The sequence below is a fragment of the Thunnus albacares genome, chromosome 5 (genome assembly GCF_914725855.1).
Source record: "Thunnus albacares chromosome 5, fThuAlb1.1, whole genome shotgun sequence".
Lineage (NCBI taxonomy): Eukaryota > Metazoa > Chordata > Actinopteri > Scombriformes > Scombridae > Thunnus > Thunnus albacares.
The window spans coordinates 11847664-12119723 of record NC_058110.1 but is presented as its reverse complement, the minus strand read 5'-3'; the positions used below and the strand labels follow the sequence as shown (position 1 = coordinate 12119723).

General features: G+C 40.1%; 10 protein-coding genes and 5 long non-coding RNA genes across 18 annotated transcripts; 5 read left to right on the top strand and 10 right to left on the bottom strand.

Annotated features, from left to right (window-relative positions):
- Window positions 1–3197: 3197 nt before the first annotated feature.
- On the bottom strand, window positions 3198–24641 carry LOC122981714 (solute carrier family 26 member 6-like). Its single transcript, XM_044350397.1, has 20 exons — window positions 24379–24641; window positions 23267–23620; window positions 20651–22066; window positions 20358–20497; window positions 19408–19518; window positions 18925–19073; window positions 17234–17398; window positions 15723–15875; window positions 14272–14354; window positions 13818–13965; window positions 12470–12583; window positions 12268–12345; window positions 11333–11428; window positions 11072–11178; window positions 10564–10633; window positions 6933–7022; window positions 6341–6520; window positions 4582–4636; window positions 3785–3909; window positions 3198–3556 (listed from the first exon to the last, which is right to left on the bottom strand). Exons 3-20 carry the CDS (start codon window positions 20794–20796, stop codon window positions 3527–3529), a joined length of 2040 nt encoding a protein of 679 aa, XP_044206332.1. The 5' UTR covers window positions 20797–22066; window positions 23267–23620; window positions 24379–24641; the 3' UTR covers window positions 3198–3526.
- On the top strand, window positions 17310–19518 carry LOC122981717. The gene is made up of 2 exons (XR_006403298.1): window positions 17310–17386; window positions 19326–19518. It is a non-coding gene; the product is annotated as an uncharacterized LOC122981717 (long non-coding RNA).
- Window positions 24642–28912: 4271 nt separating the features above from the next.
- Window positions 28913–33446, bottom strand: wdr6 (WD repeat domain 6). Its single transcript, XM_044350394.1, has 4 exons — window positions 31240–33446; window positions 30840–30917; window positions 30465–30581; window positions 28913–30219 (listed from the first exon to the last, which is right to left on the bottom strand). The coding sequence occupies exons 1-4, from the start codon at window positions 33096–33098 to the stop codon at window positions 29268–29270; spliced, it is 3006 nt and encodes a 1001-aa protein (XP_044206329.1). The 5' UTR covers window positions 33099–33446; the 3' UTR covers window positions 28913–29267.
- A 3237-nt stretch (window positions 33447–36683) lies between these two features.
- On the top strand, window positions 36684–41748 carry LOC122981715. The gene is made up of 4 exons (XM_044350398.1): window positions 36684–36984; window positions 39259–39311; window positions 39514–39682; window positions 41079–41748. Exons 1-4 carry the CDS (start codon window positions 36780–36782, stop codon window positions 41438–41440), a joined length of 789 nt encoding a protein of 262 aa, XP_044206333.1. The 5' UTR covers window positions 36684–36779; the 3' UTR covers window positions 41441–41748.
- LOC122981716 lies at window positions 41477–42502 on the bottom strand. The gene is made up of 2 exons (XR_006403297.1): window positions 41742–42502; window positions 41477–41698 (listed from the first exon to the last, which is right to left on the bottom strand). It is a non-coding gene; the product is annotated as an uncharacterized LOC122981716 (long non-coding RNA).
- Window positions 42503–44599: 2097 nt separating this feature from the next.
- celsr3 (cadherin, EGF LAG seven-pass G-type receptor 3) lies at window positions 44600–154194 on the bottom strand. Of its 2 annotated transcripts, XM_044350391.1 has the most exons (37): window positions 147974–154194; window positions 127497–127834; window positions 124539–124827; window positions 107567–107789; window positions 102495–102610; window positions 101583–101671; window positions 101245–101259; window positions 100684–100841; window positions 97921–98084; window positions 97526–97651; window positions 96018–96187; window positions 94991–95176; window positions 92861–92971; window positions 92500–92668; window positions 82572–82713; window positions 80541–80661; window positions 78301–78484; window positions 77017–77118; window positions 76822–76916; window positions 76126–76335; window positions 70508–70706; window positions 67828–68016; window positions 67549–67735; window positions 66361–66528; window positions 64727–64853; window positions 63199–63405; window positions 59987–60161; window positions 58745–58857; window positions 57198–57277; window positions 55869–55995; window positions 55446–55565; window positions 53769–53866; window positions 53141–53232; window positions 52694–52867; window positions 50215–50409; window positions 47691–48756; window positions 44600–47201 (listed from the first exon to the last, which is right to left on the bottom strand). In XM_044350391.1, the coding sequence occupies exons 1-37, from the start codon at window positions 153726–153728 to the stop codon at window positions 47174–47176; spliced, it is 12108 nt and encodes a 4035-aa protein (XP_044206326.1). In that variant the 5' UTR covers window positions 153729–154194; the 3' UTR covers window positions 44600–47173. The 2 variants fall into 2 exon arrangements, with proteins under 2 accessions (XP_044206326.1, XP_044206328.1); XM_044350393.1 differs by lacking the exon at window positions 101245–101259 and having other exon boundaries at window positions 147974–150815.
- A 666-nt stretch (window positions 154195–154860) lies between these two features.
- On the bottom strand, window positions 154861–158655 carry LOC122982903. The gene is made up of 2 exons (XR_006403553.1): window positions 157431–158655; window positions 154861–156569 (listed from the first exon to the last, which is right to left on the bottom strand). It is a non-coding gene; the product is annotated as an uncharacterized LOC122982903 (long non-coding RNA).
- Window positions 158656–162829: 4174 nt separating this feature from the next.
- On the bottom strand, window positions 162830–172436 carry LOC122982902. The gene is made up of 3 exons (XR_006403552.1): window positions 172293–172436; window positions 170824–170935; window positions 162830–162923 (listed from the first exon to the last, which is right to left on the bottom strand). It is a non-coding gene; the product is annotated as an uncharacterized LOC122982902 (long non-coding RNA).
- Window positions 172437–190834: 18398 nt separating this feature from the next.
- On the bottom strand, window positions 190835–199094 carry dalrd3 (DALR anticodon binding domain containing 3). Of its 2 annotated transcripts, none has more exons than XM_044351969.1 (13): window positions 198861–199094; window positions 197447–197754; window positions 196552–196862; window positions 195826–195884; window positions 195506–195607; window positions 195293–195357; window positions 194836–194894; window positions 194628–194710; window positions 194270–194396; window positions 193375–193433; window positions 193112–193228; window positions 192949–193017; window positions 190835–192592 (listed from the first exon to the last, which is right to left on the bottom strand). In XM_044351969.1, exons 1-13 carry the CDS (start codon window positions 199092–199094, stop codon window positions 192473–192475), a joined length of 1713 nt encoding a protein of 570 aa, XP_044207904.1. In that variant the 3' UTR covers window positions 190835–192472. The 2 variants fall into 2 exon arrangements, with proteins under 2 accessions (XP_044207904.1, XP_044207905.1); XM_044351970.1 differs by having other exon boundaries at window positions 198331–198954.
- On the top strand, window positions 199037–204164 carry LOC122982580. The gene is made up of 4 exons (XM_044351971.1): window positions 199037–199115; window positions 199824–199928; window positions 200822–201335; window positions 202935–204164. The coding sequence occupies exons 2-4, from the start codon at window positions 199872–199874 to the stop codon at window positions 203222–203224; spliced, it is 861 nt and encodes a 286-aa protein (XP_044207906.1). The 5' UTR covers window positions 199037–199115; window positions 199824–199871; the 3' UTR covers window positions 203225–204164.
- A 1843-nt stretch (window positions 204165–206007) lies between these two features.
- On the top strand, window positions 206008–209410 carry LOC122983034. The gene is made up of 2 exons (XM_044352731.1): window positions 206008–206636; window positions 208211–209410. Exons 1-2 carry the CDS (start codon window positions 206123–206125, stop codon window positions 208498–208500), a joined length of 804 nt encoding a protein of 267 aa, XP_044208666.1. The 5' UTR covers window positions 206008–206122; the 3' UTR covers window positions 208501–209410.
- Window positions 209411–215544: 6134 nt separating this feature from the next.
- Window positions 215545–218981, top strand: LOC122983119. The gene is made up of 3 exons (XR_006403592.1): window positions 215545–215671; window positions 217672–217819; window positions 218032–218981. It is a non-coding gene; the product is annotated as an uncharacterized LOC122983119 (long non-coding RNA).
- impdh2 (IMP (inosine 5'-monophosphate) dehydrogenase 2) lies at window positions 217264–231061 on the bottom strand. 2 transcript variants are annotated; one of them, XM_044352883.1, is made up of 15 exons: window positions 230592–231061; window positions 227898–227946; window positions 227396–227497; window positions 227233–227307; window positions 226653–226859; window positions 226112–226199; window positions 225200–225399; window positions 224608–224698; window positions 224137–224232; window positions 223083–223154; window positions 220368–220511; window positions 219906–220050; window positions 219315–219458; window positions 217970–218053; window positions 217264–217684 (listed from the first exon to the last, which is right to left on the bottom strand). In XM_044352883.1, exons 1-15 carry the CDS (start codon window positions 230687–230689, stop codon window positions 217663–217665), a joined length of 1617 nt encoding a protein of 538 aa, XP_044208818.1. In that variant the 5' UTR covers window positions 230690–231061; the 3' UTR covers window positions 217264–217662. The 2 variants fall into 2 exon arrangements, with proteins under 2 accessions (XP_044208818.1, XP_044208819.1); XM_044352884.1 differs by lacking the exon at window positions 223083–223154.
- A 2591-nt stretch (window positions 231062–233652) lies between these two features.
- On the bottom strand, window positions 233653–251975 carry arih2 (ariadne homolog 2 (Drosophila)). Its single transcript, XM_044352885.1, has 15 exons — window positions 251838–251975; window positions 247499–248052; window positions 244940–245007; window positions 244503–244575; window positions 243462–243603; window positions 242260–242381; window positions 241528–241637; window positions 240872–240989; window positions 240650–240700; window positions 240290–240311; window positions 238863–239014; window positions 237472–237615; window positions 236846–236914; window positions 236500–236625; window positions 233653–235841 (listed from the first exon to the last, which is right to left on the bottom strand). Exons 2-15 carry the CDS (start codon window positions 247766–247768, stop codon window positions 235770–235772), a joined length of 1539 nt encoding a protein of 512 aa, XP_044208820.1. The 5' UTR covers window positions 247769–248052; window positions 251838–251975; the 3' UTR covers window positions 233653–235769.
- A 1687-nt stretch (window positions 251976–253662) lies between these two features.
- On the bottom strand, window positions 253663–267551 carry xpc (xeroderma pigmentosum, complementation group C). The gene is made up of 14 exons (XM_044352485.1): window positions 267211–267551; window positions 265014–265304; window positions 264661–264757; window positions 263633–263717; window positions 263359–263516; window positions 263021–263141; window positions 262827–262916; window positions 260066–260914; window positions 258975–259135; window positions 258082–258163; window positions 256456–256587; window positions 256059–256228; window positions 255493–255586; window positions 253663–255268 (listed from the first exon to the last, which is right to left on the bottom strand). The coding sequence occupies exons 1-14, from the start codon at window positions 267314–267316 to the stop codon at window positions 254936–254938; spliced, it is 2769 nt and encodes a 922-aa protein (XP_044208420.1). The 5' UTR covers window positions 267317–267551; the 3' UTR covers window positions 253663–254935.
- Window positions 267552–272060: the final 4509 nt, after the last annotated feature.

Below are 272060 nucleotides of genomic sequence, written 5' to 3'. Positions count from 1 at the left end.
AAGGATTGTGGGTTCGAATCCAATCTGGGGAATGACAGCAGCGGAAGCATGCTGTGTGCGTAACTCAGAGGTTGTGGATCGAAACCATCCTCTGCTAAAAGCGTTTTACTTTCAGACACAGTGACATGAATTAAACCCACATTTTTTGTTGTTGTGAATGGGTCAGTGGGTGTAATTGATTTCAAGCTCATGATCATCATGCTTACCAATATCACACTGATCGGCTTTCGTGGACAAAGACATATACCATCTATAAAGATATAACATCTGTGCTATCATCCGTAGGGTAGTGATGGAACAATTTGAAAAGTGATTTAATGTAGGCATCTAAATGTTTCTTTGCAGTTTTAGGTTCATATCCCAACTATGAAATGATAGATGTTAGCAAAATACTTGAAGCTGTGGACATACTGAGCTACTTGCCTCTTTTGATTCTCGTGTCCTTTTCACCAGCATTGTTAGTTCAGTACATCACTGCTTCTCACGTTCCCCGTGCTTTGTGTTGTGTTTAGTGCTTTGTTGTGATGTGTTTGCTCCCTGCTGTTTATGCCCCTCTCTAAATTTTCCACATTGTCTCTCTACCTGTGTGCCTGTACTGCGACTGCAACCCCAGCTGTCTAGTGGATAAGATACTGGTTTCCTAAGCCAAGGATTGTGCTTTTGCATCCCACCTGGGGTGACTGACAGCAGAGACCCTTGTTGGATTAATAAAGTAGAGGTAAATGGATCAAAAATCTTATATTAGTGGATGTCCTTGATCACATCTCCCACTTTATGTTTAGATCTGACACTTTACAGTCTGATGAATGTGTAGTTTAATTTTCTTATTTCACAGTAACTTTTTGGTCCAACATGTTTCTCCTTTTGGCTTTTGTCAGCACAGGTTTCTATTTTTTTTTTTTTTTTTTTTAAGTTTTGATGTTCACTTGTTTTCAGTATTTTCTCACTCATCATAGAGGATAAGACAGAGGACAAGTGACAGAGGAGGCAGAAGAGACAGGCGTCCAGTTGTCTGGTGAAGTTTGATCCTCAGGAGATGAAAATCTGTTTTCAGTAAGGAGAGGATATTAATTCCTCTAAGATCTCTGAACAAAAACTTGGTTTCACTTCCAGAAAAAACAGCCTCTTAACCTCTGAGGTTCTTCACAGCACTTTTTCTGCCTGCTTCAAGTAGCGGGAGGCCAGTTCAGTTTACCACACCAGAGAAAGAAAACTTCCATGACGACGTGTATTTAAATACGGCAAGATGTAAGCAGTGGACTTTTATGATCTTTGACCTCTGATCCCTCTGTTAATTTCCTCAGTATGACACACAAGGGTGGTAACAGATAACTGGTTATTATTTATGAGGCCAATAACAGGGAGGAATTGATTATGACTCTAATATTACTTTAATGAATCAGTGAACCTTTCTTATCATTAATGACTCAGCTGTAATATTGAATGTCTAGGACATGCACTAGCTGAAACATCATTGCCAATTAAATTTTAAAAGCTGTATTTTGTATTATTATTATTTTTACGTTTACTTGGAATTTGATATCTAAATATTTTATAGAGAGTTCTGGCAACATAAACTGCAGCACAATGTTATGTTACCAACACAGAGCAAGGCAATCATTCACTAAGGGAAGAACAGGCAGTGAAACACAGTAAAAACAGAAACAGGGAAAACAGAAAGAGAAACAAACCACAACAAACCACACTGGCTGATTAGTCTTTATGTTGTATTACAAATATATACATTATTTATACTGTATATAGACTGCAGTGTCAATCCTAACATAATCCTATCACACAAATGGAGGATTGTTACACTTGTTGAATCTCTTGCTTGGTTCACATTATAACTAAAAATCATCCTTCACATTACTGTAACACTGATTGTAATTTTAAGAGCATATTGTGAACACATTGCTTAAGTGTTACTGATACATTCTTGAAAAGCCCTCATCAAAACCTCTAAAAGAAAAATACCCATACAGTTTAGACATCATAATATACTCAACCAATTATGTACTGTATATGTCTGAATAAATTCATCAAAACCTAAAAGTATTTTAAAACACATTGAACCTTAATACACTGTTAGAACACACTGAGGTTTTGACAGTCATCTTCTGTCTTGTGTTGATGCTGTTTCTGCATATGAAAGCAACTTTTGTAACAGTCTGACTGTCAAGTAACGATATCAAATCAAGATATCAAATTAGTGGAATTGCTTTGCTGGAAGTGAAAGGTACAACATACACTTCTCTACAAGGAAGAGAAATTGAAAAACAAAAAAAGTGGGATGGGCATCTGTGTATTTTTCTGTTCTTCGCACAGGCTGTCTGTGTCACCTACAGTAAGACAACACTGCCATTGTCACTTCATCCAAAACACACAGGACAGACTGAGACTGTGACGTAATTATGAAAACAGTCAACTCCCCACAAGAGTGCTGAGTCATTATAGTTTTGTACTAACTGTAGGTACACTGTCACTCTGTAGACTGAGCACCTTCATTTTTTACATTCAAAGTTATTATATTCATACTAAGTTATTGCACAACACCTAATGGATAAGGCACTGGCCTCCTAAACCAGAGACTGCAGGTTTGAACAACATTTGATGTGAGCAGAGTGGTGCAGTGGAAGTGTACTGGGCCCATAACCCAGAGGGTGATGGATCAAATACTATCCTGTGCTAACAGTGTTTTACTGGCCGCTGGTTGACCTTCAAGTCAGTCTTAAAACAACAGTCAGGTTTCCATATAAACATTAAAACAAGTTTTTCTTGCTTTTATCAATCCTGTTGATACTGCTCATTTGAAGATCCTTTCCAAATGCACTTACAATGCAAGTGATGGTAATGGTGATAATATGAGGCTTCAGCTGTATCAGTTGGTCAAATAAGTCTTTTTAGTAAAAAATTCCCTTTTTGAGTCTCAACAGACAGTTTTCCCTGTTCGGCTGCAGTAGAAGTATAGTAACAGAAAGGGAATTCGGCATTAAAAAGACAGTAACTTTGAAAGACTTGATTTGACTAATTCGGACTGCTGAAGCCTCATTAGCTCAAATAAACATTTGAATAAAAAGGACTGTGAATTTTGTTCCCCATCACATACACTTAAAGTGCATTATGAAGGGATCTCTTAATGGCCAGTATGAAAAGGAAAAATGATTACACCAAAAAAATAAAGTGTCAGTGTTCATTAGGGCACCTGACTATTGTTTTAAGACAGACTTGAAAAATTGTCAACTTATCCTTTAATCAAATCTCAAATACATCATGACAGAGAGGTCAATAATAGTGCAAATTGGGGAACAGTTACATTTATTGTTTGAAAATGTGTCAAAAGTGCAGGCGTATACATACTGTTTAAGGTGTTAATGACTGTATTTCAAAAGAAAAACAAAACATGAAGCTGTGATTGTTCCGTCAGCCACCTTAAAAACTGAACTATTACCTCAGGAAGTTCTTTCTGTCCTCTTGTTACTGTGAGGTTACAGTCCTGTTTAAAAGCACCAGTCAAGTTGTAGGTTCAACATTCACTTGCATCTGGGTTGATTTCCTTAGAAGAGATGACAATAAATTATACAAGCATTAAAACTCTGGAACCAGATCTTCAAAATAGATACATGATTATCTTTTCCTGATCGTAGCATATATTTTTAAAGATTTGTTGTCTTACAGTAGGGCTCACAGACCATCCTATTGAAAATAAATCTCAAATGCTACATTAAACATTTTTTTTGTATGTCTGCAGTATGGTTGAACATGGAAGCAGGACAGTGCATACCTCCAGAGGCCTGGGAAGGGTGCTGTGGCAGCGCTGGACAGCATGATGGACTGATGGGAAGAGACATGAACTGGGCAGGCTGTCTGGTATACAACCCTGAGTCTGGAGCTGGGATAAAACTCTCTCTGTGGACGCACAGAATACCTTAGGTTCAGAAACTTTATATTCTACTTCAAAGTTTTCACTTGATGCATTCTGCAGTGCAGTGAACTATTAAACGTTATATATTCAGCCTGTCTGATTGCTTGTTGTTGTACTCTGTTGTACAGCTGTGTAGTGATGTTGCTGTGTACCTATGTCTCTAAAATTAAGCATGATAGTTTCCTAATTGACAAGAATGATGGTTTTAAGTGCAAAAAAAATAAGACTCTGCCCAGGTTGGAAAAATAACGATAGCTACAGGAAAATCGGACAGGACAACATTTCAAACAGAGCTACAGAATGGGAGAGGTGGTCTGACCTGTGATAACAGTAACACACAACCCCAGGTGTGCATGCGCACACACACACACACACACACACATATCATGTATTCATTATCATGTGACTGTAAATGGGTAAGTGATCTGTAGAAATAGTAGCACACACTCTCACAAACACACAATTACACTATGTGATTGTCGGTGGGAAACTGAGTTAAAAAGCTTTTTGCACACAACTGCACTCACAAATATGCACACACAATCCAGCACTGGAGAAAAACATCATGGGTGTATGAGCAAGTGAGCAAATAGGTGTGAGACAGAGAAACAGAGTCATACTATAGGAGATAAGTGAGTATGTAACATAAAACTGACCTGGGCAAGCTGCCAGAAACGTGCTGACACCCTGGACTCCCAGGCTCTCTACAACCTGTTGAATAACACACACACACATACATGGACCTTGTTAACAAACATCATGAATATTTTTTCTTTTCTCATACACTCATACTCAAGCACGTGTTGACTCTGTGGGGCCGGTGAATGAATTTTCTTCTTTTATCATTAAGGGCAAAGAGGAGGAAGAGATAACTAAGTCATATCAGTATGACTGGTAACTTATCTATTAATCAAAAGCTGTGAGGTGTGTGTTTGTGTAAGAGGGTGTGTGTCATATTTTCATTATCTAATGTGCAATGACTAGACATCTTGTCTAGCCTTACATAATAATTTGTTGCATATATCTTTGGTCAGCAGAAACAAGTCATCGTGAGGACAACCAATCACTGAAGCAGTTTTCATGAGTAGAAAAAAACGGCACAATCGGCAGGTTTAGATCTGAAAACTGATATCCATTTGAACCAACATATGCTGTTCTCATCTTAACAGACAAAATTAAACTGCAAAAATACATCAGTTGTGGGTTAAAATAATTTTAGTTTTAAATGCAGATAAGATAAAGTACACGGTATTCCCCACACCCATCAAGTGACTGCTATTGAAATTTGAAATGGTACGACTATTTATACCGGTATCACAAGAGGGATACCGGTACAAATAGTCGTACAAATATTTGACAGCAGACTGTTATTTTAGATATTTGACTCAACCATTCAAAATCAAACTAGGCTTTCTGTATAGAATTAAATGCCTTCTTTTCCTAAGCATGAAACTATTGTTCAGTCAAGTCAAAGTCTGCATGATGCTTCATCATTACTTTAGCAGTTAAACCCTGTTCTTCACAGTTACACTTCACTAATAACAACTTTTGTGCTTCTCATCGCTCATTTTTCCACAAGGTTGGATGGATGTAAAGTAAGTACCATTTGTCACTTGATTTGTGGTTGTCTATCCTTATTTGTGTTATTTTAATATGCTGGTAGTGTGGTCTGACTATGAATGTTTCTTATTAACAAGTCGAGATCTTAACAAGACTACCTGATTAAATAAAATAAAATTAAAAAAAACTGGTGTGTTTAATTGTGATTATTGCTTCATAAGTGCATAAATTACAGTAATTTTTTTGGCCATGAAGGGACTGTCTTTGTCAGATATTTCTTGTATTTATACAGTATTATTAATGCTGAGTTCTCAAAAAAGAACATTTAAAAGAGGGATTTCAGACATTATACTATATATATCACAGCAGATTTTATTTAATGTTACCAAATGATATGTAAGTCTTTCATATAGAACAGTAAATCTTCATTTGCACATTTTCTATGGCCGACATACTACAGTACTTCTATGGACTCTGATCAAAGCAAAATTCTACCACATGAAATAAATGAACATTGGCTTAGCTACTTCCTATTGCCAAACAATAAATCATCATACATTTTCATCCAAAAATCAGTTACTCAAAGCTTTTTCATTTGCTGCTCAAAATATTAAGTGTTTGGTAAGTCTTTCCAAAGAAAGATAGTTTGTTGCATGAGATTATATATGTGTTAAACTCCTGGTTTGGATGACAGAGAAAACAGTGTGAGTGATGATAGATGTCAGTGACAAAGAAAAGAGCATCACCTACAAAAACCTCAAAGTTAATAAAAAAAATTAAAAAAAAGATACCACAGTATCGCCCACACTGTTTGATTGACAGATGATCTTTGGGCAGTTTTTTTTTTTTACTCACCTTGCAAAGTGCTGTCATGGCCACAGAGTCCATGAAATTGACCGAGCTGAGATCCAGAACCAAGCAATGAGTGTGTGTCAGTAACTGGGCTGAGGAGGAGGGAGGAGAGGAGGAGGAGGAAGAGGAGGAGGGAGAGGTATGGACTCCAGCTGGGTTCTCCTTCTGACCGCGACTCACTGTCTGGATACAGATTGGAAAAGTTGTGGAAAATTAGTTCAGCTGCCGTGTAACACATGGTGAAATGGAAAATTTCTTCAAACATTCCTGTGAGTTTTCCCTTTTCCAACTGGAGGCATCAAAGCACAAAATCAGCCACGCACACACACATGCCAGCTGCATACACACACCTTGAATATTGTACAGAGCAGGTGGAGGCACTGCAGCTTGAAAACATATGTCCAGATATTTGGATCATGTGGAAGGAATGCACCCTCATTTACTCTCCCAATTACAATTACAAGCCCATCTACCAATCTTGAACAATTTCACTCAAAATCATCTCTTTTTCTCTCCATCTTTCCAATAATATTAATTCATTTCACCCTGCTCTTTGTGTGTGTGTGTGTATGTGTGTGTCTGCATTTGTTGGCACCTCTCTGATCTCTGTGAAGATCAGCTCAGAGTTGGCAAAGTAAATAGGACTGGAACAGGAGAGTATCGTCACGCCAGGAACTTGCTTTGCCTGTTAAAAACACACACATACACACATTTAATAAATTATATGCTCAAAATTTAAAAACAAAAAAAATGAATTTAATTTTGAGCATCTCTATGTGATAACTTAGCACAATAGTGACACCCCAGACAGAGGGTCAGAATTTGCAACAGCAATCTGGTTCACTTACAGTAACTGACATTAGACATAAAACAAGTACTGTGCTGCCTTGTGCTTGCAGATCATAGTAGATCGAGAAAAACAGTCACGCTCATCAATATGTATCAATTCTGTTCATTATTAACAAAAAACACAGAACTTAGACTCTAAAACTACCACCTATGAGCCATCTAGTACAGTATATATCAGAATATGTCATTTTGAAGGAAATGTTAAAGGAAGAATTTCTTTTTTTTATTTCATATTTTACCATGAAGATTCACAGACTACAGTGATGAATTCATTATAAAATGAGTCTAACAATAAGATCCTTTTTTTGTAAAGACTCCATCCTTTTGCTTGTTATTGTACTTCCCTTGTCTTTTTCTCATTTATTTTGGTATGTTGATTACAATTTTAATTAAAGAGAGGAAATTTTGACACAAATATTAGTAAAATAAATAAAGTTAAAAAAAACAAAAACAACAACAATACTGTGATTGGTGCTTTAGTTGCAGCTTTTTCTAACAGACGTACTCACTCTTTCCATTTTGCTATAAATCCCTTACTTCTCAAAGACTACACCATCTTTCATGTTTGTATGATTTTTTTTTATTGTTATGACAATTACTTTATCTTTTAGAACTGTGACCTAGATGCTGAGAGACTTCATTTTGAGGTCAAACATTGAGGCAAAATCTCCAAACAAACAAAAAACAAAAGGTAAGAACCTTGTTTTTCTCATCTTGGAGATATTTTATTGTAGCCTAATAATGATAATGGCTTTAGTAAGACTCATTGTCACCTATTGTTCCATCCAAATTTATTTCACCTAAGCAAACTGTGCATATGCTATTGAATTAGTGCCAAGCCTTAAAGGATCTACTGCATCTGGACAAAACAAAGTTTGGCTGTATTTATGTTTGTGTAACATGCAAGGAACCAGTTTGATAAATGTGGACTTGAAGAGTCTTTCTGTTTTATGAAACTAATCTGCTTCTACAGTGTACGATCAACAAAAGAAAAAAGAAAGAATAGGGTCACGTATACAAAATGAATTAATGATGGGGGACTTACACCATTACGGATGCATAATATGTACTTGACAAATTGCACAAAGGCGAGTTGTGCAGCAGCCACTAGTGTAACAGATTGAGGAGAGAATGAAGTGGAGGGAACAGAGAGAGCGAGACGTTGACAGGAATTCACTGATGCTCTGAGCTAGACAGATTGCCTTTGGTGACAGTTTGGTGTTTTGATGTGTGGCAGATGGTGGTTTTCAGCCAGGGATTTATTTTTAGTGTGTTTTGGCTGCATGACAGTTGCACCGTTCAGAGTGCTTCATTAAGCTTATAAAATACTGACCTTCAGTGGAGAATTTGGTGTTAATTAGTATTGCTTTACATGTTGAGGATGCAGTGATTTAGTGATTTCCTGCAGTATTTAAAACCCAATTATGTACAGATAATGAAATATTGTCAATCCAAAATCATTTCCAAACTTTTTAAACATAAAACTTTAAGATCTATTTTTATTCTCAAATCCCTTTCCATCAAAAACTGGCACTCATTCAGATCGACATGGATCTACATCTTGCACATCGGTACCCATCCAATGCTCGCCACATTGATTTGCATTTGCATTGCAAATGCTGTGATCCAGTTGAAAGCAGAGTGTGTTTCATGGGCACATCCAAGACAGGCTGTGGAGAATCCATTATTGACTGTGTTTCACACTGATGACAGTTTAGATATGCGCGTCCAGAGCCTGCAGTCAGCTAAGATCATCAGCAATCATTTAAGGTCAGTGTGAGTCAGTCTTTGGCATATTGGAGGCCAATTATGAACCATTAGATTATTAAATTCACACAGTGAAAAACCATTTTGTTTAATTATACAGACAGACAGACTGTAGATTGTATTTTTCATTTCCATACTACATATTAGTATATTAGTATGAAAGTAGTCATTTGTACCAGTATAACAATAGTATTTTTGTAAAGTTGTACAGTATATGTACTTGTTTTCAAATTTCAAGTCCAACAGTAACACTGATGGGTTAAAATGTTAATAACTTGAGCAACTTCTGTGAATTCAAATTTGAACTCAGCTGCATGTATCTGACAAAGTATTTGAAGAAGTTTGTTAAAAAGTTTTGTAGCTCAGCTGCAGAGAAACATTATGAGAGGAGGGTGGCAACAGAAGAAGTTCATAATGAGCTAGAAGCAAAAAAACCATGACAGACAGGTGACTTCAAGAAGTGAGTTGAATGTTTTGGACTTGTAACAACTCTACCATCTTTCCAACTCATTATGATTCAATAATTGTTTAACAAAGTGAGCAACAACTTAATTAAAGGAAAAGTACTACATTTTGGGAAATATGCGTGTTTGCTTTCTTGCCCAGAGTTAGATAAGAAGGTCAATACCACTGTCATGTTTGTACAGTTAGTTAGCTTAGCTTAGCATAAAGACTGGAAACACAGGGAAACATTTAGCCCGGCTCTATCCAAAGGTAACAAAATCACCTACCAACACATCTAAAGCTCACTAATTAACAGGTCATATCTAATTTGTTTAATGTGTACAAAAAACATATGTTACATGCAGTAAGTAACTCTTGAACTGACATAATTCCTGGACTCTTGTCCTCACCAGAAGTAACGATGTAACATCAGTTTTACTTTTCTGTTTGTGCACAGATTAAACAAATGAGACATGCTAATTGTAAAATTTAGAGATGCTGGTAGGTGGATTTTTTTAAAACTTTGGACAGAGCCAAAGTTAGCTACGTCCCCCTGTTTACAGTCTTCATGCTTAGTTAAGCTATTCACCTGGTTGCTCTAGCTCCATATTTAGCATACAGACATAAGAGTGGTGGCTGGTGGAGAAGAAGAATAGAAACTCCAAATAAAGTTTTAAGAAAAACAGTCAGAGAAGAGTTCAGATAAAACCTACTGAGTTCTTAATGAGTTACTGACTCAGTTGTTGGTTTGGGCTCATGGAAAGAAATTGCTTCCGTCAACTAATAAAAACTTTAAAAAGCAGCCTCTTCTTCAGATAAATGAACTGCATCTTCTGGTTGTTTACTATAGTTGTGAAAGTATTTCAACAATTCTATCATGCTCCTAAACCCACTGTGGTAACACAACTTCTAAACCTTGAAGTAACTTTTAATTCAAATCACCCAATCCAGACAAAAGTAACGTCAAGTTAATGAACACAGAACAGAGATGGCAGATGATGACAAAAAAGTCTGAATGTTCAAAGCATTTGGTTGGATTGTGTTTTCTCTTTCATGTAATTTCCTAATTACCTTAGGACTCAACTCAACTCAACCTCGAACCAAACTTTAATCAAACAGGTTTTTCAAAAACTTGTCATGAGAGCTGTGAAACAGATTGAGTTTACCTCAGTGTAGAGTCCCACATCTCTGTAACAGTCTGTACCGGGAATACGACCCAAAACAACAGTGGAGGAGCTGGAAGACGAGGACAAGATGAAAGACGGAAGAGAGACAGAGGGGAATATTAATGAGAGTGCAAGTCTGCCTGGGAGACAAGTGAGAGGAGGGAAGGAAATACAAAAGTTTTAAGATCTATGAAAAAAAAAAATAAATAAATGAAGACAAGACAAATCAACTCAGTCTTTGCCTCAGTACAATATCATGAAAGAACAACAAAAAGGAACACCCTTGTGTTACCCTCCTGATCTCTTTAAACATGTAAATATACAATATGATCAGACACAATAATGATTAAAGGTCCCAAATGCAGCATTTTACAAACCATCATTAAATTTGTTCTATTGTGTCTCATGTTAGTTTCATGAGTCCCTTTGTATTCCACTGCAAAGATCATTAATATTTTTGTTTTACTTTGTTCCATGTAGCACCAGTAAAATGATATTTAATACTGACTGTTGTGTTCTGTAGATGAATGTGAGTAGAGAGAAGCCAGCGGCCACAGCCAGACCCAGGTCCAGGTTAAAGACCAGAGTGGAAATCAAAGACGTGACCCACACCAGCTGAGGGAAAGATGGGAGGAGAGATGAAAGGTGATCAGGTGGGGATTAGTACTGTTTGTGACTAGGGCTCTGTGCTATGAGCTTGAAAAATGATAAACTACAATGAAAATTGTGTGTGTGTGTGTGTGTGTGTGTGTGTGTGTGTGTGGCCCACCAGGTCTAATCTGTCAGACTTCCAGAGCACACACACATCTTTGATCTGAGCCACTATCCCCTGCAGGTTCACAGCGATGATCACTGCCAATACTGCCTGGAACAAACAGTAAAGCATTACTGAACATCGGCTAAGACTTGTGAATCATCTGAACAGTGAGCGTCACCCAGCTGAAGTATGACTTGCATTTCTTAAAACGCCTTCACTGATATTTTAGTGTGTACCAAAGAGCCGGGTTCTGCTTGAGGTTTCTACCCGTTAAAGGGGAGTTTTTCCTTACCGCTGTCGCCAAGTGCTTGCTCATGGGGGTATTGTTGGGTCTCTGTAAATTAAAGAGTACGGTCTTGACCTGCTCTGTGTGAAAAGTGCCCTGAGATGACTTTTGTTGTGATTTGGCGCTATATAAATAAAAATTGATTGATCGATTGATTGATAAGTTCTATAATTCATAATGATGGTTTATTTGAAGCCATATTTTCTGAAGAACTGGCAACACAAACAGAATCATCAGTCAGCTGCCCTCCATCTGTCCAAAGGCGTCCCACAAGGATCTAGCCTGGGCACATTGCTATTTACATTATGTATCAATGATTTGGCATCTGTATGTCGTAACACCTGAATTTGCTCCAAGCACTGGCACCACAATCATGTCTCTTCTGTAGATTGTTTTTCTTCTGTGTTGTGTATCGTGTGACATTAACCTTTTAGAGGCCCAGTGATGCTACTGGTTCTCACTTCATGATTTGTAGATTCGTTTATGACTTTAAAAAGTAAATGTTGGTCACGATTCACCAAGTCTTTAACAACTCAACAGTATAAAAAACACAATGATGACACGTTCATGTCTTTGGCATCCATCAGAAAAAAAGTGAGGCCTTGTTTAACAGCTTATATGACAAACATAAATGATATTTATTATCACAGATGCACTTTACCTTTGGCAGCTGCTCAAAGAGATGACCGATCTTCAACAAAATGGTTAGAATCACCAAAGCTGATACCAAACCTGCCATCTAAGAAAGTAGATCAAAACACAAAAGAAAAAAAAAAGGACCAATGAGGGAAAAAAATGGACAATGAAGAAGAAAAATACCTCTTTAACAATCACAAAGGCGACTTTTGGGTTTAATGGGATACCTGTGATTTGACACCGATACTCTCCTGGACCATACTGCGAGAGAAGGAGCAGCTGACAGCGAAGCACTGGAACAATCCTCCTACAGTGTTACACAGACCCAGAGCCAGCAGGTCCTGAGGCAGCAACAGACCACAGGAATTTGAAAAGTTATCATGTTTTTATTTGTTCAGGCTCTAAAATAATATCTTAGGGTTAGGGTAATCTTTCAAAAATATTATTCCAGGGTTTGAAAGGGTTAAATAACTATGGTCTTATTGCTGAGTTTAGAGCTCAATAAGCCAAAAGCCTGAAGGATTTGTTACAAATCTTGAGTATTCCATTAGTTATCTTAAAATACAAAGTTTGGTACTTCACTTTCATCATTCAGTATTTCTTATATTCAGGAGGTCGACTCTGATACATTTTTAGCAAACAGGCACTTACATTCTTTTCACTGCAGTCAATTTGTAGAAGTAAGCATTACTTTGAGTAGTTCTGTATGGATGTTGTCTAACCAGAGTTTGTTCTCCTTGTTTGTACTAAATTTTCACATGCTACATGTCCTAATTTAACATTTTGCCTCACTCTACTGGTCTGACTGATAGAAATATCTCTGCAGCAGCTTTCTTTCTATGAAGCTACAAACAGAATTCATCAAAGAACATTTGGTAAGGAATAGTCAGACCCACCTTTAACCATCAAGTTGCTTTGCACCACTTGATCACTGCTGAGAACAGAGCTGTGGCCCTGCATCATTATTTCTGAACTGGATTTTAACAGGCTTATTTAACACGTGTTCTCATCTGCAGAATTCTCTGGACACTACTTTGATCTTGAGGCATTAATATTATGTGACGTCTATCGGTAATCAATAATTACTGCAATAACAGACACACCTCCCCTTATCATTCCCCTGAGTTACAGCGGCATTTTGTTGACACAATGAAGTTCCATTTTATCATGAGTGAGCGATAGATTACAGGAGCAACACTGTAGACATGCCGTTTATTACTGGCAATTCTAGCTGCTGTATGCACTGTATATTACACTAGTAACACTGTAAGAAGGATATTGCCGCATGTAATTTACTGAGAATGTTTTGTTAAAGAACAGTGCTTTGGAGTATCTTGCTCAGGAGAGAAAGTGCCCAACAACATAAGCACAAAAAATAGCCCCTTTACTTTAAAATTGGGTTCATACTGGATTCTGCCTTTACTTCAAGTCTAAGTTTGTACTTTGCTTAAAAAAACTGTTTTAATGGTTATGCATCTGTACATAATATGGACTTTTCTACATTTTTTTTTAGCAATGGTCAAAAAGCAGACCATGCAACAAAAGTTAAAGGAGTTAAAACTGCTGTGAATTTACCTGACTAGAGTTCACACGGTAGCCATGTTTGTGGGCGAACACTGAGCCCATGGCTGAGAGGAAACTGAAGCCAACCAGAGCAGTTGACAGAGCTGGAATGAACAACTCTCTGGCCTGCGAGAGAGACGGAAGGACTGGGGATGATAGACTGGTGAAGAAGAGGAGGAGGAAAGAAAGGTTGAATGACTAATTTATTATTCAAAGGGGAAAAAAAGAAATAAACAGTAATGTTCTAAAAAATTATCACCAACCATTTAAACTGAGTGGCTGAATTACTCACACATTACTCACTATTCTACCATGAATAAAGTTACAATAAAAACAATAAAAACACTTACATATGGGTTGAATCCAAAAATCAAACACAATAGTCTTATACTATCTATAAATTATAGTAAAACATATAGCATATGAAATGACAAGGAAAAATAGACAATGACACAGTTCTACTGACCCACTGGGTATGTGTCCCACCACCTGGACTCTGTGCTGTCCAGCCAGATCCATCTGCACTGACAGGATGGTACCCAGGACAATCTGTGGGAGAAAAACAATGGATGTGACATTTTCTGCACAGAATGTCCAGTTTGGAAAAGAACAACATACAGTTTTCTGCATCTAAATGTCAAATGAGTCAGTCTGTTTGTACACATGCACACATACACAAACATACACATTATCATGATCAGATAGTGTTGGCCCATTGTTGTGGTTATCTTTTCAGATCCATGATCAACAATTTGGGGTTGATCTTCCCATGTAATACTGTAACTTCAAATAATTGAACAGATAATGACATGAACCCACATAGACATCTAAAATGTTTAAAGATGACCAATCAGATGCTTCTTTTCCAGTTTGTAGGTGTTTGGTTTTGTGTTCTTTCCATCATTGCATGCATGAAGTTTATTGTCTCTGTTGGCAAGTTTTGCCTCTTTTTTCAGGCTGTGTTTCATTCAGTATCTTAGTTTACCCTCAAGGGTATAATATGGGTTGAAGGTTGATTTTTTTTATTCATTCATGTTGTTTATGGCATCAGATTACCATTATATAACACATTATAAAAGTCATTTAATTTTTAACTAATAAAAAACAGTTGTTTAAAGGTGCAGTGTGTAGAATTTAGTGGCATCTAGCAGAACAGATTTGGTAGAAATGGAATATAATATTCATAAGTATGTTTTAATTAGTGTATAATCACCTGGAAATAATAATCGTTGTGTTTTTGTTACCTTAGAATGAGCCCTTTATATCTATGTAGGGAGCGGGTCCTGTTCCTTGGAGCCCACCATGTTGCACCACCATGTTTCTACAGTAGCCCAGAATGGACAAACCAAACACTGGCTCTAGAGAATGACGTTCATGTTTTTCGTGGACACTGTATGTTCTCCTACATGCTTGGAAGGGGAAATGGGGGGGGGGGCGAGTTTTCAGTTGGTTGCAATCTGCAACCTCACCACTAGATGCCACTAAATCCTATACACTGCACCTTTAAATTTTGTGTAGTTTATTTTTCAAAGTATCAAAGAGTTTTTATATTAATTGAAATTTATATTTACATTTTAGGGTTTTAGTTACAGTTATCTACAGTGATGAACTCTGAAAGTAACTAAAGAACCGACAAGCAGAAAAAATAAATAATATAATAAAAATAATGCAAATTTAAAAATTTTTTAAAAAAAACAAAAAAACACACCATCAGAAGACAGAATGATGATTAATCAGTGGCCAGGTGCAGAAATGTATTGTATGTAGGGACTCTGGAGATATCAACAGATTTTTATATAATTATGAGTCATTTATCAGCTCATCACTGTGGCATCTGTCCATCTGGGTGCATCTTATGGGTATGAGTCTAAAGTATGTTTGTGTGTGTGTGTGTGTGTGTGTGTGTGTATCCCTCACCAGTATAAGTTCCCATGGTATAGCGACAGGCAGCTTGTTCTTAAAGTGCTCATTCAGCATCTTGCCTCCGATGAGTATCACCATAGAAACCGTGGAGACTGACAGAGTTCCTGGTACAGCACTGGTCACTCCATACAGAACATCCTTTAAAGTCTGGAAGAAGACACACACGTGCGCAAACACACACGCACACACATTTTGTATGTCCTTTATAAACCAAAAATGCACCAACAAGTAACTAAAATTTCAACTACCATAAATATTTTTTAATTGACTTTAATACTTTATGTACACTCATTTATAAACTATTAATAGGACATCTTCTATTGCTTTGAGGTCACTTCCCTGTCAGTTATGTTTGGACCATCGTATCTCTAAACCGCTCCAGTGCACATTCGGTTATGGTCCAGTGAAGCCAGAAGAAAACCACCATCAACAAACATCTGACAAGCCACCCTGACACCTTCCAAACTCACCTCCAAATGCTGTCCATGTGGACGTGAATTGAGCTTGAATTCTCCCTCTAGTGCCAAGAAAAAGAACAAACAATCGCTAACATACTGCAGCAATCCCAGCAGTCAGAAAGGGATTTTTTTTGCCAAGACAGTTAAATTGGTTGGATCTGCCAGCATAAGCCCAGCTTTGCATTCCATAATCTCACAGCACCTCCCATAAAATAATGCAGGAAACATATAGAGATGACGTCCAGATGTCTTCCAGTTTGATCAAACAACCTCAACTCATTATAATCGTCAATTTGCGGTCTGCATGTAGTATGTGCAGATGACCCCCCAGGTATCCCAGTTGTAGCCGAGGACAGCGCTGAAGCCACAACAACTTTTCAGGCAGGCGCTCCAGCTCAGATGTTACATACCACAATTCATGCTTCTCATTGCCCTTTGATCAACCAAATTCAAAGCACAGATGTTTATAATGCAATAATGATAATAAAGTGCTACTTATACATCAGGCTTTTGTGAAAAGCTAAAGTGTGTTTATGAGGTTTTTGGTCCATATTTTAAGCTAAATTGGTATCTTCTATTGTGGTTTTAACAGATTAAGGACTCAAACAATCTCTTGTTAGCATTCAAAAACAATTAATACCCAATAAATTGTGGGAGCTACAAATGTTGAGCCAACCAAATGTTTATCTTTGTGAACTGATGCCAAAATTCTACCATCCAGTACAGTATTAGATATCCATTTAGCTTAAAGAATATGGACAGAAAGTAGCTTTCCAGATGAATTAAACCCCTTTAAGAAAACTCACTTAATTCCAGAAGCTGAAGGAACAGAGACTAGCTAAGAGAGGACTTCAACTCTTTTTTTCTTGAACCTTGAGGTCAGCCACATAACAACCCTTATGAGAGCTTGTATGGCTTCAAAGTCTTGCCCAAGGACACTTTTGCAATGTGAAATCTTGCTTACATGAGTGCGTGTGTGTGTGTGTGTGTGTGTGTGCGTGCGTGTGTGTGTGTGTGTGTGTGTGGTACTACAGTGTTTCAACTGACCCAAGCTGAAGCCAGCAGTCCGGTGTGTCTCTGTGCAGGTATTCCTGTCATCAGTGGCAGCTGAAGGGCGATCACATGCAGGCCTGCTGCTGTGGTGTAGCCTCTAATAAGAGGATCAGACAACCAGCGACACACACCACCACCACGCAGCAGGTACAGCAGGAGCTGAGGGAACACACACACACACACGCATACAATTTCAATTCACATATTTTTGGCATGTGCATGGTTGATACAGTGTATTTTCATAATCTACATGACTTAAAAGACCTGTCATGCTTTTATAACATAATGTGTTGCAGTTGACTTTTTGCTGTAACTGATCCTGATCCTAGTATGGTGTGTGTATCCAAAGCCTGATGTATCTTATTCCTCTGTGCTATAGAGCTCCATTGCTCCAAAAACTATTAAAAACACATCAATGAGCCACATTGTTGCACTGGGTGATATTCATGTGACTTAGTACTACATGGTTTGTTGTAAATAACTTGAGTATAAAGTCAAGACGTAGTGGTAGCACAACAATCTAGTAAAGCTCTGTAAACTGAACTGCATTCCCACACATGTGCAGTGGCATCTGCCTTACACAGAACTACTCTCTGGAGACTGAAAACTTGATTGCCATTATTAGTTTTTGGAGCCATTTTCAAACAAACTGACATGCCCAAACTCTTCGCGGTGAAGGCACATGTCACTCATTGACGTGTTATCAGTTAGTTATTTATGTTAATAGTTTTTGGATAACAACAGAGGTCTACAGCACAGAGGAATACACACACAATACTTGTAAGTAGGATGAGTTAATTGTTGGTTTGGCTCTGAGTTGTTGACAATAACAAAAATATAGAAAATAATTAGCCATATCCTTTAACCTGCTTGTCAATATGATTTTCTACAGTTACCAGAGGGCCTTTTACTGGGTATAACACTATTGGAATCAGATGCAAGTTTTATATGTGGGAAAGTGAGCAATGACTAAAGAGTGAGTTCTTCAAGTTGAGAAAAAGTGAAAATCCAACAGATGTGGCTGTTTTCCACTCTGGTCCATTGATGCCACTGTTGCTGTAGAAATTGGTATCTCTGGATTTCTTGTGTGTCTCCCTGTATAGTTGTTGAACATATATGAAAAATGCTGCCTCTTTGATTCTGAGAGACTGACAAAAAACAGGGCAACTGATATTTACATGGTAACACATGGCAACATATTTGCCTGCCACTACAGAGAGGGTTAAATGTAAGAAGTGAGTTGGGGATCATTCACGTCTCTCTGGACCTGTGACACCAACTGATTGGTCAGGGGAACCATGTAGAGGGTTAGGGTGCGTAAAACCTCTGATAAATTCCAGAGGATTAAAAAATATACCAAACAACAACATGGACATCACAAATACCTATGGTTCCCCACAATTTAAAACATTTTAGGGCAGATATTTTCTGTAATATTTAAGAAGGGTAAAGAAGCAACAATGCCGTTTGACTGTTATAGAGAACACAACATGTTGTGTATCCACAACAATAGAGATACAATGATGAAAACAAATGAGATATTTAAGTGGATGTCTACTGGGAAATTCTCTTCTCCTGCTCATCTCTATAATAGGGTCAGAGGTCAGAGGTCAGTTGCACAGCAGTGAGTGTGTGCCTGTGCATACTATTTAGCCATGTATTGTCTATTGTGTGTGTGTGTGTACCTGTATGAGGCCACAAAGGAAGGTGAGCTGTACAGCCACATTCACTTTGGCTGCTTCCACATCAGGCTGACTCTCTTCAGTGCCGTTGCTTAGCAACTCCACGTTAGCTGTCACAGACCCAATCATGATGGCCAGGACGGCAAAAGTTCCTGTCACACGAAAACAGACAAACAGTAAAGAAACTCGTAACTCAATACTACATCGTTGGGTTTAAGAGTATTTGGTAATCACATAGTAATTGTGGAAACTGAGTTACACTTATATCAATATTGCTTAAGTTTAAGTTTAAAGATTATGATAGAACAACTGTATTTTTTGCAACTGATTTTGACTGGTGTGGAATTTCTTTAAAGATATTTTGTGCCAATATTAAACAATAATCTTCAGTAACACATTTCCAGAGGTGCTGATAAGCAAGGCTCTGAACCTGGGGAAGACTCTACACTGGATAGTTTCTAGATATGGAAAACATTTGATAGTCACCGATGGAGAGGTGTCTGGAAGTGCCGAATATGAAGTAGATGATCAGAGGATAGAGAGAAGTGTACAGACCAAACACTGGAGGAACTCCTGCCAACATGGCGTTGGCCATACCTGCGAGAGAAAAGGAGAAGTGGAGAAAAAAATCCTGTATCTTTAAAAGCTCAACTCTTCAGAAATGGAAATGCATTTTTTAAAACTCATCAGAGAATTTTCAGGGGATTTCAGGGTCTCTGCACTCATGAAACATTCTGTACTTTCAAAGGACCACAGACACCTTGAGGTCAAGTTGTACAAGTTTCTCCGATGGTGTGACAGGAGCGATATGCTGTTCAGTGATTTGGGCCTCATTTATTTATAAAGAACTGCCAAATCAAGGAAAAAGGTAGAGGAAAAGGAAGAGAGGAATACAAAGTAGGCTACATGGCAAGCAAATGCTTCAGTAGACTTGTATTCTTTAGGAAAACAAGACAGTTAACATGCTTTGGGTGATAAATGACAGTAGTTGTCCATTGTTTTAGTACAGAATGTAAACCGTGGTTTGTACATTGTTAAAGCCCCCATCTTTGCATGTATTTATCCATGCACAGAAGCATATATGATATATCATATATGATTGCATTCTTGACTTGCAGTTATAGGTGTTACGGTCCTGGAAACAATATTTGCTTGCACCATTTGTTCAGAATGTCTCTGTCATGTTGAGTAAAAAAGATTTCACATATGTTTGTCATGTTTCTGCTTTAAACCTGTCTCTTAAAGAAATTTAAAGGTTACATTGAAAAAAAAAATCTTTTTCTTCCGACATCATCAATATACCAAATTATGTGAGGAAAATGATAAGAAGAGGTCAAAGGTACGTGACGCTATTCAGGCAGCTTGTAGTTGTTTAAAACATATAAAAACACTTTATGTGATCAATATGTGATTGTTTTCTGTTGCTGCATCCTCACCCTGCGGCAGATGCATGATCCCAACGCTGACTCCAGACACCAAGTCTCTGATGGCGTTTTCTTTGATGGAGTAACGAGGCAGCCATGACAGGACAGGAACAAAGCCCAGCAGAAAGTTCTTCAACCTTGGACCAGAACACCTGGAGGAACACACACACACACACACACATAGAGGCTTTATGGTCATAAGGCTTCAGATAAAGGACCTAAATCATCTGTTAGCCCTGAAGCATGGTTTAGGGCCCAAACTGACATTCAGCAAGGCCGAAAACAAAACCTATCTTTTGACTCACCAACATTGTGCCTTCACCCTCTCCAACAACGACAGAGACTTCTTTTCTACCCGCTGCCCAAGGACATCCAGCTGTGCTTCGTCCAAGGAGACAGCAAGATAAGACTGCCTGTAGTGAGGAAGGCCATTTCGGTCAATGGTGTCCATCTAAAATCAGTCTAAATGATTACTGGCAGTACAGTCAACTTTCACTTTGTTCTTGTTGCAATACAGGGTGTCAGTTTAATGTGTCTCGTGCACTTTTCTTAAGGTGTAAAATGTGTGAATGAAGTTACATGACAAAGTAGAAGAAGAGTAGTAGTGAATGTACAGATAAACAAGTGAGTCAGAGAGCGAGGCTGACCTATTCTGAATCAGCACGAGGCCGCACGAGTACAAAGAGTTCACATGCGAAAGCGAGAGTGCGAGGGTAAAGCGCACAGACACAGACTCACACGCAGCCCCCTAAAATCACACGTGAGTCGGGGAAGGTGGAGAACAGCCTTGAACTCTGCACATTACAGCGAGTTTACAGCCCCCTTTCTCCTCCCCTTCACCCCCCCCATTCAGTACCTCTGAATGCCTCTATTATCACAGCTCAGCTTTCAGAGACTCATGGTCTGAATGTGTGTGTATGTGTGTGACTGTGAAAGAGGGAGACAGAGAGAAAGTAACAGAGAGAGAGCAAATGAGAATTTAATTTATTTCTATCTCTAATTTAATCTATTCGAACGTATTCCACTTTGTATAATGGATCATTTTTTGACAAGAAAATTTATTGAAATTGACATGCGAGAATGAAGAATGAGAAGCACATGTAGATAGAAACTGTGGGAAACACAAAAAGTGCCTGAAGAGAATCTGTTATAGAAACTGTCTTTACAGAAACTCAAAATGAATATGAAGTGGTTTTTATTGTCATTTTAATCGCACCACAAAAGAGAAAAAAGCCACTGCTCTAGATCCTCAGATCATTAAAAAATAAAATATGCACTCTACAGAAAATTGAAGGTAAAGATGTCAAAGAAACATGTTTCAAAACTTGATACACACTGATTTAATAGGATGCCCAGGATGTCTCATTTGTTCATACATAGAAACATTCCAGGTTATTTAACAATGACAAAAAATGTTACATGTAGCACTAATAAAACAAAATAATATATTTGAGAAAAGCAGATTGGTGTCCTATGAAAAGGAAAATACTGTCCACGCATCCTTCAGTAGTGTATCTGTCTCAAAAGCAGCATGAGGTTTCGGATGCGTTCAGCACGGCAGCGAGGCGACTGGTGCAGCGGCAGCTCGAAGAAAGAGAAGGTGAAGCTCCGGGAGAAACTGAGGTTGGTGACCGGACGCAGTGGTGGGAGACGGGGAGGACGAGGCACCCGGCGCTGGGGCAACACCCTCCGTCTCGCCCGCAATTCTCTTCCCCCTCCACCTGCAGAGACAGAGAGGGACAGACATGGATTAAGTGAGAGAAGATGTTTTGATAGGAAGATCAAAAATATTTTTTAAAAAAGAGTAAACTGACCGCATAAGTGGACCTTAAGTTAAGATTTTGTGTGGTCTGTTATAGGCTCATTCTGGGGACAAATTTCAGACTCAAGACCAGTTAATTGGGGACAGCTTGTCCAATTTGGGTCCCCTCTTGGGAGGAAGCTGATTTTTGGGTCAGTGGTTAAGGTTAGGGTAACGTTAGGGTAAGGATTAGGGTTAGGGTCAAGATAAGTCTGTAGGAGAATGAACCCTCACGTACAATGAAAGCATTAAAAGGACTGGCCTACATTTTCACACACAGCTTTAAAGGCCTAGGCCCATGACCCACCCACACAGGAGTTTTCACTTATTTTGCCTGATTAGACTTCTTCTCAGGACTGGGCATGCAGATTGTGCTTCACTGACGCCCCCTTACTCATCTTACAAATCATACCTATATCATCTTCATAATAAACCGCTCACACTGCAAACATTTTGATGTGTAATGGTAGAAAGAGAACAGGTGTAAATAATAATCTCAAAAGCACAGGTGTTACTAATTACATTAACAATAACTCTGTTATAGTAAAGTGTCCCAATACACAATATCAGGACCCTGAAACTCAAGTAGCTAAATGGAATTCAGGCATCATTAATTTTATTATTGACACCTGTGTTTTCCCTATTATGACCTGTCAAAAATGTCTTAAGTTAAAGAGGCGTATTCCAAAATCTAAATATTGTTTGCTTGCAGGTGAATGTTATGTCATGTTACGTTACGTTACGTTACGTTACGTTACGTTATTAATATTATTGTAACTAAGATTAGTCAGGGGAAGTGCATTTAAAAGTTATTTTGATTGCATGGTAACATTGTCTCTTTCAATTAACATTTGGGCACCCACAACTAAATATTATAAAATTACTGTGAAGTTTAATTAGTATGTATTATCTTCATGTGTACCTGAACACACTTCTTTTAAAACTAATATTAGATAAGGGATAAAAAATGGCATTGAAACACATGTTTTAACTCATTTTACTTAAATAATTTGTTTTTCCATTGTCAGCTATTAATAGGTAATATGCTATCAATAAATTATCAATAAACATGAATGTGTGTGTCAATCAATGAACATGAATATGACAGACTCAACCATACCTGCACTGTCCTGAGGGACTGTCACAGGTGGGGATGGAACTTGAGAGTTAAAACTTGAGGCCTCTTCATCTTCGTTCTGTCTCCCACGATAGGGGGTAGAGGGCGTCGGCTGAGGAGCAGGAGGAGGTGGAGGTGGAGGTTGAGGGGGTCGTGGAGGAGGAGGTGGGGGGATTGAGGTAAAGGAGGATTCAGAGAGAGCCAGGCCTCCCCAAGGTGTCATGCTGGTGTCTGAGAGGATGGAGGGCCCTGGATGAGGATGAGAGGAGGAGGAGGAAGATGTCTGCTGCTGGCTGTGTTTACGGCGATTGTCCTGGTGGCGACGCTGGAGAGCGGGGGAGGAGACAGGTGGCTTGGCTTTGGAAGGAAAGGGGAGATATGAGGAAAAAATAAAAAAAGATAAAAGGTAGTGTAGTTGGAAAACAACTGTGAAACAAGATACACTGAATCCCTATCAGCTCTGCTGTTCTGTATAACTTAACTTAAGTGATCTTTTCCCACCGTAGGCCTAATCAATAAAATATCACATTACTTGATTTTGAATTGATAATACTAACTTCAGAAATCACTTTTTTGGACTATAAATGTGGTTGTGCAACTTCTGTTTAGTGTAATTAATTAATCTTGGACTAAGTTTTATGTTTCTGATTGCAAGCACAAAGCAACTTTGGGGCTCAAGTGGCAGCGATGGAAAATGTATTGAAATTTTAAAAATGATGAGCAGTGTCAGTTCATGGTTGTCCAGAAAAAAAATCTCTTACTATAGTATTTTATGTTTTAAAATTGGTGTTCATTTAGCAATATTATCTCAAGCACACCAGAGATTGGGTATATTCTTAATTTCAAGCATTACATAGGCATTATTAAGAAATAAGCATATGTGAATAATCAGGATATTATCATGAAAACTGATTTCATGCAGAGTGTAAAATAAATCAGTAAATGGCATGAGGTGTCCTGCAGTACATCAATACTTCTTATTTTCATTTGTTTAAAGAATCATAATAATCAAAAAGTTAAATTGATGAACATGCTTGTAGTTCTTGAGGGTTAATTATTTGTTTTTATCACTTATCTTTCAGCATAGAGAGGTGAGTGGGTCATGAGTGGATCACCTGTTGTTTTACTCCCAGATGAACCAATGAGAGGCAGCCGTTCGCGTGACATCACCAATCCAGTAGCCTGGGAGCAGAAATCAGTATGGCTATTACACAACTGACATGACCTTCAGACTTTGCCTCTATTATCATACAGGAACAGTTCATACACACTGCAATACAAATATGCATTTATTATGAATGACAATTTGTGTTTTAGCTGGTGCTTCCTTATCATCAACCATGTGAGCATCAGGGATGTGCAGAGAGCTCAGTATTTGTATTTGTATCTGTATTTGTTGAGGCAGCAAAATTATTTGTATTTGTATTCGAATTGGAGTGGAGAGAGGCTTAAAAATCCTGTTTTTGTTCTTATCACACTTTTAATTTTAGAAAATGTGTTACAATAAGTGTTCATGAATAAACTAATTTACAAAGGAGGTTCCCACACCAGGGCTCAAACTGGAGTCTCCCAGATCATAGACAACTGTGCTGATTACTGAGCTAAAATTTTACTCATTGCCTCATTACAGACAGACCTCTACCTATTTATACACCCATAACACAGAGATAGCACACCATGTAATGAGAAGGGAAGAACTTCAAAGGCGGTCATTGCTTTACAGTTTCATTTATTGCCTATATTTTACAACCTAACTTTGTGGAAAGGAGAAGGGGAACAACAGGTTATGGAGAATCCCTTGGGAGCACTTTGCATGTGTCAGTAGCTCAGCTTTATCTCTGGGGAACACCCACAACTCTGGGAGTGATGTCCAAATTATGAAATATACATCATGTAGCAGGTGGATGTGACTCATCTTGTTGAGACCTGCTGATAGACGTAACAGCAGAGCAGAGGAGACAGACTGAGATAGAGATAGTGAGATAGTGATGTAACCGACCTGCGTGCTTCTATTTGACATGTTTTTTTCTTCCCGAAAACAAATAATTTTTAAAATATTTGTACGACATAAATATTTGTGAAAAATCCACTATTTGTGCTTTGCTGAATAATGTATTTGTATTCGGGCACACCCCTAGTGAGCATGTTGGCATGCTGACATTAGCATTTTTCTACGTGCACCGTTGTGTACAGCCTCACAAAGTCGTCAGCATAGCTGCAGACTCTTAGTCTTGTTTTTTCAACTTAAATGTTGTAAAGAAATCCTGGATCCGCACTGAAACATTATCACTTGTTTTTTTTACCCATGACCCAACTTCCTACCAAATATTATTCAACTCTGATAAGTTTTTGAGACAACCTGATAACAAAGATGTAGGACTGAAAAATCTAGTTAGATAACAATTAATGCTGGGACCAAAGCAAAGCAAATACAAGGAGGTGTGTAAAACTTTAAATAAACAATTAACTTTATTTTTTTTTTAAATGTATTAGAACAAAAAGAAGATATATAACAGAATGTAGACACAAATTCAAATTATTCAAATATTTCACCAGGTGCACGCTCATGATGAACTTTATAGTCTCAGCAATCCCTCTATTTTCTCAGTTGGGTTTCAAATGGAACATTTAGTTGTTTTGTTGTGAGGAACGGTCACTGCTGTGTCCTTGCACCGAATGTCCTCATAAAGAGAGAAAGATTTTAAATCCTCTAAACTGAAGGACATCCTCTTGACCTCTTGAATTTGATTAAAAGCTTCAGAGTTGCAGATCAGGGTTGAGGTAACAGACAGGAAAAAAACAGTGAATAGCACATAGTCAGATATTGTGATGGAGAGTTCAGTGAGAGAGTGTGTGTATATACCTCTTTGATGAGTGTAAAATGTCACTTCCTCTGCACTTTGACAGCAACACACTTATTCCTTGTTCTCCTGGGTCAAGCAAAGCATCCCTCACACACAAGAAGATGCAGGCACAATTCCCCTATCACCACTTCATCATCATTTAAATCATCATCACTACAGACATTGATGATTTCTCAAGCTGGCTTCCACAAGTCACCTCTGGTCTCTCCACATGTCGTTTGAAGACTGAAGATGATTCATTAAGTCTTTTTAAAGAACAAAGTCTTCCCTTAAAACATAAAATGTATCCCAGGGACACACGCTGGTCTTGGAAAGCGTCATCCTCTTTGTGTTTCAACTAACACCTCACTCCACCTAAATTTTCTGCCTCATCTCTCCTTTAATTTCTTCCTGTATTTGCCTCTTTCTTTCTAACTCCCTCCTGTCTGTCTTTTCCTCTTTCTCTCGTGCAGCCCAACAAACATGGGCAGTGACGGTAAGTGCAGCGGGTGCCTTCTCCGTTTCCATCCCCCCCTTTCCTCCCTCCTCACCGGCCTCACCTTTACCTTGTCAACACCGGTGCTTTCACTCTCCCTCCACCCTTTACTCTCACCCCCTCTTCCCCTTGTAAGTGATTACACGGGTGCTTTGGCTCTAGCTTTCTCTCCCTCCTTCTCTTTTTCTTTTGAACAAAGTTGATAAGGGTGCTTTATGTTTTCCTCCCTCTTTGCTTTTCTCTTCTGTTTGTGAGTGACAGGGGTAATGAACATAAGAGCTTACATCCTGTCATTTTTCCGTCTTTTCTCCTCTCTTCTCTCTTTCTTCCCCTTCTCTCTTTTTTTCAAGGTGACATTATCTTTCCTTCTCCCTCTTTCTTCCTCCTTTCTCTCTGTTGTGAGTGGCAGGTGGTGAGATGGGTGCCTGACAAAAGGCAATGTGAGACGAGGCTAAAATATTAAAATATTCATGGATACCTGCAGTTGGCCCCTTCATTGGCTCTGACCCCCATGTAGCTCTCCACACACACACACATACACACGCACACAGATACTGACAGAAGCACAGGCAGGCATACACACATCTCATTTACCTGACGTCTTCAGTAACATTAGTATTTTAGACCATCACACACACACACACACACACACACACACACACACAGGGATACAGGTGCTCACTTAATCTGACATCTACATTTAAATTCCAAGCAGGTGACTGTGAATCAACACACTCACTCTAATCTACAGTGTGTGACAATTAACGTGGCTCTGGTGAACATGCTGCTAGCTGTCTCACACACTTTATTCGACACAGTGACATTTGCATACCAGGCTGACACTCACATGCACGCACACACACACACACATAAAGCCAAATATGCAAATTATTGAGCACACAGTCCCATACCAACCTGCCACTTAAGCAGCATTAGCACTTCATATCACAACACATTATCACAACTGTGATAAATTAGCATTTCATAACACATATACACAACATAATCACAGTAGAAGTGGGCACACTTAAACAAATCCTCACCTTCGACCAAAAACACACACTCAAGGTTCATGCTCTTGACCTGCTAGTGCATTAAAATTGAATCTTGAGTCACAGTTTTACTGTGTGCAATAATAAACAGTCCTGTTCTGAATATTAATGCAAATTCTATGTCTCAAATGCAAATACTTTCCATACAAATACACACACTTTATACTGCAATGCACGAGTGCCCTCATTAACATAATGTATTTTCCAGCCACTACACATCTAACATGAACTCTTCACCTGCAGAGAGCCCTTTGAAGATGCGAGGACTGAACAAAAATGTTTTTGTTGTCAAGGGCAACAGTTCCAGTTGGCCTCCACAAAAACAAGAGCACACATCCATGATGAGGTCAGATCTCTCTACAGCGGTGGCTCCAAAGGTTTTTGGAAAGAAGTAATTGACCTCAACCTAAGTTGCATCTGTTATTAGAAGTTTGACCAGAGTGACTTTTCCTTCTCAGAGTGTCATTTGAATACATTTAGAGGATAAAATGTTTAACATAACTCATAATTTTGTGTAGCAGAAATATGTTTTCTTTTTTATTTACTCATGACTCTCCCATTGGGAGCAACTCTTCTACAAGATTAGTCAGGTCTCCTCAGGGATTCTTCCCACTCTGCAGGGCTTAATCAATCTCTAAACAACTCCTGCAGAGATTGTGGCACTCACTTGCAATGGTTTGTATACATTTTTTATTTTTCATATCATCATGTGTTGTCTACCAGGTTCAAGCCTGTCATGATGGTAGAAAAGGCAGCTTGTCTCTAGAACAATAATCTGGATTTAAGTACCTCGCACACTGGCAGCTCATGTTTGGGTCCACAAATCTCCCAAAAACATTATTGTTTATGGATTTTGCTGCATGGAGACGTTTGGTGGAAGGTGTCTTACATGTGGCCTTGTGCTTGCCAAACACGGGGTCCCATGGCTCTCCTCCAGTACGAGGCTCTTTCCTGGCTGGCTGACATCTAACATACTGTATTAAAAATAACTCCTGTCATTTCAGCCATCTTTATGCAGTGTGGTGCTATTCCCTGGAGGAGGCCACAGATGGCACAAACACATCAGAGATTGTTTTAATATTCTCCTCAAATAGCCATGAGAACATTTTTAATTTTTCCTTGATGAGCACCAAATGCTTTTGGTGCTTTGTTACAGGCAGGAATTTATCCCTGCACACATTTTCAAATTTATGTTTAGTTTTTTCAAGTTAGCAGAAATGAATGATAGACTTTAGTTTTCATAAAAGACAAACTTTAATCAATCTAAAACTCCACCAGAGAAATTAAACAAAGATTTGTTTGACTTTCTACTTTTGTTTTTGTTTTATAATTTAATCTTAGGCCACATAGGTCATAATTGTCCTATATAACTGCAACCAAAAACAACAAGAAGGTGAGATAATAATTTAACTTTATTAAAAATGTACTTAAAAATTTCTGATGTAAAATTAATTTAATATCAACACATGCAGCTGCAATTAATGAATTTTACTGAAAAATTCACATATATTTGCCAAAACTGTGTCCATTGAGAAAGTGATTGTTTGGACCGCTTCTATGTTTTGATTCCACTTATGTTGACTTTTCTTGTAAAGTCACTTTAACTCTGTGATTCACCTTTTCCTTCTCTCTTCTGTCCTCATCTCTTCATCCATCTCTGTATTTCTGACTCGTAGCAGCTGGAAGCCTTGACCGCAGACCAGCACCCATCCCGTCTCTTCTCTCTTCTTCCTACTCTCACAGGAAGTCTTAAAACTCCTCTCTGCTTTTCCCCCGCTGTCATTCTCTGTTTGATTTCTACACTCAGAGGCTGTCTCTTCTGCCTTCTCATCAATCATCTTACAAATTAGGTCATCTGTCTTGCTCGCTGCTCCAACCGGTTCTCCCCCCTCATCAGCTATTTGTTTGTTACTGAACCTCACACCTGTCTTACCCATCATCTCTAATCCCGACTGACTGCCTCTCCCTGCCCAAACTGCAATATCCTGCTCAGGCTCAAACCATGTCTTCCTCTTTTCATCTCCCTCCATCACCTGACCCTCCCACACAGCGAGTCCTGCAGCATCTGCAACGTGGGAGTGCAGCGCCCCCCTGTGGCTGATCCCGGTACTACAGACGCTCCACAAGCAAACCCTCTGATCTGGGGAAGTGGAGACCATGAGTCCCGGGCTCAGGAGCTTCAAGGCGGTCAGAGGGGCAGCATGGGCCAACGGGACGTGGGACTGGGAGTGGAGATGAAGATGAAGAGGGCTTTGGGGTTGTGTTTGTGGAGAAATCTGCGAAAGCCCACTGCTGCCCCCAGTGTTGTCATCTTTTGGGTACTGCACCCTAATCGTGGACACTGTCAGCTGCCCATCATCCCCTCCGCTAGCAACAGTTACCAGGCAACCGCCCCCTTGTTGTCCCAGTTTCTCTGCCCAAACAGCCAGTGAGTTAACGCCACTCTGGTGGGCGGGAATGTCGAAGCAGGGGATTGGTGGAGTATCGGTTGATAAGGAAGAAGCTGCAGTCAGATCCCACACTGCAATTTTCCCGTCTGTTGCAGCACTGAAAAGCAGCTTATACCTGAGAAAGAAAAGAAACATGAGAGATTTTGTTCTCCATGTTTTCCTGTTGGAAACTAAAACTTAAACTTAAATATTCTGAGCTCTCTTTATATTATATTCCACAGTCACAACTCTTTGCTGTAGTGTGCTTTAAAATGAGACCAGAGTTATGAAAAGCAACCTTTTTATTTTAGGTTCATTATTTTAGGGCTTGTGCACAAAAAAAGTATTATCAATTAATATTAATAATCAATTATTGCTCACCGGTTGCCTTTTCCATCCTCCAGGCTGCAGGTGGTGACACTGAGCACACAGCGCTGGTGGTAAAAGGTCTCCCACAACAAATCAATTTGACGTTTAACTTCACTGACTGAGAACAATCTGGAAAAGACAGTAATGGTACACATGAAGGACAGTACATTTCTAAAGCCACATTCAAGTTATACACACATTTCAACTTTCTCTTACATTCAGTAACAATCATCATCACTACCACTTTATGAAGAAAACACTCCTTTGAGAGCATTAACACAGTAGGAAGACATTCTGTTTTTACATGGCTGCAGCTCTCTCTCCAGCTCCTGAGAACAAGTTTTAGATGTGTGGAAAACTTTTCATTTTTATATGACAGACACTGACCTGACAGCCCCGTCGCTACAGGCCAGAGCCAGAAGAACACAGTCTGTCTTCTCATCCACCACTGCTATAGACATGTACCTGAAAACACACAGGCACAACGGGTAAGCCTGGGTCAGAGGAAGATTTAAAGGAGGAAAGTAGGGGTTGCATTCAGCTTCAACTAGAAAAAACTGAAAAGACATGTTTGAGAATATATTCTTTTCTTGATGAAGATGTATGCTAGAGTGAAGGACAGAGATTACTAACAAGATGTTAGGTATAAATAAAGAAGAAGTCCATCTTTTTATGGATGAAATTCCCTTTATACTGTACATGTGTAGAAAATAAGCCTGGGTGATGGGATGACACAGCATCTTTTTCATGTCTGCTGATGTCTCCTCCATTGCAACCATTAACTTGCCTCGTTTCAGGGTCCATTTTCACCGTCTTGTGTCGGTTGCGCCTTCTCTCCCACTGTTCATCCAATCGGTGACTGGCCACCTGGATCACCTGGCAGGAAGGAGCCAGTCTCTGGCTGTCGTAGCCGATCACCAGCCGGTAACACTGCATTTGAGCGCGGCCGCCGGCTGAGACGAGCAGGGCAGAGAGAGACTGTGATTGGCTTTCACGCGTTACCACCGTCACTGTCCGGACGCTTGAGATGTGGTCGGTAATAACTGAGAGAACTTTGACGCTGCTGGAGTTGGGATGTACTGCCAGGACAGTTAAGCTAGTGTCCTCTCCGCCTGTCACCACTATCTCCCATTGCCCCGCCTCTCTCTGCAACCCCCTTACTTCATCTTTTCCCTCAGATCCACTCGTGTTTTCAGTCGTCCTTGTTTGAATCTCATTAATTCCCCTTATCCTCCCCAGCCTGCATACACACCCAATCCCCCTCCCATGGACACCCTCTCTCAGAACCCACCCTCCAGTCCTTCCTGCCCTCCCAGCCCAGCTCGGTGCCTCTCCAGGTGGTTGGGAAGCCAGGACAGCCCCCTGCTTGATAAAGACCAAAGCCCCATATCCGGGCCAAACCCCTTTCTGGGACGGCCAGAGACTCCAAGAGCGATGGCCCCCACCGCAAGGCACCGCTAACAGTCTCTCCTGCTTCACCGGGTCCCAAACCACAAATTGGACTGCGTGGAAGCCGAGGATGACGAACCTGGCTTCTCTTCCCTTGTTTTCCATCTGTTCTTCTTCGTCTCTAAAGCTCTCCTCTACGGCAACTTCCAGCTTTTCTGTCGAATGTTGTTGCTTTGTTTTATATTGGTTCTCACATTCATCTCTAACCTCATCCTCCTCCTCCTCCTCTTCTTCCTCCTCAAGGATTTCAGGTTTCAGAATCAAAACCCTCTCCAGCCACTCCATCCCCTTGCAGGCCCGCTGGACTCTTAGAACCTCAAGCTGAAGGCCACCACTGTTCTCTGCAGTCCTTTCATTGCTTTTTTTTCTACTTTCTTCAAGTTTTTCTGGTGGTGTTGGACGCACTCTGAAGACCCTCACGCAGCCGTCCCTCCCTGTGCTGTAGAGCAGTCCCTGGTATTCATACACTGAGGTTACACCTTGTTTTCCGTGCACCCCAAACAGACAGCTCAGTGGCTGCAGCGTTAGGTCATCATCAGTTTGTTTCAGCAAACCTTCATCTTCCCTCTTTTGCTCAGATTTTCCTCCTTCCTGAAACAAAAGCAGGGATCCTCTCCTGTCCCCGCAAACCCACAACGACCCATGGAGGCACACTGAAGCCGTCAGCCAGCGTTTGGCGCAGGGGGGAAGGAGGAAAGAAGGAAGAGAATTTACACTTAGTGACAGAGAACAGTTTTCATTTAATTTCACCTCTATGCACCAGCGATAGACAAGTCCTTCAGCACCTGATGCTAGCAAATACATGTGTTTTCCTCCCTCTTCCCAAATAAGACTGTGAATCTTCCCTGATCCAGCTGTCAGAAGGATTCCAGACTGAGGATGAGAGATGGGGAAGACCTGTATGGACCCGCTGAGGTTACCAACAGCACACAAACTAGCTTTAGCTGTTGAGTCTTTCACACTGACGGTTACTGTTTCCATCACACAATAGGACTGAAACTCAGGAGTCCCTTGCCACACCATCTCCCACTGCCCATCACTGTATTGATAAACTATCCCTTGATCAGTGCAAACCACAAACTTACACTGGCTCCAGCTTGTGTTTTTATCCTCTTCTTCTGCTATACAAACCACTTTAGGCATACCTTGACCAGTAAATTTCAGGTCATTTAGCTTCTCTGTCACCGTGTCCTCCATCTTCTCCTTCCTCTCCTCACTCTCATCCACCTTCCACAACCTCACCCCTCCATCCGCTCCCCCTGTAGCCACCCATCTCTCTCGGGTTGCTTCGTCTCCTGTTCCCTCACTGATCGCCAGTGCACGAACCCCCCCTGCTCGATGTCCCTTCAGTGTGCGAACCACCGTCCCACCTCTAGCCCAGTCCCAAACTAAACAGGCCCCGTCTTCCCCAGCGCTGAACACTTTCCCTGGGGAGAGACGCACAGAGAATACCCTTGCCTGGTGTCCATATAGGACCCGTAAACAAGCCGGGTTCAAGTCCCCACATTCCCCCTCGGGGCCCCCTAAAGCACCAACACCCCACACCCTTACGCTGCGGTCATCAGAGGCTGAAGCCAGCCATCCTTTCTCCTGGAGGTAGGAGATGTTGAAGATGACCCCGCTGTGCCCCAGCAGACGCCTTTCAACTGGAGCTTTGTGGTCAGAATTGTTATTTTCTCCTCCTCCTCCTCCTCCAGGCTTCCAGACAACAAGCTGGTTGAAGACAGTCCCTCCTACTAAGACAGTGTCCGCCCAAGATTCATGTACCAGTAGCAGGGCAGAGTATAGCAGACACCCCTCCACACAGGAGCGCTGAACCAGGACATTTCCTGTACTGATGTCCAGGAGAAGAGCACTATTGTGGGCTACAGCCACACAGAGAAGTGAGTGTTTGTCTCCAGAGAGCCAGCGGACATCCAGGGCCCAGTCCTGTAGCTCCATGAGGGGACCCAGGATCTCCAAGTGCAGATGCTCCCCATCATGGAGCCTCACCAGCCTTACAGCCTTGCCTCCAAACACTGCTAGGTCATAGAAGTTGGGCTCTGTTGTGGAGCTCAAACCTGGAAATTGACAGACGAGAGGGGACTTTGTCAATTTATGTGAGTGAACAAATACAGTAAACAATTTTTCAACTAGCCATTACAGCCAAAGATAATATCCTATTCACCATATTTCACTCAAATCTGTTGGTTAATTTTTTAAAATATCCTGTCATTGAAAAAACCCTCCCTCAACACAACAGAGGAAATTCATTTGAAAAAGTGAAAATCAAACCATCTTTCTTCTTCCCGCAAGATCCTGTGACAGAGCTCTGAAGTTGAAATGCTGACAGGATTCTTGGTCTTATCCCGTGTATTCTGTAGTGTTGGAGCACGCTCAGTGAGGCACAGGATTTAGGGTGAGGCTGGAGACTGTACACTGTCAAGACTGGACCCTCACCTGCCAGGAAAGGATTACACAAGTTAGGTTAAATGTGTGTTGTGCAATCATTTATTAAGTTTACTGTAGTGCTGCCACCCCATATAAAAGGCAGAAGATGTTATTTAACGGTGGAAACTTTTAAAAGGATGTTGAAAAGCAGGTCGGCAGGCAGGAGCATCTGCACAAAAAGGTGATATTTATTAACAAAAATATTAATGAAACAGAGGCAAAAATGAACCCTGGGAAATTCAAAAAATAACTTAAGTCAAACCAAACAAACAAAAAAAAATCTGCAGCCTCACAGCAAGCTGCCACGTACTCCCTCCACTACTCCCTCTGATATTTTAACTTCTCAGCCTCACCTAACTTAAACCTACCACCTGCTCAGGTAAGTATGGGGGTAAGCTACACAGATACTAGAAGCATACAAAACACCACACAATTATAAACACTGGATTTTTCTGTTACTGCTGACAATCACAATCTGCTAAAAGCACACAAATAGTTCATAAGTGCACCAAGTTAAACCAAATGTAATTTACTACAGAACAGTCTTACCTATCTTCCCACATCCTAACACATCTACCATCAACAACACAGGCAGAACAACTGGATAATAATAAACAAAGAAAAACCACACAAATCATCCAATGTATTCCCTTATTAAAAAGCCCCAACTGACAAATTAACAGAAACACTGACTGAAAATAATGATCATTTAACACACAAAATAATGATAATATCAGGGAAAAGGGCCAAGAGAAAAGGGAGAGGAGCAGCCTTCTCACATTTACATTCACACTAAAACGTTTAAAAAAGCAAAATAGTAGTGACTTTGAGTATACTGCGGCTCATAATGTGTTAAATCAGTATTGGCCAATATGGAGAGGAAAACTGATTTCTTTGTGTCAATGAACGACAGTATCAGTGCATCACTGAATTAATTGCTTGTATGTTGATAGTCTGAACACTGCTGCCTACCTGACAGCAGAAATGCATCCTGAAGGAACTCCAGAGCTGTGACTGGAGCTACCAGGGCTGCTGTCTCCATCTCTTAAAAACCAGTGACTTTTTCAGTGACGACACATCATCAATGGTGCCTGAAAGACATCGAGTGACAGCACACGCTTTTTTACAGATGGCAGAGTCAGAAAAGATGACAAACAGCGAGTATGGTCGGTGGCAGGTTGACTATAAAATATGTTGATGACGGCTGTCACCATTAGCTTTTCACTTAGCCAACACAGCTAACAGCAGGGACACTTCTCATGCTTCTGGGTGGCTACAAACCCAGCAAAGTAACTTTTCCAGGTAAATAACGACTCCATTACATGCTTTACTTACAAAACGCCACAGAAACCAACCACAGAGATGTGTTTCAAATCTGCATTAAAACATCTTTATTTTTCATCTACGATCCAACATGTAGTCCTCGTGTGTTTCTGCTCTACACTGTTGGTTTCCTGGACGCTGATTGGTTAGAAAGAGAAATGAAACACGTGACAGAGCGCTGTTGAGTTGTGCTGCATTTAGGTGTTTTCTGTAAAAACATAGTTTGGCGGGCATGTTTTTACAGATGCATGATAGACTAGTTATTCTATGTTCCTTTCTTCAACTTTCGTTGACACTTATTTAGACAAACAAGTGCATTATTTTTAACCACAGCAACAGAGGCGATCATGCTGTTCTTACACATTCTCTCATTTGCTGAAGTAGCTCGATATACCAAATGCTGCCTTAAGTTTGACGTTGTTTCTTAATTTGTTTCAGAAGTTTTTTTCTTATTGTACAAAATTCAATTTCAAACCTTTTTGGCATATTTCAATAATACAAAACATACTTTCACGTTGAAACAGTACAAAAGACAAACAAATGACATAAAAAGAATAAACAAACATGTTCAAGCATAAAGTTAAATTAAGTTAACTAAGAGTAAGGATCCTATTCAAGCAGCATAAATAAATCCAATAGAGAAAAATGTTTCAGGTTGTTTCTGTCTGTCATGCATTGAGGAGATTTTGCAGATAGCTTGAGTCTATTTTTCCATCAGTTGATGTCGGGCTTCACCTTTAAATATTTACATCTATGAATTAAGTGTTTACCCAATAAAATCAAGTTGTTTACCAGAAAATGCAAGTTTTTCTCCTTACTCCAGCTTTAATAGTCATCACTTTAAAGGTTGCAGCAATATATCTTTAGATTGAAGCAGTTCTGAAATGAAAGCCAAAATTTCCTTCACTGATTCACATTGGAAGAAAATATGTTCTAGAGTCTCAATATCCCTCTCACAGACAATGTCAATTTGTTTCAGAAGTACGTAGTAGGCTAATTTCAAACAATTTGCGCAGTGGTACAATCTCAGACCATCGGAGCTTCTGAGCAGACCGTGAACGCATCAGGAGGTAAGAGGTTGCGGCTGGCCGTGAAGCAGCGGTCCAGCCAACTTCATAGCTAACTATGCCTGGAAAATGTAAATTTCAAGACTCCTGGCTTTCAAAGGACATTTATAAGGACTGGCTGGTTAAAGACGTCCAGGATATTCACTTCGCCCGATGCAGGGCCTGTTGTAAATCAATCAAACTTCAGACCATGGGCGAGGCTGCTCTCACCAGCCACGCAGGGGGAGCTGGCCACAAAGCAGCGGTCCGCAAGCTGGTGGAAGGTAGCTTCACTTAAAAAAAAACAGGTTAAAAAGAAGTAGTTCTTAGTGCATGTAATACTAACCCAGTCGTCGTGGTTTATTCAGCTGGTGTGTGTGTGTGGGTTGTTTTTTGTGTGCGCGCGCACGCGCGCGCGTAAGTGTGGCCACCACAACAGTGGAGATGTGCGAGTGTTGAAACATCTGTTTCAGAGTTTCAGGTCATCACCTGAAGCTTTTCCTTCTGTGTCATATATTCAATATGTGCATATTTTAGATTTCTGTCTGACAACAATAAATACACCCTGCAGTGTAACGTTAGTATAAATCATTTTAAAAAGTTGTGATATATAGTAATATTTAATGGTTTCACTGAGTTTCTACTTTACATCTTTAGTTGAACATCTGCAGCCTGCTGAAGTGTCCTGGTGTTTCTCTTCATATCAACAACCTCATATCATCAGCAGTGTTGATAATATGTCCTAATTATAACACCGAGCCCTTATTTGTTTATTTATTATTATTTTATCTCAAAATACAATTAATCTACCTATTAATAGTAATTAATCATTAATACTTTAAGTAATTAATGTATTTTAATGGAAATTCTTATTGGATCAATTGATGGTTTGTCATTCATTAATTAATACCTTAGACAAGTCATAATTTTTCAATTAAGGTAGAATAAATTAATCTAAGTAGCTTCTTTTTTTACAAAATAAAAAGCCTGTTAATCATGTAGAAAACCCTGTAAACCCCTGAATATATCAGAATGCATCAATGTATCCATTAATTAACATTAACACCAAATATGGGGTCACCCTAGATTTTTGGGCCGATACTGGATTTTTGAGCAAAATGCGGTACTGTGTAAAGGTGTTACATGATGTTCCTTACTTTTAGTTACTTCTTACATGACTTGTTGTTTTGCTTTTTTTATAGAAATAAAACCGACTTAGTTCATTTTCGTGTATCAGCGCTCACATTCATCAAATAAAAAAAATAATTTGTAAAATACTAAGTGTGTTATCAATACTTAGTTGGACGACAGACGCTACAATTATAAACTGAAAGAGTCACAGCACAGAGTAGCAGAGTGAGACGTCTGTCCTCCCTCCTGCTCTCTGTTGTAAACACACGGAGCTGTTAGCGAGCAGCTGCTCTCATGTCTCCCCGGGTCTACGGGTCTCTCTGCCTGCTCTCAGTGTGTCTCTCCAGATAGCAGACAGGTTTCTCTGGTTTTCGTTCTAAGCAGCAGTTGTCCTTTGGCTCATCTCTGTGTCTGTATGTGCCACAGACCAGTTGTACACAGAGCACGACCCGCTGTCAGTGGCCTGAAGCCCACCATCACTAACTCTTAAATAAGAGGAAAGCTAAACTAAAAATCTAATGTTAAAGATCAAAGTAAGCAATCTACAGAAACTGAGCATCATTGACAAATATCTGATCTTATAAAATGTCCGGTATAACTGGTAACACCGATGTTGTCAAGAGTTTATTAATTGGTGAGAATATTTCCTCACCGTGGCATCCCCCTGGCGCTGAGAATTTAGTTATTACCTTTAACAGCCCCTAAAGTGTTCACAGAGGCTGCCAGCACTTTATAAGTTTTCTTGTTGTTTACTTCTAGTCCCATAAGTTTTTGGGTTGTGTAATGTTCATTTGTGAAATAAATCCAGAGTTTAGAGTGAAATCAGAGCTCCTCTTTTCCCTTGGCCCCTTCACAAGACGAGACCTGAGATCAGAAAAAGCTACAAAACTGCAATGGTGGAATTTTTAGGGATTAATCCTGCTCAAGGACACTTCAGCAGGGTGGAAACTTAGAGAGCTCGAACTTAAATCCTCCATTTGAAAGATTCTCTACCATCTCACTTTATTAACCTTACTGCCCAAAACACCTGCGGTTAGTCAAACACGAGTCAATCGTTTGTCAAACTATTAAGGAACTCAGTCAGGAAATAGACTGAATAATCCCTGAAATGTTAAAGTGAAAGTGTTTAAGTGTAGGAATTACTATGAATTATTTTGAGTATTGAAAGCTGTTGTTTTCAGCCTGAAACTACTTCAATGGGAGTAAATTTGAAGTTGACTTTGTGGACTTTTCTTATTGCTTAATAACTGATGCTGCAAGGTTCATTGGATACATGCTGTATGTGTTTTGTTGCAGCTGTGTGTGAAGAGGATGTTGTACCTGCGTTCACCAGAAGGAGGCGCTCTCTGCTTATTTTCCTGAAACACATTTACCTGCAGTCCCTCCCTGTGTGTCTGCTTCTCTCTCTCTTTTTCTCTTATTAACAGGCGGTTTCATGATGATAAACGCTGCTGGGCAGATGAATGGCAGCGTGAATAGGGTAAATATTTAAAAGTGGTCGTTTTGGTTTTTCATTTATTAAAAGCGGGAATTTCTAGTAAGCAGAATTTAAATCAAAGATGAACCTCAGTTGGAACAGCTGATATTCATGGACAACTGAGACACTGAACGCTAGAGATGACAGATGTTCCACCAGCGTGAAACAATCACTTCAAAAACACACTTGGTTGTCTCCTTCTCAGGCTGAGGACAGCAAGGAGCAAGTGGCCATCTGCCTCCAGCGTCACGCCTTGGACAGAATCACAGGGAACGACTGGTCAGATCTGCACCACAGTCCCACCGCCAACCCCAACTCCCACAATGCAGAGCTGCAAGATGTGACATTTCCTGCTTCCTACTTCACAGCACCAGGTACCCACAGATGAAGATCTGCAAGCTCCCACTGTATTTGTTGCCTAGAAACACTTGCAGGTGAACTTTGTGTTGGCAAATATTGGTGTCAGTCTGGACCCTTGAATTAATATGTTTATATGAACTGTGATATTATTATATGAAAATGATTAAGGCAGGACTCTTAATTAAGAAGCTGTCATGTAAACAGCTCTGAATGATTAGATTTAGCTTAGTAAGATCATTGTTTAGGTCTAAATTATTGCAGGCGTTTCTCTTTCATTAATTGATATCAGTAATGAAAGAGTTACCATAATTACCATAATTGATATCAGATCTGGCATATTCCAGTCCTAATGGTACAATTAAAGTGCATCTTTTTAAAGTCCCCCTCCACTCAAAGATGATCTTCACTGTGCAGGATGATGTATGTGCAGTTTGACACTAGAAGGCTGTTTTCACATTTGTTTGGGAAAGTTTCTCTGTGCTCACCAAAAAGTTTAAGGGGTGTACCAGTGAGCATTATTTGTGACATCAGAACTAGTTTGGAGCCAAAGGTGGTCCATTATGACTCTTCAGTGAAGTAGGAGACATCATGAGTCCAGCGGTTAAACTTCTGAAATGAAATATATGCATTTATATTTGGGGGGAGATGTGGGGGTCTTCAACATAGTTTAACTGTAAAAGTACCACTGTATAGCTTTAAAAAAGCTACACAAAGGTCACACAAAGCTAATATCATGACAAACTGGTTGAAAACTCATTAATTATGCTCTTCAGACTGTGAAGGAGAATAAACAACCTATGTTAACAGATAAATTGAAATACTTAGTATGAACCAGGTCAAAAGTGGCGTAACTAGCCAAATGTCTGAGGGAACTCAAAAGAATTCAGCTACATCTGTGTAGTATTTTTTCTTATCAAATTAAAGGAAAGAAATGAAAAATGAATGATGAAACACCCATACAGGTCATGAGTGGTTTGATGAGTGTGTGCTGTGTGCTGTAGTCGTGACAGTCACCAGATCTCAAACCAATTTAATAGCTAATGAACATCATCAAACAACCAAATGAGGGAACACCTTATGAAGACACTTCATAGGTGTTTTTCTTTAATTTGATCTTGTGATTAGTGGCAAGTCATTTGTTGGTTGTAGGTTTCTGATTTAATAGTTTGCAGGTCATATCGCACGAGGGATTGGCGGGGTTGCTCCAAAATCTATGAGGAAGTTTCAGTCGATTTTATTTTACATTTCACGCCAGACTGCAAAATGCATCAGGAGAAAGTGTGGCACTTTTACAGGGGGAGGAATAGGTTGTACTCAGATACAAAAATGCATTTAAAAATAGATATCGGACCAGTATATTCAGGCACACAAGGCTCACTTCACTGACCATTTTGAACTCTTGACTTCCAGGCACCTCCAGGCTCATCAGCCAGCGTCTCCTCTCATCAGGCGGCGAGGCGGAGGAAGTGGGCCACCGCCCAGCTCAGCACGACACCATAGACCTGTCACGGCTGGAGCACCAGCAGAGAACAGAAGCTCTGGAGCAGCAGCAGCAGATGAAGATCCTGGAGTGGGAGAACAGGATGAAGGTGCTGGCGTGGGAGCAGGAGCTGATGAGGGAGAAGAGGAGAGCGACACGGCAGAAGGAGAAGGCCTTCAGGATGAAGAAAGCTTACTACAAGGCCAAGCTAAAGAAGATGGGCGAGGATGTGCCACTGTCTTCCTCCAGCAGCAGCGATGAAGAGGAGAAAACGTCCAATCCAACAGGATGAACTGATTTTTTAAAAGCTTGTTTCATTCTTGTATTCTTTTGTCTATGTGCCATGGGACTGTTACTATTTTTATACATTGTTTTTTGTACTTAAAGGCAAAAGGAGGATTCTCAGTTGCCTCATATCAGCTGTGCTTTGCCTTTTCTACACAAAGAGGGAAAACTACTTTTCCTGCTAGATGAATTAGACGTCTTTGATTCTTTTGTGGTAGAATGAAATGGTGAGAAGCATATGACAATGACCCATTAAGTACTGTCACTTAAAAGCAGTAAGATTACTTGGGTTGCAGACAAAAAAGTACAAAAGTAGCTCTTTTTAAGACTGAATAACAGTTAGTTTATTCCACATTTCTAAAAGAACTACCACTTTACAGCTCTCCCTGGTGTCACTGAACAATACATGAATTACTTTGCACACCTTGTAAAAATGCTTGTGAATGGTGTGAAAGAGTTAAGATCAAAATCACAACGATCTGTTTGGTTTTATCTGTTTTTTTTCACTGTCACTGTGAGACAAGCGATGTTTAAGGTGACAGCTTCTGTAAAGGTCAAAGCCGATTTTAGGGAGGATATTATTTCAAAGAATGTACTAAGATGACATCTGCAGATGAAGAAATGACATTCCTAAATGGACAGAACCTTTAAATAGAGATGAAAACATTGTACTTGCATTGCTTTTAAAGCGCATGTTAGCCTGAATACGTATGCTTAAACTTGTTTTCTGTGCTTTGTATCGAAATCTGCTTTTAATACAAAGTGGAAGTTTACTACCAAGAATCCAAGCAAAAAAACCTCTGAATAATGATTGTAGAAACATACACTACATGGCCAAAAGTATGTGGACACCTAACACCTTACAGCCATATGTGTGTGTTGAAGATCTCATTTAAAAAAAAACATGGGCATTAATATGCGCTGCTGTAACAGCCTCCACTCTCCTAAGATACTTTGCAGAAGATTTCGGGCAGATGAGAGTTGAAGAGTCTCTAATGTCAAGGATCACTGGAGCTGTTCTTGAGGCTCATGGTGGGCCTTTGTTTCTTTAAATAAATGGTGACATTTTGACAAATGTGCTTTTTGACTTTCTTGCTGAAATGTAGATGAGAAGATCAACACCACTTTTGTGTCTTAAGTATGGAGCTAGAAGTAGAAGCAATTAGCCTAGCTTAGCATAAAGACTGAAGGCATGGAGGAAACAGCAAGTCTGGCTCTCCCCAAAGCTCAAAAATACACCTACAACATCCCTAAAACATAAAAAATAATACATACATTGTTTAATAGACGCTTAAATGTTTCTAGACTGAGTAATGTGCTCTTAACTATTTTTAACTTTGGGCAGAGACAGGCTAGCTGTTTCCCCGTGTTTCCAGTCTTAGCTAAGCTAATTGTCTCCTGGCTCCAGCTACTCAACGCAGAGACATGAGTGATACATTTGTGATTTATTTTATCTATATGTTTCAGAGCAAACGTGTCTTCTGTATTTTACTAATTGAAACAACATTTCTCATGGACTTGCAACCAAGTCATACTGCGAAAAACTGGAGCATAGATCAGTTTTTGTCTCAGCCCCTGCAGGTTTATCTGAGGACTGATGGTAGCAGCTGGGTACTTCTGTCTTGAGCTGCATGTATCAAGGTGGCAGCTTAACATCTCTGACGCCTCTGAATGTGGCAGAATACTTTGAGTGTCAAAACAAGTCAGAGAGAAGCTTCCAGAAAACCGTGTCCCTCTGTCAGGATATTTTCTCTGCTCAGCTTTTCGCACCTGGAAATGTCTGTTCTCATGAATATTAAACATAAAACCTCTCCCTCTCTCCCTCTCTCTCTCCCTCTCTCACACACACACAAACACACACACACACAGGTTTACTTAAGTCACTTTTGGGGTATTTACAGATTTACATTCATTTCCTGGAGGCTTAACCTAACCCTAACTCTAAACAGTGACCCAAAAGTCAGTGTTTTACCAGTTGGGGACAAGGCTTTTGTCCTCAATTGCACAAGTCGCCCCCAATTAACTGGTCTTAAGTCTGGTGTGTGTCCCTGAAGGTGACTTAGTCATACCCACACACACACACACAGAGAAAGAGATTGAGAGAGAGAATAAATACAAACACAAACAGCCTTGTAGGAATAAGTCTTTTTTTTTAATGTCAAACATTTCTCTTGTTTCCGCGGTAACAGGGGAACAGCTGTTTCCATGCCGCCGTCCCCTTGCCGACGGCGGGAAAGAAGGCATCCCATAATTAACACACAAGCTAACAAAGACAATCTCCCATCCCTCCTCCTCTTCCTCCTCCTCTTCTCCCCCACTGTCTCACTCTGTCCTTCTGTTTTTCTTTTTTTCAGAGCACATCACAACTTATGTGTCTTAACTCTTAACTCACAGTCTTTTTGTCTCCCCTCTCTTTTATGGCTCCTATTGGTCTGAACCAGATTAACCTTGAAGCTGGAGTCAATTTAACCGCTACTCACAGCTGTCTGTTGTGTGTAAAAGCTGATAAATGACCGGTTAATAATCTGATATGGTGCTTGTGAAGCTTCAGCCTTTGATCTAAAGAAAGTGAATGGGGAGAAATTAAGTTTAGTTTAGTTAAGATATGTTTAGATATGTTGTCAGGAGAAGCTAAATGCACTTGCAAAGGATTGAAAATTGGATTAACTGGATTACTCCAGATTTCACCCCCATGGTTAGATAAAGAAAACCAATTCGATAATTGTATATTTTGCATGTATGCCAGCGTTTAAATGTTTAAAAGCTTAGTGTCCTCTTAAGGATCTTTTCTTAACATCGGATTTTAATTCCAGGAGTAAATAGAGACGTAATTATCTTCACATTCTCCTCTTTTCTTGTCGTCCATCTGTGAATTTGTCGCAGTGAGAGACTCCGATCATAAGAAACATTACATGTGAAAAAAAAGGAACATTTGGACAAAAAAAAAAAAGAAAATCACACATTTCATTAACAACAGGCTCTTGTACAAAATGTCAACATAAATAATTAATAACAATGTCGATAAATTATTGATAAATAAAATAAATCTCATGTCTGTACAAGTAAAAGGTACTGTCAGTTGAAGATAAACGGATCCATGAAATAACATAATGGAGCAGCTTTATGAAAGAATGACAAGGAATCAAAGATTTTTTTTTTTTTCAGGTGTACTATCCCTTTAAGAGACTCGTGGTTAGCGTTCCCCTGCAGGAGCACTTTTTTTGGCAATAGTTTTGTCACAAACTGATTTTGCTTGTCACATCCCGGAGACATGGGAGTGACAGCACAGCGGTCAGAGCTGGGAGATATGCGCTTGCGAGGTGTGTGAGATGTGTTTGTTTTTTTTCTCTTGTCTGAATTTCCATCCATTTCTGTGTATTTTTCTTTTTCTCTGTGATGAGTAACATTTACGCCTTCTTCCCTGCGGTTACATTTTGCACACAGTCATGGTTTCTGACCCAATTTGCTCTCCTTCCAACCTTGTCTGGTTTTGTACCTCCTGATTTATTCTTATGCTCACTGTGTTCTATTGTAATCTGTAGCTCCCTGCCTTCTTGTTTTTTATTCACTTCCAGTTTCTATCTGTTTTTACAAATGATCTCCGCTTGAGGACAAACAGGCAACACATTTTGGCAATACAGAAACCCTATTTTACCTTCAGTTTTTGAGACCCACAGCAATTTTTTCACTACAAAAAAAAACAGTTATGTTATCCACAATCCCTTAATCCCTCTGAAGGCTGGTGGAGACTGCCTGCATGTTTCCTTTGCTTACAAATGCCTGCATGTTGTTACCTTAACTCAGCTGTGAGAAAGGAACAGCTGCTGATGGAAAGACCTGCATCTCGAAACCACTTAGAGGCTTTTAGCGCTGACACAACTGACATCGTCGCCTCTGCGAACAGGTACGCTGCTGCAGAAGCTACGCTGAATCTTGCTAAAGACTTTGTGCAGCAGTCTAAACACGAAAAAAAATATCTGTATTAATGTGCTCTGATGTGAAACTCCTCATCAATGACAGCTCATGTTGGATGATTTTAAGCCTGTAAGTGAAGTCAGGACTCGACAGATTTAGAGCTGGCGCCTTTTTTTCTGTGACATTTTTTAGATTAAAAGGATATTTTGAAGCAATTTCCCAGCAACTGTGTTCAGCTTTGCGATTAGAAAAATTCTAACAAGGGATTCCTGCGCTACAGACATGAGCTCCAATAAGCACTTGCTTATACACATGTGCAGCCAAATAAAACTCCACAGTGGTTTATGTTGTAGCGCAAATCAAGGGCCTCATTTATAGAAACAATATCTCACTTTAACCTTGTTTCCATGGCACAAACATTTAAAAAAAAATCATGAATTCAACAAAACTGGGAATTCCATCTACAGCGTTCACACCCTGCACAACTCATTTCCATCACAGAAAACTGGAGAACATCGACGTCTCGTACTGATTTGAAGCAGTTGTCCCTTTGGCTTGAATTTGCACAGAAGTTTTGCATGAGAAGTGTTTATAAATGAGTCTCCTGGATGCTGCCGGAAAAGGTTCGGCTTGCTCCTGTGGCGTCTCTTGAGGCAGGTTGAGTCGTGATGCATCAAAGTACAAAATACCTTGAGGACTTTTAAATGGTTGTTACATGATACAGCCTCATGCAGAGAGGCAGAGAAGATATCTACCTTCGCCCACCAGGTCTCCAGAACACTAAAGATACGGTCTTGTAATATCAATCGACTGATATGGTCTGGTTCAGACAGCACCAGGCACAAAGATACACAGACAGATGACAAGGTCACATTCATATACAGCGGAAATTGGATCACAAAACAGCACAATCTCCTGAAAGAGGTGATACTTTGACACTTGTGACTTCGCTTTAACAACTGAACCGCCAACTCCAAACCTTCGTGTTGTGTCTTAGCTTAAAGTTGGACATCTTTCTCCGCACAATCATCTTGTTCCATCAAAATCTCTTATAATAATCCCTTCCTCTATTTACAATCACTTCTCACTATTTTGATATTTTCCCTTCAACCACGTCTTGTGGTTTTCGATAATCTCATCAGATACTATTGCCGGACCCCCTGTCGCTATACACAAAGTTGATGGGCATGAGGAAAAGTTTCTGAGGAAAATGGTTTTCGGGGAGAAATTTGGGGATTTTTTTTTTTCTTTGTGGGGGAAATCTCTCCCTCAGCAACGAACAAGACTGCACTCACACCAACCTCGCGCACAACCTCACACGGACACAATCATTAAAAAAAAGAAAAAGAAAAGAAAACATCACAAGAGATTTCTTCTTCATCTCCTATGAAAAAGATACAAAATGTATAAAAAATGTTATTTACAGTCTTTTCTTTTTTTTTTTTCTTTATGATGGATCTTGCCTGGATCAGGCTGACTTTTGTGTTTGAAATCTGAGGAGTTTGTGTTTGTCTTGAACAGTTTTTAGGTAGAAGAGGTGGTTGACTCATCGTCCAAAGAACCGTCAAAGATTATTGTAGGCGGTGGGACTCGAAAAACTTAATTTATACAGTACAACCCGCCCACTCGCATCCTCCTGTATCCTCAGCGGACGCTCTCTTTGTCTTACTTTCAATCCATCTCTCTGTCTCCTCTGTCCCAAGTTTGTTTCTAGTCCTCCGAAGTCCCAGGGTGCCCCAGTGTTTCAGGACCATCCATGACCTTTGAACTTGTCCCTGGTGCCCCAAGCACTGTCGCAATGCATAAAAGGATATGGAAGCTGTCATCAAGACTGTCCTTCACTTCTGTTGGCTCTGAAGTGAAGAAAAAGGAAAGTGAGTCATCAATAACTTTACACAACAACTCCTCCACTGATTTTGATTTCTCTTTCATGATGACGATGAAAACACAGGAGCAAAATGGAAATGAGGTGTTGGAAGCAAAAAGACAAAAGAGAGACAAAGGACGCAGAGCTGGAAGACAGAACAAAACAGACTAACACACGAGGGACAAAATGTAAAAGAAGCTGAAAAGTAGGAAGTGGAAGTGAGGGAGATGGGTTGCAAAAACAGGACAGAAAAGATAGTAAAGGAGAAATAAGAGAGATGAGGAGAGTTGAAGAGTGGAAATGATCTCCACGGAGCTGCTGAGTAAAAAGAAATCAGTCTGAGGAAGAAGAAAGAGGAGAGGGAAAGGGGGGAGATGCAGGAAAGTAAAAGTCCAAGATGATGAGGAGTTAAAAAGACAGAAGATGTAAAATACTGTGGCAGGAAGGAACAGGATGAAGGTTATTGAAGACTTACTCGGAGTCAGGGGAGACTTCAGATATGCTGTGGGAGGTGGCAGACTGGGACGGGGAGGGTGAGGGTCCCTGGGCGGAGCCATTAGGCCCAGGGTTAGAGGCAGCGGGGGGAGGAGTGAGGACAGTGGAACTGAAGGATGCCAGGATGGAGGAGAGAATATCCAGGTGTTCACTGGACGGTTGTCGACCCAGAGGGTTTGAACCTGCGACCTGGGGGACAGTCTGACCGGGGTACCTACATGGGGGTGCTGAGTCCAGTCGTCCTCTAATGTGAGCCGAGGGAGGGAGCTGCTCTTGCTGGGGCTCCTCGGAGATCGGCGGAGGAGGGGAGGAGGAGGGAGGCTGCTCGGGGTGTGAGGGCTGGCGGGGAGGCAGAGTGCGGAGCCACTCCCGACACGGCTGGGCCTGGGCTCCGACTCCGTTGGTCTCCAGCTGCTCTCTCGACCTACTGCTCATCAGTGCCCCCCCTAGGTGCTCCCGGGATGAAGCCTGCCGTCGAGTTAGCGTGTTCAGCTGTGACCTGGATCCGCTGAGGTATCCCTCCATTCCTATTCCGACAGCTCCCCCGTTTCCGCTCAAGTCCTCCCTCGAGGCGTGGATGCTGCCTGTGTGGTGGTTGTCCAGTCTGTCCCTGGATCCTGTCAAGTTCTCCCTGGATGATGAGGCTCGCTGGTGATCTAGCCCCAGACCCCCAAGCCCTGCTCCCTGCCCCAGTCCCAGCTCTCTCCTCCTGGGTAAGAGATCCAGGTTGTCCCTGGAACCCCGGGAGTCCAGCCGGTCCCTCGACCCCCCAACTGTTTGCCTCCCTAGCGGATCCCTGGACAGCTGCCTCCGGGCCAGCGAGTCCAGGTGCTCCCTGGAGGAGTAGCGGGAACCTGGCTGAGAGAGAGAGCCGGTACCTCCACCGGCGCCAGCCGTGGCAGAGTACATGCGACCATAGGAGGCTGCAGGAACGCCCCGGTGGCCCAGAGTAGACGTGCGGTACCAGTTGAGCTCACTGGGGGCCCGGCCCACAGTGGAAAGACCCTGGAGCGCCGGGGGACAGCCAAGACGATTCTTCAAGATACCTGGGAGGAGAAAATAAGAACGTGAGAAGGAGAGGGGAAGGCATCAGTGGCAGAAAAGGAGAAAGAAAGAAAGAAAGAAAGAAAGAAAGAACGAAAGAAAGAAAGAAAGAAAGAAAGAAAGAAAGAAAGAAAGAAAGAGAAACTTGTAGAAGGGATGAGATTCCATTAGAAGGAGAAACAGGACAGGAGTGCAAAAACTGCAAAGGTATACAGGGGTTGCAGGTGAGGATGGAAAAGCAGTAGGTAGAAGAAGAGTGATAAGGGAAGAAGGGAATGAAGAGAAAGTGAAGGAGAAGGATGTCAAGAAAAGTGTAAGAGCAGGAGAAAGAAGTGTTTTGGAATTATTAATGACATTTCTGGGCCTTTCTACATGTTGTGTTAACATTTTATGAATCAAAATACCATCTTGGGTCTGAGTAATCTGGATGTCCTGAGGCAGACTTAAAAATAAGTCATGCAACTCAAATACATACTGTATCCTGCTGAAGTGTGGCCTCTTTCTTTTGTGCCCTAAAATGTCACTCATGCTTTCAGGCTACATGAGTGATGTCAAACTTCGCCTGCATTTCTTACTCACTCTCAGTGTGTCCTTGTATGTGTGGCGCACCTCTGCACATGCCAATTTTGTATGTATGTATTCTGAGTACACATATGGTGTCACCAATGCTTTTAGGGCCAGATTTAGACCTTGACTGAAGCACCACACTGTGTTGTTTAAGTTATTTTTATGCACAGGGGCCACTCCAGCTCTGCTCTGCCTGCTCTGATGACTCCAGCTGATCCCAGCCCTGGAGTGTGTTGCAGAGGTACACAAACATAACCTGAAGTAAAACAAAAAAGATCTGGATGAATTCAGTGGGAGAGGGCACTGCTAGGTCACATCAAGAGTGTATTGAAATAATTAAAATGTTTAACAGATAATCTGTGTATACAGCAGCAGTATAAGTCTCAGTTATTGAGCTGAGTTTTGAATGCTGCTTGGTTGAGTCAGCTCACACAGCTCTTCCGTCTTCCTGCTGGCAAAATGCCCCATTTCAATCCTGATGACCGAGGCTGCATCAGTCATACAAGATGTCTGCAGATTTTTGTTTAACAATAAAGAAGATAAAATATTTATAGACCACAGACTGATGTCCAGAGATGCATGACCAAAAACCAAACCCTCGACACAAATGTAACAATCATATGACACAAGTAGATATTTATAGAAACCAAAAAGAAGAAAAAAATACCATTTGCTAATCATTGTTTTAACTACATTGTTTTATACATTTGTTATCGTACTTTTTAAAGGTGTGTTTCATATTGTCTTAATTAAAATCTTTGACCTGATACCTCATTATACTTACAGGAAGGAGAAACCAAAGATTAGAATAATATCAAAAGCAAATCCAAAATGTCAGTATGCCTTTAGATTGTGTTTATTTGTATATGTGTGTGTTTATGTGTCTTCCTCACCCTTGCGGTGCCTGTGCGGCTGGGTGAGGCCGCTCTCGTCTCCACTAGTGAGCGCTGCATCAAGCTGGTTGTTGTTGGCTGCGTCCTTGCTGTAATCTGCCCCCAGGGGGCGCTCTGAGCCCCACTTTTGAAGGGTGTGTGTCTCACACTCCTCCAACGCTGGCCAGTAAGACAGAAGGTCATTGCCATCCAGATCTGTCACACACATAAAAAAAACAAAACATGTTCAGGTTACCGTTTTCAGTGACACTTCATGAGGTGAATTCTGTTGTTACAAAAACTTTCCCAACATACTGGAGATGTTCTCATGTCAATAAGCCCTGACACAAGTCATTGGTTGATAAAGCGAAAAAAAAAGTTCCTTAAACCGGTGATGAAGACATGAAAAAGGTTGTGAAGTGGACAAAATCACTATTATTACTGTCAGGACTAATAGAAAATCATTTATCATGAAAGCCAGTAAACAGTTATGAAAAGAGGCCAAGATTTTTTTATGCCTCATATTCATCTTTATAATTTGTGTTCTGAATTAATTTTGTTGCTGCATGTGCATTGTGACCAACACAAACAGATGTCTGTATCAAATAGCAGGTGTCAGCAGACAAATAGCATGTGTTCATTATGATAAATCAGCCAGGGTAAATTGAAAATGTCATATGGGAAGAGAATGTATCAAACTAATGCATATCCTGTGAACAGGCAAAATCCAAGCACAAAGTGATTCATGCATGAAATGTCACAGATGAACATGCGATGGTGGAGGCCCTCGCAGCCATTCGACATGTGAGTTTGTTCTCATCTGTGACATCATCAACCCTTTGGGCACGTAAGCGTAATTTGGAAAATCTCATTATGTAGTGGTGATATCATCATTCAACCACATTTTATCAAAATATGATCAGTAGTGTCTGAGACTTGTTAACTGAGTACATGGATGATGAATACATAGTGCTGCAGTATCAATTCATTGATAACTGCTCATTTTTGTCTAAACAATGTCTGAAAATAGTGGAGAAAAAAACCCCTGATAATCTTTCTGAGCCCAAGATGAGATCTTTACAATGCTTGACCAACGTTCAAAGAAATTAAATTTACAAATTATGAAAAACAGAACATTTTCAAATTTGAAAACCTGAAGCCAGTGAATGTTTGACTTTTTTGCTTAATAAATCAGTTAATGATTAATTTATTATAAAACTGATCCAGATTCATTTCTGTATATCAACTTATTGGACAATTATTAATCATTCCATCGCTATAAAAATGTTACATCTTTATTTTTTCTTCTCTAACATGCTCTTAAATAAAAAAAATAAAGGGGTTATAAAAACACATCATTGTTGTTGTTCTCTCTTTTTTTAACAGATGTCCATTGAACACAGTTATGCACATTCCTACCTCGGTCTTCTAACATTTGACAGCTCTACTAAATCAATGTGGGGTTTAATGCTTTGTCACAACAAATAGGAGACCATCTTCAAAAAGAAGTGACCTTTCAGTAAAAAGCCCACATCCCTCAGCACTGCTCATCAAAGACATGTACTGTATGTTAGGGTTAATACTCCTGTCAGGGCCCCTGACCAAGACACTGGCAAAAGAACTGGAGTTGGTCTGCGGGTGCTGCAGTGCGGCTGCCCACTGCTCTTAGTGTGTGTGTATAAAATGGGTCAAATGCAGAGGATCAATACTTCTTCTACTTCTTCTCTGGCCCTTCAGTTTGACTGCACTGATGAACTGATTGGACTCTACTGGCCATCTGGATTCTGTCCACCTCCATTAAAACTGACAGCTCTGGTCCATGTTTCACTCTGAATAGAGTTCATGTGATCCAGATGGCTTATTAAGCTAAGAATTGATTACTTATATGGATTTATAGATTTGCACAGGCCTGGCCTTTTCTCATAATGAAATATTTCACAGAACAATGTATATGCATGACATTTATATCACATACTTTCAAGTGCATAAACTCATGTATTATGCATGATTTGCAAGTGTATAAGAAGAAAGAAGGTATTGATTAATTTATCAGGCACTGACATTTCCTCTCGTTGTGTGTCTGTGTGTTTTGTGCCTGTATGTTTCTACGTGTCTGAGATAAAAGAGTGCGCTTTTTTCTACAACATAGACTTCAATTGTTCAACTCTACCGGTCGACTGGGACCTTTCTGTGTGGAGTCTGTATGTTCTCCCAGTGCTTGAGTGGGTTTCCTCCCCTGGTTCAAGGGCATGCAGGCTAGATTAACTGGTGACTCTTTACTGCCCAAAGGTGCACAGGTATACTGTATATGATTGTGAATGGTTGTTTGTCTTTATGTGTTAGCTCTGTGATATCTTGGAGACCTGGACAGGGTGTGCCTCGCCTCTCACTCGACACTTGATCATTACTGGCTTTTAATTGTAAGAAGAAATGCCTTAAAAAGCAAAAAGGGGAAAATGTAAAGATAAATAATTTGATAGTTGCCAAAGTGGTCACCTACCTTTGGTACCATTGTGGGTGGGCTCGGTGAGCAGACGCTCGCTGTGATTGGAGCGTTTGAAGCGCCGCTGGATGCGTCCACGGAGGCGGACGTTGTCCTCGCTCTCAGAGGAAGGAATGGAGAGACTGCGTTCCTCCTCCATGGAGAGGTCTGAGTCGGAGTCCGAGTCCTCACCTGGGAGGACAGAGGGAAAGACAGAAGGAGGGAGAGAGGAAACAAGTGAGAGAAAGAATAAAAAGAATAAAGATGAAGATTATAATTCTCCATGGGTTGTTGTAGGTATGTGTGCTTGATCTCTGGTGAAATTCATATGGAGAAAAAGAAATAAGGATTTTATACTGCTCGTTATAGGTGTGTGTTTGTGTGTGTGTGTGTGTGTGTGTGTGTGTGTGTGTCTGCTTATTCTGGTGTTTGTGTGTGTGTGTGTGTGTGTGTGTGTGTGCTTACCTCCGTCTCTGTGGAACATAGCTACATCCAGGTCTGTCGCTCCGGTATGGACGATATTTTGTTCCAGAGTCTGACGAGCCAAAAGGTTTTCTCTAACAGGGAGAGAGGAAAGGGGTGAATATACACACAAACACATACACACGCACACGCACACGCACGCACACACACACACACACACACACACACACACACACACAGTAGCATGTACTGTTCATAAACACACACACTCAGACACACATAAAGACAGACAATCACTGATCCATAAAGCCACAAACAGCCACTCTCCGAGTACATTAGTGTTGCTCTACATACAGTACATTACATTGTTATATCTCATCTTCTTCATCTTTACCCCACTGACCCACAAAATACACAACAGTGAAGGGATTTCCTGCCTGAAGCAATTTTATCCCAAATCCAACTGCTGAACCAATGAAACCTGACTGCTGAACCATGTTTCTATCCGAATGATGATTTATCATTTGTATATTGCTGGTATTTACCTGTTTGCTCTTGAATTAAATGAGACCTTAGTCTAGTCTTATTTTACGCTAGTGGCCATGGTGTGGAGGTGTTTCATTCAAGCTAATTTCTAGTAAAAGTTGTGAGCATTTGTGTGTTTATATACCTAGCGGAGCTGACAGAGGAGATGGTAGAGGTTCCCAGGGTGATGCGGTGCAGTCCACTCTGCTCCAACAGAGATGCGTTGTGATAGGGGTTCTGTGCCTGAACACACACACACACACACACATACGTGAGGTTTAGAAAAGTGAGGTTAAATTCAGAGAAATGAGAAATGAGGGAGAGCAACATTGTTCAAATAATGTTAGATCACCCTGTGCACTGAATGATTGAAAGCCAGCCATTTTGCCCGTCTACTTTTTAATAGAGGGTTAATTTTCAGTTTGTTTTTTGTTTCATGATATAAGGCTTCTTTCTGATACAGTGGTTTTCTATCCATATCCTAATAATAATAGATGGTTACTTATACATACAGCACAACCCATCCGAGGTTCAAAACAGCACACAGCATCATGTTTGTGTGTCTAATAATAGTTTTTGGAAGGTCTTGTCAATTTGCCCCAGATGACTTAGTGATGGATTGGAAGAGCTTTGAAGAAAATGGGGGTTAAAAGGGTGGAATTAACTACAACACACTCACACACAGGCATGCACGTAAACACAAATGTCTCACGAACACACACATCCAAACTACATATGAATTTAACTGGACAGGAGACGAGATTAAAAGGGAATATGGAACAGTGAACACACACACACACACACACACACACGGGCACTAGCACAGAGATAATGAATGATTTTAAAAGACAGGCTAAAGAAAACTTGGGTTACAGTTCAGTGAGCTATGAACTAATAAACACACACACACACAAGATAGAAGAAAGAGTGAAGTACATAAGTGAAGGCTAGGGTTACGGATAGGGTTACACACATGCATGCACACACACACACACATGCGTGCGCACACACACACACTCTAGATAAGCAATGCACAGTGCTTTTGTAGAAGTGGGCTAAAGAGCGGGCAGGGCTGCACTGGTCGGTATATTGTTTTATCTGGGTCAGCCACAAACCCTGAAGGCAGAAGGAGAGGAGAGAGGGAGGACAAGAACGATGGATGGGTGGGAAGAAGGAGGAACGGAGGCAGGGGTGCCCTGTGCTGTCTAGTAATGGACACAGTGAGTACGTGCATCTTGAAAACAATACTGTAGAACCGAATAAAACACGCAGTAGTAAATGGTGTTGGGCTTAAGCAGAAAGTCAATTTACAGCTTCACATCAGGGACTTACATGTATCCTGCAAGTCGTTAATGTGCAATAATGATAATCCCATTATAATATTATAGCTCATGTAAATGATCATTTTAAAGCTGTATTTTGTATATCATATACTGTTTATTGCATTCTTGTTGCACTGTTGAGGATATGCTGTGTAAATGATTCCAGTTACGTCAGTTCAGAGGGAACTGGTGTCAGATACCAGATGACAGTTTGTTGGGTTCAAATGAACTCCTGTGTGTTTGCCTGTTTGGTTCAGTTTGTTTTGGCTGATGTGAAAGCTGTCAGTTAGACAGACTCTGTTTGTGGCGTAAAAGCAAAATCGACCACAGGATTTTATGGTAGTAGATATGTGATTTTAACATGAATTCAAAATCTAAAATACTATCAAATCTATCGTCTGTCCTTTCTTCCTTCACGTCAACTTACTGAACACTGCAGAGTCACGCTGCAGCAGTATAAAAACCCAACTAGAGACCATGCATGGGTATGTGTAACTCACAGCGTTCTGTGGTGGTCTTGGTGGGTCTTCTCCAGGGCTCTTCTTACCCAAACAGGCAACTCTCCAGGCCTCCTGAACCTCTGAGTTGAACACAGTGAAGACCAGCATCACTGACAGACCCTGGGAGACAGAGAGAGATGACAAAATTAGCTGCACTGGCAAATGAGCGATGGATTTGAAGGTTTTAATGTACAAGATTGTTAGACTACCCAGTTCAGCTGTATATTCCAAAAAAATGCTATCAGTGAACACCAAATAACATGACATACAGTATGTTAAAAAATGTGAAAGCATTAGTTTATTGAACGTCGGTTGACTGAGTGCTAGAGTAAACCAACATTTATTTATATGGAAAATGAAAGGATTACTACTTTAAGCAAGAATTCCTTGGCTACAGATACAGAACATACACTTGGCCAATACCTGTACTAGGCAGAGGACATCAAATATGTAATAGAAAGCCAGGATGCTGTTGTTCACAGCCATCAAACCACACAGCCAGGTGGAGGTGGCCACCAGCAACAGCAGGAAGGCATTGCGAATTGTTGCACTGGAGAGAGACAGAGATAAGATAAGATAATCCTTTATTAATCCCACAGTGGGGAAATTTGCAGTGTTACACAGCAGAGAAACACAGAGTGCAATGGGGGATAAAAAGGTTAGATTTGGGTTCAACAGGATGAATCTCTAATGTAACACACACTCTGGTAGCTTCTGGTAGCTTCTGGTAGTCTGCAGCTCTTTGGAAACAGACAAAAACCCCTAACCCTAACCCCTAAACCTAACCCTAACCCTAACCCTATGTAGTTACGTAGTCGCTCGTCTCATGCATGTCTAACACAACAGATAGACTTCTATTCTAATAAATACAGCTGTCTACACAGACAAAGTTTGATCCTTGGGTGTCATCATGTAATGACACTGCTCAGTTTTAACTGGGAATTGCATATGTTAACAGTAATACTGATTACTTTTCTTGATTAGCCTGTTTGCTAATAAACCAGATGTTTTGGAGTACAGACAGCTAAAGGCTAAACTACTGCATCGCTGTAACATTTGGAAAAAACTTCACTTGTTCCTCATCACACTATACACTTAGATACAGTGTAACATTATTAAAAAGCAGCCATTATAACTTAACACATTACTGACAAAAAGTCCAGTTCTTCATTGATTCCCATGAAGGGGACAAAATAGAAAATACAAGATTCAAGAGTGACAGGAAGTGAGAGCCAGCAGGAAAAAGAAATAGTGATTAAACCCTACAATGAAACCTGAGACAGAAATGTGGGAGCGAAGCAGAGCGACAGACACAACATAACTAAACCGATTTACACTGGGTCTTTTAAACAGAAATAATTTGATCAATAACAAGGCCTGACATGATTATTGTCTACCAAATCAAAATTGACTGAATGAGACAGACAGAAATACAGGCATATTGCCCTCTGTACAAGGTTAGTTCATCAATCACAAACCATTTATCAAATCTACACTCCCAGTGGTTTTGGGTTGCTCATATGACAGCTGGGTTATCACTATGATCCCCTAAAATAACTGCATTTAAGCACTTTTGTTTTTAAAACTTTGTTGAGGTTATTAGTAGTTACTGTTTAGCCTGAAAGAGCAAAAATGGATTTTTCCCAATAACATAAAGAGTACAGTAATTAAAGTCTCTAGGGTTACATATGGAAAATAGCCAACAAAGTCCCTTTTTGAAAGTTAGAAAAGTGATTTAACCATTGTACTCACATGACAGGGAGCTTCTTGGTCTCCTTCTGAGACGGGTTGCAGGACATCTTGGCTACAATCATGAAAATCCCTCCATTCATCTGGACAGAGGGAGATCAATACACACGGTAAGGCAACATTTTTAATGCATGTCAGCTAATCCAATACTACCATTAGCAACATCAGGGATAAGGATGAGCAGATGAAGCAAAATCAATGTGGATAAAATAGTTATCTTCCAGGGTAAAAAGGTGGATTTATTAAAGGTTAAGCCATCTACGTCTCTTACAAGAAACTATGAATTGCTCATTAATCCCACTTTGGTTCCCCCGCTCAGATACTATATGAAAATAGACAAATCAGTGAATGTAAGAAATTTAATTGCTGAGTAAATGAACAAGTAGGAACTTATAAAAACTGTTACAGTACTGTGTCTGAGATGTTGCAGTGAAGTTGGTGTGAGCTTGATGTGGGCAGCAATTAAAATTATGGTCTAACAGAGTTCAAGTGTTGTATAATCTTTTGGAATGCTGATTCTCCTAATTTTGGGAGTTTGCCCAGATAGAGATTTACAGCCAGGGAAGAAAGAACATCTTTTTATATGAAAATGAGTTTAACGTTAGGCTGATACAGTCGAGTACAGTCAAGCTGGTAAGTAGAGTCAAGCTGATATATACTACAGTTTTTGGGTGATATAATCTTTTACAGGAATATTTCTACATTTTGATTTTGAATTTTTCTTGGTGAGAGTTACATTAGAAAATCAATACTATTCTCATATGAAGCTGGAGTTAAGCTCACTGTAGCATAAGAACCGGAAACAGGGGGAGACCTACATATGTAATAAAAAATCTGCCTGAACAGCACCTCTAAAGCTCACTAATTAATGCATTATAATAAAACTGAATGAAAACTGAAGTGTAAAAACTAATAGTACTTGTGATTTTATGGGGATTATGTGTCAGACTATTTCTTGGCCGAGAGCAGTGACTTCTTGGCTTCTCCTTCGTCACCGTGAAGTTGCCAGTGCTGCTAGGACCCGCAAGACGATGTGCTTCATCACCTACCTCCACCACCATTACCTTCCACTACAGTACAAGAAGACAAGCTGGCAAGGCTACCAGGAACTAGTCTAAAGGCCCCTTTATCTATCTCTGTTGGCCACGTCACCCTCACCTTGCAGGTCATAGCAGCCTGTCAAGAGTCTCCTGCAACCAGTGGAGACTCCAGGAACTCACTGGTGTTGGAAAATGTATTTTTTTTTACCAAAGGAAAGAGCCAGGCTAGCTGTATCCCCCTGTTTCCAGTCTTTGTGCTAAGCTAAACTCTAGCTTTCTCATATTTACTGTACAGACATGAGCTTGGTATATTCTCATCTCTAGCAAGAAAATGAAGAAGCATAATATAATCTATAAAATGTCTTAAAGCAAAAAAAAAAAAACCCAGAATCAACAGTCATCAATAGACTATAATCCCTTTCACAATCACATCACTAACACTATATTTTTATATTTATAGTTTGTCAGCACCCATCATTAATCATATCAGACAGACTTGGAGACAGTTACCAGTATGACGATGGCAATTGGACCAGCAAAGCTCCAGATGAGTTTGTCATAGATGGAGATCCAGCAGAAATCTGGGTTCCCATAACCCTCTGGGTCCAGGCCCACCGCCAGGCCTGCAGCGAAGAGACAGACAGTCAGATCAGACGGGAATATCAACTCTAAGATCTCTTCTACTGTCAATCACAGAGAGCCCGCGGTCAGAAAAGGGAGAAGCAGTGCAGTACATGACAGCATGCCATTACCTGAATGACAGAGCCAGTTCTCAATTAATCAGTCTTTTTGATAATTAGTCCGTTAGTTTTTTTGATCACATAACCTGATCAGAGGGCTTTCAGGTTACAAAAATCATTTTGAAGGTCATCAGCTTTCAAGAAATAGTGTGTAGTCTGTAGATACTTAATTACATTATTGTCTCTCCAGAGAATTTAACACACATTTTCAGTTTTTCTCTTCATTTCTACTGGGAACTTATTATTGATGCTTCTGATTGATTTAGTGTTTAGTTTGCAAACATTGATTATAGTAACTGTTGTAACTACATACTGGGCAGAACAAGCTTCCATAATCTAGCCTGTAAAATACACACATGTAGTAACAAAAGTTACTAGATCCCATCATGCATCCTGCTGGCTTATAAAAGACCAATAATTTGTTACTGAGCTGATTGTACTAAACAATAAAAGTGAATCCATGTCATTTTTGGTTTGTTTGCAAATATTGTTTACTGGGAACATTACTGAACTGACCTACACCCACGCCACAACCATCTGTTTTATCACAGCAGGTAGTTTTTTATATCCATCCATTATTTATGCACATCCAGTCCACCAGTGGACCTCCATGATGGTGCCAGGCGTGGTTGCTAGGAGATTTGTGACATGAACTGTGAAGTCTTTATTCCTTGTATATCCTCGTTTGAACAGTACTGTCAAGGTTTTGACAGTTGTGCATATAAAGAATTTTAAAATTGAATTGCAAGGGTAAGAGAGACGGGGAAAGCCTAAATAAAGACAGACAGAAAGTTAAACGCACCTCTGGGCCTGAGGAAAGAGATATGCAGTGTGTGTGTATGTGTGTGTGTCTGCGCTTTACTATTTCTATATTAAAATGTCACTGAAACCTGTTTAATAGAAGTGTCAATAGGACACCTTATCTGCACAGCCAGACTTACAGTGCATGTGTGTGACACTTGTGTTTGTGTGTGTGTGTGTGTGTGTGTGTGTGTGTGTGTGTGTGTGTTACCAGTAATAATAGCAGGCACGCCCCAGCCGATGGCATAGTAGAATCTCATGGCTCCGTAGTTGATGTTGCGTTGCTCGGTCTGCATGCGGTAGATATGAAGGCCCTCCACGAACATCCAGGCGAACGTGGACATGAAGAAGTAATGCAGCAGGATGGCGACGACCGTGCACAGGAACTGGAGGGTGAATGAGAGAAAGGGACAGTGATTAAGAGAAGGAAAGAGAAAAAAAAAGCAAGGATAGGAGGAGGAAGAGGAATCACGGTCAAAGAGAAGAAAAGAAGAAAGAAAAGAAAGGATGAAAAGTAGGGATGAAAAACAGGAGGGGAAAGAGAAAGACAGAAAAAATGTGAGACAGAGATGAAGAAATTAAGGGAATGTGAAGAAAAGAAGATGAGCGATAAAAAAAAAATATTATCCTTTGTATCGATTTTGTGACAGAGGGAGAGCAGGCGTGTTGGCAAGTGTCCAACAAATCTTTATTACAGCACAGCAGGTGTCAGCAATGAAGTGACAAGCGTTCATGATTTAACTGGCAATGCGACTAATGAACAGAGTTTATGGTGGCGTGTAACTGTATAACTCCAGGAAATGCACGAAATAACTGAATGAAAATGAATGTTGTTAATGTGCTGAATTATAGTAATAACACCCAAGAGTAAACTGCGATTACTGGTACGACAGCGAGCACCACTGGTAGAAGAAATACACAGAGTGGAGAATACCCTCGAAAGCTTTCATTCAGCATAGTGTATTTGCAATAGTAATAAATAGCAAGAAAACAAGATGATGCTAACTTGCATCCTGGTTTTAAGAGGAAGTATCAGCTCAGTTAAAGCTTATTTCCACTCACGGTTCAAACTTTTTTCAGCTTGTAACGGGCATGAACTGCTACAAAATGCATGTTTGTAACGCTGATTTTGGACCATACCATACATTTAGAAGAGGTATTTATAAAACATCCAGCTTAATTCATGGTTGATTTATTTATCTTTATCTTTTGAAATATAATTTATACATAATATTGATGCACATAGAGAACTTTGTCTTTATTGCCATAGATGTGATGCTACATTGATGCTGAGAGGTTGTCAATCAGCGCTTACAGACAGAACAGAATCTGTTATAACATAGACATCTGAGGTCAGTCCAGTATCATGGTTTAGACTGAATATCATCAGGAATTAATCACAATATTTTTTGTCATGGTGGTAGATAAACTTCCAAGTGATGCTGTTTGGTTTGGCAGTAATGCCGAACTTAGCCATGAATAATGCAGAAAATTAGCATTTAGTCTTTTGTCTGTTTTGTTTATTTGGCCAGATGAGAACGACGCTATTCAAACTTCAAGTGGCACATAATTATATACACACCTCAAAGTACCATCACCGCCTTCCAAGATAACTGTGTTGCTGTTTGTAAGAAGTACAAATACAATCTAAACAAACCATAGGAAACAACTATAAAACACATGGGTAAGTGAGTTCAAAAAGTTGGCAACTGAGTTTTCAAAGTCGTCAAGTGTAACAAAATGAGGTGAAAACCAACAGTCATCTGGATTTATGTTCATTTGTAGTTATATGTCTTCTTATCAGCTATAAACACTAGACAAGGTAAATTACAACTTAAAGTGCTCAGGCAGTCCTGCTTTGGCTAACGATACAAGAAGTGAAATCAGATTTGCTTTGACTTTCCCTGTTGCCAAAATCTTTAAGGATTATTGGCTAAATACTTGTAATGAGCATAATATAACAAGCTTCTTGTGAGTCCATGTGAGTATTTATAAGCTCTGGTTCCCTGACATATCTGACTGCACCCTGCAGACACTACAGAAGGTCTAAAAAGGTTCACGTTGCCGTGTCTCTAGGGTGCATCTCAGGTTCATTTGTTTGCATGAATGCAAAAATGCGTCAAATTTTTCTCTTCAGTTTGGACCAAAGTAAACCTACTATGAACATGATTGTACCATTACTCTGCAGTTATTCTAGAAAGCAGCTAAAGCACCTAAAATGAAAATGTAAATATTTCCAATTGTCAGCTTTCAGGACCTCTTGCAGAAAAAGGAGAAATACTTCACTAAAAAATACTACAGCTGAGTGCACAACATCTTAAAGTTAAGGAAAGCAGACTTGTAAGTCACAGATTTTAAGATTAGAAAAAGACACAGCCTGAGACCACACAGAAATAGCAGCAGCCATGGCAGGAATATCGCCAGACGATTAATTTCACACTCCCAAACACACGTGCACGCATGCACGCACACACACACACACACACACAGCAAATACAAACACTGGAAGTTACACGAAAAAAGAAAGACTAAAATATGCATGAGCATGTAAAAACTAGTGCACACAAACACACACAACCACTGCAAGCGCTAACACGCTCTCCCAAGCATGATGTACATGATTTAGAGAGCATATTGTTCAGCTAGAGGTAACCGCTCACACTGTAGGAGCCGTATAGTTGACTGTGAGGGGGATACAGCTTAATTAATTGGATTTCATGCTGAGTGAGCACATATTTGCAGTACCCTCATAATGAGACTCGCTACTCTTTACACACACTTGTGATGTAACTAAGCAGTAAGAAAGCGGTTAGGAGAGAGGAAAGGAAACGACGGAAAAGTGGTAGGCGGAGAGGAAAAATATAAGTACTGAGTGTAATATGAAACATTAAGTTAAACAAACAGCAAAAACACACGAGAGGCACAAAGTGGGCAAGAAGGAGTGATACAGAGGGTGAGAAGTAGTAGAAAGACACAAAGACATAAATAAGAAATAAGAAAAAAGAAACAGTCTCCAACCGTTCAAGAACAAACATTTCATGATATTGCTTTGTTAATATGTCTTGATATGACCTTTAGTGCTGCACCAGAAAAGGAAGATATAAGTTATTTTGATTTTACTCGGGAAGTCAAGTTCAGTTAGTGTTGTTTCAAGTCAGCAGTAAAAGTTCACAAAGATCAACGCAGCTCTACAGGAAGTAAAAGTCCACTTCTAGCTTATTAGAATTAAGGCTAGAACCTGAACGACATTGCTAAAAAAAAAGGAATGTGAATGATTTTTGAGGCCAAAATATTTTTTTACATGCTGTTCTCTTGTCTGGTCAATCTAAAATGAACTGGGAAGAGTGTGGTGTAGAAATAAAGACAAAAGGGAAAAAGTATAAACACACACAACAAACTCTCCCTGCAACCATTAGTGTGTACCTGTTGCTCAGTGTGATTGACCCCCAGCAGAAACACCAGCTCAGACAAAAACATGGCCGCCGCTGTGTTTGAATGGATGCTCCTCGTGTTGGACTTGAGGCCTCGGAGGCAGGAGAGCACCAGAACGGTGAGGAGGAGAGCCAGCATGGAGACACACAGAGAAGAGTAGGTGACCAGGGCCAGCGTCTCCAGATCCCCCTCAAGCTGCTGCTCATGGAGAGATACAGGGAGGGAAAAAAAGTGGAGAGAAGATAAGAGTGACAGCGTTATTGGATTTATACCATTTTGGTAGGAGGTAGATGAAAAAGGAGGGAGAGCAGGAGAGAAGGAAAATGTGAGAGAAAGAGAAAATGTGAAGGCAAGGCACACATACAGTAGATAAGGAAGGAGAAAGATTGAGCAAAAGATGAAAAATCACAAGGTGAAATAAGTCAAAGAGATGAATAATTTCAGCCTGTTGAAATACTGCTACTTCTGTCTGGGTCACTGTCTGCCCTCCACTAAGCTTCACTGAGTGCAAACTAGCGACATTTATGTCAAAGATGTTAAATTATTTGGAAAGAAAGTCAATGAGCTGAAGAAACTGAAGCTGCACTGACCACGCGTTGTCTGACATTTAAAAAAAAAACATGAATACCCACAAAGAGATGTGATATCTTCTAAATATCTCTCTGCAAATACTGGCTGGTTTGTGATGCAAAATACATATAAAATACATGTAATTTCAGAAGCCTTCATTATAAGCATGTCTGAAAGTATGTCAAAGAGACAGGAAAAGAAGGAACACAAAAAAATCTCAACTATCTAGAAGATTCGAACAACAGACCAAGCAATTAGTAGAACCATCTAATCTGTCATGGGAAACCAGAGTTTCAAAAGGCATGAAATCGATTCATCACAGCCTGTGCATGCACAGAGAACATTGGCTGCCAGTAAACATAACAGACACCAGCAGAATTTTATTTGGGAAAATTGGGCACATCTACAGCATCTCAAATGAATGGAAATGGGACACTCTTCTTCTTCTTGTGATAGACTAATGAGACAGGTTTGTTTTTCACATAAATGCTGTACAACTCATCCAGCTCTAGCCAGAGGTAACAATACAAAATGTAACTGAAGAAGTGCTCAATTTCATATAAGTCATATACATTTGGAGGCATAAGGTTTCTGATCCCTACGGTTTCCCGTCTCAACATCTGATGCATCATCACTTAGTATGCTGTGATGTGATGGGCAGAGGGTTTGTATCAAACCTTGAAAATCTTCAACAGCTGTAACAAGGCTTCCTTTAGCCTCAAGAATGTTAGTCAGGATTTAATTAATTAGGATTTCAAACTTTTACACTTCTAAAATCCAGAAATTACCAGCTAAGATACTGAACTGAAGATAAGAATGAAAACAGGTGGGACTAATGGAAAATCCACATACATGCCTCATTATAATTGAGAGGCTTAAGAATTCAATTAAATGATTGTAGATATGCGGTTCACATATATAACTGGTTTTCCACTGAATGATAACTAACCTCTCTGTGTGAACTGTCCATCAGCACCCCGAAGGTGCCCAGCCTCTGGCACTGACAGCGGACATGAGAGGTGTTCCTGTACACCACCATACAGTCCCTCACTGTCCAACAGCCTCCTATCTCATACCTGCAGACAGAGACAAAGACAGGCACACAAAGATGATGATCAAAGGTAAAATCAAAAATCAATCAAAATTTTGAAAAGACGACAGGAACGCGGACACAAAGACATATACTAAAAACCAAGCGGCAACATCTGGGGCTGGAAAATGAAGCAAATGTTGAAGTGCCAAAACTGCAGTTCCTCGAATGGCCACTTGAGGCTGGTTTCAAAAGTGAGTCAATCCCCATAGAAACCCATGTTAAAATGACTAACTTTACAACAGAAATACATGTTTACAGCCTGGTACAAAAAATGGTTTTGGTCTCTAGAGCTAATTTCCCCTTTCATGACAACTGTACGGGGGGTGAATTTTTTTATAATTCACCCATTTAAATTTTATTAAGCTATAAAGTTATGCATAATTAAGGACGTGGCTGCTTTGAGTGACAGGTCGCTTGCTGCTAGGTGGCTTGTTTCAGCTACCGGGCCGTTCATTCAGCCCGCCTCCGCTCCACCTCCTTGCCCATTTTGGGAGTTAGGCGGAGTCAGACACTACCAAAATGGCGACGGCTGGAACTGCCCACTATGAGCTTTAAAACTGCTCCTCAGAAACCAATGGGTGGGGGCTAAGTCCATATGTGATATGATATAAACACACATTTTTGCACACAGACTTTTCATACAGTAAATGTGCTTATGATACATCAACATTAACAGGATTTTTTAAAAACACCAGGTTGATACTGTGTGAGTGTGGCACTGGTAAAAAATGAACACACTAATAGATTGCAATTTAATATCTTGCGATTCAGAACTGACAACCTCATATGAACCGTGGTAATCCCTCTGCTCATTTAAAATTGGACAGGTTTTGTTTTTTTGTAAGCAAAACCTTTAAACAAACCTTTTCCACAGCTGACATTTTAACCATGTCTGAGCAGGACACGCACAGATGTAATTAATTGCATTATTAACGGCAGCTTTCCCCGTAGGTGAGCCAGTTTCAGTGTCCTGTTATCGTGTATGCCAGCTCATTAGAATGGCTTTATGGGAACAGAGGTATTGTTATTGTTATTAGTTACACCTATGCATTTCCTGCTGAGACAAATCCCAGCAAGTCAAAAGGCTATCTGCCTATTTCATACTGAAAAGCAAGTTAGACAAAACCCAAACTCAAAAAATTAACTAAATATATAATTTTAATGTTAAAGAGCTGTTGTCACATGAAAACATTTACAAATTACCACTGAGATGTTTCACAACACTGTAAGCTTTCATACTTATGTGAATATTTCCACATTGGAAACAACAGAAGCACTGGACCACATCTGCATTTGTCACATGATTTACTAGATTAAGAGGTTTTATGTCACAAAACATTTCTCCATAAAGCATGAAAATAACATATGGTACAAAATGTTCTCTATACAGTGTGGTATAATTGACAATAACCAGCCCTAATGTGCAATGTGTGTGTATTCATGTCTGTGTTGGATTATATGAACAAGTGTATATGTAAATCGGTACTCACTGACTGCTGTGGTTCCACTGCACACACAGCGGCTTGCTGCGGTTGGCCGTCTCCAGCAACTTGAACTCCAGCAGGATCGGCTGGTCCAAGTGTCCGCCCACGAACGTCTGGTTGTTGTAGACAGAGATACTGACCACTGGGGAGTTCATTACTGGGTGTCTGGGAAGCCTGAGGCCAAGGGAGAGAGAGAGATAGATAGAGAGAGAGAGAGAGAGAGAGAGAGTTACATACATCTACTAGATCAGACTGAAAGTAGAGTTTGGCATCCTGGTTAAGATGGTAAAAAAGGCAAAGACATGGTGAGCAGAGAAGAATGAGTTTGGTGTATTAGATGAGACTTAAATGACTGTTTATTGACACATACTGAAAACTGGACAGTTTGTTACTTGGTAATTGAGCCTGGAGGTGAGGTGAGGAAGAGCAGAGGGGGAGAGGGAGAGAAAGAAGCCAAGATAGCATCAGAGAAAGTGAGAGAGAATGAACTCAAATAAGATGACGTGAGGATTAGAGCTGAAAGAATTAGTCACTTAAATTAACTGACTACAGTTTTGGTCATGAATTAATTGTTAAAGGCATTAATCAAGCAAACACTACTAGTTCCAGCTTCTCAAATGTGAAGATTTGCTCATTTTTTCTGTATATCACAGTAAAGAGTATCCCTTTGTGTTTGTCAGACAAAATAAGCAATTTGAAGTCACATTAGGCTCTGGGGAACAGCGATCAGTATTTTTCACAATTTCTTTTACATTTCATAGACTAAACAAATAAGTAAAACAAATTACAGATTTAACTGATAAAGAAAATGTTAATGAAATAAACATGTAAAGCTTCTTGTATAATCTTGGGAAGAACTCTGTAAAAAATGTATTATGATAATTATCAGACATATAAATTACATCTCTGGTACAATCATTTGTCCTTTGTCATTTATTATTACTTTTAATTTTTGGATTATTCATCAAATCCTGGCAACTTACTGGTTAAAACTGAGGAAGTAAAAATATTCTTTTCTAAAGATGTGATGCTCCTGTTTATACACTGTAAAAGCAATTTTGGTTTACTGTTTGCTACTGAATAAAGGATACATAGGTAATCCAGATCTCTATATCCAGCATGTGCCCTTTCTTAAAGGCTTCTGGGAGCTGCTGTAATCATATTTTTATTGTTCTGAGTGTGATTGATTCCCACCTCACTCCTCGTCGGTCTGTGTGGTACTTGGGAGGGAGGGCGGCGCCCAGACTGCGATAGATCAGCAAGATGACGATGGTGATAGGCGGCTCAGGCATCGAGACAGAGCGTCTGGCTGCAATGTACTCTCCTGTCTGATTGGCTGAGATACTGACAGGGGCTGGAGCAGCGTTCTGAGGGGCCGAGGCTGAAAGGGAGAAATGTGTGTGTGTGTGAGTATATTCTCTTAGCAGCTAACAATAGCCCAGCCTTTATTTCTATCTGTGCATCTGTTCTCACGTTCTTTCTCTGTCCGCTCCCTCTCCTTCCAGTTGTGTTGCTGTTGTCGCTGTGGCACCAGGGCAGCAGGGGGCAGTATCACATGGGTGTAGGGATCCCACAAGGCCTGACCGCGGAACAGGGTGGTGTGGTAACGTGGGAAACGCCGCCTCACATGAGTGTGGTTCTCCACGCGGTCCAGGTTCATGACTGAAGCACAGACAATCAGAGAGAACACATACATGAACTCACATATCAAGTCACAGGTATCTGTTAATGTGCAGTATACTTAAACATGAAAATGGTATTGATCAAATAAGTATAATACTTTGGTATAATAATAACTGGCAGATTATATTTCATACAACAGGCAGCGTTAGCAGTGTTTCTCAAAATTAAGACCACGTTTTCTTCCTGTTGTAAAGCCTCTAATCCTAAAAACAGCCTCAGATAGACAGAGTATTTTATCAGAGAGGGTTTATGTCATTGCTACATATTTTAAGATAATCAGCAATCATTTTCTCTACTGGAGAGTAAAATTAGAGCACTTCATCATTTTATCAAAGATAAAACGATTAATTCTTTGTTAGCACTCAACAACGACATACTGTACTGTATACCATAAGATTTTATCACATTTAATTCTTTTGCTAATTGTACACATTAGAAGTGATTTCTTCTGTCACTATCTGATATTTTAAGAAATTGTGAAATTTCCACTGCAAGAACAGCGCCCTCATCCTGTTTTATACTGTCCAGCAATCAGGCAGATTTCTCACAATTTCTAACGGCACACAAAGTTAACTAACTGTCATGTAAAGGTCACCACACACTACCATTCACTGACTGCCTTGTTTGATTATGGAAATAATACCAATGTATCAACATGAATGTGGTAATGATTTACTGTTGCAACTCCGTACTAAACTCACTATTTTAATGGAACCAAGCTACAAGGTGTCTTTTCAGTTTTCCTATAGATGGTAGCCATTTTACTCAGATTTGAGTTATTATGTGCAGGCAGAGGGTTGTTTTCTTCTTCTTAGCTCAGTAATACAACTCATTTTCTTTTTTACATACTGTAAGATTTGAGGGGAAACCTTCACTTGCATTATCAATGAGCCACTTTATTCACTGTGGATTTGAATTGTGAAGAGCCAATACAAAATCCATAAACACACACACACACAGGAGCGGAGGGACCGTCGTATTATAGGAAATGAGGTGGCAAAGTAAGTATGTAGTCAATGTGTAGTGTTCAATAATGAGTGAACACTTGACCCAGCAAACAGAAGTGGAACAGCACTCAATACAGAGAGAGAGGAGAGAAATCACTCAATATGCTTTAACTGATATGTAACACATGTGTGTGTGTATGTGTGAGAGAGAAAAGGTGTTTCCTGATTTTAAAAGTCTGTGATGAGAGAAACATATGATTTATTTGCAAAATAAAATTGAAGAAATGGCAAAAGAAACATTATAATGACAGACAACAACATACAAAAAAATCTTAGAGGAACTCATATAGTGGAGGCTAACAGATGGGCACTTGTCCATCCATATCCTTTCCAATGTTATCCATCCTATCCAATTTGGCTAAGAGCATCTGTGTTTATGTGTAGGCGTGTGAAATTTAGCGTTGGCTGTATATCTTATTCCTTCTGTTTCCACTGCTGCTGCTGATTCTATACTCTCCGCCTGGTGATCTGCATCAGGCTGTATATTTAAGATTATTTAACAGCGTTTTGGATGCGTTCCAAAGTGGTAGAAAATACAGTAAAGTAAGCAAAAGATGAGAGACGCACAGAAAAGAAATAAAATCGGCCAAATCGTGCCAAGATGGGCAAGACTATTGTGTATTTTCTTCAGGTCTGAGATTCTATTAGGTGTGTTGCCAAAATACTCAGGGATAAGCTGGTGAGGCAAAATCCAGTAGTTGGTTACTTTGATGAGTTTCACGAGTTTTAGGTGTTTTATAGAAATTCAATCTGTGTGTGTGGCTAAGAGCATTACAGTAACTGAGTGTGAAATTCATTGTCTGGCTTCCTCCCTGTCAGAGCTGCTGCTGTTGCTATTTCGACGCCTCTTGTTGTTGTATTTGGTGCAGATTAGTTAACGGTATTTTCAACATTGCTAAAGTGACAAAATGTGAAGTAGAGCAAAATGTACAAGTGACAGGATGCCAGAAATTATATGACACAGGACACATGGCCAAACCTGCAGGTGTATAGTACATGTAAGGGAGTGTGTGTATGCATCTGTGAGTGTGCTTGTACTTGTGCCTGTGTGTGTGTTACTCTGCAGATATGAGTGTGTGTGTGTGTTTGGCATCCGTAAATCTAAGTGATGTATGTTGGCCAGTGCTGCAATGCTTCAGGGTTTTTGTGCATTTGTGCATGTGTGCTGGAAGCATTAGCTCCTGTGTGTGTGTGGGAGTGTGAAATCCATCTCTCTGTGCTGCGGCCAGCTCTCAGGCTGTGCCATCCTCATTTGCATTAGCGCTGTTCATCTCTCGGTTTACAATGAGTCATTCTAGCTGATTTCACAGCAGTGATTTACAGTATTATGAAAACCGCTGAAAATCGTCTGTAAAGATTAAGATTTTATTACTGTCTTATTCGCTTTTATTGGGTCTGACTAGTGATTAGCTGTTGTATTGTGTGTGTGTGTGTGTGTGTGTGTATAGTCATTCCGAACCCACCTATGTTGGGAGCGACCAGCGCCACAGGGTTGAGGTAGGTGAGCTTCATGTTCTTGGCCAGATTCTGGGTGTACTGCTCCAGCAGCTCCGTCAGCTCAGCCGGACCACCACCCGGGAGGTGGTTCTGACTCTGAGTGAGAGCCCGCCAAAGCCCCGCCGTACCGGGACCCAGCAGCACACTGCAGCCCCGCAGAATGTTCTGGAAGCAGCAGAAAGAGAAAACATTAGCAGGGGGAAGAAAAAAAAAAACAAAAAACAAGTAGGTAGCGCCTTCTAATCTGCCTTCAGGAGGAGCTGTTTTTCATGTGCTTGTGTATTTCAGAAAACAAAAATAAGAAAAATGTGCCAACACCTGGATCAGAAAATGGAAAGAGACACAGAAAATAGGAAGAAAAGGGCTTTTTTTAATGCACCAAGGCCAGCCACAACTATGGCATAGAGATGAAAACAAAGACAAAAATATGAAATGTTTCTTATAACAGCGTAATGCTATTGGAAGCCAAACATTTTACGCACAATAGGTTCACCAGGGACAATCAGTTGCAATGTTTTCTTCTAAATTTTCAGCACTGAAGGTTGCTGTCAACGTTTCAGTATTACAGCAGTGGTTCTGATCACAAAATGACTGATTTACACCTGGGGGACGAGGTGAGCACCGTTGAGCAGCTGGTACTATGTGATAGAAAGCCAGCAGCAGTCTTGAACATGAGGACCAAACAGTTGAAATTACCACTCCATTAGTTTCTTGTTTCAAAAAAATTCATTCTGTTCTCTTTTGTAAAGATTATGATTAAGGCTGAGAGGGAGGGAGGAAGATGAAAAGACTGTGAAGAGAAGGAACAGTGATGTGGTCGTGACTGCTGCTCAGGGCAGAGTCTCCTTTTTCAGACTCAATAAAGTCAAAGAATCTCAGGGTAACAAAGAGGGTAGAAAAGTGAAGAAATAACCTCATACAGAGCCTTGATAGGGACTCGCCATAGAGGGACGGATGATGCACTGCGGGCTTTTTTAGGATATTTTAAGGATGCAGAAAGTAAAGGCTGATAGAGACAGAATTTGAGTTGGTTACTGATTTTGGTTGATGAGAGGAGAAAGTGAGGAAATCCTCATTGTAAAGCAAAAACTGTAAAAACTGTACATAGAGCTAGAAAATGAGTCAACCCCAATGATAATGTTTTAGTATCATGACGTGGCCATTTATGCACAGCACCTCCATTTCCTTTTCAGGGAGTATTTGTGATTCTGTATGGAGGCGTGTTATTGATAGTGTAGATGTAGACTGCACAGCCTTGCAAAATGTTGAGAACAAACAAAGAGTAATATTATGTTCAGGAGAGAGAAAGAGAGAGAGAGAGAGAGAGAAGGGAAAAGTGCTCAATATGATTCCTTGCAGTCAGACTGCACCAGACCCAATAAAGCACTGCAGTCTCTCATAATGCTCTGGGGAGAAAAATACTCAGAAAACCTTCAGACAAACTTGGAAAATAATATACAGTACAGTATAGGAAGAAAGGAGTGAACTGTAGGGGAAGAGAAAGAGAAGGTAAGAAAAGGGGTTTGTGAATAAGTGAACAAGAATAGATGGGAGGATAAGTCATGGAAAGATGTGGATGTTTGGCTCAGAGATGCAGGAAACAGAGAGAAAGGTGGGCAAGAAAAACAAGGGATGAGACAGAAATTAGATGATTTGGTGGCATCATAACAAACAGACACTTAAAGATTCCTGCCCAAGATTTTGCATTGCTTTGTTGCATTTTTTATTCTTGAAAATAGATTTGTTTAACAATTTGTGCCTATTTATACCTGTTAGGACTGAAATTTGAAAGTCTGAGCTTTGGTGGAGATAGACTCCATAATATCATATGGACAATAAAAGTCAAGTCAATGATGTCTCACCTGTTGGTTACTACTGTCAGGTGATGTGATACAGTACTGTACAGTGAAGTAAGTCAGCCTGAAGAGGGTGAAAAACACTGCCACGAATAAATAATTCTCAGGACAAACATGCACTTACGCTTGCTGTGTTTTTAAAAAGGCTCATTTAACACGCCAAGTCCAGTTCCCATTCATGGCTTCCTCTGAACATGTGGCTTTGTTTGGAGAAAGCCAGGAGCTCAAATATACTTTTACCAAGACTGGAAATAAGCCAATAATTCTCCATGAAAACACGTTATTGGGGATCTTAGGATTTATGCACAAGCAGGCTGTACGCTGCAAGAGCTCATATGGGCTGTGTTTATCTATGGAAAAAGAAAGAGGGTGAAAAAACAAGGGAGACTAACAACAAGAAAGAGAATAGTTTTAATGAGGCAGCAGATGACAGGATTACAGAAGGAGAGAGACGCACAGGACACACAAAGGCTGAAAAACAGGCAGCATGGGATCAGAGTTCAGTCAAACAAACAGATTATATGTGCTGCTCAAACAGCAACGTGTAGTCATATGCAAACTATTTAGAACAAATTATTTTTTATCACATTTTATTTGGAAATTTTCTTTAAAATTAATGCAGTTTCCCTTTCTTATACAGTAAAGAATCAACAATGAGAAACCTTTACACGATCAGCCTGTTAAGACTGTTTTGCAGCATACTGTGCCGCTGTAAATGCCAGCTGCTTTAATGATTATAGTAGAATATGGAAAGTTCTCTTCCTCGTATGAGAAAAGTTGGCATATTTTTACCAGGCACTTGGTGACACATCTATCTGGAGGTGTAGTAGTGAAAAAGATGGATTTTGATCACAGCTTGAACATTAAAGGTTTCCATCTTCCCCCATTTCTCCATTCATCACTAAATTCCTCATGTGACAACTCCGCTTTCCTCCCTGGCTTCCTTCGTTTCTTCTGCAGTCACAGGCTTCTGTTACCGCCGCTGGGTTACTATAGTAACTGTGTTCTACATCACCTTTTCATCTGCCGTTTAGAGTGAGGTGTCAAGTATTACCAGATACATTATACACTGTATTTTTTATTGTTGAGGGAAAAAATGGGCTGTCTGCAGTTCCACTCCAGTGCTGGCAGGCTAAACCAGAGCTGCCTCATTAACTTGAAATGACGAGATGTGGGCGGCACGACCGTTTTAGAGCCAGACGCTGAGGTTACAAGTCAGGTGAGTTGAGGTTTTTGTCACAGAGACTGCAAGATGACAATAGAAATCGTTACTGTACTATTAGCAGCAGTAGAAACATATAGCAGCTTTTAGCGGCTGTAATGACCGTGTTTCTGATTAACTACCAGGTGAAGCAGTTAAGTGAAATGTCAGGAAGGAAAAGGTCCCTTCACTGTAGGATGTCATTAATGCTATTGCTGTGTTGCCATAGCAACTATCCAAGTAAAAGATTATGTATTGATCATGTAAAGCAACGAACTGTATTTGGCCTAATGTTCATGTTCATATAAGATTGGTTATACATTTGTCTTTATTAAACAAAAAAACGAACAAATCGTTCTCCGGTGTGTTGGCATCTTCTCTCCTTTGTTCACAATTTCATAGCTGGAGCAACAGTTTGTATCTGGGAATTCAGGATGTGCAACAAGTGTGTATTAAATCAGATGAATGTGAGAGCTTTTTATTTAATTGCTCACCTCGGGGGCAAAGGTTCACTCTTCCCTTTAACCCACTGAATTTACAATGCAGAGGATATAATGTGACGACGGTACATTATGCCATAAACTAGGATGAGTACTTACTGCTTATGTAGAACCCCAAGAAAAAAGAGTAAAGGTCACTGGCACTATTACCGCACGCATATTTCAAATGTCTCTTTAATTCTGGGAGTTGTGTAAAAAAAAAAAACAGAAGAGTGTATGCATTCATGAAACTGAAAATCTCAAAATCTTTCTATCAAAGATCGTGCCACGAGAATCACATGAAGACACAGATGCCATTCTTTTGCTCAAACGACCAGATGTTACTACCACAGTCACTCAGTTTCTATAGCAACCTGTTGTTAGCTGTATTGCAATGACATTATCAATGGCTTAGTCTGTTTCAGCAAAGCAGGGTGTGCCAACGACTGCTACTGTTGTCATTAGGTGGTTAAAATCCTCCCTGTTAGCGTAAATTATTAAATGCTTCCCTGTGTCAACTGCAGATATTTAAGAGAAATATGAAAGCCAAAATAACAGCTTTTTAACTGCCCACCATGGCCCCTATTAAATATGAATAAATCAGCTCCCAGCTGCATGAATGAGCTGGAACTGAATCATCAGCTGAAAATAAATTAGTTAAAATATCAGCTGATGTAAGATTCAGCACCACGAACGTCCCTTATCACTCTTCTACTACCACTACTGCTGGTACTGAAGCAACGTGTAACAATGTGTGTTTAAACGAAAAAAAGATTTAATATTCTGGTGATGGATGTTACCACAGTAACAAGCAATTTGTCATTTACTGACACATGAGCCAGTAAATTGAAACAGTAGTTTAAAGGGTAAGTGGGGGAAGGGAGGGGGGCTACTTTGTATCTTCAGCCACTTACTTGTCATGTATGGACAACTTATTTCTTGTCAGCCAAATTTGATGCGTAAATATTTATAGCAAAATGATACGGAGATGTCTGCTAGCGCCTTTACGTATGTCAAAACACTAACATGCTAAAATGATCCCATGTCAGCTCCTGCTCCTGCGACGGGCACCGTATCAGGTAAAACGAGACTGTCAGTTAATATGGGCGGATGACATGCTGCAATATTTCATGAGCTTCTGTCACTGCATCGCCATAGTAACATTACCTCCCATTTCAGAGAAAAGACATCTCATTGTACAATCTTGTCACCGGGTCTGTAACACCATGAAGGTCCAATATATCAATCATACAACAGCAGATATTTTATGTCTTCTACTAGATTCTGTGCAGATTTAGAAGTTTATAGTCCTTAAAATGACTCAAAGCTGGTATTAATCATTAATACAGTGCATGTCAATTTGTGATGGGAGAGAATTAAAACACAAAAACTGATACGTTTACCATGTTTGGAGATGTTCTCCATAATCTACTATTACAAACTGTTGATCAGCTTGTTGGGTTATACTTGTCTAGTCTGACAGTGCTAATAGACAGAGCTGGCAGTGATGAGTTTCACAGTTTCACATGGTTCACATGTTTATATTTTCACAAATTCACATCGACAGCACACACCGATTATTGTCTTTCACACTTCACTCTCTGTCTTTCAGACAACCTTTCACAACCTGCACAGTTGGTGTGTGTTGAACATAGCTTTAATTACGTCTCACCAACATTTATGCAGTAAATGTACTATGATGCTCATTTTTAATCCTCAAAAGATCAATGCAACTAAAAATTAACCTTGATAACATGGAACAATAATGAGAAACAAATCGGACTCCATTTTGACCTTTTCCCATGAATCTCGCTGTCTCCTGTGAAAATGCTGCTGTTCATTCTTTTCCCAGAAGTGTCTCTTGGATTTGGACAATAAGGTGCATCATAACCATTAACAGTTACTGGCAAAAACATCTTTACTTGCTCCACCACATACCACTGCAAGAAAAAAGGCTTCAGCTGTACACCTGCTGACATGTAGTGTGTCTGTGTTCAAAATGAAAAAGGGAGACTGAAAAGGAAAATTTAACATTGTGTTCTTTCTACCTCATTGAAGTGTGCGTCCTGCGTGGCGGTGAGTCCGAAGCCGCTCTGTTGGGTCTCGAAGGTCAGGAGGCGGGACAGCAGTCGCTCTGCGATCTGCAAGTCGTTGCCGTAGAGTCGGGCGGTTGCCTCGGTGACGTCACGTAGCTGGTGGGCGAGTTTCTTCTCCATGATGGTGTTCAGCTCTGTTTCATTACGCTCCAGGGAATCAAGCTAAACGAAAACACAGACACAAGAGAAGCATACCTGTGTGTGAGTATTTCACATGTGCACGCAGACATTTTATCCTACAATTTTCAAACAAGAGAACGACTAAAACATTACTGCACAAAATGTATTTTTATTTTATGTGCTCTTTCTGATCATTGCTGCCACAGAATACAAAAGGTCAGACTCCTGTTTTAAATATAAGAGTTAAGAACCAAGTAGGTTTCGATCAGAGGGTTATGACAACAGTTTGGAGATGGATAAGGCAACAGACACAAGAGTTCAAACAAACTGAAGGCAAACCAGTTAGAACCATTATTTCTGGACTCTGGTTCAGGTGCTGATGTCTTTGTTCAGCTTTATTCCTTTTTTTCCCTCAAATCGACAGGTACATCTAAGATTTGGCTACGATTCAGCACTTTTCAGGTCAGGACCAAGTTTGGGATGCATGAAGACTTGTGTTTACTGGTATCAGTGTATTAATCTACTTACAGCAGCATTGAGCTCCACAAATGGAGGGGAGGTGCAGTTGTAGAGGTCTGGCTCCAGCCATCCCCTCTCTACATCACAGTGTCTGATGGCCGCACCTGTAAGGAGGAGAAACAAGAAGTTGTACATATTTAATATCCTCTCACAAGGACATAGCATATATTGATTAAATGTATAAGGGTATGAGTGTGTACGGACCGACAGAGCCTTTGGGGCAGGGCACTGCAGCGGGCAGGCTGAACTTGGTTCGTGGCCACCAGATGCCCTGAGTGATGGTCTTTGGACAACCATCATAAATGACTGCAGAGAGAGAGAGAGAACATCATTTAAAATCATCCTTATCAGTTTGCTAAACTTTTCCATTAAAAACATAACAAAAAGTCACTAATGATGTGGAAATGCTTTTTTTATGACTTGCAGAGAAGAAAATGAAAATGAGAGTGAGAGAATACAACATCAGCTACATACTAAAGGAAGTAATTACAAGTGGGGAAACTGGAAAGTGACAAAGCTGCACAGAAGAGAAAAACAGAGACATAGAATTAACTGGAAGGTGTTAAATACACAATGAATATAATTAACAGTTTCTTTGTTATTTTAGGTTTGGACACAAGTCAACATGACAATGTTGAAAGCCAAAATAGGATAAGAAGTGAAATCTGTGATTACACAGAGATGATTAAATAGAGTGGGAGCTCAGTAGTGCCTCGGTATTTTCATTCATATCTGTTCGTCTTTATGGACAATTTACTCTGTTTGAATACTGATTTTAAATCTATCTGGAAAATTATACATCTTCTGAAAAATGATAAAAGACAGTTTTCTGTAGTCTAAAACTAGCCTGGGGGCAACTCTACTAAAGAAACTAAGAAGGTAATAAAGGGTTTTGGCTACTGTTGGAGAACAACACTAACAAAGCTTTCATATTTAATCCAGCTTTACAAACAATTGTCCAAAAGCCAACAATTTTTGTCCATGAACCATAAAGGAGCTGCAAGGTAATGTCTCATTTTTAGTTGTTAGCAGTTGTTGGAACAAGTCATTTTCCTCAAATGATTTAGTTCCTCAGTCAATAACAAATATGTTGTTTTAACCCGTAATCACTACCCGCTGGGCAGCTCACTGTTATCTTGGAGAGAACACAATGCAGCAGTGAGATGCTTCATTTCTCCATGTTTTTTTTTTTTAATTTTTAAATCCAATGTCTGCAGACGTGATGCTGAGCACAAGGATGAATTAATGAATGAACAATGTAGCCTCCCTGTTGGGTAAACCAGAGTAATTATTAAATGCAGCAGTTAAATGCATCATTTTCTCATGTTTGACCAAAAGGTCTAAAACACAGGAGATAATCAAATAAAGAAACACAAGGTCGCAGCTGTCCTGGTGATCAATAACACAGTTTAACAGACAAACATGTGAGGAAACAATAATGCTACAAGAATAAAAATCAACTGAGAAACATCAGTCTGTCCTTCTCACCTTCGCAGCCTGAATTTGTGACCTCAGCAAAGGGGTTGTCACATGCGTTGCACTGGCGACCAATCACGCCGGGCCTGCACTGGCACTGGCCGGTCTCTGAGTCACATGACCGCGAGAAAGAGCCGACCGGGTAGCAGTCACATGGCAGGCAGGTGTCAGAGCCCCGCGGACGGTAGTGAAACTCCTGAATGCACACACGGAGGACAAAGTACGCACAAGTAGGCACACAGATTAAACTCTGTCAGACAAATGTAAAATGTCACAGCGCCAAAAATAGTGTCAGCGATTACATCACCACATGCATTAGGGCAAGATTTATACAATGACATAAAAAAGGACGCTAGTATAACAGAGGCAAGAACACAGGAGCAACCATCCATACACCATGTGTACAAGAGGCAGAGACACAAAGTAGGGCAGCTGTTTATTTGTTTGCTAAACCTGCGTCTTGGAAACAAGACAGCGATGGTGCTACAGTAGAGGACGATGGTGCAGCACCACTGTTTCTGTTTTTCATTTGGATGTTGTGACCTTCATTGTACTGAATGATGTAATGTATGTGCACAGGCTGTTTTCGGATCCATCTACTGAAGAGATAAAGTTTCTCTGTGCTCCCCTTAAAGTTTAAGACGTGTATGTACAAGCACGACATGTGAAATCACGAGTTTCGAAGCTTATCGTGGTCTGATATGCAATTTACACCAAGTGTGATGTGGAAATTTAAAGCCTGCAGTGCACATATACTGAGAATGGACTTTACAGTGAAGTAGGAGACTTCCTTTGTCTAGTAGTTACATATAAGTTTCAATATTTGCATATTCATAGATGTTTCAATGAGGAAGAAGGGATAGGTGTAATTTTAATAAGGTAATTAAACTTTGTTATGGAAAAAACAATATCAACACAAATTATTATTCAAAGCAGAGTATTTTGTCTTAAAACATGTCTGGAGGGGATCTATAAGAAAAGCCCGTAATTAAAAAACACAAAAGATTATGTCTCACAAGACTGTCAGCCTGTAGATGCTTTTAGCTGCAGTTTACAGTTGAATTTTACAGTTAATCTGATGTTACGTTATGGTGTAAAACAAATGCAGATACAAATGCACAGATGCAGATGAACGAGGGAGTATGATAATGTTCTTTAACAACATATGGAGGAAAAATCGAATACACTTCACAAAAGGGAATGAGCAACAGTGTTTATGAGAAATGTGAGTTTAACACAATTCAATTATGTTCTGCTGGTCATTGTACCTTAAAAATAATATATATTTTTTGAACTGCTGATAAGAAATCCTTTACTTTAGTGTTAATCCAGTATAGGCAGGATAAATGCATCAAAGAAGGTGACTGCTAGCCGCCACTAAGATACACTGTAATACTGGATACAGAGCTGTTTGTGTCAGCCTTGACGTGAACATTATGTACTGTTTTGTACTGTAGGCTAAATGAAAACATTCTTTCATTGTGAGCGTGACAAACTGAGAAAAAGCTTTTATTTCAATCTTCATTTTTATGGCTAAGTGTTTTATAGAGGAAGGATAAAGAGCTCTTATATGTATGTGTGTGTGTGTGTGTGTATGTGGTCTGTCATAGGCTACTTTTGGGGACAAATTTCAGATTTAAGACCAGTTAATTGAGGATGGCTTGTCTAATTGGGGACAAAAGCCCTGTCCCTAATTGGTAAAAAGCTGATTTTGGGTCAGTGGTTAAGGTCAGTGTGTGTACATGATATATGTGTGTATGTGTGTGTGTTCTGCGTATGTGCCAGGTTTATATCTGAGGTCAATATCAGAGATTAAAGATTAGGGTCAAATGTCAGATTAAGGCTAGGATAGACATACTGATTACACACAAACATTTCAATACACACACACACACACACACACATATTCACACAAGGCAGAAATGTCAATACGTGGGGATGATCATCGTTTCATGGTTGATGTCGGTATGACTGGATTAGCTTGTAGGTCTATCAGACTGCGAGCTGATTACCGTGTGTCTGGGTTAAAATGATCTATAGATTTACAGCACTGAAATCCTTCTAATCCTATCAGTATTTATGTTCAATGTGACAGTGTAAAAAATATATACTTTATACAAGAGAGTCTGTCAACTACTCATGGAAAAACACACTCAAATAACTTTTTATATGTTGCAAAGTGATACATAAATTAGCATTCTAACCGCACATGGCCCCAAAGCTGCATTGTGTGTGTTTGTGTGTTTTCTTACCTTGCAGTGACAGTGTCCGCTGGTCTTGTTACAGTCAGGGTCGAAGCCTTTATTGGTGTCACAGTGACATGGTCCACAGGTCGGAGACCCCCACCAACCCCTGGGACACTGGTGATCGATCCTACAAGCGCACACAAAGGAGGCAGAATCAGTATGGAGAGAGTAAGAGAATATTTCTAAAATGTTTTTTTAAACTCTTCAAAGGAGGCATCTTTCCCTCTGATTTCTGACTAACTAATGAGTGGAGAACAAAGAGATGAAAGCAAAGAGGCAGTCAAGGAGAAAAGATGGAGAGGGATCAAACCGAGAGAAAATATTAATATTGAAAGGTGGAGGGAGATAACTAGAAAAGAAAAAATAGAGAGGGGTCAGGACACAAGTTAAAAGAATAAACGCTTATTACTAGATAAATCATTATGCAAACACACAAATAGAATATGCACAGTCGCAGAAAGCAATTATCATTATACAAAATAAGAAGGACATATTTAATGCTTTGTAATATATGCTGTGTAGATTCACAAATTAAAAAAAATGAACACATCAATAACTCAGTTTTGCTGGTGCAGATACAGAGAAAAACTCCTCTTCCTCCTACTGACTTCTGTTAAACAGCTATTCATTCATTTTAAAATTGGAGATTGTTTTCTCCTGATAACAACACCTGAGATTTTGTCACTCTGGTTTGTTGTTCACATCACTTCACTCTTTCATTCTCTTTTCCGCTTTTAGTGTGCACTCCTTCTATTCTCAGTGTCTAAAGGATCACTGAGGAAGTCATCAGCACTTCTCACAGTTAATGCAGATTCTTCTGTGCATCTCTTTATCGCTTCTTATGTGGAGTTTTGGAGCGAGGATTTAGATATCAGTGATCTTGGTAAAATATTAGGATTGACTGTTTCTCTAGAGATTTTTTATTACATCACCCGACAGAATCGGCTTTCCAATGGAAGCGTCTGTCCCTGCTGTGTATTTTTGGCTGCTTAAAGAGGTTAAAGGGGACACGTACATCTAGAGAGTCAAATGCTTTGTCTAATCATAAATAGGAAGCTGCGTTGGCTATGCTCTGGTAAATACAATTTAGAGAAGTCTTTCTTAAATCTGCCACAGAAACGTTATGTTTCAACTATAGAAATGTTGCAATAATTTTAACAATCAACAAAAGTTAAACGACAGAAATAATTTAAAACTGTCACCTCATTATTTATTATCAACCATGTTAGCTTCAGAGCTAAGTTCTCATTTTTGAGATGCTAGTCACCTGAGTGTAGCAGGGCTGCAGCTAACAATAACTTTTTGCTGTTAAAAAATACATTCATTATTTTCCATTAATCAAGTTTAAATCAGCACATTATATTTGAGAAGTTGCTACTTGAAAATGTGTGGTACTTCTACTTGAAAGCCTATCAAAGAAGTTGGTTAATGAGCCAGAATTCCAAAGTTGATGTCTTCATATAAGAAGAAAGAGGCCAAATTAAAGCTGAGCAGAGAGAGAGTGAGGCACATCAGGGGAAATTAAGAGATAGAGAGACGTACGTATATTTCATCAGCAGTCGATAATGTGTGTCTTTGCGAAAAACACCCACTCGCTGGATCAAAGACGAACATCTGACGAACACACTCACACACAGAACAGATCACAGTAAAGCTCTGTGGATTTCACTGGCAGGAAGGAAGGGAGCGTGGGGTCAGGTCGGGGTCACGCTCGTTTCACACAGTTTAACACACACACAGATAACTTTAGTGTGTGTTGTGTGTGTGTTATTACACTAAGTCTACGTTCATCCCACTGTGGATTACATGCAAGGCTGGAGATGTGGGACAACAAGGCTGAACTAAAGCTCCCAAGACACACACATACACACACGCACACACACACACACTTGAACAGAGCTTAGGCGGACTACAGGCAGCATCAAAGAGCTTTACACTGTGTTGGCATCTCTCATAGGTGAACTGTAGTTCAAATGTTGAATGAACTGTGTCCATGTGTAAGAGAGTGTGTGTGTGTGCACGTGTGTGTGTGTGTACCTGTGTTGGCAGTACTGTCCATAGTGGTTGTCTCCACAGTCACAGATGTATCCATGGGAAGAGCTGGGCTTCCTGTGGCACTGAGCCTCGTTTTCACATGGATTCAGATGGCAAGCATCAGTGCAGCCTTTCCCATAGTAACCTGGGAGAGAGAGAGAGAGAGAGAGAGAGAGAGAGAGAGAATAAAATTAATGTCAAAGTGTTTTTGGCTGGAGTGGATATGAGCAGTGGTTGCCATCCTACAAGTCAAATACAAACACCACCTATTTATATATAGCTAATTTGCTTTGCCAAATACACGTTGGATGAAATGTAATTGCTGCCTCTCTTACACTCACTGGCAAAATACACTATTTTTCTGTCCAAGAAGCGTCACAGAGAGGTGGTTGGATGGGATGGCTGGACAGTACAAATGTCAGGATTTTAATACTGGAGACTGAGGTTTCCGTGATGATCTTTAGGGAAAGATCTTTATAATTATAAAGATACTATATAACAAGATTTATATATATATATATAAAATAAGTGCTTTTTTCTGTGATTAAACAAATCCTCAATCTTTTCCTAAACTACTCTGAATTGCTGTTTCATGCTTTAGTTGCAAGGGACAGATATTGTAGTAAGTACAAATGAAATAAGCTGACAGTGCAGTTTTGCAGAAATGTTCAGTACAAACATTTGCGATATATCACATATAAACATTTCCAGTTTAAAGTTCTATTTTTGAAAATAATTATTAAAAAAAAATAATCAGAAAAAGTACAGCACAAAAAAGAAGACACAAGCAGTCAAAACTGCCGTGAAGAATTTCCCTCATACATACAATCATAAAATGAGAGCACAACACAACAACTATTGAAATTAAATTATGCAGAACACCGCTTCATTTCCCATCCGTGTACCAAACATAACAGCCTGTCAGTTCACAAGTACACATCTCTAACATCAAACAGTGATTATCACAAACGTCTCCCTTACATACTCCGGCTGGGCAAGCCTCTAAAAAACAAGCCACAACTGTGAATTACAATTCTGTCACACAAAGCGTCCTCTGAAAGAAAATTACCACCAGTGTTTGAGAGAGGGAATTCAAAAAACATTGTAATCTATATCAATTTCGCACAGATAGCTCAAACAAACACAGGCTGAGCGTTAAGAAAACATGAAAGTGAAAAACATGAAAAACAGGGTGTTTCAGCTCAAAGCAAAAGATCTCAGCTCAAGGAACAAAGTTCAAGGACGATAAAATATGTTTTTAATATCACTAAAATCTCTGTGTGATCACACATAACAGCCCGTACATTTTCAGGTAGCATGTTGCTGCTAATAACTCTGCATGCCAAAAAAAAAAAGAAGAAGGGAGCCAAATCAGGTTGAATCAAAGAGTGAGTTAAAAAATGTGAAAACATGGGAGAAGAAGTTTAAAAACCTCTCTACCATAATAACACAGAGAAGTGCCTCAATAAAAACCGAGACAGCACGTTGCAACGCTGCTAAACGAGCCACTTCAACACAACATCGTACAACACACACATTCCCACCATACACTTAAGTGTGCGCTGGTGCAGCGTGGTGAACGAAGCCGTCGCACACTTCAATGCAATCCCCAGACACTCAACACAAACACACTAGCCTCTTATATGGTAATACAGGCCAGCACATAAAACCCCTCTTTAATCTAATGACTAAAGCAGAGTGCTTCACACACTCTTTGGGGTGTATTTAGCACAAATAAAGAAGGCCTCCAACCAAGACCTGTTTTTCATTTAAAAAGAGGATAATTGTTGTATTTTGTCTTTAAGGTACCTGTATTAATTGTTGGATTAAAATATTAGAACTAAGCTGCACCACAAGATCCCACTTTCATGTTGGGATGGAAACGTAAGCAATAAATCCAATAAATCACATTCAGGCTGGCTAAGAAGGAATGAGTAGACAAAAAGATGACTGACTGGTTTTAATAATAATTTAATAACACTGAATCCTTATGATGTAGCGGATCTCTGGATTGTAGGTATTTGTTGTATTAAATGCTGTAAAAAGTGACAGAAAATGACAATGTTAGCGACAAGACATTGACACCTCCACTGACTTTGACCGCATGACAGCATGTAAGAAACTAAGACCTTATTACTGATACATATCAAGAGTGAGGTTACACCAAATAAAGGACAGAGGCATTGCTTCACCCTCAAGATTTCAGTTTTACTTAGAAACCATCATCAGGAACCGTCGTAAGTTTAAAGTAAAACCAAAAGCTTGAGAATAGAACAATGCCTCTGCCCTTTTTTGGAGAAACCTTACTCTTAAATCAGTTAAATGATAATATTCGTGATCATATACATTATATCATATCAGGGGAAATAAAAAAAGACTCTTTTCTCCAAGCTACTGTCATAGACATCAGATATTAAAACTAAGAATCTCAATACAACATAAAGATGTTGATGATTACAGCTGTACGATTCATACGATTTAAAAAAAACCTCAAACATGTCCACAGTCATCCATTATCTACAATGCTTCCCAACAATATAATAATGTTTGTGTTTCAACTACAGTACTCTAAGTATATATAATCAAGCAAGTTAACTTTTACTCATAAAATGTGATTATAAGACATTTTTACAAAAACAGTCACATAAAAGTGTGATTTCAAAGGACTGTGCTTTCTGGACCGTGGTCACATGTTGGCTTTTTCCCATCTGCAGTTACATGCTAGTATTAGCTTTGTGAAAATGTCATTCATATGTACAACTCAGGGGTGAAAATGCATGGTTTATGTTAAGCATGTCAGAAAAACACATCCTTTTAAATACAAAGTTATTTCTTTTTGAGTCTGTCCATAATGCAAATATTCTTCTGAACAACTCATGTTAATATTTATATCACTTGTAGGGGAAAATCCCCTCATGATTTGAACGCAGACTGTAGAAACCCTTAAACAACAGGACCAGCTCTTTCTTCAACGCCCCAGGAATGCTGGCCAACAAGACATCAGTGAGATTTCCAAACTTCTCACTCACCAGACCATCTACACCACATCCTGCAAACAGCAACGATCGGGATAAGAAAACCCCTCATCTCCTGCATGGCCCCTAAACCAGACCACTGACCCTGTCACCTTTGACAATTCAAGATCTCCAAGAGCCAGCAACATGGAAAGACCAATTAAAACCCCAGTTTGAGCTGATAGCACAACTTGGATAGACATCCCCCACCATTTACTATCATAACTCACCTCTAAGAACCAGTCACCCACAGAGACTAGCTGGCACCAACTTTAATATTACTATGAATTCTGATTTTTTTAAGACTCAAATAATCAACCTGAATGCAAGAACTGATGCAAGCCATAACCACCAACAAAAAGTAGTCACACCTTAAAAGACCTATGTCCTCGCCAAATCATAATTAAGATCAATAACAATCTCTCTTGTGTGGCCAACAAAGATGACTATTTCCCTATTATTATAAATTCTCTCATGAGTTATGTCGCTGGACAAATAATTTCGTATTTGAGTCGTGCACAACAATAATTCATAACCCCCCTTCAAAATATACAACTATTTGAATGCACAAATTCCTTACACACTGATACCAAACATCAGGTATAAAACAGAAAACAAGCTAATCTTTGCGACAAGATATTCCATTTTGTTACACTGATCATTCTGACTTTTTTCATCAACAAAAATCTCTGCTTTGCATACTATACAATCATCTCCCATCCTTCAGCAAGTGATTTCTGCTTTCAGGCTGCCTTTTTAATTTCACAGCACTGAATAGAAGGACGTCTCTATAAATTGAAGTGTGACTGAAGTGTGTGTGCAACTTGTTGAGGTCTGTATCCCTCCCTCTGGAGCTGACAAACCTGTGTGAGGTATGCTTTCAAGTGTCCGTCTATAGAAAATACAGAAACCACTCTGCTTTTAAAGCCTGTGGCCTTGGCTACAGCTTTAGACACACACCAGATTTCCAATGACTCCTATTCTTTAAACATCATTCTCTCTTTCTCTCTCAAGCTCATTCTGTTCTTTGTGAAGCTACAAACACACACATACAGTAATTCACAAGAAAACACACTGGCCTTGCTTTTCCCCCCACCTCCTACCTTTCTACACAGCGTGCCCCGGTAGCCTGCTGGCTAAGACACATGCCACATAACTGCAATGTCTGTGATTCGAATCCAGCTAAGGACCTTTGTTGCACGTCACCCCCCATCACTCTCTCCCTTCAAATTCCTGTCATCTCTGCCCCAAAAAATATATTAAAAAAAAAAACCTTTCTACACTATTTTTTTTCATTTAATTTAAGCTCTGTCTTCTTCTCGCTTGAAAATATTTCAGGAATTACACAAACAAAAGAGCGAATATAATCACAGGTATTGTTCAGTTTTCAATTATTCATTTCACTGTTTCTTTTCACGCACAAACACACAGGTATGATTATATGATTATACACACACACACAAACAGTGGCTTATTTGTTATCTCATGATCCCCCACTCTCCGTCTCTGTCATTCTCTGGTTCTGTCACTCTCTTACTCAAGCACGCACACACGCACACACACAAACACACATGCATACACACATACACACACACACACACACACACACACTCAATCATGTTCTATCAGCCCTATACATCTTTACACTTTCACCATGGCAACTGACAGAGAGAGGCGACAACGGCCTTGGCTGTTTTCAGATGCTTCTAATGACACCGGCCTTGTCACAACAATATGGGAGAGAAAAGAGGCAATACACACAGATACAGAGAGAGAAAGGGAGGCTTGGGCTTGTAAGAACAAAGAGTTGTTCATCATGTGTGCACGTATGTGTTTGCCTTTCACATTCAGAGTCCAGAAGCTTCTTTGAAAAGTTTCTATGCCTCATGAGCTGCACACAGACACCCGATGCGACTCATAGCTTCTTGACTGGCTTTACTGTAACACAACATCAGCTTGAGTCATCTGGTTACTGAACCATCCATTCATCTGCTATGTATCCAACTGTCTCCTTTCTGACAGAGGAAAGATTGTGGATGTCAAAAACATCCAATAAAAATATGTTGGTGGGAAAACAGAATGATAGCGTTGTACACTGAATCAAATGACTGTGTGTTATATGAGTATGGTTGCTTTCAGTGAGAAGTATCAGCCAATTACATGCAGCTCTATAGTGCTGTTTGGCTTTTTTAAGCCATTATTTTTATTTTACAGCACATTTACTGAAAGTAGAAGGTGGATCATTTAGGTAAATAGGTGGATATTTTCTCAGGAGTTGTAGATGCTCTCAAAAGAAGCTTATAATCAACTTAGCATTCATTCCAAGTCATGCTTTTGTCCACCCAATGAATAAAATACTTCCTTTTGTCTACTAGATCTGTAAATAGGTGTGGGTGTGCCCTCTCTGAATGTGTGCTCCATGTTAATAAGTCAAGGTGATAGAATTAGCTTGCAGGCTGGTGCAGGATTTCAAGTCATGTTTTTGTCCACCCGATGAATAAAATACTCCTCTTCGTCTTCTAGATCTGTAAATAGGTGCTAACTGCCATGACTGGCAGTCCTTTTGTACCCTAGTGGCCATAATTTAATTGATGCAGCTTTAAAGCTCAATCATTACATTACATTCCTGCACGATTTAGAATGATTCATTTTACATCTTTTAGAAATATTGGGATCTAAATTAATGATCATGAATGGGTTTGAACAAAGGCCAACATGTCCAGGGTTCAAGACATAAAGGTTAAAGGTATCTTAAAATGGTTTAATTTGGGGAGTTTGTTTTGATAACTGATGGATATGTAACAGGTCTAAACCAGTTTGTTGGATAAAAGAAATAGCGAGTTGATATTGGACATTGATCAGTGTTCATGGATTTGACTGGGTTTTCTTTTTTTTTGCATATAACTAATCTTTTTTAGACATTTATATAATTTTAAAAATTGCAGACATTGGTGAATGGATTTGGTCATACTTGAGTATTTTTACTAAATATCCACTTGACAGAAACTTGACAGGTTTGCTGTCAAGTTTGTTTCTCAAACATGTCAACTTTGCAAGTGGCGGGAATAATGACATTATTTATATCTTGACAATAATGTATTCTACATTAGCCTGAACAGGAGATTTGTAGAGCTTCCTCAACCCATGATGAGCTTCTAATTAAACAAAAAACTTCATCTGTGAAAGAATAAAACAAACTTTTCATATAGCAGTACAACAGTGCCAAGTACCTGTACATTTCTAGTTTTGATATCAAACCTGATCAATAAGTGACATTCCAAGGTGAGGAGTCATTTGTCACAGAGAGCCCTGATTCAGCACCTTGAGGATATGGGTGTACTGTAGGTTGGTGCACAGGAAATACAGCTTGAAACTCATAAATCTCTCCCGTTTTTCCCAGAGGCACAGAGCTTAATATACTGCAGCTGCACACCACACCCTTCCATCCGAAAGAAACAAAAAAAACTAGTATAATACACTGGCTCTGACAAACTCAATCTGAAGAGATATTTATTTGGCATTTGCTATGTTCAAAAACTATTTTGACATCTTCATAAAAACAGAAAACAGATAAATTACACATTACTACAGTAAAGGCAGTTATGAGAGTTCTGGTTACGCAACTATGAACATATGCTTTCTGCATGTTGGATTTTAAACAGCTAAGGGAACTCAAGTGGACATAAATCAACATGGCTGTAATTTATCATATTAAATTCAAATTTTCACCACAGTGAATTAGCCTGTAGCAACTGGCAGCAACTGTCATAAAACACACAAACAGACACACACAGGCTGACATACAGTATACTTATTCAGAAAAGCACAAAAACACACAGTACGGAGATGAGAGAGCAGATGTCTCTGTGCTTTGTCATGCAAAACCTTATCTCTCTCTCTCTCTCTCTCTCTCTCTGTGTGTGTGTGTGTGTGTGTGTGTGTGTGTGTGTGTATTTTCCAGGATGCTGTACTGCATGAATCAGACGCGCTGTCAATTGCATGAGAGACCCATTAAGTTAGTTTCAGCACCAGGATAAAACGCACACAAGTACACACACAAACATGAAAGAGAATTATTCAGAGTGCATCTCTCTCTTCTTTTTTTTTTTCTCTCTCTCTGCTTTTATTAAAGTTTGATTTGTCTCTAAGCGACATTCATTGTAAAACAGTCTCCATTTTTAATGCTCATTGTGCTGCTGAAAGTTAATGATAATGAGTGCGGCTGTGTGTATTTACAGTAAATAAGTGCATGCACAGGAAGTTTGTGCATATCATCTGTGTTTGTGCGTGCGATTGTGTCCATGTGTGAAGGCATCGGAGTGTGTGTGTGAGTGTGCCCTCTCCGAATGTGTGCTCCATGTTAATAAGTCAAGGTGTTAGCATTAGCTTGCGGGCTGGTGCAGGATGCTACAGGGATAGCAGCGCCTCTCTGCTTCCTCCCCCATGCTGCTCGGCCTGAGGCTCTCTCACTTTAACGCGGTATGTTCTCCACGCAATACACACTCACTCTCACTCATTCCTCTTTCACTCCCTGCAATCTCCGCTCAAACTTTTCTTTCGTTAGCAACTTCCCTTTCACTTTCTTCCATCATCCGACTCTTTCATTTGCAGATGAAACACCTCAAACCTTAATTCGATGACCATGACCTTGGCTTGCAGCTTTGACTTGCAAAATTTAATGATGTTTTTTAAAAGTTAAGTGAGATTCAGGGACGGCTGAATGCTTAGACTTGTTTAGACTCACTATTGTCTGTACAGACCAAGAGGCAAAAGCTTCAATCAAGTCCTGAGTCTAAATGGACAAAACCAAGTTATCTCTTTAGTGTTTAAAGCTTTGTCTCAATTCTCTTCCTTAAAAGGACGGGTTAACAATGTTTCAAGTCTGTCTTAAAACAACAGTCAGGAGCCCAAATGAACATTGAAATAGGTTTTTCTTTCCACAATCATTCCTCCTGTTCATACTGGCCATTAGAAGATCCTTTAATGCACTTACAATGTAAGTGATGGCGACAAAATCCACAGTCCTTCTGCAAAAAAATGTATTTAAAAATTTATCTGAAGCTAATATGAAGCTTCAACCATCCAAATTAGTCAAATTAGTCTTTTTAGTCCCTCTTTTTGTTACTATACTTCCACCGCAGCTCAACAGGGAAACATTGTCTGACGAAATACAAAGAGGGAATTTGATGCTTAAAGGACTGTAAATGTGGCAGATATCCATGCTGAAGCCTCATATAAGCTAAGGGGGTCTGGCTATTAAAAGGAGATGTTTTAATAGCCAGTATGAACAGGAGAAAAGAGAAAAAAACCTCTTTCAGTGTTCATTTTGGCACCTGACTGTTGTTTTAAGACAGACTTGAAAAACTGTGAACCTATCCTTTAAACTTTCTTCCTAAATTACAGTTAGACTTGGTTTGGCCACAACGGATTGTGGTAAAATAACTATGAGTCACATATACCAACAAAAAGAGAGTGGGGAGCCATTATTTTTCTTCTTTCTTTTGTGTTAGCTTAATGTTGCACTACCACCCTGTAGCATTCATCATTTGCATCATTATACTCTGTAACATCCACTGTTTTCTGCAGATGTGGCATTGGAAAATCCCAAACTTTGCATATTAAGACCAATTAACTGTACATTATTCTGCACTTAATGAGAGTGAAACATTTGAGTTTCATGAGAAAATAAGAAAAGTAGTTTTAGAGCCAGTTAAGATGCAGAGAAGGAAGGTAATGGATGCAGAGAAAGAGAGTATCTCTCTCTCTCTCGCCGTCTCTCCTGGTTTTATCTTTCATGTGGTTCTTTTTCTCTTAATTTGCTTTCCAATCTCTTGTCTCCTCTCTGCTTTAATCATAAATATAAATAATCTCCTTTAATCATCTCTTTTCAGTTGGTCTCGTCTGTTTAATCAATACCTGTAGAACTGAACTGCAGTTGTTGCTTCAGTACCCGCTAATAAATATCAAATATCACTCTTCATCCTCTCCTTCACTTTCACACTCTCTGTCGTGTGTCTGTCGTGTTCATTTTCTCTCACTTCTATGATTTGTAAGTTTCTATGTACATATATGCCAGCTATGTGTAGATCTATTCCCGAACGTGCCACCAGTGTTTTCAGGCTGTTTGATTTGACTTTCTCGTGCCCTCTTTCTTCTCTTCATCTCTTCTTTCCTTTTGCCTCAAAACTTTTAGTGTTTATTATACATTTCTGTCTGCCGCCTTTTTTCTCTTCATTAATTATTAACATTTTTAATCTCTCTGCTCCTCCTCTGCCTCTTTTTCATCTCCCCATTATTCTCTTTTTGGCGTTCTCTTTTCTCCACTTCTCTCTATATCGGTTTTCCCTCCTCTCTTCCCCTACTTCTCCTCTTCTCTACTTGTCCTTTAATCAGGTTCTTTTCCTCCACATTCATTCGGCCTCATTATATTCACCTGACTAAGGAGATTTTGGAAGTTAGCCTGCAGTCAGTCTCTTTCTCTCGGTCTCAGGTGGATGGGAACTCATTATGCGTTCCCAAATATCTGTTTAACCCAGTTAGAGCATTGGCACCTACGAAGATATGACCATATTATAATTACTCCCCTTTCCTCTCTCTCTCTAAGTCAGCTGGCATCTTTTACTACCTTCTCTCACAATTCTTTTCTTTCACATTCAACGTCCAGAGTTTGCAAAATACTAGGGGGTTAGCATGCATGCAATTCTGCTTCCATTACTGACTAATGATGACATATTTTATTTGTTTTGGAGGAATAAAACACACAAACCCTTAAATTGATATTACAGCACACACACTAGCATGGCTACCACGCCAACAACAGCACTCCACAAACTGTAAATTCATACATCTTCCTATCAAACACTTTTCATTCATTCATCCATGTTTAAAACACCAACATCATGTTTCTGTTCACTCACCAGGTTCACATATACAGGAGTGCCGCTCCCATTGGTCGGAACAACGGCTGTGGGCAGGACAAGGAGACGAGACGCAGGGGTTGCCAACATTGCAGCCGGTCTCCACTTTGATAGCTCTGGACGGGCGGGGCAGGGGAGGGGCGTCCGGTCGCACGCCCAATCGAACGCCCTGCAGAGAAAGAGTTTACGTTACAGAAAGTTAGAAACAAGAAGTTGGCAGCTTCATGCATTTATTGAGCTACTCTAGACTGATTTCTTAGCACATTTCCATCTCTAACATGCTAATATTTCCAGCTTCAGTCCACCCATCCATCAATAAACATTAAAAATACAATCCTTCCATCTATCCATTCATTCTCACCTGTATGCATCCTCTTATCCCGTTCTGAACCTCCCCGGAGCCCAGCACTCCTCCCACATGCAGATGTTTCACCTTCAAACCATGAATCTCATTTCCCACTATCACTGTCCCCTAATGGTGAGAAGAGAAGAGAAGGGACAGATGGAGACAGGAAGGGCAAAGATTATTATTATTAATAGCTGTACGCAAGCTGAATACTGGACAGAGATACACAAGGAGCACATTTGAATGCCATTATTTGACCACGTAAATAAACTTGGTCATTTATTTTATATGAAAATATCAAGGTACACCATCAAAATGATATAAAAGATATTATATTATAAAAGAATTATATAAAAAAGATAGAAATGTGTTTCTGAAAGCATTATTGATTTTTTCTGTTTTTCTGATCATCGACTGAAAGACATGATTTTTCTATCTTTTCATTGATCACTGTATCTTAGAGCTGTCAGGTTATTATGGAGTTTATGTCTTTCTAAGAGGAGAGCAGAGGGGAGGAGGAGAAAGTACCTGCAAACCGAATGACTGTCTATTAAATAAAAGAAAACAATAACATATAATCAATGTGGAGAAGGTCAATGCTGGAATGATGAACTGTCACTGACAGCGCTGTGAAGCAATGTTGACAGGCAAGTTAGCTCGCAACAACCATGAAAACAAAATCAATGAGCCCCATTTATCAGTGTTTCAGTATAATGGACGCTAAGATCTGGATGATAAATGGACTGCACTTATATATCACCCTTCTAGTTTTCTGACCACTCAATGCACTTTACGCTACATAGCAACATTCACCCATTCACACACACACACACACACACACACACACACTGATGGCAGAGGCTGCCATGCAAGGTGCCAACCTACTCATCAGAAGGAGTTTCTAATCATTCACACACAGTTGGCACAGCCTTCGGGAGCAATTTGGGGTTCAGCATCTTGCTCAAGGACACTTCAAAATGCGGACTGGAGGAGCTGGGGATCGAACTGCCGATCTTCCAATTGGTGGACGACCAGATTTACCTCTAAGCCACAGCCACCCCCGTGATAATAGCTACACACATGCCAAACGATTTCTAATTACTGTCTAACTGGCAGCTATGATGTTCAATAATTTCATGCTTTCTGCAACATTTATTCAGTGTGTTACTTGATGTACTTAGAGAATAGCCTGGTGAGCTACAAGAAAAAGATGAAAGACACAAAACTTGCCAGTAGACACATTAAGAATTAAATCAACTTGAAAACAAAACAAAAAACTGACGTTTTCTTTTTTAAACAAAGCCAAAGATGAAAATAATAAAGTGCGTATGCTTTTCTAAGTGTATGTTACTGTCACATGTTTACTGTACATAACACATGCGCGCACACACATTAAACAATCATCCAGTACAATCTGAACTATTAATCCACTAGATATTAGGGAAACCAGGATTACCAGCCCACATTTTAGAGAGACTGAGGAAGTCTGTGTTTGAAAATACAGACACTAGCTTACAGCAGGAAGTGAGATAGGAAGTGTGTTTACATGAACAGATTTCGGATTACAGGATATTAAATGTAAAAAGGATTTCTCGCCTCCATTCATAATAAATCCTTTACAATTCCAATTAGAGTTCTCTACTGATTAGCCTGAATAATGTTGTTCATCAGAGTATCTGCAGATTTCAAACAGCCAAATTAAATCAAATCCAAGAATTAGAGCTGCCTATTTCTAATTGAACATGGTCAATTAAGGTTGTGAATCAGCACTGAGTAGAGTTAGGGGAAAAAAAGGGCACCAGGAAATTAATTGTTAAGGGAAATGAAGTCTTATTGATTTAGTCAAGCACATATGATGAAAACCATGGAAAACCTTTATTAACTTAAATCTGTACTTGCAGGGAAGAAGATTAGTGACTGCAGAGCAGAAAAATGAGTCATCTAATAACTGCACGTACAATTTTTAATACTTTATTAGGACTTAAATTTAGATTATTGCTTTTAATCTATGAGAGTTGTTATAATCTGCAGATATGCTGCTCTTAAAAAATAAATTGGATCTCTGCTTTTAAATTTGTCATTATTGGTGAAAATCTCAGTCTATCCTTAAAACTTTTCCTTGAGGGTTTGTATCGCGTCTCTTACCTGATAGAGTCCAAAGTCGAGCCGTAGCGTGGCGACATAGCGTGTCTCACGGCCGCTGCGAACGTCTCGCAGCTCCAGCTGGAGATCGTGCCACCGGCCGTCTGCCACCTGAACCTGATCCAACCGCAAACGCACCGGTCTCGCTGCACCACGGGTCACCGAGAACACCAGCTGACCATTTATCACCTGAGAGAGATGAAGGAACACAAACACACGTACACACACACCAGAAACACAAGAAAAAAGAGAAATTGAGAAAAAAATGAGGTGAAGAAACATGATTCACTAAAGAAAATAACCTGGGGTGGGGGGAGTAGTGTGAAATCCAATGTCATGGCAGCACTCCTGCCTACATGCTGCTATTTCAATAATGTCTTTGAAGCCTTAGAAATTTTAACTGTACATAATTTCAAGGACAATACCAGCATTGACATCATTGTCTTAAATATACAGACAGATGATAATTTAGTATTAATCAAAAAACAAAATAGTCCCACATTAACCATGAGGATTACATATAATTCCCATAATCGACGTGACCATTGCTAACACATTTAGAAGCACACGCAGTATTTTACATCTCGTGCCACCAGATGAGATTTGGCTTCAAATGTGCAGCATTGATTTAAAACACTGTAATAAATTGTTTATGGCATAAAGGGGAAGAAGATGCTGCCAATTCTGTTTTAGCATAAATGGAGCAAAAGCTTTCAGAGCTTCTTGCAATGGAGGAAGGCAGGTGAAAGAAAAATGCTGTTCCTCTTCAGCAGAGCCAAAAAAAATATATTTATATACATCATCAGCCAGAGAGTGAGAGAACGGTGCTGGTAATGATCTCAGACATGGTCACATTTGTTAATACAAAACTATCACAGTGAATTTGACAATAATACACCAATTTCCAAATACATTGTAGGACAGACATGAACTGAAATGAATGACTGCATCATACTGTGTGTGTGTGTGTGTGTGTGTGTGTGTGTGTGTGTGTGTGTGTGTGTGTGTGTGTGTGTGTGTGTGTGCCCACCTGGAACAGCAGGCTGGTGTACTGGCCAGCCTGGGCCTGCAGCAGTGTTCCCTCTCGTGCTCTGGTTCTGAACACCAAGCCCAGGTACCAGGGCGTGGAGATGGTTACGTCGTTCTTTAGGTCCCACCAGAGTGCGCTGTTACCCAGGAAACGATGAGGGTGTGGCATCACTGAGGTGGAGGGTAAGAAAACAAAATTGAGTAAAAGGTCTGCAATGTCCCGAACAGCCTCAGGATGTCACTGTTGTTGATCGGGATCTGACGTGATTTCATGAATTGTCAAATTTCGCAAAGTAAAGTTGATCGCTGTTGCTTTACAAACTGTATGTGTGTGTTTTGGCTCAGCCCCTGTGGGACTGAATCCGTTTTTATATTGCTGACTGGTTTTTCCATCATTATAAGGATATTGTGTCATACTGACAGACACACAAGCACAAATAAGTCTCAGAACAAACATTTTTCTTTGAGATAAAAAAAACCAATTTTATCCCACACATGATTTCCCCAAGGGCTGACCGTCTGTGCTCCCAATCAAGACAGGTCAGTAAATATAAATTACTGAGTGTAATGGGTACTGACTTACTGGAGGCTACAGGATGTCCATGTGCAGTGAATCACTCAGGCTTTATCTAGGTCCAAGTCTAGTTAATAAATGCAGTAATTCTTTATGATACTATTGGTCTCAGTGTGCAACAGACATAAGTGTTCAGTAAATATTCATAATTAATGGGAGGTTACAAACAGATAAAAATCTATCTGCATATCCATCTATCATCTACTCCCTCTCTTTCCCTCTGACAGCACCTCCACAGAGGTCGTCACTCATCAAACCATCCATCCATCCATTAACATTCGTTCCACTTTTATACTGAGGAATAAATATTTGAAAAAGGGAAAAAAAAATTGCAGACTGAGGTGTGAACTGGCATGAATGACACAGCACTCCTGAATGTGAACTTCTGAAGTATTAAAGTGTGAAATATTAAAGTGTGTTTCCTTGCCGCTGTCACCAAGTGCTTTTTCATGGGGGAATGTTGAGTCTCTGTAAATTAAAGAGCAAGGTCGAGACCTGCTCGCCTTGAGATAACTTCTGTTGTGATTTTTGCGCTATATAAATAAAACAAACTTGACTTGACTTGAAGCAGCCCATTATAACAGCTTTCTAGCAGTCTCTCCCCTGTAATTTAACCAATTTAAAAGTAATGTGTAAATATAGTACAGTACAAGTGTAAACGTTACCTGGAGCATTTTAACATCAGTAAATTATTCACTAATTAATGAGGCCAGCAAATAAGGCCACTGAAGATCAAAGTTTGCCACATTTTTAAAAACAGGATCACTGTCATCACCACTGATATTGACCCCGAAACTGCCAATTATCCCAGCCCCATTTCTTACTGATAATTATACCAAAGTAGCACAATAAATGTGACATTGTTAAAGGTTGCCATTGGTTAAAAAGGCAACATGTAGGACCATATGATGAAATAAACTCATATAAGCTCTCACCATGGCTGCAGTCCTTCCCTCCGTACCCTAGGGGGCAGTCACAGGAGAAAGTCTCCCAGCTCACCCTGCAGGTTCCTCCGTTCTGACAGGGGTTGGACTTACAGAAGGGGAGTTTGGCGCTGCAGCCTATAAGAAGCAACAGAGACAGTTAAGTTATCGATAGCGTTAATCCAGCATTAAGCCAAACTGAGCACTCAGGTCCTTTACTATTTGCTTTAGCATTCTGAAGCACTTAACAAGTGGTTTATAGCACATTTACACCTAAGAAATGCTTCATTTAATTAACATGATTTGTATCAGTTTATTTAACAAAAACAAGGGCGTTGTAAACATCCTAAATGTTATTTATGTGTCATCACTCGTTTTTAAAAAAAAATATGTTCAGCAGTGCTGACCAGGGAGTGTTCCATTGTTAGCGATAAACCCAGCCAGGTCCAGCGGCTTGTTGTCAATGTGCAGCTCCTTCATACAGCCGATAAACTCCCTGGTGCCAAACGGGAAGTTGTCTGGTACGTTGGGAACTCCTCCCAGAAACAACGGACCGGTCAGGTCCAGAGACCTGAGAAACAAGGAGAAAGAAAGGTAAATTTGGAGAGGAAAGGAAGGATAAAAAAGAAATGGAGGATTATCCCCCAAGCATGTAAGGGAGGAGGGAGGAGAGGGAAGAAGGAAGGCAGGAAGGGTAAGAAAGGCAAAAAAAAAAAAAAACATGAAAGGAGGGTATGCAAGAGGCAAGGGGATTAAAGAGACCCAGAGATTAAATATGCCATCAGAGGTAAATGACAAAAGGAACAAGAATCAGAGAATAACAGTGGATGTTGAGGAGAAACATGTTGAGGAGAAATTAGATCATGATGATGACGAAACAGCAGGGGAAACAGCAGGGGAAGAGAGAAATTGAAAAGATGAGAACGAAAAGGAGACAGACGGAGAGACAGATGAACAAACAGGAGATTAAATTTGAGTTACAGCAAATATCAGGAGGGAGGTAAAGGTGGATGACAAGGCAGATGAAGAACAGAGACAGGAATACATGGAGGAAGACGTTAGGGGACGTTGACAAAAAAAAAAAAAAAAAAAGCAAAAACGAGCTTAAAATCGCAGACAAAAACGAGCAACAACAAAAAGGAGATGTGGAGGCAACCGGGGAGGCAGATGAACAAACAGGAGATTAAGTGTGAGTTACAGGAAAATATCAGGAGAGAGCGAGGGTAGGGGCGGATGACAAGACAGATGGAAGATGAGTGGAAGGAAAGAAACAGGGGGAATGTGAAGAGGAAGATGATGGGGACAGCAGTTAACAGTTAAGAGAAGACAGAAACAGTTGTGTTGTCATTTGGAGAGCATTATCTTTTTCCCCTCCAATGTGGGTTGAGGTTTTTCTTTTTAGCTCACTTTGGCTGCACGTCCCGTCAATAAACGGCAGTAGAAGAAGATGAGTGGAATTGAACAGAGAGGAAGTCAAAAGAGATACAAGGCAGCGGAGATGAACAAACAAGAGATTAAGTGCAAGTTACAGCGACTATCAACAGAGAGCATCATTAGAGGCGGATGTCAAGACTGAGTAAGTGGAGGGCGAGATGTTAATGGAGAAATGGAGAGCGAGCGGAGGAAGAGAGTGTCGAAGCGTTAGTCTTTGGCCTTCGTCTTTGATCTGTCTTCCCTTCTCTCAGCCTCACTTAGCGCTGACAGAACACAGCCAACGTGATTACGGCTTACAGAGGCGAGGCCAGACATCAACACTATGACAGGCTGCTTTTTGAGTGCGTGTTACGCACTTGTTGGCGTACATGGAGACATGTTGATTAGTAGGCACACAACACAAGTAGACTGGGCAACAAAACTTTGACAAGGTCAAACAGAACTTCAAAGCACTGGGTGGATTTAAGGCTGTCAATTTAAATGTTTCGGTTGTATATACGAGAGAAACAGACAGAGAGAAAGAAACGGACATGAGCACCACACAGGATGAGACGATGTGTAATAAGACCGTCAAACAGATACAGTACAGACAGACATGAAGGAGCATGAAGATGTCGAACAGTCGTGCCTCATTAAAGCATAAGGTCCCCACAGATTATTCCTCTAGTCATCTCTTCACCATGATCTGACATTCACCAAAAATATTTTCCAACAGCTACAGTCCTAGTCAAAGTGTGAGCAGGATTTTAACAGATTAGACTGTGTAAATCTGCATTAAATCATACGTTACTTGTACTTTGTAACAGTGATCTGCTTACAGGCCTTAAACACGTTGAAACTGTGCAGTTTGGAATCCGTAAAGGTGAGACTTTACAACTAGTTTTTAGGAGAATGGCCCCTTAAGTCTGTATAGACAGCAACATTTGCAGTGGATCGCTCTCTCTGTTCCATGTTAATATACGTTCACTCGTCACATTTTGTTCCATCATACCAAGCAACTGCCATTATACATGTCATCTTGGGGACCCGGGGCAGAAAAGAAGGCAAAATGACTGAGATCTTATGAAGAGAGGAACATGAGAAGCTGCTGATGAAATAAGAACATAAGCTAAGGTGTCTATACAAGAGTTAGTTCCAAACTTTTTTTTGCGATTGGCTGACATGTATTCGAATTTAAAGCCAATATCTCTACCACTAATCTTCAACTATCACTCCACATTATTTACCATTTTATACTCATAATCAAGCAACCTACGCACCAACCGCTGCCAGTGTGCTCCTACACGCACTGACCTGCTTCATTGACTTTCTACTTGGTGAAAATTGTCTTTGAATATTTGTTAAATTATCCACAGATGTTGTTTAAAAGCCGACCACAGCTTAGAGTCAGTTACAATTCAGAGACTTTCGCTCTCAAGATAGAGATCTATGGGGCAGATTTACTTGACAGACGCTTTTTAAGTCATAGTTAAGCTGGCCATTAACAATCATTGTGCAGCCTGTGATTAACTTTGTCAGACCAAGGATCTGTGATGATGCTGTGGGTCATATTGGACATTTGTCATGTAATTGTACTTAAGGACCAGACAAATTATTTTCATTTACAGGCATATCATGAATTTCCTGTGGCAATATTCTAGATGTGTAGCACCTTCAATTCACCAAACTTAAAGAAGCCAGAGGTATAAATACAGGTGAAAAAAAAAGACGGACAGCTGAAAGAAAGGTAAACTCACTTCTTGCTACTGGTCTGTTTGCCTTGTGCAGCACAGCTGTAGTTTCCGAGCTGCGTACCGAAGCGAAGTGACAACGCCGTATCACAGTCGTCGACGCTCACCACAGCGATCTTCTCATCTGACGGACCCTGGGCCTCGCCACTCATACTTCGTTTAGGCTGAACACACACATACACAAGATTGAATACAGTATCCAAAGAAACAACGAAAAAAGAAACACCATGACACCAGACATGCAAGAAATATAAAGAGCACTTACTAAATCTACAATCATACACCGCACAAGGTAATTTACACAAAATAACAGTTACAAAACACATCAGACTATATTCAATATCTACACTGTAGGTGATGTTAGAAAGAAAAGGGGAAAAATTTGAGTTAGTAAGACAAGCAATAACAGACGCATATGGGTAAGGAAACAGTGGAGGAGATAGACAACACACACACACTCTTCGCTTACTGTCTGCTGGGTAAGAAAGAAAGACAGGAGGAGACACAGAAAGAGAAAGCGAGAGGGGAGTGTACTGTATGTGCACTCTGACACACACTCATACTCACATAGCGTGTAGCTGGCTGAGGAAAATGAAAAAATATGAAGAAAATTAAAGGAGATGTACGGCGAATATGAATGAATAAAATGGTGACAAGCAAACGCCCACATAATGGTATGCACGCACAAACATTTCAGCTCATTTCAAAGTGCTTTGTTGGCATGAAGGCTGAGAAACATTTCTGCAGACGCATCAGATGTACAAATAAGTAAAATGCAAACTATCACAACCGAAACACTTCAGAAGATAACTCGTCAAACCAACATTAGTAATGCAAAATGTAAGATCAAAAGATCCAAAATCAAAAAGGTCTGTACACACAAACAAATTGAGATGTAAACCCACCTTGTTGTAGTAGTGGATGTGAACTGTATGCCAGTTGCCGTCACTCACGCCGCCGGGCAGGAAGGGACTCACCTGAGTGGACGATTCACCTGCAGGCGGATGGATGAAGTTTGTGTCAAAGTGTAATAATTCTATAAGGTTCATAACAGATGGATTTTTAAAGACAACTGATAACTACTGTTCTCTGTAATTATAACTCTCCCATCACTTATTTGACAGTTGTTTTTAAATTTTAATGTATATAAAAGCACCGAACATATATACTGTACATATACAAATACCTACTGTTCTATCTGTGAGGACCCTGACTGGCAGCATTCACTCCTTGAGACCACAAGTCTGTACAATATAAAGTACTTCAACTGAAATTAACCTGGGATTTCACCGAGATCACAAGAGTACGAACGTAATGAGATCCTAATTTGGCTTTGATTGCAGCAGTGGCCGACCAAATTAGCTGAAACTTTAGCACAGCCAATTTCAACCCCATACCTTATCTTAACTATCTAATCTAATTTAATCTGATCTAACATAATTAGTCTATATTTTCTTGGTGTAAGATGACGGTGATGGCATTTCTCCATGTCTGCAACGTAGACTTAAACAAATAGATCTCATGTCATGGTGAGGGATACAAGGATTTTCTCACAGTGCCAAATTTAAATCTAAATGCTCTCCAGTACATGTCTAACTTTAATCTAATCCTAATCTAATCCTAATCTAATCCCATTTCTACTCCTAAACCTAAAAAGGTTCCACAAAGAAATGTCAGACAGCCTTTGAGAGGAAAATGTGAAAGATTGTCCTCATCTTTCTCTCCTTGTGGGAATAAAGGGATCGTATAAATAGAATAATATGCAAGTGCAAAGACACACACACACACATACACACATATATACACATATACAGTACCTGTGGAATATTTAAGCACCACTTGTCCTTCTTGGATCTCCAAAGCGATGAAGTCATGTTTCTCGTTGAAGCGTCCATTATAGAAGAGAAGACCACTGTTCTCCAGGGTGGCAAAACTAGAAAATGCACACACATACACAGACACCCATGTCCTTAATAAGTTTATACTGTATATATACTGTATGCAATGTATTATTATACTTCTACTGCATATTTTTAGATTTTTGTATCATGATAATATACAAATAACTCCAGTAATATTGTATGATATGTTGATACATTTTCAGATGAGACTCTTGGCTGGGTTAATGCAACATTCGCCCCGGATATAATGAGACATCCAAAACCTAATTTCAAACAGCAAAACCAGACTCCTGCAAGCCTCCTCATACAGGCTAAGCATGAGAGAACAAAAGGTAATCAAACTGTATCTCAGTTAACCCTTGTGCCTCACCTTAAAAAAAGTTGCACTGATGTCATTAAAGGACAAAAACAAGGGTCATGGTGAGATTTTTTTTTTTTTTTTTTGCGTTTTCTCACAATACTTTTATTCTTCCATTCCTTCTGAGCCATATGTCTATTTCTGCTGCTCCCCGCGCAACACTCCAGTATGGATCAGCTCATTGAATTTTACTTTGAACTGGGTATTAAGTATGCTTATATAGTACTACTGCTCAATAGGTATGGTTACGTAATTAGTGAAAGTAAACTTAAACAAATTCTTAGATCAAGAGGTCCCTCCAGAAGAAAGCAGTACAGTAATCTGCAGGATGCTGTTGGTTTCATTCGTGACCAATTACCGTATCCAGGACAACAGCACAGATACAGATGGATGTATTCTAAATGTAGAGAGTACGCCCTATGACTAAGAAAAGGGGATGTCTGCTTGATTATGAACAAGCTGTCTCCCAGAGGGGTTTCACTGAGGAAACATGAGAATGCAAAACATATTGCGAGGCAACGTAAAAAAAATTCTTACCCTTGGGGGGCTCCATACAAACATGTCTGCACCATAGAAATATATATTAATATTATTTTCCACTTACACTGAGTTAAATTTTTTAACAAACATCAGTCCTGATCACAACTACAAAATATTCATTCATTTTCAGAATTTTAACCCTTTCAATGCCAGTTTTTGAGGGAGAGAGACAGGGAGGGGGGGACTGTGTCTTTAAGTACCATATCATTTCTATCTCTTGCATACACACACACACACACACACATACACACACCACATCCATATCAACGCACACACATCATTTTGGTTGCATACATTTGCTACATTGGCCTGCAGCCTCCATACTACAGCAGCAAAGCCCCAAGTGAAATCCAGGAAAATAGCATGTATTTGCCCCACAGGGCAAACATGAGAAAATGGCTCAATCTGGTGGAAAATAATAAAAACTACAATTTTGAAGCCAGGGCTCTAGATTGAAAGCCTGATATAATAGAATGCATGGTTTTATGCTGTAATGGCCATGGGATCAAAAATTACTGTTTTAATGGTTTTAAATGGGGACATTATTGTCCATAAGGATCTTTATTTTGGCTGAACAGTTTATTATAGACTTATTATAGGAGCTGAGGTTGAACTTCCAAAATTAAGAAAAAACAGTCAAGATGTATGCCGTATGCATTAACACAAAATGATTGAAATATTGCAAATTAAAAAGCCAAAAATGTCCCCAGTGAGGCACAAGGGTAAACCATATTACTGCAGCCTTCCACTCCCTCCAGCTGCTCAGAGTCATGCAATAGCCTGTTTTCTATAGCAAGGCCATGGGGACACACTGAAGCCAAGGCTGCCAAGCCAACACAGCCTGATCAAAAGCACTGTTTGACACTACAGCACTGATGACAAATCTTCTCTCCTGGCAACAAGATACAGAAAGATTCCCACTGCAATAAATGTCCACTTTAAAAAGTACTTTCATCTGGTTTTGTTTTGATAATTAAAGCTGACTGAAGGAAATTGACTGACTGTTTTGACTTCTTTGAAGAAAAGTTGAAATTTGTGCTAGTAATCAAACTAGTAATCCAAGAGATGAATTACTGATTCTCGCACACATATATTATTAATTAAAGCTTGGGAAGTTGTGCACTCAAATTATCCAATCTGTCATCCTGTTATCTTGCCAGGCTCTGCAAATTCTCCTTCTGAGCTTCTCTCCTTACAGGAACCTTTAAAAGCATTAAAACTGAATTCAACCCCACCCTGCTAGTGAGTAAGTCTCCAGATGCAGGAGGTCAGATTCAGTTATAGGGTTATGGAGCTGAGAGGTTTTAAATGTGTTGCTTGGTGCTTTACAAACTCCTGGCTTAAACTCAAGTCCTTGGACAACAGTATTCCTACTTTGCATTGAATAAGACACCTGAATTATAAATCCACGGTTTAAACATCCACCAGAGATTGGTGTGAATGTAACTATAGACGCATTTCTGTGTGTGCTAATGTACCATGGAAAATAGCATGTTATCCCCATTTCCATCACTATATACTTTCCTCCTGTTATCTGAGAATGTTGCTGCTGTCAAAAAATAAACACAGGGTTATTCAATAGAGGACATGTGTCTTGTTTGCTTGGCTCTGCTGTACTTCCAGCAGCACTGGGTCATCTTATCTTATGCTGAGGTATGCAGATCCAATCTCTTTAAGCCAACAGAAATAGCTGAAAAGAAGAGTAACCTGAGCTTCACCAGAGTAAATGGAGACTGAGTGGAGTCACTGAACCGGAGACACAGAGGAGCTGAAGTAAATAAATCCAAACAGCAAATGGTATATGAACAGTATGTCTGATCTTGTCGTATTATGTAATTGTGATGTTATATAAATGTTGTATTATGTGTTGTATAAATGTATTATTTGAAGGTAAAGAACTGCACTTGAACAATACATACATATTATGTGTATGTGATATTACATATATTTAATATATGTAGCCTAATATCTGTTTCTCCTGAGGGCTTGAACCTCATCAAGGCTTTCATTAGAATTTCTTTCCCTCAAAATCTATCTGCTCAACGGCTGATGACAATTTCAAACATAGCTGCAGCACCCTCACACACATACACACACATACACACACACACCTCCTCAGCCAGTTTACACATACAAACACTACAATCTTGCAGTAAAGACATATGTATACTGTCACAGCCATAGAGAACAGATCCACTTTCTCAGGCAGACTGGCAAAACTGGCAAAACCTCAGAAGCAGCTTTTAGGTGAGAGATTAAATTTTTTTGCAAGGGAAAATAAAATGCTTTGGGAGAAAGTGAGTGACATGAATAATGATTAAGTCCTGTTCAGACCCGATGTGGAAATCAGGCCAGGGAGTGTAGCTAGCAGCCAATAGGATGCTAAATAAAACAATGACGTCAGGGGAAGAAGGCTGACAGTCAGAGTTATGTGTATCTACAGTTAAACACTTCAGAGTTGGTTTAGATAACATGAAAGTAAATTTATCCTGAAACAATAGGGATGGGAATAGGATCAATACTTTAAACAACATGTATTTGATTGTGTTGTGGTGCCCCTGAGCAAGGCACTACATTTCTAGTTGATCCAGTAGACAAGTATTGACCTGCGAAGCTCCCAGATGTAAATATGTTCGACTGAAGGTGATGCTAAAAAACTCCAGACAGTATTTGTTCAGCAACATCCCTGCCTTCCTCAAGGGCACCTTGATTGTAGTAGAAAACATTACTTACTTTCCTCGCCCAGACTTTCACAGCCAGTTGGGGAATTTAAACCATCAAACATCAAGATAAGAGGATTCTTGTATTTCCTCTCTCCCAACATTTGCCTTCATTAGTCTTCCAGAGGAGCCTTGTAAAAGCTCAGTAAGTGAGCGTCACATCGCACTTGATTCCTTGACTCACCGTCATTACTTCACTGACTCACAAATCAATGGAACTTACACCATGTAGTGCCTTTACACGCCATCAATGCACAGAAGCTCATTTGGCAAGAATACCATGGCTGCAATGTCTCATAGCAACCACTCCATGGTGGCCACATCAGCCTAGCAACAACCCCATGGGTAACGTCACCTTAGCAACTATCATTAGACGACATCACCCATGGCAACCATCCTATAACCCTGCCTGACCACTCTTAAGGACCACTTCAGATCTCCCATGGACGACCACTCAGTATGTCACGAGGCGAAGGAGCGGCAGAGATATGATGGTGGTGCGCAAGAGAGACAGAGGATCTAAAGTACGCAGACGATCACTGACCTCTGCAGTAACATTCACATTACATTTATGACCAGGTATAAAATCTAAAACCAAATATAATGAGCTTAGAGACCATGGCTGGGTAGCATGTAAAGCAAATCTGGTCTCACTCACCTGCCCCTACAGACTCCATGTAGTCCAGCACTCCAACATTTAAAAGACCTGGCAAAAAGTCTAAGAGTACGCTTGGTTTAAAGTGCCAAAATGATCCTTTTCTGCTACATCAATGTAGTTTTTTGTAGGAAAACCTGCATTTAATTTGGCATTTGAACTTACGTTATTGCTTACTCTGACTAAAAGGCTGTTTTTGGACTGGGTGGGTAACTGGAAGACTTTTAGAGAGAGCATGAGGTCACAAGAAACACAGCCTTTGCTGAAACAGGCAAAAGACTGAGAGAGGAGAATATAAGGGTGATAAGTTTCAAGATAAGAAGAGTGGAAAGAGCGAGAGCAAAGGAGATGTTACTGAAACCAGCAAATTGACAGATGAAAGAGGAGAGACAGGAGAAATCACACTTCTCATTGGAGAGGGAGATGGAGGCAGCAGAGAAAGAAACCATGAATAATAGGATCGATCTCTGAGACAGAGATGAAATAAATAGATTAAAGCGAAGAGGAGAGAGACTCTGTAAGAGGGAGAGAACTGAGAATCAAAGAGGTGTGGTTATGGATCTGTGTCTGAGGGAGACTGGATGAGGAGGGATGGGAACCAAAAGTAACGAAGGAACGAAGAGGGAAAAAGAGAAAGTAGAACAGAAGACAAAAGGTTAATTTAGAAATTTTAAGAAGAAAAAGTTAAGACTTTCCATTTATTACATGTACTCACGTTAATGAGATGGAGAGGTGAAATCTCTGTCTGAGACCCCGGAACATGGCGAAGGATTTGGGTGGGAAGGACCGGGCAGTGACGGTGCAGTATGGTCTCTCGTAGCCCCCTGCAGGACACTCGCAGCGGAAACCCCCACCTGAAAGCTCCCGACACGTCCCTCCATTACGACACACTCCTGGTACACACCTGCCCTGCCGCCGGTCAAACTCACATCGGTCACCTGGGGAGTAAAAATAAAACAAATCATTATGTGATTTTTTGGTGAACCTGAATAGGAATCACAACAATAACGGCATCAAAAAATACAATCACATTTTCACAATAGCAGACATTTAAGAGTCACACAGGAAAACCCAAAGGTATTAACTTTACAACAACAGCAACAAAAAACCCCACAAATTATCAAGATCAAAACCACATAATTAAATCATATTCACAGTCTTAGAATATAAAAATATCCACACAACAGTTTAGCATAAAGATGTACATATACTGTACATATAGATATGAACATTTAAAGGCATCATTTAATGTATCAACAAAAGGATTGAAGATAAAAAAAAGGCAGATTTTCCCATCAGTATCTGGACATTTTTGGTCCTTGTTTCCCAGCGACTTCAGGCAATTAATTTTCATAAGGTCTGACCTCACTGCATTCATTGGCAAGTCAATCAAAACAAACACATGCGGTGCAGCCGAGCATGGCTCAAACCCACAGAGTTTCACTTGAAATTCTAGTCAAGATCCTGTGGTTTACATGCTGAATTTAAATGATGGTTGAGACAAAATATTGCCTTGATTTCAATATTTTACTCATTAAGCTATAAGTATGACATACTGTAAGTTAAATGATGTACTAGTAGAGGCTGATACTGAATATGTATCAGACAGTGTCATACAGTGTGGGAACTTTTTTTTTTTTTTTACTCTAGCACATCTTATTTGAACAATATTTTATCACTGTTAAAATACTCTTCTTGAGCAAGGTACTAAATTTCCGCCTTAAATTTTCTGCTACTGCCAACCTACAACATCAAACACGCACCTTGTCGATGTACATCTGCTGTTGCACAAACCTAGTTTGACTCTTCTAACCCTCATCTCTCCTTCGTGGCTGAGGTGAACATTGCAGCTCAAATTAATGAATGTCAAATTAGCCTACATTGTTAGCTGCAGAAGTCATGTTGATAACTGTTGAGTTCAATTGTTAACTGCTGAAGTCAGCTCGTTAACTGCTGAGTTACCTTAGCTTGATAACTCAGCAGATTGTTTATGAGTGAAACCCTGAAATACCCTCAAACCTGGATTAAAAAGAGCTGTTCATGAAAAATGTCACAAAGGACATTATGAAAATAGACAAGACAAACTTAATAGAATCTAAAATCTGTGAATCAATGAGCATATCTGATGTAGTTATCAAAGTAGTTATCAGTGGGGCAAATGATCAGGAAAATGATCAGGTCCCGTAAACAAACAGCAGCAGACATGGAAGGTTACAGAGATGCAATCAGCTAGATCCTGTTGCTTTGAGGACCTTCAACATGCCTTCTCAGTTCTGTAGGTGTTGAAGGAGGCTACTTAACGTAAGCATCTTGAAATTGCCACAACCTATAAAACAGTGGCTCTTACTCCATTTTACTCCATGCCCACAGATTAACAGTGCTTCTGTATTTCTTTTCTATCAGGCAGTCAAATGCATTCACTAGACGCTTTACATGTAAATTAACTCTTGATTAGACGGTAGGAGCAGCAGGTGCTGATTCTTGAGGACCAGGAGTAACTGTTACAGATGACTCACCATTACAATCAAACAGACATACAGTCAAATGAACACAAAAATCAGCAAAATTAGAGTTGTAAGATTTCACCTGACAGCATACGATAGTATGATAGATAGATGTACAGTATTTTGAATCATTTATGCAAGAGAAAAGAGAAAAAAAGTATTTTTTCCCCACTGCAACTCTGTTGCTTTAGAAGTGTGTGGACAACAAAAAAACAACACAAACAAATCTGCAGACGAAAACAAACTGAGATTTGGCTGCCAGTCAAAAAAGCTCCAGTCTGAAGTGTCTCAAGAGGCAGAAACTCCCATGTAACACACACACACACACACACACACACACACACACACACACACACACACACTCACAAATCCACCCAAATAGACTGGTATACTGGAGTACATGTTCACCCTCTTTTTTTTTTTCACCTCTCCTTGAGCGTATTTGGACACACACATTGTTTGACATTTAGCAGCTGCACACAAAAACACCCGCGCCCAGTGCCCTCCACATAAACAGAGCAGACGGGGTTTGAAACTAGCCTTAAGACAGATGGCTCCTTAAGGACCCACTTTAGAACCTGCTGACGGCTTCAAACACACACACTAAGATAACAAACAAACAAAACAAAATGCATACACATTAATAATAGACCAAATACAGGTTTTTTTTCCTTTCTCAAAGTCATAAACACACAGTTTCTAAAAAGAATTCTTTCATATTTCTGTCTTATTTCTTTCTCTCACACACACACACACAAACACAAACAAACATAAACACAAACACACACACGGATCATTGCCCCTGCCCTCGAGGCTGTCGGCTTTTATCTTGTAGCTGTCTCTGTTGGCACTTTGTTTGTGCTGCTTTTAGATGCCAAAGTACCCACTGGCAGAGTCCTCACATCTGAACAGCCACACACACACACACACACACACACACACACACACACACACAGATGACGTACTGCAGTTATATGTCAATAAAAGCCTTCACCTTTCCTCATGATCGTATGGATACAAATATAATCTGACACACACCAGACACGGACGCACACTGACAATCTTTCGCACGCAGTCAAAACATAGACACACACACACACACACACACACACACCTGAGGGCAAGTCATGACCACACACACACAAATTCACAAGTCATCCAGACAAAGACACATTGATGGAAAGGCTGGAAAAGCACACACACACACACACACACACACACACACACAGTTATGTTTGACACACTCTGATACTGACTATCTGTGACACGTACAACACAAACTGAGCCGCACAGTAGTGGAAAAACATTAAGCGCTAGTACAAGAATCAAGGGTATAAACTGCTTGAAATGACCCTCCATCTGTCTTTTCCTTCATCTCTTCATCATCCATCTATCACCCAAACTGCCCAAACTGAAAGCATTCGGCTTTGAAGACAGTGAGCAAAGGAAGCTTTTATTACACTCATGATTCCGACCTTGCTTGCTTTCAAAACGCACTCTGCACTCACAAATACGTCCACGTATGCTCTCTAAATCTCAGCTCATTACTCAGTGCTTTCATTTTTTGCCTCCATCCGTCCAATGACCCCCCATGTTTCTTTTCTCTAATTCTTTTCTCCCTCATTTCCTCAGAATTTAAATTTCCCCGTCCATTACTCGCTTCCTTGATCACTCAGTTTATTCGTCTGTCCGGTCCATCGTACTCTTCATCCACTCCATTTCCCCACTCCACCTCCCTCCTCATCCCACCGGGCAGTTGGTATCTGCTAGTTTTGGCTGACAAACATGCTCTCTCACACCACCAAATCACCCTGAGGACACACACACACACACACACACACACACACACAGTCACACAGTCCCACACCCAGCTCAGCTAACAATAGCCCAAGGACATTCAAATTATCACATCTGTCTGTCCTTGTTTAGCTCTCTCTCATCCTCTCCCTCTCATATTAAACATATACTTATATGTAAGTGCACACAACAGGGAACCAATTAAATAGGGAAACACACACACACACACACACACACACACACACACACACACACACACTCCTACACTCTGACATATGCACTCTAACACAGCACAATTTCCATGCCTTTGTCTGTTGAACCCAATCATCCGTACAGACCTTCTCATTAATATTAAAATAAATAAATAGATATTAATACTCATGAATAATGCGTGTTGTGAGACTTAAACATACACACACACAAACACCTACAAACACACACACACATTAACTGGTTCATTATGCACTCCCAGTTGCGCACAGGTTAAAAGACTGAGGCAGGAAATAAACTGACAGTGGAAAACAGACATGCATGCACGCATACTGTATCAGAAATAAAACATAATACAAGCAGACACACCCACAAATAACACACACATGCACACACACACAAACACACACACACACACTAATTAGAGGTAGTAAAGCAGGGAAGACGTGATGTCAGACTGACTCAACGATAAGTTGGTTTATTCCCGTCTTTTGCCCAGACGGTGTGAGGGCGTCCACTTCACTGAGGCACTTATGCTGATCAGCAATGATAGGAAACACACACACACAAACACACACACACACACACACACACACACACACACAGAGAGACAACAAAGAGGAACAAAGAGTTGCTTTTAGTGTGTAATTCCTCATTCTGCTCAGCGTTCAGACTCACATGGACATAAAGGTCAAGTGATTACTAAACAAATGCTGTGTGTCTGATAGCAAGATAGCACTTAAAGGCTCCACACACAAACACACACTTCACGTACAAACAAACACACACACACACACACACACACACACACACACACAGATGGTTTTTAATGAACACACCCACACATGCAAGATACCATTTAATGCACACATGCAGTCAAACAAAGAAGCACACACACCGATGCACAAACACACAAGTCATTATACACAAATCCTACTGGTGGAAAGCAACAAACTAATATCACTTAAGTACTGAACATGAATACAGTTTTGAGGTACTTGTTTTTTACTTGCTTTCAGAGAGAAATATATATATATATATTTCTTACTCTAGTATGTTTTTGACAACTGTAGTAACTAGTTACTTTTCAGATTTTACACAAAACAAATTAAAAAACAATCTGTTTACAAAATATAATTAATTATTATAGTAACTGTATGTATTAGAGGACTGTTAAAATATCTAACTAAGGTTGCAGTTTATGAGGATTGATCATTAAGTCTAAAATGTCAGACAAAAGTAACAAACCTTCATCACAAGTTCCCGGAGCCCAAGTTGGCATTCTCAGATTGAATGTTTTGTCGCACCAAAAGCCCAAAATAATTAATTTACAATGATAAAAACAGAGAAAAGCAGCAAATCCTCACATTTGAGAAGCCATAACCAATGAATATTTGGTATTTTAATTATAGAAGTAACTCAAACGACTAATTGATTCACAAAATTATTTTTATGAATTGCCCGTCAACCAAATAATAGAGGCTTATCATTTCAGCACTCTAACCAGCTACAGCAGTCGTTAAAACCAGCTCTACTTCAACCGGTTTCAACATCAAAAGGCTGCTTACATGTCGATGCATCAGGAATAATGATTTGTGTACAATAGCCGTTTCAAAGAGGAAGTTCTGCATAATTTACCTTGTGGCATTGCTGCTTTTATTTAAGTAAGGAATCCAAATTTTCAACCACAAAGACCACTCACACACACAGTCCAACATACACACTATGCTACCCACGCTACACAAACTTAAAAGCACTTTTCAAGTCTGAAAACTTCTTTTCTGCTCGCATCTTGCCTTTATTGCTAAAAAGCAGAGCTCTATTTTTCATTTAGCTCCTTCAGTTTTTCGTCCTCCACTCCTTCCATCCTCCTCTAGCTTCTTGTTCCTTCCTTCCTTTTCCAATCCTCCCTCCACCTTAACATCTCTAAATATAAAACGCTCCATGCTTTGCTGTCCCTTTCTCCTTCCTGTCTCTTTCCATATCTTGCCATTTCTTTTTTTTTCTCTTTCCATCCCCTCTTCTTCCTTTATGCCTGTATTAATGTATTCACACCACCCCTTCATTCACTGGGATGTTTTATTCATCAAAGCAAGTATTCTTCAACCACCCCCGGCATCTTAGTTTGCTCCGCCCTACCTCCCACCCCATCACCCCTCCTCCTCCACCCTAACACATGGTACATCCCTAGAGGCCAATACACTCCCAGTTGCTTCCCTCTACTCCTTCCTCTTGTCTTGCCTCTCTACGTCTCGCTCTCGCTCCCTTTTTTGTAGCTCTTTTTTTTTTTTTTTTCTTCTACACCCCCTCAAGAAAAGACGCCTTCAAGGATTCTACAAATTTTGAGTTGTGGGTGGATGTGTAACGAATCAGAAATCTCCTAATTTATAGTATCTGTGACATTTTAATGCAAATAATGTTGTGCTATTCTGTCATCAATTCATTTTACGCAATTTAAGCTATAGCCTAAGAGATCTTTTCAATGGGCTGTTTTAAACTACTGAAAAACCCCTCTGCTGTACAGGAAGTGATGGCTTTTTACTTGGAATAAACTGACAAAAAGTTGGGTAGTTGCCATGAGAATAAATATCCACTATGGCTGAACAAAGCAAAGAAGACCACATACAGAAAGTACAGTAAGTAACAGAGGCTTCATTGTCCTGCCCGCTGTGTTTAGCTGACAGGTGACCTCTGGGAAGTGTAGTGCAACAACACCACAGCTTAGCATCACAGATAGAGACAAAATAAAAAAGACTGGTATGGATTACTCATTTGAAACAAAAAAAAAGGTAAATCAGAGTAAGCAAGTTGTGTTCTTAGCTAATTTTAATTATAAAGCATTTTATAATACAACCATAAACAATACTTAACATGTTTGATTTTAGAGTAAATGCTTCTACAAAGCACCAAAGAGGCTCTTATGTGGATCTTTTTGAGTGTGATTTTGATTTTCGTTTGTTCTTATTAACTTTTATTTGAACTTCTTAAACTTCCTCCTCTGTACAAATTCTCTCTCCTCTTCCTTCACTGACGTTTGATTTTTGCTCTTCTTCCGTCAGGCATCTTGGTTTTATTTTTCTGCATCATTTGCTTGTCCCTGCCGCTCCTGTTTGTACTTTTCACTTTGTCTTCCATGTGTTTCCTTTTCTTCTTTCCACTCCACTAACACTGCTCCCGTTTTTATGGTTTTCTACTGTTATTTTCTCTTTCTAAAGGTCTCTTTGCACCTCATCTTAACATTGCTTTTGTTTTGGCCCTGGGTTCTTTATTTCTGTCTCTCTTTGACATATTTTCCTCTGTACTTCTGCTCCCTATCCCTATTCTCTTTTTTCTGCCCAGTTTCCTTTCTATATACCTGTTTCTGATTCGCTGTATTTCTCTTCCATATAAGCCTCTATCTGCCTCAAAGCCTCTCTCATTTTTCAATCTTCCTTCCTTTCCATTTCTTCATGTGCTTTTTCCTTTTCAGCACCCTCATTTCCACTTTTATCCGCCTTGGCCTCCATCACAATCCTCTCTTGACTGTCTTTTTGGCCTTTTTCAAAAGATCGGATCCTAGATATTGATAACCATCACGTCCCACACTTATTTTCGATTCTCTTTAGACTTTCTTATCCTCCCTGCAGCTTTTTCTTTTTTTATTCTTCTGTTCTCCCCCCTTTCACTCCCTCCCACTCTCATTGCCTATTCCTCCTTTTCTACTACACATAATCATTTTTTTCACATACAAAATTAAAATTTTTTCTATGTTTTCTCCCAAGATTGGAATGTCCAATACCCGCCTTACTCAAGGTTACATATATTCACTTTGTGTGTGGAAATGTCAATAAATAAATTGGATTTTACTGTATGTCAGAGATTGCAGGGCTAAGTTACTTCATGGATTCCTAAAAAAACACAAGTAATTTAGTAGTCATGGAAATGAAGAATCTGATAATACATTTCTGACTGCTGTTAGCAAATGGAAAAGTATAAAATAGATCCATATGTAACTTAGTTGCTTGCTGACTTTTGCATAGACTAATGACATGAGGATCTGCAATGCTTCCTCAAAACACAGGAAGGATTGATGGGAAAAAAAAGGAAATGTCATAAATTTGTCACAAGCGCTATCCATGGTGCTGATCCCACAATGTACCCAAAGAGCATGGTCGAATACTGGAAAACAAGTACTGCTACGGCCAAGCAGTATACTTAGTCGAGTCATCTTCAGGTCTCATTCATCCCTGTATTCATCTTACATAACCTCTGTGCTCTCTGTGCAGACTGATTAATCTGTAGATACAGTATAAAACAAAGCTGAGTACACCCCTGGTCAATATCACTAACATGTTCCTTTCCATTTAATACAATTTTATTTGTTTTTAGACAAAACCCAAGATGAATCAAGCCAATTCACTTGAAAAACAGACTTTGACTAATTAAATGATAATAAAAGGTCCGTATTTAAAAACGAACTGCAACAAAAGTCAACGCACCCTTCATTAGTGACACTCCATTCTTTTATTTTTCAATATGTCTGGTTATATATCAATATATCTGGTTTCTTACTTGTTCAGGCAATTCCTCACCATGTGGAGCCATGTTGCATCAGACACAACCGAGACCAAAAGTGAGAAAGTTGCGGTGTTCACAAGTACTTTTATAACTTTGTTCAGACAATTAGTCTTAACTGGAAGTCACAGTTGTGATTATTTTTGTATCAGTGGTCACAGCTGTACTCACTTTTGTTGCACTGAGGTTGGACTTTGAGGCCTGTGTATCTAACCTATTTGTTTTTAATTACAAATAATATCAAATACCAGACATTTCATCCTAAAATGCTACAATTATTGTAAGATGATACAATTTTGAATCATTTAACATTTCAGCGGTAATGCACAGGGTTGTACTCAGTTTTGTTATCTATACAAATAACATCAGAGACTCTAAGAGAAAGTCAGACTTTACAGTTTACAGATCTAGTACTTCAGTGCATAAGTTCAGTCTTCTGCTGACTTCTGCTGAAGGTCATAAGTCTAAAATCATAAACCTTTCATGGTAAAAAATCCTACTGTTATGCTAAGAGGCATTAATGCTACACATGCTTCCACTAGCATTTCACCAACAAGTTGAAGCATCGGTATTGCCAGAAATTAATTTGATGAATATAAATGACAAGATCAGGAACACATCTGTCATTTTGTCATTCAGTGTACTGTATACTGTATATGTACCACTGGAGGAAAAAACAGACTGCGTACAAGTATCCACAGAGGACAAAATCTTGTAAACTGTGATTACAGGCACAGCACTGACTTTTAATTCTTCACCTGACAAGCACATCTCCCATAAACACCTCGGAGGAGCCTGAGGTGCTTTTACTAGTACAAGTTTGTCTTCCCCCTCCCCTGTGCTCTCCAACTTACCTCCTCAAAACTAATTTAGCCTCTTTCCTTCCTCTCACACTGTTTAATGCATTTATCCCACTCAGCAAATCATGTCCCCTGCAGTGCATTTCTTCATATAACATGCACATTTCCAAATCATGTCGATTACGTATTTAGATGTCTCTATTTCCTCCATTTTCAATCCGCCTTTACAATCTGTGCTCGTTCCAAAACTCATCCCAAAAGCTAAGTGGTCTCATGGCTCTGGCAGTCTGCACCACTTAACTATTTTTTTTTTTAACCCTCCACAAAGTTATTTATTCACCTTGTGTGTCCTACATGCTCGCTCCGTCTCACACACACATACACACACACAAACAACCCCCGGCAACACCTCACTATTTTTTAATTTCCCCGAAGTAATTTAGCTACCTCTCCTTTACTCACACACACACTCTCTCTATTAATGACCTCTGAAATTAATGTCACTGAGACTTCTGAATCCATCCTATATCTCCTTCCCTTCCTCCCTCCTCCCCACCACAATAAACCTAAGGCCTCATCTCGCTCATCATCTCCTCGTCTCACTCTTTCCTCTGAACTATTAACTGTTTTATAACTTTCATTCTGTCATTTTAAAAGTCTTTTTTCTCCTAATTCCATCTCTTGGATGATATATCGTGATATAAAAAGCACTGTGCCGCTTTTACACTTTGAAAAGTGATCCTAACTCTACCTTTTATGACCTCTCTCCTCTCTTTTTTCTCAAACACTGTCAGTCTTATCACTCCACAACTCGTCTCTGACACTCGTTTCTCTTTCGTTTCTCTCTGAATTTTTAATTTTTAATTTCTTATATAGTGTCTTATCATTTCCAAACTAATTGAGTTTCCATTTCTTTCTTTTTTCTCTGTGAATGTGCCAACTTTAATTTACTTCATTCTTTACATAGTAGAAACTGTTATAGTTGTATTATTTGCTGTCATAAATTCTGCAATAATTAGCTGCGTCATTGTTCATTAATGCTATGTATATGATATATGCTATCAGTGGAAGGCTAATCATTAATTCCTTCATTTAGTCCTTAATTCTTAAAAGGCTAGTGTTTAACTTTTTACAGTTACGAGTTTTTGTTAATTGCATCTTTTAAAAATAAGTAAATAAAATAAATAAATACGTATATAAGTAAATGTGTCGAGCTCAAAAGTTGTCCATTGGTTGGAATAAGAAAGTCTTCTACTGTCTTGCTCAAAACTACAATTACACAACGACGGAGAATATAAAGCTTCGAGACAATCAATTTTCTTGACTTTCACGTGGGAGTTGTGAGTTGCTGAGTACATAATTAACTCAGACTAATTTAACAATTAACTCTGATTTCACGGCTCTGACATTGGGCATATGTGTAATATATCTACAATTTTTGTGATCAAATTTCAGTAGTTTCAACCCACAACTCCCCATCTGGAAGCTAAATATGGCTTTAACATCATCAGGTGGACTAGTTCAGCTTTCCAAACTTTTCTGTTTCTAACAACCACCGCTGTTCTCTGTGGGTTTGTAAAACAGGTATGTAGGGGAACGTAACGACCGCTGATCTCAGAGCTCTTCCCTGCATATTCATGTCAGCGGGATTAGTTTGCCTTATCTGATTGGCCTCATCATCGGGAAGCGTCCTGGAGGAATGAACCAATGATACCATAATTAACTATAATTTTTAAGGTTTCATTTAATATACTTTGCCTGTTTTTATGGGGTTTTTTTCTGGTGTATCACATATGGTCAGTCTAGAAAATGCTAGTTTGTGTTTTAGTGTTACTACTGTTGTGGCAGATTGTGATAGATACTATTGTGCTTGCTTTATGTTGTCTACTGTGACTTGTCTGACTTCTCACTTTTGTTGTTTGTCACTAAGCTATGGAAAAGGATAGACATCCCTTATATCTTGTAAATTCAGTAATACTATTTGAAACTATATATAGTGCCAGAACACATTCTGAATACTCCTATTTCTCCATATCTGTTTCTGCCTTTTCTTTCCCTTCCCTTGGGTCTTTTTCACTCTTTCCCTTTTTCATGTTTCTTCCCTTGCTCCTCTATACTTCCCAACTTATCGTGCCAAACATAATTTAGTCACCGCCTCCTCTGTATTCATCACCCACCTCTCTCTTTTATCGTATCGCCCAAACTAATTCACTCTTCGTTTCTTTCTTTCTCTGTATTCATTCTCTGTCGTTCCTCACCCAAACTAATTTAGTCTCACAATCTATTCTTCAGTCTCACTTCAACCTACTAAATTTCTGCCCTCTTTCCCTCTCAGTTGCTCTCGACACTTCCCGTTCTGTCTGCCGACTTTCAAACCATTCACACCTTCTTCAAAAAGCTAAAATCTTTACGGCAGCTAATTGTATTCCTCACAAGCCTCGCATACCTACCTCACTACCTCCAGCTAATTTGCTGTGTGTGTGTGTGTGTGTGTGTGTGATCTGTTTCTCCTCCCCTATCAACTGGATTAAATGTCTCAGTTTAATGTGCATATCTGCTTTATCGCACCCAAAACTAATCTCACCTCTGCCTACCGCATTTCCTCTCTTTCTCTGTCTCTCAGCTTCCTTCTGTATAAAATACAGATCCCTTCACCACGACCAAGAGATTTAATTTCTACCTCTGTCCTCTCCCCACTGCTTCCCATTTTATCTTCTCACAAACTCATTTACTCTGCATCCAAGTCGCTCTCGCACTCTGTCTCCCATCTTCTCCTTGCATCTCTTGCCTCTACCTCGGCTTATCCATTGTATTATATCTTCTTATCGTTCGCATAATATGCATCTCTTTATCATTTCTGAGTCTATTTTCCTTCAGTTTTCGAAGACGATTAGATATCCGCTCTTTCTGCCTGCTGTTATCTCCATCTTTAAGGTTGACTGTCCACAGAGAGCTTCTCTTTACACCACTGAGGGGTTTTTTTTTTCTTGTTTTCAGGGTTAATGACTTAACACATTCCCATCAGCACTGCAAGCTTAGCATGTTTTAGAGAAGAGAAGTGAGCGCTAGAGGTTAGAAATATTTAAATTTGTATGAATAAAAGAGCGCAGAGCTTCAGCTGAGTTTAGCATTGTAGCAGCGGGAGATGGGACTGCAACTTAGCTTCCGACACCTCATAAACTATGAAGCGATGTACTTTGGAAATAGAGGGACTTATTTCTTACAGGAGCAGATAGTAATATCCCCCACATAAACTCTTTTTATCGCTGGTCCTAAAACTATATGGACTTCACAGAGTCAGATTAAAGCCTAGTTTTATACTCCGTCTTAATAACGTCAAGTCTACAGTGTGATTCAAACAAAAAGGCCTAACAACAATGTCAGCCTCAACTAGCCTTTACACTGCATCCTACTTTGTGAGGCATGTGGTTGGTTTTCACAGGAAATCTACTCGGAGGTTTTGTGGCACAAAACAGGAACTTCCAAAGTTTTCAAAATGTCTCATGATGAAAGAGGTGCATTCTTGCAAGACAACAGTGCAGTATGGACAGACGTCTCCTTCTTTGAGATTATTATGGTCTTAAGAAATCTGGATAACTTTTAAACCTTTTATAGTTTAATATATGTGATAACTCTGGCATGTAACACCTCTTGATTGACGTAGTTTCATGTAAATCTAGGATAAATCAGAGTTTTCAGTTTTCAGATGAACAGTGGATGACTTCATCTGATGCGTTTATCGCCGTTTCACACGATTCTTCTTAAGACCGCATCTCCGGGGTCGGCACCATAAAGACTGCGTTAACCTTTCTACACAGCAGGGTTTACCCTCTTTTAAAGTGTTCAGCCTCGCTTAGCCCGGGGTTAAATGTGCGGTTTAGAGAGGGGTTAGCCTGAGGTTATGTGTACTGTCGAAGCCCTTGTGTGTCTTTGTCTTAGTGATGGAGGCAGTGAAGACGCTCAGTCATCCTTAAAGAGTCCAGTTTCACCTGCCACTGTTGTACAAGTACAAAGAGTTGAGTCAATATACTCTGTAAAACCTCTTTTTAACACATACAGCGCTTTAATCCGAGTGCTTCTCCTGATTTTCCTTGAGGTCCTTACTCGATGTCACATGAATTGTTATTAACTTTATTCTATTTATAATCTTATGATATATTCTAGCTCTAAGGTTACAGAGTATTACTATTATTATTATTTTATATTATCAAATGCCACCAAATAACCAAGAAATAATAATTTGATCCAAATGGGCAAATCTACTCTCTCATTTGGGGGGACTGGATGATCTTCTCATCTACATTTTGTGATTTACAGTGCTAGTGTGGCCCAAAACACCAAAAGAATTGTTCACAAATCACATTTGACTCAGATTTACTATTGTTATAGACTAGAAAATATTTCTCGTTCTGTGGAAAAACAAAGTTTCCAGTCTCTGTCAAAACCCCCAGTTCAGCTCCTGCCTCTGGGAGCAATCCATAGATTTTCAGGGAAAAGCAATTCAAAGTCACAAAGAGCGTACGAGGGGATGGATGAAGGCAGGTTGGCTGGAAAAATGAAAAAAGGGAACGAGTGAAAGAGAGAGAGAGTAAACTTGGTTGGAAGATGTCTGGAGATTTCTGTGTTGCAGAATCAATTCGTCCCTGTTTATTTGTTCTGCTCCTCCTCCTCTTCCTCCCCTAACCCCCGGGCATTGACAAGACACCGAAACACCCGACGCCTACGCAGGAAAAGCACAACACCGACTACCCAGAACCCATCTGATTTCCCTCGCTCTACCCCTCACCTCTCATCTCTCCCCCTCCCTCCCCCCTACCTCTCTCTCGCTCATTGCTCACGGATGTCTCTCGCCCCGTTTCTTCCCCTGCAGCTCTCCTTCCATGTTATTCTCTCCGAATTCATACATCTCTCACGTCTCTCATATTGCTGTCATATCTGTCTCCTCTCTGTCCTTTCCTTCATCTGTAATGCTCTGCTGTTTTTGTTCTGTCCCATCTTTCACTCTTTCTGTCTCGTTTTTCCTTTCTTCCTCCTACTCTCGCACAATTACTCTTGTCCCTTCCTCCTTTTCACCCAGTTATCAGTTATCTAGTTTCCCTGCTTTTATCTTTACTGTGCAATATAAGAAATCTTGTAGGTTCACTGCATGTCACACTGTGTTATATGGGTCTAATAAAATGTATGCAATCTGTCAGACTGTATGGTATAATTTTTAAGGCAAATCAGAGTGTGCCGTGAATATTTGGTGAATCGTAACGCATGTAAACAGAAATAAAAATGCAAATAAAAAGCAGAAACCCATTATCCCTGATTCAAGTTTTGACCACAGCACTGGCACAGTATTATGTTTTTTTACCCTAAAAAAACCTACAATGTTGTAATTGCCAATGTTCTCTGCGTTATTTCAAGCCATAGTCTGATTAATATTAGATGTAGTTTGTAGCAGCTGTTATATTTTGAGAATTTAATCCTAAATTTTGGACACCAAACCTCTAATTCAGCCATCAGGGCAGCAGCTGTTTGGATTGATGATCAAAGATTTCACCTCGTCTCTCTCTCATTATCAACTTTCATTTGGGGCAGCTCGAAATCAAACTTAATTGTCTATCTCTGTCATCCTCCTGCTATTTTTTCTTTCTTTTTTCCTTCCTAATTCTCTCTCTCTCTCCTTACTTTATCTTTCTCTTCAATTTTCTAACTTTCTGATTTAACTCCCTCTTCTTTTTTCCTCTCCATCAACCTCTACTATCTGTCTTTTCTCTGTCGTGGACAAATTGCCTTTATCGCTCAAGAAACACACAGACACAAAGAGCACTGGCTGTTTTGAGGCAGTGTAATCAAAATACAATGCATTATATTTTGATGAGAGAGAACATACCCGCGCCACTGGGGCAATGGCTGTCTCTCTGGCAAGTGAGGATACAGCCAAACCTTTCTACCTTTCCACAGAGGCAGAAATATCTGTAGCCGATCCCAGTCAGTCAACAGGTTTGAAATAAGAACATGTTTCAAGGTTTGACAAGTCTAGGGGTAGGGTGCCTGTATTATCACAGGCATGTATATCCACTTTCCTCTGAGGTTTGTCAGTTCAACACCACTAGTGTCCTTTTATGGAGCCACATGACACAAACAACCTGCATAAATGTGTACTATAGATATCTCATGCTTCATGTGGCAACCTAGATGTCTTCTAAGACATTAGACAGTATAGAAAACGATAGAAGACATTAAATGATGGATGTTTCATGTAAATTTTACATTAACATCTGTCTCCCTCCCACTTGCTCTCTGTCTCTCCCCATCTCCATTTCTCCTTTGCACATTTCCTCTCTCTCTTTATCTCTCTTTCTGTCTGTCTCAGTGGGAGTTTAAAAAACACTCCGTCTCTCTCATGAAAGAAGTGTTGCTTCACTCCCCTAGTTCTCTTTTGATTTGAAATAAAAGGCAATGTGAAATATCCCCAAGACACACACACACACACACACACACACACACACACACACATTCATAGCATCTATCCTTTCTTACATCAACTCAATGGCTCGTAGACTGAGGCGGTGCAGCAGTATGAAGAGGAAGAAAAGAGCTGGACGAGGACAGGGAGAGGGTCTGAAATTAGTCTGGGGTATTGGGAAAGGTAGGAATGAATGAAGCATGTGTGTTTTAGAGAGGCTACAAATGAGTTTGGTGACAGTGAAAAAGAATGGGTTTTTTTCTGGTGGTACTAGAGGTGGTGTGTGTGTGTGTGTGTGTGTGTGTGTGTTTGTTTGTTTGTGTGAGTAAAAGACAAAATAACAGGTAGAGAGCCGAGGTGAAGCTTTCCCATGAGGCAGAATGTGAGTTCTCATGTTGTTCATCTCAACATGACAAAAGAGTGGAAACAGAGCAGATCTAAAAAGAAGACGATATGGGACACGAACAAAGAAACATAAACACAGTCAGCTTTAGTTTACCAGGCTAGAGTTAAAGACTACACCAAAACACAGACATACACACAGATACATACGCTCCACCACATCCTTTCCATTTCAAATGCTTTTTAACAAACACCATCTACCATAGCCTATATGTGGCCACTCATTTTCAACCACAACCCAAGACACAGACGAATAAAACTATCATATACATACAGGGAAATCTATTCAATTGCCAGAAATGCATTCATTTATGCTTTTTCCCTTTAACATCCCATTGGGTCAATCAATATGAATGAATGTTAATCATGTGCATCCATATCAAACCCACAGTGCTTCATTTAAAGGTTTCAAAGTTTCCAAAGACACCAAATATGTCTGAATTTGCACAAACGATTGAACAAAATTAACCAATTTTGATTAAATTGCGACTGTAAAATGTGTTAAAGAAGAAAATTTGATGGGAGCAGTTGGCAATGGCTTTTGGATATTTATATATATATATATATGTATTATTTATAATACTTAACCTAAATCAAAGGCCAGATGTTATTGAACTCCATATATTTGAGCATTTTTGCTTAGATTTCAAGCAATGTAAATAGGAACTGGTATAAAGTTTGTCTGTTTTATAGATTTTACAGACAATATACTGTATATTTGTTTTATAATTTATCATAGCATTATCGCTGGGTGTTGAAAATGTGACAAAATTTGAGATGGAAGGAATAATTGAAGTTGGGTTTGTTCCCCACTTGTTTAAAACGATGTTAAGTGTCACTACATAGACACACACACATACACACACACACACTCACTTCAAAGCTTACTAAGAACCAATGAAATCTGCTAAATGTACCTTTGCCACAGCAGCACAACAACATGCACACACTCCCCTCCCTGCTCACCAGTGTAGTCTTCACGGCAGATGCATGTGTACCCTCCTTCTCTGCGGACACACACCCCTCCGTTCAGACAGGGGTTGGAGTAACACAAGTTGATCTCCGTCTCACAGTAGTCGCCAGTGAAGCCCACTGGGCAGCGGCAGCGTAGGCCCGCGATGGGGTGGATGGGCCGGAAAAGGATGGAGGGCGAGGAGATGAAGGGGGCCGAGCTGTTGAAGCGCAGCACAGAGATGCACTTCATGTAGTTCTGACACGGCTCGCGCAGACAGACATTGTCATCAAACGGGAGGACCTGTTGCGATGGGAGGGGAAAGAAAAGATATTGCTAAGTCACTGTGAGTGTTCCCTATCAGAGTGGTCAGTTATTATCCTCTAAACGGTGTCCTGATTCTGATAAGTTTACTGTCTTTCATTACTCGGCATCTCAGACAACTTTCATCTCTTTCAACATTCTTTCTGAAGAGCTGAAACGTTCAATAGGCTTTTTTCATGGTACTGTAGACACTGTCTGTCTCCAGCGGGAGAAACACTACTGGGCATATTCATACATTCAAACTTTTTTTTGGCGTATGCGCCAGGCGAGCAATTCTTATTGGACTGAACAGGCACCATTCTCAGTCCAGTATCCACATGGATGTATTATAAGAGCTGGATACCGGACTAAAAATGGCACCCATTCTGTCCTATAGGAACTGCTCGCCTGGCGCATACGCCAAAAAAAGTTTCTAGCTTCCGGGTTTGCTTCCGCGTTGTGCAGCCCACTGAATATGCGCAGTAGTGTTTCCCCCACTGGCCCTGCCTGCGAGTTCCCGCTCCGCCCATAGACTTTACATTGTGATGACGTCACAGATTTTTAAATCGCTTTTCTCGGCTTGAGGAAAGTTTTACAAACATAAAACCTCCATGGATCAAAAGTTCATAATAGAAAGAGTCATAATAGACGTTGTTTGCAGTTCGAGGTATCCTGTCAACAGTTTTACAGGCGTCTCTTTTCCAGTGGTGGTCTATGGAGAAAATCCTTTTTGGGCGGCAGGGGGATTTTTCGCTGCAATACCGCGAGTGGCCACTGGGAAAAATTGACTACAAGGCTGAGCGGCCGCGCCCTATCCAGCTCTTATTATACATCCATGGGTATCCAGCTCTTGTAATACACCAGATGTACCCGATCTGCTCAGGGTGCTAGATGTGCTCTGCAGAGTAATGATGACGCACTTCCTTGAGGTTTTCATTTGTTAGCTAACGTTAGCAATGAATGCAAAGATAACAGTCTATGCACTATTGTTAACTTTTTTTATTTTCATTAGGGAGATTTCATATCTGTAAAGCTAAATTTCTTCATTCAACCCCATATTTTAAGTTGTTTCTAATTGAAATTGAATGTTATTTTGAGTCTCTTAAATGTGTAACAAATAAGAAATGCATGTCAGTAGTTAAAATGTATTCAGAAATGTTTGTCTGAAGAAGTTTGTCACCAAAATTAATCTTTTTTTTTCATTTTTTATTATTTTATTCCATCATTCTCTGATGTAACTATCATTATTGGTATTGCGTTTGTTCTTTTGTTAAATTAACTGGTATGACTGATTGCTAACGTTAGCTAACGTTCGCTAGCTAACCAATTTATTTTAAAGGAACATTGTCCTTTACAAAACCAGTTGTTCGACAATTTCAAATAATGTTCCAGCACTTAAATTACATAAATGGTGTGCCGTGAGTTCTGCTTGTTTGTTTGGAATTAGTGCTTGTCTTGCTATGGAGAACCTTGCTATGACCACCTTGTTAGTTTTTTGTTGTAATTCATAATATTTGCTGATAGTGAGTCATTCTTGAAAAAACACTTCTTCCTGCAGTCATGTTTTTTTTGCCATGGTTTTGCTTTGTAAAACCATTTATTTTCCAGACAAGGCTATTTATTGTTTCAGTTTGCTGTTAAGGTCACTGGATCAGACGTGTTGGCAAGATTGTGTCTTCCTTGATAATAGAGGGTGTAGTTTCAGATTGCATGTGTTTCTGTTGGGAGAAGGTGGAATATATTCAACTTTAAAGTATGTATCTCTTGACACCGCTGTGCTCTCTTTCATCCCCTCATAAATCTTTCCTCCTTTGGTTTTCACTTGTTCTCTTTTTTTGAAAAACATCTCCTTCTCTCATGCATGTTTAGAGATGTTCTGAAGGCATGTAAGCGTGTATGTAACTAATGTGCATATTGTGTCCAGGTGTGGGTGATTTCATGCATGACAATATATAGTCATAATACGGTCATATCTGTGTATTGTTGCATAAAGCCATATGGCTGTGCTGCCAAAGCATCTGTATTGTATCATTGTATTATTAGCTCACGTGCAATATGCTCAGGTGACTGTCTTGAGATACGTGTGTTTGCATAATGTTTTTCTTATTATTATTCTTGCTTCACACGTACTATTACATGTGACCCTGATTTCCTGCTCCTGCATATGTATGCATGACTGTGCGGGTACATGACTTTTTTCACTGAATTTTCATTTGAAAAATATCCTAATTTTGTTCATGTCTGTGTGTACGAACCACATTCACAAAAAAAAATCTGAAAATTTAATACATATTGGTATCCATACACATTGAAGAAGAAGTCTATGACTTAAATGTAAAGCACCAACAATAAAATCACAAGATTGGAACTTGCTGTCGCTCCCAAAACAATGAACAGGTACTTTAAAACTCTAACTAACACTAGATAACAACAAATTCTTAAATTAAATACATTTTATGATGCAGTTTAAGAGTTTGAATCAGTCATGTTTGTAAACCATGTAGTAGGCTGACATTTTGAATCATCAAAATTAAGATTTTTCACATATTTATACTTTATATATATATTTATTCTCAAAACTAGATGCATACACCAAATCAATACACACAGTCAGCACTTAAAACTTGTGATTCTCATGTTTGTATTCATATTTGTGCAAGTGAACCAACCTCCATCTGCGTCAGTGACGTCAGCCTCGGCCTGTTTAGGTACAGCTGTTCCTCCAGGGCCTCAGAGGGGAAGAAGTGTCCGCCCGGCAAGGCGGCCGAGAAGCTCACATTCAGAATTCCTCCCGGCGCTGTGTCCGGCTGGATGTTGAAGATGAAAACGTCCTCGACAGGCACCGAGAGCACCGCCGACACGCCCTCCAAGAAGTGACCAAGCAGTGGTGACAGGAAGTGCTCCTGGGACATGTTCTGCAGGCGGACGGTGACACTGCTGCCCAGCATGTCCTCGGTGATGATGAGGACACGGAGGACGCACTGAGCTGAGATGCTGTGGACGCCGTCTGAAGAGGAGAAGGAGAGAACAGAGGAAAAAAAGTTTAGAGAGATTAACAGAGAGGAGAGATTGAAGGTGAGGTGAAGGAGCAGGATGTAAGAGAGATGAAGAAGGTTGGAGGAGGACAGAGAGTGACATATAGGTGAGAACAGGTGAAGGAGTAAATAGAAAGAGATAGATAAGGGGAGGAGGCGCCAGGGATAAGGTTCAGGCACAGGAGGGATAAACAGCAAAGAGCAGGAAGAAGAAGGTAAAGAGACAGAGATAGATGAATGAAATCTCACATGTTGTACACATTCACATCTACACACAGCTTTTAACTAATATAAAAGAAATCTAGCTACTGAATCCAGGATTATTGTTGAAACTGCTTTGTGTTCGACAAAGACCATGAGATTTGTAAAGGCAGCCTTTAAGTCTAAAAGAAATGATTATGTTTCTGAAGTGAACAAACTCAGACTGCAGGCTATTAACCTCCACAGAACAGCAGCAGACACACTCGCACACACAGCCTGGTTTCAATCAAACGTGTAGATATAACTGTCAAAAGTAATGTACTATAACATTGTGTATGTGACATTGTTTTATTTGAATTGAGTGAAATAGGAAGAGAAGCATTTGATCGAAACTGTCAGTAGTTCGATGTTTAAACAATGTCTGTAAAAATCTGTAAGATTTTATCTGCTGTTAGTTTAATTTTCTGTTGAAGATTCTGTTGTTCAAGCAGAACCATACAAGATGCGTTATCTGCCTATACACATGACATGATTTGAGCTCAGTACATAAATGTAACTGTTGGCAAGCAGCTTAAAATGACATCCAAGTTGTTATATTGCTACTTGAGGTGGATGACTGCTATAACTGTCAAATTATTTATGTCACAGCCAACCCGAGTTTCCTACAAAGTATTTTGATATATTACGAATTTGCTTTGCTAAATAAGTTTTAGCAGGAAACAAAATTACCTCCTAGATTACTTTCACAGGGAGCAGGTCGAGGTGGATGTTCGGGTGTACAAGCAATGTAAAGGATGTAAATATTAGTGACCGGCCTGCGTTACTTGTGTGGTTAGTTTTAGGCAGCTAAAACACCCCTCCAGCCATGTTGTAAGATATATAAAAATGCTATGTGTCTTGCTAATATGCTAATATCTTTTTTCCTAAAAAAAAAAAAAGTACAAGTACCTCATTAAAGACCTTCTAGTTTCATACTGAACCACTATTGGCTCCTGGACTGGTTGTGATGTCACAAATTGTGCTCACAGGCCCACCCCTTAAAATCTGATTTTCAATGACATGCATGCATCATTCTGCACAATGAAGCTCAAACATTCGACAGAAGGAACAAGCAGCAAAACACACACATGTTCTCATTTCAGGTGATGAGGTGGTTTGATCATGTGTTTTGACATTTTGATCATTTTACAAAATATTTGAGCCATGAAAGTAAGCTAAGAGCTGCCTGATGAGTATGGCTACACTCTCTCTCTCTCTCTCTCTCTCACACACACACACAGAGGTGTGGTTTCAAGCTTTGTACATGAGATTGAACAAGACAGAAAGAGAGAGATGAAGATGGAGTGATCTTGTGTAGAAAACAACATTCTCATCTCCCCCCCTGTCTCCACACATTCAGCGTTGGTTACAAATTCAACACAGCGCTCCTTCTCTCTGAAACCCGCTGCTGCAAAATGAGTTCATATGAATCACAGCAGGTCACAACCCTCACAAACAGAACAATAACTGCTTCAACAACAGACACAAGACACGTTTCATCTACGCTGGAAAAAGACATAGTCCAGCGTTGGGCTGTATTGTATATTGTAAAGCTATTTGGTGCAACAAGCTGGCTACTAAGCTACACACGAATACTAATGCACATGACCGCACTGACATGAGGAGGCAATTTTCTCAGGCATTGTGGAGGTGAAACCGGGCGGACGATGAGACAGACAGGGAAAAGGAGACAGACTATAAAATACATTAAATGCTGGGGTCTTGATGCAAAAAGAGCACAGCAGGAGAAAGGATGAACAAGAGGAAAAAAGAAAAAGACAGGAGAGAAAGATAGGAGCATAGCAGCAATGGATAGAAGGTGAAGGGTGGTGGAGACAGAGGGAGGATGTTGACACAAGGAGGAACAGAGAGGCGATGGAGGGTGAAGGAGGTTTATTAAAAACTGGAGAAACCAAAGGACGTGATGGAGGAGAACAACAGAAAAGAAATGAAGAAGAGAGCGAGGGCTTTTAATCAGGGATGAATAAAAAAAGATGGAAAAAAAGCACTATAATCGTAACTGATTGATTATTGATATAAGCTTTCTTTTTCTTTGGAAATACTGGAGTAAAAATAAGAGAGTTATTGAATTAATTAAATAGTGGATGTTGTGACTGAAATTAAATGAGTTTAACCAAAGTACATTTAAAGAATGAATTGATATCTTTCATTTACAATTTGTTAACTGTTTGCTGTTGGCTTACAGTGTTGCCCAAAGAAAAAGAGGGAGGAGGAGAGGAAGGATAAGAGGAAGGAAGGAAGTGAAAAGGCATAATAGAAAAGATAAAAATGTCAGAATAAGATAAAGAGCAAGATGTAGACAGGAAGAACGAAAAAAATCTGATTGAAAAGCTGAATAAAAGAAAGCAACAGAAGGAGAGAGAGATAGAGAGAAAAGAGAAAGCGAGATGTATGGAGAGATGGGGGTTGGGTCCAGTGGCAGCTGGTTTGATTACCGGATTATGAGGAGCTCACTCCCCACTGACCTCTAACACACACACACACACACACACACACACACACACACACACACTAAAATCTAGAGCCCTTCGTAATAAATGAAGAGCCAGATGGAGGAGTGGCATTATGAAGGGAACAAGAGAAGAAAAACCCACAGAAAACCATCAGGAAATATTCCAATTGTACTGAAAAAATAGCATATATATATGTATATATATATATATAGGTAATTAAATGTCAACTCGTCTTCTGGGGCTAAAAGCCAGCTTTATTATCAGCCCTCTGGATCACGATGCAGACGCAGGACTAATTGATGCTGATCTCCTATTGTCATTGAAATGAGACAGGGATCTATGAAAAGACCCCGGATAATCTGCTAGAATAGGACTCAATCTCATACAACATACACATACTCACAAATGCACATATTCACACTAATTCTCTATGGATACAAAAATACACTTGTGAGGACCATTATTGACATAATGCCTTCCCTGACCCCTAACTCAACCAGCCCTCACCCTTTTAACTTAAAACTGATGGTTACATTAAAGTAACAGGCATTTTGGGAAATACTCTTATTCATTTTCTTGCTGAGAGTAAGATGAGATGCTGCCACTCTCATATCTGTGGGATAGATGTGTAGCTACAGCCAGCAGGTGATTATTTTAGTTTAATTTAGCATAAAGACTGAAAGCAGATGGAAACAGCTAGCCTGGCTCTGTTCAAAGTTGAAGAAAAAATATCTATTAGCACTTCTAAAGCTCAGTAAATAACATGTTCTTATATCATTTCTTTAATACGTACAAATAGATCAACAAAAGATAGATGTACAAAAGCGCACGCGCACACACACACACATAGAAAGAGAGAGAGAGAGAGAGAGAGAGAGAGAGTGAGAGAGAGAGAGAGAGAGAGAGAGAGAGAGGGAGGGGTACATAATACTTTTTGTACATAAGCATTTATCATTTTAGCCCATGAGTAAGCTTTGGGATATAACTTCAGCATGTGACAGATGACACACAGGTGCCTTATAAACAACACCTGTTGTTTTTGGAATGTACTGTACCCGCCCACACACACACACACACACACACACACACACACAGAGCGAGAGATAGAGAGAGACGGAGAGACACGCACTGGCATAACAAATCCTATTCAGGAAGTTGGATTACATACAAATTTTAATAAAGTGAGATTTAAATTATGCAAGACTTTTGACACTTTGTTTTTTTTTTTGTTCCTTAGCTCTTGAATTTAATTTGTATTGGCAGATAAACAATGAATTTGTACCCCTAAGGCTTGTTTTATTTTAAAAGGATGACAAACCATTTACGCCTCGCTTTATTACAATTGCTTGGCGGCAGGAGAAGATGGAGCTGTTTTTCTCCTCTCTGTCTGCAACCAGTCCATCTGCACCAAGATTGTTTTATTATTTTGTTGATACACTGTTTTGTGTCCAGTAGGCATGTTGGCCCTCTGCAGACTGTGTGCTCGACTGTTTTCTGATAGATTTTTTTTTTTTTTTTTAAATGCTACATTTCCTTCTGCCAGGCACACTGAAAATTCTCCCTCTGAGTCACAGGCTCCCAGGAATCCTCTTACTGTGGCCCATGGGGGACAACTGTGGCATTCAAACAAGAATATTTGACAACTCAACAAACATGTAACAGGCTGATATGAAAAAATGGTACTCTGAAGTGTCAGTGCTGGTTTGTCCTAATGGTTTTTAACTTCACTGTGATTTTTATCAGCCTTCAGAGGTATTTTTGCCCCAGGCAGCCATTAAATTCTGACAGTAAACCTGGCACACACACATAAATAAACATGTAAAGTGAAATATCTCCATTTGGCTGTCCTTTGTGACTGCAGGCCAGCATCGACACATCCATCCACATACGAAGCCATTTGGAGACTTGAAATAGAAAAGCAACAAGTCAAGCTAGGATGGTCATTTAAGCAATTAATACCACCAAACTCTTCCCACTGGTCAGTCACTAATCCACTTCCTGACACACCAATTATAGTTCTGCTGAAAACACAAAAGTCATAACCAACATTTCCCAACATTTATGCAACTCAAGTTAAGGTAGAATTTTACTCTTTTTGTCACTAAGTAGCCAACTGAGGACTGATATTACAGCGTGAAAACCGCACCAAAACTCTGACAGCAATGGGTATGTCCAATTATAATGTCTCCTGCTGTGTTAAAAAGTACATGATGCTCAATAAGAAAAAGCTGCTAAAAAGTTAATAAGTGTTAGAAAATGTATGACGGTTTTGACTTTAAAGGACAATTTCAATGAACAACAGATATGTATGGGAAAATCATTTTGAAATTTAACCTTTACTGGGTTTTTTTGCATCATCTTCCTCTGCTGATGAAAAACATCTATCCAATTGACTTTCACCCAGAACTGTCATTTCCAACAAAAAGCCAGACAACAGTATCAGCTACATAAATGTATTCAGCCCATTTAACAGAAGTGTCCAAACTGCTTCTTCCACCTTTAAAAAATATATATGAATGATCATGGAAATGTGGCCCTCAGATAACATTTTAAAGAAATGGTCTGACATCGCTCATATATCCCTGTATTTCACAGAAAATAATGAAATAATGATTTATTAATGGAAGAAATGATTAAATATGATAAATTTCATACCATGACTAGGCTACTTCAGAGCCAATTGATATCTAATCTGAAGATATTTATCCAAAAATGTTAACATTTCATAAATAAGGTTTAGTTCTATAGAAAGGACCGATACAAACTGTACTACTACTACTGAAGCTCATCAAACAGAGAGGATCTAGCATGTTACAGTGTTATTTTATGAAGGACATAAGTCACTTGCTATCCTTAAAATGCCTTTAAGGGACTCTGAGGTGTCAATCATTTTGTCAGATAAAATATCACATCTTCATGTGTCATTGTGGATGGAAAACCTTCACATCCAGTAGTATAAGTCCGATGTCAGTGGAGTATAAAAGATTGGAGGAAATGTGAATCACTTTTGCGTCATGATGAGAAACAAGTAAAAGTAATCTTGTCCGTAACCTTCGATTAAGCCAGGAAGTCATAACTAATGCATCGCCCTTTCTCCTTGCTACTCTGCTTTAGTGTGCATGGAAACAATAAAACATTAATATCCTCCAAACTCAAAACCCTACAAATGGAAGGTTATTTTGGCATCTTTAGCAACATGGGAAAACAAAGCATTTAGTAAATAACAACTCGGAGACGCTTTTGCAAGCTTTCACGGCTCCTGTGGGCTTCATGCCAACATTTTCCCCTTTGTGTGTCCACACTTCAAAGAGGGAGGAGAGGCTTGGGGGTAGATGTGCATAAAGCCTCTAAGAATAAACACACTGATCTGGAATCATCAGCGAGGTCCAACGGATGCCTTAACACTAATACGCCATGAGAGAGAGGCTGGCCTCCGATCAGTGCTCCGGCTCTAAGATGCTTTGTGGGTATACAGTCCCCGACGTTTCAAAGGGTTGCAGGAGTTCAGTGCTATCTCTCTGCGGCAGGTAGCCTGACTAATAGCACACTCAAAGCTACTTGAATGTCAGAGCATCCCAAGCTCGCTTCCTGGAAATCCAGACGGAAATAGTCTGCAAAGTAGCGTACAATAGAAGCCCACAGCTGGAGCTGAAAACAGCTCCAGAAATGTTTTTAAAAGCTGCAGTGCAGGGCAGGAGGATGGGTCACAAGGCAGAGACCTGACATTTTCCGTTAAGGAAGAAAGCAAGAATGTCACTGTGCAAAGCAAACAAATATTTGGAGATACTGCAGTGGTTTAAAGTCTGTGGTTTAAAAATAATATAAGAAAAAAGTTCACTTGTAGTGTCAGAGAGATCAGAGATGCTTTGAATTTTAAGGGGAACTGGTTTAAAAAAATACACTCCTGTGGTTTCCTGAGTAAATTTTAAGGGAAGCTGCTTAATGTCCTTCTCAGGAACATATCAGCTATGCAAATGGGTATTACTGGGCAGACAAGCTGTGTCCTGATTTAGAGGTTTTGAATATATAGTGTGTTCACACTGTGTTCACAAGTGTTGATGTAACCTATTTCCCTACAGGAAGTAAGCAATCAGAAGAGCTGCTTATAGGTGGTGAAAATTACAACAATCTGCAGATGTTGGTCCATATTGCACTTTGATTGGAGTCCATATGCACACATAGTATTGTATCATTTCCTGGCACAAAAACGTGTTACAAAGTACATTTGTTTACTTGCTGCTGCAAAAACAGCACACTGTGACAATTAGTGTGTAGTACATACTAGGGATATTCGGAGGGCCCAATATTTGTACTTGTTGAAGCAACAAAATTATTTGTATTTGTATTTGAATAAAAGTGGAAAGAGGCTTAAAAATCCTGTTTTTGTTTTTATTAAAATTAAAGTGTTACAATAAGTGTTCATGAATAAACTACCTTACAAAGGAGGTCCTCACACTGGGTCTCGAACTGGAGTATCCCAGATCATAGACGACTGCGCTGACTGCTGAACTAAAACTTTATTCATCACCTCATTACAGACAGACCTCTACCTATTTATACACCCATAACACAGAGACAGCACAGCGTGTAATGAGAAGGGAAGAACTTCAAAGGCGATTATTGCTTTGCACTTTTCATTTATTGCCTATTCTTTACAACCTAACTTTGTGGAAAGGAGAAGGGGAACAACAGGTTATGGAGAGTCTCTTGGGAGCACTTGTCAGTAATGTGTGTCAGTAGCTCAGCTTTATCTCTGGGGAACACCCCCAACTCCAGGAGTGATGTCCAAATTAGGAAATGTGCGTCATGTAGCAGGTGGATGTGACTCCCCTCGCTGAGACCTGCTGGTAAACATAACAGCGGAGCAGAGGAGAGACACTGAGACAGAGATGTAACCAACCTGCGCGCTGGTATTTGACATGAGTTTTTTTTTTCCTTCCCAAAAGCAAATGATTTTTAAAATATCTGTATTAAACAAATATTCGTAAAAAATCCACTGTTTGTGCTTTGCTGAATAACGTATTTGTATTCGGGCACCCTAGTACATACTGTAAAGTATACTTGTATTTAATATGGAAAGAAGACAATTACATCTGTGTGAAGGCATCAAAACAGTCTATTATATCACCTGTTTCAGATGCAGACTTAGATACAGCTATCTGAAAGTGTCACTGAGATACGCCTCATTTATTCAGCAGACTTCAGACTCGAAGCCTCAGTGAAGTTGCTGCTTGCTGTAAAACTAAAAGCAAGCTGTTCTTATCTTTAATCAGTGCATTTAGCTCCAGCATTCAAATGGATCCTGTATTGAAATTCCTCCCACTGTTACTGTGGGAGGACAACCTTGAATATCTCTTTAGTCAGTTTTGCATGAATTAATCGAAGTTCATATCTTGCCAATAGACACTGATTTATATTTTGTTTTGAATGGGGTTCATGGCAGATGCATTCTCAGAAAATATCCTTTGTTTTCATTTATTATTCATCAGAGCTCTGTATAGGTCAGAGCGCTGACAGGGTTAATGGTTCAAATCCCTATCCATGGTTGAGTCATTCAGACACGGCATTGACACTGCAAATGTCTGCTCTCTTGGTAATGTCAGGGGTTGGGATTAAAGGAAAAAGCCCAAAAGGGGAGATCTATTACAACAAAAACCCAAAAAACAGTAAAATTGGATTTACACTGAACAAAAGCCGTATGCTGCTGCTCTGAAAAACACTAAACTCTGTCATGGTGCCTTCAGCCCATTAGTTCACAGTCCATGTACCCACAATCACATGGGTTTAAATCCCATTTCACACTGTGTTGTCACATGCCTTTGTTTGGCCTTTTCCTGTCTCTCCTCTCTGTTCACTGCCCCCAAAAAGCCTTCAAATACATGAGCAGGTTGACTTTTCAAAATGCTGTGTAACACAAAGTGCGACGAATTTAAGTTTTATGTTTTCAGCTGTGAAAGTTGCCCTCAGGTCAGGAAAATAAATAGCTACAGTAGCCGCTGAACAAACTCTTTGCCCTTTTTGAACACACACAAATCGTTTGAAGTTGTTAACGGAGCACACAAAGAACCGTCTGACAGTCACCTAAAAATAATGGCTGCAACTCCCTGAGAGAGAGCCAAACTCCGAACAGCCAAAGTGGCACTTACATAGAAATAATTACAAATACGTGAATAAGTGTATGGCTGCAGAGAAAGCAGGAACAAGAGGGAGAGGCGGGCCATACATTAATGCCTGTAAAATAACACAAGCGTTAAAAATATTGTCTACGCATCATTACAAATCACACACACACACACACACACACACACACACACACACATATAGAGCCCAGGCGCTGGCTTGACAGCTGATTTCTGCTCTGTTTGTTTTTTAAAGCCTTTCTACCCCTGAGGTCTGAGCACTCATTATACTCAGTGCAAAGTAGAACAGAGTAAAAAAAAAAGCAGCACACACACACACACACACACACACACTCAAACAGCCGCAGCAACATAATGGTTTAAACCGCCCTTTAACAACAGAAGCCCTAATCCTTTACATTAAACCAGATACACTTAACTTGTGCACAATAAGCCCTCTCAAATGTAAAGACTCTCACTTTTAGCCCATATCACATTTATACACACCCTGTGTCTATTGTACTTATGAGCAAATCCGCAGTGTAACACAAATCCACACTCTGACCTCTCTGACATGCAGACGTGACATCAGTTAGCAGCTGTTTGTAGCTGCCATCCTCCTCCATCCTGCATCTGTCTTCTGTATGTACTGCGGTTGCCGCTGCTAGTCATTTCTCTCAAATTTACAACCACAGAGACATTAAGTTTGTGGGGGAATAAAGCAGAACCAGGCTTTTGCTTCTTTATATCCGCAGGCGCTGTAAACAAGACTTCACCTTATCTGCAGTCAGACATTGTTGCTTTTGTGTTAAATAATTTGGTATTTTTGAAGCATAACAATACAGGCTCAACACTCTCTCGCGTAAATCATTGCAGCCATTCCAGCACCTGAGGCTGGGTGTGTCTGTAGCAGATTTCATTGCTCCTATTACTGCAAGGGCCTTCAGTCACCTCAAAAGATCCCAAATTTTAATTTTCCAAACAATTGCTCCTGTGGGACAGTGTAATAGTGCAGCAGTAATAGTCCACTCAGTGAGGTCCATGTTGAAAAAAATGAGTCCTGTGATGTCTACTCGTGTATGCAAATCACATGGTGCTTGTTGCTGCGTGTGTCATTGTAAGATGTGTTTCTTCTGTTATTTTCTAGATTTTGTGGATTTTCAAATGAAATAGCGAAAAGAGACATTACAATATAAGATAGATGGAAAAAGGGTCCTGGGTGTGGCCACACAACCAGTTCACACACTGGTACATAAGATAATCAACCCTTAAATTCTAACTCATACCCTTATCACTAGTAGATCAGGAGGGCTGCCCATTGATGTATTAAGGAGAACCAGACACTGTGTTCAAAATGGTGTCCTGTTCAGTCCTTTGAAAGTTGCTCGCTGGGTGTGTATGCCGAAACGGGCTTCCTTATGCTTCCAGTTTAATGATACAGCTCTTCCAGACTTTCTTTCTTTTATTGGTCAGAACTGATCAAATTGATCAAAAAGTACACAAAGAGTGATTTCAGGGAGGTTTGTGACACTAAGAAAAAAAGATTCACCATTGTACAGCTGCTCCTTTTCTATTATATTATTGCATATGGAACGGAAAATGCAGCTGGAAGTTGCAATATGTGGCCACTACGCCTCGTCTTATAGCCTGTCCCTATTCCAGGTGGCTTGGGGCCGCCATATTCTAACACTAAATATTGAATCAGAGATCAAAAGCAGACAAGTGTAGGAATGTTGTCACAGCAAAAATCTCAGGCTTCCATTTCAAAGTTTTCAACAGCTTCCACGTCATGTAAGAGGTGTTTTTGTTACGTTACACACATCTGACGTCAATGTAAAATCTCCTGAACTGTTGCTGACAAGTTCACCTTCCTTCTAGTCTTTTAGCCTTACAGAGACCGATGACGCATTCAAACGCTCTTCATCAACCCAAAGTCACAAACTTGCAAGTTTGCCACCAAGAAGCGTAACTACTATTGAGACTTATCTATCCCACTTAGCTACCCAGGTTTACAGTACTAGTTGTGATGTATTATATAACTTCAACACATAATGAACAACTAGCAAACAGTGGAGCAGATTAATCTCTCCAACATACTGTGATGAACATCGTGTCCCAGAGGAATGCTAACAAGAACAAACAGTGACGTTTATTTTAAACCTTTCTGTGTCTTTTTTCAAGTTTCTTCATTCATTTACCAGTAACTGATGACAACCTGAGCTCACGTTGTAAAATTAACATAGTCATGTGATATTTCCCAACTTAACAAGTTGGCAAGGATTGGCTGACTGATAAATTCAAGAGCTGACCAAAGCATAAAGTATTATGGATCCTGAAAGCTCCACTGATTTTTACACGTCATATAAATCCTGCTATAGCTAAACAGCTAATCTCGCTACTTTTTAGCATTGCAAAGCGTTATGGCTTTAAAAGCAATCCAGACTTTAACAGACTCATCAAATCCTGCCCAGTGTCTCACACAGAGGCCAGATTGCTGTCAAACGTCTCTCTCTGTGCAATGATCTTGTTTGTTGACAGTAATCATGTTAATGTCGTAAAGTAATGATTTACTGATGATACAATGCTAAACATAGCATGGAAGTTCCAGACTGTGGATGATGTTTCCTCATTTTCCCTGCATTGTGCTTCTTACTCCTTTCTGGTGGCTGATTTGGACTGAACCCATTTTCATTTAGTCACAAACCAACACAAACAAGTTATTAAAATGCTATTCATGAACGCTTATGTCCATTTGCCAGTCACCATTTGGCCCTTAGATGTCTGAAAGGATTGAAAATCTAACCTTTGGGTAAGTTGGCGTTTGTGATGCACTAGTGTTTGTAATGTGCTCTATAACTCTTTTTTTTCCTTTGAATTAGTATAAAGCAATTGTTACAAGCATGATAAAATATTAACTTTATTTGCAGAGAAGGTTGATGGTCATTAAAGATTTAAAAAACCCAAAAGGATCAAGACTTCAGTTTCAGTAATAAGTGAATAGCGTCCTGGTGGGCTCCAATCGTTGTTCAGATGCCTTATTGCATAATAGTGTGTCCCAGCTGCCATTTTTCTACTCATTTGGCAGCATAATCTATCTTTTGCTTTATTTTTGGTATTTGAATACTCATCCAGCCGTGTGTGTTTGTTTCAGACCGCTAATGGGAAGGGAAATGCAGTGGATGAATGTCAGCCTTCCTAATTAAAGAAACAGACAAAGCATAAAAACATCCAGCAAGGTGCTGGAGCATAGCACAGGCACAGGATTCATACATTTCCTTCACTTTGTGACATTTAATAAATCATCTTTTCTTTATCACAAATACTAATTATACAACTATGCAGCAAATCCTAAAGGCACAGTTTGTAATAAAACTTTCTGCCACCAAGAGTTTGAATATCTTCTCTGTAATGTATTATGCAGGCTGGATATGTTATCAGAGCTTATAACACATTCATCCTGCATGTGTTTTTTAAAACATATGTATGGGTCTGCTTTGAGAGTCCACAGAGAAAAACCGAGGCTGCAAGTGAGCAACAAGCCTAGACCATAAAACCTAGTCAAGTGATAGCAAAACTAATCTTGAGTATTTGCAGAAAGGGATGCTTCACCATCATAAAATCTACTTTTCTGTTTCTATAATACCTGATCCTCTACATAATCATTATATCCCTCCAGTGTAATAAGGTTGTATTATTTTTAGGGTTTTAGGGATGAAAAATAAGAGTGAAAAATAGATTTCAGGGCTAGAGACTTCCCAAACTAGCTGCAAATGTCGCAGTGGGGAACATGAATTTGTTATGCTCTCAACTCCCTGAAAACTGATGGTGGCTCACTATGCCTGAATTCTCACCACCACCACCACCATATTCCCCTGTGGAGAATGTTATTTCTTTTTGCCAGCGGTCATTGTCACTGAAACCACACTGTTACCCAAGAGAAGGACTCATATCAAGTGGACTGTATTTGTGAAGGGCAGTTCGCAGATGAGAATATGTAAAGCTGTATGAATGCAAAGTAAGATGGCATTTAAAAGAGACCTGAGAGCAAAGCTGACAAATCCTGAATAAGTTAAAGCAGTAAAACAGACATCTTATTAGTACTGTTAATGTGATTCCTCTCTAAAAACATTGTTTTTATCCATTTGCATAAGATAACAAAACCCTTTTACTTAGCCCACTTTCTTTTTAACACAAGCCGTGTATTGTATCAAACACTTAAAGTCCTTCTGCACTCAAAATTCTGATTTTCTTATTATTACTTACATACATATGTATACATAAAAACCTGTTGAGGTCACACATTTGGTCCCGGCGCTGGGACACTAACTATCCAGCAAAGAAACCTACCATCTGGCTTTCTGTAACCTCTGAGGACAGAGAAAACTGTGTCAAAATCTGTGATCCTTTCTGCTCCGCCTGAACCATTTAACTCCTGATGGGTGGTAGATGCATCAAACCCCATCAGGCCAAAGACATGAAGGCTTCGTCTAATGGATTCTAATGGGCTGATAAAGGTTCCTCTATAGCGTGGCTACTACAGTATATACAGTACATGTAGGTCATCGTGGTTGCTAAGTGAGCTGTAGTAAGTGCTGTGTGCTCATGATGTTGTGGGTTTGAGCCTTGTTTGTACACTTCTTTTATTCCTCCTCTCCTCAAGATCTGTTTTAATTCAATATGTGCAGTTAACAGTTTTTGATGATCGAAGGAATAGTTTGACATTTTTAGAAGTGCACTTTTTTGCTTTCTTGTCAGAGTTAGATGAGAAGATTGATACCACTCTTACATATGCACAGTAAATATTACACTACTGCAAGGAGCCATTTAGCTTAGCTTAGCATAAAGACTGGCCAAGAGCAGAGTCCAGGAGGTGAAACCACAACTTATCATTTTTACACACACTTTTTGTACAGACTCAAAAAATGAGATACAACATGTTAATTACTGAGCTTTAAAGGTGAAGCCAGGCTAGAGCTGCTTTCTTCTTATCTTTATTTTTAAGCTACACTAACTATTTCCTGGCTTGCTTTTGTAGAGCGTTTACATGCTATGTCATCAAAGAAGGAAGTGAATCCATCTCAAACAAACAACTAACATGGTTGTTTTGGGTTTTTTTTTTTAAGAAATGAGATGTGAATAAGTGTCAACTCATCAGCTCTCTAGAAAAGCAGCAACTTTATCATATTCATTCACATTCTCAGGATGCTGCCAGTGTGTGGGCTTACAATATGATTTGATTACAGTAGTAATAGTAGTCATAATGATAGTAGTAGTGGCGGTATTAGTTGTAATTAATGCACTGTATGATCATCATGATTAACTATCAATACTACAATATAGTAGGCATTTAACTTATGCACAACAATGCATGTTATCAGAACTGAGTAGACAGACCGTCAGCAACTTGCAAATAACTGAGAATAAAGAAAAGTCGCAGGGGAAGAAGCAGACAGGCTACGCTGCACACACTCACAGAGCTTTTGAAAGGCCTATTATATAAAACCACTTTGTTTTGGTGGTAAAACGACGCCTGTGGGCCATCGTGGGGATTCAAGGGGCAAACCATGTTCTCATCACAACATGACATTAAAAATGGTTCATGACATTTACTCTCTGTGCTCACTTCTCTCTCCTTTTCCTCTGTCTTTGTTATGAAGTGTATAAGCTGTGCTTGTCTTTGGTGATTGAAGACAATTAATACATGTACTGTGATAGAAAGGCAGGGTCGAAATATGGCATCAACAACAGGAATAAAACATGAGAGTACACACTGTACTTTTGCTTCATTTTACCTCCTTTCTTGTATATAAAGCACATTATTATCTCACATGAACATTATTCAGATTGTATTTGCTCTTGGGTGTTGACCTTTCTCAGCTGACCCACATGTAAATGCAATAGTCTTACACATGCAGCATCACCCGCAATGCACTGATAGGGAAAGGTCTTTGTTAACATCAGTGCAATGACCTATATGCACTGTAAGCGTATTCATGGTGCACTGACCTGTGTCCAGGCTTACTGTAAGTAACAACACATAGTAAACCAGTGTGTGAGTATACTGGTGGTGAGTCGTCATTCTCAACACCACTCCAATTAACTCAAATCAGTATGGAGGAAAGATTGGTGCCCTGCATGTTCACAAAATGTTGCTTTGGCTCATCAGATCAGTTACACGGATTAGATAACGGTTGTGCGGACTGCTCACTCTTCTATGTACTAACACTTGCATTACGTGAGCCTGTGACATGTGACTTTGACAAATGAGTTTGCAATTTATACTATTTTTGTTTCAGTATGTACTTTATTTGCTGTTTAACATCTGTGGTTTTACATTTTATTTATGTTAATTTGTCTTCTTTAAAGTGATCTGTATAAAATCTTTTCATTAAAAGCCCTTAAAAAACATACATGTGTAGAGCAGGTCACAGTCATTATTAATGATGCCTTACTGTATCACAACTCCACTTATTTACAGAGAGTACAGCACTGAAGCACTGGGCAGACCTGTAACTCACTTAAATGTCCTCCATGACTATGCACAAATAAACTGGTGGTCTTACATAATGCTATAGCGTCAGTGCATTACTCTAACACTTAATCATGGTAGTTCTTAGTATTCAGTAATAGTACTTCTTCTCCCAACTGGCCAAAAACCTAAATTTATGCAGCTTTAACTAAACACTAACCTAATCAGGGTCAGAAACACTGCTACACAGGTGAGCCATATTGATGAAGACCAATTAGGAGTATTTGTCACTTATGAAAGAGGTCGGGCATTCAGCTCTTGCACCTAAACCAACCGGATTACATTATGTTGAACATCTATATTATACTGGGGATTAACAGATGTCAGTAATTGGCATGAAATCTAATATGACAAAGATTCGTAGCAGCATTTACGATTGTGATTTAGCTGCTGCAAAAGTAAACTCCTTTCTCATGAAGAATATACATCACCCTTTGTATTTTTCTGTGTAACACCAAACAGAAGATTGAGAAAAAAATGTCTTGACACCAAATACATTTTTCTTTCAAACTACTTTTATATGCACTGCCAATAGGCTTATTTTTCACAGCAGACATTTTGACTTGTAATAGGAAAAGCACAGGTGTTACTAATGACATTAACGATGGGTCCGTTCTGTTCAAGTGTCCCAGTGAGCCATGACAGTGTGACAGTGAGCCAGCATGCACAATACCAGGGCCCTGAAACCGAAGCAGCTAAATGGAATTAGCCATCAAGAATTTTATTGTTATTGTCTGTGAAAAAGGCCAATTGAACAAAGTCTATCTAACATATTAACACCACAGAGTCTTTGCCTCGACCTTCATTTACCGAAGGAAATCCAGTTAGGCACATGTTTGCTCTTCCAGCAAAGCGCTGCTCTACATTCAAACTGTTACACACACTCACGACTGGGACTTGGCCAGTACAACCACAGTTCTCTGCTCTCGGCCACTGGAACAGTTGGGGGGGTTGCTTTGCTCAAGGGCACCTTGAGCTGTTTGGGGTGCCAAGCTAAAATTATTTTTTTTCCCCATTACTTCCCCCAACCAGCTGACCCTTAAGCCAGTTTCATGTGTGTAAAAGTGTGGGTGTTTAAACGGCTGGCAACACAAGCACGGCTACAGCGTTTAATCTCAATGTACCATAAAAATGGGAATTATGCTGAGAATCAGTAGTCTGAAACTGTCACAGAGAGAATAGGAGAGAAAGAATAGATACAGACTGTAAGAGAGGGTAGGAGGATGGGAAATGAGAGACAAAGAAAGTGAGGGAAGAATGCAAGAAAGTGTGAGGAAGTAAGAAAATAAGACAAGCAGGGAAAGAGAGGAGCGTAGTCCCAGCACTCTCTGGCATGCACAGATATTATTCATTGAAGAGACATGAATACACTCTCAAGTGCAATGCTTTGAGCCACCTGAGAGTACACACACACACACACACACACACTTACGAACACACACATACACATGTGCGAACACAAACCACACACAAGCACATACACACAGAGAAAAAAAAAATCCCTTTCCTACAAGAAAACATTGTTCGAACACGCACGCACCAAATGATACCACCCCTGCAAGTACACATTTACACACGCACAAGCACACAACATCAGGCACGCACATGCCTGCAGAAGCACACACACAAATACACAACACATTCAGGCACTTGACATTTAGACACACAAGGAGAGAAAATAAGGAGAGAAGACAGCAGAAAAGAGAAGAGGAGGAAGGAGGAGCAGAGTTGAAAAGAATATGCCATGGAAGAGAAACAGCCCATGAGAGTTATAGGAGGATTACGGGGAGGTGTTGAGGGAAAGAGGAGAGTCAGAGGAGAGAAGGACGGATTGCTAATTATGGAAGAAGGGACGGGGTGGGAGGAGAGAGAGGTAAAAATGAGGAAGAAGAAGTGACATAGCAGGTGAGTAGAAAAATAATATACAAAGTAGGAAACAAGGGGTTGAATATAGAGGAGATGGTTAGAAGGAGAAGAGAGTAGAAAGGGCAAAAGGAAAAGCAAAAAAAGAGAGAAATGCAAGCAAGAAAACTGACTGAGAAGAATTCATTCATCTATCCATCCGAGGATGGGCAGAATAAAGGAGAAGAAGAAAGTGATGTGTAGAGGAGGGACGGGTAGTCACAGATAACACACAGCAAACAATGGAAGTGACAGCTTTGCTCCGAGCATGACTCTGGCTGACTGTTGTTTCATTATAATCTCATAACTGTCAAATCCTGGAGCGATGGAGAGAGAGGGAGAGAGAGAGAGAGTAAAATACTTTCGCAGCGAGGGAGAAACAGCAAGAAAATTAGAAATTAATCCACACGTTTGGCTCAGCCGAGCTAAATACTCGACAGAAGAGGCAGATGGAGACAAAGGTTGGCAAACGCGTACATACAAACACTCTTCATTGTTCACTCGCTCATTCCGGTTTAGTCACACATTCACTCTCTCCCTGCTCCACTTAAAAAAATACTTTGTTCACTTGAATAATTGTTCATTCAGTCACTCATTTACTCATTTACTCACTCTACTGGTCATGTAATCACTCACATCTTCGTTGACTCTCTAATGTTAATACTCGCTCATTTACTCACTCACTAATTCATTCAGTCACTCATTCACTCTTTGACTCTTAAATTCACTCTTTCATTCATTCTCTTACGCATTTAATCACTTGCTAACCCACTCACTCACTCACTCATTCCTTTCTCTTTTATTCTCTCCCTCAATTGTTCACTTCCTTACTGTCTTCAATTTCTCAAGCACGCTCACTTGTTCACTCTTTCAGACTTTTGATCAATCACTCTTGCACTCACTCCTTCATCATTCACTCACTAACATATAAACTCACTCACTTGTTCTTTTGCTCACTCATTCACTCTGTCAATCACCTGACCGATCAACCCCCCATTCACTTTGTCATTCACGAACTAACTTACTTACTCATTAACCAACTTATTTACTCACCTGTCACTCACTCACTGCCTCCCTCATTTGATCACTCACCCACTTCTTTCTTTGCTCACTTGATGGGTTCCTCACTCATTCACACAGTCCTTTCCTCACTCACATATCCAAAATTACACCAAAATGAATATGTATGAGCCTAGGTCGTCACCAGAGAGGTTGGTATAAAAGCAGTGTAAATAGGGAAGCAGGTCATACACACTCCCAAGCCAGCGCTCTTACATTAAAGCTTTCTGACAGAATACAAACACAGCACTAACCAGGCCTTCAAAACAACAATGCTGCTCTCGTTTTTTATTCTTCCTTATTTGGTTTCTGGGGCTTTGATCACTGACAGCAAAGAGGCCTGTAAAGCTTTTAGGAAGCCTTTATCTTAAAGCCAAAGCCTGGAAATGCAAGCAAATAGATGTTGAATAGATGAGACTGGAAGCAATGGGAAACAACAAGCCTTCCAAAGTTCAAAAATATGCCTACAGGCACGTCTAAAGCTCACAGATTAACACATTTTATCTTGTTTGTTTAGTCCATGCAAATAAAAAGAAATGTAAAAATGACAACTTATCATTTTAGCAGACAAGTTTTAAGTAAACATATGTCACAAAATGTTAAACTCTTCCTTTGCTGTAACAACCGGTGACAGCAGTTGGTCCTGCCAGTTGGAATTGCATGTTTCCGATAGATTTCTTTAATTTTACAAAATCTTAAGTGCAAAGCATTCATCGCTATGGCAACTTGGACTGCACTTAGCCCAGATCACCTGTCAATCAAACCATGTTGGTAGTACTATGATATTGATTGCTGCTCATAACCACAACAACAAAATTGTCATTGCCATGCCTGAAATTTAAATACCTGCTTTACACCAGTTGCTTGCAACAGAATATCTCATAAAGTGGCAACACGCTGACTGATATTAAAACCCGCTAATAATTACTGTCAGTTACCTCACATTGAAGTGCCTTCAAATATGCATTAAATCTATCTCCTGCCACACATTTTCTTCCCTTTGTTATATTTACTGTCACATTTTCTCACACAGAATCCAAACTAAGCAGCACACGTGCTTTCTTTCTCGTCATTCTTTTCTCAGACATTTCTCACCTCTACCACACTTTGAAACTCCAACTGGCATCAATCTCCTAATTGTTTACCTCACATGCTCTCAAGTAAATCTAACTTGAGTAACAGCTCTGTCACTGTCTATATTTTTTTCACAAACACATGCACACAATTTCTCCCATGAGCCATCTCCTTAAGAGACTTGGGTACAGATAGCAGATGTCTAAGACACAGGTAACAAATCTCAATTTCTCGCTCTCTCTCCCTCCCACTCATTCAATCAGCTGAATGTGTTTCAAGAAGCATTTTTGTTAGTTTCAATTACTTGTTCCATCAATAACCAAAACAGGAATGCGAATCTTCAGGAAGATTCTCAAACATAATAACCATGTTTTGTCATGCATAACTGTAATTTCTACCCCACTTCAAATTTAAAAGATCAAAGTCACTCCTTCCTGAACACAAGTCAAGAGAAAAAGACGAATGAAAAAGGTAGAAGCAATGCCCAGAGCTCAATTTAATGCAATCCAGCATTACCAACCTCCCCCACCACCCCACTCCACCCCCACCTCTATCCCACACACACAGACCTGTGGAGTCTCAGTCCTTATCGTCACCATATTTGTCACAGTGAATAAAGCTGCAGGGGAATCTAAACCAACTACACACACACACACTCACACACACCCTCCCTCCCATCCTTTCCCCCAAATTTTTCCCTCCATGCTCTCTTACCTGTGACGGTGATCATCATGGGAGCCACCAGTGGCCTGTTGTTATCCAGTTTTCGGCTCAGTCGGATCTCTCCGCTGGTGTGATTCAGGAGCAGCAGGTGAAGGTCATTCCCTCTGTCGATAGTGTAGTACAACCGGTCTGACACATCGGGATCGTGGGCTGGAACTCTCCCAATAACCCCGCTGGGAAAACTGTTGGACCGATTGGATACAAAGTTGTTGAAAATAATCTGGAAGTCCTGCAAAGTGGGACGGTTGTCGTTCTGGTCCACCAATCGGATCCGTACAGTGGCCCGGCTGACTAGAGGTGCTGAGGTGGCTTGGACTACAATGACATACTCATTGCGGGCCTCATAGTCAAGATCAATGAGCGAAGTGAGCTCCCCTGAAAAGATGTCCATCTGGAAGATCTCAGGGATGTTGCCCTCCACGATTTGGTACATAATCTGAGCATTGGCACCCTCATCCGGGTCTGTGGCCGTGATCTGGGCTACCACAGAGCCCACTGCGCTGTTTTCCTTCACTAGAACCTCAAAGTCATCAGCAGGGAAGACAGGGGCATTGTCATTCACGTCGAGAACTGTCACCTGGATGTGGACGGGGGTTCGCTGTGGGGGCACACCACGGTCTACGGCATAGGCGGTGAGCTCATAGAATGGCACGCTCTCACGGTCCAAACGCCGAATAGTTCGGACAATGCCAGATGTGGGCTCAATGGTGAAGTCTCCATCCCCATCCTCACCATTTTGGAAGGTGTACTGAACACGACCATTGGCATGTGCATCACGGTCAGTGGCTGAGATTTGGAGGACACTGGTGAAGGGAGGGGCGTCTTCACTCACTGTTCCCTGGTATCTGGGGCTGAGGAACTGAGGTGCATTGTCGTTCACATCATTGACATTCACCTCAACATATGTAGTATCTGATTTCTGTGGTATGCCGTTGTCTTTAGCTGTTATAGCCAAAGTGTAGGTCATCTGGTCCTCATAGTCAAGCTCTGCCTGGAGTGTTATAGCCCCTGTCGAAGGGTCAATGCGGAATTGTGGGATATTGTCCTCAAGGTAGTATGTGATTCGAGCATTTTCACCAACATCATCATCTGTTGCACTGATGACAACTACAGTGCTCCCGGGTGGCCTGTCCTCGTTCACACTAACAGAGTAGTGAGCGCTCTGGAATACAGGCCGGTGTGTGTTAGCATCTGTGATGTTGATATGCACCTGACAGGTGTCATGGAGCGTGCGATCAGAGGCAGTGACTGTAAGAACATAACGCCGTTCCTGTTTGTAGTCCAGCGGGAGGGCTAAGGAGAGAAGCCCAGCACCTCCTGCTGTGCTGATGGCAAAGCGGTTTCTGGTGTTCCCTCCTGTTATCTGATAAGTCACAGCACTGTTGACATCACGGTCCACAGCCGTGACAGTTACCACACTGGTACCTACCACCGCGTCTTCATTCAGACGGGCATAGTACTCCTTTTGGAGGAACTCAGGGCGGTTGTCATTAACATCCATCACTGTTATTGTAACACTCGCTGTAGCAGAAAGAGGCGGCATGCCATAATCCCTGGCCTCCACTCCAAAGAAATAGTGCTCTACAGATTCTCTGTCAAGAATGGAGCTGACGGTGACCCAGCCTGTTGCAGAATTGATGACGAATGGTGTGTCAGAGCTGGTGCCAGTTAACCTGTACTCCAGCCGTGCATTGTCAGCAGAATCGGTATCAATGGCCTGGATGTGGAGGATGGAGCTTCCAACTGGGGCACTCTCAAGCACAGACGCCTGGAATGGTGTGGAGACGAAGATGGGTGGGTTGTCATTGACATCTGTCACCTGTACACTGACAATGCCAGTGTTGTTGGAGAGAGGTGGTCGGCCATTGTCCTGCGCACGAACACGGAGCGTATATTCCCGTTCGGCCTCATAGTCTAGTGGTGCAACCACTTGGATCTCCCCAGTGACACTGTCAATGGAAAACTGTCCACGGCTGTTTCCGCTGATGATATTATAGTGAACAGCGGCATTACTGTCCTTGTCCCGGTCTGTTGCACTTACACGGAGGATTTCTGAATGAGGCCGCACATCTTCCTTCACAGCCACCACATAACGCTTTTCACTGAACTGTGGCACGTTGTCATTTTCATCCAGAACAGTGATGAAAACTTTTACAGTGGCAGAGCGTGGCCCCGGTTCCTTCCCTTGGTCACTGGCTTCTACCTGTAGAGTGTAGTGTTCATTTGTTTCCCGATCCACTGCTCCACGGGTTGTAATGAGGCCAGAGCGTGGGTCGATCTCAAAGGCCGCTCTTGCCATTGCAGCCGTGTCACCGATAAACCGGTAACGGATATTGGCATTGGATGGGGAGTCTAAATCTGTCGCTCTCAGCTGTAAGATGGGATAACCTTCCTCTACGTTCTCCCTGATGGTCTCTCTGTACTCAGTCTGCTCAAATATAGGAGAATGGTCATTCCGGTCTGAAACAGTAATGGCCACCATTGTGGTGCCAGAGAGGCGAGGGGAGCCATGATCAGTCGCCGTAACCCGGAAGTAATGCAGATCCATGTGTTCTCTGTCTAGAATCTGAGTACTGGTGATGAGACCTGTGTCTGGGTGGATGTGGAAATAGTCAGATGATCGACTATTCATCAGTGGAGCCATTGAGTAGCTCACCCTGCCTGCGTCCGCTGCATCTGGGTCTGTGGCAGACATGACAATGACTGAGGTGCCTGGTGGCTGGTTCTCAGCCACTTGGACTTGGTAGTTATACTGGGAGAAATGAGGATGCCTGTTGGCTGCACGTCGAGAGCGGGGCCACGGCATCAAAACCTTCCTCCCCCTTTCTCCCTGTGAGGTTTCATCATCTCCCACTATTATCAGTCGTTCCAGGCTCCTCTCTCCCCTTGAACTGTGCCTCTCCTCCACCACCTCCCCCTCCACCTCCCTCTCAACCCCCTCTCCTCCCTCGTGGCTTTCATCTTCCTGACTCTCTTTCTTCCATCGTTCGCTATCTGGCTGTGTGATGGTGGTGGTGCGACTGCTCCTTTCCTGACCCTTCCCTCCCTCTGCCTCTCTCTCCTCTGCCTGGCTTGCCTTTGTTATTCCCTTTTCCCTCTCCCTCTCCTCCTCCTCTTCATTTTCTCCCCCTGGTTCTCTCCCTCCCATCAACCGCGCCTCTCTCTCGCCCTCCCCCACCTGTAATTTTCCTCCCCCAACAGCGGCGGCAACAGCAGCAGAGCCCTCCACGCCGTCTCCCTCCCTCTCTCCATCCCTCTCCCTTTCTCCCTCTGTCCCCATCTGCTGCCTATCTGACTGTCTGACACCTTCGGGCTCTAATGGCACTTGCTTACCAGATTTTAATTGCATATGTGCATGGTCCCCATGTTTGGTGGCTGAACAGTCGGTAGAAACGCTGTCAGCGCACCCTGCATGGACCAACTCTCGCAGTGCGCTCTCCCATAGGTCCTGTTGCTGTGTCTGACCGTGCCACGGCGATTTTTCTATTTCAGATTCATGACTATATCCATCCATCTCCTTGTTTCCCTCTTCCTCCCCGTTGTTGTTATTATTACTGTTGGTGTTAAACTTCCTCCACAAAAACATGAGCTGAGAGTCTGGGGGAGCTGTCCGTCGTGCTGAAATCATGTCCTCCACAGAGGGTAAGTAAAGCGAATGTGGAGAGTCGTCCCGCCATGTGGTCGGGTTAATTTCAGAGAAAAACGAGAGGTGCTTTGCTGTAATGTGATCAGGCTGAGTGAGAAGACGTGGCTTGATTGCTGTTGCAAAGCGAGACGTGGCAGACACAACTCCGGGAGATGTAACGGGAAACTTAGCAGGCATGAAAAAGCCTGAGTCACCGGCAAACTCTGTCTCTGAAGTTGGTTTTACTTTTTCAGCTGATAGACGGGGCGGTTTGGATAGCTTTTCAGTTTCTACATAATCGCCTGTTTGTTTTTGAGTGGGCGCACTGAGCACCGGGCCAGGATATGTTGATGCGATTTCAGGAATGGCGCTTTTGTTGAATACAAAACGTTGGCCGGGCGTCTCGGTGATGTTGCTGGGGATAAATTGGATGGGGGGATTCCTCTGAGCTATGCGTCCCTCGAGAACCATAAACTCTGCTGAATATCCATCCCCCATTTCTACTCTGTCCAAACATCTAAAGCAACCACCGGGAACCTCCCTGCTCTCTCCCCGGGTTTGACTGCTCTGCCCCCCGGTTGCAGGTGTTGATTTCCCCTGCTGAAGCTCATTATCAGCCCTACATAGGAGCTTCAGAATCGGAAAAGCCAAATCATTATCCGGATAATTAGATAAATTAATGTGTTTGTTGCCTTGGTTCACCCCTCCTCCTCTTCCATCATTTCTATCTCTCCTCTCATCCCTCCTCCTCCCCTTATCCATTATTCTGGCATGATAATACATTGCTTTCACATCACGGAGAGGGGGTCCACAACAACCTCGGTGCGCCCCGGTACCGGGGTTAATCATTGCCGGTAAACTACATCTGTACGCTTCCTTCCCCCCATTCCTCACCCACCTCTCATACTCCCTGCTCCTAATGTACCCAGTCAAACAGCTATCATCACCCCCCTCTCTGTTGCTGCTGGGATCGATAACATTGTGCCTGCCCAAATGAGAACAATTACCAGCCCTCCTGTCCAGGCTGGCTGAGCCCCCATCAACAGCCCAAGCCCTGTTGTTGTTCCTGTAACCTGTATGCAGCTGAATTTCATCTGAGTACTCGCTGTGGGAGGAATTACGAGTTGAAAAATTAAAAATGTAGTCCAATTTTGATGCCCGGATACAATCTGAATTGTTAGTGAGACGGGGATTAAATTCAAAGGTATAGTTTGAAGCCTCAGCATGTGGTGAATTGTATCCAGAAATAGGATAGATGCAACAAGAGGAAACGGTTGGCAAGGGGCCAGGTGAGAGGTTGCTGGCCGGGGAAAGGGCTTGTTTGTTGGAGTTTGACCGGTGGAGACGCCCGGGTGTCTGGGAACAGCTTGTAGCAAAGAGCCTCCTCACCTCATGAGCCCTCTCCCACACCTCTCCCCTTCTCCTCCCTCCACTTCCGGGTGCCCTGAACAGGCCAGAGGCGTGCACAAAGACTCTGGCGGCGCCACGTTTGGTGAGGTGTGGCCCCGACGCCGGCCATCGTTGCGCGCACGCTCTAGTCCTTTGTACTGCCCGTTTTTTACCGTTTTGAACCGGCGAGGAGGTGAATGCAGGTGAAGAGGGAGGTGAAACAACGCCCTTCCTCCTCCTCATCCCCCTCTCCACTCCCTCTCCTGCGCCGACTCCATCGGAGCTCGACCTGCTCCTAATACCTGGGAGGAGAGGAGGAGGAGGAGGTGGCAGTGGCGGGGAGCCGTCTCCTCTCCTCCAAAACGTCCCGACTGCTTTCAGTCTCTCCTTTCGTGTCCCCCTCGCCCCATCCCGGTGATATCCCCCCAGCGTCCCTCCTACGTGCCGCACTCCAGAGCATCCCTCAGTCTGTATCCGCTCTACGGTCCACCTGCTTGGGCGTAGATTCCAGCTGCCCCTCGGCGACTCCCCTGCTTCCTCGCACTGCTGCTGCTGTTGCTGCTGGCTCACTTTACCGGCGTCTCGGTCGCAGAGGGCCGGTGTCCATCGGTTGCAATCCCCTCCTGTATTCACCGTCCCCGGGGTGAGGGCGAACAAAGGGCCGAGGAGAAGCAGGTGGAGTACCAGAGACGAGAGCAGGAGCGGGGTGAAGCCCGGTAGCGGTGCAGCCATTTAGTCTCTTCCTTTCTCTGTCTCTCCTCTCCTTTCTCCCTCTTCCACCTCTGCCTATTCTCTATCTTTCTCTCTCTCGAGTGCGTCTTCCCCTCTCCTCGTTACTTCTCTCTGTCCCTCGTTCCGGCTAGGTGGCCAGTTCCAGGACCGCCGGCACCGCCCGACACCTTCCCCCAGGCTCCCCCGTCTCTCCGTCGGCCTGGAGAGTTGGCATCTACCCGCTGTGGTCCGTGGAGCTGGAGATCTGAGCGTTAGGAGCGGCGCGGCAGCAGCATCTCTCCTCACATTCATTCACATCCAACATGGCTCACACACACTGACTGGCTGGCTGGCTCACACACTATCCTTCTGAGTGTGTGTATGTGTGTGTGCGCTCCTCTAGCCCGGTGGTAGGCTACTATCCATCCATCCACACACACACACACTCACAATCACACTCTCCTCCTCTCTCCTTCTTCCACCCCTCCCCCTATTGCTTGCATCTCTCTCTCTCTCTCTCTCTCTCTCTCTCTCTGTTTCTCTCTCTCTCATAATGGTTGGCTCCGATGCGCAGGGCTGTACACAGCACCCGCGGCAGCCATATCCACAACTGGAATAGGAGGGGGACATTATAGCCTGTTTCTTACACAATCACACAATCAGTCATCATCTTATCATCTGAAGAAAATCATCATTAACAAATAGACGAGCAGCTTTGTTACGTTTTGCCAGGACAAACCCAGCAATGCTGCTTATTCCTAGAAATAAAAACCCTTCTGACATTTTAAAATCAAATAAAATGTTGCAACAGTGGGGTAGGTTTTTGGATCAATTGCAGGAAAGCAATTCCTACAAACTTTCTCATAAAGAGAAGTAAAACAACACAAAGAAAGTTAATTGTGACACGAAAAAAAAAACATTATTACTTTTCCTAAGCTCCAGTTTCGCAGCGTCATTTGCTCAGTATGGACTAGATTTTCTTATTCTGTGATATCATCTTATGTCAAGCTACACGCAGTAAGCTGTACTCCAGTCTGGTGATGTAAGCTCTGAACTGTCAGGATAGCTCTAGTAAATGTGACGTCATCTTCCGTAATAACCCCGATGAGTAATTCACATACACGCACACACAGAAACACAACAAATATCCGTATAAATTAAAACTCAATGACTTTATTGTGAATTTTTCCCTCTGGAAGGATAAACTCTAACATTTTATAGGCTGTAATATTTTCATATGGATTCATTCATTTGCTGTAGTAATCTATAGTATCCTCCTAAAATGTCTTATAGGGTCAGTGTGATTCATTTCAGTAGTTAATGCACATGCGCGCAATCCGGCAATCATCCCAATTTAACACTAATTTGCGCATGGCTAAATGGGCAGATTCATTTCCTGATACTTGTTGGAAAAAAAAAATCACATTATGCAAATATTGGCGACAAATGTCCTCCAACATCCAGTCACCATCTCCCATTCAATACCAATTTATAATTCTGCCTGGGCGGTGTAGTTTTTCTAATGACACGGCTGGAATTGAATATGATTTCTTCCTGTGGCTGATGGGAGGAGATACACAAGGCGTGTCAGTCGGGGACGCCGTGCATCAAGCGCCCGGAGAAGCCGAGGAGCAGCCAAATCTGAGCCCTGGTGCCGCGTGGCCGAGCATGCGCGTGCACGTCCTCCATCCCTCCTGTTTTCTTGCTTTGCCTCCGTCTCTGCTGTGTGTATGTTAGTGTGTGTATGAGTGATTTCTATAGACTTCAGAGCACTAAACGTCCTCACAGGACATTATTTGATTAAGCTGTTTCTAATTTTAATTATAAACAAGACAAAAAGGGGTTAAAAATGTATTGTTTGGGTATATACCTTAACTCAGTTATTTTATCAGCACTATATAAGGTTGTGTTTCCCAAAAGAATACACATAACAACATGTCTAAATTGTCCTGTCTTATACTATTTTCATTCCAATGCTGTTAGCATATTGCTTTAGTGGATTATTTATTATTAGCTGCTGTCTACTCAAATGCTGTCTCAAATTGCTGCCCAAACCACAATAGAAGAAGTCAGAAGTTAGTGTGCTGTCCTTGCCAATTATGTTGTGGTGTAGCCAAAACTGTCTCACCTTCTAGTCAAAATAAATTTAAACTAAATGTTGAGAAAGACATTTGTTTCTGTGCAATGGTATTACAGTGTGTGTGTATGTGTGTGTGTGTCACAGCCAGCCTGAATCCCTGCCTCTTCTTTTCTCAGAGCTGATAGAAGCTTGGAGCACAGCCACAGCAACACGGTCCTCAAAAATGCATATCCTCCCTTTTCCAAATAAGATTTGAATGCACAAAAGAAAAATGCTCTCCCTCCCTCCCCTCTCTGGATGTCAGCAGCCTCGTTCTCTGTCACCAGGATTTGCTGCCGTTTTTCCAACGTGCCTCCGACACCATCAGACGCCTCAGTCAGTCAGTGTGATTACTGTGGAATGTAGGTTATTGTGGCGCAGGCTGCCGGCGGTAACAGGATTTGGAGTGGGTGCGTGTCGGGGGAGCATGGTAACGTCTAGACAAGTTGTGACTAGGCAGCGTGTGAAACAGTGTGACAGTATTACTCAGTTTACCCACTCAGTAATAATCGCTAAGATGTGATAATACCCTTATTCAGTCATGTAGGAGAAGTCTTCTTATACTTTACTGCCCAACAGGGGTCATGGGTCAAAGTGTCCTCAGAAGCTGGCAGGGATTCAGTGTCTGGAACACGGCCACTTCATCGGGATAGGTGGTTGCTGCCGTGAAAGCTTTGTCCTTAATTCTTCTGGGTGAATCAAAGGTCTTTCTTCTTGCTGCTTTGTCCCCGAAATCACTGAAACTGAAATAGTATATTGTTATAACACATCTCACTGTGAAATGAACACTCTTAGCTGATCATTGTTTCAATTTCACTGACTGTGGCAGTAATCACATCTCATTATTATCACCCTCTCTAAGTGAGGATAGCAGTGTGAGAATGCAAAAACTGCAGTATACTTTCTATGTCCCCAGCTGAAATGAAATGTGAAAGAGTAAAAAAGTTTGTTTTTTTCTGGTGGGAAACATTGTCTCATCTCATGATTTCATTGTGTTAAAAAGATGGCAAGAGCATTGGTAATCAAACTTATTTGTTTTCTGGGTGAGGTGAATTGAGAAATTCTGATTTTTTTAAGGCAAAAGAGACAAATTTAGGGTTTGATGTTCATGTAATGTGACAAACAGAACAATAAATAACCTCTACAATACTAAATGTCGCACACAAAACAGAAATAAAAAATACAGGAGGCATTTGGGATTACACAGCATATTTCATATCAAAAATATTTCCACTCCACATTACAGAAAATGAGAAGTAGTTTAGTCCTTTCGTACCCTTGAAAGTCTTTGAGATATTAATAGCCTCCGGTCAATCAGGACGACTAACATCCAGACAGCAGTGAATCCACCAGGGAAAATTTCGGGCGTGAAGTAATTCTGATTCCTATTCTGGAAGACGGTCGCTTAATTACACTGAATTGGAACTCTAATTTTACAAGAATGTGAAAACTTGGCAAGTCCCCATATCCTATTAGAAACGTGTTGAGATAAAAAATAGACCCAGACTGTCCAACAAAATAAAATAAAGTGGATGTTCTGGAGGATCCATATGGGCTAATCAGCTAGAGACCTCAATAAAGAGAAATTAATCTGTCAAACCCACCTTAAATCTCTGGAAGTATACAGCAGATGCAGTAAACCCAGTCATAACCACGAGGATCTTCAGCCCTAAATGTATTTATTCCGACTGACATTTGGAAAGACTAGCTGCAGATTACATCATAGACGTTGAGACCTTGAACACTCCCTAATGCAGCGTTGAAAATTCCTAAAATATTAACAGCACTGCCTGTCAAATCAAATGAACATCTGACATAAATCGTCTGGGGCTGATCCCTGCTTGTCTGTGTTGCTAATTAGGTAAACAAAATGATTCAGCATGAACACATATAAATATTAGACTTTTTTTATTTTCTCATGTAATAATAATTAGCTAATAGGTTTCTACATTTAGGATGTAACTGTTTCATGTCCACCTCAATCTTTATTCTGACTAACTGGTCAGATTAATTAGGCTGAGTAGAAAGTTTAATTGACAGTGTTGAGTGACAGCGCAGAGGGAGTGCTGTGCCACTTAGAGCTATTTATAATGGATCAGAGAGGCTGGACAGACTACAAACACTAAACGAAAGTGACTGACAGACTTACTACAACACCCTGTGGGCCTCTGACATCTGAGAGAAAGTGAGAGAGAGAGAGAGAGAGAGAGAGAGAGAGGACAATGAGAGTGTGAGAGGAAGGAAAACACTGGGAAAAGAGGGTGACAGATGAGTGACGAGAAGGAAGAGGGAAGGATGGGAGTGGAGACTTGGATAGAAAGAGAGAGAGAGAGAGAGTGGTGGGAGGGTAGTGCAAAAGGAGCAACATGTGAAACTTGAAAAATTGCAGTGTGAATTTTTCTGGCTGCTGCAGGCCTCTGCTCACACTGGCTACTGTCTGTGACAATCTTCATTTCTATAGCACTTTTATAAAACAACAAACAAAGTGCATTATAAACACACATGAAAATATTAAACAGTGAAACACAATAGAACAAGTACGAGAAATGGTTCATGTAATGGATAATTAAAAAGAGCAAACTCTTTGCTCCACGATTCATTAAGCACACTGCTCCAAACAAATGTTTGCTGTGAACAATCTGCAGAAGGAAAAACACAGGCCCAGACTCTCTTGTGATTGGTTTGCACACTATATTTGTTTATGTATAATGAAAAAATGTCATAACCTTTCACAAGCTCAAGTCTGGAGTTAACATTTCTGGAAATGTCACCAGGTCCTGTTTGGGGAAATCGCAGGATCACCTTTTTCCAGAACATCAACTCCAGCTCCCGTTTACACACAATGCAAACAAAGACATTCTTAACATGGAGGTGAAGAGAGAAGTAGCAGGTACTGTAGGTTAAAAAGATTACATCATGCTGGGGCCTCTGTACTTGAGCTAAATGCTAATGTCGGCATGCTAATATACTCACAGTGACAATGCTAACACGCTGATGTTAAGAAGATGTAATGTTTAACACATTCACCATCATAGTTTGGCATGTTAGCATGCTAACATTTGCTGCATAGTACCAAACATAAAATGCATCAGAGGCTGACAGTCATTATTTTTGCAGGGAAGTAATAGACAACTTAAAACTTTGACCTGATAATGGCGTTACATAAAAAGGTATTCACTTAAATTGACAAAATGCATCCTGAGGGGAAAAGTAATACCCGTTCCAAATGGCATGATAATCCATCCAAAAGTTGGTGAGAAAATTCCACTCAAAACCACAAATGTCTACCTCATGGTGGCGCTCAAGGAAAAGTCAGGGGATCTCCAAAGTCATTAGGATACATCGTTTGGGAAATATAGATATGTGTACCAAATTTTGTGCCAATCCATCAAGTAGATGTTGAGATACTTCACTGGATAAGTCAAAATTTGACCTGCTAATGGCACTTGAGGAAGGGATCACCAAAGTCATTAGGATTCATCCTCTGGGCAACATGGATACCAAATTTCATAGCAATCCATCTTATAGTTGTTGACATATTTCAATCTGGACCAAACTGGTGGACCAAATGACCAAACAACCAACCAGCCAGTCGCTAGGAGGACTAAAAAGACAGAGAAGGTAAGAAATGTGAGAGTGAACATGACAGAGAATATTAGAATAACATAATAACAAGGGGGATGACAGCCTGATGTTTCAGTAACAAACACTGATTTCAAATTTGTCATATTATTGCAACAAACAGTCCATCAATATCAACCTAGTAGTCAGCAACCCACAAACCACCTATATGTAATTACACTGGCTATCTAATCATCTAATTCCCAGCTATCAAACTCCCATTTACAGAGTAAAATCTTGACTGGAGTGTATATAGTCCAAACCAAATATAATCAGGCAGGTTTCGAAGGTTTACACATATTTCACAGCGTCCCTGCCCTTATAAAGAGGGAAGGACAAAGGCAGGCCATGAATGTACTCCTTCATACTTGTCCGAGTTAGTTCTATGTAAATCATGTTTTGTCAGTTGTTTCTGATTGATGTTGTGTCATTTTATTGATAAATCTGACCTAGAATTGTTTTCAACTGTCTTCAGAGAAGCGCTATAAATCTGTTCACCCCTTTAGCTGTGGAGAGTACTTGTGGAAGGAGAAACTAGAAACTAGAAAAATAGACCACCAAATGTTGCTTTTTAATGGTGTGAAATGGTTTGAATTGGCTTGGTTTGACTCTTTCAGGACCATGGACAGCATCCTGCTGCAAAGACTATTCAAATGTGATTGTTGTAATGTAAAAAAACAGACTAGGGTGTATGTGTGTAGTTTCTTACATTTGCTAACCTCCACTTATAGTTATTCCTTTAAATAAGAGCAGCATCCGCAGAATTGTCTTGAAAATTTATGTTTTATTTGAAAAGCAAAAACATGACGCGTGACATCGACTGTGCAGAAAAATGAACTCTCTGACTCCGGACCGCAATTAATTTCATGATTCAGTGTGCAGCCTGTAATACCACTCGCCATGGAGTCAGAAATGAGTGGACCTAATTCCAATGAGAAAATCTTATTCCCAGTCTAGTTGAGGTAATGTGGGTCAGGAACAGCTGGATCCTGCTGCTGATCCACTCTGCTGCCGTCTGCTCTGCAATCCATTAATAGCCGCATTTATGCACACACGAACAGAATATCTTATACTGTTTTCTAAACAGGGAAATAATGCGGCTTCCATGCAGCTCCATCTGACTGTTTTGACAAGCTTGAAATGACCAGATGTTTTGGTAACTTCTGCGGCCTGCTGCTTTTAATGGAAACTATTACTTGGTAAATGAAGCAAATCAACTGTTTATGAATAACCCTTGCTCAAGTTTCTTGGTGCTTTAGTTGATGAAAATTACGAGACTTGTATGAGAGCAGTTTGAATAGACGAGTCAGTGTGTGGCATATTGTAATCCTGCATTTACACTGAACCAGGAGAGGTGGACGCCCCAATTTCATCTGCATTTGTAAAACAGCTCAGCTTGGGGGAACGCTACAACAGTTATGCGATTTTCTTAATGTCACACACAATATCTGTGATGCTGTGAATTGGATTTTCACAAGCCCTCAGGGAATTATTCCCTTTATTGCTCAGCTGTGATATTTTCTGGCAGAGGAACCTTATAATGTTTGTTTACATTTTGGAGTTTGTGGGAATGGTTCATCTCGCTGATGTGTTCTTACATTTCAAAAACCGCAAACATCAGCCCACTGAGGGCTTTGCTTTCGTGTGTGTGTCTCAGTCGTAAAAGCTGACGTCTTAAACTTGAACTACAATTACAGATTCTAAACAAAGTGGTTATGTGTTTCTGATGGGATTTTACCTTTTATCAGGTATGAGACATATTTAGTGTTGCTGATGATTTGTAGTTTCCATGTCAATCGAACTGTAGCCTGTTTTGTCAGTCATCTTGGTAAAGCCAAAACTGGGACCTGTTTTAGTGGATGTGTTTTTGTGCTGAGAGCAGCAGTGTGTGTGTGTGTGTGTGTGTGTGTATTTGGCCAGTCGACTGGCTTCCGTGTGCTGAGGGATCAATAACCGGCTGACTCCTCGCGGGAAGTCTCCTCGCTGCCTCGAGCCTCCAGGCAGGGGCCCGCGTGCTTTCTGTCGGTGTGGGTTTCCATGGGAACAGTGAAAGTGTGTGTGCATGTGTGTGTGTGAGAGGGATACACTGGGACTGGTGGATTACTGCTGCTGCTGCTGTGTGTGTGTGTGTGTGTGTGTGTGTGTGTGTGTGTGTAAGTGTGTGTGAGAGAGAGAGGGAGACAGAAAGAAAAGGTGAGCACAAAGGTTGTGAGCAACGACAAAAAAGGAAAACTGAAAAGAAAGGGAACACGAGTACAGAAACACACACACACACACACACACACACAAACACGCAAACATGTACACAAAGACAGGAATACAAAAAGCGAGACGATCTTTACTGATAAGGTTGTCTTGTGTCCTCATTGCTTTTCCCCTCTCGCATAGCTCTCCCCTCTAATTGCTTGCTGCCCTCGGCCTTTTGCCTCTCTGTTGATCCATCCCACAGGGGGGTATGGAGGAGGTGTGGATGTGGAAGGGCAGGCCACAGGCTGTCTATAACCCTGCTTCCCTCCTCCTAACAACCCCCCCCCCAAAAACCCAGGGAGATCCTGAGCGGCAGGCCAGCATGTGGCCGTTGGCCTGCTGCTCATCTGTCCGGTTTGGAAGTGATGCAGCAGTGATGCATATTCAACGCAGGGCGAGGGTGAAGGAGGTGGGACAGGTTGTGTGTGTGTGTGTGTGTGTGAGAGAGAGAGGCGGACACTGCCTGTCATTGGCAGACAGGCAGTCAATGACAGAAGAGCCACTTGCCGGAAAAGCCCCCCTCTTCACACATACACACACACACACACACACACAGACAGAGCGAGTATGGCATATGGCGGCAGCTGCCCGGCGCGTGTCGTGATTGTGTGAATTAGAAGCAGCGTGGTGCGCGCATGAATAATGAGCCTCGCCTCTCCGCGGGGACGCGCCTCACATGATGAAAAGATGAAAGAATTATGGGAAGGAAAGAGATAAAATAAAAAAAAAACCTCCTGTAGAGCCGCTTCCCCTCCTGTGATTCATAACTGTTGATTTAACAGCTGGCTACTCATTTCATCGTTAAACTCTCCGTCTTTAGCTCCTCTTCTCTCACCCTCTGTCTTGTTCACATTCAATTTACATTTCCTGACTTTAGATCATTTCATTTCAATTCAAGTTTGAACATGGTTTCAGGTGTTTGCCCAGCGAGAGGAAATTAGGCTGAAAAACTCAGTGTCATTATATAAATGAATGGCTCTTAACCATTTTGGCTGGTTACCTCAAATGTCATGATCGTCAACCGCTTTGGGGAAAGTACTCTAAATAGCTAATGACGCTTGCTTGAGAGAGAAAGCTTATTCTTGACCATATTCTTGGGTAATCCTTACTCAAGGTATACTTACTTGCTTTTTTCAGAGCTTTCAACCACATCTCACAGTCTTCACTAGTGGTCAGAGTTTGCTCAGTGTACTCAGCCTGCTTCTCTTCATTGCAGCCTTAATTTGTGACTAGAAATGTTACAAAATAAATCTGCATTAATACCATGTATTAAAGTAGCTGCAATTTAATAGTACTTTCCTGCTACATATACTTTTTTAGCTTTGCAGTATGATGAGGTAATTTTGACACTTTGGTTCAAATGGGTTAATGGTGCTGTGAAGAACAGAAATTGCCTTGTTGACTTGATGGACAAAATGGAAAATGACTTTGTGCTTCTTACATTTCATTGGCAAGTAGAGAACAAAAAATAAAAAGTTAAATTACACATTTTAACATCAGAACAATCAGTGGATCATTCAAATGGACTTTAATACTGTAAAAACAGGCAAATACAGTAAACACTTCAAGTCACAAGTCAGCACTGAGAAGTTAACTGCTAATGTTAGCCTTAGCTAACTCATCCTTTCCTCCGTTCCCTTTTCAAATCCCAGAAGAACAAATACCTGTGAGCATAAAGTAATACTAGTTTCAATACATGTTGTTTCAACAAGTCACTTTTCTAATGTTGTGTTAGCATCCAGGCTAATCCCTAGTGGCTAGCTAACTGCTAGCTGATGTGAAATGTAAGCAAATGCATTTATATCAGCCATGTTCCCGTGTTGTTCATAGGCTGTTTGTTGCAGTACAGGACTGAGAATAAGAGACATATTTTTTTAATGCTTTATGTGTTTTTGTATTAGAGTTTAACAGTGTTTTTTACAGTAAACATCCCAAAATTTTCCAGCTAACTAACTCCAGTATGAAAGGGTTCGTTCAGTAACTGCTAGCAAGCAACACAACATGTTAATAACGGCCAAATAAGTTGAATGAATGTAAATATAGTGAATTAAATACAACTACGCATGTTGCTAAAACTTTCCTTTGCTAGGTACCGTAAAGTTAGACTGTTAATACTTGGTAGATGTCCACAAGTCTGGAAAAAGTCTAAACAGTCTGCAAATCTATTTCCATTTTACACAGAATAATTATAATAATTATTATTATTCATTGGGTTTTAGGGATGCTCAAACCATATAGGGGCTGTTTTTGGCATTTTTGACATACCTTCATAAACCCTAATCTGAGCTCCTAATGTAGAGCTGTTGAGGTGCAACATACAGTAAATCTAAATCGCTCTACTAATGTAGGTCTACTTTTGATTATCTGAGCACTGTGCAGTTCTGTTATGCAGGAAATGGTAGTATAGTAGATAGTGATGATAAATATTAGATAATATTTAATATATTGGTTTGTATAGGTATTTACACTAAGTCTGTGCCCAGAATCACTCCCTATTTACAACAGTGCACTATATTCACCATTTTCTTTGAGTGTCCAAACTCACCATGTGTAAATTTATACACAGAAACCCTAAAAAAAATTCCACAATTAAACAAAAAAAAAAGAAGTGAAGAAAATAGAAAATCGTGCTGTCTAGACAGATTGGGCATAGGCAGACCAACAAACCCAAACAGCAGCATTTGATACAAACCATTGTCAGTGGTCCTAAACCCCTGCTGTGTGTGAAATGCTGGGGAGTCAAAGTACATCAGGGAACAAAGTTGAACATGTAGCAGGCAAAAGAGAGAAATGTACTGTATTTTTCAATAGTTGGTGGATCAAACCACAAAGTAAATATTGGTCTTGTATTTCAACAGGTGGTGAGACTGATGAATCCTCTGGGATGCACATGCTGTCGTGTTTCTGCCGGATGTGAAAGTCATGCTATTCATAGGAACTTGATTACACACGTGTTGCATATATCAAGGCGTTCTGTTGTGAGTTTGTTTGGAGTCTACTTGCTGCCTGCTGCTGCTCAAAAATACTTTAATGAGGTTTAATTTGTGTTGCTGCTTTTCAGTTTTGGTTCATATTCCTATTGTGCCTTGTTTCCCCTGCTTCCATCTGTGAAGTGCTCTTAAATTTTGATTGAATGCTGGATAATATTGCATCCCAAAATTAACAATGTGACCAAAGCAGCTTATTATATTTTTTAATGATTACAAATAGCTATATTCTTCTCCCGCATCCCTTCCTGTTTTTCTATTGTCTCTCAATTTCAACCCTTTCATTTCCTTCCTTCACCTTCTCTCTGTGGTCTATTAGATTTTTTCATCAACCTCTTTTTTTCCACTCTAGCTTTCTTTGTTCCTGTTCTCCTATTCTGTCTCTCTCTCTCTCTCTCTCTCATTCTCTCTTTATTACCTCTGGCGTCCAATTGGCTGTCATTGTAGTAGCTCCAACCAAAAATGATGTCATTAATTATTTGGGTAGAGATTATGTGATTAAGCTTCTGTGTGTCCGCCCTTTTGTACATGCATGCCCATGCCTCGGTTAGTGTGTATGCACGTATGTGTGATTGTGTGCTCTATCTGGTGGCCACATTATTAGATCCAGATAAGAGCAGAGAGCCTGCATGCATGGGCAATTTGCCTGTTAAACTGTTGACCTACTGCTATTCCGCTGACTCAAAGTAAACAGACACAAGAATGACAAACAATCAAACAAACACATAATGTCCCCTCAAAAATCTCTCCCGCTGCATATGAATGAAAAATGAAGAAAAAGTGAAATAAACAGCAGCGATCTTTGAGATGAGAACTGAGCAGGAGGTTGAATCACAAACAAACTCTCTCACACAGTATTTCCATCACACACACACAGTTTTATTCAGGTCACGGTTTTGTTTGCGAAAACACTGATGAGGAAGGAAAGATGAAGGATATCCAGCAATAAAGACAATAAGAGAAGAGAAGATTGATGAAGTATGAAAAAAAGAAGTGAAGAAGAAGAACAAATAGATGAAAGACAGGTACAGTTGAGGAAATCAACAAAGAGAGACGCAGGGCGTGAAGTCCAGCACAGATACACATGATGGGCCAGAAGAAACAAATGTGTTTCAGGACACTGTCGGTTAGTGCCAGGGCCAGATTGTGATTCATCATGTGTGTGTGGGTGTGTGGGTGTGTGTGTGTGTGTAAGGGGAGGGGAGAGAGGACTGGAGAGGAGGTCGGTTTATAGGCCAGCTGTGTGTAGTCTTTTACTCAGTCAGTGACCTAAATCACTGAATAAAAAGAGAGTGGGAGTATGAGAGGGAGAAAGCAGGAGAGAGAGAGAGAGAGAGAGTGTGAAAGGGGGAAGATGGGGGTTTTTAGATACAGGGATGTGGAGGGGAGATAAACTAAGCAGTAAGTAGAAGACAGAGAGAGGAGGAGTGGGGGGAAAAAAGGGATAAGAGACAAAGGTGGAGGATAAAAAAAGGAATTAGGAAAAAAGGAAAAAAAAAAAACAAACGATGTTGACAGAGAAGGGAGAGTTGGGGGAGAAAATAAAGAAAGAGAGAAGAGTGAGAGAGATGACATTTATGAAGCTGAAATTATGCAGTACAGATATAAATATCCGGGGCTTGTTATTCTTTGCCTGCTTTACATTTCCAGAGCAAAAAAAAAAAAAACTTCCACGCTGGCTCACTACACAAACACACAACAGCTCCCTGTAGCCACAGCGTCGCTTCTCTGCGACTGTGTACTAAACACAGCGTCACAACACAACATGCATAATGGAGGAACACATATCCGAAGCACGCCAGGCCGTAAATTCGACACATAGATTGGGATAATTAGCCCAGTGAAGTGCCCTTGACACAAAACGCCACATTAAGAATTTATCACTATGTCGCAAATTAAAGGAAAAATTAATCTTTTTAAATAATTAATTTGCAGAATTATTGTTTGGGCTCATTATAAACAGAGATTTATACCAGCAAACAACATACTGTATTTCCCCATGTTGTAAATATTATCATAGTCAAATAAGTACATTTGTGATTCAGAGCAGGCGAGCACACTAAGAGGGATCAGAAATAAGGGCAGAATCCATTAGCATCACTTTCAGACTTCACATCTGCTTCCTGCACCGCCAGCTCAGGACCGCAGCGCCGCCGGGGCTCCGGCACCACTGTGCCACACCGATAATTCAGGCACAGCTTGAGGTTTTGCTCTGATCTTGAGAAAATAAAAGAAAATGTCAAATATTTTTGTTGGAATTAAACACTTCTTTAGCTTACTTAAAGCAAAACGCCCACATTTTGAGTATCAAACACTCAACCCCCTTTTAGGCTTGAAAAAGGTGTCTGTGAATAATTTGTAGTTCGCTGCTTCTTGGAGAGAAAAGTCTGCCGTCAGCTTGGATTCATGTTGGGAACAGTGGATTCTGTCCAGAGAGAGATGCTTTCAACAATATTAGATCTTTGATTTCTCTGATTTGAAGCATCACAGACCAGTTTCTGGGTATTGGTTAGTTTAAGTTCAAATCTGGTTAGTTCATCACTTTTCAAACTGTTAACAAGTGATTTCTCTAACATCCAGAGTTGTCTGGTACATGTTTAAAGGAAAACGTTAATACCAAAGAAAGTTAAAAAGGGAGAAACAAGACTCTTATTGGCTCTTTAAAACGATTTTGAAATGGTTTCTGCTAAATAGTGCTACTAAAAAAAGAGTATTCTTCATCAGAAAAAGCTTTTCCTGGATAAATAAAATTCTCAAAGGTTTCAAATTCATGTTCTCCTGTTAATCATTCGCCTTTTAAAGATTTTCATAAGGGTTTTTCTTGTAAAGCTAATTAGTAATTTCATCCAGCAATGGTTGAAAAACCAAAAGCTTAATCAGCCTCTTTTGTTACATTTTGTGTGATTGTCTTCTGTTATGGTGAAACACTCTTTCTCACCTGTGCAACTGTTTGAAAACAGCATTAAAAAATACGAGCGAACACTATGGTGAAACGTATGAGCGCTCCTGTGAGAGGCGTTATGTTATAGTGCTTTTTCTACAGATTCAGGGCTCACGGGCAACAACCACAATCATAATCCACACCCTCTTTTGCTGAGCTTTGCCATATTTCCATTTGAGTAGTCAGGCGTGGTCTAAATGTTGAGGGGGGCAGAGATCACCAGACCGAAGAGGCAAGGAACATTTTTTTGATCATTTTTTTCAATTTCTGCTGTTGGACTTGTTGGAAGAGTTTGTGAAGCGTGTAACACTTAAGGTCTCATATGAAGTAAGTCTGCATGGTTTGGTTTTGGAATATACATTACTGGTTTACCATAAGAATAGTGTTTTCAGAGTGTTAATTAGCAGAACTGTGTTAATCTAAAGACACTGATTGTGTTCATTCAAAGACGTGTTTACATCTACATATTTTCAGTTTGCTCATAAAAAAAAACCTTGAATGGAAATGCTGGAAATTAGAATTTGTATCAATAACAACAAAATGCAACATAGTGCCATCATAAGAGACTTACATGACTTACATGAAGCATGTGAGTTATATTCCACTCCACTAGAGGCAGGTAAAACATCAGTCATGTGTGGACTGATAAGGAGTTTTTAAAAGAAATACATGACACAAACATAAATACCATTTTTCCATTATTTGAAATTTGACATTTAATTATGTCACCTCTTCTTCTGCAATGTCACTTAACTGGAAAATTTGCAAAAACAAATGTATATCTCGCCTCCATATATTAGTAACAGTATTGGGCTTGCACTTTTTTTTTTTTAAAAGCAGATTTTCTGGAAATTCAGTTAAAATTTGCTCTACATTTGAGTGACACGTTGATCACTGCTTGTCTAATTCAAATATGAGACAAAAGTGTTGTTTGAAAGCTGTCCAGCAGAGCGGCAAGTCAAATGATGGAAACTTAATTGGACTGATTTCAGTAAATGAAAAAAGAAAAAGTGAGGTCAAAGTGAGGTCAAAGTGAGGTCATGTCCAGTTTGTGTAATATGTTGAATGGAATTAGTCCAAAACTGCTGATGAACGCAGATGGATTTCAAACCACTCAAACAAAATCAAATTTGAATAATGTTTTAATTTAATTGCTTAATTCATATGATTATATAAATGGTTATAATATAGCCTCTTTAAAATAAATTAAAGCAAGAGTAGTTAAATGTTTTCAGATTAAATTAAGACAATAAAAAATGATACACAGATGACATTGAGCTATTTGTTGTATGCGACTGTCAATGAATGACATTGTTATTTATTTTATGTATATTTAATGAATGTTTTGAAATACTGAAGTTCACATCCTGTTACGGACAATAAGTGTTTTCTTTTTTAAACATAACTATTAACCAAAGCTTAAACATACTGTAGTATTGTCAACATTGCTGTATATCCAGTATGAGATGTCCAATAATACCACATCACATTGTTCATGAAAGTGGTTTCAATCTACATCACTGGGAGTATATAATAGACATCACATCCCATTGATCCAGCAGGACATTCAGGATTGGTTGTAAATTAGTTACACATGGTTACAGGGACAAACCTCAATGTTGGACAAAGCAACAACACTCGATAAGGAAATCTTTACTGCAATTATGCTTATGACAGTGACGCAGTTTGATATTCTGCACTGCTCTGAAAATACAACCAACACCCTCAAATGCATAATGGACTTTATACCACAGCATACCCACATAACAATGTGTGCATAAACATTTTCATTATAGTAGGCGTACTGTGCATTAGAATAAATATCTGCATAAAAAAGATTTACATAAGGTGTGAATTAAAAAAGCAGCAGATGGCACACTTCTTTGATTAGTTAGATTTTATTGCTGAAAAAAGTGATAACTGAAGCAAAGATTGCAGAGATTTCATCTCTATGATTTAATTGCTCTGTGCCTGAAAACAATAAATAAAAGCTGTTATATAAATAAACCTGCCTTGGTTCCCTTGATTACTATTGGTACATCTCTTGTGTCAAAATCTAGTTTCTGGTATGTTTTGTGCCGCTGCCTCCCCTTTACATTAAAGAATTGCACAGAAATTTGATATTTTCTTTCGAGTTTTCAATTCAATTCATTGTATTAACAATCCGCTAAAGCCAGCCTCTCTTTATGATACATAATAGAAAAGAGAAAAGAAGAGAGATGTACAAAACATTGTTGTTTCTATCATGTTGTTTAGAGCAGCGGTTCACAACAAGCCTCCCTCCCTCTCTGTTTCTCCGCCTCACACATCATCCCTTTTGGATCAGTACATCATTTCCCTGTGCCTCACTCAGTCTGGATCTCATTCAACATTGCTTTACATCCCTCCTACTGGAGCACATGCAGTAACTCACGCAAAGAGAGACACTCGGCAGATACGACAACCAAACTGGTAATCAACCTCTAAATCAAATCTGTAATCTGACTCTCAAGTACCACTCATCATTGGATCCTGTTCAATTTCGATCGGTTTCAGTCTGGACTTGAGTCAAAACTGCATTCGTATTCAGATCAGCGTAGCTTTGTACAGCTCTGGCTCTGGTTCCACCATTACCCAGCCTGTGTGTTTGGCATCAGGCGAGTCACTCTGCAGCCAGAGCTCAGATGGAAATCGCACCAAATTGGATCAATATTGAGTCCAGCAGGGGGAGCTGTGTCTTATTACACCACAGTATCGGAAAGTTGGGCTCCTGATTACCTGCTATAGGATTACAGTAATGCACAGAGAAAAATGGTAACCGCATTTCAACAATTTCGTTTTACTTGCACGGTTAAACAAAAAGCAATAGGTGATTATCCAACTGTAACGGATCAGTGTTTAATCCAGCTGGATGACTCTGTCTTTTAACTGGACAGAATTTGGAAGTTACTGATTTTGTGTAATAGGATTACAGGATTACAGAAAATCTGGTTACAAAACATAGTATGATACATTTTCTAAACAAAACTTAAAATCTAAAGCCACACTAGCAGCCCCACAAGGCTGTAATGCCAATCACCTGACAGAAAACACATTTTTTTGGATGAAAAGCGACATCCAACCACTCAACTAGTTAGTGTGAGCTCTACATTATTAGTGCCTGGCCATGAACTTCAGTCATGTGACACAGCTAATAATAACTTGCACAATTTTAGACTTTACCATGAACCACAACGTCCCTGGTTTGAATCCAGTCGGGGATCTTTGTTGCATCTCTCTCTCTCTCTCTCTCTCTCTCGTCATCTTTTCTGTCGACTCTCCACATGTTGAATAGCTGAAATTGAAGGACAGATGGAGAAAACTGGTTTTGCCAGAAGCAGCAGTGGTACAGCAGTATTTCACATACTCATGCTTGTGTGCAGTAAAGCATTAGGATGAGACATTTATAGACGCTAGCTGCACTGGGTACTGTGTCAATTCAAATGCAGTGTGATTTGAGACATTAGGGACGTTTTGTTGAAAGTATCACTTTTATTTCAGTCCCTTGTGTCCAGAAGCAGAGGAAAAGCTCTTCAGTTGTTCTGACACAAACATACAATATAAAATCTGATGTTCAAGTCTGTGTCATAGATCTTATCGGGCCAATAGTCATCTAGAGGCCAGATATGCTTCACTAAGCAGCCAATGACAGGCTGCCATTATGCTAAGCACTAATAACCCTCCATTTGACGCACCTGTGCTTTTCCTGATACAATGAAAACCCAAACTGTTACAATAGGCACCAATTATGGTCGACAATTTACATATATGTTTCAATCATTTAGTTGACAGTCTGAATGCAGCTAATATCAGTGATCTTTCTATACCAACCCTATAGGAATATAGAGAGAATAGACTTTTTAACATAATCACTCAATCAGTGAACATGCCAAAGCCTTGGGACATGCATTAGAGTATCATCTTGTATTCATTATAGTTGTCTGTAGACTGCAAGGCATTCCAGTATATTTACATTTCCACATTTACATTTTAGCCCCATTACAGCCACACAGTCACTTATCATAAGTGCAGTCAGCAGGAGTTGGTGAGAATCCAAAGATTATTGTGTTATCATAAAACCCTTTCAGGGAGATGATTGGGGCTTGAATGCAGGAAGGAGCTTTCCTGGAAATATAGATGGAAAGTGGCTTCACTTATCACTCATTCACCACCTTTCATCACATGACATGTGACAGTAAAAGGTGCTAACTACCCCTACGGCCATCTCCATATGTATGTGAGGGAGGGTTGTCCGGGTGAGCAATTATTTGTCTTCTTTTGATTCACAAGTCAAATCCAGCTCTAGTTAATTCAACTCAGTTTTTTATGCTGGTGTAGCTTTTACCAGTTGTGTCCTATGAATACACTGTAAAATAAATAAATAAATATGGACATAGTCACCGCGATGTCACCCACTGGTTTGTGAACCGCCGTTTTGAAGCCTCGAGTTTAACGATTTGACCGTCGCCATGTTTGATTTTTGGAGCCAGAAGTGACCATATTTGGACCAGAGGGTGGCGCTGACCCTAATGGTAGCTGCTCGCTTGGTTAGCACGGTGCATTTACAATCTATGGTTACAATGCTAATGCTAATGCTAATGCTAATGCTAATGAAAAACAGGCTTAAAACCATTAAAACAAAATGTACTCACCGGAAAAACTGAACCTCCGACTCCTTAGAGGGTCTTTTATCACAACGTAGCGCTGAACAAGACTTCTTTAGGCGACCAAAATGTTACAATTAACTTTCATGAACTGAAAACACACTGAAGTGTCGACACCTACAGCTACGCCTATACTCGGTAACTCTAGGGTTACGTCATGGTTACGTTACGTATCGACGTTGTCGCTGTGGTAGCGGCTTGTCAATCACAACGTAGCCACGCCCTAAAGCATACGCTGCTTTATCGTCTATTTTACTCTAAATGGGACCATATTTTACAAAATAAACATCATAATGTATTGAAGGAGACTTGATACTAGCGATTGAGACCATAAACTCGAAACAGTTTACTGAGGTAATAAATCAAGTGAGAAGTAGGGTCATTTTCTCATAGACTTCTATAGGCGACAATCGGACTTCTTTTTGCAGCCAGTGGAGTCGCCCCCTGCTGGCCATTAGAGAGAATGCAAGTTTAAGGCACTTCCGCATTGGCTTCACTTCTCAGACCAGTAGCTACCTGCTTGGGCTTATGTGCAGACAGTCACCTGTGGTTTATTCACTGTTCAAGCACCTTTGGCGCACTTTTTCTTACTAGCAGCCATTCAGACGATTCAGCATGCCGAATAAGAGAAAGCTGTCTCAATGCACTTGATGCTGGTTCTTCTTACTTTTTGAGCCTACCTCTTCTTTCTTTCTTTCTTTGGCAGACAAGTAAAGCACAAAACACATGAGGCAACATGAGGAGATGCAAAGCATTTGATCAGTTGGCCAATGTTGTTGCTAGCTTTTTGGGATTGGTTTGATGTGTCAGGATGACAACAACAATGTGGAATAGAGAGTTCAGAAATCAGTGAAGGACATATTTTTCTGATCAAAAAAACAAAGTAAACTGACTGAGGGGAATTAAAATCATGGAAAGACATACTAGCTATTGGGTGTTTAGATTATAGAATATAAGTATTTGAGAATCAAAATCGCCTTTAATCATACAGACTGAACTGATTACTAAAAAGATCTCAACACTGATCTTTCTATATGGGCCACAAAGCCAGCAGTCAGCTGTCCTATAAATAACTGCTGAAACTAGGTGGATGTACAGAATCTGTGTGTGTTGTCTTCCTACAGTAAAGGGATGTGTGACTCATTGTTCATTATGAGCGGATGAGCAGATGAATAAGTGCTTACAGCTGAATTCACACTGAAGTCCTGCTCTGTCTTGCGGTGTAAATGGACGTGTATGAACTGTGACAACTGTAATCACATCCCTGCACCCCAGACATGAAATTATGTTGTGGTTGAATATTCAAATGAGCAGGGCTGTAATAGAGGCTAATATAGAGAGGTGAGCAGTGTGTGTGTGTGTCTTTGTGTTTGTGTGGTAGCATGCATGCATTAAAGATAAGTAAAAAAGAGAGCGCTAGTGTGTAAGAGCAGTCTCCCTTTAACAGACATGACATCAAGGCAGGTTCAGGCAGAACTTGACAGTCAGATTGTCAGACACCAGATTTGGCAGGGCCTTGTCTCCACCCCGCTGTGAGAAGGTTAGCGTCCTGCTGTTCTTGAGCGACATAACTGAGACTTGAAGAGGGCTCGTCCTTATTAGACATGCTTGATATGTGCCATAGGTCTCACTGATTGTGTCAGTCTGGCCAGTGATATATCAGCAGTGTCTGTCACCAGTACATATGTGCTGCTACCTGATTGTTGCTGAGTTATATCTGCTACAGTTTTTATTTTATTTAGTAACCACAATAAAACAAGGATCAAATTAAGTTAAATGTCAGTTTTTTCCAGTTTTCCTGCTGTTCTGTGGTCAACATGTATGTTTTAACTTTGGTAATTTCAGACAAAACATCGTGTAGTGGGTGCTGGCCTGAGTGAAGTGGGTGTATATGTCTGAGAATGTGTGTCAGTGTTATGAGGACCGAATCTCACGGTTTCAGGCCAGTATCTGAAGCTGCACACACACACACACACACACACATGCACACACCATAACTATGGAGTGCTTTCAGCTCAATGGGGGTTCATTACACACTCACACACATCCCTCGACTCCCTGCTGCTCCTTCCTAGTCACTAATGCTGGATATGCACTTTGATAGGATTGTGTGTGTGTGCGTGAGTGTGTGTGTGTGTGTGTGTGTATGAGATGGCAAAAGAGATGGAGAAAACGAGTGTATTAGCATATTTGGGTGCCCACTTGCATGCTTAAAGCGATTGTGTGTGTATGTGTTCGTGTGTGTGTGTGTGTGCGCGTGTGTGAGTGCGTGTGTGTGTGTGCGTGCATGTGTGTGTATGTGTGTGTGTGTGCCCTGACAGGGGACTTGGATGTGGATTTTAAGAGATGCAGCTTCATAAAAGGACTTAAATGAAAGACTTGAAGATGAGTTGGGACACTCACAGATTTTACAGCATCCCAGTGAACCTGAGCAAAATTAGGCTAAACGCAATTTCATGGCTTAATGACATGAAATTCCAGGCTAAATGCTACTTCAAAGTCAATACAGGAAGTTATATCAATGCCAAAGCAGTAAAATGGAAAAAAATGTTCTCTCCTCTGTTATTCAGGGCTGCTAAAAACAAACCCATTCGGCCGGACGTCTCAGTGGAGAGATACTTTCACTAACTGCTACTAATGTGCCTGTAATGAAGGCACTCTGAGGAAAACCTCCTCTTCTGATTGAGTAACACAGTTTGAATTTATCAGTGTATGATGTTCAGTTTCTGCCTGGTGTTACTTTATAGAGAAACATTGTAATTTACATCATTGGTGTCTCAAACAAGGTAAATCACAACTTTTACTTTGTAGTTTACCTTTTATGTTTCGATAAAATGTCCAACTTCACCTTCAATGGAGCAGATCTGTGCAGACAGCAAACGGTGTGTGTACCAGGAATCTACATCTGTATGTGTGCAATAAGGTCAGTTAACCTTACTTACTATTCTTCTACTTCTTCTTTTTTCAGCTGTTCCTGTTAGGGGTCACAACAGCGGATCATCCTTTTCCATCTTTTCTTGTCATCTGCATCTTCCTCTGTCAACCACCTGCATGTCCTTCCTCACCATATCCATAAACCTCTTCTTTGGCCTTCCTCTTTTCCTCTTTTGTCTGGCAGCTCCATCTTCAGCATCCTTCTCCCAATATAACCAGCATCTCTCTTCCATACATGTCCAAACCATCTCAATCTCACCTCTCTCGCTTTGCCTCCAAACTGTCCAACCTGAACTGTTCCTCTAATATACTCATTCCTCATCCTGTCCATCCTCGTCACTCCCAACGAAAATCTTAGCATCTTCAACTCTGCCACCTCCAGCTCCGCCTCCTATTTTTTGTGCCTTCAAACCATACATCACAGCTGGTCTCCCTACCCCCTTGTAAACTTTCCCTTTCACTCTTGCTTGTACCCTTCTGTCGCAGATCACTCCTGACACTCTTCTCCACCCTGCCTGCACTCTATTCCTCACCTCTCTTCCATACTCCCCGTTACTTTAAACAGTTGACCCCAAGTATTTAAACTCATCCTTGCATCCTCACAATTCCTCTGTCCTCCCTCTCATTCATGCACATGTATTCCCTCTTGCTCCCACTGACTTTCATTCCTCTTCTCTCAAGTATATACCTCCACCTCTCCAGGCTCTCCTCAAATTGCTCCCTACTTTCACTACAGATCACAGTGTCATCTGCAAACATCATAGTCCACGGAGACCACAATACATTTTCTAAATGCATATGCTGGATTTTTCTAACAGCTGTGTTAAACTTCTTTCTGCTCTGACTAAATATACTTAACGCTTAACATCCATCTACCCAGAACAATTAGACTGTACAACCTTTGATAATAGAGATGAACAACATCTTTGTCAGTGTCTGAATGTTAGTAGAAGAGACAGCTGCATAAATAACTGCCTGAGGACAGCTCAGACTGGGTTCAAAGTTCAGATGAACTCAACTAAACACAAGAATAGCATCTATCAATTCAAAGCACTGCAGTTTTCTAAAATTGCTGAAAAGCCAGTAGGTTTAAAGGACCAGTGTGTAGGATTTATAGGCATCTAGCGGTGAGGTTGCAGATCGCAAACAACTGAATACCCCTCCCCTCCCAAGCGTGTAGGAGAACCTACGGTGGCTGCGAAACTCATGAAAAACACAAAAGGTCCTCTAAGGTAATCAAAACACAACAATTCTTATTTTCAGGTGATTATACACTAATTGAAACATACTTAAGAATATTATATTCCATTTCTGCCAAGTCTGTTCTGCTAGATGCCACTAAATTCTACACACAGTACCTTTAAAGATGCATTAAAAATAGGTTACCATCCCAGATTATAACACTGCAATAAACATGAGTTAATGGGGAGCTTATATATTTGTTTATCTATATCAGTGTCCTAAAGATGCTGTGATTCATGGCTTTCTTGCTGTTATAGAATAAAACCTCTTCACCCATCTTATAACAGTCATAGATTACTTAAAGGGGCAGTGTGTCGTATTTAGTGGCATCTAGCAGAACGGACTTTAATGCCCCTATAATCCAGCAACGGAGATGAGCAAAGCTTACTGAGAGAATGTGGAGGCAGGTTGCCCAGTGACACTTTGCCATAATGAAAAGGTCAAAGATTCAATCTCCACAACATTGAATGTTGTGTTCATCAGCTGCCAGAGTGTCCTTCAGCAGAACGCTGAACGCCCATGCAGCCCACTCACAGTAATTCAATCTCTATCAGAACATCTGCTAATGGGCCCAAAACAATACATGTACACAGCAGGTCCTTGTGTTTGTGTGTGTATGTGTGTGTTTGTTTTTCTTTGTTAAAAAAAAAGCTTTATTGAACCAGATCCTCAGTTGCTGGATTAGGGACTTAGATGGATAATGGACAGTACATGAGTTGTCCTCTGTTCCTAAGTCCACTCGCATGCACACACTGACATACTGAAAGAGGCCCAGATACAGAGAAGAGATATGGAGGCAGAGAAAGGCATTAAGCAGAGAAGAAGAGGATGAGAGAGAGAGAGGGACAGAGAGCAAGAAAGGGAGAGAGAGAGAGAGAAAGAGAGAGGGAGAGGGAGGGAGATCGGGTCATAGACAGGCCAGGTCTGGGCGACAGCTGTTGCATCGTGAGTTTATCAGATTAAATCTGCCCATCTCCGTTGTGGGAGGCAGGGACCCAGTTAACTGATGCCCTAAAGACACACTAACATGTACACACAAACACACACATACACACACTTTTTATACTGTTCTACTTTAGCCTAATCAGCAGCTAGTAAGGGCTCTTCCAAAAAAAAGATTTGACTCACCAGTTATACTAAACCTCTTCATTCCTCCACCCTCCAAGATGAGATTTGTGTGCTAACGTCACATTACGTCATAGAGTATCTGGATATGTAAGTAATTTAAATTCAAACACGGAGTTTCTCTTTAAACAAAGTGCAGCTTTATTGTCATGATCACCCTCATTTTCATTAGTAAAAGCTTATTTTTCTTTCTGTCACCGATTGATTGAATGCAGTGGTTAATTCCACCAATACCCATGAAATGTTTGAGATTGGCTGATCTCAGCATCCAGCACTAGGGGCTCCTTGTCAAATTGTCCATATTTTAAACCCAGATATCATTAGATCTCAATCAAATACTCAGTGATGCTTTATTATAAGTTCTGGTGGCTGACGCAAAAGCAAATCTTCCTCTTTCCAAACTATTTGTGGTCTATGGTCAATGGATAAAATCAGACTGGTTAAAGTCCGACTTTATCCAGTTAACAGCTGTCTCCTAAAACCAAGTTAACGGCTATGAAGAGCACAGATGCCCAATCAGCAGTGCCATCAGCAGTAAAAAGGTTTACATATTTACATATTTTTACATATTTATTATCTCTTGTAAAGTTCTGAGTTATATCAGTTTCATTCATATTTCAAAATTATACTCAGTGACGTTGCTGAACAATATTATCCAGAGTGTTGCTAAATGCTGAAGTCAGTTTCTAGGATTCACTCCTCCTGCAGTTAATACATTAAGATGTTGTATGCTGTGTCATATATAAATAATGAAGGTTTGCTGCAATGCTGCTAAGCGCTTCAGAAGAATTGTTTGAGAATTTCAGATTTTATATTTTTGCTGTGGAATCAGCCAAATGATGACTTTGTTGCTATTACTTTGGGTTATGATGAGAGTGTTTGGTTCTACAGTACAACATCTGCTGCAGATTAGGCCGTAGAGGTTAGTGCATTATAAAATCAGGATGGGTGGAGGCTACATTAGGGCTGTATACTGCCAGATTTCCCTCAGCTACAGTACATCAGCACCTTGTTATGAATTCTCTGTTTAATTTGATTTAATTACCAATTTATTTTGGTAAACGCTCCTGGCTACTGCTAGACTAAACCTTGGCTCAGTTCAGCAGCAAGCAGGAATGAAAATCTTCTTCCTTTTTTCTGTATTTTCCTTCAACCTTGTTGACTTCTGCTGCCGTATTTCTCAGATTGTCTTTGGTCTCCAAATAACATAATATTACTTTTATGAGTTCAGTTTGGTTTATGCTTATATTGATAGGGCTAAAATGTTACTATGTTATTGTAAGAAAAGAGCAAGGCTGTCTGTTTGAAGAAGTAAGTCAGGCTCTGTCCCTTAACTGTAACCCAACCTGTCCTTGTGGCTGCATTGAGTTGTGGTCTATATTCTGTTACTGTGGAAGTAGAAATTGGTTTTATGATTGCTGAATGATTGTTAAACATCAGGGCAAAGTCGCATCTCTAGAAAGCCTTTGCTCTCTCATTCTGTTTTACTTTTACCAAACTCCTTTGTAGCTGCAGGAGTATTTTCTATTTTCAAGCAACCTCAGGTGTAAATATGCCAAACAACAGAATAGGCGTAGGTATGTTAGGTGCACATGACAAGCTGTTTCTTTTCTTTTAATGTCTATAAAAGAACAAAAATATTTCAGAATACTTTCTCCCAAGGGCAAAGCGTCACTACCATTGCCTCTCCTCCACCCAGCCCCCATCTCAACCACGAGCTATAGCCCTGGGCAAGCAACTGCAGTTCACAGCAATTAGGTATACCCAGAATCCTAATTTATACGATTTAATTTAATTCAATTCTCAATTTATTCAATTATTGAATAACACAGACCCTGCTTCTACTACCCAGCTAACCCCCTCCTCCATCCTTGTCATGACCAAACCCCCACCCGCCTCCTGCCTGTCACTTGCATGGCCGCTGCACTTGACAGGTGCATTTGCAACTGTTTTGGAAATTAATTGAAGGGGCACGATTCAGAAAATACTCCACATGTTGAATCCAGCAGAATGCTGAGTCTCTGCTGTTGAGAGATTATTCCACACTGGCAGCCACAGTGATATCTGCAGTTTCCCTTCAGTCGCACCCTATTCCTTGTACTAAAATCAATTTAAGCGCAGTGCTGTTTCCGCTCAATCCATTTGTGCTTGTTCCATGAAATTTTAGTCATGGCTATTATAACACGATGGAGGTCTGTGTCATGCAGCCCTACACTCACCCCAAACAACCCTCAGCACTCTGCAATACCAAATTAAAACTAAAAGCATGAACACATTGCTTCTCTAGTTCAGTTAAATAAATTATCATTTCTATTGTAAATGATGCAGCATCATAGTGATCTTAAAGAATAAGGCTGGTATTCAATTTTTTCTTATTTTCAACTAATCTTGTGAGTCTATCCCACATATACTGTCTTCCGATATTAAAAACTCTCCAATATCATCTGTAGTTCTTTTTCATCAAAAGCAATCAGTGATGTAATCAGGAAGTCACTGTACTGTCACAAGTTGTAGCCTAACTTAAAAGTTTTAGGGATGCAAATGATATTTATATACAGTACAGATAGATGGAGAAATGTGTTTTGTAGTATTCGCGCAGCTTGGCATAAGAGGGAAACATCTGATTATATTAACCTAATTGATGTTATTTGGAAATTTAATAAATCTTTATTGGCAGAATGTTTTGTTATTTGAGATCTATTGTATATTTGTGTTATTTTTGTGACATGTAATTCAAAATCCTAACTTTACGTCATCATTAAACAGCCTTTTATCAAGCGTCGGGTCAAAAGTATCAACCATATTCCATATTATCTTTGTTACTCTTCACTCTAAACGGGTCATGTATTAGCTAGCTAACAACAGTTAACAATAGTTTTCTCTGTTGGTTTAGTCACCTAGGCAACAGTTATCCTCGGCAGTTATTGAGTGAACATATTTCTCTACATAAGTAGTGCAAGTCATTTAAATTTGGTGATGTGAAACTGTCCATTAAATGATTCCATTATAATAAAACATTATATTGATGTCTGAATTTCATACATTTTAAAAACACCAAATAATTTATCTTATGATACGATGTGATATCTCACAATGCAACTCAATTTGACATGATAGGGTCTGATACATTATGAAACAACACAACAGTGTGATTTGATACAGTATGGTACAACAACATATGATAAAATGTGATACGATAAGATATGACGTGACATGATGTATAATGATGTTATAAATACCACTTAGACTTTTAAATTATATGTTATATATGATGCTGTTTGGTTGTTTTGTCACAGAATATATGAAAAAATGTATTTCCATTATATTTCAGAGGGTTAAACACCCTTGTTTTATGCTTAATTACTACACATTTTTGAGTTTTTTATTAAATCAGGTTTTACATTGTCACGTAAATGGAGTTGTAGAAATGTCTATAAGCCTCAATGTCAGTGATGACATGAAAATGACCAAATTAGGAGTTAGGAAGTTCATTTGTCTCATCACATTTGTATTAGACTGTATTTCAATAGTTTCCTGGTCTTTATTCTTACATGTACATGCAGTTCATTAAAGAATGACAGTAAAGCTGATTTTCTGATTTATGATTTAAGTCATAGGCTACATCTATTATGTGAAGTGTGTGGGTCGTACAAACCAGCAGTGGTGCACCACCTGCCTGACTGCTCCAGCCTTCCCAGCATCCTCTTTCTCTCTCTGAGCTTTCCTGCTGAGTCAATAAGGAACTCTTTGGCTGGTGGAGGATGAAATCAGCTCAAAATAGAGTGCGTTAGCTTCCACAGCACTAGGATATGAACAGCGTGCGATCTGAAGTGTTGTGTTAAATCTATTGACATGAATGTGTCAGAGGCCTACATGAAGCGGACGTCACACCCGGCTGCGTCTCTCCTCGTGTGGAGAGGGGAGATAAATCTGCCGCCTGTTGACTGCCGGGTGGGATTGGAGGCTATGAATGTTTCACAACCCATACTGTATTGTCATCATTTCTTTTATCTTGTGTTTCGCTCGCTACCATCAGTGTCTATGGTTCACAAACACACACAATAATACATACGTATACATACTCACACAAACAGGTACAAGGGACCCATGGTACATTTTAGTAAGAAGCTCCAATCTCCAAACACTAACGGCAGGCAGGTGACATTTAGATTTTAGGTACATTTTGGAAGAATTGGGCAACTGTGATACTGAAATTTAAAAAAATATAAATATATATTGATTTCTTAGGACCAAAGTGGAGATAATTAAAACTGATGGCCATAACATGAGCATATAGAATTGTAAACTATCCAGGAGACCCCTGTGTTTGTATATTGGGGAAAATTGAGTGTTTCATTAGTAGACAACTTTGAAATATGAATTTCTTGTGATAGAAAACGCCTCTGGAACCAGACATACACATTATACAGCATCTGTGATCATTTATCTGCTTTCCTTCTCCAGTAGTAAGTCACTGTGTTCCTTAACTTGGATAAGCCAAGTTCACTAAGGTGCTTAAATTCACAGTAGCCCTTCCTCTCGCTCTCTCTCCCTTCTTCCCTGTAAGCTCGCTTTTCCTCCTCCTTCTTCCGCCGCTTTCCCTCAAATCCTCCGTCTCCACTCTTCTCCCTTTTTTCTTCGTTAAACTATTTTATATTGCTTCCCTTCCTCACTGCTCACTTAATCTCTCCCTCTCTCTTTTTCCGGTTATCTACTCATTTACCCTTCTTCACACTTTCTCAACCTTTTCCTTTTTTTTTCTCCTTCTTCTTTGCTGCTGGCTACGCTCTTCTTTTTCCACTCCTTCTTGCACACTTTCTTTCCACATTTCCACATTTCCTCCCCACCTCTCTCTCTTATTTAATCCCTCGCTGTTGTCGCCCTCAGTCCATTTCCACCTCGTGCATTTATACCTTCTGTTATCCCCCTTTTCTCTCTCACTCTATCAAGCTCCTCTCTTTCTTTCTCTCTCTCTTTATTCTCAGGGGCGTCCCTGACCTCATTCATTCATCTCTCTTCAAGACAGTGGATCCGCTCTCAGCGATTACTCTACATGCTCCGCTCCAACGTCCCTGTGTTTTTCAACCACTTTCACGTCCCCCCCTCTCCCCGCCCGTTTCATCCTCCCTTTCTCTCTCGCTCTCCTCCGTCTTTTGTCTCGAGCCAACCTATCGCCCGAGGGGAGTGATTGACAAGCAAGCGGGGGTCTTGTAAGGGGAGTTTTTGATTGGTGGTGAGGGAGATGAAAAGGATAAAGCCTTCTGGACCTGCCCTGACTGCACTGCAAAAAAAAAGAAAAAAAAAATCAAGCTTCATTGTAATTTATCTTGTGTTCAGTCTGAAGGTACATTCACATCACGCATGTTTGAATTGGCCTCTTTGAAATCAGAAGTGTTTACGGCTTTAGTTTGCTGTGAGAACAATGTGATCTAAAACTTAGATGACACCAAAGAACCAAACTGTTCAACACCTGAAAATGGAGAAACTATTTACACAAAAACAGTGTAGAAGTGTCCCAATCTGATCAACAGAAACTTGTGGGAAAGAGTTAAGAAGTCAAAATCAAATAGCTCGGCACTCACATGGTTAACAAGCAGCAAACTTGGCACAAAGCTTGAAATGATTTGCAATCTGAGTAGCTGCTATTCTGAGCCTACTTTTTGAGTTTTATTTGTGCCTGTATTGCCAATTTAAATTTCACATTTTTTGCATCAGCTTTCCTCCTTTTTTTTTTTTACCAGTAGTTATGATTTACCCAAATGTTCTTATCAGGAACTGTTCATGTGTTTTTTTTTTGACTGAATCAGAGAAATGCAAAATTTCAGTTTTACACAAATTAGCAGAGTTGTAGTCCCACTTGCCAATATGGCCAATCAAAGCAGTGAGTCTGATATGCACACAACAATAGGTTTTGCTGTTGTTTGCTGAACGACAGGTAGCTAGATCAATGCAGCATTCAATATTCTGTTAAAACCAGCCAAAGACAGCTTGCTTGCTTTAGCCAGTCAGTTACAGTACTGGGAGGCTTTGTTATAAATGGTAAATCAATTGTTCATCTTTCCCCAGTTTTCTGACCATAAAACACCTGAATGTGAACATGTTAGTTAGTTATTCCCAAGAATACAACCTTACAACACTTGAGAGAAGGGTCATCTGTAAGACAGCTGTGGCGTAGTTAATTAGCACTGATGATGTAACCAACGATACAGTACAAAACAACTCTAAAACCAAAGAATTTGTGGGTATGAAAAGACAGATGTTGACATCTGGCAGCCAGCAGTTTCCCATGCTTGGAAAGCTGAGCACAACTAAATAACCTGAGGATGAACCACCGACCCTCATATACTTCATGTGTTCTTAAAACCACAGAAGAAGAAGGTCGACAAGTCCATCACACTTGGCCAGAGTTACAGGAACTGAATTCTTTCTTTTTGACACCCACAGCAAATGTATTACCAATTGTAACTGTAATTAAATTGTAAATAATCGTGCAAATTGCTTCCAGGGATGTTGGGACTCATGATGAAATGAGAGGAGTGATCCTGCATGTTTTAATGTACAGTTTAATTATCTTTAGCCTTTATAACATGTGTTGAAACTCATCTGACTGCATTTAAAACATAATTTATTTGACTATATTAACAGAAACAAAATCATTCTGATTAAAAGACTACTGTACATCACTTTTAGCTTGGGTTTTTTTTTTGCAGTGTGTCTGGTTAACAGCTTTGGTGTCTCCCTGTTGTAAACCTGTCCAAACATCGCCACCGCATGGTGAACCTTGTACACTGCAGTGAGATTACGTCATCTCTCCTCCTGTCTGTTTGAGCTGTATTTATTGTCATGAGTTGTGAGCATTGTAGGAGATCAGGGCAGAGGCCTGCAACACAAAGCAAGATTAGTGTGTTAGCCAGCTATCTTTGGGCTTAACTCGGGTTTTTATAGGTCAGTAGAATCATTTAATCGTGCCAGGCTTTCTATTTTCCACTCTGGTTTTAAAACAGAGCTTTTAACAAATGGAGAGACACTAAACGCTAAACACATAATGATGACTTTAGCTGCATTTTAATTGTGCAAAGTTTATTTCATCCTCGGAGTGACAGCTGACAGTGTGGATGATTAACTGTGATTTCATCACTGCAGCTCAGAATAACATGAGGAAACTGTGTGATGATAACGGGAAATAAAAACTAAATCGTCTTTTCCCAGAAAAATAATTCACACTCTGTTAATTGGCTCCCATGATAAATGCAACATTTGGGTCAGATGGATCTCATCAGTCATTAACTACTTTCTCACTCTTTGCTTTGGTAGCAGAGACAGTCTGACATTGTTTTTAATTTTTTTTATGTGCATGATATATGCAGAGTAGTTTGTTCATCATCCAACTAAAAAGCAAAAAATACTCACTCTATACTAAAGTCATATATAATAAGTCCCACATGTATTTTACGCCTTATTTTAGCCTACTTATAATATTTGGGAATCATTTCTACAGTTTCTACATCTTCTTATTCTGTTGAATGATTATATCGTTTACATTTTCACTTCATTGAATATGACTTTTTGCTGTCGCTAAAACAGAACATTCCTGCAGGTAATTAGTATCATCTTTCCATATTATATCATATGAAGTACTTCATTCATGGTTTTGATGATGTTGCTTATAATGAACAACCCCGCCTTTTTCACATGAACGCGCTCGTAGCTGGAAAACCCAGAGTTGACTGAGCTAGTTTATAACCAGTTTCATGATACCGGTTATCCAGGACGGCCAACGTTGAGCTCAGTGAAGCCAGCTCACCCAGAGAGAGCCAGACTTGGATGAACTTGCAGGCACTCATGTGACATGCAAACATAAGGTGTGTTTTTGCATAATACACACAAACATCTAAGAATATATGCATATAATATAAGCATATAAAGGTATTTGTTAGCACACAATATTTGTAAAGAGACAAGAGAGAAGCAAACATAAGGTCCCACCTGAGGTCACGTAGGTCCCACATTACCCCTGTTCCTGCATCCCTCCATTGGCTTCTGGTAAATTTCAAAATTCAAAACTACAAGATCCAGCTGAATACATATAAAGTACTCCATGACCTCGCCCCTAGCTACATTTCTGAGCTCCTTGATCCCCATTCCACTTCACGACCTCTTTGATCCACGAATCTCGGCAAATCAAAAGGTATTTGCATTCTTAGCCCCAACTCTGTGGAATCATCTTCCACAATCTGTTAGATCTGCCGAATCCTTGGACTGTTTTAAACAACGCCTCAAAACCTATTTATATCGGCAAGTCTTTCTATAGACCTCCCTTCTTGTTCCTATGTCCTGTTTTATTTCAGTTTGGTTGATTTCTCTCTGTGTTGTGTTTGTCTATTTTATTAATCTATCGGTTTCACTTTTTCATGTGTATGTGTCTGTAAAGCGCTTTGTAACTGTGTGTTTTAAAAAGTGCTATATAAATAAAAGCTTACTTACTTACTTACTTACTTACTTACATCATTGTAAGCATTTGCAGTGTAGCCATGCTTGATAATCGAATATTCAGACTGAAGAATCCTCTGTGTGTAAATATGCAAAAACAATGAGTGAAAAGCTCTGGAAACAGCTGTGTTATTTCTCTTGCTAAGCAGACAACAGACCCTGAGAGCATAACAGATGATTCCCTAAATGAGAAAATCTAACAGTGACCTCTTCATCACCTGACTCTGCAAATGTGCACACGCGCACACGCACACGCACACACACACGCACACGCACACACACACACACACACACACACACACACACACACACACATCCACACACATCCACACTGAGTTCAAGTCTCCTTTGAGACTTAAACCCACCACCTGTCTCCAACTGCATCTGCCAGGGAACAGCATGTGTGTGTGTGTGTATGTATTTGTGTGCGCATGCGTGCACGTACTGTACGTGTGTGAGTTTGTGTGTTTTGTAGTCTTACACAACCAGAGCTGTTTTTAAAGGTACTCTGTGGAGTTTCTGACCTCTAGTAGTGTTATGAAGCAGTTTTTTTGAGTCCCCGTTTGGTTTGTCTCGTGCATCTGTGTCCTCGTACACAGTCCTGCCAACAGTTTCACATTATTCCAACTATCTACAGGTGGCTGTAACGCACCAAAAAATGTAGAAATGCACCAGGAAAGGCAGGGAGGAAGAAAACTGCATGCAAGTAAACGTGGATGAACCCACAATACGTTTTAGTGAGGAACACTCAATGTAAACATAACTTTTGTTTGTTTACAAAAAAACTCCACAGGGCACCTTTAAGTCATTTGAGACAAGTCCAAGAGGAGTCTTAAGTGGTTTTTGCACCACTGACTGAGACCAGGTCTCTTCAATGCTTATGACTAATGATTCAGGATGTGTGGCTATGCAAAGGCCTGCCTGGCCCTGTTTAATTTATTTTTTATTGTTCCAGGAGATTAACAAGGTCAAAACATGAGACTTGTTGACTTGAATGTCTTTGCTTTTAAATCTCAAGCAAGTCAAGTATGAGAGTAATCGAGTCCTAGTGAAGTCTCAAAACGCCAAGTCTGCAGCTTTGCCATTCTTACTATTGAAATACAGTATTGTTGATTTGGGAAATAAAGATTATGCTACTGTTAACTTCAAAGATGCCAGCCTTCCCCTGCTAACTTGTACTCCAATTTTTAAAACCTCCATGTGCTTATTTTGTCCACAGATTAGCTTTGTAAAGCATTTTGTAATTGCTTTGTTAAAAGGAAAAGAGCTAAACATCCAAAGTGCATGTGAATTTTACAATGATAAGTGTGTGTGCCTGAATTTGTGAACTACGTCATCTATAACAGAGACAGAAACGGCAGCTCATTACTGCAGGTCAGGACAGGTTGTGGGAAGGAGGAAGCACATCATTAAACTGATCTGTGGACTTGCCACATTTATTGGTTCTCGCCCGTCGTTTAGGGCTGTAAATGTCAGGAGTTTGGACCATTATTTCAACTGCAAAAGTTGATCGTCCTAATGAACTGATATTTTTGTCTGAGATACTTTGCAATCCTCCAGAGTGCCAAGCACATCAGGATGATAAGCAAAGTGACATTGGTTCTTGTTGAAATGGTCTATATGTGCTGTCCTGGCAGGAAAGTGTCATGACTGTGTGGGTTCGGACGTTGGCCGACATCTCTCATCTCCTGGCTGTGGTGGGAGAAGAAGCTGACAGCCAGAGCAGGTGGAAGGTATCTTAACCCTGGAGATTGTGAGATTGTTTACTTTATTGTGCTAACACCTTATGTAATGGTAAAATTACAATACTTGATAAAGTAGGGATTCTGTATTTTGTTAAAAAGTAGTTCAACAGGACATTCAAGTCCAGAGTCAAGAAACCACAGTAGACCCACTTTTATTCAAGATAAGACAAATTAGGCAATTCAAGTAACTAATATAGAGGTCTAAGTTTGTGGAAAATGAGCCTGAGACTTTCCACTGACACAAAGGTAACTCTGACACTCTGAGGATACAAAATTCACGACAAACAACACCCAGAATTAAAAAAAAACACCTAAACACAGACTCATGAGCACTCAAATGGCTTTTGGCAGATGTCTGTTTTCATTTATTCATTCTTAACCCTTTCAGGAAGATACCTCTACAGCATAATCACCTTCTTATTTATTTTAAGTAGCTTATAATGATATTTTAATGAACAATTAAAATCTTATTTCCTTCATTGTTAAGTTGAGCTAATTAGGAATCAGCTGTGCAACAGGATTACTGCAGACATTATTAACTAATAACGCTCAGTTACCATCTTCTCTCCATGAAATTTAGAGGTTTAGAGGTTCCAATGATTGCCTGCATGGTCTGCTATCTGGGCTACATGCTAATTGCTGCTGGTGACCTTAACCGTGCTGAAATTCTCCACTAATAGCATTATTATTAAGACAATCAACGGATTTGTCTAAGCTGCTCAGTTCATTAAAACAGAACCAATTAGTCCAGTTATTAATTTATCATATGATGTCTGTTAACTTATGCCTCTGACTCTTTGTGTCAATCCAGACCCGTGTAAATAAAACAAAATAATATACACCACAAATATTACAGGTTGGTGTAGTCAGCGATATTTTTTCAATTCCACGTGTAAAGCAGCATAGCTGGAAAAGTCCAGATCAGCACTGACTTTCATAAACCTAAAATTTATTGGTGCATGTGTGTGTGTTGTCCACATATAATAGCACAGTAGGAGAGAGTATATAGAGTGGAGAGAGAGGAAATACAGGACCCTCTTAAATAATACATTCCCAGCTACCACCTGCTTCGTAATAAAGTTTATTTCTTCATCATTTTTCTTCCACCTTTCTACCCTTTTTTCTTGCTTTGTTTATTTTCTTCTGATTGAATGTAAAGAAGGAACAATAATGGAAAAAGCTAAGGAAACAACTATTGAGAAATTAGAGGGACAGCTGGGAAATTAGAAACTAAACAAGGAAATGAACATAAAAAGCAAAGGAAGGAAGAAAAGAATGATGCATGGATGTAATTAAATAAAGGATTTAAAAAAAAAAAAGTCTGGGTGTGGATGGCATCATAAATAGAGAATATATCATGTTTCATAAACTCATAACCACACATTTGCCTCTGTATGTGATTACATATTAAACTAATAGGGATTTCCAATTTGAATGCAGCAAAGCTAACTGTTTTGATACTGATTATTCTTGTTTTTAATTAAATAAGAGCTGCATTATGTGTAATATATGGTAAGTATATGTATTGTCAGTGGATATACAGGAGGAAATTGAATAAAAAAAGCAGCATAGGATTTCAAACTTACAGTGTACCGTTCATCTGTTTTAACAGAGTCAGCAGAAGGCCTCATTTATAAATTAGAAAAACAGCCTCTAACTTTGTCCTGGAGTAAACGGTAAAACCATTTCATAAGAGCAAAAAAAAAACTGAAGTTTGCAGGATTAATACCCTGGATAATTCATGAAAATAAATTACTTTTAGCTTGTGATAAATCACAGAAAATCTGAGCAGAAATGTGAGCCCACCTTCCTTTTACAAATTAGGTCCAAAAGTGGAAACTGATGATCAGCAGATGGGAGCAAAGAAAACAGCAAGTTAGGAGTCAGGGCGAGAGGGAGCGATGTAAACAGAGAAAAAGGGCACAGACAAATAGCACTTCACATTACTGGGGTTGTATCCACAGTGATGGGTCACTGTTAACAGCATATAATGTCTATCCATGCAGCGTGCGTTATTGTTGGATCCATGTGGCCTAAGGGCAGAGTGCGTCAGTAGAGCGTGAGCGGATTTATCTATAGAATAACAGTATCAGTATGTACAGTACATCTGTTGGATGATGGGAGGAGAGACTATAGAGTCTGATGGTTATTTTATCACTGCAGACAGGAGAGATGCAGAAACCGTGGGCGGACCGATGTATGTAGGAGAGAGTTTGACAGTATTATTTAGATTCAGATGAGTGAATATACATGATGGCAGAGACAAAGAGTATATAGAGATCTGCAGGATAGTTAGAAATGTTCTGTGAAGCTGAGATAGAAGTAAATTAACATAAATAAACTCTTAATATTTTAAAAGAGATGTGATAGAAATGTGCAGTCCTTGGAATTAAGAAAAAAGAAGTGAATTATTTGAGAATAATTATAGGACATAGAGAGATTTTTACAACTGAAACCAAAAAAAGGAAACTGATTATGTCATTAAAAAGTCTGTAGTGGATGAGTAATTCATCCTTTCTTTAAAAGCATAATTTTGGCTCCTGTATCCTTGGCTTAAGTCCATTTCAGTCATCTTGTTTCCAGCTGTTTGGTTTCCAGCTGTTTCCAACACCTCATATCAAGGTTTTCAGAAATCTCCCTTAGGGAAATTAACGGTAAACTACTTCCAAGCTTCCAAAACCAGCACTACTAAAATTAGTACAAGTGAGCTTAAGCTCTGTATGTGAGGACTCAGTGAGTGTATAACACAGCACAGGATAAAGGGATATTTAGGGCTCTTAGTGGCGAGATGGGAACATAGATGGCAACAGGGAAGGAGAAAAGAATGAGAGATGGGAGAAGAAGGTCAGAGATGTGGAGGCCTGAGGGGTGATAAGAGAAACCCACCAATGGCTACAGCGAACATACTGTATCTATTATCTATGTACATCTGTGTAGATACAGTAGGACAGTGTTACAGTAAGTGAGGTAAGAAAAAAAAAAGAAAGCCTGTCATTCTTCTCATCTCCTGCTTTAATACTATGATAATTACAGAGGAAGTTACCAAGACAGTTACTATAAATGAATCAGCATATTGTAAACATCCCCTCCTCTCTTCTATAGCAAACAAAATGTAAAAAAAAAAAAAAAAATCCTTAAAAAAAAAAATCCATAAACCAATCAGGGACAAGCAACATTTGCGGAGAACATTTCATGCAGTGAGAAGTGAGTTGGAAAGAGATTTGTGTTCGATACAATTGTTTTGTTCCAAAATAAGAAATTGAAAAAACACCAACTTAAAAAAAAACAAATGTACAGCAGAAAGTTCAAACAAGCTATGGCACATTTTAGCAGACATCAGATAACTCAACATCTCACATTTCAGAGATACTCAAGGATCAATGTTTTATTTATCCCCTACCAAAATGTATAAATAATATTTTTGGCATAAAACTCTTCACATATATTATTTTCATGCCATTTCATGCATTTCCTAAAAATTGGTGGCACGATGCCTTAAACGCTGTTCTTTTTTTCTCTCCCTTTCTCTCAATAAGTTATAAACACTGGTTATTTCTGGCACATGTCTGATAGTGAAGATCAGGTATTTGTCAAGCAGGATAACTGCGACTAATCGGATTCTAAACAATCATATGAACACAGTAATTAAGACTCATATGCAGAATATATATTCTGTACACATCTCTTTTTTTTTTTAAACTGACAATAAATATTTGTATGGCATTTATAAATACAAGTCGGAGAACATACATGAACAGTTGAACAAGGCTCATTAAAAAGTACGATTTTTTTTTTTTCTTCAGACGGTGAAACAATTATGACTGTGAGACATTAAGCAGGGGAATACTATGATAATAATGATAATAAAGTGTGGGTGGGGTGTTTAAACTGGGCACTCTGGTTAAGATACTGGTGGGATTTTGGCACCAAAATCATACTAAAAAGTCTCAGGTTTGTTGGGTTATTTATGGTCAATAAGAAATGAAAAGGACTTGTGATTAGTGTGATTTTACAGAGTTAAAAATTACAAAGTGGGGCTCCGACAGAGAAAATCATATTTTCACAAACTCTGACGCTGCAGTTAAAATTCTGATGATTGGTATACCCCCCTCAACCCCCCCCTCCCTCCCTCCCTCTCTCCCCTCCACAGAGCAACTAATCCAAAGTGAAGCACAACATGCAAACAGATCAAATTTTCCAGGAAAATCACTCCATCCAGATCACGCTGACCTCACACATAATCACTCAAACATTTTAGATAAAAAGCGCAGACTTTACTGACTCCACATTTCATGATTTATGGGTCATAATGACATCCTTCAAATATTCAAACAGTTACGGTAAGTCCAGCCGCAGGAATCGTTGACGATGAGCTGTAGGAGCTACATCGTGGGCAGGTTGAACAGTCTCTTATAACTGACTGTAACAGCCAGAGACTGTAGATTGTAACGTTGCCAGAAAAGATGAATAAGGTGAGAATGTGTCTTAGTTGGATACATTTTTCATTAACGCTTAATGAAGTGTGTATGCGATGAGGCTACAAATGCGAAATATAGGTGAGTGTGTGTGTGTGTGTGGCGGGCGGGGAGGTAGGACTAACAGTGATTACAGGATGAGCGACGTATGTTAAGGCTATAGCTGCCTAATTGGGGGAAGGTTCAGGGTGTCCAGAGCGCTGTGGTAGAGCTCTCTCAACGCTCTCAACAGATACAGGCGACAAAACATCTGGTTGAAGAGATGAGGCAACGGCTCCTGGGGGGAAAAAAGAAAGAAAGGGAGGAGGTGATAATACGAAATGAAAATAAAGAGATTTCAGGATTTCAGGAGAGAGAGAGAAAAAGAGAGAGATAATAGATTGAATATTGCTGACCTCATAGTGAACTGGGTTTTTTATGATTTTTTGACATCAGTAATCACATTCTGTCAGTGACAAAAAGTCGCCAGACGGGGCAATGGACTATTACTACACTAATCTCTATATGGTGTAGGGAACACAAATTCACACGCACACAAACCCAGACGAATATATTTGTACAGACATTCACCCGCAATAATAAAGAAACTGTAACAGATAACATCTCTTGTGCTTATAATAAATACGTCCTCACCCCGAGCACGTGGACTCTGTTGTAGTACGAGCTGAAGTCTTTACTGAGAGACACCAGAAATTTACAGATCTGAGGAACACAAACACACATACGAGTTACATAAACATCTCAACATCAGACTTGCCGCTACTGATCACTAATTTGTTCATTTAAGTTCTCCGACCTGTTCAGTTTTAATATTGACTCTGGCTCCTCCCCCTTCACAGTCTAACGCCTGTCCTGATTGGTCCAGCAGCTCGGAGAACGGTATGAGGTAATTGAACAGGAGAAGCCACTCGCCCTGCCAGTCGAAACACAGAGACAGGATGAAAACTGAAATGTTACAGCGAGGACTTTTATAAAGTGGACAGTTTATAATAATGGAAAGAAAGAAAAATAAAAGCTAAGGGAATTAAAGGAGAGACAGAGAACAGAATAAAGTTTTACCTCTTCTTTGAGAGCAGAGAAGTCTAACTCAGAGCCATCAGGGATCTCTGGGTACAGACCTGCAGACAAAATACATAAATACACATGCAAGCTTGTTATACAGTAAATAATAATCTTAAACTCTGTAGTGTATTTATTTTTCCATGTACACTTCTTACACTTTATGTAATATTTCTACAGGGCTGCAACTAACGATTATTTCATTCTTGATTAATCTGCTGATTATTTTCACAATAAGTCGATTTATCGTTTAAACTATGAAACGTTAAAAATAGTGAATGATGGCATTCACAGTTTCTCAGAGGCCACAGTGACGTCTTCAAATTGCTTGTTTTGTCTATCAGTCTAAAATGTTAAGATGTTCAATTAACTGTCATATATGAAAAGGAAAAACAGCAAAACTTCACATTTGAGAAGCTGGACAATGCATAACGATGCATCGCAACTCTATACTCCTGTGAGTCTGACACACACATACAGGCTCCTGATATGTAAATGTCAGAATGTTTTTCACAGCACTGAAAATGTCTGTGGCTTCAGTTTTCGACCTACTTTTTAGTTTTGGCTTCTTTAGTGTAAAACACCAAATTTAGAACGACGACACAAAAATAGTTGTATTGCGAACTGTAGTCCCAACAATATATATATATTTATCATTCTTGTATGATTAGAATTGTATTATTCATCATTTCTGTGGCATTTTAACATCATGTTAATTTGAGACAATTCCCATAAATAACTAAGACTAATGTGGAAAAGATTGTCCTGCATTTTACACTTTTTATTACGTTTATTGTTTATTTTTGTCTTCTGAGCTTCAGGGAACTTGCCAGACCACAGTGATCTGATTATCTGTAATGTTGTTGATCTGAGAAATGCAAAGCACGTCTCTCACCCTTCCCCACTCCTCTCTCGTAGCTGTCGAACAAAGTGTGCAGTCTGGCACAGTTATACATCACAAACACTCCTCCTCTCGGGCCTTTGGTGGACACACTTCCTTCCCTCTGGACGTCCAGTGTCACCTAAACAGACAGCTGTCAATCATTCTGACTCAACTAATTATGTCACAGAGGAAACTGCCATCAGTGTAAAAGGGACGTTTCTGCATGAACAGAATTTATAATTAAAAAACTTGTGAAGTCATATTATAATCACTATGGGGGGGAGGTCACACACTCGTGAACACACGCGTAGCGCATCAGCAGCTACATGACACATTCAGGTGCGAACGCGCAGCTACACTGGAGACTCACAGGACTGGTGTGGACTGTTGACAGCAGCTCAAATCTGACGGTGGCAGAGGTCATGACCCTGATGATGTCATCCCACGTCTGACCTACAAGAGGAGGAGGCGGCAGCGGCATTCACCCCAATTAATTCATTTCATCTGTAGTTAATAGTAATTTGTATCAGTCAGTTTCAACACATACACACTGCTTTTATATGCACACACACACACACCTTCTACTTGATCTCCATACTTCATCTCTGAGGCCTCCTTCATTTGACCTCTTCTCAGCCTGGAGGAGAGTGGGAAGACAGAAACAATCGAAGCCTCATTTACACAGACGACTGGGCTAAAAACATACAGCTACAACACGAGGATGAAGAAAAGCACCATCAACGCCCACTAGTGTTCTTTTGATTAAATTTAATTAGAGCTGCAATTTTACAGTGCGGAGAAGAGCTCAATAAGAGTGTCTTTCGTGATAATAAACAGTATGTCTGGTGGAGAGCTGGGCAGGGCGAGTGGAGGCAGAGAAAGAGCTGTGATGGAAAAAGAGACGGGGAAGACGAGTGGACACGAGAGAGTGAAGAGGAAAGAGAAAACCTGAAGACAAAGAGAGAAATGATGACAACAGACAGAAGAGGAGAAAAAAAAACATATCACTGAGCAAAGTCACAAAGAAAGTCTTACTGTAAGTACTGTGCAGCAGTGAGGTGAGATCCAGGAGTCTTCACAGGTCCACACACCAAATGTCTCTGCAAACACACACAGAGCACAACAGGTAAAAATAGGAACAAACTGCTCTAAATGATTGTGTGTGTATGTGTGTGTGTGTGTGTGTGTGTGTGTGTGTGTGTGTGTGTGTGTGTGTGTGTGCATGTTTGTGTGTGTGTATGTGGATACCTGCGTATGTGTCGCTCCGCTGGCTCTCCACAGCATCGCAATCTGCTGCTGGCGGAATTCATCCTGACAAGAAGTTACATGTAACGCTGTTGCCATGGCTACCTATGAAAAAGGCAGCAAAGATATCCAAATCAATGCTTTGTTTGTCTGTTTTTTTTTACATAAGAATTTTAAAAGGTGTATTTGAATCATCAAAGGTAGCAACAGGGGACAAACATCACTGTGTATCCATGTGTTGGTTCGTGTTTGCATAGTGCTGTATAAAGGCTTTGTATGTGAGTTCAGTGTGTTTGTATGCTGCATATTTGCATGCATCTCACTGTGCAGTCGGCTGTGGCTGCGTCCAGTTGGGCCAGGTGGGAAACACTGTCTCTGTGCACTGAAACAGATGAGATATTAACAATCTGTTACCAGCAAATATACAGTACCAACAGTATGTTATCCTGCTAACTTTTCTCTTACCTAAAGCTACAGTAACACATACAACACTTTATTAAAGGAATAGTTTGGCATTTCATAAAAGAGTTAGGTGATACCACTCACATATCTGTCTATTAAGATATTTAGTCACCGGCCCGGCCCGGAACTTTTTTTCAGTATTTCAGTATTTGAGGTGGAAAGCAGAAATCTCAGAAAAAGATATTTTGAAACCTCAGCACATAAAACCGTAATCAGCACGGCTAGAAACCACCAGAGCTAAGTGAGAAATATGTTTGCCTGTAATTTGTGTAAACTGACTTTTTAAGTGATTTTAATGCTGGTCAGAGTTAAATAAAGACATGAAGAACTAGAAGAAGGAAAAATAATGATAGTTTAACTGATGTACAACCTTTAAGTGGTCAATGGCAGCATCTCTGACTGCCTGATGTATATATATATGTATGTATATTGACATAATTTGACATAGTGGGCCAGACAGAAAGATAGTTCTGCTTTTTAAATGACCAACACATCGTTATAATATAACCATTAACTGCAGAAAAAATGGACAGTAGTAGATTCTCAAAATTAACAGTTGAATCAAACATGCCCCATGGTGGCCTCACCTGTGCAGGTGCCAAGACTGGGGTCATATCCCAGCAGCCCCTCCTCCTGGAAAACTCGTTTCAGGTTGATCCTGAGCGCTCCCTCATTCTCCCCGTCCTCTGCCTTCCTCCCTCCTCCTCCGCTGGTCCTCCTGCCTCTCTCATTTTCCCTCTCTCTGTACGGGGAGTTCTCCAGCGCTTCCTGGATTTTCTCTTCACGCTGCTCATTAGTCCAGTTGGCCGGGGATGTCGGCCAATCGAGGCCCAGAGTTCGGAGGAAGGTGATGATGTCGCTGTCTTCGGGAAGCGTGGGGCAATAGGACACTGAAAATCTGAGACAGGTGAGTAGATTTACATCAGTATGTTTCACCTCAGGCTGCAACTAATCATTATTTTCATCACTGATTAATTGATTAGTACAAAATATCCAAATATACTGGAAAATGCCCTTTACAGTTTCAAAAAGCCCAAGATAACATCTTCAAAATACTATTTTTGTCTGACCAACATTATTAAATCCAAAGATTTAGAATTTACACTGATATAAAAGAGAAAACCAACAAATCTTCACGTCTGAGAGGCTAAAACCAGCAAATGTTTGACAGTTTTCCTTGATAAATGACAGTTAATGGGTTTTCCACATTTTTGGTGACTGATTTATTGTTTCAGCAATGCTGAAATGCCATGACAAAAAAAGTAAAAAGAGAAAGAAAAGAGCGTTTTGTTATGGATGACAGTGAATCAAAGGGAATAGATGTAGAAGAATCATGAAAGGGAGAGTAAATATGTGCTTTGTTTGTATTTTATTATAACAAACATATACATATATCTGCCCTACAGATCAAATGAGCATTTCCTTTCATATTTTCCATTCACAAGACCCTCCTGTCATGCTGGAATTTACCCCCAGACTCACCCCTGTCTTCTCAGCAGCGCCCCCATGTGGTCAGCCAACAGAACAGTCCTCAGCTGGCCCAGAGTCAGTGTGTCAGGAGTGGGTGTGTTGGGTTTAGGGTGCAGGGCAGGACAGTTGAGCACCACACAGCCCTGCCTCTGACCTGATGGTGTCAGGTACTCTGTGGCTCCACCCGCCAGGACGGCCCTGAAGGCTGCGGCCCGGTCCACCCTCACCCTCAGCCCTTCACCCATCACCTCCCCACCAGCCACAGGGAGAACCCCACTGCCACGGAGGGACAAGACCCTGGACATCACTGCTGGAGGGACCTAGGTGGAAAAAAGGGACAGAGACATCAGAGATTCACATGCATGCAAGCATGAACACGTTTATGTGTGAGTGAGTGAAGAGAGACAGAAATAAGTGGAAAAGACTGATATTCAGGTAATGAGATGTGCATATACAGTATGTCAAGTACTAGAGATGGTCTGATACACTAGATTGGCATGAAATTGATATTGTAATATCTCATTTGAAAGGCGACATGTTTACTGTGGAAATTAGAAACACAGTAAACATGTTTGTTTTGAGGTTATTGATTTTTCAGCTCATATGCATGTCTGAAAAGAATTGCATGTTTCTCACATGCATATGTTGCTAATACTAAAATGGATATATTGTCAGTATCAGTGGGAAAATATCAGTGCATTTCTAGTGGGTAAACCCATCATGACATGTTTATGTTGCAACGCAATGCATGCAAAAACACCAAGCATCCTGGTGCATGGTGGATATTAGCATACAGGGCGTGCTGCTTGTGTTTTTACGCCACCACAGTTCCAGCTTCTTGTTTGCAGCTGTGCTGTGCCCCATATTGTATCTGTCACTCATGGGTTAATAATTACTGCCGCAGGCTGAGTGTCTGGTCGATCATGATGCGGCCTCTATCAGTCCAACGGTTTGTCTGTCTCGGTATCATTCAAACGTATTCTGGGTTTCGGGTTTTAGGTGTCTTTTGCTCGAGATTTGCGAAATTGAAGCCAGCCTTCGCCTGGTTTTTCTAACGGGAGGTTGGAGTCAGCTGGGCGTTATAAAGCAGATAGTTCCGGTCCTCTGTTCTCATTGGCCGAGTCACGTTCGAAACCGTTAATATTAATGTGCACAACAACATCACACCTGCCTTTAGCTACAGCCCAAGAACTATACTGTTTGGCGGAAGAATCATTTGTTGACTTTCTCTCAAAATATTTAAGTTAGGTTAACTAGCTAACATTTAAAATAGCCGTTTAATGAGGTTGTAGTCCAGTGGCGAGTACTGTCTTTAAAATGTGTTTCGGTTCATCTAATTGAACGCAATTCGACGTAAAACACCGATAAATAAGAATTAAAGCCACTATAAATGCTGACAAACACAACAGGTATCAGTCAAACCAACCTGCCCGTCCGCGTACAGCGTGTGAAGCATCGTGGTCGGCGACAAGAAGTCCCTGTTTCGGAGGTTTTTAGCGCTGCTCTCCTTAAACCAAAGCTTCTCCGGGTCAGGGAAGATCCTGTCGCCGCTTCCCTGGCTGGAATCGGGGACATTTTCACGTTTCCCCCGCAGTGCTGAGCTCAGCGCCCGGACTGTAGGGGTGATCCGGAGGGGCGAAGACTCCTCGATATTCTCCATCACCACCAACAACACAAACAGGTGAGCTTGCTACCAGGCTATCAGCACATCCCCGCCATGCTCCTGTTTTCTGTTACAATTTGTTCACCCTGGTGTGTCCCGATCCAGGCTATTGTAAGCCTCAACGCTGCACAATGACAGTCGATGTTGCAGCAGTACGGTTGATAACTGATCGATGTCAGATATTGGCTGTAAAGGAGGACTGCATTGGCTGTTTTTTCCCTTTGCGGAACCAGTGAAGCGCAATCTGTGTTTCTTCCGAGGTGAATATCCGTGTTGGACCAGTGGATTACACCTAATAGCGCCTTCCAGTGTGAGGCAGAGTAACTGCAACCTGAACTACACTTAAAAGTAGCCTCATGTGGACACATACATGTCTGTCCAGATCATAGACTGTATATGAGGATCTTTATATACAGTCTATGGTCTAATGCTGTTTTTCTGGTTTATGCTAGACCCCATAATGAATGATAATCTCAATGCTACAGCATACAGTCATATTTTAGACATTAGTGTGCTTTCAACTGTGTGGAAATAGCTTGGAAAAGGCCCTTTCATGTGTAAAAATATTATCATACCACTATAAACAACAAGAAGTGTATAAAACATATGAGTGCATGTATGTATGTAAAGTGCAGTATGTGTGTGCGTCCTACCTATAATATACAAATAAATATCTATATGTTTGTGTATATACATATATGTTTTCTTTTGTGTGTGTGATATCAGGCAGGCTGCAAGCTATCAGTGTCCATTGTTCAGAAACCTGGTGGTCTGATGGAAAAGCTGTCTGGACAGGAGCAGCTGAAACAGACCATGGTTGGGGTTGCTGGGGTACAACACACAAAACAAACTAAATGTGGCACATTTTATAGACCAAATGATTAATTGAGAAAATCAATTAAGAGTCATTAGTTGCAGTCCGAGCAGATAATAGATTATCAATAATGTGTTATCTCAAAGGATAGGTTTACAACTTTTGAGGTCTGTCTAATGTCTAGTTTACAGTTTACATTAAGTGGATTTCTTCCAAAGTTACAACATTTTTAGTGCAAATTTCCCTCTCTTTGTTATTATCTTTACACTGCTGTTCAACAGGGAAACACTGCCCTGGGAAACAAAAGTGGAATGTAAATCTTTGAGCAATTGTGCCTTTAAACTGCTACCATTTGCTATATTAGTTATTTACCAACAAGTAATTATAATGCGTTACATATTTTAATGTAACATTATACAAAATTACAATAAGTAACAATATTATTTAATAGTATAGATTATAGGACGGGTTCAACATTTTTAAGTCTGTCTTAAAGCAATAGTCAGGTTCCCTAATGAACATTAAAAAAGGTTTTGCTTGTTGTAATTATTCCTCCTGTTCATACTGACAATTAAAAGATTAATTCCTAATACACTTTTAATGTAGATGACAGGGGACAATTCTTTGGTGCAAAAATATATTCAAAAGCTTATCTGAAGCTAATATGAGGCTTCCGCCGTCAAAATTGGCCAAATCAAGTGGACATATTCTGAGTCTTTTTAGTACAACATTAAAAGTAATTTTTAGCTACAGTGAAAAAGCCATAATAGACGATCTTTGAACACGTCCTCTTCCGGCATAGAAATATGACGTTAGCGGCGCAAATATACAAGGGAGGTGTTTGAGTTGAGATAACAGTTTATTGAGTTGAGACGTTTCAGTGCCAGATTTTTTATTCCACAAAGAGAAGATGCACAACTGGCAGGAGAATGAAATTAAAGAACTTTTGACCATCCGGGGGTCGGAGGCGATCCGCAACCAGATCACGGGGACGGCGAAGGACTCTGTTGTTTACAACAGGATGACCAGACTGCTGGCGGAGAGGGGGGTGTACAGGTCGCACATGCAGGTGATCAGCAAACTGAAGGCGCTAAGGAAGCAGTACACCAAGTACCACCAGCAGAAGACCCGCTGCGGGAGCGCCCGCGTCGACTGGCCGTTTTATGAGCAGTGCCACCGGGTTTTCTCAAACGCGCCCGCAGGAAACCCGGTTAAGCGGAACCGGAGTCCTAGCCCCCCGCCTGCACCCACACCTCCATCACCACCTCCTCAACCACCGCCTGCCGTCAGCGAGGAGCATCAGGAGGTTGTCGTCAGCCTCTGGGACGAAGTTGACGACGGGGAGATCCACAAACATCTGGGTCCAGTAGAGGCGGAGGACGACGAGGAGCAGTACAGTTCATCAGAGCACTTACAGCCCATCAGTAAGTGTCTGTTTATTATTATATCTGGATGACGTGCAGGGTCATGTGACCTGAAGTCCCGGGTTGGGGTTTAACAGCATTTATTTATTTTGACAGAACCCAAGTCATTTTAAATGCTTCAAAATTAATTCTGACTCACAAAACCACAGATAAGAACCATCCCAGCTAAGATTTAGACGTTTGAACGACCAATCAAGACGTCCTGTACTGGTTCAGAAATAGTTCCAAAATGGAAATTGTGCCGACGTCCTGGACGTTACCTGGCCATCAGCTGGACGTCCATCCTGGCCAAATTTGTTGTTATCATCAGTGGTCCTATTCATCTATTGTGCTAAAGTTTATGTAGTGTGAATTCTGCAGCTTTATACATCCTATATGTCCAGATTAACAACTTAATATGCTTTATGTTCTAAAATGGTCCAATCAACGTCCTGTCTGACCTGGACGTCAGTTATACATCTCAACAATGTGTCGCTTTCAAAATAATCCTAATTTAAAAAATTATATATAACCAAACACATTGAGTGTCGTAGTTAATACAAGGCAGATGCATCATTTTTACAGAAACACTGAGTCACTATTGACGTGCAACAGTATTTTATTTGGATAAATAACACAGAAAAAGATGATCATCAAAAGTACAGCTTCTTGTAGATAATCTAACAGTTTGAACTCTTATCTCTTTTAATTCCATCTGATTCACTTTTCTCCAGTTTCCACTGAGGCTGCAGCAGGCTAATGCTAATGCTAACTCCAGGATGTAAACAGTCGCTGACAGTCCTCGTCGGGAACTCTGTAAGGAAAACAGAGGCTCTAAGTCATTGAACTTTTCATCAACATGAGCGTTACGGAATATACACGCCAACATAAACGCAAACTTACCTAACAGCTTTATTTCTGCTCCGTGTCTGTACTGTTTCTGTTGCTTTCAAACTACTCAGCAAGCAGGCGCAGTACTCAACTCTCGTGCTGAACTTCGTGTATTCTCGCGAGACGATACTTCGCTCATTTCAAACATGAATGACCCAAAGTATGAAGATTATACGTCCATGATGAAGATATGTGACTCAATAATAAATCCTTCGTAACTTTTATTAACCCAGATGAAACTCACATCATTGCTAAACAATTAAAAACTGATTATGGCCAATGACATTGATTTTATGTGCAGAGGACGTCTTTTTATCTGCTCTCAACCTATTAAAGATTTTAAAATAAAGTTTTTGTATGAAAAATACAAAACAAAACACACATAGGTGTGTTGCACAGCAAAACTTTTGAAGTATTTGAAGTGTTTTTGAAGTTAGGTCCAGGTGGATCTTTATTGAACATGGAAAGGTACCTACAGAGAGGACCCACAGATCAGTCAGGTGGGTAAACATGATTGTCTGCTCTTGTTCATATTCAGAGCTACAAACATGCAAATGTATGTAACGTAGCTTAAACACACATTATATCATTGATATATTGATATGAGTCATCAAATTAACTTCAACTAGTTAATTATTTATCATAGTCATTGTTTTATTTCAAGTCCAGTCTGTTAAAACACAGATAAATCCTGTTACTGACAGGCTGCTCTCTGTCTTTGTCTTCTAGCGTACACGGTTCCATCTAAGAAAAGGAAAACAACGGTGATGGAGCAAGTCTCCACGTTGGTGTCGGCGACGGTCACCCAGCTCAGAGAGATGGACGCCGCCATGCAGGCGCAGGAGGACGCACGGCTGCAGAGGTTAATGGACCACGAGAAGGAAATGCAGAACAATCTAATGAGTCAGCTCACAGCCATGCATGAAAGGATCAGTCGAGAAAACCACGAGAGACATCTCGAGCTGGTGGACAGGATACTCTCCAGGTTCCCCTCACCTTCAGCACCTTCGGGCCCCTGACTGACTCTTCCTGTGTGAGTGACGGCGGGCCTACGACAGGATTATTCAGGTCCAGGGAACACTTCTGTCTCTCTCCTCCTCCAGCTGACCAGTGCCTAAACCCACACTCCTATTTACTTGATAAAATATTTGGTTTTCAACTAACCAGGGACCCATTGCTGGCCATTTTTGGGACCATCTCAGAAGCAGTGATGAGCAGGAAAAAGATAAACTTACTGCATATACGTCTTGCAGCTGCCAAGAAAGCAATAACACTGAGCTGGCTGAAAAAAGACCCACCAACCTATGACAAATGGCAGTCAGTAGTTAAAGGAATAAAAAAGAAAATAATTTTCATGTCGAGACTGCAAAATGCACAATTCTCAGACCAATGATCACCTTGGCTAGAAGTGATGGGGCAGGCATGGAGATAAGCGTGCTTGGAAAACTTTTGCGTTTCATCAATTTATATTGTAAGTAGCTTTCTGGTGATGTGTTGGGTAATTGCGGCTGCTAACGTAAGTGTTATGGTTTTTATATTATTTTTGGTGTGTATATTACTTATTTTTTGTTTGTTGTGCCTGTTTTTATTGGGTAACTAATGTTTTTATAAAGACACTGTTTCTGGATAGTGTTGTCCCATATAAGTGATGAGGGCAGTGGATGACAGTTGAGATGAAGATCTGTATGTGTAGGGGTGTGTGTTTGAATATGTGTGTGGATGAAAGTAGAGGTGGAGCATGCAAACTGGTTGATCGAGAGAATGGATGATGAAAGAGTTGATTATAAATAGTTGGTTGGGTTGGGGAAGTGGCGTAAAATTGGGAGGAGAGGGACAGGGAAGTAAAGGAAATCGATACAGACACAAGTTCTGGATTTCTACTTAGTAGAATTTAAAAGGAAAAATGTAAGAACTGGGATGTGTGTTTGTTTAACTTTGCCCAATAAACATAAAGTTGGAAAAAAAATATCTGCTCCACTTAATGTCTTGCTTTCTTTTCTCATCCTCCTCTTTCTTTCTCTTTCTTTTTTCACTCTCGGATAGATAATTCCTCTATTTTTCATAGTGATCAATGCAAACAAACCTGCGTCTATGATTCACAGAGACACCAATAAGATGGGACCCCTTAGTGGGGGGGGGTTCCTAGTACTGGTTGTCGCTACAGTGTACTGTACTGTAGTTAAGAGGGATTCCCACATTTTGAGACAGTGTAAGTCAGCCCTGTGGGGGGCCTCCTCATGTTGGGAGCCCTAAGCAGGCGCTTATGCATCAGGCCAGGTGTGCCTGCACAGATCCCTGACCTCAACCTCAACACCTTTTAGGATGAACTGGAACGCTCACTGCAGCCAGGCCTCATCACCAGGCTAATATCAGTGCCGGAGCTCATGAAGGGCTGTGAGTAATATCACTGATACTGCTACTGGTTTCAAGTTTCAAGTTTCTTTATTGTTACATCTCATTCCACAAGTATAAAAAGTGTGAAAATCTCCTCAACAATGCAGTAAGGACAAAAAAAAGAAATATTTAAAATAGTAAAAGCAATAGTAATAAGAGTATGTATGTCAAGTGCGGTATGTGTGTGCCCTACGTATAATATATGAATAAATATCTATATGTATATATTGTATGTGTTTGTACGTATATGTATTCTTATGTATGTGTGTGTGACATCAGGCAGGTCGTCAGTGTCATTGTTCATAAGCCTGTTGGCCTGGTAGAAAATGATGTCCAGACAGTAGCAGCTGAAAAAAGTCCATGGTTGAGGTGGCTGGGGTCTTTAATAATCCTTAATAATAATAATAATCTTTATTAATACTGATTTTCTCCTGTATTCATTTTTGCTGTTTTCTTAGTTCTATGGTATTTAAAGTGAATATCATTTGTTTTTGTTTGTTGCACAAACAAACAGAACAGACAAGGGCCGACCATTGGACAGCCTTCGACTGACTCAAGGCGACCCTCACTGAAGGCCCCAATGCCCAACAGTCCTTCATCGTGGACACCAATCATAGCAACGTGGGGATTGGGGCTGTCCTTTCCCAGTGGGGAGGAGATGAAGAGCTTGACATGGCCTGCTTCAGTCACGCCCTGAGTTGGGGGGAAAAGAACTACTGTGTCACCTGATGCATGCTGCTAGTAGTGGTCCTGGCACTACGGCACTTCTGGCTGTATTTATGCGGCAGCCACTTTCTCCCCTGCACCGATCACGCCTCTCTTACCTGGCTCCAGAACTTTAAGCACCCTAAGGACCAGCTGGCCCACTGGCTGGACGCCCCTTAAGGATATGACTTTGAAATCCACAATCGGGTGGGGTGACATCATTGTTCTCCCGGCACCCCTGTGCAGCACTGGAGTGCCACTACTGCCAGCAACAAGAGGAATGGGACCAGATGATGCCAACGGTGGCGGCTGTCCACGCTGCAACAGCAGGAGGCTGACATAACCCTGGCACTGGTGAGAGGCTGGCTGGAGATGGGACGGCACCCTGACTGGACAGAGGTGTCAGCACTGGGGCTAAATCTTTTAATGGTCAAGTTAAACCTTTTTTAATCTTCATTTGGGAACCTGACTATTGCTTTAAGACAGACTTGAAAAACTGTGAACCCGTCCTTTAATCTATAGTATCAAATAATATTGTTACTTATTGCCATTTTTTATCATGTGTTTTATTCAATTATGTAACACATTGTAATTACTTATTGATAAATAACTAATATGGCAAAAAGTTTATGTGGATAATTGTTTTGAATATTTACATTAAAAGTAATTTTTAGCTACAGAGTGAGTGATCCAGAATAGACGATCTTTGAGCACGTCCTCTTCCGGCACAGAAATATGACGTTAGCGGCGCAAATATACAAGGGAGGTGTTTATAATAAGTTGAGACGATTCAGCGACGGATTTTTCCACAAAAGAAGATGCACAACTGGCAGGAAAATGAAATTAAAGAACTTTTGACCATCCGGGGGTCGGAGGCGATCCGCAACCAGATCACGGGGACGGTGAAGGACTCTGTAGTTTACAACAGGATGACCAGACTGCTGGCGGAGAGGGGGGTGTACAGGTCGCACATGCAGGTGATCAGCAAACTGAAGGCGCTGAGGAAGCAGTACACCAAGTACCACCAGCAGAAGACCCGCTGTGGGAGCGCCCGCGTCGACTGGCCGTTTTATGAGCAGTGCCACCGGGTTTTCTCAAACGCGCCCGCAGGAAACCCGGTTAAACGGAACCGGAGTCCTAGCCCCCCGCCTGCACCCACACCTCCATCACCACCTCCTCAACCACCGCCTGCCGTCAGCGAGGAGCATCAGGAGGTTGTCGTCAGCCTCTGGGACGAAGTTGACGACGGGGAGATCCACAAACATCTGGGTCCAGTAGAGGCGGAGGACGACGAGGAGCAGTACAGTTCATCAGAGCACTTACAGCCCATCAGTAAGTGTCTGTTTATTATTATATCTGGATGACGTGCAGGGTCATGTGACCTGAAGTCCCGGGTTGGAGTTTGACAGCATTTATTTATTTTGACAGAACCCAAGTCATTTTAAATGCTTCAAAATTAATCCTGACTCACAAAAACCACAGATAAGAACCGTCCCAGCTAAGATTTAGACGTTTGAACGACCAATCAAGACGTCCTGTACTGGTTCAGAAATAGTATTTATTTATTTATTTATTTTGACAGAATCCAAGTCAGTGGCCCTGAAAGTGGGGTCCAGGGACCCCCAGGGGTCCTTGAGGGGGTTCCAGGGGATTCCCAGCAATCATTTAATTTATTTTCATCATAATTCCATCTGTAAGTAACACAGTGAGAGAATGTATGACTGTTTTGGTCATGGGTTTCATACACTGTGTAGTAAAACATCTAAAGGCAAGAATCTTATCAGATGGGGGACCTTGGGATAAAATCTGTGGTCTAATTTGCGTCAGTTTAGGGGTCCTTGATGTGGAAAAGATTGAGAACCACTGATCCACGTCAATTCAAAAGCTGTATAAACGTCATTCTGACTCATAAAAACCATAGATAAGGAGAACCGTGACTCAAAACATTGACCTATAATGATTGAACTATAACTGGCAAGTTTTCACATCACACACAAAAAGGAAACTTTACCAAGAGCCTTATCACCTCCACGGACACCTTTTCAGTTAACAATCTTCATGCTGAGAAATCTGATGGGTAGGTTGCTGAACATGGAGCTTATATTGGCCCATAAATATGCTGGTTTGGTTGCTGCACCAGTCTCTGTACAGCATCCCAGCTTTGTCTGGAAACCCACTCACCATGTGCTATGACTAGGCAAAAACTTGACACATCAGTTCTTAGCAACAGTATACCAAACTGCCTGAAGGAAACTATTAACTCTTATCAAGTGGAGTCATCAAAACATTTCAGAAACCGCTGAAGTTGTGCACTGCTGCCACAGAACGAGTTACTCTTTCTACCCTTTAAAGATACTAAAGTTATGTGTAATGAAACATGTTTGTTTTGCTTAAATTCTCACAAGATAACTCCAGAGTTTGCGGTGAGTTAAATCCCACATATGAGCTAGTAATCGTTTGGTCCAATTGATTAAATCTTAAAACAAAACCTTAATTAAACAGTAAGCCTCATGTTTATGTGAATACTGTTTTTGTCTAGATTTGATCACAGTGCGTTCTCTGGTCAAGTGGGACAGTCACAGCCAATTCGTATATTTAACTCATTTTCTTGACCTTGCTGTAACGAGCATCATACTGATACATCCTAATGGAGACGACACACAGATCAGTCAGGTGGGTAAACATGATCGTCTGCTTTTTACTGATGTAACTCTTGTTGCTATTCAGAGCTACAAACCTGCAAATGTATGAAATGGAGCTTAACATGATATATATTGATATGACTCATCAAATTAACTTCAACTAGTTAATTATTTATCATAGTCATTGTTTTATTTCAAGTCCAGTCTGTTAAAACACAGATAAATCCTGTTACTGACAGGCTGCTCTCTGTCTTTGACTTCTAGCGTACACGGTTCCATCTAAGAAAAGGAAAACAACGGTGATGGAGCAAGTCTCCACGTTGGTGTCGGCGACGGTCACCCAGCTCAGAGAGATGGACGCCGCCATGCAGGCGCAGGAGGACGCACGGCTGCAGAGGTTAATGGACCACGAGAAGGAAATGCAGAACAATCTAATGAGTCAGCTCACAGCCATGCATGAAAGGATCAGTCGAGAAAACCACGAGAGACACCTGGAGCTGGTGGACAGGATACTCTCCAGGTTCCCCTCACCTTCAGCACCTTCGGGCCCCTGACTGACTCTTCCTGTGTGAGTGACGGCGGGCCTACGACAGGATTATTCAGGTTTAGGGAACACTTCTGTCTCTCTCCTCCTCCAGCTGACCAGTGCCTAAACCCACACTCCTTTTATTTTCACTGTATTTTTCAATAATGTAAGAAAAAAATAATTCACTGACATCATCTCTCCTTTGCCTTTAAACTCAACACTGTTCACACTACAGCTCTTCACGCTCTATTCGGATTCGCTGCTCGTACAATAACTAACAGTGGAGCTGAAAACACACAAGTGCAGAGGAACAATAACAAAACACTATTTTAAATGGAGCAATGCACTTTAATAGTCTACTGTATCACCATTGTTCCACTTCCCAAAACAAGCTGTAAAATGCATATTAATAATGTAAGTTTTGCACGCGATATACAAAAAGAAAAAATCTAAATTCAAGAACTATAAAGCCCAAATGAAGAAGTCATTTTAATTGGCTCCTAGACTATGACTTAGTGTAGAGAATATCAAAACATAACCAATAATCGAAAGGCATGTTACATATTACACCTTTTTCTGACTCCACTGACTCAAAACATGCTTTGAAATCATTGAATGTGTGAATTAACTAAACTATGACAAGAGTGTTCAGAGTCTATGTGGTGCAGATCAGGCTTGATTAAAAAAATAAAAAAAAAACATCAGATCTGTGTCATGTGAGGCTGAAAATCTAAAATTGAAGACTTAACACCCACAGTGTGATCATAACCTTCAGTTAGCAGCAGAGAGGAAAACTAAGTCCCAAAAAATGTACCGGAGTATCTGACATATGGATGGGTGTGTTCCTCTTATCACCTCAGCTCAGCTCAGCTCAGCTCAGCATGCTTGTGTGAAATGAACTAAACTCCTTAGCAAATAAAAGCATTGTTGTAATACGGTGTTGAGAGAAAGCGTTGCTGTGTCAAACACTGATGTAAATATGTTTTAGTTAATGCTCCCCGGAGGGAGAAGAAACCAGAGTAAGCTATAACTACACCACTGCAGAAGAAGAAGAAGAAGAAGAAGAAGAAAAGCTGCTCTTCAGTGGTTCATGAGTGGTTGTGTGTCTGTAGCACAGGTCATAAATATCGTATGGTGATGGTTATTGTAAGAATAATGTACTGATACAGTTTAAATTTCAAGTATTTATTTGAAATATCCGCATATACAAATACTACACAGTTAGATAACAGACTGAGGATCTAAAATAATTCACAGAGGGCCCAGAAGACGCAGTTATAGGTGTCATTCTTGGCTGACACGAAATTCCCGGTTGCGTTTCCTCTTGTTAGCAATCCGGGAGAAAACGTGTCATTGAGGAAAAACACCTGCTGCATCAGGCAAATTAAGAGTCATTACACATCAGTGCTCCCTGCTCAACATGGCAATAAAGCAGTAAAAGAAAGATTACTGGCTTAGTTTCACTTTCCTTATGTGTTTGACAGAAACAAAACTCCACCTTAAATAGATCATGAGTATTTGAAGCAGTGAGCAGTTAACGCTACTGTAGCTTTTATGAGTCAGAGTGGGAACACTAAAGGTTAAAGAGGCTGAGATATGTATTTTTACTGTAGATATTTTAATACTGTTATGAGTGTTTTATTGTTTTAAGTTTGTTTTTCCTTTGTGGAACAATAAAGTTTTTACTGGAAAGAGCGTGAAGTAATTGTCAAAAGTTAAAAGTGAGGACGTGATGAATGACTCGTGGTAGGAAGTAGGATGCCCTGTTCCCGGATCTTCTCGCTGATTGAAGGGTGAAGTGTGAAGTGTTTGCCATCAGCCTGTCTGCTCAGGATGTCCTGTGCATCGTGGGATGGAAACGGACCCCATAACCAGCTGGAGCTCAGAATCACAGCTGCATTATGGGTTCCGTTACAATCCCACCCACCAAAACGAGCTTTGGGTCCACGCTGGGATCTGGTCAGGACAGCACAGCTAAAAAAAAAGAAAAAAAATATGGTTAGAAAAAGTGGGACTAATGGACCAGAATTTTATCATTTTCTAGGAGAAAAAAAACACACACACATCCTAAATCTCCGCTGTATCAGATCCTAGAAAAATATGAAAAAGTTTCCATGCAGTTCTGTTAGTCACAGCTTTTCAAAGTAAAACATGATAAGATAAGTAGCATGTGTTCGAAAAATGTGAATGGAAAGAAGTGACGTGCAAGTAACCATTTATGAAATCACATCATGTTTGATTTACAGATAGTATTTCCTGTATTTGATTGATACGGGGCAGCATTTTCTTCTGTACAATAACCATGTCGCAATAATAACTTTTTAACTTTTGAAAACAAACATTAAATAAAAATGGCATAATGTTGGATTGGGGGTTTATTTTTTTTTTTGTAATTTGGGTAGACTGACCCTTTAAATCCTGTTTTATGCAGCAGCAACAAGGCTTTAAACATGCTGCATTAGTTGTGGGTGTCTGACCATAAACTACAGTTCAAAAGAAAACAAAGGTCTCTTCCCACTTTCAGTAAGCTGTTATGTTAAATGATAATAAGGCATCGACTTCCTCTGCTCACTTTGTTTTTCCCGTCCTGATATGACCTTATTTCACATGATCAGTAATGATTCACATAATCTAATCGTACTCTGTAACATGTGGTTTTAATTACATTTGATTTGACTCTGAGATTCTCGTTTTGAGTCGTGTACTGATTGTGATGTAAGTGGCAGCGGTTTAGCTTTAGCTTTTTGTTTAAAGCGGACGCTCAGTGAGAAAATATTCTTTTGTATTAGGTTTTATTTCATGAATTATTTGTGTCACTTTTCTGCTGCTGGAACATTATTTAACAACAGCTGCAGAAACATAATTGTTACCAGGTTTGAGGGAATCCACTTAAAACAAGACATCTATCCAAATTATCTGTAATTTATCGGTTTTAAACTCACTCTTGAGTGAAACCACAAAATTACAAATCAAGCAGAGTCAGATTTGGTTAAGTATCACTGAAAAGACGGTTTTATATGTGCAGTACTGTGTGAATATCCAAAAGTTGCCTGATTAAGAAAAGATGCTCATGATCAAATAAAAAGAAAATTTTAAAAAACAATGAAGTAGTAAAAACCAGACTAAATATTGTAAAATGATGATGGCAAAAAGCTTCTTTCTCTTGTTACTTTAGTCTTTTACAGAATGGATCAAATTCTATTTCCTTAATTTAGATAAACCAGAGTATTCTTGTGTTTCCTGGTCAAACCTTATTGAAAATATTTTATCTAAGAAACTAATAAAAGTTTACAAGAGATGACATGAATCTGTAAGGAAAAAGTGGGATTATTATTATTTTTTTAGTAGCAAATCCTCTAAAAAGTTTACTGTAAAAGCACTCTGTGAACCACAAACCTTGCACCTTCTACACGACTCAGGAAAATGTACAAAGTTCAAATATTTAACAGCACACTGACAGCTTCTGCTTTTGAAACACTCATATTAAATCTCTATCTTCCTTTTTTTCCAAGACCGAACATCAAATATTTTAACAGGAAATGTTGACCTGTCACCAACTGTGTGACACGTACATAAACTTCTGTGTTGCTGCTCCGTCTTGAAAAACCTGTTGTGAGTTATCTTGCTGGGAGAAAAAGAAAGCAAGTGAAAAGGGGCACGGGAGGTCAGCGTGACAAGGAAGAGCTGATAAAACGATAAAAGGAAGGAGAGAGCTGAAAAAAAAATTAAGGAAGAGATTTACATATAAGGACTCCCCCTGTAGAAAAGGCTTGAGACACTGATCTGGAAAGCTCGCTTAAACTCTCACGTCGTCAAAAAAAACAAGAAAAAACCAAACTTTGTAGGGAAAAAAAAGAGTTATTTAAACAAAGACGACTTTGGTTAAGTGACAGAAGCTCCTTTATACTTTCAGTTTGTCAGTTGTACCTTCAACCGTCGATAAGAAAACCACAATCCTCTCTAGATTTCTTACAGTGAGAGGAGAGATGAAACAAACACTTTCATTACAAGCAATAAAACAAGGATTTTACACAAAGAAAAAAAGGACACAGTTTAAAAGCTAGAGTAGGGACAGAGAGGGAGGCTGGGTGAGGACTGACATTTGGAAACAAAACCAGTGGAATGAAAGCAAAGTGAAAGTACACAAGGAGCCGGCAAGACTCCTGTATGAGTTATTCACACTTATAAAAGAGAGTTTACGGGAAAAAAGTGTCAAAAAATCCTCCAGCTTACCAACATCAGTGAGCGGTGTGTCCTCCGCTGCAGTCCCGTCTGCCAACAGCTCCGGGAGTCCAAACTTCCTCTTTAAATACTCTAGAGATTCATTTCACTTTCACTTCTCCTGATCAGACAAAACTCCTCCTTTCCTTCCTTTATCCACTCCCTCCCCGCCTCCTCTCCCTGCTGGAGAACGACAACAGCTATCTTGTCCTTTTTTAAAAAAATATATATGTTTCAAATACACACCAAGTGAACATAAATGCTTATTTTTGTAAGATTGTTCACATTTTTACAGTTTTATCGGTTAGTTAGTGAAGAAAATGCATTTTAATTCAGCACTAAGCTGTCATGTGACATTTGCTTCCAGTTTATTTATTAAACCTGTACTGATTATGTAGAATTTGAATTAAAAGTGTTCATATATGATGAGAAATGTAGACATTTATATGCTCTTGTATTAATAACTACAGGACAGACAAGAGGAGTAAAATTGTTTAATGATGTGACCTGATCCCTGTTTGTCTTAATGGTTTTGTGTTTTGACTAATTATTTTAGTGTCTTGACTATTTGTTTTATGAAGTTATTTAGCTTTTGCAAGTTGTTGCATTTTTTTTTAAAGGATCAATTCACCCAAATAACAAAAAAAACATATTTTATCATTTACCTGCAGCAGTATCTGTGTATGCAGATAGTTTTGTTTTTATCTGCTGAGTTAAGAGATAAAATTTCAACAGCCGTGTGTCATTCCAGAAACAAGACTGGACAGAGAGAAGTTTTCACTCAAAATACTTGATGCAAAAGAAAACAGTCCCGATGAAAACTGTTGACAGTGTTTACTGAGGAATAATCAGACAAACAAGGACTTTGGCTCTGGAGAGAGACACTGGTGTTTCAGTGCCGTGAACAACACAAACTAAATTCTAGAAAAATATCTCAAAACCTGCTCAAATAAAACCAAAGCGCTCTGAGATATCACTGGATGTACGGGGGAAAATATTGTTTTTTAATTTGAGTAGACTGACCCATATTGAACCTCCTCTTTGCTAATCTTTTAGTTCTTTGTTATCCAGACAAATCCTCGATCCCATTCAACATGTTCCTCAGTTTAAAAACTCAAGACTTAAGGTAAGAACCTTTAACTTGCACTTTTAATTCATTCTCACTGTGAACTTCTGTACCTGCACTTCTGTTTCTTTTAAATTTGTCCAGTTTAAATTTTCACAGTTTAATTCACAAAATGACATACAGTAGTTATTATTAGAAAATTAGATAATGCTTTATTTTACAGATATTGTACTACATGGCTTTGAAATTTCCAATTTGCAGGTATTTAATGGTTAATTTTACAGAAAGGGTGGTGCAATTTGTAAAAATAAAATTATAAGAAAAAAACAGAAAAAAGTGTTAAATGGTTGTACTTAACACTGGCTCTTAAACACAGAACTACACACTGAAAAATATTTTCTGTCTGTTAAAGAATTGTTAATCTTATTTATTAAGAGCTTTTGCAAATTAAAAACTACATATGAACCTGATTGTAATGAGTGAGTATTCACCATCTAATCCAACTTAATACTTTTTCCTGTTTTTATCTTAAATTTTTGCACCACCACTTTTGTAAAACGTCCTAAAAATTAACTGTTAAATACATGTAAATTACATAGAAAATTCCCAGGAAATTAATATAAAATAAAGTGTTACCAAAAGTTACAGCTGTCAGATGCAGAAGTACGTAGAATGTCCTAATAAAATTATTTATGTACTCTAGTTTTGACTTGATTCTGCCTTTAGTGTTTATGTTTTTTGGTCTGAAACTAAATTTATTTGCTAGGTCTGCCTTGAAAAATACTAATTTTTGCCCTAAATTTTCACCTGTCTCATATCTATAATACATTTTTAAATTGCTTATTTTTATTTGTAAAGCACAATTATCATAAAGTCGGCTTTTTGGATAAGTGCCGTACAAAAAGCATCTGTTATTACAGCAGCAGTATTTTTTTCTTTACCTGGTATTAGGTATATTGTAGTGAAAAGAATAGTTGTAGTAGTGGTAGTTGTACCAACATTAGTAAGAGTATTAATTATAGTTGTGTCATTAAACAGTACTGGTTCCCAGTCAACATTAATATGGTGATTTGCAGATGAAATGTCCTCTAGCCATCTAGGTTTAAAATGGGGGTTTAAAGTTCTTTGTAGACATTTAGGTTACATTTAATAATTTTTAACTCCATTTCAATACAATGTTTCAGTGTTTCAATGTTAGAATCTTCTTAATGAAATGTAATCTGAAATCTGCTGAGTTACATGCAACCTAAATGTAAAAAAAAACCTTTTCAAACAAATATAGTTTGGTTTTAATCAAGACATCTACATGTCTTTTGACCAGCAAATCACCATCTAAAAGCTTATTGGGTTGTTATAGTATTAACTTTATGGCCATTTTCTACACTGCTATTTGCAATAATACATAGTGTATTTTTATGACCTGCTGCTTGGTCAGAATACATCAGAATACTGTACTGTACACGTAATTTATATATAACTTATATCCTTTGTTTGTGATTTTAATTTTAAAATTTAAATTTATTTTAATTTTTTTCCATGAAAGAGTGGAAGAGCAAAGTAAGAATTGCAATGCACGGTGTAACCGTCCATGTTTACTGTGCATATGATAATAAACTTCTTGTATCTTGAACAGTAGAGGCAGCAGTACTGTGGTGTTTCTAATGGTGGTGGGATTGGTTGTGTCTGCTTCTTTCAGTAGAGCTGACTGAGAGCTGTAAATGGACTCTTTCCTTTTGTGTTAATTAGAAACATCTGCATGTGACATGATGGATGATGTGAGACAGGTGTGACCAACAGAGTGTGACAGGAGGAGTTCCATCAGTCCGTCTGGGTTTCAGCCTGGAAAGTCCGGTGGATTTGGCGGAGCATCTGATCCTCCCAGGAGACCTCCAGCGGGTAGATTGGAGGTGAGGTAGGTGGAGAGAAGGTGGCTGTTTGTTCTCTGATGGAGGAAACTGATGATCATCACTCCCACGCTTTGACCTTGCATGTACTTTGATAATTGGCAGTTCAGACAGTCTGTCAACAAACAGGACTTCTACTTCTGTAAATTAGAAACTGAACTAAATGATGCCAAGTTACCTTATCTGAAACTGAAATATTTGTCGGCAGATTTTAGTTTGAAGTGTATAAACTAAGTTTGTTAACATTACACAGTACCAGTCAAAGTTTGAACATATTTTTTCATTCAACGTGTGTCCAAACCTTTGACTTGTATTGTATTTTTTTTTTAGGAAACAAATTAAAATGAACTTTAAAGGCCTACCTTACACTTTAGCTGAATGTGAGATTGATGTGCAGTAGATGAAAATTATCTAGATGCAAACTGAGAACAAGCATTTACACAAGTGATTATTTTGACAAAATTTGGTACATTTATTTTACAGGTCCCCTTTTTTTCCTAATATCGTAAAAATGAACTGAAATGTAAATTCTTAAATAAATTGGACACTGTATTTAAAGGATAGATTAACAATTTTTCAAGTCTGTCTTAAAACAATACTTATTCGCCCAAATGAACATTGAAATCGTCTTTTCTAGCTGTAATCATTCCTCCTGTTCATACCAGACAATAAAAAATTCTTTCAAAATGTGCTTTCAATGTAAGTGATGGGAGCCAAAATCCACAGTCCTCCTTCAGTGCAAAAATGTATTTAAAATCTGAATCTAATATGAAGCTTCAGCTGAGTCAAATGAGTCAAATCAAATAGATATATTTCAACATTTCAGTCTTTTTGTTACTATACTTCCACCGCAGCTCAACGGGGAAACACTGTCCGCAGAAACACAAAGAGGGAATTTGATGCTAAAAAGACTGTAAATGTGGCAGATATCCACTTGATAGGACTAACTCAGACTGCTGAAGCCTCATATAAGGCTCAGATCAACTTTTAAATGCATTTTTGCACTAAAGAGGACGGTGGATCACTTCCATTGTAAACTATCTTTTGCTGTCCAGTATGAACAGGAGGAACGATTACAGCGAGCAAAACGTTTCATTATTTGGGCACCCGACTGTTGTTTTAAGACAGACTTGAAAACTTACAGGACGAGTACAATTTAATATGAAAGTAAGTTTTAATAATATTTATGAAGATTTAACCTAATTCTGCCTTTACTGTCTGTTTATTTGGTCTGGTGTTGTGCTGTAGGTGCCAGATCTGCCTTGAAAAATACCAATATTTAATGAATGCTTGATTTAAACAGATTATATCAATGAGAGTACACATGGATGGTAGTCAGGTCTTTGCATACTGGATTTTCACCCCAAGTTTCCAACATTAGATGAACTATATATGTTGCGCTGTTAAGGCAACAATTTCACAGTAGATACACGAGCTGCAACACGTCGTCTTAGGATATACTTCTCCTTCCCCTGGTAACATGAGAACATGCACATGAAGAATTAATGCTGCTAAATGTGTCTATGACTACATATATACAATAAAACTGCTTATTTCCAAATTATAAAAGTCGACCAAAAAAAAAATAGATGACAGCAGCTTGTGGAAAAACACATAAGTTTTTATTATTTGACAACATTTCTGCCTTACAATGGACACACCAGTATACTGGAGACAATTTATTTAATCACAACATGGAAGGCATCGGAGGATTCAATCACACGTGCACTGACTGATAAATGCTTAGTTCCCCTCCTTGACACACAAACACACATATACTAAACAAAGACAATGCATAGATGATACTGGCAGGAAGACCGATGGATCCTTGGAAGAGTGTGTGTGTGTGTGAGCTTATCTTTTAAAGACTAATTTGTATGAGAAGTTAGTTGTGCGTGTGTAGAATGATGTATGAATAAGAGGGACTGGAAAGTAGTGTGTTTTGCATAATGTGTGTTGGAAGGATTCTCCGTCTGCGGGATGAACGGCTGGCTTCTTTTCAAAACAGACGTTTCTCGTAACTGTGGGAGAAAGAAGAGTGAGAAGAGAAGGAAAGATCACACGACTATCCATGATGCCCCCCTGACGTTTCGCGGCAAGACAGACGCAGCAGCAGCAGCCAGAATGGAGACGCTAAAGAGGAAGTTTAACTGAAGGTTTGTGTGTCTGTGGCGAGACATGAAACTAAGAACTTAAGATTATGGAATATGAAACTGAACAGAATGATGTGGATCTGTACTGAAGAAACACCAGTTTGTGTTACGTTGTGTGTGTGTGTGTGTGTGTGTGTGTGTGTGTGTGTGTACCTGTGCAGGCTGTGGACTCCGCCCTCCATTTGAGCTGACGTTGTTCTCTTTTCAAATTTCAGATCTCCAGAGTACATCATGGCTCTGCCAGGAAGAAGAAAGAAACACATTTACACACAACACCAAACATCAAGGGGAACAAATACAGTTCTATACAAATACCAGAAAAGGGAAATCATGTAAATGCTGGGAGATGAATTCTGTGGACTTGAGAGAAACAAGATGAAGAGGCTACGGCCGTGCTAGCAGCTCCCTCAGGTTGTACTGTGAGATTAATGTTAATATGCTCCAGAGGGGAACCCTTAGAGAAGGTCAAACTTATCAGCATTTTAAATGTTATATTTAATCTCTTTCATTTAATAACTGTTTTCTTCTAATTCTAAATCTTTTAGCCTCATTTTCTATCAAGTTTGATTCAGAAATGAAAAGGTTACTGTCCTGAAACCATGAAAATAGAGTTATCCAATCAGATTTTTCGTTGTTGTCGTCTCTAGGCAGAGAAAAGTTAAGCTGGTTCACTCATTGGTTAGGACTACATAACTCGGACAGAAGGCCGTAGCCCCCAGAGCCACATGTGTTTGTTTAGAAAGATGGGTGAGTTAATTGATGACATGTTGATTTACAGTGGGTGGCTCCAAAAATCATCCCCCTAGGCCTCCCTGAAGGCCAGAGCTGTCCTGCTTGTAGCTCAGCTCACCGCACCATGTTCGTCATGTCTTAATTCAAGGCTCCCTTGTCATGTTGTTTGTTTGGAAATGTTCCTGTCTCATCTTAAACGTTATGTGTTCATAAAAGACTACTTTGTGTACACATCTTGTGACTGTTTTAAGTTAAATAGTGTAATGCTAACTCTGCTAGCTTAGCCATTTTTTCTATGGGATTTCCCCATTGTATTAACGTGTTGTTAGCTTCATGCTGAGCAAGGATTAAATGTCCTGTCAGCCAGTTCACCTGGAGACCTATTTGCAAATAGTAGTGCATTTATTAAAGCTCTAAGCAGCAGACAAAATAAGTTTGGAGACAAATGTATTTTTCTTTCATTTGTACATGAATAATAACAGCACACATGACTGGTTGTAGTTTTGTTTGTTTGAGAGAGAGAGAGAGAGAGAGCTGCAAGCCACTAACAGCTGTGTCTACACGCCTCCGCCTTTGATTTTGAGTGATCGTGCGCTCTAATGGTCACGGTTCACCACTGACATCCTCACATGTCAAGATATTCTTGCTTCCTCATAGATTCATAAGTCCTTATAGGTTCTACTAATCTGTGAACATTTTTTCTATGTGAGCCCCAGAAGCTACAGCGGACTCAGGCGGGCAGATACCTGTGTGTTTGTGTCTTTACCTGAGCTGTGTGAGACTCTTTGATCCGATGTCCTGACAGGAGTGCTGAATGCCAGCCAGCAGGTAGGGGACAAACTTGTGGATGGAGCCTTTATCTTGCACTGCTCCGGAAACACCCTGAGCAACTTTAATCTTATCACACTCACTGTGGGAGAGAGGAGAAAGAAAAGAAAAAAAAAACAAGTGAGTGGTGCAGTGGGTCAGATGATCTTCTCCAACCTGTGTACTGCCACCTAGTGGGTGAAGGATGAGGTGAATGATCCAAAGCAGTTTGTTACTTGATGAGTGTTGTGATACTTTTTTTTGGACACAAATAAAGATGTTTTTTTTTTACAGTATTATTGGATAAAATGTCTGACATTCTGTCCTTTTCTAGTAAGCTCATCATTCTTCACCACTACAGATGAGAAGGGAGATGGGGAAGCTTGGTAGTGAGGCTGAGTGGTGCTGTGTAGATGGGTTATTTTCTCTTTTGGGGTAAAAATGAGACCATTGCATTGTTGTGTTCTAACCTGCTTAACAGTGCAGTGCTGTTAACTAACTACAAATTCTGGCAGTCTGTTAGCTCAGTTTAATTTGTGTGTTTCTGTACCTGAAGTATCTCGTCTGGGAGCCGAGGTTTTTGTCCATGGCATCCAGGGAACCCATGCCACGGTATTTCTTGAGCCTGATACCGTCAGAGAAGAAATATTCACCGGGAGCTTCGCTGGTGGCGGCTAGCAGGGAGCCCATCATCACTGCACAAAGACGGAGAGAGAAGTTAGTAAGTCAAGTTACGTTAGAGGATTGGATATTAATGATGACGACTGAAAGGCTAAAATGGAATGAAAGTGGGGAAAAGAAAGTCTTTTCACTTTTTCTTTCCCAGTGTAACCATGGTTTCACATAGAGGGCAGTAAATACCCTTAATCCAGATCTGAAAATCAACTGTTCAAATTATAATCCTCTCTGTAGCATGGATTTGAAACACATGACAGCATCCTAATAATATAATTGATCTTCTGAAATAAAGTCATTATGAACTCTTGCACACTGACTCTGAATACATCCATACCTGTGGACGCTCCCAGCGCCAGGGCTTTGGCAATGTGTCCGACGGTCTGGATGCCGCCATCGGCGATGACCGGCACACCGAAACGCCTGGCGTACTCTGACACCTTATAGACAGCTGTGGCCTGGGGTCTGCCGCATGCCAGCACTGTTAGAAGGAGGAGAGAGACAGAGGATTCAAATCATGTGACACAATATGTACACAGCTGAAGACATTAGTCGTCGTAACCACAGGCTTCTAGTCTCATGACCGCTGACTGTAGGTTTCAACATGCAGCTCGTCTTATATAAACACCCTTCACCTATTAGAAAATACACTTACTGACGCTTGCACAATGCTTACACAGCTCGTTACACAAGGTTTTACTTTTTTTTTTTTTTTTTTTTTTTTACACTGGAGTGTTGGTGAAGTAGGATTTTAAAACACTGAAAGTACAGATGAGCTTTGGAACCAGTGATCATCAGCTGTCTGATCATTTTATAAACAGACATTAAACAAAACTTCTCAACTAAGTTCAAAGATTTGGTTATAAAATGACATGCATGGTGGAAACTCCCAGGAAGTGATGTGTAAAAAAAAAAAAACAACACGCTGGTTTCTGTAGTGATATTTGTTAAAGAAAAGTAGGAATGAGGAAGTTAAACTTGTCACATCAGCAGACAAAAACCACATTTCAGTGAGTCTCCAAACTTTTCTCACATATCTACACATATAATATGCCACCTCTGTTCAGCCGAGCATAGCTAGTTAAATATTTTAAACCAGTAATGTTTCACATCAGGTAAAAGGACACTGACAATCAATACTGCCAAAAAGGAGAAACCTCACAATTCCTGTTTTAACACTACAGTTGTTTTTCTTCCTGTGAACTCAGGGCTGCACGGTACTTACCAAACCAATAATCCTGCTACGCATTCATGTCATGATAAAGAGAAACCTGATACGATTACAGCTCAATAAGTTCAAGGTACTCATTTCAGAAATCATATGAGCAAATCAGAATTTAAAAAAAAAACAAAACAAAACAAACACCTGATCCTTTTCCAGCCACGATGCTGATCAAACTCCACAGAGCAGGTGAGAGCAGACGCGTCCTCTCACACATCCATGCTACATCTGTGTCACCTTTCAGTGCATCAATCACAGCTGGCAGCACATTTCAACATCAGGTTTTTGCACACATGCCACCGCATGTCCATATGCAGACTAACGGTAGTGACTAATACGGCTCGTCTACACAGGAGGTGTTTCAGACGCTCTTTACGCAGGTTACTGTGACCCAAAGAATAATTGTCAGTTTGATGTGAACGTTATTATTTTTTTTATTTCTTAGATTGCGGTGATGTGTTTTTGGACTTCATATTTATATTGTTTAGCTTTTATATTAAATCTGTTTCTTTATGTTTCTTTGTCTTTTAGCATCTTGGGACCATGTTGGAAAGTGTGTCTGATCCATAAATAAATCATATCATTTTAGGCTTCATGTCCATTATCTTCTCTTTTACGTGTGTAACCACAGTGATTGTGTACTGGGCTAAAACACGGGTGACCTACACACAGTACCGTGCTTGAACGCATCCTGCTGTGTAGACACTGACAGATGACTGAAGCTGCTTCTGCGCTACTCACATGCTGCCTTAAAAGATAAACTTCTGTATTTTTCAACATGAACCCTATTTTCCCACCTTTTTGTGTCTAAGTGACTAAAATGGGGGCGATCATTTTTGAAATTGGTTCAGTATAGAGCGAGAGAGCTTCAGCCAGCAGCCATGAAATAGGTAGGCAAAGTAATCCGATAGGGCAAAGGTAAAGAAAAAAAGTTTTATTTTCTATATACAGTCCTTTCCATAATGTTGTCAGACACTTATAGTAATCTGAGCCTGTCAGCAGCAAAAACAAGCACTTTTAGTGGACGTACATTGACGGGGCCTTATCACCCCAAAGGATTACATTACAGCCTGTTTTGCGGCTGCAGCACAAAAAGATGGGAAAATAAGGTCTAGGTTGAAAAATACTAATGTTTCCCTTTAACCACACAGCCTGTGTAAACATTAAACATTGTGTTAGAAAAGCAAGTCATCGACATAGGAACATGGCTGAAAAAGGGGAAATAAAATCTATGGAGGCCGCCTCGTCCTTGATAATGATTAATTATGACGACTTTACTGTAATAGAGCCTGAATGATCTCAACCAGCCCACAAAGACTACCACCTCTGTTAAACAGGGACACCCTGTGGCTGCTTTTTATTTTACTGGGCCGCTCTAACTCACAGCATCGGCTGTATGGTGCCGATGCTGTGAGTTAGAAACAGGTTAGAAATAGCAACACCGGGGGGTTTGGACTTGAAACAGCCGACATCTAACGAATGGTATTGATTGCTAACCGAAAGACACACAATGTATGTGTTTCATTCTGATGATGTCATCAAGACGAGACCAAGAGGTCAGTAAAGCGGGTGGAGGAGGAGCAACATTCACTCAGGATGATTGACAGATTAGTGAGGACACAGGAACGAGCAAAACCCCAAAACCCCACATCACCCAAGGCCAGCTCTCAAAAAACAAACCTACTACCACTACTTCTACTGATGCAAAGCCGTTAACCAATCAATGCAGCAGGCTGTGAAGTGGAGGGGGGTGGAGGGGGGGACACACACTGTGATAGTGGAGCCAATGGGAGCCCAGAGCAGGCCAAAAGAGGGTGGGGGGGAACTTACTGGAGTATCCTGTAACAGTGGTTGGGGTTTTGGGGCTGTGGAGCTTTATTGCTGGTGGTATACTGAGGGGAGCTGAACATGGACACACAGAAACACACACACACACACACACACACACCATACAAAACACAGAGGTAGGAGAGGATTTAAGAGGAAGAAAGCAGAGAAAGAGAAAGAAGGAGAGGAGGCAGGTATGAAGAGGACAGACAAAAATTAAGAAAACAGTAAGCTAAAGAAAAAAAAATGAGGAAAATACAAATATTGCTCATGATTTGAGAGGAATCTTGGACAAGATGAAGAGACAACAAGAAGCACAAAGATGAACAATAACGATACCTTTTCACTATGCCGGACAAATCGTAGCAAAATATATCTCCAATGACTATTTAGATAAATCCAGAATCTAGTTGTTTTCACAGCAGATACAAAGATCAAAATCAGCTTCATTCTTAACCTACAACTTTATTTCTCAAGTCAAGACACTACACAACATTTGTCTTTCCCGATGGTCACAATGACAAATCAGGTGACCGTAGTACCTAGTGTTCTTGATGTGATTTGGCTGATAAAACTGTCAAACTAATCTCTGAACCCTAAACAATTATGAAGCTGATCAGACAGAAGCAACCAGAGAAATACCAACAACCACTGCACCCAAAGTATCACAGAGAAACTGTACGAGATGGTAAAATCATTCAGAGATGCTCATGTTGCAGAGTTGGATGAATACTATGGCAGACTTTATGGGAGTGCACATGTTTTTGTGCCATTACTGAGTTGATACAGTGTATTCTCATCCCTGCATGAGGATCAGTCAAGCAACCCCGAAACTTAACACAACAAGCTAAAAGTAGTTAATGCAATCAAACAAACCGCTTTAGCGTCCCACTTTTCATTTTACAGCGAAACGAAAGTTAAATCAACAAAAAAACCCAAAACAGTCAGATGTTCCTTTTCTTCTTTTAATTGGCATCTACAATAACCATATCAGAGGCTCCAGAACGGCGAAGCGGGGCTGATTGTGTGATGTTGAGTTTGGCAGTCAGTCACTCACCTTCCTGTGTGATGCAAATGGAGCCGCTGCCCATCCCCACTCTCAGTCCGTCCACTCCTGCATCGATCAGGTTCTTGGCCTGAGCTGCAGTCACCACTGCAGAGGACAGAGGGAGACAGAGAGCCCGTTAGACAAACGCTCACAAAATATTAACTGAGCAGATGAGCCATTAGGGAGGATCGGCCAGCCGAGTGTGTTGGCTGACAAATGTGACCCAGCTGATCTCTTCGCTGACAATGACGATGACAAATATCAGAAGTGCATGCTTCCTCTTTTCCCTAACAATAAAAATAACTTTGATTAATCATTAGCGGGTCTGTCTGGCCCTTCCTTGTCGAAATGTACAAAAAGAATCTATTGCAGCCATTACGACAGCCAGTTCTCTACAACCTTTATGTTGAAAGGGTAGCTGGGATCAATTAAAATACCTTTTCTGATTATTTTGCACATGTACATGTAAAAGGTAGTTACCATTGCCTCCGATGACTTGTAGGCTCGGGTACTTCTCTTTGATATATTTGATCATGTTGATCTGGAAGATTGAGTTGCCCTGAGACGAGTCCTGGAGGTACAAAAGAAACATCATTTCTTACAAAACATCATTATTTTCAATTGGCAGTCCAGTGTTGTAGTGAATCCAGATCAAATCAAATCAAAGGAGTCCGCACATCATTAAATTAAACAGCTGAAGAGAGATCAAAGTTGTCGTCCTGTATGGATCTTTATCAGAACGACCATCTCTCATAAATAAACACTGAGTGGGAACAAATTTAACCATGTGCAGACTCAACTTCATTTATTTCGTGTCTAGTGTGTCGTGCACCTGTGTACCACAGTGAATGTGCAAACAACTACGGCACTGAGTAAATTCAGTTAACTCATTAACATCAACATGAAACAGCTCGCTTCCAAACAAAGAAAAGCGCATTCTTTCCTAATCTGCACCACTAATCCAAAGATCTATCCCAGTAAAATAGTACAAACCAGTCTGAGACCAGTCCCCTAAATCAAACTTCATTCTCCTTAGTCTCCATGGTAAATCTTTACTACAAGTCCTCCTCACCAGTACGACCACATCCACCCCGCTCTGCACCAGAAGGTCCAGTCGGTATTTGTCATCATTGTGGGTGCCGATGGCGGCGCCGCACAGCAGCTGTTTGCGAGAGTCTTTGGAGGCCAGAGGGAAGTCTCTGTTCTTCTTCAGGTCTGTGCGGGCGATGATGGACACCAGGGAGCCCTCTTCATTCACTATTGGCAGTTTACCTGGAGGAGCAATCAGAGGGGTTAAACATCTGAAGATTCACCTGGATGTAGGTTAAAGGACCACTTTGCAGATTTTCAACAGTCTCTCTATCTGAATTAGGGATATAGTGTGAACAACAACAGTTTAATGTTCTCTGTGTCTCTGGGACGCAGCTGCAACATCTGTTGTTCTTCCAGCTGACTGTCCACCAGCAGCTCTGGCAGCATTCAGGCTTGTCTAACGTTACAGCTCACAGTAAGTTTGTATTGATCAACATAACTAACTCCAGCACGCCGTTTGTTGTTTGATACTTGCACACCGGTACGATATATCCAGACTGATGAGGAAAAACATTCTGTAAATGAAAATACGCCTCAGTAAAGAGATAGAACTGTCCAATGACTTGGTCTTTGCTGGACAGCTGCTCTGCTGGCTGTGAACACACCGTGAGTCAGTCAGTCTGATTGGACGGGAAGCACGCAATGTATTCTGGTTGTTGTAGGATTCCCCCTTAAGAGCGATATGTGGAATCTACAGGCTTTTTCTGTAGTCATGGGGCACCAATTTCTAAAATAACTGCACATTTCTACTATGTAGGTGACCTAGTTTTAAGAAACCATCATATTCACAATGGTGAATTGTCCCTTTAATGCTCTGTAAATCTGTTATAAACTTGTATTTTTAACTGAGTGACTCATTAATAATTATTTTGGAAACAAACATCCTGCTCACCTTTCTTACTCCTCTGGAGGATTTCATTGGCTTCTTTCAGTGTCACTCCAGCGGGGGCGACCACTAGATCCTCACGCTTTGTCATCACCTGTTAAGACAGTGACACACACACACACAGGACAAAAATTAAATACACGTCTGAACGTGATGAGAGGGGACCTGAGAATGAAGAAACTTCTAGTGTTTCTGGTGGTTTTGAGATGTAAAATTATAACAGATCCTCTATAAAAACATGTTTCGTATTCAGTATGTTGACCCTGGACCTGCCCGATATCAACAAATCAAACATCTCTCTGGCACAAACAAAAACAAGATGTTAACACATACTCATTTTAATAGCATGGGGAAAAAGTTCAGACTGGGATTGAAATATTGTCCACTTAAATAAATAACTTTGTGGTTAAGAATCACCGAGCAGGTGTACAAGACGCTTTTCATGGCTGCTGATTTCCACCAGCGTTGCACCTACGTGTAATGCACCTTGGCTTTTCTAACGAATAAAAAAAATTAAGTAAATATGATATTTGTAAACTCCTCTCACCTCGCTGAGCGGCAGGTTGTGGTCCTCCTCCTTCAGGAAGTCGATGTCTCTGGAAGAGATGATTCCCACCAGCTTGCCGCCCATTTTTCCGTTGTCTGTGATGGGAATGCCGCAGAAGCCGTGGCGAGCTTTGGCCTGGAAGACGTCCTGCACGCACTCGTTGGGGCTCATCACCACGGGGTCTGTGATGAAGCCCTGCTCGTACCGCTGGAGGGGAGGGAGGGAGAAAGGGAAGGAGGTGAGGAAAAAGAGGGAAGGGGGAAGGAAAAAAAAACCAAATCACACAGTTCTACTGGATCTAACTACAAACCAAACTGACTGCACCAACTAAGAGGACAGAAAAACACAAACAAGAAGATAATGTGAGATGAAGAAGAGGAAGATAAACGTACGAAATGAACAAAAGGCAAGAGTGTAAATGTATGAAAGAATCATGAAAGACAGAAAGAGAAGAGAGGGGAACACTTAAAGAAAACAGCCTAAAAGCAAAGAGGAAGATAGTAAATGAGGAGATGAATGAAATAAAAGAACAGAGGAGACGAAAGAGTGAAAATAAACGACAGATAGTCATCGTCGCTACCTTGACTTTGCGGACTTCATTGGCCTGGAACTCTGGAGTGCAGTTGTGGTGAATGAAGCCGATGCCACCTGTTAGCTGGGAGGAGACGACACATCGGTGTGCAAACGTGAAACAACAAACCTCCTAATAACCCAAGGAGAGTGTGTTTGTGTGTTGTACTCACTGCCATAGCGATGGCCATGTTGGCCTCTGTGACGGTGTCCATGGGAGAGGACACGAAGGGAGTTTTCATGGTGATTTGTTTAGTGAGCGCTGAGGTCAGGTCCTGTACAAACCACAGCAAACATGGACATTAATATATTATTTATTAATGATACAGCAGATAAATTAACCACCTCAAAAGACTAAAAATCTTTTAAGATGTTGTATGGTTTTATGTTGGTGCAGCATTTACTGTCAATCAGGTGTTGGTGAAATGTATTATATGTCAGATTTACACTTGAAGTGAAAATACCGGGCTCAACTATGAATTCTTGGATGCTACAGTTCCCCGTTCTGGTTTGTGGACGCATCGTGAGTCAGATTCAGGGAATATCTGTGATGGGAGGAGTGATAATCCTCACTCCCACCTCGAGCATTATCCCAGACTCAGACTTTAATACCACAACAGCTGCGCTAATCAGACTGTGTGTTTTGGTAAATATTTGACCCTCATCGCCACTCACCACTTGGTCTGATGTAAAGTCGATGTAGCCTGGCAGTATCAGGAAGTCACTGAAGGAGAGACGAGAAAGAAAAGAGAGTTAGAGCAGCCAAAAAAAAAAAGCGGAGCCCTTAAAAGATCACAATCAGATTTCAGTGGCTGTAACAGACTGTTTATAGATTAGATTATAGATAGAAGTAACCATGTAGTCCACAGTGAGCATGTCTGACTGCTTTTTTGAATATTAGCTGAATATTTCCTAGTTCAGAAATAGAAAACCAAGCAGGCATACAAGGAAAAATGCAACTGCACAGACTCTTGAGCAGGACGCAACATGAATTTCTTTCACGGGAATCCTCAGAAGGTTATCATGTTACAGTATGAGGACATGCGTGAGATATTTATGCAGAGAACTTATATGCAAAGCATGTCGCTCTATGCGTACGAGTCGCAGTGAGGCCCATGTGGCAGTGAGCCCAAAAAAAGAAACGAGTACGACGGGGTGCTCGAGCACGTGGCACGAGAGACTGTTTAACCATTATTACGCTCTATCACGACAATCAATGAATACTTATGCAATTTTAAAATTGCATACTTGGTTTAATTGTTGTTTTAAGCTCCAGATTGATACACAGAGATGATGAGTCTCTGCAGTCAGGAGTCCTCGACTTTGGAATGACCTGCCTGAAAAGATCAGGGCTGCAAACTCGGTCTCGTCTTTTAAATCACTTTTAAAAACACACTTTTCTAAAATTGGTTTTCAGTGATTTCATTTATATTTTTATGGCATTTTAGTTTGTTTTACTCTCTCTGTTTTACAATGTGTTCTGTTTTTATTGTAAAGCACTATATATCAGTTATTGTCATTATAAAACATCATGTAGTAGAGCTGGTGTATATATAGCAATATATCACTGCCATGATATGATTTATCGACTCATTGATGAATCATTTAGTCTATAAAATGTCATAAATTAGTGACAGTTATCACCTGGAGCCCAAGCTGACGTCCTCAGACTGCTTGTTTTGTTCAAACAACTGTCCTAAACTCAAATATATTCAATTTACAATGATATAAAACACATAAATGCAACAGCTCTCACATTAGAGAATATGTAACTAGCAAATATTTGACATTTTTGTTTGATAAATGAAAAAAAAATTAAGTGATCTGTTACAATTGCTGTGATTTCCTTTAGAAATTGCAATTTTCTTTCCATTGACTAGTCAATGGACAAATCCTTTCAGCGTTTCAACATTTAATACCGAGCTATTTTAAGATGTCACTTTGTAGAGCCAGTAGATGTATTACGCAATATGTTGATGTCTCCATATTACGAAAGATATTATCTGGGATTTTGGACATGAAATGTTGCTAAAATCAGGTCACTACACATCACTACTATTTGCACTTTGTTACAAAGAGGACTGCCCAGATGAGAGATGCTCTAAATATAGCCGGGGTCCACAGTCCAGCACAACAACACCGGACCGTGTAAGCCAGGTCCTAAATTTGGGACCAGCGTGTGTGCACCAGGAATGTTTCTCTCAAACACGTAATTTCCAGGAGGCTGTAATTCAGAATATGTCAATGTTATTCTCGCTTTCTAAGCTCGATACTTCAGCAATCATGTCTTAACTGGCAATATATAATTTCACAGGTGAAAGCAGTTACCGCCTGAGGGTACATAGTCATTAACGATCACATCTGACTGAAAGACAAACTTTCCTGCTCTGCTGCCAACAATGGTTCAACCAGTTGGTTATGCAAGCACAGGGGCTCTAGTTGTATGAACATCATCCTTACAATCCAACTAGACGGTTGACTAACCAGGCAACTACTGTTTTTTGACTTTTTTATTAATAACATTTATTAAGATATTTTAAAACATCACTGAGTTCTGGTAACTTCTAACTTAACTGTGTGATTATGTTGGACATTTAAAGGTTCGTCCCACCAATTTTAAACATGATATGTGGTTTGCTTGTCATGAGGAGTGACTACTCAGCCTGTGAAAAATAGTTGTGTGGTGTCTTTTGTGGCTCTAATCTTTTTAAATTTTGAAAAAATGTGCAAACTCATGATGTCAAGAATTATCTCTGGGCTTGAAACATAACTTAACAGAAAGCCTGCACTGCAAAGGGTGTGAGAAGCAAGCATGTAAAAGGCAGAGAGTATAGTGAAAAATACTATTGGTTGCATTATGGGAAATGTAGTGTTTTTGGAGCTTGACGCATAAATAGAGAGTAACTACCCCTTTAACAGGACAGTAAATGCGTATTTTGATCAAACTGCATTTTAAGTTCTCTGCATAAATATCTGACACATGTCTTCATACTGTAACATGATAACCTTGAGGATTCCCGAGAAAGATATTCAAGTTGCGTCCTGCTCAAGAGTCCACGCACATGTTCCTTGTATGCCTGCTTGGTTTTTCTTTTTCTGAACTAGAAGATATTCATAAGTCAAGTTTGCAGTCATTCATTCATGTAATGTTGATAACAGCTATTCGGGCAACACTGCCTCATTTGGAGGTTATGATGTTAATGTAACGTCAGCTCAATTTGACTTTCACGCAACACCAAGACGAGTTGCTGAGCAACTGAGAAACGTCCCACAATTAATTAAGTAGCGACGTTACAACAGTAAAAGTAACTGTCGCGTCTTTGCCCGGACTGGCAGGCAGGAGAGCGGGAGTGAACATGGTGTCTTTACTTGTATGTGAGTCCGTCTCCTCCGTTGAACAGCTGCTGTCCCGACAGACCGTCTTCAGGAACGTAACCGGTCTGCCCGCTGATCAGGTAGTCCGCCATGACGTACAAATAACCCCTCAAAGTCCTCCTCAGTCTCTTAAATTATTCAAAAATGAACAAGCTGCTAAAGTACCGATAGAGTACACACACAGAGACAGGCCCGGGAACAACAGACCAACAACTTTCTTCGTTCTCCTTGTCGGTCGGTTAACGGTCCGACGTCGTCCTGCTCCGCCGGTCTGTAGGCAGCCGGGAGATTCTGTTGTCTGTTAGCGGCTACAAACCGAACAAGATGTCGGTATGAAAGCTTATCTTTTCTTTTTCAGGCCTCTCTGTCAGCAAGAGCTGAAAGCTCATGTTCTCGCCGCAGCTCTCTCCAACACGTGTGTCTGTTCCTGTCTGACAGCGTTTCCGACACCGACGTCACGTCCGGCAGACCCGCCACACCCCCCTTTGGGTATAATGTGGCATTTAGGTGCTGTCGGTATAATCGGGAAAAATGAGATTCCCACTGGAAAAATTCACGTGAACGCCCACTCAGAACAATACGGAAGAGGATTGGGGCCACATGTGAAAAATTTATTTGAGTTCAGTTATTTGAGTTAAAGTCAAACTCAGAACTAAAATAAATATTTTCACATGTGGCCCTAATCCTCTTCCCCAGAACAACATCTCGGAAAGTCGGCGACAAATTTGGTGCACGACCTGCTGAAATTTGACATTGCAAAAAAAAAATGGCAGACGAGAGTTTGGCTGATGCTAAGAAACTTTTTACTAATTCATGTGTTACATCAATTTTTTGCTCACCTGTAATTTGTAATATGGTATTAGATTGTAACTGTTAATTGCCGACCATGTAGAGTGACCTAGATTAGTTAGAAAAATTATATATTAGCATTAGCCCTGATAACAAGTCAGGTAAAGCAATATTTTAGTGGTTTTATGGAATTTACTGGAGCAGCAACAAATCTGGGACAAAATACAACACATCTTCTTTGAAGCGCTTGTGTTGTTTTCATGTTAAAACTTAAAAGCTCATGAACATACTAACGTCGTAAGAACGACTTTTCAACTTGGGGACCATCCGAGGAGCACGAAGGATTCAAGTTTGTGAATATGTAGAAAAGATTTGTATTTATAAAAAAAATAAAAATTGAAAATATGTGAATAAGTTCTGTGAACAAATTATATCAGGGGTGAGGTTACACAAAGACACTGAGAAAAACAAAGTGTTTTTGTTTACACCTGCCTACAGATTCACAGCAAAAAAACAGCGCGTAAAACTCAGTACTCAAAGTTCCCACACTGTGTGTGTGACACTGAAGTTACGAGTACGAGTTTGACCCTGATTTTACAGCCAAATCTGATTGGTCAAACGTAGAGTCAATCTGTCCAATCAGAGGAGATGGTTCCTGCGTTCCCCTGCAGGTCCTTCGATTTTTCAGATGGTCTGTTATTATCAAAACCATTGATTTATTATAAGAATATGGAAGTTCTGTTAATATATCAATGATTAAAACAGAGAAAATGACAATTTTATATGTTTGTCATATCTCAAAAAGATGCAACTCAGTGGAACATAAAGAAGCTGAGATGGTTTGCATTAATTTATCTGTACACCTAAAATATATCACTGCTAATATTTGGCTGTACAACAAAAAGATGGATCATAAATTCTGTAACCGTAATATCAGCATGACCTCATTTTATGTGTTTACAGTTTATAGGTTATAAGATATATATAGGTTGCTGGATTCACAGAAGTAAGACAAGCAAAGTGTGTCTTGAACTCATCCTACTTTACCATAGCTATATGCAAAACATCCCCCATAGGGCTGTCTTATTATAGAAATAAACAGTCGATGGTGCAATCCTCCTCACGCTCCATGCTACTGTGACATGGTGAAACTGGGTCAAACACAAAAGGCCATGGAGAGCAGTGGAGCACTTAATACCATCTTGGCACACTATTACATTAACTATATTAGGCAGCAGACGCACCGTGTCCTGTTTGAAACGTGCCAATCTGATAATGTCAGAGGTGGCCTGGCTTTCTGCAGCACATGTCAACACTGCAGTGACTGTTGAGAAACACTCAAATCGTTCCAAATCCCCTGTGGCCCGGGCCAAATCCCACCACTTCTCTTTCCATTCACTTAATGTGCCCTTCTTTTGTAGAGAGCTACATGCAGCATTTTATATTGTTGTTGGAAAAGTCTGCAGTAACTTATGCATGACAGATGCATTGTGGGAACACCTGCAGTTTGTGTATGCTTCCATCGTTCACATTGGTAGCACAGATGTGGGAGATGCAGATCTGAAGTCCTGAATGGTCCATTGAGCACATATGTTAGAAGGTCGGGTGACAACACGGATCACCATCTTAATATCACAAGGAATTCTTTTCATAACTATATCATTACAGTATAAACTAGACATTAAATACAAGTGAGTTTAAATAGTTATCTTTTTATCATAAAGTAAATTCAGACATCAGAACTGTGCCTTAAGTCACTAAAATGAATGTCTTTTTTTTCTCTATTGTATATTTATTATTGCCCTCAGTTGCTTCAATGACTGTACCTGTCATTTCTGTTACTGACACTGATCTTCTTGCAGCATCAAATCAGCCAAATTAAACTTTCTATGACCAATAGTTCTGCTTCTGTTTACACAATCAAGGTTGTTGTTGTTGATATATCAAAAGATTTGACTGGTGCTTTATTTAGCAAAAAAATGTGTCTCCAGGAGGGTTTTGTCTCGGAAGATGATGTTGTTTCTCAAATTGATGTCATGTGAGGCTTCTGTTAAGAGGGCAAGAAAAAATTTCCCCTTCAGGGATCTTTAACTCATCACATTAACTCAGATAAAATGGTAAAAACCACCATCTGAGACAAAAACCCTATTCATTTTTTTTTTTTAACTCTTACTTTTTATTTGAAATAAGCACAAATATTATACAAGTAGAATTCAGTTTTCTCTATTGTGTGTGTGTGTGTGTAATGAATACACAAGAGACAGGGTCCGGTTTTAAAAACTCTCAGTAACTCTATTTCTGTATTAATGTACAACCGTTGAAAATTACAGCAATTTTTTTGGTAGTTTTTTTCTCTTTTCTTTTTTTTTTTTTAAACGATCTATCTATCAACAGCCATTTTCCAGAGGAAACGTGAACAATATGAGCGGGGAGAAAAGAAGAAAAAAAAAAAAATCAAGAGAGAAATAAAGTGAGGGGATGAATGTAAAGAGAGGAGAGCACGAGATGAGAAGAGGGGGTGGGGGGGGGGAGAAGACAAATTAACAGTTAATGTTTATCTTCCGCTGCGGAGTGTTTGAGCATGAATGTGTGTGTATGTGTGTGTACATGCTATGTCAGTGAGTGGTGCTGTAGTGCGTGAGTGAGTGGATGAGATTACACTTGCTGCTTCAAAAACAACTATCACCTGATCAGTGGGGGTGAGCAAAAGTCAGATTTTGCTCACACTGCCGTGACGGAGGAGGTCAGGCTCACACTGGTTTGGATTTACATTAGCTGAACACAACCGAGCAACAAAACCAGTATGAGAATAAAAAAAGACAAGACTGGAACCAAATAATTTAGCAGTTTTGCTTTGATCATAACCACCTCAACTATTTGCTGGCAGTTCTGGAGCAGGTTGTTTGGCACCAACACAGACAGGGGGGAAGGTGTGTGTATTGTGAAACACCGGCAACAAAATCTGTCATCTAAACACACATTCATCTTATTCTTTAGGTTCTGCTGTAAATGAACATGCATCACACATAGGAAAATACTGTATTTCGTTTGTTTTTTCAAGTAATTTAGGGAGTACGTGGGGCTGTGAGGTCACCATTTTTTCACAGTAAACACACCATGTTCACATATATGGCAGAATATCAGAAAAAAAAAAAAAGGACTTCTACCATGAAAAGTCTTCATACTCTGCCATTTAATTGTTCATTGCACATGTCCTGGTTGATACACTTTGTTAAAAACAGAGCCAGAACAGCAGCAATGACATGTTTCATCCAGATGTATCACACTCCACTAGCCGGTACACTTTCAGGTTGTGCAACAGCTGATGTAAACAAACATCTGTTTCCGTACAACTTTCAAGAATTACTCCCGTCATATTTGTCGTAGTGAAACGTTTTATTCATTCATTTATATCAACATATTGCACCTGAGGAGAGAGAACTGAAAATTAAGGTGTAGAAAATTATGAATTTCAGCTTTGCATGTGTTCAGGCCAATCCTGAACAGCCAGCAAGTGGCAGCTAGGTGGTATGGTCTCATAAAACCACCAAATTCATTATCAGCACCATCTCCTTAAAGGTTCAGTGTGTAGGATTTAGTGGCATCTATCAGAGCAGACTTGGCAGAAATGGAATATAATATTCATAAGTATGTTTTAATTAATGTATAATTGCCTGTTGATAATAATCCTTGTGTTTAAGTTACCTTAAAATGAGCTCTTTATATCTACATAGGGAACGGGTCCTCCATGTTTCTACAGTAGCCCAGAACAGAAAAACCAAACACTGGCTCTAGAGAGGGGGCCTTTCTCGTTTTTCCGCAAGTTTCATGACCCCTGAGGGTTCTCCTAAACACTTGAAAGGGGAGTGGGAGGGGAGGTGTATTCAGTTGGTTGCAATCTGCAACCTCACCACTAGATGTCACTAAATCCTTCACACTGGTCCTTTAAAGAAAACTATTCCTGGTTCCCATAACAGCTCTGACATTTAGCCGGCAACAGGTTGCCTTTAGCTCCTCATGTGAAAAAAAAGGGGCAAACCCACTGTTTTCAGACACATGATGAGACCTCAAAAAAATTGACCTTCATGATCAGATCTGAAACGTTGCAACAAGTGTAACCATGGTGAATGTGATGCTCTGAAGCCAAAACATGTAAATGAGGATGAGGAAGGGGGAGATACAATCGTGCCATTCTGTGACCCTGCAGCATTATAGGAGTGAAACGAGGGAAAGACAGAAAGAAAGAAGCTGATGAGCGAGTGTAGAAAAGCATAAGGAGAGGTCAGCGTGACTGCACCGAGGGATGGTCATGGAAGGAAGCAAAAGTGGGAGGCAGGGAAGAAAGGAAGGAGATGCTGGTGCTTCGCAGTCGCGGTTGGAGCTTCAGGTGTCGTGGAAATCCTTCAGCAGCGTGCGTCGCCTCTGCTCAGCAATGTGCATCTGATTCTCCAAATCCTGTAAAAACATCACAGACAAAAAAAAATCACTTATTTAAGACCTAAACTCTTCTCACTTCTACATTCCTGTATAAAACAACTTTTTTGTCCTGTTGAAGTACAACTTATACAAACAGCTGGAGCACATAAAACAGCAAAATCATATGTGTGCACAATACTGATACACTATGCTTTACTAGACTTTACCACCCACTATGCTGGGAAACTGATACTTTTTAAATGAAATTTAACTCATCTAGATGTTATCTTTGTTTGATACTATTTTAGGAGAACAACTATTTATTTTTCCACTGAGAAAAAAGTTAACTGTGCACTTTTTCCCAAAGCCCAGTGCCACTCACCCTCACTTCTTAAAGAAAAAGAGAAAGTTATCTGTGGTTGTTCAAAACAGTAGTTGCTTTAAATCACATTTCATGTAAATGTTACCAATATTTACCCGCCTCAGGTTTCTATTCTTTGGGTAATGTTAATGTAAAAAATGCTCTGTGTTACAACAGATCAATGCTCTCATCACTTAGTTCATACTTTAATCAACAGGGCAGAACATTATGCTTATCTTCTTCTATTGTAATTTTTCAGCTTCACTCCTCTAGCTGACTCGTCTTGCACAGTTTCCTCCTCCTCTTACACTCCCATCATTTATTATCCTCTCTTACCCCTCTGTCACTGGCGCTGAGCTCCCCCTCAGCTCCCACCACGCCTCTCTCGTAGCTGTCCGCCCGCTCCACCTTCCACGACAGGTTTTCTATCTCTGCCTCCAGCTGGGCCTGCTGGTACTCAAACTGCAGAGAAGGACAGACAGACATCTAAAATGAATCCATTTCAAAACAAAAACATGATTAAAGACAATTAACATTATTGGCTCAAGACTCTAAACAGGCTGCAGGAGAGTAAGAGGTGGAGGGAAAGTGAAGAAGGAACAAATATCATCTTTGATATCGTTACTACACAATTACGTCACGCGTGTTCTCAAGTAGAGAACAAGCACAGAGTGTTTCTCACCAGTTTCTTGCGTGGGCCGGACTCCATGTAATAGGCGTAGGGGTATGTATACTGCAGTGTGTAGCGACACTGGAAACAAAACACACAGTTATATTGAGTGGCAAAATATTTGAAAAATGTTCAGATTTACTAGAGATTAAATAATCATATTAAACCTTAAAAGTAATAATTTGACACAGACAAATCATAAGACGGATCTTCATGGCAAAGTTTTGAAATGTTCAGGAGAGAGAAAGTGAATCAGACGTATCTTTTTCCGGTAACATTTCACAAGAGGTGTGACTGTTGATAAACACAAGATTTTATTCCAGAAGTGTAAAGTCCTCAAATGAGTAACATTGCGTAACATTTATCAGTGAGTTAGGCGTCTACACTGATCTGCTCCGACACTGGACCCTCACTCTGTTAGCAGCTAAAAGCTAAAAGTTAGCCATCAGGCTCACTGCTGTTTCTTTCTCCGCAGACAGAACTGAAGTTTTAAAGTGAATTTAAACGCACTCAGTTAAACTATTTTATGTAACCGTCTTTCTGTGTATCTCCTTCTCACATCACTGACTCTTGACATCTTCTTCACTCTGCATCTACAACACACACACACACACAGACACAGTTCAGTCTGTGAGTACCTTAGCCAGTAGCTTTGCAGCGTTATGCAGATACTGCCAGTCGATCCAGGTCCCCAGGTTGTTCATCACTCTCTCCTGGATCTTCTCCTGGATCCTCTGGTACGTCTGAGCCTCCAACTGCAGAGACTTGTTATGATTCTCCCACTGGTGGAGGGAAAAGGACAAAAAATAAAAATAAATAAATCAATGAAAGCAGGAACAAATAAGAGTATTTCTCCTGAAGATCTAGAGCCATGTTGGATTGAAACTTGTCTGTGTGCTAAGAAAACGACAGTGAAGAGTGTCTGTTGTCCTGAGAATGGCTTTTCTACACACCAAGCCAGAAATCTTGGTGTAGTCATGGACCTGAATTTCAAAAGCCACATTAAGACAGATACAAAGTCAGCCTACTATCACCTGAAGAATATATCAAGAATTAAAGGACTTATGTCTCAGCAGGAAAACTTGTCGATGCATTTATTTTCAGTAGACTTGACTACTGTAGCACTGTCTTCACAGGTCTCGATCAGACAGCTGCAGCTGATTCAGAACGCAGCTGCTCGAGTCCTCACTAAGACCAAGAAAGTGGATCACATCACTCCAGTTCTCAGATCTTTACACCGGCTTCCTGTCTGTCAAAGAGTTGATTTCAAAATACTGCTGTTGGTTTATAAAGCACTGACTGGTTTAGGGCCAAAATACATTTCTGATCTGCTGCTACATTATGAATCATCCAGACCTCTCAGGTCGTCTGGATCAGGTCTGCTTTCTGTCCCCAGAGTAAAAACTAAACATGGTGAAGCAGCGTTTAGTTTTAATATCTGGAACAAACTCCCAGAAAACTGCAGGTCTGCTTTTAAATCACAGCTGAAGACTTTCTGTTTGCCTTTTATTAAACCAGGGTTAATATCTTACACTGCACTTTTTAAAATTGTATTTAAATGTCTCTTTACATCGCCTTGTGTTGCTTTTATATTCTGTCTTGATGCCTTTTATGCTCTATGTAAAACACTTTGAATTGCCTTGTTGTTGAAATGTGCTGAACAAATAAACTTGGCTTTTCTGACAAACTCTCTCAAATCTTTCATACAAGAGTGCAGTAGCAAATCTGTTGAACGTTAATCTCCCTCTGATCAAAGAGATGTGAAATAACAATTTTATGAGTTGATTCGATCTTAGTGTCTCTAAAACAGGGTTGAGACTTGGAATACCACCCAGACTCAACAGATTTCTCCTCCAGTCTCAGTATTTGGGTAGAAAATTAAACAAAAGTAAAGGATGGAAAGGTTTTTTTTAACCACTTACTTTTATCTAGGAAGGAGCATTCTTGCTTTATTTTATTCAAGAAAAATATAAATGGAAATCTTAAAAAAAAACAAACAAACAAACAAAAAAAAAAAAAACACCCTCACCCTCTCAAAGTAGAAGAGGTATTTCTTGAGGGCCTCTCTGGCCTGAGCCTGTTGGCTCTGGTTGACTATATCAGGGTTTTCTTTGTAGCGACTGCACTCGTAGTATTCACTGCCGTGAGTCTTCCAGTCACCAAGACACATCCAGCAGAAGTCTGTCAGTGGATAAAACGGACACATTAATGGACTCTGAAGTGTTTCTCCCTACTAGTAACAAGGATTACACAGCATGTGACGCATGTTTACAAGCTTCCTTTTACAGACAGCCTAAAAGGTCGGCTAAGTTCTCTACAAAATAGTCTACAGCCAGTCTAAACTGGATGATAACAGACTGCGGTTGGTAATATATTTTAAATGTTTCCAGATGACGAAACCGCAGATTGATTTAACCACACTCCTGCTCTAATTTACAAAATCTGAAGTGAAGAAGACTTTGGTGACTTGTGGGACATATTCACAAGTTATTCCAAATGTTTTTTAGTTCTTTTGAGTATTTGACTAAACCGTATGCGGCTTTAAAACTTGTCAAATGCTGTTAGCCCAAAGATACGAGAAAGACAAAAAGGCTTTATGCTGCATTCACATGGATTCAGGCAGACGGTTGACAGCAGATGGAAAACCCCTTCTGGACGGCACAGGACAAACAAACAGTCCGACTGAATGGCAGGACATGGTCAGCGGTCAGCTCTTCTTGTTTATGTATGATGATCTATGTAACATCTGTTTGTAAATTCCATTGCGGAGGAGAGCAGAAAACTTACAATATTTTAACTTTAGATGGCAACATCATCTACCGTTACTGTTGCTGTTATTCACCTCAATTTATTTTACCGTCCTGCTCTCGTCCACTAAAATCACATCCGGTTTGCCGTTGTGATGGAAAATGTCTGAAAACACTGAACACACATAACACTGCTGGGCTGAAGATTAACAATTGTTATTGTACAATAAGGAGACAAACCTTAACACCGAGTTATATAGCTTTCTAAAGTTACATATATTCAACCAATTGCATGAAGCCACGAGATGCCTGTGGGAGATCACGCACCGTCTACACACTTCATACATGCGGAGGAAAAGAAGACACCCAAGAACATCTGATCAGTTCTACCTAACAGGACCCCTCGTTTCCTGACAAAAGGTCTCTTGGTAACGCAGAGCGAAGTTTGAACAAGAGTGGACAAGGCTGAATAAAAAACGATATGACTTGTTTTCAGCTTTCTTTACTTTCACACCGTCTTCCTGAATCCATCTTTCACTCTGAAGTCTTTTTTACAGTTGTGTTATTCTTGCCTTCTAATTATAGTAGATGCCTACTTATCGTGTGACATATTATGCCACTAGGTGGATGCAAAGTGCTTCGCTTAACAGTGAGTTCATGCTTCATTGGATTATATTGGAGGTGTAAAACTCTGAGACGCACAACTTACCGTGTTTACACTTGGAGCATTGCTGAAATTAACAGAGACATGGGAGAAAGTCAAATTAGTGAACCAGAAACCTGAGAACTATCCACGTCAAACAAATACAAGCGAATGAATCTGAGCAAATGAGCAACTGAATGTTTTTAATACAAAACCATTAGCGCTTGCTTTGACTCATCTAGTGTGACACACACTACTTAGAAAATATGAGAAGAGCAAACAAAAAACAACATATGGTCCCAGGAATTCAGTGTCAAAGAATGAAAGTGTCAAACCATTAAAGTTGCGGACTTCTCTCTCAGAATCGAAATATATTTTTAGCATTTCCTGTGTGCTGGGAAAGTGTGATTTTCACTTCTGACTCACCATGTGATTGCACCCTCCGTTCTTCTCAATGCAGATATTGCACTTAGGACACTGAAGGAGAAAAACAGTTCACATTTCAATCTGTACGGCACAGTTATGACCAAAAATAGAGCAAGTGACAGTTACAGCAGATACTTATGAATGACAATATTTTAAGTATATGTGCAGGATGTTGAAGTCACAGTTGTTGTGTATGTGCACGCGTGTGTAAATCCATCATACATCTTTAGTGTGTGCGCTGATGTAGTTAGCCGTCTCTGAGTCATCTGCACATTTTGTCAGCCATTTCCGGATTGTTGCACAGTCTGTGGGTGCGTGGTACATCTGACGGCATTTAAAACTGAGAGAAAGGAACAAGAACATAACATACAGCCTCATTATAAACTGACATTACAAGAAATATGCCTACATTTATGTCAAAAAAAAATAACAGGTAACAAGCAAATATCAGTTCAGTCTTTGTTGTGCCACATAGGAAATTTGGCTTTCAGCAAGACAAAAACAAGCAGGTTATTAAAACATCTTCATCATCCACTTACGTCCACTTTGTCCAAGTAACTTCATGGACTGTATAAAATGTTACAGGGTGTAAAAATGCTGCCAAAGTGTCTTTTAAAAATGTGAAGTACAAAGAAATATAACAGCGTCGGGATAACAAATACACATCAAAATTCAGATTCAGTGTGATATCGAACATAACCGTGTTTCACAGCCTGCAGGCCATAGAATCTGAACACTGTGTCAGACTTTGACATTGTTAATATAAATGTAATAACATGAAACCATTTAAGCCAAATATCTGTGCATACATCAGCGTAGCTCTTGTATATTTGCATGCTGCGTGTGCGTGTGCGTGTGCGTGTGCGTGCGTCTCCTACCAGAAGACTTCACTGCAGCGGCTACACTGCACCCTGCGTGCCCGCGGCTCCTGCACCTTGATGACGATGGGACAGTCTGCACCCGGACACAACTGCAATTGGAAGTGACTCTGCAGGTTGGACAGAGAGATGAAGATGCATAAAGACAGTCAGCAGATGAATCACTGTGATCATGTTTATAATTATCCATCCTTGGATGGATAATTTAACTGTGAGGTCAGGTTTTTTTTTCAAAGGTTCACCCAAATTTAAAAAAAAAATAGACATAAAAAGTAGATTAGTAGACTACCGAAAAACTATTCTGATGAAAACTTGTCATTGTGTTCTGTGGATTATCCAGATTATCCGTTGTATCTGGGAAGCTTTGTTGCTCTTGAATTTTTAATCGTAATTTTTGTGAACATCACAAACAATTTTCGTTTAAATTTCTGAACCTGGGTAAATAAAACTAAAAATATGTTGAATGATCCTTCAACAAAACAAGAATGTCTAATTTGAGATCATCATTTGCATAAATACATTTAGATGGAAACACAGCTTGTGAGACTGACACAGTGAAGAGAGTGAGGATTCAGATTTAATGCTGTGTGAAGGAGAATCAAAGATTCACCTGTCGAAACACACAAAGGCTTATTGAGTTTTTCTCTCTTTCTCACTCCCTCCCCACATGCCTCTGATGTCTCATTCGCTATACATGCGGATCTCAGCACATACACACAGACAGACACGCACCTCGACGTAGTCTCTGAAGAGGTAGCGTCTGTATTTGTCCTTCAGCTCCTCTCCTGGCAGCAGCGGCAGGACAAAATCTTCTGGCATTTGCAGGGAACAGTCCTGAGCCATACATGAGATACCTGGACACATACACAAAATGTTTTTACAAGAGTCCTGAATCCTTCAAAGAGTACAGTGACATAAAAAGGCTGAAACGGTGTGTTTCCTTACAAAATTACATCATCATTTAAACTTTGTGTGACTTGAAACATTCCACTGAGGTTGTGTTTGGTTTTCGGGGGCTGGTTTCTAGTGTTACAGTGACCCAGAAACCTGATTGGGGTCATCTTTCATCATAAAAGTGTCCTTCAACCAGCTGATAGAGAAACACTTATCAGGCTGAGAAGGACTCTGTTATGTGAACCGACTTTATCAGAGAGACTGAAAGTAGCACAGGGACACACCACGAGTTAGTGCGTACAAATATGCTGGCACGCACATGCGCACACACACACACACACACACACACACACAAAGTATAAGGAGTCTGGTAAACTGTAAACTGTACTTAACCACACACATATAGTATACTGCACAAAAACGTATAACTGATCTGTGAACACACCCACACACACCCATCTGCTCTCCTGCTCACACACACACACACACACACACACACATATACACACACACACACAGTCTAATAATCAGAAGGCTGCTGTAGCAACACGCCTGCCTGCTAAATTTTACACCAGATGGGAGTCATCAAAACCTCAGATTACACCTCCCTTATCTTCAAAGTCACAAGTCACTCTTGGATTTTGCATACACACACAAACAAGAACCTGTGCACAAACATCCTGCCAGGATCCGCAGGGTTTTCTGTCGTTAAAAACAATATAATTAAGTGACTGATGTAGCTCGCCGTGTTAAATTATACACCAGTCTGTAAACCTTGCTGGTCTGGGAGGAAAGCAGAGGCTAAAATAAATTTCTGAAAAGGATCAGAGGCTGAAACTCTGATGAAACCCTCAGTGAACAAACACACACACACACACACCTACACATAAGTAGAAGGACAGACGTACAGATACATGAAGAGACGCTTGGGAGCTCAGATCAAACAAAGTATGAGTCACCTACTCTGACACCAGCTTTGATCGTTGCACAGACGCATGAAAACAAACCCACATATACACACATATACGTTCTCTACTTACCCACTCCCATGCCATCTTTGACCAGTACAGTGCAGTGCTGCTCCCAGCATCCTTTGCAGAAGGAGTGCTGGCAGGGAAGTGCCAGCAGGGAGTCTCTCCGTACGACCTGTAGACACACACCACACTGGAGGGACTGAGGGGCCTGAAACACACAAACACAGAAATAATCAACACATACTGTACTGGAGAGCTCAATATACACACACACACTTTCCACACAATCTAATACAACAGCTCTGCCATAAATTCTACTTTTACTAAACTTATACAATTTCAGTCTTTGTTGACATTGTAAGAAGGGTGGAAATTCTACTTTATGTTTATTATTGAGGCCACAGTGGTTGGTGGTGGTGAAGTGTTCCTAATATTTTGTCCACCCCATTAACATACACGAAGGGGTCAAATATTAGGACTGCTTTTCATTATAATGCAGGTGAGTGTAATATAAAGTGCATTTCACATTACCAGTGATTAAAATGAAAGCTTGTTTAGTCTGTTAACACTGAGAACAGCAGCACATTCTCCCATTTGAGAAGCAAATGTTGGGAGATATTATCCCAATAAATGATTTAACCAGCTATTAAATCTGTCATTGATTCATTTTATGTCAATCAACTAATCACTGAATCAACCAACCAAGTGTTTCAGTGCTGGTGAATTATAGCAACTAAACGACTATTTTTCTGTGAGTATGTGTATAGCAGTGAATCAGTGGTTACACGCAATGACTTATTATGGATTCCAGGTTCAAACCACTTATTATACCCACAATAAACACCGTGTCTGATGACTTTATGTCTATTATGGCTGTTACACAATGTTTACGAATGCATGTGTACGGTCTGAAAGGTTTTACTCATAGTGTTCACACAAAGGAAGGATGAATGCCAAAAAGGGCTCAGTTAATAACTAATAAGCAGTTTTGAAATATGTCATGTTCACAAGATATGAGTGATATAAAAACATGAATAAAAAGGTATAAACAAAGCATGTGTGTTTCAAAACTGACTGAAACTCATTTATTGCATGTTTGTTACTCACAGTGACTGATCTGCATGTGCTGCTGGGCTGAACCAGAGCATCTGACAACAGCAGAGACGAGTTGGACTTATATCTGTAAGGAACATGAACAGAGTCAAAGGTCAAATGAGGACTCGTGGTTGTGACTGAAAAAGTTAAAACTGCAGTACAGAAGAATGAGAGGTAATGAATGAAAGAATGAATGAGAACGTGAGAATCAACTGAGAATGAGAGGGAAAAAAAAGTTGCAGAGGAAAACTACAGACAGAAATATAAATATGTGAAAGACAGAATGAAAGAGGAAGTAGAAGAGAGTGGGTGAAAAGTGATAGACACATTTGAGGAGGGTGAGAGTAAAAATGCAAAAAGAGGAAGGGTAGCTGAATTAAAGAAGCAGATGAATGGTGATGAAAAAGATGGGCTGCAGGAATAATGGGGGTGGAGCAGAAGAGACATACCTGTCCAATATTTGTGAAACCTGCCAGTGAAAATGCACCAGGATCAGTTTTGCTACCGCTGGTAAAACCTGAGAGAGAAAGAGACAGAAAAAAGGAGAGAGAGAGAGAGAGACCACTGAAACATTGCTACATGAGTGATGACGTGAGTGACGTCCGTCTTGAAAGTCAGCTAATCTGTAATGATACAAAGCTCTCATATCCAAAGTTTTGCTTGTTTTTACTTTAGTGGATGAAAAAGTTGACACTACTGCTGATGAGCAGGAAACCTCAGCCCACAGAAACCACTGATTTCCTAAGTACTTTATAGAAATGTAATTTTGGCGGCAGACCGAGTAACCAAAAATATAGGTTGCAATTATTTGATTAATAATTGATTAAAATTTCACTGAGAGAAAATATATGAATGAAGGTTTTTATAAGTAAAAACAAAACATTTGCTAAATGCAACTTCTCCGATGTGAAGATTAGCTCGATCCTTTCTGTTTTACTGTTGAACACCTTTTGCTTTATTGATCAATGAAGAGATGAACTAAGCCATTTGAAGACTATCACTTTGGACGGCATTGACATTATTTTGACTAAATGATTTAGCAATTAATCAAAAACTAATAATTAACAGCTTTTTATATTCTATACATACAAGACACTGGTTCAAAACAAAAAACTGCACTGACTCAATTAACTGTTTTGATCAATTATCAGACTATAAAACTGAGTTCTGCTGATGATTTGATGTTTTCTCTCAACTGTTACTGTACAGTGAATATTAGATGAGGATTACACAGTTCACCTAGATAAATAAAAAGTAGGAGAAAAAATTAGAAATATTGCAGCCTTGCAGTGTATGCCTGCTGAGTTTACATCCATGTCTGTCCAGACTCATATAGTATTTGTACTGAAGACTTTGCAGGAATTCAGTAAAAGGTATTAAGTGTATTTTCCTTGTATGTGTTCACATGTTTGACCAATAAAGCTGATTCTGACAGAACACAAAGTTGTAGCCGTGACAAAGCTTCAGATGTGGATGTTGCTGCAAAGAAGCTACAAATTCTAAAATGTGGATGTTTCACAAATACTGATATAAGTATGAATTCTTGAGTTATGGCCAAAAACGTGTTTTGTGAGGTCACAGAGACCTTTGACCAACACATTCTAATCAGTTCATCCTTGAGTCCAAGCGGACATTTGTGCCGAATTTGAAGAAATTCCCTCGAGGCGTTCCTGAGATATCACGTTCATGGGAGAATGGGAGGGACGGATGGACAACCAAAACCATAATGCCTCCGGCCACAGCTGTCGCCAGCACGGAGGAATAAAAACCATGAAAAACCATATTCAAGATGATATAACCTCATGATTGGTGTTAGTCTTCTTCAGCTCCAGCGTAAGGATGAATATCACTTAGTAAAATGTACAATTTCAGACTGAGATTACAATTAGTGTGCTGTAAGAGTGTCCTCATTGGATGCATTTCAGGCACAACCACATCCTCAACTAAGTGCAGCCATGCACACGAATAGTGGCACAAATCTAAACATATACAGTATATACAGGAGGTGGAGAAGCTTAAGTGGCTTAATTTGAAAAGACATCTTTTCCTCTTCTTCTGGCCTTCCATTCACACTACATTAGCATTTTCTGCAGCCACAGAGCTGCACTTCTTCAAAACACACTAACAAGTCTAAAAGTTTTCATTCCATTGTGGACAGAAAAAAAGTGAGCTTTTCCAAGACAACGGCATACGCCCTCTCACACACACACTGTGGTGCAACATAGTCAGATATCTTAGAAAACCCACTATGTGTCGCTTCCTGTGATCACTTATCTTGAAAGGTAGACTGATGTCATCGATCTGTGTTTACATTTTATTTGTCAAATTACTTTGCAAGCATGAAAGAGTGATTTGATTAACAGTCTCAGTGGAGGAATTCAGTTTTTTTTATTAGCACTAATGAGCTGTAATCAAATCACTATCTTACACTCATGCATTCCTCTGATGACAGAGGCAGAAAAATATGTCGGTGAGAATGACTAAAACGCGCATTCAGCTTAACAGTGTCACTAATCATGGAGAGTAGGAGGCAACAGAACACAAGTTTAACCTGCTGAGACCAGGTTTTGCCTTTCTTGTAAGTCAAAATTGCATCAGTGTGTTGCAGCAAAAAGAATGGCTGAAATTATTTTGCTTTTAATTGCTTTACTCATAGTCAGTGTACAGTGGCCTCGGGATCAAACACAGACGCAATAACGGTCTGTTTCAGACAGAAGCTGAACTGAGAGGCTGCATAAAAGGGCCAGTATAAGATAAATGAGGGTTTTTTTTACACCAGTGAAATCCCCAGAATATAAATAAAGATTTGGAAATGTGCATGATGCGACCCTTTAAGGGTTATGATCAAAATGTAACCCGTACTAATTTATCTGACTTTTTTTTTTTTTTTTAAACCAGCATCTTCTTCTTGACCAGTGATAATTTCAAATCCTGCTTTTGGAAATACTAATAAAAGAATATTTTATTTCACATCACATCACACGATCCTACTACAGACACACACTCACCTTCAGTGCAGCAGCCACAGTGTTCACCTCCTCCGTCAGCACCCTCTGACTCTCTTTGTAGGTCAGACAGGTGAACTGGTACTCCTCTGGATCGAAGGAGTCAGCGCCTTGTTGCTCCACGTCGCTGGCCACACCCTCATAGTACCCTGCGATGTCACCCTGATCGTCCTCTTCTCCTCCGTCGTCGTCATCCTCCTCTTCTTCTTCAGAGTTTACCCCGAAGTCTTCCTCGTTGCTGTCCGACGCCTGGCTGTTCATGTCCACAGACATCCAGTCGATTGAAACAACCACCCGCACAGGTAGACGGCCCGCCTACCTGTCGGATCCCTGCGGTCCGATCGGCTGAAATGGCTTGTATGAAGCTCCACTTTCCACTTCCCCTCGCCGCTGTCCTTCCCACCTGGTCGTGTCACTGTTCAAAGACACCCTGCCTTCCTGACGGCCTGAGGCGCGGAAGGAGCGCGCTCAGCAGCAGCGGAAGAAGCAGAAGAAGTCACACTCACCGTCACTCATTTGGAAAGTTGATTACAGGGTGATCTGAAGGGACAAGAAGACTGGGGAGGAGGAGCAAGAGGAGAGAGAAAAGGGGGGACGGAGAAAGAGAACAAAAACATGCATAAGTGATCAAAGTTGACAATTCCTACTGATTATTCTCAGTGTTTTTTATGAATTACATGTAATTTTTAAACAATAATCTTAATCTAAATATGTCAAATAACAGTGAGTCTCCTGTGAGATTAGACTGTGTGACTAACTGAGGTTGATAAAAAAATGTTTTCTCCACATTTGGCCTTTATTTTCTGTAAATTTCCAAACTTTTCAAGTAAATTTCTCTACTTTACTGCTACAGTACAAAACATTTGCAAGTCAGTCGCAGCACATTTAGCTGCATACACAATGAATCAATAATCAGGCTAAGGCTAATGTAACAGTGACAGATGAGGTGAAATAGAGCACTGTGCCATGGCTGTCTAACATCTAGTGTCTTGATAACCCTAAAATTTTGAGGTAGTCTTTCTACAAATATTTGACATTAACATTGAGTCTTTGGCTGACAATGTAAAGATACATTTACAGAACAAAGCAGGAACAGTTCAGAGATACTGACAACATGATGAATCTTGACTGTTTTGAGCTGGTCCTCCTCAAAGCAAATATTACTTTATAATATTAGCTTCTCCAAAGTTGTGTTTTGTTGGAGGGAATCAATTGCTAACTCATACACTGACAGGAAGCCCAGCCGTCTGCATTATCACGACAGGGGAGGTTAATGGGAACTGCTAAGAGCAGAGACACTTTTCCACAGACACACACGCACACACGGCTGTATCCAAAAGGTCAGCGTACAAAATATCTGAAGAAGGCCATGTGCGTGCAGTATTTCTTACAGCACCAGTAACAAATGACAAAAAAGTTCAGAAAACTTCTGTTGCACATTTAAATTTGGTTATTTTCTTGTTGTCAGTTCTTTTACTTTGAAATAAATATAAAATTAAATATTTTCAAAATATTTTTCAAAATCAAGTATTTTTCCTTCCTGATAATTTTTACCATCAGTGTCTTTGGAGATTCTGAGCCAAAAATCCTCAATATGCCAAACTCCATGATAATACATAAAAAATTCACACTGTTTTCTTCATATATTACATTATATTATCTAAGTAACATTTCTAAGTAATAAACTATGGTGACATCTTTAAAATAGGGTAGACTGTGTCCAACTCCACTAAGCACTTTTGGGAGATATGTTTGGAAGGTAGTTTAGTAATTGGTGAATTTTAATATTCATTTGTCTCTGTGGCATGTCAAAGAAAAGGCTTGCTTGGTGACTAAACCAGTCAGAACAGCAGAGCTGGTGGCTTTGATACAAAATCTCCTCAGTATTTTGGGTCCCAATTTCTAAAGCACACGTTAACATTTTGATATCACTTCATCCATTCAATTTTACAGAGCATGTTATATTTCAAATGGTGTAGTGAACCATTACTCTATAAAGTTCAATCCACTCTATTAAATTGAGAAGCAGGGTATCAATTATTGAGCAGTGTTCATTTTTTGCTTATTCAAAAAAAAAAAAAGTACAATTTCTAACACAGCAGATAGTCACTGGAGTCGGGAGTTTCTTTAATTCTCCACATATAATACTTGTCTACTGATGCAGATAAATTTGCTGGTGGTGTTCAGAAACCACCAGTTGCTGTGTGGAGAACAACAAAAGCTTCCTGTTCTGCCCACAGATTACGTGCATGTATCTTAAAAACTCCTTTGCAGGAACAGTCAACCACGCAATCGTTTGTGGTATAATTGTTAAATGTTAAAAAACTTTTACATTACACAAATATCGTCCCATGTTCAAAATGACCGTCTTCTTAAACATAAAGTCTCTGCGTGACATATTTGCCAGATAGTGTGGCCTGTGGACAAACTGATAGTTGTCATTGCAGGCTAAAAGGCTGACTAGCCATGATTAGGTCCAAGGTCCCTCCCTCCCGCCTAGTCGGCGCACTCGATTAGATCACAGCTACAAAAGTCACCATTTGACTCACTGCTTTTCTTTTATCGCATATAAACAATTAAAATCCTCCTTATTTCCTTCCTAAAGATCCTCTTCTGCTCCCTGTGTCTGCCTCTAGTTCTGGATTGAACTTCACAAAGACAGGATTTTACTTTTAACATCAGCTCTCACTCACATATCCTGTATTTTTCTATCCTACCACACTGAAGATCTGTTGAACACATGCAGGACACAAGGCATGGGTTAAGGCTTAAATCTCACCGTTTAGAGGATTAGCTCAGGATGCTTTTGCTGTGAGGGACGAGGGAGCCACACCTGTAGTTAACTAGGTGGCAAACCAGAGAGTAACACTGGACACAGAACGGGACGAGAAAGACTGTCTCGGGTGGAAATAAAAACTCAGATAATTGCAAGCACACAGCAACAAAGCAGTGATGCATGACCCGATTCCTGATATAAAAGACAGCTTACCCATGATATAAATTACAGCTGGCTAACATATCTCTTTGTATCTTCAGTCTTCAATTTTAATCGTTTGGGGGAATTTATTTCATATTCCAAAGCGTGATACACATTTGTGTGTCTAAATAGGCCAGATGATGATTCCCAAAATACTTAAAAGAAGCGTCTGTTTAAAATGATAACAGCTCTTGACATCGATTTCACAAATCACACAGGATTTTTCCATACATACACAGGTTATGTTAATGTTATATGAAATCTCTTTGCAAGTACATAATGCACAGAGGAAAGTGTTCACTAGCACAGCTCTGTAGTACCAGTGTCCAGCCAAATTTCAAGACCTCGTCAGAAATGGGATTCCCCTTCCAGACCCAGAGTTATATCACAGTCCATATTGTGCTGGTTTAATGCAAAGGGGGAGATAATTTTAGTATCTTATGCTAAAAGTTTACCCACCATCCAACAGGAGTTTAGGAACCCAGTAACTTCAATCTGGAAGATGCAAACTTCGACTACACTGGAGCCTTAAGTAGGTTTATTTCGACAAAATAATAACTGTACTAATGATAATGATAGATTTCATTTGTACCGCACTTTTCATTCATAGGGAAACTCAAAGTGCTACAGTATTAACAACGTAGACCACACAACATGAAGATTTTTACCCACAACGGTACAAAGACACTGATCAAAGCAGTTTGTTGGCACCGCGTTTCAAATGTGACTTCGCAAATATCCACCTGGACAGAAAACAAGGTTAGCCGGGACAGCCAGCAAGCCGGCCCCGGTGCCAGCCCGGCGACAGACGCCCGGTCCGGGCTAAAAATAGTCTGAAAACTGGGTGACACACATCTTGCTAGGCTAATGTATCACCGCGACTCAGCAAAGGTCTGATAACACGTCTTGGGGGATGGGAAGCAAGGGGTTCGGGACGGGATTGAGCAACATAAAAAGCGGCTCGGTTTTCACTGGACAACGGCATTCCGGTCCAACTAAACGGCCGTGAAGTCAAATCCACAGAGCGGCTGGCTAACTTACCGTTAGCCGGATTAGCTTCCTGGCTAGCTTGCTGGCAGCTACATTCAGCAGCCGAACCCACGAGTCTGACGAGTTAAATTGTTGGGTACTTTCAGAAAACACTTGCAAAATTTATCCTCTAACAAGAATTTACAACACTTGAGCTAGCGAGGTTAGCACCCACCACCCTCCCTTTAAACGTCCCTTCTCGTTGTGCCTCCGCCTCTCGCCCACTCTAGTCCGGGGATTGAGATGTAAACAAGGCCCTCCGGAGCTCGGGGGTACACAGGCACACACAAACAACAGCTGCGTTAATTTCCACTGGTTAAAGTCGGTGGTGTTTACCTCTAGGAGCGGCGTCAGCTTGGCCCGCAGTCACAGCCAGAAGTGTTTTGGTGTGTGTGGAAATCCAAACAGCGACTTACACCCTGTTCGCCTGGCTGGTAGGCGGAAGATAGACGGTTACAGAGGTACTTACCAGTGACGTCACATCCGCTCCTCTCAGCCTGCTCTCTTCACTCCATGAAGTCCTGTCTGAGTCCTGTCCATTAGTATTTAATAGTATCACAAGGAGGAACATCTGACTACTTTTTACTAGCAGACATCTTTAATGCAGGAGGTCTGATTTGCACTGCAGGAGGTTTTATTTCATTTGAATTTTGTCTTGCAAAAACCAGGATTTATTTTTTTAGTTTACTAAATGACTTTGTGACAGTTCTTGTTTTCCCAGTATACTGTATGTGTACATACATCTAAAGGTACTAAAAACAGAAGGAAAACACTTCTCAAACTCTTCAAACTCTCTCCTTCCTCATTGTCCTTTCCTCACACTGAACACGCCCTACCATATTTCAACATGTGTTGCAACCAGTTTTTTCACTTTTACCTTCACTAAATTACACATAAATCATCTAAATCCTTCTAACATAGATATTCAAGGGTTTGGATAAGATTTAGACTCCCTATTCTCTTGGCTTTTGAGGTTTTTAAATCTCTGTATGTCACTAACACTTTGCAGCTGGCCTCATCAACAAGGCCCTGCACCCCTCTCTATCCCACCCATGGACACAACACCTTATATTAACATAAAATAATAATCTTATATTGCACATCTGTGAACACTGGTACATTCCCTGTACATTATTTTTGTACATCAACAGCTCTCTTCACATAGAATAGATTTTTACTTATTCTTTATTGTATTCTTTACTTATACCACCTGTCTTTTTTGGTAGTTGTATTTTTCTTACTTTGTATAGATGGTTGTTTTTTCTCTTACTTTCTATGTTCTGATTGTCATGCACCACTACACCAAAGCAATTTCCTTGTATGTGCAAACTTACTTGGCAATAAATCTGATTCTAATTCTGATTGTTGATGTTGTAGAAGAAGTGCTACTGTAGATACTTTTACTTTTTCCACAAACTGATTCTTGGACCAGGCAGTACATCGCTCAGATAAACTGTGATGTGTGTTTAGACTCTCTGGTAAACATCAGCACAGTTAAATAACTGTTAATACTAAATGAGTGAAAGCTTTAAGGGAATGTTTCCACAGTAAAACAAAAGTCCTTAATTCAATAAATCAACTACATGCTATAGTTAATTTGAAATCATATTGCAATACCATAATTCCACAAACTGGTGATATAAACATATGTACATTTTGACCTCTGTATAGTGTGCCTGTCAAACCAAGTGGTCAATATAAAGAGCCTTTATCATGTAGTAGTATTACCTCATATGGCAGTCAGTGTTTTCTTACTGTCTCTTCACATGTATCTGAATATTTTGGGCCTGCAGATGTAGACATATTAAAGTTGCCGCCTACAGGCAAAGGGAATAGTAGCTGTTTTAATTCTGAAACAATGAACTTTTTCTTTAAGCTGCTATTTTTTTTTTTTGAGGCTTTACATTTTAGATTTTAAACTAATATAAACCGAGGTTACGACACATTCACAATTTTACAAAAATGTATAGAGATATGCAAAGGTCAGAAGATGCTATTTCTATACTGTGTGTTGAGGGTGTAACTGGACCACCTCTGGGATTTGTGTGTGTGTGTTTAGCAGGCTGTCGCATCCTGGTTGGAGTTTACTTTTACACACTCAGAGATATTTTTTAATTTAACATGCACACAAACACACTCACACATTTAAAAGACTATAACATTCAATTTGGCTGCGCTGCATTTTACTGGTATTCAAACATTTCTTACAAAAATACTTTTCATACAAAAACTGTTTACCATTTTAAATACAGCCATCATCTGCTTTTTACTAACACATATACAGACAAAGTGGGAAATGGTGACCAAAAGTGTGAAAGAGATTAGTAAGAGTTGCTGAACATGATAAATGGTACAGAATACAACAAAAAAACAAGTGAACCTCCAGGGATGTGGAAGCCCAACAAGGAAAGAGAGAAAAGGAGGAAGTACAGCATTCGTGACAACTATCTACAACCCCGAAGCAATTATATCAACTCAAATATGCACAGTGGCCGAGCTAAAGACGTGGCTGAAAATGTGACAACCTGGAGATACAATACTAGTTTCTTTGTTCAGGCAGTCAGGTTTCATGGTGTACAGTCCAGCCAGTAACGAGGTCCAGGTGTGCCATTTGTTAACGGAGTGAAGACGGCATATGAGATAGCAAGAATGATGTTGAGTCTCAGTCAGCTTATAATCAATTAGCAGCATGTAGTGTAGATTCTGTGAAACTCTGATCTTTTACAGCCTTGAGGTGTTTGCAGAGTATCGTGTGTTGACTGTATGACACGTTTCCATTTAGATTCAGTCACAACCTGCCATGTGAAATACTGTCACCCATTAAATATTTGCAGGAGGGCTGGGTGTATCACATCTGTCCAGGTAAAATGATAACAGGTGTGTCTTCATGCGATGTTAAACACACATCTGAAACTGTAAAAGACACTTCCCTGTTCTCACATTCATGTTGAGTTTGTTCTCTCCACGACGCCCTGAAAACACAGTTCTGAACACACCTGCTGGATTTGATATACTTAATCTCCATTAAGCTCTCATACAAAGAGTTAATAATGCAGAACATGAGCTTATGGGAATATGTACAAGAATACACAGTGGAGGAAAACAGATCGATCTGCAGATCAGTTCACTAAAATCATTCATCTCCTTCTTCGTCCTCCTCTCTTTCCCTCTTCTTCTCCTCCTTATAGTGTTAATATCAGAGGTTGCAGGTTTGACGAAACCTGCAAAAATGATTTCAAATCTGTTCCACCTGAGGCACACAGTGCTTTCAAGATGTGAACATCTTCCAAAGTAAATTTCAGTAGATGTGAGGATATAATCATATAATCATATAATCTTGATTTAAGTAAACCCAAGTGCTACAGAGCGCTAGAAAGGTCTCTTGTCTTGAGAAGTTTAGTGAATTATTTCTGCCAGCTTTTAGATCTCTGACATCACACTTTCTCAAAGGGGAACAAATGTTTCTCTTGCCCTTTCTTCTGACGTTTAGGCTTCTTCAGTCCGCTGACGCTCCCTCCGTCCTCCTCTGTTTGTCTGTTTTGGGGCCAGGACATGGCCAGAGTTTCAGCCGCCGTCATAGCTCCAGGACCTCCACCCTCAACCACCTCCTCATCGGATGAAAAACCATTCTCGCCTCCACCGTCTTTAGTGTGAGCGAGGCTCCTGGGGTCCTCGTTCTTCTTGCTGTAACGCTGTTTAAGCCTTTCTCTGATCAGGAGCCCCTTCACAAGCAGAGTCCAGTTGGAGATCGCCCTCTTTTCTTTTTTCTAGAAAGTGGAAGAGGGAAAAAAAAATAATGTGGTGGTTTAAATAACTGGTTTTGCTTTTACATGAAATTAGTCTGGTTCTTAATTACTATAGTCCTCACCTTGACTGCAAAATCAGTCATGCATGGTGCATGGTCATATGAAGTTATTAGTTTCTAATAAATTCACAAATTAGTTTACAATAAAACCCACACAGTCAGACACACACACACACACACACAAACCTCTTTCTCTTTTTGTTTCTGAAGCTCTTGTTCTTCCACCCAGGCAGCTCGGAGAACCTCCTCATGCTCCTCACACACAATGTAACCATCAGTGCTGAAACACACAAACAAAACATGTGAATGAAACAAAATATTTTTTTACTCTCACATTTCATATATTTAACTTTTTTTGTGACAACTGCATTTTTTTAACTTCCTGAGTAGATTTCACAAAGTTTGACAAATAATTTTATTCTAATTATTCTGACAAGACTACGCAGATGTTAAGGATGGAGTAGTTTCACCTGAGAGAACAAAGAGAAAGAGTGAAAACATTCCTAAGCATCATGAGTTAAAAAAAAAACAAAACTGCGGTAACCTTGGAGCAACAATGTGTGTTAATATTAATGCTCACTGAGAATAATACAGCTACACTTAAAGAGCAAGCGATATCCATATTTGAAAGTAAGTAAAATAGATGGGATGGGAGTAAATCCACTGACGTGCTCCCATAGTGATTACATTCTCCTTCGTCCTCGTGTTTAACTAATCCTGTCTCAGAGGGGACTGTCACAGCATTGTCTTACACAGCGTGTGAGTATCCTCCATGGAAGTCGAAGCCTGTGACTGCAGGCGCGGCGTCAATGTTCAGTTTCCTGGCCACACGGTGCAGGTTGGGCAGCCTGACGTGAACACAGCCCACCGGTAACATACAGGGCTTAAACAGGTAGACGTTACCGTAGTCGTTACGGGGAACCTGAAGGGAACAAATAACAGGTAAACAATACCAGACTGTAGATTTAGGCAATTTATTTATTGACAAACAGCTCATCAATAACAATTTTAATATTTGATCGATTGTTCACATCATTTATCAAGAACAAATGCCAAGCATTTTTTTTGGTTATACCTTCATAAAAGTATCACTGTAAATGCTTCAGTGACCCTATTTATTTATTCATCATTCTAGTTCTTTATTAATACCTTTCCGTCCACAGCTATAGGTGGTTGGTACTTCTCAGTCTGCCATTCTCCAAATAGAGCCAGGTCGTTCTCGTTCTTCATCTCAGACATCATCCTGGCCTTACGGGAACGATTAGAGAAGCCTTTCACCATCTGACGGAGAGAGACACAGTGGAAGACATTATATATATTCTGTCATTACCTACTTTCTGTTATACAACTACCAAGTTTCCTACCACTGGCTGATCTGTTTATGACTCACCAGCCTATAAGGACTTTAATGTGCCAGCATGTACTGCTTATACCTTCTCTACTACTGGCTTATCAAATGTATGCATGACAGTTTGCCTGCAGTCAAGACTACAGAGCATCCGGCACAGGGCAGAGATCTGCATTTAAAGGAAGTGAATGAGGGTGAATTATTAATATGTCCTCCTGTGTCACTGCAGACAGGTTAGTCTGGACATCAACTAAAAGCACAACATCATTTCAGTGTCAGCGCATGTAAAAACCCTAATAGAGCAATGATTTTCTCTGCTTTATCTTCTGCAAAGCCAGATTTCAGATTAGCCTGACTCCTCCTGTCCACATGTCAAAGCGTCATTGGGCAAGATAATGAACCTCAGATTGCTTCGGATGGTTGTGCCAGCACCTTGGTATGGTATCTTGCTGCCATCGGTGTGTGAGTGTGTGATGAGCAGCAGAAACACTGTAAAGCGTTTTGAATAAAAGCGCTATGTAAATGCAGCCATTTACCATCTAATCAGTGCTCACCTGCTGAAATATCAAGATACACAACTCACTCACTCTCAGGTTTTTGCTGCGTGCAACTTTGTTCATTGATCAAATTAAGACAAACTGAGATTTAATTGCATCATTTCTCCCCAAAGTATAGCTGGAAATACGCTGACAAGAATTTAGCTTTGCAAAACCACAAAACTAACTTTGTTACATGTGCTCATTTGTTTCATATCAGGGAGGCTTTCATTAAGTTATATCATGAAGTTTATATCTTGAGGGAATATCTCCTGGGCCCCACTATATATCTCAATAAATTAATTTTGTGGAAATTCCCCATAGAGTTCACCCAGTCTGGTCCCTGTGTGAGAGTCAATATTACAGCAGTTGACCATTAAAGGGAAAACCTGCAAGTAATGAGTGGCGTTTCTGAGTAATACATGAAAAGTTTGTGGTTACACTGCAGAAAGTAAGTTCCCTCTTGAAACTGAATAATATGTTACATAGTGAGGTAAACATTGCTCTTTTGGACTCTCACTATACATCACACACAGCTCAAACCAACCCTCCTCATCCACTTCAATGTTAGGGAGGAGGCTACGATGGAACAGTAGTGGTTAATTCTGGTTAACTGTGTGTTTGGTGGTTATATGGACATCAGTGGAGTGTTTGAGTTTAACTGCTCCTGATGTTGTTCCTCTTTTTTTTGGTATCAGCCATGAAATCATGCAAATAAAGCCTGCTGAACTGATTTGGCTACAGTGAGAGATGCTAGTGTGAGATAAAGTTAGAGAGGAACAGAAGTGATCAAGAAACTAACAAACAGAGAAGAGAAATCATGGCTGGAGGAGAAAAAAAAGAGGAAATAAATGCATAAGAAAACTAAATTGGAGAAAATTTCTCTCTCACCTTATATGGCTCTTCTCCTAGTCTGACAGTTTGTGCTTCTTTCAGCCACGTGTCTCTGGAGTGGAGGGTGTGCACACAATCCCTAGAGAGAACAAACATTTAAATGTGATGAGAAGAATAAGAAAAAAAATATTTATCACACTGAAATTCTTCTTTATCTCAAGAATTGAATGTTTTGCTCATGTCTTGAAGCCAATCAGAGTCAATGTCTTTTGAGTGCATGTTGGGTGTATTTTAAGATTAAAGCACTTAGTTCCCAGTGTGAATAAGGTCTAACAAGCATTAACAGTCAAAAGGAGATGTATTTCACAGCTAGGAGATCACTATCTGCAGATGAACACAGTTTCAAGCACATGACAGGTTAACTAATATAACAGCACCACCAGGTGGCCACTGATACTCGAACAATTCATTCAAACATGCAGGTCAACGAATCTTCCACAGCAACAATAAATGAAGTCGTTCTTCAGAGTACCAGAAGTCCAGACTGAACCTGCTCTTTCTTCCACAATGAGACTAACAGACTAAAACTAACGCTACAACTTGTAAAATAAAATATTTCATTGGCCTTATATGACCAAGTAAGTATAAACACCATCATTAAACTTCAATGATACCCTAGTTTACAGTACGAGTTGTGATGTTTTAGTTTAACCCGTGACGCATAACTGACAAATTTATGGCAAATGTTTTCCATGTACGCCCTGTGATTCATAACATGTCCAGTTTGCTTCCAAAAACAATGTCCCTTTCACAATCCTGTACAAACCAGAATCCGCAATGAGAGGAAACTGGTTTAACAGAGATGATGCTGTATAAAAATATGTCCTGTGACGCATCCTGAGAAGTGATTTAATTAAAAAGTATCCGCGACTGACTGTTTTACTACTGACCTGGAGTACACCGGCTCTCCTCGGCAGTATCCCAGTACTGTGGCTGTGGGGGGGTAAATGGCTTCGTATTTCAGCATGTGTCTCTTTAGAGCGTACAGCGGGTGGTTTTTATACTCCGCTATAGAGATGGGCAGCGGTTTGTTCAGCAGCCTATTCTGGATCTGGGTGGGCAACATGGGGAAAACAGAGAGAAGATGGATGGTGTTAATAAGTAGAAAAGGAGTGTTCAGTGTTGAACCGATTGTGAGTAAAATAAGAAGCTCCTTGCATGCAAAGAATGATGCGTTTTTTATGTTTCGTATTTAGACTGCACTCAGTTTGAATTGTCACTTTTTGTGAGCAAGGACATCTAAACTTTTCATGCTTTGGATGAGACTATATTCAGGGCTACTCTGGACGTCTTTTTCCTCACTGTTATTGATGTAAATACCTGATGTGAGACCAACTCTAATATCTTTTACTACTTATACATTACATTGCCCGAAAAAGCAGAACCACTCAGCTTATCCAGATAAAGTTATCTGGTTTATTTTGTTAATTTGTTACTGATTTTTAGCTGTAAACAGGAAAATTGCTTTTTACTGATTAAAAACAGTGTGCTGCTTTTATATCATGTGCATTTTTACAACTGTCCTGCAGAAAAGACAGCTAATTATTGGGCTTTATAGTTGCTTTTTTCCACTTTTCAGTCAATTATAGTTGTCTACTAGCTGCACCAGCAGTCTGCTGGGCAGGGGAGACATCTGATGCCAATACCCTCAACTTTTAATGTGTAAGCTGACCAGTTTAACTTTGTGTTCCTTTGATGTGTTACTCAGAGACAGAGGGGATTTCCAACAGGAAAGAGTAAAAGGATCCAAATGAGAAAAGAGAATTATGTAAACATACACAACTAACACTATCAACACAAAACACTAGTAGAAATGTAGAAATGAAAAATGTGTTACAGCGATAAAAGAGTGTGCAAAATAGCATTCAGAGCAAAACATGAATGCATAACAGGAACAAATTGGGAGTATTAAATTGGTGTGTGTGTGTTTGACAGGATGAGTTTGAGTTCATATGTGTTGGAGGTTGGATGTCCGTCTCACCTCCTTGTCCTCCTTCGTGTCCCTCTCATCCTCTGGTCCCAGGAACGGCTCGAGCGTTTCCTCCCACCACTCTTCTTCTACCCTTCTCTTCCTGGACGACGTCATCCAGGTGGGGTCGTACTTCCTTCCCAGGTCCTTCAGAAACCCGTCCCCGTCCACTGACACCACGTACGTCACCGGCGCTGTTGCATTCTGGGAGCAGAGATGAGGCATCCCGACACCGTGTTCCACGTCTACGCAAACCCAGGAGGATGTTTTTTCCAGAAACACCTCCAACCACTCGTCGGCTCCAGGCCCCTCTCTCTTATTCCCACTCCTTCGCTTGTTTCCGTTGCTCGTCGTTCTTTCTTCTTCATCGCCATCTTCTCCTTCTTCACACTCATCTTCGATTTTCACCTGTTTTTTCCCTCCCCCGCTCTTTCTCTTTGGGGCTGTGGTCACTTTAGCTTTGCTCCTCCCTTTCCCCTTCGTCCCCTTTTTAGATTTGGCCCCGCCCTCTGAATCTTCACTGTCTTCCTCACTGGTCATCTGAAAATCCTCCTCATCACTGAGCCACTTGTCCTCCTTTTCTCCTTCACTGTTGCTCTCTTCCTTGTAGCTGACCTTTGAGGCGACGCTGCGGCGTTTTGAGTTCTTCGGTTTCTGCCGCCCTGATGTTACAGCCTCCTCCTCTTCCCCCTCATCCTCGTCTTTTATTTCCTTCCTCTTAGCTTTCTTTCCTCCTCTGTCTCCCTTCCCTCCTCCAGCTGCTCTCTTGGTGCCAGGAGAGACCTTCGGCTCCTGTGGGCTGGTCTTGGATGTTCCCTGGTTCTTTCCTTGGGCACCAGAAGATGTTTTAGCCCCTTTGCCCTGGAGAAAGGACACAAGAGATATTTACAGTATGTGTATTTGTAAGAACAGAAGACTCAGCTCATGTTATGTAATCAGTTTGTAATGAGCCGACACATGTGGGGGAAATATGTGTAAACTTTGTAGAACAACAGAGAAGGTGTTTGTGTCGTTCCCCTGATGAATTTTGCAAATTTGGTTACGATTGGAAATGAAAATATGCAAAAAGTTTTTCTCAGTTGCTTGGGCTCAATTCTCAAATGACAGTTAAAGACGTCAAAACGATATGTAAAATTCTTCAAAACATTTTGTTACTTGAGCACAACAGAAATAATATTTCTCATTCTTTGTTACCATTTGCAAATGTTTTAGCACTTTAGGCAAATGATTGAGTACAATTGTCTACAATTTGAACAATTATTGGTTTTATATGTCTTTGTGATCAAAATAGATTATGTTTCTTCTCAGTTGAATAGTTTTGATATATATTTGATTTCTTTCATTGTGTAAGGCGTCACATGCAATCTGCAGAGCTCGTGTTTCATAAATTGCATTGATACGTAGTGGTCGTTAAATCTGCTAAATTGATTTTTTGTTGTCAGGTGAAACTTGAATTTCACTTACGAATGGGGAGTCTCGCATCTTTAATCAACCAATGGCACGTGCTGTCCAGTTAGCTTACAGGTGTAAAGCATGAGTATGGGTATTGTAAAACACATTTATAAAGCTTGAGGGCAACAGAGTTACTATAACTTGTGAACAAGGAGGCGCCTGCTTGGATGAACACTGGACGGGGGCAACGGAGGTGTAAATATATGATCATCCTTGGTTTTTACTATATCAAACCAACATGTCATTTTGGTGGCAATGTCTTATTTATTTACACAATAACTTAATTTTGAGTTATAAATCAAAGGTTTTGGGTGAGTTACAGCCTTTGGCAGGTTAACTACAGTGTTTTGCTGCACGTATGAGCTGTTCTGTGAAATACATCTTTAGTGCTGAGAACTTTTTTTTCGAACATTGTTGTATCATAAATTATTTTCTCGTTCTCTGGCACACAGCACAGCCCCCTCCTCTTGCATGCATCGGAGAATATTCGTACGCACTGTTGGCCAGTCAGGAACTGAGTAGGCTAGTAGTGTGATGCGTGAAACAAACATCCCTCAGGTTTATGTGAGCACTGTTAAATAGAGGAATCAGTGGAGCGTGTAATTCTTCACTGCCATAAATACTCTTGAAAACAAGCAACATTTAAGAAACTAGGCTGATCAAAAGAACTTAATGTTCAGTGAATTTTAGGCGATGGGTCATACCATTTTCTATATGTTTGTTTGTTGCTTCGCATCTATGACACTGTGCTTGTTCTCTTTATTTTACTTAAATAAAGATTAAACATGACAATTAACTTTAGTCTTTGTTGTTATTTGATAACTGCTAATAATAATAAAACAATTTTGTCCAAGTAAAAACTGACTTTGGGTAAGTAGATTTCTGATCCACTTGCCCGACCAGGCAAGTGAAAAAAAACAACAACATTGAACCCTGCCATCCACAGATAACAAAGACCTGGCCCAAAGCAGTGTAAGGACCAGTTAAGCACAGACTTGTATTTGGTAAATTGTTAATGACATTGTTAATATCTTGTTATTTCTGCCCTGATAAAATTATAGTAGTTTATACTGCAATTTAAGTTATAATTAGCAGTCATACTGTACATGGATGTCAATTACAATGTGCTGAAAGGCCTGTGGGACCCTTTTAATGTATGAACACTGTTTTCTAATGTCTTTCAGAAGTGTTGAATATAATTACTTGAGTAGAACAGTCAAGGAAAGAATTTTCTGTGCATTAAACTGCAGCTCTTGACTAAATATGGCTTGTGTAATTGCATCAGTATCCTCTAAAGAGCTGAATAACAGATTGTCGGTACCTTGGCTGACGGGGGTTTGAGAGGGATCGGCTGCAGAGAAAGTACCAAGCGGCAGAAGAGCTGCAGAGACCTCAGGACCAACAAGAACAGCTGCAGGAAACATAAAACACACAGGAGCATAATTACCTCACAAATTTACTCGTTTACACGCACGGGCTGTGTTGCATTTAGTAGGCTTGAGGTAAACTACCAACATGAGTCATTTCCTGATGGTTTCTCGCTGAAAGGCTGGCCAGCCGCCTCTCCAGCAGAGCCCGCGGGTCTGGACGCTCCTCACATGGAAGACTGGAGTTGAGGGTGAATGTTGCTCTGAACCTGGAGAGGAGGAGAGATTAAAATAAATAGATGGCGATAAAAGATACATCAGTGATTACACAAAGGTAATAATAACTGATATGATGAGGTTGATGACTGTGGAGCGGATTTGGTTGCATCATTGGAAACATTTATTAGTGTTTTACACATCCTGCCATGAAAAGAAGCTTCAGGCACCATTTACATACTAAACATTTAACATTTGATGAGCACACACCATTTGAGCAGTCCAGATATGTAGTTTTGGTCGATGCGTTCTTTGGCGACCACGCTGAAGTGGGCAGGCAGCAGCGACAGAGTGATGGCCAGCAGGTCTGGCTCACTGCACAGACGGTTGCGAAACATCCCGCTGGCTATCAGGCACATCAGGTGGACCTGAGAGACCAATTAGAAGTTAGTAGCGACTAAAATCCCACTATGGTGACTTCAAATCACACAAAGGATTGGAAGAAGCACAGACAAACGTTTACAGCGCAGGTGTGTATTTTCACCTTGTGCGTGTCTGCCAGCACGTCCTTCTTGAATCGGTTCATCATTCGCCTCAGATACGCCTCGAACTCAGCCTGCCTCTTCTGCCTGGCCAATCAGCAATGATGATTAGAAACACACGTTTAAAAAAAGATATATACAGACGTGCATCCAGTGGGCTTCGTAATTCATACACAAGTATGTTTGTAATCATACTTAAACAGCGTCTAAGTGCTGAGTCATTTTCACATGAAGTAAGTCCATCAACCCTTAAGGTGCTCTTGAAGATGAAAAAAATTGTAATAGAAAAGGAAAATAAGGCACTCTTACACAGAACATGGAGAGATAGTATCTTAAAAGCCAGACTAAGTAAGACTAAGCTCTGCCTGAAAACCTTTTTCCTTTCAGGACTAAAAAGTTTGCTGATGTTCCTTGAACTGTATTTACAGCAAAAGCAGATGGATGTTACTAAAACAAAAATCAGTCATAAACATAACACTTCTAAACGAATTCAGCCGGTGAAAACTTTGAAACTAAAACAGATCACAATTCTTCCATAAATTACAGTTACAGGATCTCCATAGTTAGAGAAAACCATGTTTATCTTTGCTATGTGCTCTTATTATTCTGTATTTATTTAAGTGAGAATATAACGTTTTGTCTCAACATAACTTACAAAAATCAGTTATTTCATGCAGCATGGTTGATATAACTGTATTTATACTAATAGTTACTTTTTAAAAAAAATGTTTTAATTATTAGGGTTCAAACTCCAAAGGGGATAACCCTATTGAGTTTGTGCCAGTTTAATATTATTATTATTATTGTTATTTATGTTTTTTTTTCTTCTGGTGCGGCTCAAATTGCCATGAGCTGGAATGATCTAAAATCATGGCCACCTGGTCTATATTTGAATATATCACAATTACATTAAGTATGTGGTAAAAATACACAAATAGCATAAAATGTTTTTAGAGATAAATATCTTTGCTTAACAATCTTTCACATGTATTTTCAGTACAAACACGATACAAACACACGTTTCACTTACTTTTTCCTGACTTCTGGAGATTCGATCTCGATCTCCACTGGTTGAGAGGGCAGGACAGGTTCTGCTGGCTCCACTTGACCCAGAGGCTCAGCCAACTCTAATCAACACACATACATACATTTCAGTTTCCCAGTGTGTTGTACTCCTTTTTATTATTATTATTATTATTATTATTATTATTATTATTATTATTATTGTTATTATTATTATGTGAATAGCGTTCACAACCACACTTTCTCACCAGCAGAGAGAATTTGCTTTACATATACACAATGAAAAGGTTTAATATTATATTATGATTCCATTCATACACACAACAGACTAACACTGTTTTCTACTGACTCTTCACTTACCTTCCACTTCCTCCCAATCATCCTCGTCTTCCTCACTGTCCTCCTCCTCATCCTCTTCTTCTTCCTTCAATGGTTTCTTGGCGTTCACCGTAACCACAGGTGCTTTTGAGGTCACCATGTCAAAGTCATCTTCACTGTCAGCTTCCTCCTCCTTCGCTGGTGACAGGAAGTATTTACTGGTTTTGACAGCACTGGCGGAGGAGGATGTGGTAGAAGAGGTGTTCCTTCCAGCTCGTTTTGTGGAGGAACGTGGTTTGGATTTGACTTTCCTCTCAATCTTCTCCTCTTTCTCTGTGATGAAAGACAAGGGTTTTTAGCAGCTGTGTTCACGTAATGATTAAGAATGATTTGTTTAAAAGGATCAAGTTATGCTTCCAGTCTTCCACGCCTCTTTTTTTGGCCTACAATAGTAGAAATCCTTTTAATTTAAAGCTGTTATTTAGCAGTGAACCAGATCACCATCATAGAGTATCTTCTCTCTGCCAGCAGGGCACAAAATTAGCACCATCCACCAGCCAAATGCTGCTAAAATATGCAAATGGCTGGTAGATTTGCTTCACTCACCAGCCAAAGAAACAACGGTAATCTACTGAGTGGCTGGTAAAATTTGAACATTCATTAGCCATTTGACCAGTGGACAAAAAAGTTAATTTTGCATCCTGTCTGCCAGCCTCTGCACAGTCTTTCACATCATGAGAAACAGTGTTATATTTAAAAGAAAACTTGTAAAGCAAACATAAAATGGTGCTGTTTTTGTCCAGAGAAACTTATCTAAAAGCCATAGGAAAAGATAATTATCAACAAGAGAAAAGCCAAACAAGAGTAAACAATAATCAAAACTAATTACTAACAAACTAAAAGTAACAGCACAGTGGTGATGATGGTTGAGGTTCACAACAGGAAGCAGTAAGGTTTATCTCAATTAATGACTCACCAGTCATGAAACATGTAAGACATGAAACAGGCTTCCAATCATCTGAACCATGTTGTTTATACTAAATACTAAATACAGCCCAGTAACAATGATGCTGCTGTTCAAATAGCAATAAAACCACATCTGAGACGACGCTGTTGCTGTGATTTCAGGAAAAAAAGGAAGAGCAATGCTTAAATGTGCATTTCAAACTGCGACAAAGACAGATCCAAAAACACTCAAATTAAGTCAAAGCAGCAAAACATGAGAGGCAAAAAAAACCAGCAGGAAAATGAAGATACACAAACAATTACTGAGATTGTTGTGTGACTTATCCCATTTTAAAAGATTAAGATCAAACTTAAGGAGAAACTTTTTTTTTCTTTCACAAAAACATGTTTTGATGAAGTGGAGCACAGATGTGTATGTAGGCCAACGTATCCACTCCAGTAACCGTGCACATCATCCATCCATGCACCTGAACAATGGCTTGCTTGAAAATTATCTTCTTGGTAGCCACGATAAGAAAACAACACTGACTATTTATGTATTTTTACCCATTCAAGAGCCAAAATAAACAGAATCATCCCTCACTAGGGACAATAATTCAATTTTACTGGAATCATATTGTGATGACATATATATATATATTATGTCACATTGTTGTTTCACAAAAGTCTGCTCTGCAAAGAAGATTCATGGCAAATTGTAAAAATCTGTAACACTGGTGATTGAAGCTTTTGTGTTGATATGTGAATTGTTTTTTACATCACGTAAGACAACAGAGCAAAGGTCATTGCATTAAATACGTTTGATAGTTTATAACTGATTTATCTCCATTAATCTCCATATTATCATATATAAATATTGTTAGTGGAAAAGTATCAAAATGTATCAGCTGTTAATGTCATCTATCTGTATCAATGCATGAAACTGTGGAAGCTACATTGCCAATAATGCTATATTAACAATCGGCTATAATTCACAACACAAACACCAGCTAACAGGACACATTTAGCAGGATACATGCAGGTAAAAAAAGGTCTGCAACTCTATCCATAGAGTCAGGATTACCCACACCCCTCTACTGTTAAAAAAAAGTAAAGTGTGTCCCTCCTTCCTTTGCAATCTGAGTTTTTCAACACTGTTTTAACACTCGAGCTATTTTATGGATTTCTCGTTCATTTTCTGGGTGCGAACGTGCAGGCTTGTTTTGCGGCAGACGGGGGGAGATGTTGTGTTCATTAGTGACATATTAGAGCGATGCATCAGTCTTCTCTGTACCTGCATCAGTCTTCTTAGCTCTTGTCTTCGCTCCGCTGCTCTTTGCCTTCAGCTTCAGTTTCTTTGTATCTGCAGGTGTCTCTGCACACTCTCTCCGCTTTGCCATGCCGTCTCTGTCTTTTCTGTCACTTTTCTCAATCAAAAACACTTTTCCTAAAAATGTATTTTGCCTAATCTAGACGACCGGAAGTCCCTCGGCTCTCCACATGGTGCTGCAACCACGGATAGTTGTGTAAGAGTAAAGGAAACAGCAGTTATCCAACATTTCACTCAAAAGCTTTCATAACACCAGACGCTGCGCACCGGTTGTTTTGGCGACATGACTTTGACGTCACGTCCGGTCCCCTTCTTCTTCGTCGGTGGTCCTAATTTACTGCTCTTTTTCTTAACCTTCAAAACTCTCTATTTACCATTTTACTGACATACATTTTTATATTTATGCTGCTAACTTAAATCTGAAGGACAACTCTAAACCCTTATATACATTGTGGTTGGCTTTTGAGCAAAGTAATACCACTTTTCGACACTGAGGGGCGTTGTTGTGCTACATATGAGGCCCTTGTCTCTATTCCACTTCATCTGATGTTAAAGTATCACCTTGACCTTTGATAGTTTTTGCAGTGACACATTAATAGCTATATTCATGGGGTTTCATAAAAGAGACACTCATGCTGTGTGGCTACACAACCGTCTGGCAACGATAGTGTCTATTCATCTTTTTATATTTGAAGCATTCAGCTAGAGGGATGAGTCCAAACTTCAGCCTCGAGACTCTCAATATTTAAGGCAGTTGGCATTAAAGTGTTATACAAGAGTTTGTACATGTTTCTTTTTTATTTACTAGTAATCATACATGATTTACATTCTAGCAAACCATTTCAAGAGCATGCCATAAACCCAATTTTTGCAGTTTCCTACCAGGACACGAACACCCCACAGCGCTTTGACTTTTCTAATCTGTCTGCACCTTCAGCTGCATTACTACATAATGATGATGTAACTTTTGATTGAAAAAAGTAATAATAAAGACGTGATTTCCAAACTCAATGTCATGTTTCTAGTTCATCTTTAACTGTCATGGATGAAAATCAATGGCCACCTTGAATAATGAAAGATTTAAAAATATAAAATACTACAGCATGATTTAGAAAGCTGTTATGTGAGGTGTAATGTATACTTTACTGTAAAAATGGAAAGCCACCAGTAATGTCCTTTAAAGAGTTCAAGGTGGGGCCACAGTCCCATGATAAGTTTACTCTAATAAAAGTCACAAAATATAATTTAAGAGACCTTCAGTGTCGATGTATTCTTCTCATGTTTTATTTAACAGTGGTCTGGGTCACTCTCTCCTGTATACAGTCTGTGTATCTGGAAGAACATGTAGGAAATGAAGCAATAATCAGACAAAAAAGAAAAGAATATCATTTATGAATTCTGGTGCAGGTTTTACCTCAGTATGACAGTGAATGAAATGTGAACAGGACCATGAGACCATTAGCCAACTCCGGCCAACTATCCGATAAAATCACCTGGCTAATAATGAGGGATTTTTGGTAGCCATGTCACAAGTAGAGGAGCTACTCTAAATTTCCACCTATAATTACAGGTCATCCTAAGTAGGTGTGACAGATTGAAGTCCTGAATGTGTAGTCGGTCATTTCACACCATGATAAAGGTGCAATATTTCCTCTGTTAAAGGGTTGATGAAATTCAGCTCTGTTCCAAAATGTCTTTTTCCATGTTTTCCATAGAAAAGGTTGTTTCCTTTAATAGCGTGACAGGCCTGTGCACTGATACTGTTCTATTATAAAGGTATTATCAATAGACAGTTGCTGTTAGTTAATTTTTTGGGTTTTACTTTTTTGAAACTGGAGCATCACAATGTCTCAGTCTAGATTCCCATCCCCTTTGCACACTTTTCCTTACAATTACGTCAGAAGGACTTCAAACTCTAAACTGGCTTCAGATGTGAAAATGTGGTTATGGTCATCTCTCGGTGTTAGCCATGTCCTGGATTTTTCACTGCCTTCCACCCAGTGCATGCGGTGAAATGTCTTCTCCCCACTGGGACCCCGAATAAGAACTAAGTGGGTAAAAGACCATGACTAAATTCATTCTTTATCTTGTTATTTTGAGACGAGTCTGTGTGGTTTCCCTGAAACGAGTTCTGCGTCTTCAGTCCAAATCAATTCTGTTTATTTCACATCAATTTAATTTTCACTGGGCTCTGCTGTCATCCATATCGATCTTGTTGGGATTCTGTGGCAGATGTGTGTGTTTCACTTCAGAAAGCCGTCTGTCAGCTGATACAGTCAGACAGCTTCAGACTGACTCGCTGCAGTACGGACCTGATGGGAGCAGGGGACCATTTCTGTGTGAGTGCCCTGTATGTGTGTGTGCGTAATGCATGCACCATACCCATACATATGCATACCTATTGCATGCATTCACATAAATGAATACATGTTTATGTGTGAAGTGCATGTGCATCCATATCTCTGAGTGTGTGACAGGTTTTCGCTTCACGGCCTCCTGGACGTGTGCATCCATTCATTGCCTTCTGTGAGCACGTAGGCTCTTGAGACTGTGCTTATACATATATCTTTTGTGTGTGTATGTGTGTTTGTTTGTTTTTGCATGTGTGTGTGTGTGTGAGGTGACAGGGCTTAAATCCATGGTCCAGTGCGCTGTGCTTCCAGCGCGGTGCATGGCTTCCATCCCTATATGAACCATCAGTACAGTCAGATAGGAATAAAAAGCCATACAGCGCACTGGGCATTGGGGAGACTGGATTTTAAGAGCAAGTACACATACACTCAAACACAAACACACACACACACACAGAGTGAGATGATAGATGGGTAGACATCCGAATAATATCCAAGGGCCTGCAAAACTAGAAAACAGGATAACAGCAGGCAAAGGACACGGACACCCAGAAAGGACGACACAGAGCTGGTAGAAAATGACACTTGTTCCTGCATACTCGGTATACTGGGAATACAGCATCACAGTGGGCCAAGGACTGATCGACTGACTGACCAGAAGACAGACGCTGTGTGAGTCAGAGGGAGAGCACGTGAAGCCTCATCAAGGACGAGTGATGCCACCTGCTGTCGAGGTGTGGCAACGGGTGTGACGTCCACCCAATGAGCACTGAAGTGGGCTTTCTTTCCCCACAGTGTTGTCTCCAAGGCAGCAGGTTTTTCAACTGTACAGCTCTTTGCCCACAATTATCAGACCGAGCCACAATTGTATAGGATGCATCTGAAGAATCTTGACCTGTTAACCTTTATACACTACCATGTTTTGGATGGTACAAAAAGTCACTTTGCATCGTTTTTGGATATCGGGTTACAGTAAACATCCATCCATCTCTCCTGCTGCCAGTAAATGACTGGGATTCACTCTCCCTCCTTTCAGCTTTTCCAAGGGCACAAATAGAACCCTTTGTTGGCGTAAGTGTTTTAATCTGCAACCCGCATACCTGTTCCCCTGATGAATGTCTATACTTAGACTTTAATACATGTTGATGACATTCATTTGAAATATATTTTGGTGAGCTGGGATGTTGTTTCCTCCTTGGCCACAAGTATCTGCAAGTAAACAGTTGAAATCGACACAATGATTTTGGTCAGATTTTGAAACATTTACTCTCTATATACATTCTGTTCACATATATTAAACTTTGAAGGCTCTATGTATTTTCAATTAATTAGATCTAAACACTTTTTCACAGCCACAATTTTCATTTTCCAGACCTGTGCCACAAAAACATGAAATCCGACATTTTGTGTTGGTGTAAAGCCAACTATTAGGATTCAATAAAAAACCTTAATTTAAATAATTTGTTCTTAAAGGGGAGTGGTCAACTCCTCCACCAATAAGCTCTGTGGCACCTGTTGTCCTCTTGGTTAGGAACCACATGCTGCTAACACAACAAGATTAAGTGTAAGAACGTTTTTTAAAAACAATTTAGAAAAGAGGATTGTTTCATAGAGCAACCAACTTGTTGCAGTGTTATGGTTTAATCAAGAGCTATGTCTTTGATACCAAGGTGGTGACCCTCTTCATTTTGCCACATTTTCTGGAACATTCCTGGAACAAGTCACAGTGCACTTGAAGGAAATGGAGAGAGAAGATTAAAAAAAAAAGAACAGACTCAATAAGAGGAATATTTCTGCAGTGGAGGTTATGTTTTGTAATAGTGAAATATTAAATAATCCTTCTCTTCTGTCTGAAATATATAACCTGATCTCTCCTGGATTCTTGGGCCTCACAGGCTCCAGGAATGACTTGGAAAAGGACTGAGAATTTGGCAAGTGGCTGCATTAAAATTAGAGTAAACCCCCGAAAAATCCCCACAAGTCTAGCGCAGGTGTGTTCTTGTTGTTTTCTACAGAAATAAAGCCTGAGAAGCCATTCCTGTCGCGCCTTAAGAGGCTTCACAACTTCAAGGAGCGGATATGAAATAAATCCAATTACCGAGCTGTCAATCAAGCCGCTAATTAGTAGTACGACTCCGGCAGACTAAGTGGCATCAAAGCTGGAAACTCAAAATAGAGGCGACGAGAGAGACACACAAAAAATGACACAACACTGGCAAATTCGTCGCTGACAACAAAAGAACTACTGCAAATAAACCTCTTCAGACGCCTCCTCATACAACCTCTAGACGGGCTGCTGCTATTTCTGGATCGCCACAGACGAGCAACAGCAGCTCTGGAGGAAATAAAAAAAAAAAAAAAAAAAAGAAAAAAGCTGCATGAAAAAGAAGCGAGCATCCATCCGAGCATCCGAGCCGGGACACCGCGGGGTCCTCCTACGCCTCTGTACCCGCGCTCCCTGCG

Excerpts from the sequence above, each read along its gene's own strand:
- LOC122981714 (XM_044350397.1), bottom strand. The coding sequence starts at position 20,796 with ATGGACACCATTGACCGAAATGGCCTTCCTCACTACAGGCAGTCTTAT. Across the intron at positions 15,876-17,233 it reads GACTGCTGGCTTCAGCTTGG|ACTTTAAAGGATGTTCTGTA; the intron begins GTCAGTTGAAAC and ends GTCTTCTTCCAG. Across the intron at positions 4,637-6,340 it reads CCATGACAGCACTTTGCAAG|GTTGTAGAGAGCCTGGGAGT; the intron begins GTGAGTAAAAAA and ends GTTATTCAACAG.
- wdr6 (XM_044350394.1), bottom strand. The coding sequence starts at position 33,098 with ATGGAGGACACGGTGACAGAGAAGCTAAATGACCTGAAATTTACTGGT. Across the intron at positions 30,918-31,239 it reads AAAATGGACCCTGAAACGAG|GTACATGTCTATAGCAGTGG; the intron begins GCAAGTTAATGG and ends GTGTGTTTTCAG. Across the intron at positions 30,220-30,464 it reads GAGGATGGAAAAGGCAACCG|GTATAAGCTGCTTTTCAGTG; the intron begins GTGAGCAATAAT and ends TTTCTTTCTCAG.
- LOC122981715 (XM_044350398.1), top strand. The coding sequence starts at position 36,780 with ATGCCTGGAAAATGTAAATTTCAAGACTCCTGGCTTTCAAAGGACATT. Across the intron at positions 36,985-39,258 it reads GGTCCGCAAGCTGGTGGAAG|GCGGTTTCATGATGATAAAC; the intron begins GTAGCTTCACTT and ends TCTTATTAACAG. Across the intron at positions 39,312-39,513 it reads TGAATGGCAGCGTGAATAGG|GCTGAGGACAGCAAGGAGCA; the intron begins GTAAATATTTAA and ends TCTCCTTCTCAG.
- celsr3 (XM_044350391.1), bottom strand. The coding sequence starts at position 153,728 with ATGGCTGCACCGCTACCGGGCTTCACCCCGCTCCTGCTCTCGTCTCTG. Across the intron at positions 92,669-92,860 it reads GGATAAGAGGATGCATACAG|GGCGTTCGATTGGGCGTGCG; the intron begins GTGAGAATGAAT and ends CTTTCTCTGCAG. Across the intron at positions 67,736-67,827 it reads GGAGCGGACAGAGAAAGAAC|CCTCGGCCCCTCAGAACGCT; the intron begins GTGAGAACAGAT and ends TCTCCCTTTCAG.
- dalrd3 (XM_044351969.1), bottom strand. The coding sequence starts at position 199,094 with ATGGAGAATATCGAGGAGTCTTCGCCCCTCCGGATCACCCCTACAGTC. Across the intron at positions 195,885-196,551 it reads CAGTCTTGGCACCTGCACAG|TGCACAGAGACAGTGTTTCC; the intron begins GTGAGGCCACCA and ends CATCTGTTTCAG. Across the intron at positions 193,018-193,111 it reads TCAATATTAAAACTGAACAG|ATCTGTAAATTTCTGGTGTC; the intron begins GTCGGAGAACTT and ends TGTGTTCCTCAG.
- LOC122982580 (XM_044351971.1), top strand. The coding sequence starts at position 199,872 with ATGGAAAAGCTGTCTGGACAGGAGCAGCTGAAACAGACCATGGTTGGG. Across the intron at positions 199,929-200,821 it reads CCATGGTTGGGGTTGCTGGG|ATGCACAACTGGCAGGAGAA; the intron begins GTACAACACACA and ends CACAAAGAGAAG. Across the intron at positions 201,336-202,934 it reads AGAGCACTTACAGCCCATCA|CGTACACGGTTCCATCTAAG; the intron begins GTAAGTGTCTGT and ends TTTGTCTTCTAG.
- LOC122983034 (XM_044352731.1), top strand. The coding sequence starts at position 206,123 with ATGCACAACTGGCAGGAAAATGAAATTAAAGAACTTTTGACCATCCGG. Across the intron at positions 206,637-208,210 it reads AGAGCACTTACAGCCCATCA|CGTACACGGTTCCATCTAAG; the intron begins GTAAGTGTCTGT and ends TTTGACTTCTAG.
- impdh2 (XM_044352883.1), bottom strand. The coding sequence starts at position 230,689 with ATGGCGGACTACCTGATCAGCGGGCAGACCGGTTACGTTCCTGAAGAC. Across the intron at positions 226,200-226,652 it reads ACAACCTGCCGCTCAGCGAG|GTGATGACAAAGCGTGAGGA; the intron begins GTGAGAGGAGTT and ends CTGTCTTAACAG. Across the intron at positions 224,233-224,607 it reads ACAAGTCATCGGAGGCAATG|TGGTGACTGCAGCTCAGGCC; the intron begins GTAACTACCTTT and ends TGTCCTCTGCAG.
- arih2 (XM_044352885.1), bottom strand. The coding sequence starts at position 247,768 with ATGTCTGTGGACATGAACAGCCAGGCGTCGGACAGCAACGAGGAAGAC. Across the intron at positions 242,382-243,461 it reads CAAAGATGGCATGGGAGTGG|GTATCTCATGTATGGCTCAG; the intron begins GTAAGTAGAGAA and ends GTATGTGTCCAG. Across the intron at positions 240,990-241,527 it reads CGCTGCAGTGAAGTCTTCTG|TTTTAAATGCCGTCAGATGT; the intron begins GTAGGAGACGCA and ends CCTTTCTCTCAG.
- xpc (XM_044352485.1), bottom strand. The coding sequence starts at position 267,316 with ATGGCAAAGCGGAGAGAGTGTGCAGAGACACCTGCAGATACAAAGAAA. Across the intron at positions 263,142-263,358 it reads ATATCTGGACTGCTCAAATG|GTTCAGAGCAACATTCACCC; the intron begins GTGTGTGCTCAT and ends CCTCCTCTCCAG. Across the intron at positions 259,136-260,065 it reads ACACGAAGGAGGACAAGGAG|ATCCAGAATAGGCTGCTGAA; the intron begins GTGAGACGGACA and ends TTGCCCACCCAG.